This window comes from Salminus brasiliensis, chromosome 20 (assembly GCF_030463535.1).
Source record: "Salminus brasiliensis chromosome 20, fSalBra1.hap2, whole genome shotgun sequence".
NCBI lineage: Eukaryota > Metazoa > Chordata > Actinopteri > Characiformes > Bryconidae > Salminus > Salminus brasiliensis.
In genome coordinates this window covers 18,250,194-18,505,173 of record NC_132897.1, presented here as the reverse complement: position 1 = coordinate 18,505,173, position 254,980 = coordinate 18,250,194, and the positions used below count along the sequence as shown (strand labels likewise).

At 40.4% G+C, this 254,980-nt stretch overlaps 3 protein-coding genes across 7 annotated transcripts; 1 reads left to right on the top strand and 2 right to left on the bottom strand.

Annotated features, from left to right (window-relative positions):
* Positions 1–32,979: 32,979 nt before the first annotated feature.
* npffr2a (neuropeptide FF receptor 2a) lies at positions 32,980–84,309 on the bottom strand. The gene is made up of 4 exons (XM_072664364.1): positions 83,989–84,309; positions 80,553–80,890; positions 61,469–61,568; positions 32,980–40,244 (listed from the first exon to the last, which is right to left on the bottom strand). The coding sequence occupies exons 2-4, from the start codon at positions 80,881–80,883 to the stop codon at positions 39,401–39,403; spliced, it is 1,275 nt and encodes a 424-aa protein (XP_072520465.1). The 5' UTR covers positions 80,884–80,890; positions 83,989–84,309; the 3' UTR covers positions 32,980–39,400.
* A 39,219-nt stretch (positions 84,310–123,528) lies between these two features.
* gc (GC vitamin D binding protein) lies at positions 123,529–193,231 on the top strand. Its single transcript, XM_072664924.1, has 12 exons — positions 123,529–123,601; positions 123,930–123,999; positions 128,436–128,568; positions 142,713–142,924; positions 170,021–170,153; positions 176,792–176,880; positions 179,089–179,215; positions 179,798–180,000; positions 186,366–186,498; positions 188,437–188,531; positions 190,974–191,085; positions 193,190–193,231. The coding sequence occupies exons 1-12, from the start codon at positions 123,529–123,531 to the stop codon at positions 193,229–193,231; spliced, it is 1,422 nt and encodes a 473-aa protein (XP_072521025.1).
* Positions 193,232–197,026: 3,795 nt separating this feature from the next.
* On the bottom strand, positions 197,027–248,361 carry slc4a4a (solute carrier family 4 member 4a). Of its 5 annotated transcripts, none has more exons than XM_072664920.1 (27): positions 248,030–248,361; positions 247,663–247,773; positions 241,373–241,446; positions 236,547–236,720; positions 226,646–226,781; positions 224,459–224,619; positions 222,867–223,046; positions 220,454–220,530; positions 217,052–217,209; positions 216,763–216,850; positions 216,483–216,637; positions 215,571–215,684; positions 214,916–215,090; positions 213,122–213,255; positions 212,398–212,669; positions 209,566–209,636; positions 208,713–208,898; positions 208,413–208,526; positions 206,458–206,619; positions 205,266–205,444; positions 204,669–204,741; positions 204,473–204,541; positions 204,179–204,352; positions 203,741–203,905; positions 202,186–202,279; positions 200,986–201,065; positions 198,825–198,914 (listed from the first exon to the last, which is right to left on the bottom strand). In XM_072664920.1, the coding sequence occupies exons 2-26, from the start codon at positions 247,680–247,682 to the stop codon at positions 201,022–201,024; spliced, it is 3,249 nt and encodes a 1,082-aa protein (XP_072521021.1). In that variant the 5' UTR covers positions 247,683–247,773; positions 248,030–248,361; the 3' UTR covers positions 198,825–198,914; positions 200,986–201,021. The 5 variants fall into 5 exon arrangements, with proteins under 5 accessions (XP_072521024.1, XP_072521021.1, XP_072521023.1 ...); XM_072664922.1 differs by having other exon boundaries at positions 222,894–223,046; XM_072664923.1 differs by lacking the exon at positions 202,186–202,279 and having other exon boundaries at positions 197,027–198,914.
* Between the last annotated feature and the right edge of the window lie 6,619 nt (positions 248,362–254,980).

Here is a 254,980-nt window from a genome sequence, read left to right as displayed (position 1 = left end):
TCCACTCAACCTCTTTCTTACAACCTCTAGTCCATCACAAGGGCAGAGTGTGAGCATGTCGTTACGTGTGAGGAAGCACATGTGAGGTTCTTGCCAAAATCTAGGAGTCTAGCGAGGATAGTTTAGTGTGTTTAAGTGCACCCAGAATGATCATAAAGTGTTTGGCATCCAAGTGTGTGTGGTGTGGTCTCCTCAATAATCGTAAGCAAGAGGGTTAACTTTAATGTGAAAACTGCCTGGGCTGCTTTGGGGAGATGGCTCAGGGTTTGTACTGGTTTTGATGCGTCTAAATTGTGCAGAGCTAAATTTCCTTCTGCATTTTTTTTTTGCTGCTGTAAGGTATTCCTGTATATTAGACCATAAGATGAATTTCAAACAGTATATCAAATTAACCGTTATACTGTGCAGCACTAACTTGGAGACCCAGATCAAAGCAAAGCCAGTGGTTTGTGTGCTGAGATATAATAGCAGAATAAAACGTGGGTTTTTAAGAAGCGCATTTTTTTCTGTGCTGTTCCAAATGGGATTACTTAGGGATAATTCTCTGAAGATGTTGATGAAGTTGTGCTTTTCACACTTAAATTGTATCCTCCATGGACGGTTCAACTCCTTGGGCACTGGCTGCAGGCATGCAGCTAACGTTGGCTGTTGCAGGGTGACTTGGCTGTGAGGCCAAAATACGATACACTCTTCAACTTTCATACCCATCTCGCATTTGACCAGGTGTTAGTCATTTCATATTATATGTATTGAATCGATACTCTGCAATGCTGATGTAATTCGGTCGGTACCCTTACATGAACTGACTTCGTTACCCAACCCGACTTTAACTCTGATGCTTATTTGGTGCTGTTGTTGCTGTTGAGTTGATGTTCTGTTAATCATGCTGCATGTATAAGAAGATTTTTAGCATCACTGCTGTCACAGTCTTGTGCTCGGGCATGGCTAGCAATCACACTCGATGCATACCATGCCAACTGAACAGTGTTCAAGTCCACCTCTTCAAGCGGGCTTATACACATTTCACTGTACCAAGCTCGGGCATATTACGGAGCAGTCACACTACTCAAACAAACCGGGCTTTGGGAGTGAGTACCATGCTCGGGTGTGGTACGGAGTCAAACCAAGAGAAAAAAGTTTTGCTAAATGTCTTAAATGTCTGAATTTAACATTGTAAAAAAGGAAATGCAATATATTAAATTTGTTACAACCTTTGTAAACGACAAATCTGACATCATTATTTTTCCAGTATGTGAAATTCACCAAATAAACACTAATTGTGCTTTACTGGCTTCCTATAGTTGGCCACATCAGATTTAAAACTAACCTGCACCTCCCTACCTAATGACATTCAAGGATTCAAGGAGACTTTATTGTCATTCGCATCACTCAAAGCTTGATGTGTACCTACAGCTCTTCTAGCTTAAACTACATCTCAGCCTGAGCAAATATCCCTTAGGACACATGGAAGACAAACATTCATTATTGAATATCTTTCTATCTAGGTATCAGCAATAACTCTTGTCCCTCCACCCTGGTGCTATGGAAAATCCCTGTCTAAATCTCTGACCAAATGTTTTGTCGATATTCTAAGTGAAAAGAGACTCAGTCTATACACTCTCTCTACAGAGAACAAACAAGAATATGACTTTTCAGCAAATGTAAGAGCATATATTGGCGAAAAAATGAACCATAAAAATGCCATGACCTTTGAACACAGTTCAAATATGTTAAACTAAGCAAACAAACAGTAATTGTGCATTAGGACTGACTCTACTGACTAGATATAAAATGGCTTAGCTTTCTCAGAAGTCTTTTTTTCGTATTCTCCACTCCCATCCCCTGAGTTCTTCAAAGCAGCTGAAGCGTCCTTTTAATCAGGCACACTAGCCTATCTAACGCAACCTCTGATAATTAATGTCCTCATCAGACTCAGTTTAAGCTTGCACAGACTTTCCGATCCACATCTTGGCTCAACAGCCTTTTGCCATTGGATTCAGCCTTTTACTTTCTCTGCTCAATTATCTCATTCTAATGAGTTTAACAATCCACACTCAAGGCAATATTAAACATCAGTAGTTAAAAAACGTCTCCTTGTGGTTCCGTCTATACCTTGAGGGAGCTTAAACACGCATTAATGGTATGTGAAGTGCAACAAGAGCTTGTGAAACCACAAGAAAGAAGAGGTCAATGTGTACTTACAGTGACATTCGATGGTGAACTGGTCTTTACAACGGCCAGGAGAATTCTGTTTTTTGTGCTGTTTGTTCATAAACGGTGAGAGAAAGAGAAAGTGTGACCCACATTCTGACTATAATTCCCCTCCACCATTGCCAAAATCCAACTGAACGTGCTATGGAAAGAGGAAACTGATGAGAGACGTCATACACATGCAAACCCAAGAGCAATGCAAAAGGTGTTAAGGTTAGAAATCAAACCAACTGTAGCTTAGTCTGGCAGTATCGTTCATAGTGGAAAACATTAAACAAGAAAATTTTGGTGAACGCTAAAACATAGGTGTCAGTTCAACAACTATGTCAATTCAACTCATGTCCAAAAATCTCCTTTCAAGACCCTACATTTATTATTTATAAGGACAGTCTAAATCATTGCCCATCAGTAGTGCATTTTGGGCTACATAACGGTGCTTAGTGCTTGAACCTCAATGATTGCCACTTGAGATGCCCTATGAAGGTGGATCCTTAACTCTCGGTCTCATGGCAGTTATGGAAAATAAATGTTTACCATATGTAGCTAGTCAGCTGACTATGGAAAAACAGGCCGCCTACCATATGTAGCTAGTCAGCTGGCTATGGAAAAACAGGCCGCCTACCATATGTAGCTAGTCAGCTGGCTATGGAAAAACAGGCCGCCTACCATATGTAGCTAGTCAGCTGGCTATGGAAAAACAGGCCGCCTACCATATGTAGCTAGTCAGCTGGCTATGGAAAAACAGGCTACCTATCATATGTAGCTAGTTAGCTGACTATGGAAAAACAGGCCGCCTACCATATGTAGCTAGTCAACTGGCTATGGAAAAACAGGCCGCCTACCATATGTAGCTAGTCAGCTGGCTATGGAAAAACAGGCCGCCTACCATATGTAGCTAGTCAGCTGGCTATGGAAAAACAGGCTGCCTATCATATGTAGCTAGTCAGCTGGCTATGGAAAAACAGGCCGTCTATCATATGTAGCTAGTTAGCTGGCTATGGAAAAACAGGCCGCCTATCATATGTAGCTAGTCAGCTGGCTATGGAAAAACAGGCCGCCTACCATATGTAGCTAGTCAGCTGGCTATGGAAAAACAGGCCGCCTACCATATGTAGCTAGTCAGCTGGCTATGGAAAAACAGGCCGCCTTCCATATGTAGCTAGTCAGCTGGCTATGGAAAAACAGGCCGCCTACCATATGTAGCTAGTCAGCTGGCTATGGAAAAACAGGCCGCCTACCATATGTAGCTAGTCAGCTGGCTATGGAAAAACAGGCTGCCTATCATATGTAGCTAGTCAGCTGGCTATGGAAAAACAGGCTGCCTATCATATTTAGGCCAGTTTTTATCTCAGTCCATCCCTGTTGACAATTTGATTGAAGGGTTTGTAAAGTTAACTGCTCAGGACGTTTTTGCACAACAGTTACTGGCCTTGGGAGTGACCCAGACTGCAGTCTCACTGGGAGGGACAACACAAGGGCCGCTGGAGCGAAAACGAGGAAAAGAAAGCAGCACAGTCTGAGGCTGGTACAGTAGAGCAGGAGCGCAAGTAGCTATGGCGTACTCCCACTAAGGGCAGACGTGCCACCACACACAGAGCGCGCTTACCAAGCCAATCAGGCAGTGCCGGGTTTAAATGCCAAACACCGCTAATCAACACGACATGAGTCATTTCGTCCTATTGACGTCCCTCGCCTTTGCCCAGCGGTATAATCGCAAGCTGCTGAACTCTCAGTGATGATCCAACTAAATAATGAATGCTTTTTTTTACCCAAATTAATCTTTTGACCTGGGCTGGAAAACGGCTAAGAAACACTCATTCAGAAAAGCATAAATCATGCACTACATGCATGAATGATCCAAACGTCTTTCTTCTGTTGCATGCCATTAACTGAGTCAAAAACTCCCTGGTGGATTAGTGCAAGTGCATCATAACATCAGTTCATTACCAGATTTTTGTTTTCTTAGACGCAGTTAATTGGCGCTTTGGACTGAGCATCGAGAGCTTGCCACGTAAAACTAAACGTAAACTAATTAGCTCAGTGCTGACTGTAATTTCCAAGAGATTCCACCTTACTAGCCTCAAAGTCAAACTATCACTAGCACTAATTAGTCCTGTTGCATAAAATAATAATAAAGCTCCCTTCTCTTGAGGTGCACTATCTAATGCAATTCTTGGGCTGTAAAAACAAGTGCTCCAAGCTTGCAGCTTCCCCTGGCAGTTCCATTCCATTAGTAAAAAATGTCTAATTATCAAAAATGACCCACTTTTTATGTGCTCTACCTTAAATAGTGCAGCAGTTAGGCCTGTCATGATTACGGATGCACCAGAGTTAAAAGTTTTGGCTGAAACTGAAAACCATTTTGGCCGAAGGCAGAGTACCGAACATTTTTTGTATCATTAATTTTGCTACTTTATAAATTAAACTGCATAAATTAAAGAGTCCTAATGTAGTTTTGTCTTGCTTTTCAAAGAGAAAACTATTACAAAACTACAATTTACAAACAGTGTTTTGATCTCAAGTGATGAATTAAAACTCTGCTGTATTTCTTTGCAGATGTACCAATCTTGACGATTCAGCAGAACAATTAAAAAAAAAAAGGTCATTCCTGGGTCAGGAATTGACACTTTAAAATGCGTTAACACAGCCGGTATGTGTGCTGCATTTACAAAGGGGGGCCTCACTCCATGCCAGCTGTGATTTGATCATGGCATCAATAAAACGTGAAATTGCTCGGTATAAATTACAGTGTGTGCAGAATTATTAGGCAAGTTGTATTTGAGAGGATTCTTTTTATTATTGAACAACAACTATGTTCTCAATCAACCCAAAAGACTCATAAATATCAAAGCTTGATATTTTTGGAAGTTGGAGTGGGTTTTTTTTTCAGATTTGGCTATCTTAGGAGGATATCTGTTTGTGCAGGTATTTATTACTGTGCAGAATTATAAGGCAACTTAATAAAAAATAAATATACCCATCTCAGTTGTTTATTTTCACCAAGTAAACCAATATTACAACAGAAATAAACATTTCTGACATTTAAAAACAAAACCAAAAACAAATCAGTGACCAATATAGCCACCTTTCTTTACGATGACACTCAAAAGCCTTCCATCCATAGATTCTGTCAGTTGCTTGATCTGTTTACAGTAATGAAGGACTACCGAACGGCTGGAAAGCAGGTCTCCATGGTTGTTGACAAGCTGTACATCAATGGAGAGCTATTTACAGAATCCAAGATTACACTGTGGCTCATTTGAAAATTCATTAGGCTACCCCAATATATTTAAAAACACCTCCACCTTAGGAGTTAGTTACTTCCCAACATATCGCTCAACTTAGCCTCTAGAATTACAAGAGCTAGATAATGTCAGACAACTGTCTAATGTTACTGTCTGAATGTTCTGAAGGTCCAAAAACTAAACAAATACAGCCCCTCTCTGTAGACGTTCCTACAGAAGTCCAGAGAGGCCATGCGTTTTCCTTGTAATCTCAAGATGAGTCGATTGGTCAGGAAACAAATGGTATATTCTCAACATCACAAACACTGTTTTCTGGAGATCACGTCTTCAGTATAGTCTTCAGTATCAGTATAGACACCGATACTGGCACCTATACACAGTAACGGTATGGGCAGTATAGAGAGCCGATACTATAAAGTTTACTGACGCCCTACTTTTTTTACTACATGAGGGTACCACAGCAACCACCTAAAATACCATAGCAATCACCCCAGCAACCACCAAGAAATACCTTAGCAACACCATAGCACCCACTTACACATTAGCCACCACTTGGGGTGCCTTAGCAAGCACCTGAAAAACCATAGCAATACCCCAGCAACGACCAGAAATACCACAGCACCTGCATGGCAACAACATAGCAACCGCATGGGACACAATAGCAACCACTTGAAACATCTTAGTTCAATTCTGCTTTTATTTTCTAGCCTCTAATTTACAAGAAACACCTTAGTAACACCATAGCACCCACTTACACATTAGCCTCCACTTGGGATGCATTGGCAACCACATGAAAAACCATAGCAATACCCCAGCAACGACCAGGAATACCATGGCACCTGCATAGCAACAACAAAGCAACTGCCTTAGAAACCATTAGAAACATTTAAGTTCAATTCTGCTTGTCTTTTCTAACCTGTTATTTCCAATCAAATACTATGAGGGAAGTATGAAGATAACTGCTTAAAAAATGAATCGAGGGAATTAGATAGCTGTTTAGATTTGACTGATATCTAATGATGTATTTATTAAACTTTAGAAGAGCAGGGGTTCAGGTGATGCTGGACTACAGCAATACACAGTTTACTTTAAACACACATAAATACTGTACATCAGATTTCAGTGCAATGCTGATTTAAGCAGATTTATTCTCAATATTTATAAATGGTTATCTATAAATATCGGTGCATCCCTAATTCCAACCACTTACCACTATTTCTACACCATCAAGAGACTTCCTAAAACCTCTGTTAATTCATCACATTAAATACATGTTACTTTGTTGTGATTTTTGCAGTTTCTCCCATGGAAACTGTTAGGCCTTGTGAATGGCAACCGAACAATGCAAGAATAATAAGTAGCTTGTGTGTTTAAAAATAACACATCCAGCATTAGAATTAGATCAGCAAACAGTGCTAGTGTTTCCACTGCGTTTAAATGACTAATAGCAGGCCACCATTATCCCTATAAAAAGGTCTCAGCTGCACTCAAAGCTCACAAAGAGAGAAACTCCCTTTGGTCCAAATCATTTTGGCTAGAATGTTAGCATACCCTCCCCCAGTAAAAAACACCCTCCACCCCATCCCAAGGACTGCAGGGCTACAGGCTGGTTGCCCTAACCTTTGCAGGCATGAAAGCTATTTCAGACCCTCTGCTGGACCCCCTGCAGCTTGCGTTCAGAGTAAACAGGACGTCTGCCGCTGATGCACAGCCCTCCACTTCATGCTACAGCATCTCGACAGTCTGGGAAAATCTGCAAGAGTTGGGTTTGTGGCCTTACCGCCGTTCCTGAGCTCCTGCAGGTCAAACTGCCCTAGCTGTCGGTGCCACATCCCACCTGCTGGTGGAGAAGAGATTTCCTGAACAACAAGAAGCAGCAGGTGCAGCTAGAAAAACACGGGTCAGGCACCCAGACCCTCAGTACTGGAGGCCCACAAGGCTGTGTGCTCCACTCTTGCTCTTCAGTCAGGAAAATAAATAAATAAATAAATAAAATAAAAAATGCTATGAAACTCAACCCACGCTCAGCGTATTCTCAGCTGAACGTACTCAGTTATATTTAGTCAGAGAGGTGTCGTTGCATCCTGCTAGGACAAAGATGAATGACCTAAAGCAGCTTCCTCTGAAAGATGTAATCAAGTGAGTCACAGCTGGCACCTCTGAAATTGAAAGTTTGGGTCTCATCCATCATTGCGCACATCCGATCCTGCACTTTGATATCCGTCTAGCAAAGTATTATTCTTTCTCCTTTTTTTTATCTATTGACTTCCATGTTCTGGCAGTTGATAGGAGGTGCAACTTAATGAGTAAGCAGGTGGTACTTTCCCAAACAAACGACTTTTTTTTAAAAACAGGGAGTTTTAACAGCACCCCTGAGTTTTGTTTAATAGAATGGTGGGTCCAATTTATCTTTTTATGGACGCTCTAAGAAAGCGCACCTTGAATTTATATGGTTTTAACGTGGGAAGTGCTTGCAAATGAATGAAAAAAACTGTCACATTAAGACTTTTCTTTCTTACCTAGTAAAACAAAACAATTGTGTTAACGTACCATACTGCACTTGTGTGCGACCTGTCACTATTTAATCATGAAATAATCTTTCAGAGAGCATAAAGTAAATAATAAAAAATATATGTATATTAATTAAATAAATAAATATGTAGAAAAGTATTTGTACACACCTCTTAATCACAGGTGTATAAAATCAAGCCCCTAGTCCTTTCTCCAGGATGCACCATTGCAACAAATCAGTTGGTGAATTTTCTCCCCTTCAAGATATTCCACCATCAACTGTGAGTGTTATTACTGAAAAGTGTAACACTCACAGTGTTAGGGAAGTGTTTAGGAACCACAGCAACACAGCCACAATGTCTCAGACCACTTAAAATTGCTGAGAGCTTAACTACGTAAAGCATGGCTCATAATGAAGACATTAACAGCACTTGGCTGATGCACTTATCCACAGCAGCTTACATTTGATTCCTGTTACACAGGTACATGTAGTGTTGTAGTGATGTAGTGTTTGGAATCTTGCTCTAAGACTCTTATTGGTGTAGCCATTGAATCAATAGTCCTTCATCAGTGGTCATTGGACGCTGCCCATGGGACGCTGCCCATGGGACGCTCCCCATGGGACGCTGCCCATAGGACGCTGTTGGCTGAATATTTCTGGTTGGTTCTCAGTCCAGCAGTGACGTTAAGGTGTTGTGTTTAAAAACTCCAGCAGCACTGCTGTGTCTGATCCACTCATACAGGCCTGTGCTACACATCACCACCATGTCAGTCAGTGCCACTGCAGTGCCAAAAATGACCCACCACCCGAATAATACCTGCTCTGTGGTGGTCCTGTGTGGTCCTGACCACTGAAGAGCAGGGTGAAAGGAGGCTAACGCAATATGCAGAGACACAGATGGACTACAGTCTGTAATAACAGAAACTACAAGGGACACTACATGCCACTACACAAGATACAAGGTTTTTGTGTAACAGCAACAGTATATATTACATTTATATAACACCATTATAAATGTATCTCCTACGGTATTACATTATTTTAATGTAATGTATAAAGGTTAGAAAAACTTGGCATTTTAACTGGGGTGTGCAAATGACCTCACTTTGTTTATATATGTGTTATATACCATTATTAATGTATTTATAACAGTATATAACACATTTATAAACAAACTTACTTTTTTCTTTATGAATTTGTTAAATCAACGGAAACAAATTGGAAAAAAACATGTAAAATGTTTCTAGACACCTAGAAAATACCAAATATGCAGATGAACGCTACTTATGTAGAGTGCATCTTTCATGCCAAATGTCTATTCTAATATATACTACTCATTTACCATTTGTACAACAAGAACAGGTTTCATACAGGGCCTTAGAATAGCGATACAAGTGGTATAGAAATAAAAGTGCATTCAGCTGAACAGTCAGGTGGTGAAAATGATCTGAAGTGAATTGGACTAAGCTGAGGACTCCATTTGCAATCAAAAGGCATAAAGCAGGAGCAATTCGGAACTGACACTGCAGGATATGCTGAAGCGTGAGAGCCTCTCAGAAATGCATGACAATGCCTGTTGTGAAAAGCACTATAAGCATAATAAATTTGAATGGAATTGAGCATGATAATCTCCACATCTGTCTGAAAAACATGCACTTACATATATCTATACTATATACCACACAAACCCAAGGGTCTTTCCTGTAATGGTCCAAACAGCACAAATGTGGTTAAAACGTGAGAAGCACTGCCCTTCTACAGAACATAATACCGCAAAAAGGGTACGTTCAGAGCTCATTTGTGTGTATGTGCACATTTCTCCATCTGTCGTCCAAATCCTATTTGTACATTGGTTTCCAATACCCCTGTGAGTAATCCTGCTTTCAAACTGCTCCCTCTGTGAGACGAGGTTTAGATGAGTGCATGCACTATTAATCTGTCAGATGTTTGGACTCTGGTTTTGATCAGGTGTAATTGAGAATATCCATCAGGCTGGTCTGGTACTGGGTAACAACAGTTTGCATGCTCAAAGAGTATATCCACTGAACTCTCATAAAAACGTGTTATTATTAAGGCGTTTCACATTCAAATAAGATTGCATCTGAACATCTCACCCCCACACCAAATCTCTTACCATCTGAAAATGTAACAAGTGAATAAAAAACACACACAATCCCATAAAATATACATGCACAGTCCCAGGGACAATAAACTCCCAACTCCCTTTTTTTTCTACTTGTTTTTACAATGTTCCTCATTACCCAGCTGCACAAAACAAGTCTAAGACGTGTGTTTACAGGCAGACTATGAATGTACAGGCAGACGTAGTTCTAGTCATCTTCTGTGACTTTGAAGATCATGGCTCCATACAAGTCTCTTAAGATTTAATGTTTCTTTTGACTTGTCTGCAAATTGGCTGCACAAAGCTGAGATGTGACCTTCAGAACTTTATTTTTGACTGCTAGCTTTTCTGTCATTGTCAGAGACTTTAAACAGAAAGGAAGGAATGAAACTCTGTATCTAGAGATATTTGAAGAACTGGGATTGTGGACATGAGATTTTAAGGATCTGCCAGTTTGTGTATCGCACGTTTTCAGCAAGGTCTTCATCTGATTTGAAGTGGAGTACTTGAAGTGAAGTGGCTTGTCATGATAATTACGTCATCGACTTATTGTACAATATATGGACATAAACTGGATAACTTGTGCTAACCTCTTTATTACCCATTGTGTTAAGATTGAGATGTAGATTGAGACTTTAGCCAGTCATTTTAGCAGAGGATTTAGCCACCGATTAACTGCCAAAGTTTGGCCATAACAGTGTGGAATACAGTTTTACTGCTGCTTTACTTCTTCACACCATGTATTCAAGCCATACACGGACATCTGTAGCTTGCATTCGGAAAATGCTTCAGCCTCCAGGGCTGCCATGCGCACCACGCCTGATCTCAACATAAGTGTTGATCTCTCTTAGCTTCCGATGGAAACCATTTTGTCAGTCTGTCCGTGTTTTTGTTTTTAACTCAAACTCAGCCAAAGCTACTGTAAAATGTATAAAGCTAAGGAGCCTTTTGGGGAAATAAATAAAGAATAAAGACAACTAACCAGATACACACTGAAAGCTCATTACTTGGTCCAACAAACCAAGCATCAGTACACAGCAGAACTAGCAAACACAACTAACAACACAAAACACATTTGGTCTATCTTTATCTTTACTATTGGCATAGAATCGACGATAGTGACCAAAATATCTGCTTTTTATTTATTTTTTTAAAAGGTGCTGTGGCATAAAATTACATCTGTTATGTTTCATGTAGTTGCTGGGTAGCTGGTATGGTAGCAAAGCAGGGCAAGGCCAGGGGTTTATGTGGTAGCAATGCTAATGCAGCGATAGTGTTGCTGAGTGAGGCCGGTGGTCATGGTACTATACTAGTACATGGTACTACTGTATCGGAGGTACAACTGTGGTGCACAGAGATGCTTCTTAGAATGCACAACGCTTTGAACCCTTAGGAGGATGTACTATAACAGCAGACGACCACACTGAGTTCCTCTTCTGTCAGCCAAGAGGCTGCAGTGGGCATAGGCTCACCAAAACTGGAGAGTTGGAGAATAAAAAAAACAAAGCTTAGTCTGAGGAATCTGAATTTCACAGACGGTAGGGTCAGAAATTGGCTCAAACAGCCTAAATCCATGGATCCCGCCTGCCTTGTGTCAACAGTCCAGTCCAGGCTGGTGGAAGTGGTCTAATGGTGTGGGGTTTTCTTCGCACATTTTGGACCCAATAATATAAATCAGTCATTGCTTGATAACCACAGCCCATTTGTGTATTATCGCTGACTTTGTGCCTTAATAGCCACATTTTGTATTTTGACTCAAGCATGATAATTAACCATATCACAAAGAAAAGTCATCTCAAACTGGTTTCATATACACCACAAATACATTTATTGTGGAATCTATGCCACAAATATTTAGGCTATTCTGAAAGCAAAGGTAGGCCTTACCCACTACTGGTATAGCACTTCCAATAAAGTAAGCAATGCAGTTTTGTAGATCAACATTCAATCATTGTTCAACATTCGTCAACATTCATTCATTGGTTGAAGGTGACACAGATGGACTTATTAACACAACTTAAGCAAGAGAGATGGTGGGGGGGTGAGAGAGAGAGAGAGAGAGAGAGAGAGAGAGAGACACAGCTCCTTCCAATCTCTACCCCATTCCGTCTCTCTCACCCCTGGGAATTCTCTGTCTGATTGGACTTCAGAGGTTCTGCCCTTTGATCTGACCAAATTGATATTATTTGAAACCTGAGCTGATCTAACCAACCAATCCAAAGTAGCCGTGTGTTAATATCCTCCAACCAACCTCCCAGGGCTATGCTTTTAACTCAGTGTGCACTTGAGGTGGGTGGTGAGTAGCTTCCCAAAGCAGAGCAAGGATCTTAGAGTGCAAAAAAGAAGTAAAAGGGTTTCAGAAATCAACACAGAGTCAAAATTATATGTGAATTAAATTATATATAAATTTAGTGGTGCTGAAAGTTCCTAAATGTCTTTCAATTAGCCATGGCCTCTTAACTTCCTGTTAGTGATCAAGATTGGCTACAGTTGAAAGCTTCTCTATGCCCACATAATAAGGGTTTGTTTGACAGCACTAATTGATTTGACCAACACAATGGTTGAAGGAGCTCAATGCAGAGCTCAGACGTATGGCTGTAGTATGATTGCAGATTTACACAAGTCAGGAATTTCTCTTGGAGCCATTTCTCTTCTAAATAACTGCAGATCCACTAAGCATCAGAAATTGCATTATTGGGGAGTGTAGCCCTTTTGCTAGGGTCTGGAAGACAACTGTCACACTTAGCTGTGAGAAAAATGGTTTGGCTGGTCAGGAACGACCCAAGAACCACAAAGGCACAGGCCTGCCGTGAACAGTCTACAGTCAAGCTAGTTTGAAAGAAGCCTCTATCCTGTACATAGCTCCCTATCCTGAACTATTTTTTTGTGAAGAACCTTTCAAAAAGAACCGCTCTAGCGCACATCTGGCATTAGGCATGGTGCCAATAGGCTCATGTGTATCTGCACCCGGGAGTCCTATTTTATTGGCAATACTTCTCTAGGGGGACTAGACAAGCAGTATTTCTATGTCACCTAAAAAAGTAGCTAGGGCTGTCTGCAAACATTTGGACATATTTTGTTCCCTTGTTACTACGCTTGCCTTACTTTCAGTAATTTTTAGCATTTACATTTAAACAATCCTGAAGTCTAGGGATATCTCAAGCTCCCTCCACCACCCCTCTTCCCACAGCCCTGCTAAGAACCAACTGTTACACCTGGTTTGTAAATAAATGTAATAACTTGGACATTAGTAGATTATCTAAAAAGGGGGTCTCCCATTAAAGTGGAGCCCTCTATTTTTATAAATGTGTTCCAATGTCTTGACCTCCAAGCTTCATGTTCATGTACAACTGAAGATGAACTGCCTCATCTAGCCGTGAGCAAGAGCACATTATTGATTTTCTTACAATCTCTAGAGCCAAGCTGTTGTCGCTTAAAGAATTGAAAGGATGACCTCTGTGTCTTTAATGTTCTCTTTTTAAAAGGCCTTTGAGAAATGGTCAGAGCCACAGCTGCCCTGGCATTGGTTCCTAGTTTACCAACAAAGAGTGCATTTGGCAGTAGCTAGGCTCATTCAACAAGCTCCTTTCAAAGAGTAAGACACCCTGAATCCTGATAGTGACTTCAAAAAAGCACAGGAAAACTGTGCTTCTGAGGCTACAAAGCAGAGCGTGGCGACCAGATAAACCTGATGGAGACTGCATATTGCTGGAGGGCCACAAGTTTTGATTTTCAGTTCTGCCAACAATTCTACGATGTAAGACATTGGCAATGAAACTAAGTCTCCAATATGTCTTAATATCAGGGGGTCTAGTCCTATCGACTAAGGGGCTGATGTGGCTGCAGGTTTTCGTAAAAACACAGCAGGAGCACATGTAAGACTGAGGCCATCTGATTAAACAAGTGCAACCAGGTGTGATTCAGCTTGTTTAGAATGAAAATCTGCAGTAATATCGGTCCTTTGGAGGAAAAGACTGGGACCACCTGGACTTTATAATTCATGCTGAAAAAACATTTAACTAAGCAAAGAAACACTTTGTGTTTCAAAGAGTGCTTTTACAGATAAACCTTTTTAGTTGTACGCCAGCTGTTTGTTTTGTAAACCTTTCGTACATAGAGCCGAACAAGCTCTTCCATTAGGTAGGACTTCAAGAGCAGGCCTTTAGGCCTAACACGTCTGATTAATTACTGTTACGCCTTAAATGGTGCCACAGTATTGGACATATACTAGCACCACAGTGTAGCTGCTGCATCGTTTAAGGTGGAACATAACAATTAAAATAAAAACTGCCCTAATAACTGCATACAAACGGCACTTTACATGCTCAATTATTATTGGCTATTGAGAGGACCCGCACAGACAGTCATTGACTAGTCTACACTACTAGATTATGCTCAGAGTCGGGTTGAAAAAAATCAAATGTTTGATATGGTCGGACTGACAGTCCGTAGTTAAACCATATACATTTGATTTTCAAGTCTACCATGGTCAGTTTTAATGTTGTGGCAAAAAAATTATTTCAGAACCAGACCAGTTGCCTCTATTTTAATGTTTTATTATCAAGAAACAGCAATAAGTTATTATATGCTAAAAATGCATTACTGATGCACAATAATTCATCTACCCCAAGATTTGGTTAACACTTACTCTGTGTAATTATGAGGCATTATGGATTTAATGAATGGAATTCTTAATATTATACAGCTTGATTTGGTAGCATGAGTTTTTTTTTGTAGTACAAAACAGTGACTACCTAATTGTTATACATTAAATATTGATTCCAAACTGAGCATTTATAAGGCTTGAACATGACACTGGAAAGCGCAAACCCATGAATAGCTCATTAAATGTTAGCTTCAGTCATAATAAATAGCCTTAAAATTAGCTGAGCAGGATAGCATTTTTGACCATCAGGGCCTTCCATCTCATTTACGAGACACTGACAGTGTTTGCTTTTTCTCTTAGTAATGGCTGCACTCCCTTGGCGCCATTCATTGCATTTAACCACTGTGGTTCTCTGTGTCAGTACATGTGATGGAAGCTTTGTGATATCAGTCTGGGGATGCATGGTTATCAAGGGGGCAGCTGTATCAGATCCAAAAACGCCCCGCTGTGCTCCTCTGCTCTGTCGATTAAAAGCTACGGGTGCCTGTCACAGCCTGAATTGAGGGAGCCTCAATTCATCGGAAGCGAGCCACTTATCTGCCGAATGTGTCAAATTGCCCCTTTTCTATATGGCTGGAGCTCTGATGGAAGTGCTAGAATTGCTTGAGCAATGAGAGAGGATGAACTTTTTCCTGGAGATATTGTTCAGGCCTAGCCAATAGAACAACATTCATAATCTCATATGGAACTGTATATCGTCATCAATTCAGAAGTCGTCGCGGCCTATCGCCTGCACCAGGCGGGCCTGACTTCGCTATTGGAAATCTATCCACAGAGTTCAACCCCTACGCTGAGTCAACTGATCCACTTTTCCGAGGCATATTGGAGCACTTGAAAATGAGTAACAGCTGAGTTAGATTTCCAGTTAGAACTGGGACTAAACTCGGCCCAAGAGCAGGACTCCACAGGCAGGGTTAGATTTTATATACCACTTGAACTGATACTCATTAAGTACAAGCTATTCATTTTACAGGAGATAACCTGAACAGAATATGAAGTGGAGGGTGAAAGTGAAGAGAAAATAAGAAAATCAAGCTCAAGCTCTATTGCTTCGGATCTGAAAACAATCCACAGACATTTCTGTCTATGTTTCCAGTGTAACGGTACACAAAGGTCATGGGTCGGATGAGAACCTTAAAGGATAATCCAGGTTTCCCATCATGGAAGTTGCCCGTTGTTCCATCTAGTTCTGTATATCAGGGTTCAACTTCCAAACCTTCTAGATTTATACACCAGCCGCTGTCTGAGGAAGTCCAGGAGGAATATTGTGGACTCCACCCACCCAAGCCACTGCCTGATTTCAAAGCTGTCAAGTGGTAGGAGGTACAGAAGCATGAAGGCCAGAATCAGCTGGTTCAGAAACAGCTTCTACCCCCAAGCAATTAGGCTGCTGAACAGCCAGTAGCACCACTGTGTACAGTGTATCAGTCCAGTCTATCACAGTCTAAGCTCTCTCACCAGTTTCATCACACAATAAATCTCACACCTCATTCTCTGCACCCCACACTTACTTACTTACTTACTGGAACTGTGTGCTGGTCACTTTTAAGACCAAAGTTAGGGACTGTGTTAGCACAAAGCATTAGCAAATCTGCCCCTAGTGTGTTTCTCTTCTCTGTCAATTAAAAATCTACGGGTGACTGTCCCCTAAAAAGTTCCTTCATCTATTTCCAATTCTCTGGGAGCAGAGGCATGTCCACAAATGCTGGTCAGGATATTGTGACAGCCCTTTCAAACCTTGGTGATTTTGGTTGCTGTTTAAACGGCTCTCCAAATGGACGGTAACCCAAATCCTACTGGTGCCTGAGGGGTTGATGATGGCTTGTTTACATGCATGATTCAAAGATTCAGAGCTAGCCTGTGGGATACAATCTAGACGGCCCCCCTCCAGGGGTTCTGTAGCAGGTCACTGAGTTCTCTAGATCTGACAGCTCAGATTTTCTGGCACTTCACAGGCTTAGAACCTGTGGATAAAATTCACCCGGAGCGTGACTAGACCCACTTTGAACTTTTGAACCCCTGATGTAACATCATGACAGTACTAATTTTCAAGGGGGGGGGGGGCGGTAGAAGCATAAAAAAAGCATACAATGGCAACCAGAGATTTTTGTTGAGAGAGTTCTGCTCATAAAAATGTCACGAATCATTCTCACAAAGAAAAGGTCCGTGGGCAAACAATGCGGCCGAAATTAATATACTGTCCTTACACACTTTAAATGTCAGGATTTCACCAGTGTGTCAGTGACCTTACTGACTTGGTGGGTGTTGCATTTAATTTTTATAGTTACACTTTAGCCTTGTTGTAAAATAAACTTTTTATAAGAAATTCAAACTGCTGATTGTTATGATATGTACATTATGCCTGTAAGTTACACTGACCCTGAAGCCTGGAATACTGTCAAGCCCAGTGCTTTTCATGACGTGTACAGGCTCTAACAAATTAAACTTTTTGCCTTAATGTGACAGAAATCTGAAGTTGGTGTGGAAGGTGTGTGGACACACAATTCTGATCTTATCAGATCAGATGTGAGCTACTTTCATACGTGGTCTTAGGCCATGTGAACCCCCCCCCCAACTACTGTGCATACACCATATTCACCATGTTTGCTTGCTTTAATAATGACCAGCTGAGAGCTGCTTCGAATAAATTATCTTCATGGTGGCTTTTGCACTACGTAGGTCATAAAGAAGCGGCTTCTGTACCAAAACAATGTATCATAGGTCTCAAAAAGAGCCATTTGGGATTCAGTCTGTGTGCACAGATGCCTACTGAATATATATATAGCCCTGTCTGGGTGTAGAGTCCATAGTTTAATGACCCACAGAAGGCATTAGGGAGTGAGGAGCCATTTGGGATTCAGCCATAGTTTGATTCGCCAATGTTTCCTGATTTGGATGCGAGCCAGCGGGTATATTTCCGAGTAGGTTTGTTCACAATAAAGACAGATACCGATTGCTTACCCACACAAACCTGAACCTTCTAGGCAGAAAGATCGGATCTGAGCATGCATTAGGAATTGAGCATTAAGGCCTGCGATGTGAATGAGCGAAAGGGGTGCTACTGTTGTCTACCATTTAGCTTGATATAACAAAAGTATCTACTTAGGCTGATTTGAGCCTTCATTAGATTAGAGCATCCATTTCATGCACTTCTCTGTCCGTTCATTTTAAGTTTCGAAGACACTGCTTAACCCTTGTGTTGTCTTAAGGGTCAAAAATGACTCATCACTATGTTTGACAGCAGAGAAAAAAAAACTTTTTTTCTGCTTGAAACTGAATTATTTTTTCTAGAAAGTAAAAGATTTTTCATATTTCCATGAAAGCCATTGGGTCATTTTTGACCCTTAGGAAAATTAAGACTAGAGATGGACTGATCAGTGTTTCATGCTGACTGAAGGCAGAGCTGGACACCACATTAAACATTCCAAGCATTACTTGTCATGCAGGGCTTCTGTGGTGTTACCTGCACTGTATTTCAAGTTAGAATATATTTTCCATGGAATCAACCACATTTAAAAGGCTGTGGAACTCCGAGCACCAGTCTGTGAATTCCTGTGCAGGACTGTGGTACTCAGAGAATGATAAATGTGGTGGGCACGTGGATTTCTGACATCTGACATCTGAATCTGTCATGTTTCTTACATTGGGTCCAAATGAAGAACAGACCAATAGAAATGCTCCAAAATCTTGTTTTTCTTTCTCTTGTAAAGTTGCCACTGCGGAGACACAAGGTTTTTGAATGACCGTAATGATCTACATTTCACTACCAGCAAAAACTTTAATGACCTCCACTATTCTGAAAAAAACCTAAAAGATCTTGTCTTGTTTTTAGAATGTATGGCTCCAAGCACATGAAGAAGTCAATACACAGATTGCCCAGGATATGGTGATCATGGAGACAACAGGGAGCTGCCATCCCTGTTGACAAAAGATATTCCGCCTGCTGGGGGTCATGATAGCGGCTGACCTTTTCCTATGACATACATATCAGAAAGCATCTAATCTAAGAGGATTACGAAGGACCTAGAGAACACACACTGGTCCCACACCCTGCTCACACAAGCCTTTCAACTGAGAGGCAAAACTAAGCTACACACGAGGATATAGAATCCACTGTCTGACAGCAGTGTGTCGGAGACCTTTAAATTGAATGCAAATAGATGAACAGATTCTAGGGCTCTTGAATGGACCTTTTCTTCACCCCTGAGGTCTACTTGATATTTTTTTACAGGTTCTCAGGACCAAAAATTGTAATTAATTGTAACATGGCCATTTTCCAACCTCTCTTTAGCACTTATATTAAAATGTGTTCCCAGAGGCTTTAATTCTATTGGATTTGATAAAACCTGGGTGTGATGTGAAGGGTTTAAATAGGAAACACAAAGCAGAAATGTGGGAAAACACTCCTCAAAATACCCAAAATGCTCTCATCTGGCCGTGGTCTTAATATTCTAATAAACGTGTATGACTGACAGCGCTCTAACACTGGCAAAAAAACTACAATGTTGTTTAACAGAAGCACATAAAGCCATAGCAAGCCACATGCGGCTGCAAGCTAGTCAGGATCCGACCAACCCTATGAGGCAAAAATCCAATTAAAGATTACTGATGAAATATGAATCTATAATCTCCAACAAAATTCTTTTCTACAGGCCCAACCGTTGCCACCACACATATCTTACAAAGTTAGTAATACTGCCCAACAAATAATCTGTTAGATTAATCCCCCACACACCAAGCCAGCTTCAAATCTCACACTTTCAGCTGGTCTTTTTTGTTGTTGTTGTTTTTTTTTAGCTCGTCAAATATTCTAAGGAATTTCTAATAAGACAGGGCAGCTGTGGCCTTATAATCCCTTGAGCAAGCCATCTAACCTCCAATGGCTGCCTGAATGGTAAGGTGGCTGCCCACTGCCCTAATCACTAGTTTGAGTGTGTTCACTGCAACAGTTGTGGTCAATGCCATGGTAATTTCCTATGGAATGCTGTGCACTGGCAGTAAATTTAGAAATAATAATAATAATAATAATAATAATAATAATAAAATATGAGACAAACAGTTGTAAAATCCCTAATACGTAATACGGGATGTCAGGAACCAAAGCTTGGGCATTTTATATTTCCACATTTCAATAGTAACTAAATAAATAGTATTGTACTTTGCAGTTCACCTATATTGCTAGCATACATTGTGAAAAGAGGAGAATATCAAAATACCTAAAGTAAAAATATCTACCCAAATTCAAAAAGCCAAATATTAGTCCAGCTCTAAAAATGATTTGACAAAACATTACAATCCTTTAATTTTGTTAAAATATTATTGGTAATATGACCTATGCTTATTACACACCTTTTAAGCTAACTTACTCTACAGTTACATTTATTTTTGTGTTTCCTTTCCATAATAATACTTTAATACTTTAGAGTATACAGTATACAAAAAATATTCAATTATACAAATGCCAGAGTATTTAAATCAACACTATAAAAAATGAGCCTTTTCTGCTCCTGGGCTCCCCCTACAGTCAGGGAGTGTAATCACGCTTTGAGCAGCCTTTAAAATACACATTTTTCTGGATCCATTTGTCCATCTGTCCAGTCTGTATACACCTGGCATTAACATGTGTTTTTGCTAATTGGTTGACATTCAGATTTCACATGTCCGCATGAAAAAGACACGCCCAAGAAGCCCTGTGATCAGATTCTGTTTGGTCAGAGACGGATCTTGTCCACATTTAACACATTTAAGTGTAAACGGACTGCACTTTCTGTGATTAGATTCCGTCAGGCAAGCAGATGTATGTCTAAAAGAAAAAAAAAATTAATAAAAATAATTATTACTGTGGATCTCTGCTTCCCTCTCCCTCACTCTCTCTCTCTCTCGCTGTGTGTGTCTGTGTGTGCTCTCGTTCGTGTGTGTGCTTAATTACCAATAGATGAGAGCAGCATTACAGAGTTTTAAACCATTGGGGGTTTAATAATCTGTTGCATTTTCTGATAGAGCTGTAACAGGAATGTGAGAACCATCTACTGCCCCAAGAGCAGGGCAACTTTGATGAGAAACTTCCTTGTTGCCCAAAAGTGACTCATCCGTCCGGCTCTGAAATTTTCCACTTGTGTGTTCTCACATCACGGCTCTGAGGCTTCCTGGGCCCACCAACTGAGCAGCTCTTTTCCCTCACTCATAAGGATTCTGTTTGAGCCAGTTAAATTACTTTACTGCTGTGGTTTGGAGGGAGTTTTTCCTATTCCAGCTGGGAAACTGTGTGTGTGTGTGTGTGTGTGTGTGCTATATAGATAAACTATTATAAAATTGATTTTGCTGAACATATCCTTTAATTTAAAAAAAAAATCTGAATATAAATGAAAATCAACATGTTGCATTTTTACTTCTAAATCATGTTGATGCTCCACTGACTTGTAATAGGGACCATAGCACTGCTGCTGTGGTTGATGTGGCGCAACAGATTACACCAGTACTTGCCACTGAGCTACCACACCATGTGGGAGACTGGGGCTTGATTCCCGGTCTGGGTGACTATCCTGCGCTACACTTATAAGAGTCCTTGGGCAAGACTCCTAACACTGTATTGGCCCTCCACTGTAATATGAGTAAGCTTATAAGTCGCTCTGGATAAGAGCATCAGCTAAATTCTGTAAAAGTCAATGTACCGCTACTCTACAAGGTAACGTGGTGGAGTCATATTTGTGTCAAAACTGTAATATTACTATACCACCTTGGTCCGCATGCTTCTTTTACTTCAGATGCTGGCCCTGTAGTTTAGTTTGTCTATAAAATGCATGTGAAATACGTTGTGTGAGTGAATGTGAGCTGAGGGGGTTCCTTCCATCTCATACTTACCTGAAAAGCCTCAAAGAACCCAAGCACAGAATCTGTAGCTGAAAAAAGCCCCAGCATGGAGAGAAAGATCTCAAAGGTCGAACAATAAATACAACAATAGGATGTGACAGTTTCCACCTGGTTTTAAGAGGGATTCAGAGGCTCCTCAGCTCCACCACGTTGACTACCATCAGGCCTTATTCCTGTACCAGCTCCTAATTGAAATCTAGAGACCATCATCTTTACCCTTATCCACATAGAGAGCTCAGGAAGAGTGAGACCCCACCCCCACAGTGGCTAGGAGTGTCCAGATGAATGCCCCCAGCAAATTCCTACCTATATTAACCTAAACTTTTCATTATTTGTGAAATTCTGTTGGACTGGTGATTTCCCAGTGCCATCGTAATTTCATCAATGGTCAAGCTAGCTAGCTAAGTTTTCCCAAATGTTATCAACAAATATCACACTTTGTTCAAGAGCAAACAAACTATTTGTGAGTTATGGTCTTGTCTTCAGAATATGATCATGTTGGAGAAGGAAACAGTGTAAGAGGGAGGGAACTCTGAGAACTGAGGCTTGGAGTTCAGGTGGCTTCTGCTTTAGAGCTGGAAGGCCAGAACCCTGCTGACCAGCGAAGTTACGACTGAGAGATATAACATGAGCTATGGTGGTGGGCTGTGGAAACTTGCCATGGACATGGTAGATCGAGCTGGATTTGCAGAACATTAGACTGGCATGAGGATGTGCTTCGAGCATGTTTCTCCTCTCAAAATTCAGTTATTTCACTCCACATCGTGTTACACTCGCCCCATGCGCCTTCCCACTTCTCACTTGGCTTGACTGGAGATATTTTGATTAACCTGCAGTATATCTCCAGTTCCTCTTGACCTAAAAGGTTGGTTTCACTCAATAATACATTCATTCTATTAAACTAATCTGATTCCAGTTGGACTTTCAGTCCTTTAGCAGTTTGCTAATGTTTCACTCTCTTTCAAAAGAGAATTTTTAAGCTTCCCATAACCTCTTGTTCTAGACTTCACCTCAACACAACCCGTATTTAATGCAATAATAGGGGGATTGTGATAAAGCAGCAAAAGATTGAGAGACAACATGCAAGGCTGGAAAGAAGGTGGAAATGAAGTGGAATGATTTTGTAGATAGAGTTGAGTTAGAACAGATAAACTGTAAAAGTGTATTTGGATTCAATGTATTCAGATTCGAATTTTAACGAGTGCATAAATGTAACATTGAACTGAGACCCTCCAAATTTTATTATAGGTCCACATACAAATAATTAAGAATTACCAAGAATTACACACAAACACACACACACACACATATATATCAACTCATATTTGTTTAAAATCCTGTAATGTCTACCTCCTCAGTCCATGTACTCCTTGTCCATGTGACTGTCCCGCATCTCTCAGCTCGTCCAGAAAAACATGTTCATTAGGGGTGGTTCAGAGCACAGATTCCTCTTTCCAACTGAAGGGGGGGATTCCTCTTTCCAACATTATCCAATTCTCGGATAATGCCGCTTTAGGGTGTGTAATAGAAGGACAAGAACAAAAGCAGATCAGTACCAGAACTACAGGGATTTAAATGTACATGCCGCATCTTCTAGAATTCAGTATCTGAATCACATAAATGAGTTTTGTGAAGAATCAAGTATCAGTATTCAATCTCTTACAGCACAAAAAATCTCTACCTCCCATCCACATTCAGAGCTGGCCCAAGGCATACTCGAAATTAGATAGCCGCTTAGGGACCCAGCACCACCAGCGGGCCCCCAAGAGCAGCCAAGATATTGTAATAAAATATATATTTAAAAAAATAACATTGAATAATAAAACTAAATGGTATTACACAGGTAAAAGCCATTTTAAATTCATCTATTTTTAATAGTTGGCACACCAATACTATTTTAATGAGTTTCTGCTGTTGCCTGCTGCCACTGTTGCGCAAATGCAGATATGCGCCGCTTGGGTTGTCGCAATAAAGTGCAATGTCTCTCTCCCTATGGAATGATGAAGCATCTGGTGCTGAGGTGGGGGTATGGAGGGGTGGTACGTAGGGCCCCATAAAGGCTTGGGCCAGCCCTGCATTATTACAAATTATTACAAATCAGAAAGAGAATGAAATGTGAGGTACCTTGTACAAGAAGTACAAATGTGGCCTGTTCAACACTAACATGCATAAACAAGAAAGATTCAGATTGGGCAGTGAACCACCTCAAAATGAGTGATAAACAATCAGCGCTCAGCAGTAAGTGTCCAGCGGTAGAAAAATCCTGAGTCAGGATACGCAATCAAAAAGCACGCATTCAAAAGCTAATACCTTCAAATCAGAGCCTGTGCGAAGTAATCAGGTACTCAACACCAGGAAAGAATTGAATCTCTCCCGCTTCTCACAAGCCTGTTTTTATCAGCAACTTCACCTACCAGAAAAAGCTCCAAACACAAACTTGAAACATTACCAGGCTGCCAAAATTGATTCAGCTTGTCTTGCTCTAAAATTTACTCCTATATTAGGCCACCGTTGCCATTTCACAGTGTGTTTAATCAGGGAAATCCGGTCATTTGGAGGTTGTTTTGAAGAGAATGAGGGGTAAAATAGCAAGTGCAGCATGAGATTAGCATGGGATTAGAGCCAATTGCATGAGTATCATGGGCAATTCACAGAGTTCAGACTGAGTATGATTTAGCTTTGATTTTTGCTAAGAAATGTCTGCTCACTTGGTCACTTGGTCTTCTGACCAAGTCTGGTAATTTACCTTCTAGTCAGCGCGCTCTCCTTCACTCCTTAAGAAGGCCACCACTGCCAATCCAGAGTATGCTGAACGATTTAAGCTCTAATGCTTTTGGTTTGGGTATAAAGGGATCATTTTGGTCTGGCCTTATTGACGTCTACTCTGATTAGCATGTTGGTTTAACACATTCATCAGAAAAAGCTACGCGGACTCCTGTGTTAATACTGAGTAGTATGAAGTAAAATGTATAAAAAGAACAGGTGCTCTTTCCACTGGAAAGCAAGTATTAAAGGTTTGGGTTGAGCCCCATTTAGTATGTACTGTTTAAGTATGCGTCCATAGTGTCTTAGTCAGGTTTCCTGCCTCCACAGCTTGTCAGAACAACTTGGCACGTATTCTACAGGTCTCTGAAAATGAACTGGATGAGTGGAGCACCATTATTTGCAAAAAAGATTACCTCACTTATTGTTGAGGTAACACATTCAACTATGTCAAGATCTGGTGACAGCGAAGGCCATGGCATTTGATTTACATCATTCTCATACTCATCGAACCATTCACTGACCCCTTGTTCCCAGTGGATGGGGGCACTGTCAACTAAGAAGAGACCACTTCCATCAGGATAGAGGTTTGTATTGATTTGGAGTGACCCTTTCCATCTAAGGTGAGAAAAGTGGGCCCAAACCATACCGGCAAAATGCCCTCCCACAGCATAACAGAGCCTCTGGACCCCACTCACTGTAGGGGTCAAGCATTCATTCATTCCGAAAGCCCTCTCGCCACATGCATTTGTGGGGACTATGGTGAAGAATGACCCTTCTGATCTCTGTAGATCAGTGCCTGTGGATTTTACACCCTCAAAAGGTCATTCGGCATTATAATGAGGGGTTGCTGCACTAAAGCCTGACTATAATAGCCCTCTTTATGTAGTTGTGGACAGATTGTTCACACTGACAGTCTGATCATGTCCTGCATTGATGTTCTCAGTCACCTGAGGAGCAGCTGCTGTTCACACTAATGCATGAGAATTATGCTCAATGAATGTGTGCTTTTAACCACAGTTCCAGCCCCAGTCCCAGTAATAAACCCTCCACCACCTACATCTTTTATTGTCATCTTTTATGCAAAACAAGGCGAATTGAGCCTGTTCATGATTCAATATGAATGATTTGCTTGTATCATACAGTATACCTATCTGGAAGCATCTACACTGCAGGGAGCCATGGCCAGTAGAACCTGCGTAGGCCAGGGGTGTCTCACATATAGCCCACATTCTAATCTCAGGTTCAAATAAATACACTTAATGTCCATGCTCTCAACAGCAAGGCCTCTGTCATTTTTAAATTTTTAAAAAGCAGTTCTGCTGCTTATTAAAAGAAATCCATTGACAGAAGGTCCTATCTTACACCCTGCGCGAGACGTGTCGCGATGCTCGTTGCTATCTTACACCCCGCCAACAGTCTATTTTCACGCCTTCTGCCTGCGTTGTTTAAAAACAGCGGTGCTGGCTAATATTTCTCCGCCGCTGAGTGTGGTAGTCTCGAAATGAGGTGTGTTCAGGTTCATATTGGCAGTGAATGCACAACATGAGTGCACAAACCCATGTTCCGCAGCAACAAAATAAAATAACATTATTCTAGAGGCGAGGAGCTCCACCGCTTCAGCAAGCTTTTACAGACCGCCCGAGATGCGCCAGTGAAAGAGCAATCCGCACCTGGCTCTTAAAGGGAATGGCAAGTGAAACACTGATTGGTTTATTGCACGTTACGCACAAAACACACCCTTGATAAATAAAGAGACTTTGTACATGACTTTTGTGCATTTCGAGCCGCACCAGGCCTACTTTTCCTTTTCCTTTTTTCCTACTTTTCCTTTTCCTTTTTTCCTACTTTTACTTTTTTACTTCAATGCAACTTGACGCTCGTCGGAAATATGAACAATGGAAAAAGGACTCTTGCACATACACATTCATTTAGTAGCGTGAAATGTTAGCGAATGTCAGATGTAGAGAAGGAAAATGGGATTTGGGCTGCTTCACCTGCTGTGTGAACGTAGCGATGTCAGTTGCTGTATATCTTGATGTTCTTTAGAGATGTTAGTCAGCTGAACTGAACCCTGTTTCCTATTTGAGATTTGTTTGGTTAGCAAGGACAATACGATCCATCAATCTAAGAAAAGAGCTGTAAACAATTCTGTTTGGACTCAAGAACAAATGCAAGAAAATTCTTTGCAGAACACTGGGGAATGAGATCCATTTTGGCACATATACCGTAGCTCTGACAGAAGCTAAAGGTGGTGCAATACTGAGCCAAAATAAATAATAATAATAAAAACTCACCTGAATGCTCCACTCATCCTCCTGATAAGATAGATAAGATAACTGTCCCTGAATAGTTCGCTGCCCAGCTCATCCCAAAGGCACTGGATGGAGCTCCAGAGAAAACCGCTCTGCAGCTCTCGAGCTGACATTTGGAATTGAGCATGGTAACCTTAGGCTAATATGCAGCTTCTTCAGAAGAGCGCAACTGAACACCTGTGTCTGCGACGGCTTCCACTTGAAGTAGTAGAATTTGATCATTAAAATACCTTCACATTTTTACTAAATCTGCACTCACATGAAAGCTGAGAGGTATGGTTTAGAAGCATGGTTAAGAAGCAGGGGTGTCTGTGTAGTGTTAGCATTAACTCATTTTTAATGTGGGCAGTTTTAAATTCATTCACAGAGCCTTTTATTGTTATGAATAATTAAGATAAACAATGTAAAAAATGCAAAAGGTGGCAGCCCTAACATATTTTATTGAAATGTTGATACTGCTGATGCTATACTTGACCGGTTCCAGCTGTCTTGCTTGTGTAACGAAGTGGCTGCTTGGAGGGCAGCAGCATGCTGATTTTTTTTAAAAGCTGATGAACCATTGAAAGAAGCTGCGCACTGCCCTAGTGAGCTGCTCCATGTGAACCTGCGCTGCGTTTAGCTCCATTGTGTGCTCTGCCTCTCGCTTCTGATTGGGACCTTACCTACCCTCCTGCACATCATTTCTCCCCAATGTGGATCGCCAATTACCCAACCCGTACATATTCTCCCCCATCACATGCAACGCTCTTCACAAGAGGGTGAAGACCCACACATGCCTCTTTTTCTGAACTGCCACCGATGCAACATCACCAGGCCAGCAGATGCCAGGGCCAGCCAGAATTGCGCTGAAGTGATATGTTGAGAAAGTGCCATCTACCCACCCTGAAGAGAGCATGGTCAGTTGTGCTCTCTTGGGGCTAGCATGCATTGAATTTGAATGAACAATCCTCTGGTCCGTAGTAACAGCTCCTTCCACCGCTGCACCACTGTTTTGCACCATTTCGTTAAAACATGTGGTTCACAGTCTAACCTCCTAGTAAAAACACCCTTACTGGTCATTTTTAGCATCTTCTAAAAAAGGCCCATTGCTTTGTTCAAAAGGAAAGGCCACCTCTAGCAGCAGGTGACTGCTCTTTTAGAGCCAACTGACAACAAAGGGTCGCTGCATGCATGCCCAGAGTGTACGTAATGGTATTAATTGCAGATTCGTCTGTTCACTGTATCTTTGTGATAAGCAGGTGTTTATACATTCACAAGGCAATTAATGCAATTAAATGGAAGGAAGTGCTGTATATGTGCTGGCTCAGAGCAGCCACTGCAATTAGCTTGGGAGTATTAGGGGAGATAGGCTCTGTTCATCAGTAGTCAACATCCTATTTGAAGGGATCAGCTGTCCCATTTCCCCAATAACTGCTTGTTGTCTCCCTTCTTCCTGCTCCTTTCCTCTCCTCGATTCCTACACGTGGAGCAGTAGCAAAAAATAACTCACAACTAAGAGACAACTCGTCAAGGCCAACTACAGTGTAACCAAGAAAAACCACAAACATGCCAAATGTAATGTGACCTTAATCTTTCCCTAATTCCTTACTGTTTCTCCATTGATGTCAGTCCAATAAGTTCATAAACAGCAGGCTTTTTTCCAACATTATCCCAACATTGTCCCAATTCACAAGCTGCTCTACTTGACAGATGGGTAACGTGAGTGTTTGTGAGTATTTTGCTCAACAGCGCTAGCAGTGGACAGGTGAAAAACTGTCCAAGTACGTCGTATTTTTGAAGTTACTCAATAGACCTATCAGGACATTTCTATGTGAGAGATCAAGCTGGTCCGAAAAACAATGAGCGAGCCACCAGCTTTGCCATCAGTGGCCTGTTATCTGCCTGTTATTTTCTTGCTTCCATTAAGAACAGGCATTTCAAGGTGTACACAGTTACGGTGTGTTGAGCTTGGAGACGGAGGCGGACGTAAATGCAAGTTTTTAATGAAATGGAAACTAAGCAAAGCAAACAGAACACAAGGATGTACAAACAAGAGGACAAATCATAGACTGAAACCAACAAAGAAAACAAATGAAGATGCCTACACACTGCTAACCGACATGGTCATGCGCACATGCACATGACCAGACAAGGGACGACTGAAACAAAGGGGTTCCTACACAAAGACTAACAAGGGAGTCATGAGGAACACCTGGGACTAACAAGGGGCGCGGCTACAGAGACACTAACGAACAGGAGGGGATAGAACTGACAAGACATGGGCTTGGGAGCACATGGCAACAGAAAACATAGGCAGACATGAGACCAAGAACAAACATTTCTGCTAATTATTGAGCTAATTTCCATTTGTTTGCCAATTTAACATGGAAAAATGTCAAATATACCATAACTCATTTTCACTTTGAAAATCAACAAAACAAGTCACTTGTCCAGGGTTGCCCAAACTTTTGTATGTGATAAGAGAGGATCATGAATATGCGTTCACAGTATCATTGGTGCCATTCTGTATGGCATATTAAATCACTGGGATATAACCCAGTGCATTATTCATACCCTTCATTCCAGTTCCATCACAGCCCTAAAGTTTCTTGATGGAATATGTGAAGTCCCATAGATTCCCCAAGATACGCCGTGTAATACAATTCTCCCTGATTAAGCCAGTAGATCTGCTGATACTATGAGACAATTGGCCAACTTTGAACAGCGTAATTGACTTGCAGTGTTAATTCATGGGAATATTGAATTTGATTCTTGCAAGAGTGAAGAAAGTATCTAATATACAAATGAAGACGCAATGGCAATAACCATTATCCTGACTGATCCCTTCTTCACATGCCAAATACAAGGACACTTCCCATAAAGCGTCGCTGCTCAAGGGTATACAATAGCTGTGTAGGAATGTCATCAACTGGAGTGACCTTTTGGGGCACATCCAAGTTGCATGTCTCCTGGGCTACCGCAAAATCCCAGACTAACAGGACGAATGTTCCCGGCGTTCTAAATTGCCCCCATGCCCCTATCTGTTAGATGTCATGAGAGATCAAATCTCATTCATATCCATTATGAAAATACTCGTCAATGTCATCTTGTTACGCTCCTCTGGTGCAGTCTTTAAGCTAACCAAGGTGACTGTGATGAGGATGAAGCTCAATATTTAATGGTGCTGGATGTCCTACAGATTTACTGGTTTCAAATCTATACTGGACTCCTTTGGCAATCTGGTGACTGGGAAAAGCCTGCACTGCAGAACACTGAACTCTTTGTCATGTTAATGAAGCCAGTTTGAGACAACCTGTGCTTTGTGACATGGCGCTTCATCATGCTGGAAGTAGCCATCAGAACATGGGGTAAATTACGGCCATGAAGGGATGCACCACTACTCAGGTGTGCTGTAGCGTTTAAGTGATGATTGATTGGTATAAAGGGGACCAAAAAATCCCCACACCATTTTACAATCCAATGGATTCCTCAGACCAGGATTAATTTTTGCAGTCTTCCAGTTCTGCTGCAGCCTCAGCTTTTGCCACAGGTTTTTTCCTTAACTTTCTGTATCTCTCTACTTGTAAAATGCTGGTGTACAAAGTGTGATTTGTATATGCGATTTGGAGAAAAAGTGAATTACACTCCCCACCTGTAGGGGGAGCACAGGAGCAAAACAAAAACAGTTCTTGCATAATGCTGCTTTAAGGTCATTTTATTTCACATGTCTTTAAAGCAAGAACAATGAAGAGGGAAGAACAACATGACCAATGACCATTCAAGGGATTAAGGCATAAAGGATTATACACTACATGTCCAAATGTTTGTGGACACCTCTTCTAATAAATGCATTCTGCTCCTTTGAATTGCAGCCTTTGCTGACACACACACACACACACACACACACACACACACACACACAGAGCTTTTCTAGTCCTAGTAGAGAAGTACTACTCTCTGGAGTAGATAAACATGGCATGGGCTAGAGTGGTATTAAGGCCCCCCAGCATTGAGCTGTGAAGCAGTGGCACTGTGTTCTCTGGAATGATGAGCTGGGGATGAGGTGGGGTGATGCTTACCCAAAATCCTGACCTCACTAACCCTCTTCTCTTTGAATGTAATTATAACCTCTTATCGCAGTTGGACAGTTCCTCCAACAAAAGCAGGAAAAACTACTTAAGGCGTCCCAATACTTTTGTCATACTTTCATATCGTGTATATTTTAGGATTCCCAGCAAAGATATGCTGCCCTGTGCACAGCACATGTCTTCTTTCCTTGTTCCTGTCTGATCGGTAGCTCACAGCCTCAGTAACATGCCGGCAGAGCTGCTTAGCTTATGGATCCACACAGCTACCAGATCAGAAAAAATCAAGGCGCAAAGCATGGCCCGAAAAGACGCGGTTTGGCGATTATTGGTGTGGAGAAACTGGAGCCCTGGCCTTCATCACACTGATGACCTTTGTGGTGAACTGGAACATGGACTTTGAGCCAGGCCTTCTCATTCAACGTTACTGTCTAACCTTACAAATGTCCTTTTGATAGAACGGGCAGAAGACTTCCCAGAAGTGGGGAGGTTATTACAGCCACAAGGGGTGGGCACCTTTTATTTTGAGTGCAGTGGAGGGAAAAAATGCAAAGCTTTTATGCTGTCATCGATTTATCCAAAACAATTCAATTAAATGAGGCCATCTGGTTCCTCTTTTACCATGCAGGAGAGTGGACAGAATTGATTAGCCAGCTGAGTTGTTGTAATTCATGCCAACATGCAAATTCTACAGCCAATTACTCTGACAAATTCGTAATGTTCACATCTTCCCAGGAGACCTGTAGAGGTAGCTTCAGAACAAATGTTGGAGACCATTAAGGCTTATTGCTTCACTTCTTTTGTGCCTCAAATGAACAAGGACAAGAACTAAAGCCCTGTCCCACCTTTCAAGCTCCAGTCCCTGTGCTGTTTTAATGGGCACCGCTGCAAAACTGAAGGCTTTGAAACTAGCCGGCTTCCCGTCTAGCTTGGGAGTGGCACAAAAGTGGCAGATAAGCCTATTCATGCTGGCTTTGGGAATGTGGCGAGGGATTTCACAGGTGGTTCACGGTGTGTGTGTGTGAGCGTGTGCTCGGTGGTGGCTTCGGTGTTTGCGGGCTTTATGCTAAGCCTTAATTTCTTTGGGTGAATTCTTTGCGGGCCCCTAAAAGTGCGTTCTGTAATGAATGCGTGCTGACTTGTTATATGCGGTTCCTTGCTAGTCCTGTAATAGTCCTGTGGGGTTGCCAGGTTCAGAGAAAATCTCCAGCCCAAACTTTGCATAAAACCTACCCACCAGAAGCTCAGACAAAAGTAACAGAAGAAACAGAGTGTACATCTAAAGAAAAGGTCATAACGCATGAATACGTTGGAATAAAGGGCTTTATTTTATTACTGTTATCATTATTATTGTCATAATATCCTCCTAGTTCTCTGTTTATAAATATTTAATCATATAAAGGTCATGGAAGTTTGACCTTGTTTTTAGTCGTTTACACCACTTACCTCCACCGTTGCCATGTTTGTAATTGTCAGAAGCTTTTGACTCTGAACTGCTCTCTAGTGGATGTATTACTTATCATCAATAGCGATGTAAAGGATGCATACGAGTATGTGGGCAGTGACGGACACATCGTTTGAACCAGACGTCAGTATAAATGAGCCTAATGTAAACTTACAACTGTATGTACAAGGCACTTCTAATGACTCTTCAAAGTTGTTAAAATGGTCAGTTATTTGGAATTATTTATTATTTGTTTGTTTTGAGAGTTTTTTAAATATATTTTATTAGCATTTTTACAATGAATAAGTCTGGGAAAGTCATTCTAGGGGCCCTAAATAAATATTCTGCTTAGATCCACCAGTAGGCTAGACCTGGCACTGACTGTAAATGAGTTACAAACAAAAACAGCCTACAAATGTGATGAGTATGCTGCCTGTAAGCACTGCATAAATGCCATTCATCTCCAAGTGCTGTTTGAACGTTTTTTTCAGCCATTGTACAGTAAAGACTGCTCAAGTCTGTAAAAGTCGCAAACAAGAAACAACACACCACCAGAATGTGGAAAAAATCTCCTCATAGTCATAAGGACTGTGTCATGGCCGAAGGGCTCGTGAATAAACTGTACTACTTTGCTTTGAGCAAGCCTTTGCCTGAATGAGTAGAGAAGATCCATTAAAGATCCTGAGCACCTGGGAATCTGAACTAAAGGAACGAGTCCATCCGGCCTATGGGTTTAGGCCTCTAATTATGTAGCTTACTTTTTTTAAAATAGGAGGAGAAGAAGAAGAAGAAAAGAAAAAACAGACGGATATTCAAGCCCTTTATCATTTATTACCCTGAACACATGAAATCTGCTTTACATCCACTGATAAAAACTCACAAATGGAGCCAAGTTGTTCAATACCAAAATTGACAAAGTTCTCAGGTAACAAACACACCATTTGACCCGTAAGATTTTCACTGTTCTCAAAACTTACAAGCCCGTGTGATGTTAAATTCAACGCCTACATCACAGGAGGTAAAAGAGTGAATGGAAAAACAGGATTTGTCAGCATCTTCCAAGTAACATCCATGGAAATGTTGCATCCTGGTGCTTCGCACACATTCCTACAGTGGGTTTTCAAACTTACTTTTTTAGAACAGGCAGAATTCTGGTCCCAGTCTTTATCGCTGTGTACCTCCCAGGAAGGTTTCGTTTCACGGAGACTGTGCGGGTTAACAAAGATACATACAAGGATACAGCCTTTTTTTCCGGATGGCATGCCACTGTGGCCTACTGGGGTCACGGCAAATTCAACTGTCCACACCAACAGTAGTAAGACAGCACTGAGAGTTCTACATGCTTCAGGAGGCATGCCCTGAATGTAGCAGGCCTAAAGTATGAATCTTTCAAGCATAGGCAAAATATTTTATGAGTAATAATGCCTCCACTCTGTCAGAGATTTTAAGTGCTGGAGTGGGAGGCAGTACATTATTCTACACTCTTAAAAATGAAGGTGGCAAAAAGGATTCCCTGGACAAGTGCTATGGAACAGCGTTTCTCAAACTGGTCCATAGGGAGCGCTAGATGGTTCATAGTTTTGCTCCACCTCAACTTGCAATATACAGGGATATAGAAACAACCTGGATGGTCAGCGGATCCCTTAGGATTAGTTTGAGAAGCACTGCTATGGAAGAGCCGCTTTTGGCTTCTTAAAGCAGTGGTTCTCAAACTGCTCTTCATGGACCCCAGTATGATCCAGCAAATCCACGGGTACTTGTTTGATCCCAAGCTGGTCCTTAGGGTCTGATAGACGGTCCAGATGTTTGCTCCACCTCAACTCAATTGTGATCCATTAACAATCTGGACCATTCAGGGATCCATAATTACTGGTTTAGGAACCACTTTTGGTTCTGCTATATAGTCCAGATTTTTGCTCCAACTCACTTTGCAATACAGAGGGGGGATCAAGGCATCCCTGAGGACTTGTATAGGAACCACTACTATGTAAGAACCTCTTTACTTTAGTTCTGTTAAGCAGTAGTTCCCAAACTTTTCCTCACTGACCCCATGATGGTCCAGATCTTTGCTTCATCGTAACCTATGGAATGTATATATAGATATAGAAACAATTGGAATTGTTGGGACTGGTTTGAGAAACACTGCTATAGAAGAACCACTTTTGGTGCCAGATGTAAAGAGTGTTGTAGTTTGCGTTATTTTTATTGATAGTAAAATTGCTGTTGCACAGTCAACCGTCAACCCCATGACATGCCATGCTCGCTGTCGCTCTTATCCGCTAATATAGTTTCAGTATGAACTGTTCTTAGTATCTTCGAAAAAGTGTCAGTGCACTTCTACCAACAGGGTATGTGTTGCTCATGGAAAAATATATTCTGCATACTGGACACGTGCTGTGAACCCACTGAAAAAAAAAAAAAAACAAGTACTTTTATCACATGTCTTTATTAGTCCCACACTAAAGCAACGGGTTGAAATACAGTGGTAGAGAAATGGCTTTTATTATGATTTACGTTTGGTCAGGGATTATATATTTATAAGCTGCTCATTCTTAATAATGTTGGTCCCGTCATTTACTGTGAGAATGGGTGGCCTAAACTTTTATAAAGACAACACTTCGGTGGGCCCAACAGTTCAACATCTATTCACAAAGCATTTATAATATTTTTAGACAACTAAAATCAAACAACCAAAAAAATCATAAAATAATTATATATACACAACTTTTTCCACAATACCACAAGTAATACGAGGCCCCGGCGCCTTACACCTTTATAACATTAGCAGATGTTATGTAAGTGCTTCCATGAACGGATGGTTTCACAGGTACTGCATTTTAAAAGACAACTCAAAACTTGGCAAAACAAATTCAGTGACGATCTTTATTTCCAGGTATTACCTGAATGCGGCCTGGATGTTGTTAAGAGAAATAATGAACAACTACAAAGGAGGTCTGCTTGGTTCTTTTACTTCCCCATCCACCACCTAGTGGTTAATTACATGCTAGCTTCACTTCAGAAGGCAGGCCATCAGTCAGCTGGACTGCTTTCTTAATGATGTTTAGAGGCCTCATCAATTTCTCCGGGGTCACGACGAGGGCAGAGTAAAGCTTCCCAGCCGCGCATCTGTTGCCGTAATCACCTGCACGAAGCAATTGGCAGAGCTCTGCCTTAATTCGTACTGGTGAAATTAAGGATCCTATATCCCATAATAGGAGGGATACAAGCCATAACAATTTAACTAACAATATATCATTTGTTTATAGCCGTTGCCACATTAGCCTTCACAGAAGTGCGCAACATGCAAATGAGCCACTACCCAGTCACCTGAATGCTTTATGTGCTGTGAGCGTCCTGGCCAATCATCAGTGTTCTCTAGACATACATAATATACATAATATAAATAGATTTCAGTATATTAAAAAAAAATGGTATTTTATCCATATAACGCAGCTCTTACCATGGAGGATTGTTGATTCCTAGATGGTAGAGCGAGCCTCACACTGAACACTCTCTCTCTCTAGCAGTTAAGACAATCTCATAAGACTACTTGACACCTAGTTAAGTACCTTAACTGTCATTATACTTGTACAGTACAACAAAATTCTTCTATTCATATATCCTAGCTTAGAGAGCTTGGCTCAGCCATGCTGGGGCCCCGCTGGAACAGAAAGTTTTGGGGCCTTGCTCAAGTGGCAGATTCACAGGCCTGGATATTGAACCTACAACCCTGTGATCTAGCCACTACTCCTACAGCCCCTGCATCTATGTTGACCTTTCATGACGACTGACATGATCCCATGACAAACCTTGCATGTAAACATGCATGCAGGCATATTATTCCAACAAGAGCCAATTGTCGTAAGAGCCGAAAAAGGCCAAATTTATGACCATTCACAGCTGTTGAAATTAGGAGGACCATGCCTCACAGAATTCTCACCGATATTATTTAAATCTCCCTGGCTGTAATACAGCACGTTTATAAAGTATGTAAACGACTCACAGCGAGAGCTAACTAGGCTAAAGTACAGCCTCCACACAGCAAGGTTAGTTACAAAGCACATCGACTATATGGTCAAAAGTATTGGGACACCTGCTCATTCATTGTTTCTCCTGCAATCCAGAGTATGAAAAAACAAGTTTATCCAGTAAATGTTTCTACTGTCCAGGGAAGGCTTTCTTGATTTTGGAGTGAGGTCAAGAAGGTTGGATGGTCACTACTCTACACAGTTCCACTGCTCCACAGCTCAATGCTAGGGGAGCCATCTGGCATTAGTCATGGTGCCAATAGGTTCATGGCCACCTATTGTATTTGCAGTGCTTCTCTACAGGGACTAGACAATCTCTACCTTCCATATCCCATGGTGATGTTTTCACACATCTCCTCCATGCTACTTGGTCCTATCTCTCAGTCCTACCCTCTCCATCCAGTAAGATGAATTCTCCCTGGCTACTCATACTACTTTATTATATACTTTAAAGGTTTAGCCTGAATGCAAATGAAGGTTTATGCCGTTTGTCATGAAAGGCTTGTGCCAATGTCCTTCAGTAACGTGTTACGTGTTACCAAACAGACCATGTGGCAATAACTGATCTGGCTCTGTTTCGTTCAGATATAATAGATTTATCACATAAACGTAGCTCAAATTGGTAATTAAAATTAACAGGAAAATTCTTGTCAACAACTTGAGAGGGAGGAACTTGAGGAATGTTGAAGGGTGCCGTGTAGTACAGTGCTAAAGCCCACCGAGGGGAACCCGAGGCTTCAGTGCAATCTGTAAACAAAAAGATGTTACTTGAGGAGTAGGAACTATTTAAATTTCTAATTTAGGAAGCGGCATTCGGACAGCTCCGTGACTTCCCATCTCACACTCGCGGTTGGGAATAGGTTCATTTAAAGTGAGAGTGCGCTTGCAAGTTTAATTACCAAAATACTGCAGGGCATCGTTTAGCTCAAAAACAGAAACAGAGCTGTTAAAAACTGTCCACTGGGGTAATAGGCTCGTGCTGATAACTGCATCGTTTTTTTTTTTCATAAGTGTGTTTTAAAGTCATTTTAATATTTTTTTAAAAATTACTGCTTAAAATGTCGTTGACTTCCAGCTCAGTGCTCTGCACATCGGCAGTGTGCTTATATTAACCAAGTGGGTATAGAGGTATCTGGTTCTCAGAGCATATATATATTATATTCTGGGTCATCTTCTTAAAGCAACATCATCTGTAAAAGTTACTGTATTCAGTTAGATATTTCTCCAGATTCATTACAAGTGGTTTTGATGACAGAATATTGACGGTATGTTTCCTTCTTGGTAGCTGTAATCAAGCCTAGTTTTGAAGCATGTAAATAATTCACAGTCAGAGCTAACCAGGCTAAAGTACAGCGTCCACAGGGCAGGGTTTGTTTTAACAGTGCTACAAGTAAGCCTAGAAATGAAAACAATGAGAGAATTCTCGAGTCTACATCTCTTCTCTTAAATTCTACATTTGTGATATAGAAACATACTACAAATGTAGAATAACTGATATATGCTGTTCTACTTTGCCATCAGAAATTCATTGCCACATTTGACCCACTAATCTTTTCACTAATCAGATTTGTTTTTGCATGCACTTAGACTGAAAAGCTTGTCTGATGCAAACAATATGGAACTGTATTGACTTTGTATGATTTTTTTTAAAGATCATTCAAGCGATTATTTGGACCCGCCTGTCCATCTGCTATAACAAACCCTTCTGATGGAGTGCTGGAAACAAAATTTGCATTTGCATTTTTCATTGTAGCACAGATGTGCAAGTGTAATGTGTTTAAAATTATTATTCTAGCTCAAATCCTTTCCTTACTTACTCAGTACTAGGCTGTGCCCTGCATATACCAGACAGGCTTGGGTGAAAATTAGGGATGCAAGATCAGAATTGGCAGATGTTTTTTTTTTTTTTTTTTGCCCCAAACACATGATGGGCAATCAGGATTCGGCTCATCTGATTGTGGTCTTATGGCATTAATATAGCGTGAGGAAGGTAAGTGCACTTGTGCTGTTTTTGAATGCTGCTGCTACACGTGTCCCAAAATCAGTGTCATAGTGTAATTTTTTCAAATATCCAAATAAATACCCAGTTGCCTTTTACTTTCAATGTAGCAGTTTTATAGCAGTTCTTTATTTGCCATGTACATGTAGTTTAAATGGCAGCTGTGGCTGCTGGAAAGTACTGGAAAAAATGGCTCATAAAAATCAGTCAATTCGACTTTAAAGAAATCGTAATCGGCCATAAGGTTCATGATGGATGCATCCCTACTGAACATTATCCGTGAGAATAACGGATAACAGTGAAGATCCGAGCTGCACTCTCCTTTGCCAGATGGGTCAACTACTGGTTCACAAACAAACCTGCGTTTGACTTCAGGCCTTTATATTTGATCATACACGATGTGAAAACTACAGTAGATTTTAAATGTACAGTAAAAGCTACAGTAGATTTCAAGTGTACAGGATCCCCATGCTAAACATTACACAAACCCTTGTCTGATCTCTTGCCTATTTACACTTCAGCGTTCGGAGCTGAACTGGAATTACATTCATGTTGATGGGAAATGGAACGTTAAAATCATATGCAAAGTGTGGAAGATTCACCAGTTCTGATGTACTAGGGTTCATAAATAACCAAAATGTGAATTCACATCACTTGCAGGCAAGTAGTCACCTGACACATTTGACAGGCTGTGATGCATGTTCACACCATGTAGCTGGCAGCTCGAAGGCCAAGATAGTGTTTAAAAAACTCTCCAATGTTCCTCGAGTTCCAAGCATCCAAGCTGAAAACAGTTCTTCTGTATTCCTGGAGCAAATGCTGAATACTCAACAGCAACTGTTATTGCATTACCGAGGGCTTTCAAAAAAGAATTACTGTTGGACATAGTATGGCTTTGCCATGTTGCTCACTAAAGTTCAACCATGATGCAAATACTTAAACTAGCAAATGACCACAATTCTTGCTAGGTCACTTGCAAGGGTGTGAATTCATTATCTGTAAACACATTAAACTCCCCAACAGGAATACATGTCAAATGGATACAGCACAAAAAAACAGCAAAAAACACCAGATACCATACATTATATAACACTCTGTCGTGAAAATTGACTGCCACCAATTGGTGACTGGAATGTCTGGAATATTCCATCAACCCTGTCTTTAGAGAGATGCACCATCTATACTGCTCTCAGATACCTTTTCCAGGTCCTCCATGACCAAATCCTGCTCGTTCACGTGATTAACCCTCCGGGAGCTGTGGTTTTCCACACTGTTGAGGGAGATGGGCTCAGTAGAGGGTTGCAGGTTAGCTGGCAATACAGCGTTACTCTGCACCCTATGCGAGTACGTCTTCCGCCGATGGCCGCCTGCCGAGCACAGCCTGAACTTAAAAATGGCTTGGAATCCGCGGCGGAAGTTCTCGTTGAAGAATCCGTATATTATAGGGTTGACGCTGCTGTTGAAGAAGGCTAGCCAGTGAGCGAAAGGATAGATGTAGATGTTAATAAGCCTGTACTGGTGCTCCGTGAGCCTGGCGTAGTCCGTCAGCATCATCAGGGTCCACAAAGGCAACCAGGACAAGATGAAGAGCAAGGCCACGATGAGAAGCATTTTGATGACTCTCTGTTTCTTCTTGGATACAGTGTGACGGTTGTCGTGGCCAGGCTTCCCGCCTGTTGGCACGGCAGTTTTGAACAGTGTAATCCCAATCCTGGCGTACATGATCACGATGAGGGAGAGGGGGGCTAGGTATATGTTGGCAAATAAAACAGTGGTGTAGATCTTTCTCATCTCCTGGTTGGGCCAGTTCTCCCTGCACCAGTAGAAAGGGCTCGTCTTGTTGCCGTCCCCGAGGAACACACGGATGGTTTGCTCTTTGGTCACCTGAAGCATGACTCCGGAGGGACACATGATTGATATGGCCAAGACCCAGATGATGACGATGATGAGTGTGGCTGTTGATATCGTCAGTTTTTGCTTGAAGGGATAAACGATGCATCGGAATCTGCAAAAAACAATATGTGTCAAGTCAATTTTTGATGGCAAATGGCAACATATGAACGTCCCTCCTGACTTAAAAGTGGAAAGAAGGAAACGCCCAGAAGTTTGAGGTTAGGTACCTGGCTTATTTTATTTTATCTTATTTTATTTTATTTCATTATTTTTGTCCCCAAAATTAAAAATGGACTCTACACCCAGCCTACTGAAAGACTAAATACAATGGCTACTTTAGGAGAATAAGGAACTAACACCAGGCCACTGTGGTTACCTGCACACAAAAAAAACTTCAAGTGCACTGATCATTAGTGTGGCAACAACTACGCTTTAGTGCACTGTAGCATAATAAAGTTTAGCATACTTGTGTCGGCTACCAGGCTTATCCAACATCGCTACCACAGTGGTAACATGGCCTGTCTGCCAGGCTCATCGCTACTGCAGGGTTAGCACGGGCCAGCTGCTGCGCTCATCCAGCATTACTAGCGCAGGGTTAATGCAGCCCCACTACCGGGCTTGTCCAACATCGGTACTGGAGGGTTAGCATGGCCCGGCTCCCTTAGTGGAAACTAGCCTTACCTTCGCAAGGCAAACACTTTGTATTAACAGCTGTGCTGGCTATGTTCAAGATTTTATGATTGTTTATCCTCTTTTAGGCCAGGACCACGGCTATAACCGGTCTAAGAGGTCCTCGGCATGGAATGATGCGGTGCGACGCGGCCTTCGCAAACATTTGGCCTGGCAATGGAAAAGAGGCCCATGACGTGTCATGCAGAAACCAGGGGTTCGAAAAGAGAGAGTAGCTAAAAGCTAACCCAGCCTACTGGTTACAATGTCTCTGTCTAGCAAAAATCTTATAAGACTAAGAAGCAATTAGGTAGATTTAAGAGACAAGAGATGTTTTCTAAGAAAATAATTTTTATTTGTTACACATCTAAGCTATGATAGGGAGCGTCTCGAGGATGTAAACCAGCCAATGACAACCAAGGTTATAATTTGTCAACCCCACACGTCCACCATAAAAGAAAAATCAGTTTATTTCCTTCTGAGGCAAAATATCAGGGTTGCAAAAACATTTTTCACATCAATGTCACATACTTACTATTCATACCTCAAACAACAACCTTCAACTCTGTCCTATCTCTCGGTTACGGCTCCATTTCTTAAAGGAACATCTAGCCTAACCATCTATCCAATCATACATCATCTCAGAGTTAAGGGTTTAATGACTGTTCCATCATATCAGAAACTGCACATTATCCATAATTGTATAACAAAGCTTTTACGGCTGTAAATGAAACAACTGGAAACAAAAATAACATTTCCAAAAGCCAGATTTCGAAGACACCGCTTGTTGGGAGCTAGGCTTCAACCTGTAAGACATTGTGCTTTATGTTCAGGTGATGGTACGCTTCCTGAATTTATGAGGGCATCTATCAGTGTTCAACTCTGGCTGTCATTCTTTGAAGTATTTATTACAATGAACCCAACTGGTGTGTCTCAGACACGAATATCATTCATGAGCTCATATTCATCCTGCTTTTAAAGTAGGGAGGGAATTGGAATGCTCAATTTCTTCTTTAGGTATGAATCATGTCTCTCTTTCAGAGGTGGTGTCAACTCAGGCTTGTCACAGGTTCTGTCTTCCCATTTCTAGATTTGAAGGCCGCCTTCATGCAAAAAAAGAATTGCACTATTCAAATGAAAGGCATGCGGCTGTCAGTGGCAGACTACAAAACTGGTATAATGTGACTAAAACGGACATATTCTCAGGTTGGCTTCTAATTCTGGTTCCACATACTAATAGGTGATATACAGGGCTGAAGAACGTGTCTTAGCTTTTGAACCTGTATGCGCATTTAAATGGTCTGGTTTTTAAATAAGCAAGGGTGAATATTTTATTTCACTGTTGTTGGTGGAAGCGATTTCTGCAGGTGCTGCCAAAAACACTACAGGATTAAATGTACATGTCTTATGCAAAGGTTTTGGCACCCCTATCCAAATGAAAATGATCAGTATTCTGTTGCGAAAGTGCTTCACCCAATACTTTTGGGATGAGTTGGGGAGTTGTGGGTAAGGAGGGGTCATGCTCATTCCAACATCTTGACCTCACGAACACTCTTGTTGAAGATCCTCATAGCATTGCTCCTGCTTCTAAACATAGTAGAAAGCCTTCTTCCCTGGACAGTAGAGACAGTTACTCAAAAAAGCAGGATAAACTCTTTTAAATAGCCTTGATTTCAGAAGAAACACAGACTGAACAGGTGTCCAAATACTTTTGTCCATATAGTACAGATATGGTAGGCAGTGGACCAAACCGCTTATTATTTTGTGTCTATAATTAGCACACATTCTTTAAGCTTAAAAATGTTATATTGTGTTTACAATGATATATTAAGAAGGGACAACGTTTTCCCCAAGAAAAGGACCCGTCTGTCCCCCTGAGTAATCTCTTCCTGTGGTGCGGAGTGATGTTGGGAACTTTGTAAGACCTCAAATGGGCACATTTAGATGTCTAGACAGTAGACAGTGGGGTCCTTTCATTTTATGGTGCGAAATACTCTGTGGCCAGCACTTTCAATGGTATACTGCATCAACTTCAAAAGATGTTGTGGCAGCTTTCATATACCGAAGAATGGGTGCGCGTGTGTTTACGGCTCAAAGGTTGGTAGCATGTCATGTGAGAGGTATAAAGACTACTGCACTGGAGAATGGCCATGAGGAGAAAAACAAACCACTGCATGAGACCATTCTGTATTTTAGAATCTCATTTAGAATTGAACTGATTATCATGACAATCAAAAAACTTGATGTATTATTTCACTTTTTATATATATAATATATTAATATACAGTGGGGGAAAAAGTATTTAGTCAGTCACCAATTGTGCAAGTTCTCCCACTTAAAAAGATGAGAGAGGCCTGTAATTGACATCATAGGTAGACCTCAACTATGAGAGACAAAATGAGAAAGAAAATTCTGAAAATCACATTGTCTGATTTTTAAAGAATTTATTTGCAAATAATGGTGAAAAATAAGTATTTGGTCACCTACAAACAAGCAAGATTTCTGGCTGTCACAGACCTGTAACTTCAAGAGGCTTCTCTGTCCTACACTCATTACCTGTATTAATGGCAACAGTATAAAAGATACCTGCCCACAACCTCAAACAGTCACACTCCAAACTCCACTATGGTGAAGACCAAAGAGCTGTCGAAGGACACCAGAAACAAAATTGTAGACCTGCACCAAGCTGGGAAGACTGAATCTGCAATAGGCAAGCAGCTTGGTGTGAAGTAATCTAGTGTGGGAGCAATAATCAGAAAATGGGAGACCTACAAGACCACTGCTAATCTCCCTCGATCAGGGGCTCCACGCAAGATCTCAGCCCGTGGGGTCAAAATGATCACAAGAACGGTGAGCAAAGATCCCAGAACCACACGGGGGGACCTAATGAATGACCTGCAGAAAGCTGGGACCAACATTACAAAGGCTACCGTCAGTAACACACTACGCCGCCAGGGACTCAGATCTTGCAGTGCCAGACGTGTTCCCCTGCTTAAGCCAGTACATATCCGGGCGCGTCTGAAGTTTGCTGGAGAGCATTTGGATGTTCCGGAAGAGTATTGTGAGAATGTCTTATGGTCAGATGAAACCAAAGTAGAACTGTTTGGTACAAACACAACTCGTTGTGTTTGGAGAAGAGTGAATGCTGAGTTGCATCCAAAAAACACCATACCAACTGTGAAGCATGGGGGTGGTAACATCATGCTTTGGGACTGTTTCTCTGCAAAGGGACTAGGACGACTGGTCTGTGTACATGAAAGAATGAATGGGGCCATGTATTGTGAGATTTTGAGTGCAAACCTCCTTTCATCAGCAAGGGCATTGAAGATGAAACGTGGCTGGGTATTTCAGCATGACAATGATCCCAAGCAGGAGTGGCTTCGTAAGAAGCATTTCAAGGTCCTGAAGTGGCCTAGCCAGTCTCCAGATCTCAACCCCATAGAAAACCTTTGGAGGGAGTTGAAAGTCTGTGTTGCCCGCCGACAGCCCCAAAACATCACTGCTCTAGAGGAGATCTGCATGGAGGAATGGGCCAACATACCAGCGACGGTGTGTGCCAACCTTGTGAAGACTTACAGAAAACGTTTGACCTCTGTCATTGCCAACAAAGGATATATAACAAAGTACTGAGATGAACTTTTGTTATTGACCGAATACTTATTTTCCACCATTATTTGCAAATAAATTCTTTAAAAATCAGACAATGTGATTTTCTGATTTTTTTTCTCATTTTGTCTCTCACAGTTGAGGTCTACCTATGATGTCAATTACAGGCCTCTCTCATTTTGTTAAGTGGGAGAACTTGCACAATTGGTGACTGACTAAATACTTTTTCCCCCCCACTGTACAGTGAGTCCAAGAAGTATTTGATCCCTTGCTGATTTTCTTCGTTGGCCCACTAATAAAGACATGATCATTCTATACTTTTAATGGTAGATGTATTCTTACATGGAGAGACAGAATATTAAAAAGAAAATCCAGAAAATAAATCTAAGGAATATATATTAATTGATTTGTATTTCATGGAGTGAAATAAGTATTTGATCCCTTAGTATTCATTAGCAGTTCTGGCTTTTACAGACCAGTTAGACACTCCCAATCAACTTGTTACCTGACCTGAAGCCACCTGTTCTCACTAATCACTTGTGTGAAAAACACCTGTCCACAGAATCAGACAGATCACACAGATTTCAAGTCTCCAACATGGGTAAAACCAAAGAGCTGTCACAGGACCTCAGAGTCAGAATTGTTGACCTTCACAAAGCTGGAATGGGCTACAAAAAGATTAGTAAGGTGTTGGATGTGAAAGTAACAACTATTGGTGCAATTATCAGAAAGTTTAAAGAGTATAACATGACAATCAACAGACCTCGGCCCGGTGCTCCAAAGAAGATTTCGCCTCGTGGGGTGGCAATGATGCTGAGAACAGTCAGAAATCGTCCTGCAACCACTCGGCAGGAGTTAGCAAATGACCTGAAGGCAGCTGGGACCACAGTTTGCAAGGAAACAATTGGCAACACTTTGCGCAACAATGGATTCACATCCTGCAGTGCCCGAAAGGTACCCCTGCTGAAGAGAGCACATGTGGAGGCGCGCCTCAAGTATGCCAATGATCATTTGAAAGATGAACCAAGTTATTGGGAGAAGGTTTTGTGGTCAGACGAGACCAAAATTGAACTTTTTGGCCTCAACTCCACCCGCCATGTGTGGAGGAAGAAAAATGCTGCCTATGACCCCAAGAACACTGTGCCCACCGTCAAGCATGGAGGTGGAAGCATAATGTTTTGGGGGTGTTTCTCTGCCAAGGGTACAGGGCTACTTCACCGCATCACTGGGAAGATGGATGGAGCCATGTACCGCACAATCCTGAGGGACAACCTCCTCCCCTCTGCCAGGGATCTGAAAATGGGCCGTGGTTGGGTCTTCCAACATGATAACGACCCTAAACATACAGCAAAGGCAACAAAGGATTGGCTCAAGAAAAATCACATTAAGGTCATGGAGTGGCCCAGCCAGTCGCCAGACCTCAATCCGATCGAAAATCTATGGAGGGAGCTGAAGGTCAGAGTTGCCAAGCGACAGCCCACCAACCTTCATGATTTAGAGAGGATCTGCAAAGAAGAGTGGGCCAAAATTCCCCCTGGTGTGTGTGCTAAACTTGTGGTTAACTACAACAAACGTCTCACCGCTGTGCTTGCAAACAAAGGCTTTGCCACTAAGTATTGAGTGTGTTTGGCAAGAGGGATCAAATACTTATTTTCCTCATTGAAATACAAATTAATTAAAATATATTCTTTAAAATTATATTCTGGATTTTTGTCTTGATATTCTGTCTCTCCATGTTAGAATATATCTACCATTAAAAGTGCAGAAGGATAGTGTCTTTATTAGTGGGCAAACAAAGAAAATCAGCAAGGGATCAAATACTTCTTGGACTCACTGTATATATTTCACCACTGTGTGAACAGTCACAGTTTTTCATATATCAGTTTTTTATATTCAGTTTCTTTATTTCAAAATTTGCTCAGATTTTTACCCATTTTCCCCTCAGTTTCGACTGCCAATTACCGAACCTGAACGTGATCTCCCCCCTCCCCCAACGCGATGCCCCCACCACCAGTGATTGTGGACTAGCACAAGCCCCCTCCGATGCGTGGGCAATCAAGCTGCTAATTTTTTCGAACTGCCACCAAAGCAACGTCGCCGGGAACCAATTAACCTGGAGGGAAGAGCCGCATACCCGGCTATAACGCACCAGCCTGCAGCTGAACCAGCGTTTCTTTGATCATAGTGACAGCGCCCAAGTCCGCTGGACCACCCGGGGCCCACTATATTAATTTTTTATGTACATTAAGATACATTTTGGACTGGTTGTGTGTGGTTAGTGTAATTGCACTTGCTGTAGAAGTGAGGCTCAGCGGTCAGTGTTAGAAGAAAATTAATAAACAATTATATATACACACAGCTCCACAAGTCAGACAATGGCTACAAGAAAATAGCCACTCACCTACACCTGTCCATATCTACTGTCAGAGGAATTAAGAAGTTTAAAACAACTGGAACAGTGGTAAACAAGCCTGGACGAGGACGCAAGTTTATTTTGCCACCACGCACAGTGAGGAGGATAAGAGAAATAAAAAGGTCTCCAAAGCTCACTGTTACAGAATTGCAACAAATGGTAGCTTCTTGGGGTCACATAGTCTCCAAAACAACCATCAGGCACTATCTGCATGCCAACAAGCTGGTTGGGAGGCATGCACGGAAAAAACCTTCTCACTCACAATCATAAACGCAAAGGTTTGGAGTTTGCTAAGCAGTACTGGAACTTCAACTGGGACCGTGTGCTTTGGTCAGATGAAACTAAGAGAGCTTTTTGGCAACAAATGCTCTAAGTGGGTCTGGCGTAACACAAGAGCTGAGTATGCAGAAAAGCACCTCATGCTCACTGTGAAATATGGGGGAGGATCAGTGATGCTGTGGGCCTGTTTCTCTTGGACCAAAGCAAAAAGTTTATTGGCAACAAACCATAAACGAAACAGAAATGCAGCACCAATCACAAGGGATAAGGAAGAACAAAAAACCGTGACAAACAATACTGGGCAAACAAAAGGAACACACCTGGGGCTGGTGAGGCACTAGGGCAGTGCTAGCTGCCGGGGCTGATCCAATACAGTTACTCAGAAACAAACTTCCAAGCCGAGCCTGGGAAAACTATGAACTAGGACATAGAGTAGCGCTAGTCAGACGCATTGAACTTACTAGACTTGAGAGCGTGAGGAGTCAGCCGCCAAACCTAGACGACTGTTCCGGTCCGACGGTGAGGAGAGCTAACTGCTGAAACAAGCTGGAGAGTCACTCACTCCTGGAGCTCCAGGACCCCAGCTTGCTGAACCGAAGAAGCCTGGCGAAAGATCGCCACAGACCTACAGTAGCTCCCTAATGGACCCTGAGGCAAGAGCAGCCTAGCTAGTTAGCTTCCCCTGCTAAGCTAGCGAGAGAGAGAGAGCGCGAGAGAGAGAGAGCGCGAGAGAGACCTCTGTATGAGGATGCACTCTACAGACCAGACCAGTGAATACTGAGTCTCTACCGTTAACTGAATAACCTGGGTGCATGTGGTGCACTAAGGGTAATCCTCGGCAACCAGCAGCTGGCACTAGCCCTACTTAAATACACCAGCCCACAGGTGTAACACATTAACCTAACAAAGAATAGTCACATGACAACCAAAACCAGAAACCAAAATGGCGACGAGGGGTGTCAACCCGAAGGTCCATTTCAACATAAAAGTCCTTCCTTTGAATAAACATGGCATGGTTCATTAACATAGTTAATTTTTGCCTGTGAGCCGTGGCCCGGGACTGCCTTTGGGGCGGGCGCGGCGGCGCGGGCGTGACAGTACCCCCCCCCCAATGCGGCCGGGTGGGTCCTTCGACGGGGACGCCCCAGGCGCTGAACCGAAACCAGTGTCTCCGAACTTCCTGCGGAGGGTCCCATCCGGTCCGACGAGGCTGATGGACCCCTCTCCGGCCGCGAGGGTCTCCCACGGACGGGGGCTTGCGAGTTCCTGGGACGTCCGCGAGGCCTGGGAGCTGGCTTACTTGGGAACCTTTCGTGGAATTCCCAGACCAACGCAGGGTCCAGGACATGATCGGCCGGTTCCCAGGAGCGTTCCTCTGGACCGAACCCCTCCCAGTCGAGCAGGTACTGCAATCGTACTGCAAACCCTCAATCTCCACCGGTTCCAGCGGCGTGTCCGCCTCGTCCAGGGGTCCAGGTACCACGGGCTTGAGCTGAGACACATGGAAAAACAGGTGAACACGTGACTGTGGGGGTAGTCGGACACGATAAGCAACTTCGTTGATTCTTTTTTCTATCACATAAGGACCAGAGCACTTAACTTTCAGTTTGTGTGAAGGGAGACTAGTTCGGAGGTCCTTCGTGGCCAACCAGACCCGGTCACCTGGTTGGTATGTCGGAGTCTCTTCCGGTCTGCTTGGGCCTTGTAGCGTCGCAGGAATGTCTGGATGTGCTGGTGGGCTCAGGTCCAGACCGCTTCGCTGCGACGCATCCAAGCATCCACTGCTGGGACTTGGGTCTCCGTGGCAGTCCAGGGGGCCAGCGGAGGCTGGTAGCCTAGGTAACACTGGTATGGGGTCAGGCCAGTGGTTGCGCACCTCAGTGAGTTCTGGGCCATCTCTGCCCTGGACGGGCAGACTCACCGCATTGGCGCGAGGGGTCCCTTCCTCACGCTCCTTGGTGAATAGGCAGGATTTCAATGGGAGTCGTCGAGGACAGGCCTTCCTTCCGTGCCCCGCAGTAGTAGCAGAGTCCCTCTCGGCTCCGTCTACTGCGTTCTTCCTGTGTGAGGCCCCGGGTACCCACTTCCATGGGCTCGCAGGTCGTTCCTGCCGATGACGTCGGGGCGGTTTGCCCCTCTGAACCAGCGAGTAGCTCTACTCTGGACAGCCGGACCGGTCTGCCTTCCCGGCCTGGCCGCTGAACCCCCAACTTTTGGGAACCTGGGGTTAGTAGGACGACCAAGAAGCTGGTCTAACCTAATAGCGAGCGTGATAAGCTCGTCAAGCTCAAGCGACTCACCCCGGCATGCCATCTCCCGCTGCAGACGCGGATTAAGTCCGTTGCAGAACAGCGCCACCAAGGCCGGCTGGTTCCACCCGCTACCAGTGGCTAGCGTTCGGACCTCGGAGCAGGAGATCTCCTTAGTGAGCCCCTCTCGGAGGTGTTGGAACACCGCTTTGAACTGCTTCAAGTAGTCAGAGAAGGGCTTCTCACTGAGGTCCTCCCAGATGGCTGTGGCCCAGTCCAGAGCTTTTCCAGCGATACGAGAAAGGCGATAAACGCCTGGTCAGTGCCGGTTGGGGAGATTATTTAAAAAAAAAAAAAAAAAAAAAAAAAAAAAAAAAAAAACGCACACTGTAGCAAGAACCCCTCGCAAAGCTCCGGATCGCCATGGTACGGGGAAGTCGTGACAGGGCTGGGAGGACTAGGGGGCTCCAACAAAGTCTGAACCCGATTCGTGAGCCCCTGGATGCCACCCACTAGTTGGGCGACTTGTTGCTGCTGATCAGCCTGTTGCTGCACCAGGCGACCAACCGTCTCTGACACACTCTGTAACGTGTGTCGCTGCTGCCCCAGGAATCGACCCTGGGCACAAACAGCCTGACCCAAGGCCTCCATCCCCGCTGTTCGGAGGCGGTCGGCCGAGGATTCTGTCATGATCCACTCGGTCTGACAATGACGGGAGAACACTCGCAGGGGATGGACCAAAGCGAGGAGTTTATTGGCAACAATAAACCATAAACGAAACAGAAATGCAGCACCAATTACAAGGGATAAGGAAGAACAAAAAGCCGTGACAAACAATACTGGGCAAACAAAAGGAACACACCTGGGGCTGGTGAGGCACTAGGGCAGTGCTAGCTGCCGGGGCTGAGCCAATACCGTTACTCAGAAACAAACTTCCAAGCCGAGCCTGGGAAAACTATGAACTAGGACATAAAGAGTAGCGCTAGTCAGACGCATTGAACTTACTAGACTTAAGAGCGTGAGGAGTCAGCCGCCAAACCTGGAGCTCCAGGACCCCAGCTTGCTGAACCGAAGAAGCCTGGCAAAAGATCACCACAGACCTGCAGTAGCTCCCTAATGGATCCTGAGGCAAGAGCAGCCTAGCTAGTTAGCTTCCCCCACTAAGCTAGCTAGGTAGAGAGAGAGTCCTCTGTACAAGGATGCGCTCTACAGACCAGACCAGTGAATACTAAGTCTCTACCGTGAACTCAATAACCTGGGTGCATGTGGTGGACTAAGGGTAATCCTCGGCAACCAGCAGCTGGCACTAGCCCTACTTAAATACACCAGCCCACAGGTGTAACACATTAACCAAACAAAGAATAGTCACATGACAACCAAAACCAGAAACCAAAATGGCGACGAGGGGTGTCAACCCGAAGGTCCATTTTAACATAAAAGTCCTTCCTTTGAATAAACATGGCATGGTTCATTAACATATAGTTCATTTTTGCCTGTGAGACGCGGCCCGGGACCGCCTTTGGGGCGGGCGCGGCGGCGCAGGCATGACAACTAGTTTGTACAGAAGTCCTGTAGTTACTGAATAATACACCTTAGTGTGTAATAAGTCTTTCTGCGTTAAGGGCTAAAGTTAAAGTGTAAATCTCACATTAAATCTGTGTCTATTCCATTTTATTCCTTTTTTGTTTTTTTTACTATGACATGGTGATGTCTTAATTTGTCGCTGGATATTTTCATATTTTATTAACATGTTTGTGCTCTTCCATTTTTATCATTCCACATTATGAAAGTACACTATATCAAATAAAATCTGTGCTTTGTAGTGTCTCTCTACACTCTAGCCACAAGGATTCTGAAACCTTGAGAATCCACTTAACCCACACACCCCACAAATCTATTTTATAATAAATCCAAGTGTTTAAATTTCAGGCAAATATAATAGCATTGTGTTTATTTGATGAGAGCAGAAGTTCTCCTCCAGTGGTGTGATGTTTTTGGCTTTTAGCAATCCGCTCCCATTTGTTTCTTTCTGAAGACTGCTCTCCTCATTCTGGCATTTTAGAAGTTCTTTTGCTCTGCTGATATTATCAGGGTGCTTTCGAACCAGATGTAGCACAGCTAGCTTCAAGGCCTTGATTGCTAGATCATTACATTTTGGTCTACTGTCACTAAACATCCTGATGATATTGTTATCATACTGGAAATGTAGCTGTTTGTAGTTACCTGTGATAAGTGCAGTGATCTTGTGGCATATCTCACATTTCACATGCTCATGGCTTTCAGTTTCCATTGACTCATAATGTAATCCGAAATTGAAAAACTGCAAAACTTTCCATGAGAAAAGGCCACACTTGCTACAGCCCTACGGCCTACATGTGCCCCTGAACTGAACTTCAGAGAAGTTGGTCAGCTAAAGTGAGATTAGATTTTGGCCACTTGCACAATTCACCAAGCAGTAGATCTCCAATTGTATTGAAGCTGAAAAGCACATTGGTTTAGGGAGTAGCAGAAGGGCGAAATGGATCTCACAGTACTGAAATGGACAGCAAGGCGGCAAGTCAATCCTCCCTGAAGGAGACCTTCCAGGCACCTTCCTGGTGTACCATGTCAAGAACTCACGGACAAGTCCTTTATGAAAGAAATATGTGCCTAAGGAGCTGTGCCGTGGCTCTGTATTTGTGATTTCTCTTCCAGTTCCATGATCTCAGCTAAAAAAGACGGGGGTACTGAACCAGAGGAGCATGCCAGCAACATGGATACTTCCAAATCTGCTCAGCTCTGCTCAGAGGAGAGGGGGGGAAATCCATCCACTGTTTGGAAGACGTTGAGTCCTCTCCAAGAGAACCCTGAAGCAGGCCTAAGAAAAGCGCTGAGGAAATCCAGACCTTGTTTATTCTCTGGTTGAAACCACAAGAAAGAAGCTACTTGCCTAAAACCCTGAGTATCTATCTACTTTGGAGATACAGAAGCAGGCGTGTAAGGATGTAACCATGGATCATATATTGTTATTGTATTGTTTTAGACAAGGCTTTTGATTCTATACTGACAAGCATTGAACAGGTGGTTAGCACAGGTTAGCAGGTTAGTATTAGTGGTAGTATTAATAGATTTATAGTAATACCTCAGAAATTACTGTACATTCAGACAATCAGTTTACATATTCTATTAGCAGTAGAATATCTTGCCGATATGCCTTGGAGGCCTTCCTCATTCTGTTTGTGAGGACGGCCTGCTATAGGCAGATTTATATGTAGCATATTCCTTCACTTCTTAATGACGGATCTAATTGAATGCCAAGCAGGGGTGTAGAGTTGGGTACAGAGATGGTACGAGCGGTACCAATATCAACTACCAATATCAACCAACTTCTTGACTTCCATAGCAATCATTTTGATAAAAAATTCAATGTGTTTGGTCTGCAAACTGGTTAAAAGAGCTTGTTCTCTAATGCCAGGAGTCCTGCTTCCCTAACCCAAACCACTAACAGGATTGGCTTCTTGTATTGATTCAGTAAGGGGCCGTGCATATGATTATTAAATAGACGATTAGGCCATTTTCCAAAACTGTTTGGCAATTAGCCTAATTTGGTGGTATGCTTGGTCAGGATGGGAGCCAAAACAAAAAGGAGCTACTTTACAAGTCAAAGTGTCCAAAGTCCACTAAAACAATCTTGGAGTCAACAACAATGCTAATAATTCAACTCGACAAAGTCGTGTGTAATGTGTTATACTGTCAGGTGACACAAACAACCCGAGCATGTGGTAGCTCAGACAGAGGTGAGGCATAATGACTGAATTCAGTATAGACTAAAAAGCTAAAAGTCTATCACTGAATAGTGTTGTTTTTTCATTTATGGATGTTTACCTTTCTTTCTTTTCACATTTTGTCGTGAAGAACAGGAAGCCAACTGTGATGCTGTTGGTTAACAATCAAACTTGTGTAATTATTGTCTCAGCAAAATGCTGACAGAAATAACACTCCCTTGTGTTGGCAATTATAGCTATAAATAAAGCCTCTAGATGACATATAACTTGACATGACTATCATAAATGCAAAAAGCCTCAATTTCCAGGGGGCCCACTGTGGAAACCACTCCTGACTCCAGGGGATGTTTGTATCCACTTATACTCTTCAATAGCCTTTTCTCTGGAAAGGAGTTGCGTGGAGTGTTCTTTTCTCCTTATGGTGTATTTGTAGTCACTGATTAACAAGTGAAAGACTGGAAAGTCTTTATCCTAAAATCACTTGAGCCACATTCATATTTATGCAATCACTTATTTTACATTATAAATCAAATTTAATTCTGATATTAAAGATTTTTGCTTTTTCTTAAAAAAAAAAAATCAATGATGCCATATTTACACATATATACACTACAAAGACAAAACTGCAGTCAGATACTGCAAAGCTCTGAGTAATCATAACTGGATGAAGTGAAAATGAGTTTCACAAATCAGAAGAGAATACAAATTTCCCCCATTCATAACACCTTCCTTTAATATCAGTTGTGCTTGCAGACGAGAGACTCTTTCAGATAAATGCATGCTGACAGAAATGTAGATAAGAATTCTTCAGAGAGGCAAATGCAACACGCAGGAGAGATATGCTGTCGGCTGTAACTGTATCCAAATTGATATGAAAGCCCTGTAGCAGTTTATGAGCTAACCTGAGGATAAATCAGTAAATTAACCTGGCAAATTCCCGAGGTTAAATGAAGATTACTGCAGCAGTGATGGGTGATATATGCTCTGTACGGCTATAGTGATAATGCTATCCCATAGCGATACTGATCTTTAGCAGGGGTGACCGTCATATTGGTATTAATTTTTACAAAACGTAAGGTAGATCATGGCTTGTGTTTAGGGCGGTATAATCAAACAATTTGAATAAACTATAAGGACAAAAGTATTGGGACACCAGCTCATTTATTGTTACTTCCTAGGTTTTAAAAAGAGCTTGTCCTTTAACTGTTTCTACTTTCCAGGGAAGGTGTTCTACTAGATTCTGGGGAGGATTTGATTGCATTCAGTGACCAGAGTGTTCATGTTGGATGATCACCACCTCAGCTCAACCCCAACTCCTCAACTCTTTCAAAAACTCTGGATGGAGAACCGGTGATTATCCGGTCTGCTGTCATGTGATGAATCCCCCCACCCAGTTAAAATTTCTCTGCATCACACTAAGGGGGCCAAATCCCAAATTCAGAGCTGTTGTTTTATTAGACTTCTACAAGCCTAACATGCTTGAATCATGCTCTCCAACATGGAGAATGAATTAACCATTTATCAGCTAAATGACAAAATACAAACACACAGGTTTTACATTGTTCTCTGATTGTCTACATAGAAGGTAAGTAATGCCCAGATGCATTTTACACGCCATTTACAACTATGATTTGGTCCTAATATGATTCCTTCCTTATGATAGGATAATGAATATTTTGATAATCACCTTTCCAAAAAGGAAATTTCCAAAAGAACATTTTTATACGTACATATAATAAATAATTTGTTTTTGTTGGCAGGGGCAAACAAGGTCTCAAAAAAATGTCAGGGGTCTTTTCAGGGTTTAAAAACACTTCCATTCTAAAAAAGATAAAACTACACCTATATTACGCCTATATTCACTATTCTTATAGTGAGCACTATAGATACATACATGTTTGAATGTGTGTGGACACCCCTACTAATGAATGCATTCTGACTGGCTGGTTTACAGCAAGCCACTGTGATGGCTCGGCTCACACAGAATAAACTAGTTTGGACACAACTTTAGCACAGTCATTATTTTGTTTTTAGTGGTTCTGCCAAGGCAGGTCTTGCTGGACGATGCTTTTGCAAGCACTCTTTGAGCTGTTGTTTTCTTTTCTTCTCTCTCCAGCTCCCTTTCGTTTCTTTTTTGTTAAGCTGTTCTCTTTCATTATTCTCTTTTCATCTTAGTTAGTTCAACTTTTTTTTTCTTTATTTTTTCATTTAGAGCTATTTTCTCTTGCTCCTTTTCAGCTCTTTTCTTTTTACTTTCCTACAAACATACATTTGAAATGTTTTTTCTTTCAAACATATTTTGGTAATTGACACATATGAAATTGGCCAATGAATATATTTTTGTTAAATTACCTTGAACATTTTTCCTTTCTATTTTAGATTTTAGAATTTTCTAATTAAGTTCTTTGAAAAACAAATGCTCATTTTTTTATTAGTGAATTAAAGTATGAGACATGTTGTGTAGTATTTGTTTTACGTGTGTAATATACAAATACTATTTCAAATGTAAAATTAAATAGTATTCGTATATATATTAGGTATACAGGAAATATACTGTATTCTGGAATACATTTTAGTGATGACTGGTTATCACCCAACCTCTTGGACTAAGGCAAGAATGCTGGTTTCTGTCAATTTTGGGGGTATAAATATTTATGAGTCACAACCGTTATGCAACCGTTATGTTTTGGAATCAGCTTATTTTAGGAGGAATTCTCTCTTGAAAGAAGACACAACAGTGTTTGAGGTTCAAGGTTTGTCACTCTCATTATTCAACTATATACCAAGATAAATACAGTTTTCCATCCTAGAACATCTTTAATCCCTGTCTGGGAAAACGGTCGATAGTGTATCGTGTACCAGCACTATATTACTGTGAGTGACATTTATGAGGCGAGACATCATGAGGTGAAAAACATCTATCAGAAAACACTGGAGACCTACACTTCAGAAAGCGGCGAGACTTCTAGAAACTGGCGGACTTATATGATCTGTGCACCTGTGGACAAATGAACAGTGGTCCAGTTACACAATATGGATCAGTATGATGCGTCATTAAAATAGTGCACGGTTCAGAGTACCTGTCAGTCGGCTGCGTCTTTGTAGTCGTCGATGGACAATTCACTAAGTGGTCTTGGTTTCTGTGGCCCAGGGTGGAAACGTGAGTATATTTGCATACAACTGTCTTATTTGAGGGGAAATAATGAAGCCTTGTGAGACGGATAAGCTCCAATTACACTTACTGATAAACTGAGCACTGAATACAAATGAGTGAAAAAAAAAAAGAACACGGCCCACTTGAATTAAGAGCACAGCAGAGGTAGTATAGGACAGTTAACAGCTCTCTTTGGGAGTGTGTGTGTGTGTGTGTGGGGGGGGTTAAACACTTGGTTTTGACAGGAGACTTTGACAGGAAATAATTGCTTTATTCATTATGCAGTTCCTCTTCTTTCAAGACAAGCACGGAAGCAGTGTTAATAAGAGATGAATGTGTGCTATCAGATGTGCTGGGACGGTAACTCACAAAAAAAAAAGTACAACTAAAGCCTTTATTTCTCTCCTCTTTCCCCAACACGGCCTATGCCACAGTGATATAACAGTGACGTTGGCTGGGCTTGGAGGTCCAGCTGTCCACGCTTGAGTCAGAGAAAACCCCTGCGAGCAAAAAAGCTGCCGACAAGAACACAGTTTACACAGGCTAGTGCGGCCCTGCGTTACACACACGCTCGACAAACAATAGCCGCTTGGAAAGTGGCCAATCCTATCATATCCACTGGCCAGAGAGAGCCATTGTCATAATCTGTGATCTCTTTTCTCCAACCGATTCAAACACATGAACAGACTGTGAGCTGAACTCGCTTAGGGGTGCTTAGCTCAGGCAAAAAAGCAGAGTGGCGGCACAACAGGCAATGAAGAAGAAAAAAAGAAAAAAGCTGAGCACCCTGTCTACCCTCTTTAATTATATAACCTAGCCTGATCTGACATTATGTGTAGACTGTGTTCCTGCACTATTATTTACAGTGTAATCTCCCCTTCTCCATGTCCAGTAGGGGATTTGTACTACACTACACTACTATACATTAACACTCATTGGGTGGTTTGAAAGAGCTCACTGAATTCCAGCAGGGTACTGTAATAGGATGCCATGAAATTTGATGAAATTTCTGCCCTCCACCATCAACTGCGAGGGGTATTATTGAAAAGTGCAAGTGTTTAGGAATCACTGAGGAGTACAGGGTATAAAAGTCACCAAAGCTTTGCTGCCTCAATAACTACAGATTTCAAGTTGCTGCAAAGAGATGTCATAATCTGATCTAGTGGTTTGGGACGATCCAGGTATATTTGAAATGATTGGGTATTGTCTATTCAAATCCCAATCCAGTTCCAGCCCTTTGTTTAAACCACAGCGTTTAGAGCGCCATCTGGTGTCCTCAAAGCGCCATTAACAGACATTATTTCCAGCCGGCAGCAGTGCGGACATTCTCAGACGTTAAATGAAAGAGCTTAGAGTCTGCAGTGTGGAGCTATTTTACAGTAGAACATGAAAACAGACCATAATATCTGACCCTTTGTAAAACTCTCACTGAAATGCTCTGTTCTACCAGCGGGAGAACCGCTCGCCTTTCTTTGTTTTTACATCACATCAGTAGTTGACAAACAGCAGGGATGTCATAAAAGCTCCTGTATGTGTAATCTGTAGGTGTCCCACATATACATTTGTTTATATTGTGCATGTAAATGACCACTGTGCTGATTGACTGAAGGTCTGTCAGATTATTACATAATTGCATTACGATTATGTGAGCTGACTACAATTATTTAATCTGATTGGGATCGTGAACGTGGGCCTGGTATGAGTGTTTCTGGGGTTTTGCACAGGTCAGCATCACTGTGCTCTGGTAAAGAGCTAGAGAATGGCTAACACAAACTGTACATCAATAAATTGGGTTGCCATGTGTTTGGGTCTGGACGTGAGCTGTCTGTTTTGGAGCTCTGTTGTCGGTTCCCGGTTGGGACAAATGGAGTGCATTAAGCGTGAGTCTCTCTGACTGTTCTCCATTTGTTTAAGGAGATAAAGTGCAGTTCATGCCACTGTGCACTTCTCTCTCTATTTCACTGACTCACGTTGCTTTGTGCTGGTGTGTATACTTCACCAATTAGCAGTGATCATGTCAGCACAGGTGTATATCACACTAAATAGTGTATATTACACTAAACAGCATGTCAAATTATCATACCACCAATGTTGACATGCTATTTTAAACACACTGTTTATATTGTGTGCACAATTATTAGGCAAGTAACCTCCTTAGGCCACACCCTCCCTCATTAACACAAATACATATCACCTGATACGCTTAAATCCAATAAGCATTCACGTTCATATAGCTTGGAGTTTGCATGACATAAAAAAAAAATATGCATGAAAATATTAATTGTGCACACAGTGTAGTAGGGATGTGTATTGGCAGGAACCTGGCGATACGATATGTATCAGCATACAGGCATTGCAATTCAATATACTGCGATACTGTAAGCAATGTTTTTAATCAAATTATGAGAAAACTATATAAAAAACCTCCACCATCATTTGCATAACAGTGGGACCTTTAGGGAACCTGATAGTTCTTAATTATTGTCTCTGTTAAAAAAAAAAACTAATTAGATAATTGGTTTGGTCTTTGGTCTTCAGAAAAAGTGCACATTAGGTTGTTACTTATTGATTTAAAAACAGAAATCTGAACAGCAGTTAATTAAAAATTAAAAAGGGCTCAGAGTGGTCCAGTGGACTACGGCTAAGACCAAGTCATGCTGCTTGTCATCAGCAGCCAAAACCAGAGAGAGCACAACAGGATTTGGATTAAAACAGGATTGAGATTGGACTGGGATTAAAATAGCCAATACCCGATCCATTAAAATAAGCCAGGATCAGCCCAGTCCCGATCCACAACGTTTCTTACAAGTTAACATCAAATGTTTGCCATGTTTAAATGTATATATAACACTCCATATACTAGTTCCTAAAGAACACAGTCCAGTTACAAAGAAAACCGAATATAGAGGCAGTTAACAGCCTCTTTTTATCTTTTCATTTTCAGTCAGTTCTTGTATGTTTGGTGTGTGTTTGATGAGGGGAGGGTTTCTGTACTCTATGACACACTGCACACACGCGTACATTGCGTTCAGTTTGTGCGTGCATGGCAGGATGATCTTTCGTTCCGCAGTTGCCCCTCATTGGATCGCTCTTCTCATTCCACCTTTTAATTTTGTTTTGTATTTATCAGTGAAAGCAGTCGAACATCAGCTGTAGCGGGGCAGTTTATTCATGTTTTTTTTCCAGTTCAGTTTCCATTGACTTATGGACTGAGAGTGAATCCAGCGCACAGCTTTTGACTACACTGTGTCCCTATTGTAATGTTCACAGTTCACTGACCACTATCCAGGCATGCATTACACTCAACTGTCAGCTGAGCCGCAGTAATCGTTGACGAACGCAGTACAAATCCCACAACAAACCTCTACGTCTTGCGAGGTCTGTGACTGCAGAGCTCTCCTTTCTATTTATACAGCGGCACCAAAAAATTTGAGCAAAAACATGTTGACTTAAGGCTGCGATGTATCCGATATTTGGGACGTATGCTGACAAACACAATGCTTAATACCACGGTGGCCAGACTAAGCAGAAATGGAGGTTGGCCACATTCTGCTTTGGATTTATTGAAGCGATTAAAGGTTTAGCTTTACAATATCCCAAGAAAAGACACTGTATGCATATTGTTAGGCCTGCTGTACTGTTCGGCTTACAACAGTCACTATCAAAGCTGAACTTACAGACTAGGCCTACTTACGGAGGTTTGTTGTTCAAGGTTTATGTAAGAAGAGAATAGAGGCATAAGATGCAGTGTGTGTTGGTAAGAGAGCCGTTACACATTTACTCTCATGAATATTAAAAACATGTAAATTCTGATGTACACAGCTTAGCACTTAGTTTTAACACATCAACGTTCTTAAGGATTTCTAAGCGAATTGGGGGCTGGAGAGATGGTGGAACTGCTGGAAAACACTGGTGTCTAAGAGATTAGAGCTGACTACTTATACTGAATGTCTGTCGTAAATATAGCTAGGCTTGGGAAGTATAACTGTAATTGTTCTGTGTCTATCTAGTTCTCGGCCAAATGAGCTCATTCTAGGGCTGGGTCATAAGGTACAAATACTATGTCACGATATTTAAAGACTTTCTTTGCGATACACAATATTTATTTTGATACATGTAATCACAGACTAAAAACATCAGTAGCAACAGATTCTTATTAAGATACTGCACATCTGCTGCACTTCCTCTATTTAAACCAGTCTAATTACACTGTTAGTAATTAAACCTGCAGCTGATCAGTGTTTTTTAAGCACCAACAGTATCCTCTATTTGCTTAGATTGTTATCAAGATAAAATATCATTATATTGCCCAGCTCTAGCTTATTCCCCCAGTGCTGTGGAAACTCATAAATTGGTCACACTCTAAAGTCACACTCTGAAAACTTAGCTAAGCAGAGTTTGATTAAAATCGAGAGCAAGCAAACCTGTATGAACCAGTCTACTAAATGTGCCTAAAAACATTCCTAAGACCATTAACTCAACTTTGTGCTCTCTGATATGAGGCTATGAGATGTGTTTGATTTGAGCCTCAAGTTATCTGGAACATGATCAAAATTAGCTTTTTTTTAACCCTGTAAGTAAACTGTACTTTGTATTGTATGAACGCTATGTATATGTACAACCCTTTGCATCACTTGTGCAACTTATGCTACTCCCCACCCCCCCAGGTATTACCGTATACTGCATTAATATATTGCTATTAAAAAGAGTGTTACACATATGATGTGTGTCTCTTTCTCTCTAGGTAGCAGCACTGGCTTTTGTTTTCTGGCAGTGTCTGAGTTTATGGGTAAGTTCGACTGAATAGGATGATTTCTTCCATAATGGACATCAAAGCAATTTTGTTATAGTGTCTGCTAAATGCCGTTAAACCCTACTCATAATTTCAATTAGAATTTATAATATTAGCAAACATGGCAAGGCCATAGAAACATACAGCATGAAAAATGTATGAAAGTATGGGTTACAACTTAAGGTATGGAAAGTGAAAGTCAAAAAGTATCTACATTAAAACATATTCAGGTACATAAAGGTAAAAACAAATGTTTTTTAAATAAAATAAAAAATTATTAAAGCACACAAAGCATCTACAAAGCACTTACGATGGGCTTATCCAGCGGTTACCCAAAAAACATGTACAACTAGCTGCTGTAAGCCCACTTCATGCTGCTTTGAGCTGGATAACAGGAAAGAAGAAATTACCTGTCAACGGCAATAGCAACCAGGGTAAAAACGGAGGCCGAGACTGATATTCCCTGTACCATTCCACTCATTTTACACACCATACTTCCAAACGGCCAGCCTGTAAAAGGAAAGAGAAATCACACATTTAAAATATATATGGAGAAACTGAACACAGAGATTTACTTAAAAAAAGAAAAAAAAGAAAAAGAGAGTCTGGTTAGTACGCTATATGGACAAAAGTATTGGGACACCTACACATTACATCTACAGGAAACCTTTATGACATCCCATTCTAAATCCATAGTCATTAATATGAAGTTAGTCAACCTTTGCATCTCTAACTGCTCTAACAGCAGGTTTGGAGCTCTGCAGTCATTGACTCAGCAGAGCGTCGGAGACTTTTCTGCCCTGTGCACGTCCCTGCTGTGTAACTTTGCGTGGTCTGACACTTTGTGGTGTTGTGGAGTTGCAGTAGTTCCTAAAGGCTTCCACTTTTCAGTAATACCACTCACAGCTGATGGTGGAATTTCTAGGAGAAAAGAAATTTCCCCAACAGAAACAGAAGGTGTGTCCCAATACTTCTGTCCATGTAGTATGTACACAATGTTGAAGTTTCAGAACACACCCATCGCTCCCCCCTACATACAGTCCTTGTATGGAAACTAAGCACTTTTTTTTTTAAATCTTTGCTGCGTCTTCCTCACCCTAACATTTTGCATCTGACATTTTCAAAGGAACATCTAAACAAGCTTGATGCATATTGAAAACAAGTCCTGTGAACGGATGAAGTTCCAATACAACTTTGTGGCCACAATAAGCAAAGAAAGTGGGCACAGAATGATTATGAGAACACCACCTGTCCAACTGTTAACAGAGGATGCTAAGCTGAGGATGGACTGATTATGCTTTGGGCTTGCGTTGCAGCCAGTGGCTGGTACTCGTTTGTAGAGGGAAGAATGGATTAAATTAAATACCAGTGATTAGTGGAAGTACAGAACATCAGTGTCTGTAAAAAAGTTACATTTGAAAAGAGGATGGCTACAGCAGGACAGAAGACATGACCTCAAAATCTACAAAGAACTACCTCAAGTAGCGCCATGGCTTTCACGGTAACCTGGCCTAAATCATTGAAAATCTGTGGACTGAGCAGTGCATGCAAGATGGCTTAAGAATTTCACAAAATTAGAAGCCTTATCCCTAATTACTACAGCTAATCACAAGAGAGGCAACACACATATAGCACAGGAATAAAAACAGGTGGTTTAGTGAGGTTGACAAATAGTCAGGTGAGGTGAATTACTGTACTGGTTTATGGTATATAAAGCAAAAGTAGAAATCATAAACTCTGCCCTCCTGCTCTTTCTAATCCCTAGTTAGGGGGTTAACTAGAGCTGAGCGATGTGATGAAAATACTGTATCATGATATTTAAAGACATTAAAGGTATTTGCCCCTTTTATCTGGCTTATAGCCTCCTTACTTTATTCATTATCTAACTGTATTCTGTAACTCAGGTTAGTGTGTACCATTAATAAACCCATGTGTGTGACCCTAAACCAACATGAAGCTTAACCTACTGGGTGGCATTGTATATTATTCTAACCTGTAGTCATGCTGCCATAATGCTATGTTAACTCCTTACTGAGTAATTTTAATTACATATGGATTATTTCATTAAATATGTATTAAATACATTTATTGTATTAAATATGGAATCAGTCTTTATTAAATTAATAATTATATTCATGCATTTAACCTTTGCTGGTCCCAGTAACAGTCACTAGGATGGATGTCAGAGTAGGGGCGTACAGAAATAACCCCTACAAAACAAACATCATAAGTGGACCTCAAAAAAATGTAATAGAAAAGTAACAAAATTAAATGAAATTTCAATTAGTTTGTACATTGCTTAGTGTTGCAGTGTTTTAAAGTCTGTTGTTGTTAGTCTGACAAGATAATAAATTCATTAATTTTCAAATTTCTAATTCAATAGAATTCATTTAGTGCTTTCCTTAGCCCAAAATTTATGCTTGTGCAATTTTAGTTATTTCTATATATTAGTTAATTCTTTGCTAACTTAGAATAAATCTTAAATGAAGCTCTTTGTAATCCCGACTTTCCTAATAATCTCTTTAATGCTTGTCTGGATTTTCACATTTTTTCGAGGGGCAAGCAAGAAACAAACAAAAAAAAGCTTCTGAATTTTTAACTGAACAATATACTTTCCCCAGCAATATCCTTCAGCTAGTCAATTCAATAGAGGCTACGGTGCCTGTTATCTACTTGGCTTAGGATCTATTTGCATATTATCTAAACGGTAGAAGTTGATGATAAGAGGAAGACTAATGCTATCTCTTATAAACCTTACAGGCAGTACGGTGCTCATTTTTCACTGGAGCCAGGCTGGCAGTAAGGTCGGAATACCGCCGATGAGAGAGTTAATTCAGATTAGGTACAGGTTAATGGCAATGAATATCAAGGAAGTCACTGCCTTGGTGCCTTTGGCCTTAATTCCCCAACAAAAAATTAGCTGAAGAGCAATTGAATTGTAAGTGGATCAGTGTGCTGGGAAGCAGTTGTGCAGAGATTTGCCTTGGTTGTGTGCCATGTGGTTCAGTTTCACATCTGCTCCCACCAGTGGGATCTGGCATGTGTTGTTTACGACGGAGGAGACGGATTTGCTTAAGGGTAAAGGCGTCTTAAGGACATAACATTACTCATCACAACTAATATGAAATTTGCATCTCAAATTACAGGATTCATTCTGTTGTTGTTGAGTTTTTATCAGTGAGGTTAAGAGCTGGGTATTATTTACACATAATGAAGATCTATAATGAAGAGTTTCATTCCGTTTCTTTATGTTTATCTAATGTTTAACAGCAGATTAATGAGTGTTTAATCTATTAGATTTGGTATTTAAAAATCCTTAGACCTAAGACCGGTTAAAAATGAATGGGACAAACAGCTAAACTGAGTAAATTCAGTACACAGCCTGTCATTTTACCAGCGACAACAGAACAGCAAAATAATTAACACTGCTATCTTGTTACACCACCTTGTGCCATGCTGAATTTAATGACACGGCTTGTTGATTGATTTGAATGTATTATTCATATGCAGAAAACTGCAGATGTGTTCTGATGGTTTTGTTATCCTGGCTCTTCAGATCAGCATTTTAAATAAAATAAGAGTCTGGATCAGACTCAGAAATTAGGAACCGACTCGGAGTCAATATCTTAGAAAATGGCCAACGGGATATGCTGCTACGATATGTAGTTTCTAAATGGTTTATTTGAAAGCAGTGAAAGCAACTGTTTCATTAAGTCTTGAGACTAAAGTAGGTTAATGACCAGCAATAATTCCTCACCAGGGATGGCCAAGCCTTCCTTTTAGTCACAGATTATACTTATGAATATGGAAACATATTACCTGTAAAAATGTAATACTATAAATTAGGGATGCATCGATAGGAGTAAAAAGAATACAATGCAGCTGTTCCTATAGTAGCCCAGTCAAATAATTTTAATATATGTTTTTTTATAAATATTATCTTTATAGTAATCAAATCTAAACATCTAACTGATGCAAATATACATATATATGGGAACAAGCCAGTGAGTTGCATGAGTGATTTGAGTCCTGACACTCAAGTAACCAAGTCATTATAGGAAAGAATCAAGTCATGTCCCAGGTCCTAACTGTGGATTCCTAAACAAGTCAGTATGCATACGTCAGCACATTTATGGCATTTAAAGACTGGACACCAAAATTGATGGTACTGGTAATATTTTTGTAATAGCATTTTATTATGGTATTATTATATGTATTTTTGTTTATTCATTACTCTCTCTATTGCCAAATCTATGATACATGGATGGAAGACCATGTACCATACATACCAGTAATGCAAAAAACAAACAAACAAATATATATATGTATATATATATATATATATATATATATATATATATATATATATATATAATTTTTTTATTTATTTTATTAGTTCAACATAAAAATGAACAATCTGGATGATTCTGGGAGCATGTTTAGGGCCTTCTGTGTGCCCCCCTCAATTTTTAACCTTGCTCTTGCTTAACCTGTGGATGTTAAAATCCTTCAAATACAGCTCAGCTCAGTTTTAGCCAAACTACCTGGTCGGTCACTGCTGTAAGACTGGAGAGCAGAGTGAGGACTTATTGATGCTCAGTTAAATTTAGCTTTTTTTTTTAGCCCAACTTGAATTGTCACGCTTAACTCACTTGTCCTCTGAAATAACATGAGGGAATCATAACCAATATAATGGATAAAGCTGGTGTTAGAAGTCCAGATCAAATATGCGTTTAATGCAGTTCTGGCATGTCGCTCCACATTTCTTCCACTTTGTCTGAGCTTCATGAGTCATGGCTGCTCCACACTGAGCGCAAGGCAGGCCATCACAGGGTGCCATACAGACACAGTCAATTACACGCTCACACCTATGGAGCAATACACGGACATGGGAATTTTAAGTTGATGGGCGATATCCGATATTTGTTAATGTACAGGTTTTCTGAGGAGTTACAAATGCAGTAAAAAAGAAAAAACAATAATAAAATAAAATAAAATTATATATATATATATATATATATATATATATATATATATATATATATATATATATTTTTTTTTTTTTTTTTTTTTTTTATATATAAAATGAAGCACTTTTGGTAGGTACTGACCACTGCACAACGGGAACACCTCACAAGGCCTGCCTGATGTTTTGGAGATGTTCTGAACCCAGTTGTCTAGCCATCGCAGTTTGGTTCTTGTCAAAGTGTCTCAGATTCTTACGCTTGCTCATTTTTCCTGCTTTCAACACCTCACCTTCAAGAACTGACTGTTCACTTCCTGCCGAATGTCAAGTTACTTGTCAGGTGTCACTGGAAATAGATAATCAGTGTTGTTTACTTCACCTACCAGTGCTGTCAGTGTCATGGCTGATCAGTGTACAGTATTGCCGTTATCATCCTCATTACATAGTGTTCTTGTTTTTAATTTTAATAATGTCATGCTTATTTTCAGTCTTTATGCTGAGTGAGCTACTCTAGAGCTAGACTTATATCTATCACATATGCAAGAAACTCTACAAAATCTGTGTGTCTGTCACATGTACATGTAAGGCATGATGATACTGATAAGCCTTCCATTGCTAATGGCCAAATCGGTCACATGTGAAAAGGCTAAATACGGATAAGCAACAGTAATGGAGTAAGACTCCTGTTCGTTCAGCATAAGGACTGAAAATTAAATGGTTGGATGGCAAAATTAATATTGTACAAGAACACAAAGATGATATTACAACAATGACAAATGACAATGCTACTATTTTTCTACTATAATTACCCAGTATAAGTGGCGATATCCATCTCCATCTATTGATAGCGTTCCAAAACTCATTCCTAATATAGGGCTGCAGCTGGGTCCAGGATTGCTCTTAGTGATTATTTTCTTACTTGCAACACAGATACTTTGTCTGAGGGGTGAACTCCAGCTGTAATTAGTTGTGGTAGAATTCTCTGTCATTTCCAAGCTGCCCTAACTTTGGGTGTCAGCTGCATTAAGAATCCAGTCAATACATACTGGTCACAGGGTCACTGTTGTTTTATTTTTCTCTTCCTTTTCATTACTACTGTTCCAGATATCACATCACTGCAATGCAGCATTTTATATAGTCCCAAAACACATATTGAACCAAGTTCTTTTTCTATGATTTTTCTTAAAGATTAATGCCTAACTTATAGTGCTTAGAAAAAGCACATTCGTCCTCCAACGTTAAGTCTGCATTTTTTGGGCCTCAAAAGGCAAAGCTGAAAATTAAGCCCATCAATCAGACCTGACCCAGTGCAGATATATTGTTGCTTAATAGGGGTGTGAAACTTTTAGCTGACAGTGCATCAGTTTGATTTATGATTTTTTGATAAGCTGAAAGTAGTGTTTGTAAATGAATGATAATTTGATAAAATACAATAAACAGTGATTTCTTTTGCAAAATATTATAACGCATTATCTGTAGTAGTGTAGGTTCAGATCAAGGATCAGATCACAGATCGTACCAATTTTCTTTACCTTTTATCGTTGACCAGATTCTCTCTTACGCAAGTCTTAGTCTAATCAGACAATCCAAAGTACCCACACATTGCAACTAGGGCTGGGCAATTTGATGATATATTTATCATATTGTGATAAAGTGCGTTATTGTGATGGACAATATGCTTTTCTAAGCATATCAAGGATACTGTTAGTGCCTAATGATCAATGATCAGCTGCAGGTTTCATTACAAACAGTGTAATTAGACTGGTTTAATTAGAGTTTCTGAATAGTATTTTTAAAGAATCTGTTGCTACTGATTTATTTAGACTTTGATTACATGTATCATGAGAAATATGTGATATAGTATGTTACCATATCACCTAGCCCTAATGTGGAGTATGCTTTCCTGAGTCCATCATCACTAAAAAACAAACACAGCAGCTGATAACACATGTAACATCCTGCTGCTCCTCTACTGGACTCACATGATGCTCGTTTTCACGGTAAGGTGTGCACTAAGTGGTACTTTTCACATGTGCCTCATTTTGTACCGGATTACTTGTAGCATGCATGCAAACTTCACCAGATTGTCAAGTAGCGTCAGAGATGTTAACAATGAGGAGACTGGACACCGGAGTCCCTGCAGCCCTCAACATGGCGACTATTTATGGATAAAGCCCTTAAAAAAATATATATGCCATGTCAGCTTGCTGGTTATGCTGTGAGTGGAGGAGCCAGAACATGGCAGGAAATCCGTTTTTTTTTTTGCATTATTTAATGTTGCTTAACAACACAACTTAACATTCCTCCCACTTATATAGCCACATATAAACCCTCAGTCTCACTCCATCATCGCGTCAAACAACTTTGTTTCAGCTACAGAAGCAGCACCAAACTCCAGCCCAAAAGCCCTCAGAGTTCGCCTCCCTGTTTCAGTCATTAAAGGCGTGGGATACACACTGGCAAATACTGGAAATAACTGCCCGGCGACATTGCAAAGATGGCTGCAGAATGCACAGACTTGCCTATTAGGACTATATACATATTAACATCTCAATCTTAATGGCTAATCGCCGCCTGAATTTTACCCTGAACTCTGAACATGATGCAAAAACATCAAGGGTATGATGTTTGCATCTGGGATAAGCACAGACACTTTATCCGGAATGAATCAGGAATTATTAGACCTCCTTTATTGAAAGTAACCCTGCTTGAATAAGATTTAAGTGTTATATTTCTCCTATTTCTACATTTTATAAAAATGTATCTTATAACTATCGGACATCTTCATCAGCCCACAATTTCCCATAGCAATGAATCTCTGACGCTGAATCAGAATCAGAATCAGAATCAGAATCTCTTTATTTCACCAAGTATGTTACACATACAAGGAATTTGTTTTGGTGAGAGCAACACGTATGACAAGTAACAAAAACACAGAACACAGATTATTTACAGTATTAAACTAAAGGAAAATTACACTAAACAATAAATAGGGTAGGGGATAAATTAAAAAAGTAAAAAGTACTAAAGGTAACAAAGAGCTGAAGAAGCTGAGAGATGTGAAACAGATTTGGTTGAAAAATATATATAGAAAGTTACAAATGACCTGAATATTTACAGAAAGAGAACATCTGTACAGGTGTGCAAATAGTCATAGTGCAAATAGCTTTTCAGTCCGGTTTGGTACAGTTCAGTTGAGGTTAACAGTGGGAGGTGTCCACTGTGGTTGAGGAGCGCTACAGCTCTGGGGAAGAAGCTGCATAAGTCATTTTACGTGTCTCTCCACTATAAAAGAAGTGACAGAACCCTATCACCCAAAAGCACCTACTTCTCTGCATTCTCTGATTCTTTGCCAAGTTGCTGGCAAATGAATGATATTACTAAGGCTACAACAATACATTCAGTACAGGTCAGAAATCATCATTTTGAACAAAGCTGGAATGAAGAAAATGTGATGTCTGGTTGCTGCATAATCTACTAATCTAAATTCTTACTGACTTTTGACTCACAGGACAAAGCATTTTACAGATCTTTACAGATGAACTCATTACTAGCATTTTCTCTAGGGTAGGGTTGTGTCACAGTGTGTGACTTCTATTAATGATAAAGACAAAGGGGTACTTATACAGGGAATGACAAGAGAGGCTAGGACAGACAAGACACAAACAGAGGCAGGCATGACAGGATGCTTGGTCCGTTTATTGAGTTTCAGTTAGTTAGACCTGAATCATTGAACATTCGTCACACTGACAGTTAACATTTAGTGACTGATTTGAATTTATGCAAGGTGTTCACTTCGTTTTTCGGTTTGGAAATTACGGAGGATGAGATGCTGCTCCGTGGCCCCGGAAATACTAGATACCACGCTAACATTTGAAGGCAGTACGACAGTATGAAAAAAAAGTGGATACACACACAACTCTAGTTTGTAGTTTTTATTACCTGTGGGTTATTCCTCCACAGCTAGCCTTTTTTGCTTATACACTGTAGAGCATGTTGTATAGGGCAATACTACCAAACATGGGACTGCAAGATACCACCAGGGAATAGCAGTGTAAGGACTAAGGGAATATGAACATGCTCAGCCATATGGAGTCCTCCTAAAAAAAAAAAAAAAAAAAAAAACAATGTTATGATGGCGTCTTTGATGATATCGCTCATAATACAGAGTGGGAGTGATTGTGTGACAGTGGGGGGTGCCTCACAACAGCTTGGCTTCAGTGAACAGAATTTGTGAAAATCTGTTTTCACAAATTCATTATGATTGCATTTCCTCCGAAAATGCAAAGGCAGACATTTACTGATGAATGACGTCAAGAGGAGGACAATGTCAAGAGGTCAAGAGGAGGACAAGGGGCAATTACTCTTTTTTTGTGGGGCTTTTCTTGCTGAGTTGTGTCAAACCAGGACATTCTTTGATGCAGACCAATTAACAGTTCCTGGACCAGACAAGAACTGGCAGCAAAACCTCGAACAATTAACTGAACAGCATAAACCTGCTAGACGTATTCCAAATTCTGAAAAGACTGTATTTCTCACTTCTCCCCATCCAGTCTCCTCTTATTATTGTTCTCTGAGAAAATGTCATAAACCAAGGTGACTAACCCTGACTGCCGTCAGCCGTGTTCATCCTGGTGTCGGTGCACACTCTTTTGTTGTACACTCACATTCATGCGATGACAGTCAAAAAGGATTGCTCAGATGTATACATGGCGTCTGCAAACGGCTTTTGATGTGTCTGAAAGGATTGATGCTTTCTGTTGACTTAAAGGAGGAAAGAATGAAAATTCAACAAGATAATGGAGGATGGCAAAGGGCTTGTCATAAAAGAGTGGTTTTAGGAGGTTTGAATACCTTTAAAAGCTTCTGAAAATCAATGTGGAAATGTGTGGAGAAGATGCTCTGTGTACCAAGGATATTGCAAGTACATCTATTTTTTGGAGGTTTTGAATTCCGTTAACCCCTAAATAAGCTTATGACCTACCAGCGAGCCCAGTGTTATTACAGACTTTGATCACCAAGAACATCCCCACCATTTTCTTACTTAGTGTGTAACAAACCTTTCTGCAGTACGGGGTAGGTTTCAGTAATTACTGAGAGTTTTAGTTTTGTTTTTATTTAGTTTTCAGTTTTAGTTTTTCATGCTATAATGAAAGCTGTGACATTGAGTTATTAAAAAGCTCATTTTATATAATCTACAAAACCCTGCCCTGCTTCTAAGCTCTATTACTTTACAACAGAGTTCTCTTATGCACTGGCAAGAACTTCATGCATGGATGAACTTATAAGATAAGATAGTCCTTTATTAGTCCCGCAGTGGGGAAATTCACAGTGTAACAGCAGAAAGGGATAGCAGGACACTCAGTTACAAAAATTTAGATAAATAAATAATTTACACTATATACACACAATATAGATAAGAATTAAAAAAGCAATAAACAATATTATTTACAGTAAAAGACTCTTAATTGTGTGTGTTAAGTGTGTGTGTATGTGGTTAAGTGTGTGTGTATGTGGTCCGCTGGGAGCAGTGCTGGTTGTGTAGTCTGACGGCAGCAGGAAGGAAGGACCTGCGATACCGCTCCTTCACACACTTGGGGTGAAGCAGCCTGTCGCTAAAGGAGCTGCCCAGTGCTGCCAGAGTCTCATGCATGGGGTGGGAGCTGTTCTCCAGCATGGATGCCAGCTTGGTTGTCATCCTCCTGTCTTCCACCACCTGCACTGGGTCTAAGAAGCACCCCAGGACAGAGCCGGCCCTCTTTATGAGTTTGTCCAGTCTCTTCTTATCTGCCGTCGAGATGCTACTGCCCCAGCAGACCACTCCATAAAAGATGGCAGATGCCACCACTGTGTCGAAGAACGTCCTCAGGAGCGCTCCCTGCACTCCAAAGGACCTCAATCTCCTCAGCAGGTAGAGTCTGCTCTGGCCTTTCTTGTAGAGAGCTGCAGTGTTGACTGACCAGTCCAGTTTGTTGTTCAGATGAACACCCAGGTATTTATAAGAGTCCACACTCTCGATGTTCATACCCCGGATGTTCACTGATGGAGGGGGGTGTCTGCACCTGCGGAAATCCACCACCAGTTCTTTGGTTTTTCCAGCGTTTATCTGCAGATGGTTCTGCAGACACCAGTCCACAAAGTCCTGAATAAGTTCTCTGTACTCGCTGTCCTCCTCATTGGATATGAGGCCGACGATCGCTGAGTCATCAGAGAACTTCTGGAGGTGACAGGTCAGTGAGCTGTACATGAAGTCAGCAGTGTACAGGGTGAAGAGGAACGGTGCCAAGACCGTTCCTTGAGGGGCTCCTGTGCTGCTGACCACCAAGTCAGAGACACAGTCCCGTGCCCTCACATACTGGGGTCGGTTGGTGAGGTAGTCGAGTATCCAGTTTGATAGGTGACTGTCCACTCCACAATGTCCCAACTTGTCCTTTAGAAGCCCTGGCTGTATGGTGTTAAAAGCACTGGAGAAATCGAAGAAGGTGATCCTCACAGTGCTGCCGGGCTTCTCCAGGTGAGAAAGAGCTCTGTGTAGAAGATAGATGACAGCATCATCCACCCCGACACCAGGCTGGTAGGCGAACTGAAGAGGGTCCATGGATGGGCTCACCAGAGGGCGGATGTGGTTGAGGACCAGCCTCTCCAGTGACTTCATCAGATGGGAAGTCAGTGCCACCGGCCTGTAGCTGTTTAGGTCCTTTGGGTGCTGTGTTTTGGGCACAGGTACCACACAAGATGTTTTCCACAGCTGTGGTACTCTTCCCAGTTTCAGGCTCAGGTTGAACATATGCTCAACTACCCTGCACAGCTGATCAGCGCAGGACTTGAGGAGCCTGGCACTGATTCCATCAGGACCTGTAGCTTTCTTAGGCTTGATCTTCCTCAGCTCATTTCTCACCTGGGTTGTTGTGAAGGACAGGTTGGAGCAGGGGGGCTGGGTGCTGGAATGTGTGAATGATTATGCATTTATGTATTGGCATTGGCATGTGTGAATGATTATGCATTTATGTATTGGCATGCTCTTGGCCTGTCACGATAATTACGCTATCAGCATACAATATATGGACATGATCTCATATAATAATAATCATCATTTTTGCAGATCTTGATGTTGCCTTTTAACGTAACTAAGCTGGTATGTCAACTTTGTGTTTTTATTTTATTTCTATTTTATTTATTGAGGATAATTAAACACTGAATATAGTCTGCATATCCATAAATAATTGATGTTAACTGCTCTTTAAATTGCTCTTTAAGGTGTAATTGTGTGAATTATTATGTTATTATCATTTTATCAGTGGCATAAAATGGTCATAAAATGAGAGTAATACTGTTTTTTGCCATTTCTGGGACAATATGCTGGCTACAAAAATGGTTATACTGACAGGCCTTATTTGCATATAATATCAGACTGTATGTGTTTTACCAGTAAGGGGCAAAAATATCATTAATAAAACTGCAATACTCTGTGCCTGTCTTTTGGTTGTGGCATTGCCAGGGTTTAACTACGAAGCTCCCCCAGTTTAACTACCGTGTAATTCTATGACACATTGCTGGTTATGTCACTGACTGTTGTTATTAAGGGGTTATTGTTTTATCTAGTGATCAATGGTTGTGCTTCAGTTTGTTGCAGGGGTGGTCAAGTCTGGTTCTGGTAAGATCCACCCGATCCAGTCAGTCAAGGTCTTGTGCATAACAGATGGTTAACTAGAAAGGATTGCTTGTTGAAAGATAGGCCCACCATATGAAAAAAAAAGAAAACGCAGAAGCCTTGGGAAACACACATGCTGCTTTTTTTTCTATATCATAAAATGAATAGTTCATATAGAATTGCTGGAGAGGTTTGCCACTGGCAGTAAAGGTAAAAGTCTGTATTATTTTCCTCAGCTGTTTGAATGCAGGTTTAGAGAAAATCCATATACCCAGCCAACATGCTCATGTGGGGCTCACATGGGTGGAGCAGGGACTAGGTGGGTTCCAAGATGGCATGGGCTCTGCGTGAGTTTGTACAAATGGACCCTATGGTTACAGCCCACCTTAATCTCACGAGTCCCATCTAGGCCCCATTTGCAGTGTACAACCCAGATGGGGCCCATGCTTAGCCCCTCCTGGTCCCATCATCGAATCACATATGGTGAGCAACCATATGTGGCAAGGTTGAACCCAAGGACAAAATGCTTTGGTTCCCAGTTGGGCTACCCTTATGGCTGGGTAGATAGGTGGTCATAATATTCTGATATGACTGTGTATACTTTTTCACTGCTAATTAGTTTTAATAATGGTAATAAAGAAGCAAATGGTGTGTGGGAAGCAGTTTCAATAAAAAAAAATCTATAACAGCATGATAAAAATGGTGTGATCAAGGCTATGGCAAGTCTGAGACGAGCTATTTAATCTCTGTAATTCCCTGTGTTTGCATTCATATTTGGCATATCGGTGATTGCATGAGCAAAACTTTTTGTCTTTCTGTGTCAAATGTAATAGCAGAAGCCATTTAATGAGGATTAAAGCACCTGGCAGGCTCCTCTCAACTTCAGCTAAATTATTCTCAGAAGTAGCTGTAGGAGGTGGCTGTTGTTGCCAAGCTGAGAAAAAAATTATTGATTTTTCAAAAATGAAACATTGCTATCAGTTAATTAACCGTTTTATCAGGTGATTGATCTTTGCAATACGGTTACTTGCAGGAGTGGTCAAGTCTGGTTCTGGTGATCTGTCGTCATTGAGAGATTCACCTGATGCAGTCAGTCCTGGCCTTCAGTGCATCTGCACTGAACATTATGCTGGATTCAGTTGCTCATTGGACAGCTGTGCATTACAGATGGTTAACTAGAAGGGTGATTGTTGAAACATATGCCCACCACATAGAAAAAGAAGGCATAGGAAGAAGCTGGGAGAATACATCTCCTACCTTTTCTTTGCTATATATATAAAAAAGAAGGCACACAGACCATAAAGAAGCGCAACAGGTCTATCTTATCACGCCCCCAACCCCCCAACCCCCCCAGCAAGTTCAGCGTTTTTCACTGATGAAAAAGAGGAAGAGGGTGTGTTATATGTCACCTCTGGTAAACTCTCGGGTTTCATACTTGTAAATACACCTTTGACAGCTGATCGAGTACAGTATACAAGTCAGAAAATTGTTTTTTTCCAGCACTACCCAAACACTGGCCATCTCCCCGTATACAACTCCCTATTACACTAACACTAGTACGGTCTTTCCGCTCACTTACTGCATTGATGTAATCTATAATACTATGTCCCTCATTGTTTATTCTTATTGGTTAAGTACACCAGCTATGTGCAGCTCAGTCCATATGTATTTGGGCAGGAACACATCTTTGATATACACTATATGTTCAAATGTTTGTGGACACCCTTTTCTGATGAATGCATTTCATCCATTGCTGATACAGATGACACAGATGTGCAAATACACACACACACACAGAGCTTGTCTAGTGCCTGTAGAGAAATACTGGCAATAGAATAGGACTTTCTGGAGCAGATAAACAAGAACCTATTGGCACCTATTGCCTGAAGGAACATGTGGGCTGGAGAGGCATAACACCCCCCCCCACACACACACACACACACCAGCATTGAACTGTGTTTCCTTGGGCTGTCAGTGTGAGCTGGGGAGTTGGGGATAAGGCAGGGTGCCTCACCTCATTAAAGCTCTTGTCGTTGAATGCAATCAAATCCTAACAGCAATGCTTCAAAACTACTAGAAAGCCTTCTTCCCTGGACACAGTGGAGACAGTTACTTCAACAAAAGCAGGATGCCCTCTTTTTAATACTCTTTTGAAAGACAAATAAAAAGAAAAAAAAAGAATGAGCCAGTGTCCCAATACTTTTGTCCATATAGTGTACTTTGCTTGTGTACACATTTGGATTTGAAATAATGCATTAAGGATCTGATTGAGGTACAGATCTTAGTTTTAATTGGTTTTGTTGAGCTTGTGAAAATACAATTTGTTGTCACACTGTCACAATACTTATAGCCCTGGCTGTTCAAGCTTTTCTTATGTTCTTCTATGGCTTCTACAAGGAAATTATTTAAATACCAATGCAGCATATTTCATATCACGAGCCAATGTAGGTGCGATTTCGGGTTTTGTAATTCTCAGCTGCTGAGCTGCATTTCAAATCTGACTAAGTGGTCAGTCCAGCTTCATTACAGTGCAGTGATAGAAGTGATAGTAATTGCATACAGTGGACAGGAAAACTATGCTGGATTTGATGGTCTCTGAACTATGCATAACCTTGTGATGGACTGGTGGCCTGACCAGGAGGTATTCCCGCCTTGATGATTATTCTATGTAGGGTATGGATCTCCCGCAACCCTAAAAGTGGATGGATGGACAGATAAACGGTGTATAACACCGACCTGAGCTCAGTAGGTTTAATCAATCAATATGTGTCTAGAGATGTCATAACATGATTTGCTCAGCATAAATAACTTCTTTCAAATATTTCACTGCAGTAGTCAGTCTGTCCAGCTGATACTCCAAGCTATTGCCTGACCAACATATCAGTGAAATGTGAACTTTAAGCACTGTGCCACTTAAAGCAGCAGTCCTTACGATTTTGTCATTTCAACCGAAAGCAGTAGTCTTTAGAGTGGGGAGGGCCAGTGGCTGCGCGACCATCCCTGCAAAAGCCTAATATATTCATTTGAAAAACAGAGTGGTCTGGTAGGCTTTCGTGGGCGTTTTCCTTGCCACGTCAGGCTTTTATGTGCTTTTAAGTGTTTAAGTAAACAAGTGTTCCACTAAGAGAGAAATGTACACTAAACAATAAATAGAATAAAGATTAATACAGCTAAAAAAGTACTAGAAGCAAGATGTAAAAATCTGTACTTGTACAGGTATGAATACTACATACCCATATGTAGCCTGAGTAGACAAACTCTGCTCATTCACCCACTGTCAAAAATAAAAAAAATACTCTTCCGCATGCACAGTGCAATTACACATTCTCACCAGAGAGGTCTCTAAATATCTATTGCTTTAACTGTATCACAGCAATACAAAGTGAATTCATTATATTCCACTATTTCATTTCAACTCCAAAACACTGTACTGTAACAAAGCATATAAAAATATATCCTTATCATTAGAATAACATATTACTTTTTCATTTTCTTTATTTTATACTTTAACACAACAAATGTAAAGTAAAAATAGAGACTGATTTATACTTCTGCATGGATGCATATCTAATAGAAGCGGGGATCTCTAGGCATCCAACGATTCAATTATGATAGGAACATCTTTTTTTCTATACAGGATTCCTATCTTCTCACTGTGTGACTCTACTTGGTACTTCTACAGCTCAGTGTTTGTAATGATCCATACTGACTTTACTTTCAATATATTTTATTAATTCAACAAATGGTTCTGCAGTGGGGCTGCGCTGGAACAACGTAGTAATACATCCTACCCTCTAGTAGCCTCGACACACTGGGCAACACCGAGAGGCCTCTAGCGTGAGGGCTTAGCATTTCACATGTAGAAATCTACCCAGTTCAGCAGCAGCCATAACTAAATCTCTCTCAGTGATCTGCTGTTCTTCTGCTACCTTCTTTAACAGCTCCGCCACATCTGCACCCGTGTGGCTCTTAATGGTGTTGCTACTTTTCTGTGATAAAATGCACATTTACAGCCGACACGCTCGGAGGCAAACACCAGGTCTCACCGGCTAACAGATGCCTGTGCCGGCCAACATCTAGGTTGATATGTATTTAATCATATTGTGATAATACAATATGCTACTGTAGGCATACTAAGGGTATATCAGTGCTTAAAGAACACTGATCAGCTGCATGTTTCATTACAAACAGTGTAATTAGTCTGCTTTAATTCGAGGAAGTGCAGCAGATTTTGAACAGGATCAGTGTACTCAGTATGGAGGAGTATCTGAATAGCAGTTTTTAACAATCTGCCGATACCGATGCAATCACGTGTACTGCCATAATCATTATGTATCGTCAAAATGTTTTAGAATATTGTGATATAAGAGTTCTACAATATCGCCCACCCCTGCCAACATCACTTAACAGTAATGAGGGGAGAGAGTGCCGTTCACCCACCCGGAAAGAACACAGCCAATTGGACTCTCTGTGGTTCACAGTGACAGTGCATCCGACCGCTGAGCCCATACTATTTCTTTTTAATGCCAACCCAGTAAACCTTGAGAAATGTATAAATGTAGAAACTGAATATCAGCTTTGGTGGCTGGAAGATCTCCCAAATCAATGCATCCTACAGAAATCTTAATTATATAATCGGCCAATGTTGTTTCTATCCTCCTGAAATCCATATCTGCCACAGAATTGTTGGACCCTATTCTAAACCTATTTAACATCACTGGGCTAAGAGCTGAGGTTTGCAACATTTCGCACAAAAACACAATGAATTAGTTCCCTACACAAATACTAATATACTGAAGACTGTCAACAGCTCACTGCAGTTCTATTCACATATACACTAGGCTTATGCGTACGATTTCAGCGGCGCTAGTTGACTGAACACAATGATTAAATACAATCTGATAGAAGGCATGATCATTAGCATGAATACTAAACAGTAGATTTTAGCTGCTGGATAAACAGCACAGATGGAATGTTGGTCATCATCAGGATCATTTCCCTGCTGAGCAGCATATTTTGGGCACTTCAGTACTGTTTTCATTGTACGACACCAGCAAGAAAGAGTTCTCAACCACCACAGCACCCGGACCGTCCTCATCTTCATGAATAACTATGACCATGCTGGCAGGCTAGCAGGAGCAGAACTGAGCTTTCGGTACCTTATGTAATATATGCACAAGGATTAATTTTTTAAAAATGACAACATTTATTAGTTTCTGGATTAAACTGTAAAAAGGCTACTTCAGGAAAGCTGCAACAGTTATAGAAAGAACAATGACATCCATATAAAAAAAGAGATCGGTGTTGGGGTCTGAGACCTTTGCCGTTGGCAGTTGGTCATTTCTTTATACTACAACATACACTGATCATGCCATAACACAACCACCAATGAAAGGTGAAACGAAATATATATATATATATGCAATCCATAGAGACCCTACCTCACTGCGATCGGTGTATTACTATACAATAACATAACTTTGCACACTTTGGATCTGCAATTTGTTTAATACTATAGTATTCCATTTCACATTCAGGAAAATAAATCTTTAGGGTTGAATGTATGAATTTGTGATACACACCAACTTACTGTTTAAAATTCACATTTCAGAGCAGTGAAAAAAAAAACACAGTTTAGAAACAAAAAGTACTTCTGCAGTAATTTCACATTCAGCTTCACGCTAAATTCTAATTAAATTCCATCTAAAATTCCTATGTGTGGCCTTTAAACATGTACATATTTCTTTATTTATTACCTATGTTTTTGCTCTTTGATATTTTATCGTTTGTTTTTTTACTTTTATGGTTTACTTACATTCAAATTACATTTTAAATATATATATTTAATAATATAAAATATAAATATATCAGATTTTAGCGCCTTTAAAACCACCCCCAAATGTGGTTTGGATCTTATTTGCAAAAAAACATTTTTTTTGGGCTGCCCAGACTATTAAAAATCAATCTGGATACAATCTAGATATGAATCGGATTTAGGCTGGCAGTCTAAACACAGCCATAGTGTATTTACAATTGCTTAATAAATTGTTAACTGTGAAGAATCTGCAAATCTAGCATTGTCACAATAAAACACTGATACTGAAACTTTGAAAATCGCCCAATACTTTGTGTTTATGATTTCTGCTCCAAAAAAAGAAACAATTGAGAGTTTTTGTTATAAACATAAACATTTCTGTATTAATATCTCATATCTATATTTATAAGTTCTGGAAATCATAGCGACCTGTAACCTCTAAAGTGAAGGACCAGTCATTTTTTCTTATCCAATACCTATATGAAAATCTTGATTCTTTAACCTTGGTAATGATGATGATGACCTGCTGCTTGTTCTTTGAAAACTACTAAACATCTAAAATGAGCCCTTTTTTAACGGAAGCACTTCACTTAAGATGAGCATCTAGAAGAAGGCTATCATGCTGAAACTACTCAAGCACTCTTCTACTCCACAGGAAGAATCACACAGCTAACACCACCACATCACACACTATGAGTGTGTGCTGTTTCGGAGTAGATTTGTTACAGGATCAGATAAGACTCCCCCCCCCCCTTCCAGTATGTAATCCATCCGATTTGGCCTGATACCCACCAATACCAATATGCCATCTCTAGTTCTATATATACTGTGAGTGTTCTGCTATTATTACAAGTCACATCTTTTTCATCCCTATTTATATAACCCATTTTGCTAAGAACACACTGAACTGAGTAAGTAAATGATCTAATGCATTTTAATCCTAAGGCTAATATTAGCCCTGATGCATTTCCGAGAGCCAGCTTAGGAGCAGTCTCGGATTCAAAGCATTCCACACGTTAAGAAACTTCACCCTCTAGTACAGAAGCACAGCATCGCACTGACCTGTAATAATGTTGTCAAGAAGAGTTGTGGGCATGCAAAAAATCCCCACGAGGAGGTCACTGACAGCGAGGTTGAGGATAAAGAGGTTGGTGACGGTTCGCATGTTCTTGCTCCGTAAGACGATGAAGCACACCACGCCGTTGCCCACCATACAGACCAGGAAGATGAGGAGGTAAGACACTATGAAGATAGCAGCAACTGAAGGCTGATGCAGGTAAAATCCAACATAGGTGATGTTGCTCCGAGGTATGACGAATTCCTTGGACACGTTGGGCAATGTCCAGTTATCATCTTCTGCAAAGGTGAAGTTCATCTCCTGTGCTCCGTTCATGTTTGATCTGGAACAAAAAGGGGTTACGTTGGTGAGCTGGCTCCATTATGAGTGCTCTCGCTCTCTCTCTCCCTCATAAATTCACTCAACTTAAGATGCTTTCACTTAGCTCTGCTTAATTGCACCACATAAGCTTGATGGTAGTGTAAATGTGTGCTAATAAGCTTGCTCTCTACAAACCGGTCTCATCTTTCCTGAAGTGAAAATGAATCAGGTGACTATGCCTGGGTTACAATCACATCCTTAAATTCCATACACTGCCTAATCACACTCTCCTTGCTTTCTATAACAAAGAGAAAAAATGAGCTCTTTTCGAATGACTGGATATTTACATTCTCCGGTTTAAATGAAGGACACACTACATGTCCAAAGGCTTATATAATGTTTCTTGAAATGTGAAATCAAGGGAATCAACAGAGAGTTTGCACTCCCTCCTTTGCTGCAGTAACAACAGGTTCTGGAACACTGCTGTGAGGCTCTGATTGCGTTCAGCCACAAGAGCATTGGTGAGGTCAGGTGCTGATGTTGGATGATTAGTTCTGGTACTTCAGCACATCCCAACGGTACTGGATGGAGCACCATCACTCCACGGTCCACTACTGGGGGTCTTTGTACATCTCTAGCTGAAGCGTGACATTAGGAATGGCGACCCTAGAACTATGTGAGCCCTAGTCTCTGGTCAATGTTTTTCTATGGAGATTACACAACCTGTACATGTGCAACTGCAACTCGGGTCAGTATGAGGTGCACCTTAAAAGTAGCTGGAACTCTCTACTTTCGGACATATAGTGTAAATCGGCATAGCTTATTAAGCTTAATAAGTACAATGGAGATGGAGAAATAGTTGTACAAATTCTACAGTGCAAAGTTCTGGAGATGTGGCATTCATAGATTGAGCAGAGGGGGTACAGTGCAGTGAAGGTCTTGTTCAACGTGTGGAAAATGGGTGACCAAGAAATGGGCGATTGTGAAGGCCATAGTGTGAAGAAGTAGCTGAATTTGTATGTATGGAAGCGTACGATCATACGGGTCTACCAGCAGTGGTGGAAGTCCCAGTCTAGAGGGCACTGAGTAAACGCCAGAGAAGGCAATTCTTTAACATCTATGTTGCCTACATCCAGAAACGTCTAATCGCAGCTGTTACTCGTGCTCATTGAGGTATTGCATGCTCTTAGGTCACACTATTCGGTCATGCTGTTCAGTTTTACATTGTAGTTTGGAGAATGTAATAGAAATTAGTAACTTTCATCCATTCAGTAATAAAATGCTCTAAAGTTGGCAAATATGGTTGGAAAAAAAACTGAAATCGAAATTGCACAAACTAAAAAATTATGACGGGTGCCTCACTATCCAATAATGAACTGATCAATTCTCTTCGAAAAGCTTTAAAAACGAGCTGTTTTCAATTTAATGAGCTTTTAAAAGCAGGATATTGAGCTACTCAAACGTTCTGCTGCCTCTAAGAACACAGCTAACATCACAGCACACAATTTCAGGCTACATTTGTTACAGGATTGGAGTGCATTCATTCTTTTTCCTCCTCCGAAATCCGATCCAGCGTTCTCGACTAATAACAACCCAGTAACACTACCAACAATACCAATATGCCATCTCCAGCAAGTTCCATCCGCCACTACACTGAAACGTGCCACATGAGCTCCTCTCCAGACTCCAGAGAGGGAGTTCTTACCAGCCCAATTTAAATGTCACCCTACACCCTCCATCTTACCGAACTATCCCTGAATTCTGCAGAAAAACACAGTGAACGGAGTGACCGACTGAGAGTGAGACTCATTCATTATTTTCAGAGCCAATCAGTCCCTGAAGCAGCGTCTCAAGCTGTAGTGTATGAGCAGATAAGCCAGTGCAGATGGAGACATTCACGCTGAAGAAGGTTCATTCGGTCCTCCAGTAAGAAATGCAGCTAATTGGACACTGTTAGTACCGCGTTTCCTTAATCCGAGGACATCATTAGTCCTGGTTAATCGGATTAAAGTAAATTTAAGCCTAAATTAAATGTTGTGACATCAATGTAGCTGCAGTTTTTAGTGTTTTGATGTCTTTTTTTTATCCAGTCCAACATATCAAACATCAGACCAGATCATTATGAGGCACTGCATTCACTGTCATGACAATATATGTATATGTATGCAATGTTCCCTTATGTACAAACACTGTAAATATAACCTCAGAGGTACAGCGAGGTCCACAATAAACAATGCAGTCTTGTATTTTTCATCTCTAAACTTTTTTAAAAACAGAAAAATAGAATTAAAAGCATGGAGTCAGAGAGAGTGAGGGAATGGGGCAGTGCATATTACAACTAAATGGGAATACGAGGAAATATGACGACTATATTCTGCAAAAAAAGGAACTGAAGATTTCTCTTGGTGTTCATAGTAGCAGCCCAGTGACCAGTAAGAATTTAAAATATTGTCATTTTATAATTTCACCCAATTCATGTATTATTCCAAAAATAAATATGAAACACTGTTTACAAATCTATGTAAACAGACAATGATGAAAACAGCACAGATTAGATTTGAAAGAGCTTAGTTGATATATTTAATATTTATTTATTTATTTATTGTTCTTCCTATTATAACATAACTACCACTGTTATGCAATTTATTTGTTATTAAACTGTTTATTATAGCATGGAAAATCATCAGCTGGCACTGAAATATTAAAATCTCACTTCCAAATTGATAAAAACGGACATGAATGGAAATGGCACAGATTAGATTTGTCAGAACTTCAGATTTAATAGTTATTAATTTGTTTATAGTTTTTTTTGTTGTTGTTGTTGTTCCTATTATAAAATAAAATTAAATAAAATAGCCACCACTGTTGTTGTGGTAGATATAACATCACTGATATATATTATAATATTAATTGTAATAAACAAATACTCAGTCCAGAATACCACTGGAAATTCACAGAGGCAGCAAAAGCCCCAGTGGGGAATGAACCGTTACGTTGGCGCCCAGCTGGACTTGGACTTGGACTCTGAAGGTGTCCAATCAATCAACCAATCAAGCAGGTGTTTATTCAACAGTGGTCACTGGTCAAGTCCACTCCACTCAGACGCATATCCAGCCTTACCTCTTACTCGGACCGCAATGCGCTGAAGCACTTCAGTTCCCTCATAAACCAAAAGCAGCAGCACCTCGTGAGAAAGCGAGCTTTTAGGGAGTCAAATGTAAGACAAGTCCGAAACAAACACACTACAAAGCCACTGGCGCTGTGGCCTCAGGGCTACGTGTTCGTAAAAATGAACTTCGGAGGAGGGGTTCGCCATAATATCCCGCTTCTAAAAGTTTCTCAGAGTGATGGCTGTCCGCTCCGCGTCCTCTCGCTTCGGCTGGCGCGGTCATGCCACTCTCTGTGTGAGCAGAGGCGAAACTGAGCGACCGGCGAGAGGAGGATGCACTTTTCACCGGCAGCACCAGCACACGACACTGTATCGCCCACCCGTACTCAGGCTAGCCCCGCCCTCCTGCGCCGGGATTGGCTAGTTGTCCGAACTAGGGCTTAACCCTGCGCGATCCTGAATGGGAACTCACTAGCCAATCGCCGGAGCGGGGAGGCGGGGCTTTCCGGAAAACGGGTGTGGACAAATTAACGCGCGAGGTTTACATCCGTTAGCGGCGAGTGTCACCTGTTAGTAACCTTCGCCCCTCAACTAGAGGAGAGGGATATAGGAAAACTGTAAATATATAAATAAATAAATAAAACACGCCAAAACAAGTCTGTTTAGTCAGGGGTGTTTCATTTTGGAGAAATAAACAAAGATTAATCGACAAACTGCAAAAATAAAAATAATATAAATGTATGTTTATAATATAAGTAATAAAATGAAATAACACCTGAGGCTGAGAGGAAGTGCCCAGCTGAAGCAACAGGGCTAAGCCGCTACACGTGTTAGCCTCACGGTAACAATCCGTAGGTACCAAGACTTCAAGTGCATGAGAGGGCTGGACTGGTTTGGACTGGAGTGGTTTGTGTCAATAGGGGGCACTATTTACCAATATATAGTGAGACAGAGGCCTCTGCTTAGAAGTTTTAGTCAAGATCGTAGTTCCTAATCAAGTTATAATTATTTATTATAGTATATAATTATTAATACCCAGTTATAACATGAACATTCCTGAAGTCAATAATGTTATTAATTATAGATCAATATTTCTTTCAGCACTTTACATTAATAAATAGATTTTTGACTGCGGTTTAGCTCATTAATCCCGATGAAAAAAGTAAAGTTTGCTAAAAAAAAAAGGGGTGTATATTATGGGCTGTTTTATAAACCAAAACAAGTTTGGGACTGTGGGTTTGATTCTCGCTCTGGCCTCTGTCTCTGAGAGGAGTTTGGTGGGTGCTACAGTTTCCTCCCACCTTCCAAAACACAGGTCGCTATGGTAGTTATGCTAAATTGGCCCCAAGATATAAGTGTGTCTGTGGTGTCTTCTGTTGGATTGTCAGGGGGTCTTGCCTGCCCTGCAACCAATGATTCCAGGGAGGCTCGGGACCCACCACGACCCAGACCAGGTAGGAGCAGATAAAAAGATGGATGGGCGTTGTGTGTGTAAACGACAAATGTACATAAAACTAACCTCAATCATTAACATGCATTAGAATTGAGTCTCTCTCTTGTAACCGTCTCAAACCACATCCATATATATGTGATTGTCATAAAAAAATCATGACAATAAACAATACATTTTAATACTCAGAGATAAATACAGATTCATCTCTGCTCATACAGGTAAAAACTGTGGCGTACGCAGCCTTCACAGTGGCCAAAATGGGATGAGTAGACAAGTATGGGCCTGGACTTTACTGGATATCCTATCAGTGGCATTGGGTAAGTGCTGGAACAATGAAAGGATGGAAGGCCTTGCTTTATTCTGTTGTATATTGCTAGACATCTTTATAAGGTTCATTATGTAACTTCTTTCTGTATGTATGGAATTGTAAGTGTTTTCTCTTTGTGGAAATGTTACAAAATATAGCAATTGTTCTCAAATGTATGTATTAAGACATTTTAACTCTAATTTTCATTACTGCAATGTATCCACAAATTGCTTGTAATTACGGATATTATTTTTCTTTTTTGTTATTACTTTTACTAAATTTTCTATTATTATTATTATTATTATTATTGTTTAACTTTTGAATCTGTTTACCTGTCTGCTTTATTGTAAATTGTTGTGGCTGTCAGTGTGATATAATACTATTTTGTAAAATACAGTATGTGTTTTGATTATCTAAGTGTAATTAAGTTCACATCCACTACAGTGATCACAATTTATTTTACATATAATAATAAATAATATTAATAATAATAATCATAATAATGATAATGGTAATGGTAATAGTACATTAAATATGTTTTTGTCTCCAATATGTTAAGAAAACAAATAATTATGTCTAAAATATACAGAGAATTATACAGTTGCAATCAACCCCCTTTTTAAATAAATTATGTTTATTAGCAAAATTGTCATAGATGGTGGAGCTTGGAGACAGAGGTGGGCATAAACGCAGGTAATATTTTTTTGAAATAACAAAACAAAACAAAAGAAACACAAACTGAAGAATAAATCGAACAAAATAACCAATCACACCGGAATCCAACAAGTCAAGCATCACACACATGTACCCGACCAGACAAGGAACCCTGAATCAAAGAGACTACTTTAACTTTAAAAAGGAACAACTGAGACTAACAAGAGGGCAGGGCTACGAAGGAGGCACAGGTGGGAACACTAATGACAAGGCAGGGCTAAGGCGGAGTCAAGGGACAAACACAGAGCAAACCTGTACAAACCTTTAGCTGCCAACTACAACTACATTCGTCCTCCTCCACACATACCGCTGATCCATAGGCCCGACAAGTTCCAGTTTTGTTTCAGTGCTCCACAGAAGTTTTAGGATTCTGTTTTCTATAGCGATTAAACAAAACAGGAACTTTTCAGGCCTATGGATCAGCGGTTATGTCTGGAGGAGGAAGAATGAAGCATACTCTGAAAAGAACACCCTGCCTACACCCGGCGATGGCTTGGTGATGCTCTGACGCTGCTTTGCTTCCTCTGACACAGGAAACCTGCAGTGTGTGTGAAGGGCAAGATGGGTTCGAGCAAATCTCAGAAAATCCTAGCAGAAAATCATGCCCTCTGTGAGAAAGCTAAAGCTTGAGCATCACTGGACCAGGCCAGCAGGACAGTTATCCCAAGCATACCTCAAAGTCCACCAAGGCTTGGTTTCAGAAGATTCTGTTCTGAGTGGTCGTCACAGTTCTTTAACTCCATGGTATTTGAAGAATAGTAGCAAAATGGAGACCACTGCCCATGAGGAATGGGCTAAGATTCCTCAGGAACGCTATGCATCATGTTTGGTCATAACAGCAGAAGGGAGTTCTACTAAGTACTAAAGATGCTTGTCATGAAGGGGTTGAGTAATTCTGAGACTGCAGTCGTCATTAAGAAAGCACTGGTTCTATTAGTTGTGTTGAGATATTTAAATTGCTCTTGTATGATTGTTGTTTTCACTTTTTCATTTAGAAAATCACTACAATGTGTAATTTGAACCAAGGTTCCCAAGCCGTATCACTGTTTAGCTTGCCAGTAATTTCTATAATAATTATAAATTATTTATATTTTATTATATAATTTTTTTATTTTTCTCATCTATCTGAATCTGATGATAACTCAACCAAGCCTAAAACTGCTGCAAAATTGCAGCATATAAACTAAATCCTTTTTAAAATGCTTTTTTATGTATATCTTACTGTGCTGCTGTAATCTGAATTTGGCATGTTCCTATAATTAAATTAAAATTAAAAAAAAGCAATGAAATCATTCAGGCACGGCTCCAGAGGCCTGGGCATGTGGGTTCAAGCCTTGCCCCAATCACTGTCCATGAGGAGTTCTGTGTGTTCTCCCTGTGTCTTCATAGGTTTCCATCCAGGTACTCCAGCTTCCTCACCAAAAACACACACAGTAGGTGAACTGACCCTGATAGACTGCTTCCACACTCCTCAAAATAAAGGTACTACTAAGGGTTCTTCAGCGTGAGTGATTCCATTGAAGAACCCTGTTTAGTTCCATAGAGAAACCATTTTTGTAAAAGGGACGAGTACAAAGAACTTCTAAATGGGTTTGTACATACTTTGTTACTGGGATCCAGTTGGGCTTCCCAAATGGGCCTCATTGTTACATCCCACTATCATCTTACATGGTTCTCATCTAGTGCATGTGCAGTCATGTGCAGTGTACAACCCAGATGGGGCCCATGTTTAACCCCTCCTGGTCTCATTTCTCGCCCTGGTGGGCATCCATGCTTGGGTTGCCTATACAGGCCCCATACTGACATATTAGCTGGGATCTTCATTTTTAGGAAAGAAGGTGTAAGTGATTGGGTGAGTGGGTGCATGGTAGACTGGTGCCCTGTCCAGGGGGTATGGTTGGGTAATTAACATCCACAGTTAGAGGAAGAAACAAGCATCTAACTGATGATCAGTTCGACAATCAACAATAGCTACTTTTCTTTCACTCTTCATCTCCTCGACGTTTCAGGCAAAGTATCTCTTTAAGAAGAAAAAAACAAGACGATTAAGGTGGACGAGAACAGCTAAGATTTGAGATGGACCACCAGATTGATCTCTCTATCAAAATAGGCTGGAGTTTAAGCGGCGGGGATGAACAATTTACGGGTGTATTACTCACAGTAAATACCCTCACGTATAGAGACCGTCATGGGTGAAGCTGGAGAGCCCAGTGTAGCTTAAACACTTGAAAGAGTCTGACAGCCTAATCTATCAATCAGATTTCACAGTGAGCTGTAGGTCCTATTAAAGTTTCCCAGCTTTATAGAGGCCAAAACTTCATAGCTGCCTTACAAACAACAATGGCTGGGATAAATGTAAGCATGGCCTCCCAGCGGGAAACATCTGAAGTAATGAATGCTATTCATTTAGATGTATTCATATCTCAGATCTGATTACTATAATTGAATTAAGGCAAAGGTTCACTTCATATTATAACGTCTTTAACATCTTGTTCTGCAGGACATGTCCTTCAGGATTTCCTATTAAACCATAATGTAATACAGTTTTCATTAGCCTTGATTATCTGATTAATGAGCAGTTGTTTTCATAAAGAGAAATAGCTGTACCGCTGATGGCAAAGCGGCATGGCTCACGTTGTGACAAAAAGCCTTTGCAGTTTAGTTTTAGTTTTTTTTTTTGTTTTTTTTTTGCTAGTTACTGCCAGGGTGTCAAAAAACATATGGACAAAGTATTGGGACACCTGCTCATTCATTGTTTCTTCCGAAATCAAGGGTATTTAAAAGAGTTTATCCTGCTTTTGCTGGAGTAACTTTCTCTACTGTCCAGGGAAGAAGGCTTTCCACAGAAATCTGCTGATTTGATTGCATTCAGCGACAAGCACATTAGTTAGGTCAGGATGTTAGGTCAGGATGATCACCAAATTCCTCAGCTCCTCCCAAAAGTATTGAATGGAGCACCATCTATCATTCCAGAGAAGACAGTTCCACTGCTCCACAGCTCAACGCTCAATGTATTATTATTGTATATATTCATGTTATTATAATTGTTTTTTTCCCCAAAAGTGATATATTATAAAGTGCATGGGTGGATTCTTACCTTGAGAAATGTTAGGGGTGAGTCTAATGAAATCTGACTTTGGGGCATGTCCGGTTCTGGCATGTTGAAAAGGTGGCAACCCTAGCAGAACAGGGGCATGCAGATGTTAAACAGCTGTTTGTATATTGTCTGGAAAACACACTACCAACATATTATTCACTCTATTTAAACTGTAATTCAGTTAATGCCCTCTTTTTTTAAAATGCCCTGTTATGCCAGCCATGAAACCAGTGCTGCCGGTGCTTTTAGAACACAGTTAAACTGTGCATTCAAAAACAAGAAAAGACCTCATCATGCTATCATGCATATATATATATATGTGTCATTTTACATCACCAGTCTGCAGAAACCAAAAGCCATCATGTCGGAGCGTTTACCACTTTGCATATAAAATTAAGTGAATTTAAAAATAATAACAGGGAGTCATAAAACAGGGATGTGAGTTAAACTGCTGATATGAAAATCACACTATTAAACAGATATTTGTAGGTTGTAGGCTAAAAAACGACAGCGTATCAGTACAGAATTTCATATTACATGACTTCAGTAGTACATGGAAGAACCAGTTCATAGTGGCTCAGCGGTTAGAGGGCTAAGAGTTATTAGAGCATTTAACAATTAATTATTGATTACAAGCTTGTGGATTCGATACCAGGTTTCACTAAGCTGCCACTGTTTGGGCTTTGAGCAAGGCGCCTCACCCTCTCTGCTCCAGAGGCACCGTGGCATGGCTGACCCAGTGCTCTGACACTGGCTTTGTAAACAGGGATATGCAAAGCAAAGGATTCAGTTGTACTATACAACAGCATATAGACAACCAAGACACCTTAGTTTTACCTATTATTTTTTTATGAGGCTGGATTATCTATGAAAACAGATTGGAATGATATTGGCTGATACTCCACATTAAGGCACTCATTATAATGTAACAATCAGGACAGTCCCCATAAAATGCAGTAGCAAAGGGTACCATTAGTGTATTTTCTACCCTTGGCTACTGCATAACATGATAGAATCCAAATGATTACCCTGCTGAAGAAATTCTACTCCAAACCTGCTGCAAATCCTATTTTTTTGGGCTCATACAGTTGAGTTGGATATGAACCCACCACACTTGGTGCCATTTTCATATATCTTCATTGTTATGCTGGTGGCCACAGGCCACAGTATTATGGGGCTGAGATCTTTGCCACATCTATTTCTTCGCAGTAAGCTAGTTATAGTTTTTTTTTTATTATTTATACCTAGATCTAATATATATATATATATATATATATATATATATATATATATATATATAAAAATCTCATATAAAGAAAATGCATCTAGAAAACACATCACAGGGACTCTGCTGACACTACTAAACAAAAGCTAACTGACCGGAAATGCTGCACCACACAAACATGTATATCATCATCGTCATGTAAAAACAAAATCTCCATTTCTGCCATTTTCACTTTTTGACATTTTTTACATTGATCTCCATTGTAAATGAAGATTTTTTTCCCCTTCTCCATTAAAGTTGCTATTTTGGAGATAAGTTTTGGCATGCCAGCGATGGGATTCTAGCTCATACAGAGGTAAATGTACTGCAAATCTTATCATAAGAAGATCAGTGTCAACACTGATTAACTAGCTTATTAGATTTCAAAGAAAGAAAGGCCAGCTCCACAGGATTTGGCATTTATCACCTCTAGGATTAGAATTCCATAATTAATGTCCTGGATTTGGAATGAAATTCCATCATGTAGGGCTAATTGCCATTTAACTGAACACTGTCAGTCATGATGCAGTTTAGGCTGTGAAATTGCCTTCTCAGGCCCGCTGCAAACTCATGAATAACGCTCAAAGGAGCGCTCTGGGTCATTTTGGGGGCTCCACTCAGCCCAGTGATTTTTGTAACTCGCCAAAGGCAATGAATCAGACATCACACATGCTTTTTGCAGCAATGTGCTGACTAGAGTGTGAATAGAGTAGACTGGGTGAGCTTTCCCACACATCATCACAATTTCAGCTCTGGAGCTCAGCTTTGGAGCAGTTCGGATCTGGGTTACATGCGTGGATAGTCATATGGGACAAGAGAAGGAGACCAAATGGATAGAGAAGTCTAAAAAGCTGTGTGTTATATTATCACTGATGCAGGAGAAGGTAAAAACCTTCTTAGGTTCAGTGGAAGTCAAAGTCAAAAAAATGTGGACCATTGTCAAGTCATTAAGATGCTTTTGTACAATGTAAAAAAAAAAATAGATACATAATGATATATTAAATTTTCTAATATTTTCTAATTAATTAAGCAATTTAAATGGCCAACACATTACCAGTAATTTACTATTTAGTCTGTTAAGTAGTCTGCTTGTTAGTTACAGTAAAACTAGTTGATGTTGGGCCTCCTTCACCAATATCTTCCTCAGAATATTTCTTAAGAAATTATTTCCTTGAGATGTTTTTTTTAATTTGCTCTTAAGAACAAAGTACTAACAAAATGTCTACATCAGATTCATGATGTGCTTTAAAAACACAGAGTTGTCCTTGTAAACTGAACAAATCCCAAAAAAGAGAACACTGGTGAACGCCAGAATCTTCACAAAAACTGTATGAGTGGGTTTTAAGTAGAAATCTCTTCTCAAGAACAGTTAGTAATTAAGGCCCATTGTTCTCACTTGATGCTATACTGAAACTGTGCCTTTAGAAAGGCAGGATTATGGAGAACTTATTAAGAAACTGAAATGCTGTAAATATAATCAATTCTTGCTTATTGTTGAAATAATAATACACATTTTTGCTGAAATATGGGAAGCAGACATTTGTTGTAGTTTTTCTACAATATCCAGTCTTCCGTTTAGGTGTTTAGACTACTTCATGGCTTGTTCTTGCTTTTTTTTTTAATTATTATTATACCCATGAATCCATCCACCCATCTGTATATCTTATTACTGCTCATCCTCATTTATCGTCACCTCTCCTACCTTTTTCTAGCATAGTTTTTGCCTTTATCTAGGGGTCGGTATAGTGTATTGGGTAACAACACCCTCTTACCCATGGCAGAATAGGATTCAACTTCCCACCCGGACTAGTACAATATGCGACACCTAACCAATATGCGAGTCCTAATACTACATTCTCCTACCTGTGTAACAGGATTTAAATGTAAGTTGTTCTGGATTAATAAAACCTTTTAAGTAACATATGTATTACGTAGCGTCAGCAGTACTAACAGAAAACACCAGTCAAGTCCTATGCAGTGATCTTGGATCCTGATCTTGAACTTGTTCTAGCACCACAGCATAATCATGTGTGATATATTATGTATTCATTTCCACAAGTACTCATTTGATTCAGAGCAACCCATCATTTCGGAATCAAAATGATTAATAACAAATACAAAGGGCCCCAATATGCCCTTCCAAACCTATTATTATTACTGGGCTGCAAATATCCAAAAAATCATTATTTAGCTTCATACCCCAGACACTGATCAGTGCCACCTTGAGGTTACATCCTGTTTTTCATCTTTTCCGTTTCAAGTCTTTGGTTACCTCTAGTCTCCCCCTCCCTGCTTCAACCTTTATCAGCAATCTCATTGTTATTAATTCCCCTTAATTTAGGGAGCACTTTGGGTTCAAACATTTTCTCTATGTAGGCCCTAAATACAAAAATCATCTTTTTCCTCTAGCTAAGTTAGATTTTGATTTGATGATCTATCTGTAAAATTCACAGTTCGGTCATATATATATATCCCGTTCTTTTCAAGTCCGCCACTTTCTGTGAAGTCAAGATCCTAATTTTCCTAATCTACCTCAAAATTCAGCATTCCACAATACATTCGAAACCACTCCTAAATCTAAAGGGTTCATCTCGAGGATAAAAGATATTACAGCGTCTCTTAAAAATACGACCTTTGCTACAATAAGGCAAATATTTCATACAGTGATCAATGCTGTAACATTCCAGCCAATCTGACTCATGTCTAGTTGGTCAGTGGTGGCTCAGCGGTTAGAGCTCCGGGCTGTCGATAACAGGGTTGTGGGTTCGATTCCCGGGCTCGGCAAGCTGCCACTGTTGGGCCCTTGAGCAAGGCCCTTTACCCTCTCTGCTCCCCGGGCGCTGGAGTTGGCTGCCCACCGCTCTGGGTGTGTGTGTGTGTACTCACTGCCCCTAACACATGTGTGTGTGTGAGTGTGTGTTCACTACCAGATGGGTTAAATGCGGAGGACACATTTCGCTGTACAGTGTACAGTGACAAATACGTGCACCTTTTACCTTTATCTACTGGTTTTTAAAATTTTTCTCTATTGGCTACCATTTTTGGCATATCAGATAGTAAAATAAAAAAAATGGCACTAAAATATCGCCTTTACAATCCTTTTTGTTTGCACTCCTTGTTTTTTTTTTACACTGGAAATCAAAACACCCTCCTAAAGTATCTTTGTGGACAATAGAATACTGTCTTATAAAATTCGTCCACATTTTTCTCTGTTTAGGAGCCAGTTCTGACACATATAAATGAACTTAAATCTATACTTGATACAAAATAGTGAATAAGTAGCTGTGCCTGTGGTATTTATATTTTATTAATAAAATTACATATATATATATATATATATATATATATATATATATATATATATATCAAGATAAACAGTACATAGTACTGTCTGGGGGAGGGGATAGGTGGGTGGGCTAATATTGTAAAACCAGGGTAAATATAACTATAAAAATGTAACTAAATGTCAAAATGGAACTGTCACATTGGGATTTTATGTTGTAACATACAAAATAATCCAAATGAAAAATTATTACTTCAAAAAGCCAAAAAAGGCCCCAATATCCATTAGTGCTGCAGTATTCAATTAGCTCTTAGTAGCTGATGAAACATTTGTTTTTCAACATCTGCATAACCTTCATGACACACTGGTCAACGCTGGGATTATTTCAAGCTACTATTTTACTCTCTGCACCTCCTTGAGATCACATAATAATGTGGCACAATGAGTGGTTTCATTTAGGTTAATTAGGTTTAATTTATACAGCGCTTTTCTCACAATCAAGATTGCTTCACAAAGGCTTCAAAAGCATTTTAAAAAAGCAATATGAATGAAATGTATTTTGACCACCCTCCTGGGGGTCTGTGCTGCCTACCCTCCAGACCAACATGACCACCATAAAGCTGCCCGCATGTCCCATTAACCCTCCAACCGAACCAGAAAACCTCATGCTCAACTCATTTCCCTGATAAGAGAGATTCCAGAATAGAAATCTAACTAAAACCATTTCTGCTAACATAACTAATTATACAGAGTTCTTTACATATTAATATTAATAGGGCAATTAAAATCTCATCTTCATTCCCAGTGAGAAGACCTATTTTCCTTTTTTCTTTTCTGTATACCCGTTATTCCTTCATTGCTAGCATTTTTTGCGTTATTAGTTATTGACTAAGTTATTCGTTATTATTAGTTATTGAGAATGATGGGTTCAGTCTTGGGTCCTCTTAAGGTTTCTTTCTCTTGCTCTTAGGGAGTTTTTACTTGCCACTGTTTCCCCAGTTTGCTTACTTGGGGTTCAGACCAGGATATCTTTAAAGCTTTGTAACAAAGCTGGCACTATATACACTTGTGGTTACAAGTTTACATACACTCAATATTTCTTTGAATAGTTCTTTTTAGCAGACAAGTCAGTCAAATGTTCCTTGGCAACGTTGCATCTTGACCAGATGTTTTTGGTAGCAAGTTTTTGCCCAAATTCTGGTTGGTAAAGTTCAATTAAATATGGTGGTTTCCTGGCAAAGACCTAACTTTTAGGCACAGTCCACACATTTTTAGCAAATATTACCCAACCCAAAAGCATAGTGCAACCACCACCATGCTTAAAAGTATGATCATTGTTCTTGGGGTTGAATAACTCGCATTAACCCTTCCAAACATGCCATCTGAATATTTAAACTCCTCCAGACATAGTTAGAAAGGAGGGGTGGCTTACGGGGCTCAAACCCAGGATGTTTTCTTAAAACCCCTTCACTTTTTTGAGATAATAAAGTTACAAAAATGAACTGTCATTTCCCTTTACTATCTCTGACTGGTCTGTCAAAATCAGTTCTGGGGAAAACCAAAGAGTGTTATCAGAGAAGTTATAAAAAAGGACACCAACCACTGATTGAAATATGCTCTGGTGAAGCTCAACATGGTGTCTGTTGGACAGATATTTTGATTTGAGCAATATTTCAAACTGACGCAACAATGTAACATTTCTACATTTTATAAAAAAATATAGAACCACAAAAAAAACACATGAAAATGATCAGATTTCAGCAGCATCACACAACTCCCCAACTGGTGCATCCCTAATTTCAGTATTACCAATTCAAGAGGCAGGTGGACAGCTTCTAGCATCTACTAACTGTGCATTCATTACCAATGCACCAAACCCCCTACGACTCCACAGGTGTTTGCTCCGGTTCTGTTGGAATGACAAAATCCAAGCAGGAAATGCCATTCTTGGCTGACTTCTGCCTTCTTGTCCTATGAGATCTGCTGTGGTAAATGACTCCAGGTTGTATAATTTAGGCTTTGTCAGGGAGGTAGTCCAACAGAAGCTTGACTTTTCTACATTGCCAGACCTACTCAACATATCAGCATAATGAATGATAGTTATGCATGCATCTCTCATAGTTGCCCATAGGGCTACCCATACATGGACATGTTGGCTGGGATTGAAATTGTTGGTGAATGAAGTCCTCAGGGGATGTTATTTTGGTCTAAAGATCACTGTTAAAAACCAGGAAAATTAACTAAGAGTCAGTCAGTATTTGGTTGGACCTCATCTGGACTTGACCACACACCAACGTATATTTCCTAAAATATTCTTAATGAATTGCTACCAACACGATCTTGAATTGTCTTGTTGGCAGATCATCATTTTTGGTGGTTCTCCGCCACAAAATTAGCTGATCTACTGATTGCAACTTCAGTCTTTTCTCCACTTTTCTTTTGATTCCACACAATCTCAGTCAGAGCACTAATGGTTCTTGGAAATTCGTTTTTGTGCTGTTTGAGTTTTCATCCGTAGTTCATTCGCAGTTCACATGCAAGCCATTTTTATCACAGACCTTTGTAGTTTCCCTTCCTCTTAGAGCTTCATTACATTTCACCTGTGCTCTCCTCAGATCATCCAAAGGCCCAAATAGACCCTCTGAATCATTGTACCATTTTTCTGTGTTCTGTTGTGACACCTGCACTAACACTCATCACACCCTTTTACAGCACTGTTTACAGCCATTCAGTTCATTGCCTTCAAAGTTAATGAGTTAAATGAGTTCTTCACCTTTAATTCTGTCCTGTATCAAGGAGGAATAATTAATTCCTCTGTGTTCAGGGCAAAGAAAAGAGAAAGCCCTTCCATCTTCACATCTCTAAGCCTATTCTGCTGTTTTTCATGCCTTTTTCTTCTCATTTTTTCTACCCTCTTTGCCAAGCCACTAAGAAAGTCAAGTTTATGTTGTAAATCCGTCTATAGCATATGCTATAGGCTATTTGTGTATGGCATGGCCTGTGTATATATATATATGATATGATTCACATTTGACCAAAAAAACAACAAAGAAAGCCTGCCTAAGAAAAACAAGCTTTTCATAATCATTTCTTAGTTCGGGGCTAACATATTAGCTTGTGGATATTGCCTCAGAGTATATTGTACTTTTATAAAACTGAAAATAAAAACATTTTACATGAAATATACAAAATTCAGACTACAGTTGTTACATTGTCACATTGAGTAAAATCCATTAAGCTTTGCAGTCTATGTCTGTTAAGGCAGTCCATGTTTTTCAGCTTAGAACATGCCTGCCTTTTCATAGCTCACTTATACTAACCATACACGTTAAAAAAGACTGATGACTAAAGCCTGACACTCTCTCACAACTAAAGACAATGGGCCCGATTTTAGCGATCTCAGGTGAAGAGTCAACCGCATTGATTCATAGTCAATCCTAAAACCTAGGTTTAGATTTAGAGTTAGGTGTAGTGTTACATTCGACAGACAACCATTTTTCATCTCAGTTCAGCATCTAATACATATTCGGTTGAATGCCAGGTGACCATTCAAGTAAAGCGATACCAAAAGGTACTGACTCATGCATTATTAAAAAACCTTAATGGCACCAACTAATATTAAGTCAAACCTTGCAACACCATGCATTTATGCAGCCAACCATTTATTGGTTTAGTAAAGGCTTGTTTTTTTGTGGGGGTTGGCATCTAACCTTGAGTTCACTGCTGGTTTGATGGACACATTCTAAATGGTGCTTCCCTGATGAAGAACAACACCATTTTTGACAAAGAAGCACCAGAAAAGTGAGGGGACTCCTACTTTCATTCTAGTGCACATCTTATCTGATAAGACCCACGAAGGCAATCAGATCACAGCTTAAGGTTGCAATGTTTCCAAAATGCCATTTTGAAACTCAGTAATGGCCTTCTTAAACTACAGGCATCACGATCGCAAACAGCTTATCTCATTATGAACATTTCTTTAACCTCTTTAATGATAACTACAACCAGAGTGCTTTCAGTAATAACCAGGCTGATAGTGGTAACATTCCCTACAGACAACACTCATGAAGAACCATCAAATCAGAAAAAAGGTCAGTGACAGTGAAAAAAGGTCAGTGACTTCATAAGACTCCTTTGTGAAGAAGTCCAATATGACAAACATTGACTTTCACATCTTACTGGGATGCAGACTATGAGAAGATAATAAAGAGCTTGTACAATTACAAATATATATAAAGAATTTATAAGAATATAATATATATAAAATACAATTATAATTATAATAACACTGTAATGGTACATTTGAATAAATAGGATGAATCAGGCACTGCTGAATCAGAACTGGTTGTACTTCACAGGTATGGATATTCCGAATGATAGTTAAGGTTTTATCACCTCACTTGTTATTTCTAAAATCAGCTGAACCGTATATTATGCTGCACTCACTCAGTTATTGGTCATTTTGAACACACAATATGAACACTTGCTAGATTCATCCGGCCCATATACCCCCGCCAATGACACTGTCCGAATCAAGATGCTGGAACACAGCCGCAGCTGGATGGGCTAGTTTGGGCTCAAAATAGAAATGCTATACAAACATTTCATTCGGTAGACTGCATGTGGGCCACATGCGGCTCAAGGTTCAAATGCTTACAGAACAGGAGACAATGTAGAAACAAAAACATAAAAGTGGCTGCTATAAGTGGGCCATTTTTGTCCCTTGCTACTGCCTACACATCGCCTGATGTGAAAGTGCCTTAACTGCCCAGTATTTAATCCACAATCATCTCCAATCTGTGTCAATTTAGCAGAGTGCACAGGCTCAGCAGAATGGATCAAAGTCCCAAGAGTCTGCCCAGGTGATGCTCCTATTGAAGCTAGTCTCAAAAGTGGATAATATCTGTTCCTTCAACCATAAAAACCTATGAAAACCACTAAATAACAACAAGCTCTCCAACACATTGCACAGTGCTGCGCGATCCCCCCCTAAAAGTATATATATATGATAATATTTGTTATACATTAACACATATTTGTCACCAAATGAAAACACTGGTGAATCTTCCCAAGAGTGTATAGTCAGAATGTCCCCAAGGGTGCAGTAGCAAATTACTACAGCACTTGGAAGTCACTACAAGGAGGTAGTTCAACCAAAAGACTCTAAAGTGTTTTAAATGCAGGTCGAAGCTGGTGATTGATTATTAGCAAAATGTACACACTTTCACCTGTTTGCAATACACCAGTCAGGCAAGAGCAATTTAAATAGCTCAACACAGCTAATAAAACCAGTGCTTTTCTCCAAAATCAAAGCAAAATGCCACTTTTAATGACGACTGCAGTCTCAGAATTAGCCAGGTACCAGTTTTTGGCAGCATTCCTGAGAAATCTTAGCCCATTCCCCATTTGCAGTGGCCTCCAATATTCTTGGGTTCACATTTTCTGTGGGGTTCAAATCAGGTGACTCTGATGACCACTCCAGAATCTTCCAGGACTTCTTTTGAAACCAAGCCTTGGTAGACTTTAAGGTATGCTTGGGATCACTGTCCTGTTGGAAGGTCCAATGACACCCAAGCTTCAGCTACCTTACAGAAGGCAAGACGTTTTCTCTTAGGATTTCTTGATTTCTCCTGATTTCCTTACTTGAATTTATCTTTCTCTCCACAAACTACAGATTTCCAGTGCTAGAGGAAGCGAAGGAGTCCAGAAGCATCATGGAGCCACTGCCATGCTTCACTATAGGCAAGGTAGTCTTTTCAGCGTGTGCTTCACTCTTCCTTCTCCAGACATACTGCTGTTTCATAGACCTAAAAAGTTCCTGTTTTGTTTTATTGTTCCACAAACGTTGACACAGAAAGCTGAGATTGTCTTTGGGGAGGCCCAGGGAAGCTGCTATAGCCTCCTACTGAGTATAACAATACATACATGTCAAAGCAAAAGGGATCCCCTGCAGTTTTTTGATGCTCAAAGCGTCCTCAGAATTATTTTATGGTGCTTTCCAAGATTTTTATTTGTGCTTCAGAATATATTTTTAAGGCATGAAAACATAATTACTGGGTATGGCACAAAATGTCAGCTTCTGGTTGGTAAAATGATGAATACACATGCAATTTAATTGAAATCACCAAATAATAGTTTCACATTTCTGTCATACTGCCAACAAATAACAAGATAAGTGATATTTCACTGGCAGTGCATTTCATTAGAAACTTCCACTAACCTGCTAGTGTGTTTGTGGAGAACAGCTGTAGCCACCCTTTCGAGCCCATGCTGCCCATGTACAGTTTCTCCCTATCTCAATTCCTGGAGTTTACAGACTACATGACTTTACATGCTAAATATAGATAATATAGAAATATAATAATACATTAAATAGACCATGAGAAAACAACGTAACAGACAGTTTAAATATTCATAACAAAGCCTCCAATATCTCTAATACAAATTTCCCAGTGTGAAAAGCGATTGGTCACTTCCTTACACCCCTCTTATTGACAGTAACGGCAACAAAACACTTTCTGTAGTTATTCTCACAATGCTGCTGAGTAATTCGACCATCAGACATGAAGTGTGTGTGTTTCAGGTCCTGCCAGGGCCTACCACTTCAATAAGGTTTAAGTCAGGGCTTTAAGACCATGCGATCAAAAGCACACATGCAAGTCTACCTCACAACAATGCAAAATGAAGACATTTCGAAAAGGCCTCGTCAAAGACAAAGTCCTGACCTACACCAAATTGAAATGTGGCAGGATCTGAAATGGGCAGTTCAGGTCACTGAGCTGGAGCATTTCTGCAAGGAGGAGTGGGCAAAACATCATCCACAGCACTGTGAGACATTATTCATAGAAAAAAATAAGGAGAGGTGTAACCAGCTATTAAACAGAAAGGGGAAATAAAAAACATTAATGCATTTGTTTCCTCTGGGTTCCTTTTATGCATTATTAAGTTTTGGTTAAGGAAACAAACTTTTTACAGTACTTTACAACTAAAGTAAAAACTGGACTAAAAGTCTTTAGAAAAAAATGCCACTATAACTGCATACAGTATAAACTATAAGACAATATAATGCTCTGACAATACTGCTTAGTTTTATTACATAAGATCATTAATTTACACATTAAATGTGATGAGTCTGAGTAATAGAATAGGAAAACTCAAGTATAATAAATATTTTGTTGGACCAGTTTTGAAAGTGATATTTGGATTGATATCAGTCATTATTTAGAGATTTTGAGACAGTGCTGACACACTGCTGCCAGAAACAGAGAAGATGAAAATGTACATATACTAGTATTTGACCTCCTCTGTCTTCTATCTGACATTTCAACTCTATTTATCCAATAGTTCATTCAATATCAAAGAATCAAAGAATTTAATGGACATATCATCGCTGTCCAATAAAAACATCCATCTCCAAAACTGCACCTTTACAGGAGGAGGAAAAGACCTTCCTAACTTTCAATGGAAGTCAATGTAAAAACATTTTATTCCAAGTCATTTTAAAGCATTTCTATTGGTCTATTTATCCAGACGTATTTACACAGTGTACAGAGCAGCTAGGCTTCAAAGGATGGAGAAAACTAAAAACTATAATAAATACTCAAAAATACTCAAGATACATATTTGTCATTGGACAGTTGCATTTCTGTTGCAATTCTTCATGCCATGGATTCCACAACATGCTGATTCTGGTCCATGTTGAGATACGGCTTCACCCAATTCTTCATGATTTTCAGTGAATCTCAGCAAATGGTGTTCTATAGGATTCAGATCTGGTCACTGAACTCATCGTCATACTTATGAAACCAGTTTGAGATGACTTTTGCTTTGTGAAGTGGTGCATTATCATGCTGGAAGTAGCTGTTACACAACCATTGCACCACCTCCACCAGCCTGGAATGTTAACACAAGGCCGATGGGGTCCATGGACTGCTGTTTGAGCCAAATTTTGACTCTAGCAACTGTGTGTCTCAGCAGAAATTGAGATTTAGCATAGCATGTTTTGCAGAGTTACTGTTACATACGCTTGAAACAATCTGACCATTTTCCATTGCCCTCTCTCATCAACAAGGTGTCTCCACCTAAAGAACCACCACTCACTTTCTAGGCTCTATAGACTGTTGAAAATCCTTGGAGGTTAGCAGTTTTAAAAATCAGCCCATGTAAACCCAACAATCATGCCATGTTCATGTTCAAAATCACTAAGGTCACATTTTTCCTCATTCTGATGGTTGATAAACATTGTTGAACATGTTTCACATTACCCGAAGCTACTAGCTCATATCTGCCTGTTTTTTATCCACTGCACTGCTTTCACACAATTGGTTGATTAGATAATAGCACAAATGAGTAGGTGTACATGTTCTCGTGCTCGGTAAATGGTACATTCAGTCTTTTAGGCATCGCAGTACACGTAAAAGCACACCGCCATGAATGCGCTTAATGAATAAGGCTTTTACAACTTGTGAATTACCACACAAGTTAGTACAAGGTCACATTTGAGAGCCAGCCATGTTCTCCTGAATGGCTGCGCTTTTAATCAGGAAAGAGCCTGACGGGTTGATGGAGCAGTGGGAGGCCTTAGCTTCTCAGTGTGTATGCCAGACTTTGAGTGACTCATCAAGTTTGTGATTGTCCGGCATGCAAGGCTTCAACACCTTGGGCTTTTTGGTGTCCAGCTGGCATTTGAGAGACCTTGGAGAACTTGCAGCTGCCTGTTGAAACCACATGGGGAAGGTTGGAGAGCAGATGATGGAAAGGATGTTTTTGTAGGAACTTCTGAAAGAGTGGAAGTTTGAAGACGACCACGAGGGCAGTGTTTGGTAGTCTCCAGAGATACTAATCAGGGAGAGAGAGAGAGAGAGAAATGTCCTGTGGCTTGAGATATACAGACTTGCCTGAATCGTACTGGCAGACGTGGACAGGAAACTGATCTTGCTGATAGCATAGAGACCCTTTTTTTCCTCACTTGAACTAAGTGCGCATAGATTATTCTGCCCTAGAATATGTTCATGACTTGTTCAGGCCAGTTCTTGCGTGGTTGACTCATTAAACTGCTGATGTGTAAAGATTAGAGTGTCCTGCCAAAAGAACCATAATTGATCTTTGTCTGAAATCTGTTAACTTTGTGCTCTAGTGAACATCTTTTCAACTCTATAAGCTCATCTTTAGGCAATTAGATTTCTGAACATGAGGTTTCCCCTCACCATCCGCCTCAACTGGAGCATAAACACATTGCAGTGTCCATTAAATTGTCTTCTAATTAGCAAATTCTTTGTTGAATCTATGATTTTTTTTTATTAATATGCTTTATACAAACAAACATACAAACTGAACATGTTTGTTGACGTAAACAACCTAATGCTATGTTGTTTCAGGTGAGAAAAGCAGAAGCCATTATAAAATATTCACTGAAATAAAATAGAACTTAAAACCTGATGACTCAAGGACAAGCTCCAATGTGGAAAAAAAAAAAAGATCTACCTTATGAACCCGGCTTCTTTTTGTGCTGACAGACCTGTGTGCTCATTTACTCCCAAGCAAACAGCCATCATTAACCAGAGGCCCAGACCTCTGCCTCCAATTAGAATGCTACAGATCTTTACTTACAGAGGGTTCAAATGAGCTTTGCATGCATAGTGGAGTAATTAGTTCCTCCATAGGAACCTGGACACGATTCTTATTCATAGCTGTCTGTGGGAAACAGCGCTCCGACCAAGGGTTATTGAATTCAGCTCTCTTCACATTGCATGTTTCATTACAGCAATTACACCAATGGCTTTGTACAAGACATGACAGAGAACTAGAAAAGAAAATTGATCTCAGCTAGAAAGATATATAGAGTCATTTATGGAGACAATCCAAAACAAAAAGTGACAAACTGGATTTGATTAATGGCTGTACGTGTTCACAGATACTGTATATACTAATAATAGTATTGACTTATCGTCAATAACTCTTACTGCTACTGTAAAACTGCTTAAACTATTTACGGAGTTGACACTGTCCACAATTCTGTGCCTTTACTCCATGTACTGATCTCAAACTAGATACCATTACATGTCTAAAAACAGAATGTCATGGATTTTCATATTATTATTAAAACATGAATGAGATTCAGTCAATATCACAATAACAGATCCGATAAATAACTGGTATAATGGTAATGTATCAAGTCAAGTGTCAAGTGGGTTTTTATTGTCATTTCAACTACATACAGAGTACACAGTTCCACAGCTCAGTGCTAGGAAGCTTTATACCTCTCTACCACATTGGCACATTACCTCATTGGCAGTACTTCTCTACAGGGACTAGACAAGCTGTGTGTGTGTGTGTGTGTGTGTGTGTGCATCTGCCCATCTGTGTCAGCAATGCGTACAACTTTGAGTAGCTGATTGCATTCATTAGAAGGGGTGTCCACAGACATTTGGCCATATAGTGTATTGTATGTTTAGTTCAGCTAATAGGCTAATGCTGACACTGTCCACAATTCTGTGCCTTTACTCCATGTACTGATCTCAAACTAAATACCATTACATGTCTAAAAAACAGAATGTCATGGATTTTCATTTTATTATTAAAACATGAATGAGATTCAGTCAATATCACAATAACAGATCCGATAAATAACTGGTATAATGGTAATGTATCAAGTCAAGTGTCAAGTGGGTTTTTATTGTCATTTCAACTACATACAGAGTACACAGTGAAACGAAACAACGTTCCTCCAGGACCATGGTGCAACATAGACACAGTGCATAAATAAATATTGAATCCAGTGAGGTAGTAAAGATATTAGTGCAAATGCTTCCCATATTGTCTGGGTTAAATGGTGAATGAGAGAAAGAGAGTGTGTGTGTGTGTGTGTGTATGGAACAGAAAAATAAACATCATTTCAGTCTCTGAAGTCTGATGGCTTGGGGGAAGATGCTATTGCAGAGTCTGGTCGTGTTGGACCGGATGCTGCGGTACCTTCTTCCTGATGGCAGGAGGGAGAACAGTCTGTGTGAACCTACCTACATTGGTACCATTTGACTTTTTAGTCCCAAGCCTGGTTCTCTAAGCTTTAGGCCATTCAGTTTTAACTTCATCATGCCACAGGACTGAAAATGCCTGGTGCAGAATGTTTTGATGTTCATATGTTGGTGCTAAAGTCGCTGCAAAGTAGAACAGTGCTAAATCTTTCTAATGTGCAAACTGCAATACCTGTTACTTGTTATCCAGTGCCAAGTGTCTCCTAAAAGTTTGCAGACACCTGGTCAGTTGTGTGCTGATTATCTTTAAAAACATTTGATCCAAATGCTAGGGTGACCATATTTTATTTTATTTATTTATTTTTTTTAAGAGGACACTGGGATCCACCGCAGTAAGGACATCGTGGCTGGGGGATTTCAAGTAGGCCTAAGCTGTAGGAGCATGGCTGTGTGTGTGAGAGGGTGGTAATACCTCTCAAACCATGCAGCTATAGTATGTTAATGTACATTAATAAATACACATTTACTCATTTAGCAAGACAGATGACTAGCCTTAATAGCCTATCATCTTCTTTCAGTTCAATCTATGACTTATCTATGGCTTATTTAACCCCCCCAGCCACCCACGATGTCCTGACTGCTGTGGATCCCAGTGTGTCCTCAGTGTCCTCTTTTGTTGAAACCAAAAATATGGTCAACCTAATGTTTGGATCAAATGTTTTTAAGGTGATGATCAGCACACATCTGATCAGGTGTGTGCAAACTTTTGACTGGTACTGAACTCTGAAGTCATTAATAAAAGTTTGCCTATGTTATGACATTTAAAGATGTCCTTTAACTCCCATGAAAAATAAGCACGTTGTGAATTTACATGGTGAGTATGAGAAGTATTTACGAGTAGGGAATGGAAGTCTGGAGTGTTTAGGCATGACACACAATACCCTGCACATCTTATATCATATTTTTATTCCAGGGTTCCTTTCATTTCATAATGGCCCTCATCATTATCATCATCAAAGCCTTTCTGCAAAACTGAACATGTCTTTAAGCATCTCCTATTCAACATAACATAGCAATTATATATGCTCCCCAATGATTCCTTTAAGGGATCAAGGACGTTGTGACTTGAAATGAGACATTCATTGCCAGTGGTCTGACAGCAGTGCGGAAGGAAGATCTTCGCATGATATATGACCTTGAATTGTCAATGATGTCAGAGGTACCATGAGTGGCGTAAATAATTGCACACTTCCTTTAGAGTTTTGACAGACGTGACAGATAGAGAGTAAGAATGTGCCGGCATGTCAACGACCAAGAGGGAGCTGTCTTGCCCAAACTGATTAGAAATACATAAGCAAAGAGACATGACCTTTAAGGTCTGACAGCATATGCTAAAAGCATAGATACATTAAACCGATCAGAGACTGTTCACAAATAAAACATTTAAGACCCAGTCAACCAAATTGGCATTCGAGAGCAACATCTTTTCAAATCATACAATCATCTTTCTTCCTGTGTTAGCTGTAGGAGCCCTCCATGAATGCACTATTTGGCAGCTTTTTGAGATGACATCTGTCAAGGGGTGGGATTTATGAGGCAGCAAGTGAACAGTCAGGAAAAATGGACAAACATAGGGATCTGAGGACAAGGTCACTTGGACAAGGGTCAAATTATAATGGCTAGACGGCTGGGTCTCCCAAAATGCAGACAGGTTGTGACAGGACAAAGGGGCGGAGCCGCCATGTGTACCGGTCACCTGGTGCTGGGAGCTTTCATCTGATCACATTTATGTGCAACTGATTAGAAAGGAGCTCCCAGCCCCTTTTTAAATGCACCAGCTCAGACCCGTAAAAGAAAAGAGAGCTGGCGAAGCACTGATGGAGCACTGAGAGAGCTGGAGAGGTGAGAGAACTGGAGGGGCTCAGCAAAGGGCTATGTGGACTCTGTAAAACAGTAGGCCGTGTCGTTTTTGTTGCTGGAGAAGACTACAAGAAGATAAAGTGATTTTAGGTAGCTGTTGGTAAAGTAATAAACGAATGACAGCAATGGGTGTAGATGAGATTGAGGTCTCGAAGACCAAGAAAACTTCTAGAGAATTTCTCTCCAGGATTGCTTCAGGACCACCCTGTTTGACTGCAAAAGACCTTCAGAAAGATCTAGCAGACTCTGGAGTGGTGGTGCACTATTCTACTGTGCAGTGAAACCTATACAAATATGGTCTTCATTGAAGAATCATCAGAAGGAAACTGTTCCAGCATCCCCACCACATAAATTCAGCATCAGAACATCTGAACCAGCCAGACCAATTTAGGAAACTGTTCTTTGGCCTGATTAATGTAAAATGAGCATGAGCAGTTATGTATTGATAAACAGGGTGCAGAATGTTCATGAGAAGAACTGAAAAAAGGAGGTGGGTTGATCATGCGTTGGGCTTCTGGGGAACATTAGACTGGTTGATTCCATTAAACACCAGCAAGTTCGGGAAGCAAAAAAAGAAATCACACATCCGTGAAAAAGCTGAAGATGAAAGATGATGGCTTCTACAACAAGATAATGATTGTAAATGCACCTCAAAATCTACAATGAAATACTTCAAGAGAGGTGAGAGGTGCAAGTTCTAATCTAAACATCTATCTCTGGATAGACCTCAAACGAGAAGTGCATGCAAGACAGCCCAAGAATCCCACACAATTAGAAGCCTTTTGAAAGGAAGAATGAGCGAAAATCCCCCACAAAATAATCAAAAGACTTTGGTTGGTAACAAAAAGCACTTACAAGCTGTGATACAAGCTGTAAAGGAGTACTTACCATGCAGGGTGCCCAAACCTCTGCTTTGTTTTACCACTGCACTAATGCTATAATTAAATTGAACAGAAATTAACCATTGCACTAGTTTCCCTATTGGTATACAGGTACAAAAGTCAAATATGAAATGACATCAGTTAAACCTCAGTTAGGCCATAACTATATCCAGAGGAATGGTCTTGGTGATCCTTCAATCTTGATGTTCTCTTGCTGAATTTGAAGAGGCAAATTGGATCTACATGCTCCACACAATGATTTATTAAAGCCTAAAAGACAATTTGTTGGATAATGCAATTAATTGACAATTTAGCCAGCAATTAATTATTAAAATTATTAAAAGAATTATTTATGGGACTATGCTTAGGGCTGGTCAATCCTTTGAAAATGGATTAAATCGAAAGTATAAGGCATTTAAAACAAATCAAATCAACATAATCTCGTCCAATGCTGAATATTTCAATTTATTAAAAATTCAACTAGTAAAATTGGTACTTTGAGCAATGCAGTAGAACAACTACTTATGGCTCCATAAAGAACTGTGTTTGTAATAGAGCTGTGTAGACTTTTACATTTTATTTGAGATTACTGAACACAGTGCATGATACAGTGCATGATTTATGCATCCAGTTTGCACAATGCTAATCGGTGAAGTATAAGCTTTGATGACTTGCACAGGTTTAAGTTCAACAGGACAATTCCAAAAATATGGCTGATAAATTAAATAAGCAAGTTCTTGTGAATTGGCCTCAACAAATGCTGTATATTGTGAGTTTACCAAGCTGTAGCCTTCAAAAGGGCCTCCATTTAGAAACAACTTGAATCCAAGGCCAACATACACAAGCATGTGCATGCATAATGGCAAAGACTGGTTTACATAATTGGTTTCATTCACACCAGAGTAACAATAAATCAAGTGATCAGAACATTGAAGGAAGGACCTTTAAACGATATAGCTGAACAAGTAAATAGTCAAGTCAAGTCAAGTCAAGTCAAGTGGGTTTATTGTCATTTCAACTACATACAGAGTACACAGTGAAACGAAACAACGTTCCTCCAGGACCATGGTGCAACATAGACAGTGCATACAAAACACAAGTGCAACACAAACAAACAAGTGCGGACAGACAACACAGTACAGACAGAGGATAATAAATAATGACTGTAGTGTGCAAGTTGTGCAATGTGCGATAAATAGAGTCCAGTGAGATAGTAAAGTTATTAGTGCAAATGCTTGTGCAAAAAAAATGCTTCCCATGTTATCTGGTGTAAATGGTTGGAAAGAGAGAGAGAGGGAGAGTGTACATGTACCAGAAAGATATCAGTTCAGAAGTTGAGTTGTGTTGAGGAGTCTGATGGCTTGGGGGAAGAAGCTGTTGCAGAGTCTGGTCGTGTTGGACCGGATGCTGCGGTACCTTCTTCCTGATGGCAGGAGGGAGAACAGTCTGTGTGAAGGGTGGGTGGAGTCATCCACAATGCTGGTTGCTTTGCGGATGCAGCGGGCAGTGTAAATGTCCATGACGGAGGGGAGAGAGACTCCGATGATCTTCTCAGCTGTCCTCACAATGCGTTGGAGGGACTTGCAGTCAGAGACTGTGCAGGTCCCAAACCAGGCAGTGATGCAGCTGCTTAGGATGCTCTCTATGGTTCCCCTATAGAAGAGGGTGAGGATGGGTGGAGGGAGACGGGCCTTTCTCAGCTTCCGGAGGAAGTAGAGACGCTGTTGGGCTTTCTTGGCTGTAGAGCTGGTGTTCAGGGACCAGGTGAGGTTCTCCGCTAGGTGGACACCAAGGAACTTGGTGCTCTTAACGATCTCCACAGAGGAGCCGTTGATGTTAAGCGGAGAGTGGTCCGGTCTTGATTTCCTGAAGTCAACAACCATTTCCTTGGTCTTCTCTACATTCCAGTGAAGGTTGTTGACTGTACACCAGTCTGTCAGCTGCTGCACCTCCTCTCTGTATGCTGACTCGTCGCCTTTGCTGATGAGACCCAGCACAGTTGTATCATCGGCGAACTTTATGATGCTGTTAGAACTGTGTTTCGCAACACAGTCATGAGTCAGCAGGGTGAACAGCAGAGGACTCAGTACACTGCCCTGAGGTGCCCCAGTGTTCATGGTGATGGTGCTGGAGCTGCTGTCCCCGAACCGGACTAACTGGGGCCTTCCTGTCAGGAAGTCCAGGATCCAGTTGCAGAGGGGGGTGTTGAGGCCCAGCAGGCTTAACTTCCTGGTGAGGTTCTGTGGGATGATGGTGTTGAATGCTGAACTGAAGTCTATGAACAGCATTCTGACGTAGGTGTCCTTCTTCTCCAGGTGGGTAAGGGAGAGATGAAGGGTGGTGGTGATGACATCGTCCATGAAGCGGTTGGGACGATATGCAAATTGCAGGGGGTCCAATGAAGAGGGCAGTTGGTTCTTGATGTTCCTCATGACTAACCTCTCGAAGCACTTCATGATGATGGGCGTGAGAGCTACGGGACGGTAGTCATTGAGGCAGGACACCGTGGACTTCTTCGGCACGGGGACGATGGTGGTGGTCTTGAGGCACGTTGGGACAGTGGAGCTGCGCAGGGAGACGTTGAAGATGTCCGTGAGAACATCTATCAACTGGTCTGCACACTCTCTGAGCACTCTGCCGGGGATGTTGTCTGGTCCTGCAGCTTTCCGTGGGTTGACTCTGCGCAGAGTTTTCCTCACGTCCACTGCAGTCAGGCACAACACCTGCTCGTCCGGCTTTCTCACCAACGTGTTGTTCTGTGCCTCAAACCGTGCATAAAAGTCGTTCAGGGCATCGGGGAGGAAGGCATCACTGTCACAGGACGGTGGCATTGTCCTGTAGTTTGTGATTTCCTGGATGCCCTGCCACATGCGCCGTGTGTCACCGGTGTCCTTAAAGTGGTTGTGGATTCTCTGGGCGTGTGCGCGCTTTGCCTCTCGGATGGCTCGTGACAATTTGGCTCTTGCTTTCCTTAGGGCCGCCTTGTCACCCACTCTGAAGGCCGAGTCGCGGGTCCTCAGTAGCGCACGCACCTCAGGAGTCATCCACGGCTTCTGATTTGGGCGTGTGGTGATGGTCTTGGAGACAGTGACATCATCAATACACTTGTAGTGCATCCGGTTTCATTCATATTTATAATACTGCATTAGGTTTTCTGTCACAGAAAAACCTAAAAGTCAGTTAACACAAGATAGCACGATCTCATGGCTTAAAGCGCTGTTTTAAATACACTGGAGTCTTTTCAAATCAAAGCCGGAAGGCTGGTAAACAGGGAATTACAAAAATCAATGTGAGAGCTAATTAAGGCATTAACTAGAGACCCAGCATCATTGATATTCAGAAAGGGTGAAGGCAAGCAATGTCGTAGAGGTGAGAGAAAGCTGATTTAGCGAGAGATGAGATATGGGAGAGTGTGGAGTCATTAAAGTGAGTGTGGAATACAGCTAACAACCTCAGTGGGTTTAACAGTCACACAATCAATGACAATAGAAACTCTGGACAGTTCTGAGATCTGTGATTTGGGACCTATTAGCAGTGTTTTATATGTATTTAATTGAAGAACATTCTCAGTCACCCAGATCCTGAGACCAGAGACACATACTGTCAACACCACTGTGAATGACAGCTGAGGTGTTATCGGAAAGGGTTGTGGAGTCCACACATGCATGCAGTATAACTGAATGCTGAATGCTGAATGCTGTCTGCATTACAATGAAAGCTACAACCATGGTTATAGATATTTCTGTCCAATGATTGACATGTAAATTCTAAAAAAAAGAAAGTTTTCCTAAGGTGACAAGCTCTGTTCTGTTAAAAGGATATGACCCGAGATCTAAAACAGGGGTCCTGGAGGGATTTTTTTTTTCTGCTCAAGCACACCTGATTCAACTCAACTGTTAATTTTCAGGTTTAGTAGGTCTGCTAGAGCAGGGAAATCAGGAAACTGTGCTGGACTCCGACCCCTGATGCCCAACCTTGGTCTAAAATAATGTCTGTAATTCCAATGAAGGAATAATGGAATAGGAGTATACTGTGATTCATGGATTTATGGTATTATATAAATAAGAAAAAACATATTTTTATATTGACATGTGTCAATATTGACATAGTGTCAGCTGAAAGCTACATATAGCACATTCTGCATAGTCAGGAGGGTGATTAGAAAATTGAGCCTGAGGCATGTGACTTAATTGATTAAAAACTCAGTTAAATCAAAAGCTTTATAAATTCTCAGACCCTTTAAACATTTTGTTAACACTCAAACTTAGAAAGCAACTTAGAAAGCAACTGTCTAAAGATCTAGGGACCAAGGTAATTGATACCCACAAGGCAGGGCAAAACTGTAAAAAGCTGTAAAATAAGAGTTTTCAGATAGACGTTTCTGCAGTAAGGAATGCTATTATGAAACAGCAGTTTAGGGAAACAGTAGAGGTCAAGATAAAATCTGGAAAACCAAGAAAACTCTTGTAGTGAGAATCTGCCAAGAAGTATTAGCAGAGTTAAAAAGTTCCACTGTGCTGTGCTTGTTCCAACCTAATGTTAATAGAAGAAGGAAGCCTACCTTCAGCTGCATTTGACGTATACTACAGAACTTCTAGGCAAGCAAGATGAGTTTTAGAAACAAGCTGTGGACTAATAAAGCTGAAACAGAATTAAAAATCAGTAAAAGTATGTTTGGAAGGGAAAAGGAATGCTATTTCATGAAAAGAATATCTTGCCAACTGTGAAGCATAGATAGGTTTGCGTTGCTGCCAGTGGCATTGGCAATACAATATGGGTGGAAGGCAGTATGTATTTTGTGAAATACCAGCAAGTTCTGGCAGCAAATTTCAAACCATCCATGAAAGGGCTGATGGCAAGAGGAAAATAGCTTCTGCAACAGGTTTATAATCCAAAACATACATCGAAACTACTATTGACTAGCTACCTGAACAGACACATACTGAAGCATTTGGAATGGCCCCCATAGTACTTGACCTTAAACTAGCTGTACATGCAAGACAATGTTGCACATCAATGGTTAAATTCTTAATTTCTATATTTAAATAGTATTTTTAATTCCAGATCAACTTTTGTCAGTGAGCTTTGAAGGAACCTGCAGTGCACATATTTCATGGTTTCTGTATGATCAAGGTCTTGAAGCCTACCAAACACTAACAGGCACTGGAGCATGTGCTGACCTTGACGCCAGGTCTGCTTATCTTTAAAATCAGGCCCTAACAGCTGCTACAGTGCCATATGATGAGCCAAAGAGCTCACCTACAGTAATTACAGGGGGAATATCTGAGCTCATTAGCCCATGGACATGATGGCTCTATCTTTGGATGCCATTGCAGTAGCCTTTTTCCAGCCTCCGCAGTTGCACACGTCGAGTGCACTTTGCACCATTAGCTGACAGCTGGTCAAGTGCACTCCAAGTGTGCCAGTATAGCCCTTAAAAAAAACAAGAATGTGAAGAAGCTTGGATTGATCTAACCCTGAGGTTTCAAAATTCAGTCATGGATGCCCACGGCACCGAGCGGTTTGTTTTCCTGATGCTAGCACACCCAATTCCAGAAGTCATTATGGCTTAATAATTGGATGATGAGTGAAATTAGGTGTGTTGAAGCGAGGAAAAACACTATTCTATGCTCTTCCAAGTCTGGAGCTTTACTCCACTACTCTCACCACTGAATCAGCAAGTCAGATGATGTGATTTGCAATTTAAGACACTACATTTGGCATAGCTGATTGCCTCACGCCACATCCCTAATTAAGCATGACACTTTCGCATGGCACTCTATTAGAGGCAAAGATTAAAGAGATTAGTTTTGATTTAGATTTTATGCCGTTTAGATCAGCCATCAAAATGAAAATCCTCAGGGTGCTTAACATGATCCAGTGAAGAAATGCTTAAGTTGACATTTTTCTCTATATTGAGAAACTGGGCCCTGGGGTGAGATCTCTTTATCAGACACCACATGACAGTAGTGGTAAAAAGTGAAAGTGCTGTAGCAGCAGTCTGTATCTTCTTCAAATCCCTTTCACTTTCTCTCATTTTGTTTGAAACAGTTCATATTCAGTTCAGCTGGCTTGAATATTTTAAATGCTTTGTTTATTGATATTCTGGTCTCTGTTTAGTTAGCAGAAGTTGGCAACAGGCAGCCTAAATTGCAAATAACATGTGCTTCTGCAAAAGTCTTAAAGGTGCCCTAGACTGGAAACTAAGTTTACTTTGGCATGGTTGAATAATAAGAGTTGACATACCATGGAAGTGACATACCATGGAACCTCCAACACTGTTCTCATTCCAAAAAAATGGATGTAGAGTTCATCTTTTTATTTATTTATTTATTTTAATGAGCCCGCTAAGTTTTATTCTGAGGCAGAATAACAGGGTTGTAAATAGTCCTCATCCTCCCAGTGTCGGGAACATTACATGTTACAGGTGGAGGGTGGGTTGGGTAATTGTGGAGTAAAATTGGGAAAATATTTAAAAATCTAAACAATACTAATATTGCATTCTATCATAACAAAACCATGTATCTCCATTACTCATTTATTATTTAATTTATTTTTCTACATCATTTATTCACAATAGCTGTCTTTAATGTTGTGTGAAAAAAACACAATGAAGGGACTTACAGAAGTTGTCCAAAATTGGTTTGGTCTGCATGAATTCATGTAACAGAAAACAGCATGATTATTATTTGGCAGCAGCACAACAGAGAAGTCTGCAATCTGAAATGCACACGCTGGGAGTTAAGCAGTACTGTGCTCCAAGACACTGGCCACTGCAGTATTCTATGCCAAATAGGCATTAAATGTTTTAAGAACTGAACAGAAATGAACACGCAAATAATTATATTAATAAACCCATCAACTTGGAATGTTCAAATGTTGTGAAAATGAAACTGTACAGTGCCTCCAGTGGCAGCTCACTTAGTTCCTCGCAGGGTATGCCCTGCAGATTCACAATGGTTATATTCTATTGTTTTATATTAAAAATCCATGACATTTTAATCTGGTTTTATTCATGTTAATTTATGTATGCATGTCTGTGTTGTACCCACAACACGATTATGTTCAGATTTTGAGAGTGCTTCACACTAGATGCTAGGTTGCACTATTAGATGTTTGTGTGAATAAAGAAATTAAAGCAAACTGCTTCAATTAAATCAGATATATGTATACCGTTTTACACATGGCTTTCTGTTTCCCAAGGGAAAACAAAAGAAAAACTGCACAATTAAAACATTAAGCCATTGGTGGCATATGGAAACACTATAGAGTGAAGCGCAGTGACAAAAAGAAAAATCTTCTAATTAAGTTTCTGGTTTAGTTGAATGCATAATAAATTCACACCAGACATCCACTTCACCTTAGAGTGCAACACACTGCACCACTTTCTAGCTACCGAGCGTCTGCTAAATGTCGTAAATGTGTCAGGCACCTATACTTTCACTATACTCAACTTATTATTATTATACTTATATATTATATACTTAATATTATTATTATACTGTTTTCCCATTTGTAAATTGTATTAGTTATTTAATCTCAGGTTATTTGGATGGTATTATCAAGACATGCAGAAAATTGCGAAAAAAAAATCTAAGAGTGAGTGATCTAAGCATTTGTTGATTTCTGTTCCTGTCAAATAGTGAAATCTTGTAACAAGTTAAATTTCTATTCATAGATGCTCAAAGTTTTTCTCCAAAATGCTAGGTTTTCTTTAGGCAGTGGTTTGCCTTACAATGCCTCTCCACTACAAATGGCTTTTTTTAAATGTAGCCTTGGTCTAATGAGCTGATCAGTTTCAGTGACACACCTGAGAGCAAACCTTTTATGTCATGTCTAGACTTTGTGTTTTATATGGCTGTGGAAAAGCCACTGAGCTATAAAGTGACTCACAAAGTCTAACTTGACAATCCTGCCCTTGTACATTTGTGAGAATGGTCTGCATTAGTAAAGTGAAGTTTTTACATTTTTAGCATGCCTGATTTTTCTACTGTCTCGGCTAAAGTTGTTCCATAAAAACAGCCTTGACCTCCGAGTTTCTAACATTTGAGCAGGCTTCTGGTCCTGGCATTGAACCCAGTCTGTTTGCAATGTGTCCTCTCTCCAATAAACTCAGCAGACAGTGGCGTGGGTGGGGGTTCAGAGTTGATCCTTGGTGAGTCTGCAAAAGTCTTAGAAATGGCATCACCATGAAGTCCTGTTAAATAAAATTTTCCATAAGCCTGAGCTATAAAGCTGACCAATTCCAGTATAGGCCACAGACCCAACAGAAGGTTGATTTGATTGATTGGCTCAATAGAAGCAGCAGGAGGAACTGGTGTGTGTTGGGAAACTGATTCAGTATTTTTGGTGCACACAAATAATCATGAGAAATCTTCAGTGAGGCTTTTGTGTTCATTGCTAGAACAAAAAACAATGTGTGGAGATTAACCGGAAGACACTGCAGATTGAGCTTACACCATGGTGAGACCTTCAGCCTTCATTAGCCATCTCTGCAGAGGAATGAACCCCCATGACCAGACAGCACGGAGATATTTAAAGGTGATTTGAGGGAAATTGGAACTATCAGAGAAGATGATCGGTCCATTTTGTGGAAGAAAGTGTAAATGTTTATCAGCCAGGGGTCATAAAAAGGTGACATCTCAGGGCTAACATGATCCCCATTTATTGTCAGTTTTGCTAACTGATGCCTGATCTCAGCACCTCAAACTAAAGAAGAGGAGAAGTATTTTGTAGATATGTTGTTGAATTCCATTTAGGGATTCATTAAAAGCTGAGGTATAATAGGGTGACTTACTACTCGACCTTCCCCCACAGAATATTCTAGCTCACAGTGAACCTCATCATTGTTCAGGAGAGAGAGAAGGGGTTGGTTCTCAACGTGGTTCTCAACTTGGTTCTCAACGTCTCTCAAAAGTGTGTTTTCCTTTCAGAGTAAACAGTTTTTAAATATTCTTCATCTTGCGTCTCAGAGAAAGCCATCCAAAACCATTATTCTCAAGATGCCATAATGATTTTCATTTCTTGATTAATCATAATTCTGTTGTGAAGCAAATGCCTTGTTAAAAGTTCATTACATTCATTAAAACCTCATTACACTCAGGTGTTAATCAAATATGGAAAAATAGACTAGAGCAGTGGAAAAACACGTGAATCAACAGTAGTTCATTAATCCACACCAGTAGATTCGTCTGTCTCTTCAGACTATGATTAATGGCACTGCTTTGCTACTGGGCTCGGTGGAGACAGAAAACCTCTCATTACACGTATTGGCAGGGTTTTTGGAATAACCGGTCATTGTTCCAGGCAATAATTCAAAATAACATGACTGACTTACTGACGTGCCCTGATGTTGACGCTGGAGCTCCCAAAAAACAAGTCATCTCATTCTCATTTAATCTCTGCTTCCATACAGGAAAATTAATATTTAGACTAAAAAAGGTTTCTAAAGATTCCTAAAGTCGCAGCTTCCTCCAGGAGTATCCTACTTTATTGATTACCGAGCATTGGCCGAGCAGTCAGAAGCTGTAGGGAAGTTTAAAGTAGTCTACACATCTCCAGCTCGACGTGAGGTGCTGTGCTGCCTGGAGCAGATGGCTACGTTTTCTATGGTGATTATGTTATATCAATATTCTTATAGTGGAGGGCTCTTCAGTCTATAAGAGCTTTGATCTCGCAGTGAATTCTGTGGCCATTATGTGTGATTAACGCATATTTGATCTTGCTCAGCATCTGAAAGAAAATGTACTCTGTCTTTCTCATCCTTCCTCTTCAAGAGTGCAGTGGGATAATGCAAGTGGACTCCATTCTAATGCACAGAAGGCAATTTATGCTTATAGTGCTTTTACTCCGTATCCGCACAGCAGCAGATGTCTGTGTTTTTCTATGATTTCATTTTAGCAACGTAAACATTATTTTACTCAAGATAACAATCACAATCTTTAATCATAATTCCTCCAATCAAAAGTAACCACTTTTTTTCATCATCATTGAGCAAGTCAGGACTGCCTTGCCTTTATCAATCAGAATGGGGCTCAAAGGTTCACTCACGCACAAGGAAAAGCTTTCTTAAGCATTTTGCCCCCCCTCGGGTTAAGAGGGTTCCGGACTCTCTGCATCCAAGGTTGCTCTTTCATTCTGTAATGAAGGGGTGAGAAGGCAGGATGCAAGTCCCAGAAAAAAAAACATGACATATCCAGCGAGGACATTTGACAGTCAACAATGCAAGACAAAGACAAACATGGGGTAAAACTACTCAACTGACAACCTGAGACATATGAGAAGGATAACAAAAGCACATGTGAAAACATTAAAAACATTAAAGACTGGGCAGGAACAAAGACAAAAACATAAACAAACAGGCACATGGACAGTAAATGGGGCATGAAAACAAAAGGGACAGGGGGCAAGGCTGGGCTAATCATGAGCTGATTAGCTGCTGGATGCAGTGGTGGTTCTAGTCCATTTCAACTGGGGGGGCCAGTCTAGGGCCAGTGGTTATGTTAGAGGGGCAGATTGCTTTCTAGCATATGGTGCTTTGCAGGTATTAAGAAAGAAATGTATGCATTTAATATATTATTCAACATTTTTAATATATTATTCAACATTGTGTATTCACAGAAGTTCAGGAGAGTTACGCCTAATTTAGGGGGACTGGTGGAGGGTCCAAGCATGTTGTGAGAGGGGCAATGCCCCCCCTCGCTCCATCCCTAGAACCGCCACTGGCTGGATGTTCTAGCTTAGCGTCAGTTCAGTAGCTTGCTTGAACAGTAGGTTAGCAGGGGGGCTATTTGAGGGGCTATTTTCCTCAGTAGTGTTGATGTTGATCTTTGTTTTGTCAGTGTGAAAAGTTATGAGGTTTACAGTCACACAGGTACCATGGCCAGAACCGTCACATGTTAAGGCATACTGGCTTCACAACTCAGGAATGCAGTTTGCTTACAGACCTCGAAATATCAGCCTCAATCAATCTGTTATCTTGTGAAAATATCCTCTTCTTGCCTCATCAAGTCAAGTGGTTGTACTGGCACTCCTCAATACAAGTTGTATGCATTGGAACGAGATGTTCCTCAGGTGCAAGACAAGCCATCAGCACATTACACAGGACTAAACAGAACCGCGCACAACACAGCATTCGACATGAAGGACAATAAACACAAAGAACAATCAATACCATGACACTAACTAAGCAGGACAACTAGGACAACAAGTCAATAAACGGATGTTTCAAGCATATGGGTTGCACAGACTTTAGAGCAGAACTGTTGGGTGAAAGTGTCCAACAGCAACATTATGTAACATTGTAACATTAAAATTACAGCGTCAAAGTCATTGTCAAGCTCTTCTGACCTATAATAGAAAGAACACCATTCTATATAGTTGCTACTCTGGGCTTAACATGCTGCTGACTGCACCATGTGACTGTGGTGAAGCATGTCGGACAGGGTGAGCACCCCTAGCCCATATGCTTCTTTCACCTTCAGTGATGCTTCTGTATTTCTCAGCTTGTCCAGAAAAGCATGTAAACATGTTCTTCTTAAGGGGTGTCTCAAAGCGTGAATGACACTTCCTGATTGTAGTGGGAGTGCAGGAGCAGGAAATAAATTATGTGAGGTCAGCCTTTGCTGGATGCTTGGGGAGGGAAGTGTAGGAGGCCCTACACAAGGTCTGCCCTAGTACCTTTTTTCCAGACGGCAGAGGCATCCAGCATTGTGGACGACCCCTTCCACCCCTCCTGCAGTATTTGTGACATTAACAACTTGGGAAAACAAACAAAATTAACTTGGTAGCGCAGGAAAACAGAGCAAATTACATACACAAATTCCTGACCTTTAAGGACTTCCATACAGAAGTCCTTACTTGTGACCATTTAGGACACAGAACTGACTGATTCTGCGATGCAAGTTCAACTACTTTCTCTTAATTGTATTATATAAAAAAAAAATGTCGGCATGTTAAACACAACATTTCTTCATTGAGAAAGGAATGATGGGCCAGCGCATGTACATCAGCTGGAGGAAGAAAAAATAAGGTCCCTCTTCTTGAACTTGCTGTCACATTGCTTCCCCGCCTCTTGGTGAAATGGTTTGTCTGGAAATCAAGGCCATATCAAAAAAAAAAACTGCCCCAGCCGACGATAACTCATAGCCCGGCTCTGAATTGGAGGGAATGTGCATGCTGACAGTGTTTGTGCATATTTTTTAAGCCATCCAGTGCTCTCTTTCGGCATGTATGCTTCTTCAGCTGGAGATTACGCTGTCCACTCTGCTTCTTCTCACTACAGTCGTAGCGTTCCAACAATGACCAACAATTATTTGCAGCCCTGTGTTCACAGGCTCAGGGAAAGGTCACTGGACCCAAACAGTCGGGTCCTATTTTTAACAGCGCTTCCAGGAAGAGCCAGAACGAGTACTAAAGGGCATCCTTCTCCTCCGAAACGTGTTTACTCTCTTTAGACCGTAGCTGCAGTCGTGCACGACAGCCTTCCTCTATGCTTCATGTAATTTCCTCAGTTAGCTAATTTCCCCCTTGATTAAATGCCACGTGCGCCAGAAATTCTGCCGCTCTACACAGGAGCAGCAGGGTGGCTGAAAATAGCGCTGACAACTGTCGATCTCGATCTGTTGGCAAAGGACATGCCATTGGTTCAGAATTACCCTGCGAGATTAAAAGCGAGAGAATGCTCACTGTACTCCAAGTTTGTCTGATTAGCTTAATACTTCGTATGAGAATTTGAGACAGTCCGGAGGATTGTTGGGAAGATGGGAATCGGAAGATGTTTCCCATTACTGCACATGGTTTGCTGTTGCTATGTGTTCTTATATTTAAAAAGCATAACAGTAAGAGCAGCCTCCAAGTCGTTGTCAAAATTGTAACCTCCAGGAGTTGATAAATAAATAATAGTATAAAACCAGCATGCTAAGAAGATCCCATCCTGAGACATATGGCAAAGATAAGAAGAGGGCGGGGAGCTACAAAAGAGGCAAATGTGGGAACAATAAAGAATGGGCGGGATTCTGAAGGGGACAAAGACAAAAACATAAACAAACAGGCATGTGGACAGAATATAGGGCACTAAAACCAAAGGGACAGAGACAAAAATAGGGACAAGACTGGGCTAAACATGACATTGTGTCAAATAAAGATTTTGATAATAGTCTCAATAATAGAATAACAGGATGACATGTCCATACATATGTCCAGTACAGGTATTTCAGTAGTATTAATCATTACTTGCTATCTCTCTCTCTAATATATATATTTATATATTATTATTATTATTATTACTATTATTATTATTATTATTATTGATATACTACATTACATTGCACTATACCACCAGCCCCACCACATGGGCAACACCAGCAACAACGCTGATATCAACAACACCAAACCAACTACTGTGAACCAACCAACACTAATAAATAATTCATAATTAATAAATTAAAGTAATACATCTTTTTTTATTTTTACTTTTACTTTTATGTCTCCATTGTCTCTGGTAAAACAACTGTTTAGGGAATGAGCTGTGAGGATTTGATTGCATTCAGCGACAAAAGTGTTGAGTGACCGCTCCACCTCATGTCCAACTCCCCAACTCATCCCAAAAGTATTAGCTGGAGCACCAACCATCATTCCAGAGAACACAGCAGTTCCACTGCTCCACAGCCCAATCCTGGGGGGCTTTATACCCCTCCTTCCCACACCTGGCATTAGGCAGCATGGTGCCAATAGGTTCATGCTGATCTGCTCCAGAAAGTCCTATACCAATGCTTCTCTATAGGGTCTAGACAAGTTGTGTGTAATGGCAGCAATGGGGGCAACTTAAAGTAGCTGAATGCATTCAATATGCAAATGCTGTTGTGTGAAATAGACCAACCACAGCCATTTCAGAGTGTCTGAGGACTATCAAGGTGGATATAGCATGCCAAGTGGTGCTATCCAAGGTGCATGGCAAGGGCTGACATCATATTTGATGTTGGCATATGGCCAAATGCTGAAGATTACTGTAAAACAGGATGGTGTTCGGTTTAGTTTTTGGTTTAGTCCCTTTTCTGGCAGTTTTCTACTAGAGTTATAGGTTGTAGGTTGTCTGTACAAACAAGTGTGTTGATTTTTGTTGACTGTCAGCAAATCACTGATATCACTTTTACTGCAAGCCTGCCATTGACTCTTTTTGTCTGCTCTACATTCCATACAGTACATATCACTCATTTGCTTGTAGATCATCAAACCTGTCAAAAATGCAACATTTGACACTGAAACCAAAAACGTAGTGGTTTACAGTAAAAATGAACTGAATTAAAAACAAAAAATAACAAAAGGCATCATAATATCTGTTGTTTGCTGGTAAAGGGGAAAAAAGTAATGCTGTTTCTGTAATGCCATCAACTGTCAGTGTTTTGGCAGTCATGCTGAGATTGACTATATGTTAGGCTTAAACAGAGAACATGTGCTGGTGGTTTGAAAGAATGATGGGATATTGATCCTGGTTTGCTGTGTGTTGATAGAGTTAGTTTATGTAGAGATTACATCACACTATTTGGCCAGTTGTGTGAGGTAGGTATGTTGCTGTGTGAGGAATTCTGGAACAGTATATATAAAGTAGCAGTAAAAAGCTGCGTTATATGTTTAATGAAGTTAATTACTACTTTATATCAGAAGGAAAAGTGCTTAAACTACAAGACAGGCATGTTCACCATTAGTGTTGGACACAGATGGAAATTGGCCTCTGCTTTTAACCCATCTGTGCAGTAAACACACACACACACACAAGTGAGCAAACACACACAGCAGCAGTGAACTCATGTGGCCGGAGTGGTGGCGGTGGGCATTGCTCAAGGGCCCAATGGTGGCAGCTGGCAGAGCCTGGGTCTCGAACCCATAACCCTGTCATCACTGCCTACCTACTGGCTTCTTTTAATGCATGGGACAATTCATTTACTGAGGAATAATGACTCATATTAAAGTCATAACTTTGCCAATGCAGTTAACTGAGGGGTAATTTATAGATATGTGCTTGATCCACAATTAGAGAATTCTCAAAAGCTGTAGCAAACGTGTTAAATATGAAATATTCAAATAGTAAAATTAATAAAGAAATAAACAGTGTTCCACTATTATGTATATGTCAGTGTGATTTCATGATTACATGTAAGTGGTACCTTCAACCCCATGGGCTGTCTGGAACCGGTATCCGCTTTTCACCCAAAACTAAACCACTAAACCGCTTTGCTCAAATTGTCTTCAAACTTGCTCACGTTCATGTCTTACTAAGCCTGGTTATTCTGTAACTACACAGAAGATTTCCTGGGTATTTAAAAGGGGTTAACGCAAGTTCGACTCTAGACATTTGATTTGCATGGCAGGGTTATTTAGATGTAGATGCTTTGGGGGTGGGGAGGGCAGAGGAGGACTCGTCTACAAATCACGTCGTGATTTTCTGTGTTACTGACTGCAGTCCAGAACAGTCCAGAACACCAGCAGCTCCGCTTTTGCAGATCTAAGCCTGTCCCAGAGTTCTGTTTATTATTTGCTCAAGCGTCTGCTTTAGTTCGGGTTAATTTTTGACAGTTCAGATGAACCTTCCTTATCAAACAGAGCAGTAGCGCTTATCTGCTTGAATTATTCAAGAAAACTTTAATACACTGCCTGAGAGCATGTTAAAGATGAGGGCGGCAGCTCTTGTGTTCATATTCGCCATCGTCATTCCAAGCGTGACCGCCGACAAAGGTATGGAAATATACTTCCTAGATTTGGTGAAGGTTTAATGTACAGCAATAAGAACAGCTCAACTTCCATCACTTTTAACACGTGGATCTTTTTCTTTACATCTTTGGTATGTAATTCTATTTTATTATTCGAAACATGAAGATGCATGTCACTGAGGCGAGGCCTATAGAACTGCTTGATATTTCAAGTTTCAAAGCTCTTCTCTTTTATTGCAGCTGACAAAGGAAATGACAAAGGAAGTGAACTGTTTAATGGTTTTTCCCTTTAGAACAGTTAAAAGAGCAAACCTGCACAGCAAAGACAAACAGCCTCTGTCTTATCTTCACAGGCAAGAATTATTCTAAAGAGAAAGTGTGTGAAGAACTTCGCACCGTTGGCGCCAAGAGCTTCAAAGTAATGTACGTAAGCACATTCTTTTTTAAAACCCCAGGCATTATCATCTAATGGGCTTTATCCTTAGCGGTAATTTTTAGAAATGACTTCAGTATTTTATTCATTTTTTTTTAAAAACCTTTGGAACAACACTACTGACCCAAAAAGGTCACTTCACTTTAGAATTGCCAAAAAGGCCTTTAAGTAGTAGTTAAGTTATTAAGTTAATTCAGTTATTCATTTTTAAGAGATACTTCTGATGAAATTAGATATAAGAGAATCCGCTTGCATAAGGAAGTGGACCAGCAAGAAAAACAAGTTAAAGCACAATAAATTTAAAATCACAAATCACAAAATCATAATAAATTAAAAAAACCTTAACTCACATAGCGAACTTGCAAACTTTCATACAATGTACAATAACTGTATGCAACTAGAGTTAACGAATATTGGGACACCTTTCCCAAAATATTAAGACGCCTGCTTGTTAACTGTTTTTTAGAAATTACTTCAATATTTTATTATTATTTTTTAAAACTTTACACAACACTACTGACTCAAAAAGGTCATTTCACTTTAGAATTGCCAAAAAGGCCTTTAAGTAGTAGTTACGTTATTAAGTTAATTAAGTTATTAATTCAATTTAAGTGATACTTCTGATGAAATTATATATAAGATAATATATATATATCCTATATTACATAAGGAAGTGGACCGCCAAGGAAAACAAGTGAAAGCAGGAGCTAAGGAGAAATGTTTCACGGCCTAAACGTCTGAGAAAACATTCCAAACTAAGTTGTTTAGTGAAAAATGCTTCGCTGAAGACCAACTAACTAACTAGTGGTGGTAAGAAGAACCAGAGGTATCTGCAATGCAAATACAGAACCTGCAAATATACTACCAGTGAACCTAAACCTTCTTGCTGATGCAGTTTCCACAATTTCTGAGGTCTCAGGGTCATTAAACGGATTTAGACGGATGGTTCCTATCAACACCACTGTTGAACAGTTTCTCTAGAACAGGCAAATAACACAGAACCATGTAACACTCTGAATGACTGTTTACATGTCACTGACATTCATATAAAAATCAATTTTGGTATACTTTTGCTTTATTGTTTAATGTTTTTGACTGTAAGTTCAATAAATGACATTCCGATCTCTGATTTTATAAAAAGTAACATCTACAGGAATGCGTTTATTGTGCATTAGCCTGCTTAGGATTAGGAAGTTATTTATTTATTTATTTATTTATTTATTTATTTATTTATTTGAAGGGTTAAAGGGTTTGATTTCTCTCCTTTTCAACTCAAAGTCAAGATATTATATTTTTAGAATTTTATCCCTCTGCTTTACCGAAGGTGGTGAGATTTATGGAAGATACAATACATTTATCTAACAGTGCTTTAAAAGGTCCTAAAATGCCAATCCAATCTTCTTTGAATAAAACTATCTTTATGATTAAGCATTCTTGACGGCTGATTCTGAACTGTACAACACCAGGCTTCAAAACTTTCTCTAAAAGGGCAATTTAATATCCTGAAGGAGAGTCAGATAAGACCCAATGTCCAAACAACAGAGAGAAAACCCTAGCGATATTGATCTCTGGCTTCTATCTGATGGAAGCAAACTGATAATTTCCTTCTTACTGCACAGAGAGGCTCTCCAGGCAGCAGCCTAATATGATCTGGCATAGAGGGACAGAAAAGTTTCTGCTGTGCCAAGAGTGTTATCGGCCCAGATTTTAAACAGTGGCTTGACTATGAACAGCAAACCTCAGTGACTATAATAGTCTTTAGGTTCCATGCTTTCGAATTTCCAGATGTTCTTCCTTAAAATAAGCTTTTTTTTTCAAACGCGGAGGACAGAGCATAATGCAAACAGTGAAGTTAGTAACTGTACCACTACGACTGAAAATGAAATGCTGATTGCATATTCATTGGAAAAGGTTTTTATACTACATCTGCTATAGCAGGTGGTCCCCAGCCTCCCAACAGGCGGCCCACACAACTGAACACAAAAGCTTATGCTGCCCACTTATGCTTGAGTGTATAATCATACAAGATAATAAACACCAAAAATAGATGTAGGAAACTTTTGTGTTGTTATTCAGATGGAAGAATTCCATATGCTCAAAAAGAGAAGCTATTCTATTTAAAGTATAATCATAACTAGCTAAATTTGTCAGTTTTGTTGCTCAGTCAACAAAAATGGTTTTATTTGTGCAAATAATGATCATAACAATATAAAAATAAAATTGTCAGATTAAATGTTTATGTATCTACACGTATGTACCTACAAATCTGATTTTATGTTTAGATTAACTGTAAAATGCTGGCAGCGGTGGTTGCCAGAATTTTACTGCTATATATACGGCTGCAATGTGTAAGACTTAACGGTTTGTTTTTATGCTTTTTAGAACGGTTTTGTTTACAATACAATTGCTGTGAAAATAGGCATACACTAAAAGATGTGGTTGTCAGAATTTTACTGTAAAAAAATATGACCCAACCTGTCCTATGAATACAGTAAAACAATATTAGTTCTGCTGATTTTACAGATACTTTGGAGTTGGATTCTATATTTTACCATGGATTTTTTTGTGTGTGATTTAAAAAACAAACAAACAAACAAAAAGAACAATGGCCACCAACCAGAAGACATTGTTTACTCTAGCACACACAGTTTCCTCAGTGCTCCTCAAAAAGAAGTTGTGTGATATGAAGGATAAAAGAAAAAGATGCAAGTGAACATCTAACGTTATATTGTGATCCATAATAAAAGCAGAAAAAAGAGAAACTAAACATGAAAACAAAAAGAAAATCAGACAAATATACAGAAATAAAAGATATAAAAAGACATTTCAGCTGTGGTGAGTACAAAACATGCCAGCTGCAAGAAGTTTATATACTCAACACAGAACAAGAAACACCTAAGAGCAATGACTAAAGGGTGTGGTTGCAAACTACACAAGGAATGGGGATGACAAGGGCAGGAAGCCAAGAAGCACATGAACAAGGACATTACGATAAGATAAACCCAGGAGAAAGTAGATAAAGGCTAGAACAAGGATGGACGAGATCATTAAAAAGGGTTCTTTGGAGCAAACTCATAGAATTGGATGTGTGAGCTGAAAGAGCATCCATATAATGTGAAGGTTCAATCCTAAAAAGCCTTTCTCAGAATCAATCTCAAAATATATACTTTCCTAATAACCTCAAAATGCTACCTGAGCTAGGAGGGTGAAGGCTAACGGCTGCTTTCTGCAAGATATGTGAAGGATCATTGCATATTTGTCGCAACGTCACTGGAGAGCTCAACATGTTTAGAGGAGTTATGGTTACAGTTACATCAGCTAGCAGACCTTACTATGGCAGTTAGATCAGCTAACAGACGGCTATGTTGGCTAGCAATGTGCTGAGTGATGGAGGGATGAAGGATGCCGGGCCATGCTATTCAATTTGAGAGCGAAGCCAATTAATCTCTCTGGGACTCCCAGCAACAGATTGTGGCTCCATCTAGTAATGCCTAGCCTCTCATGGCTTATTGCGTTAATACTTTCCCAGATAACATGACCATGTGGGGCCTGTGTGTGCCCAATTTCAAACTAGAAGGCCCCACATGTGGATGCCCACCAGGGTTCCAACAGGGTCAGTGATGGAAACCAGGAGGGATTGAATAAGGGCCCCATCTGAGTGGTACACTGCACATGGGACCTAGATGGGACCCAGGTAAGATTAAGGTGAGCTGAAACGATGGTCCCAGGAGCCTAGAGCCCATACCCACCTGGAACCCACCTAGCCCACCTTCTCTCCTGCCAATCAACTGCCATTGCAATGTTAAACATAATCCTCAATCCATACGGACCAAAATGTGCTACAATAAGAAATAATTAATGAATTAAAAAAAAAATGCTTCAAACTTATATAACTAATAAAAATTTTTATAATATTTTAAAATAAATGTAAAATCTATATTTTTTAAATATTTTACATTAACTTACATTACGGTTTTGACTGCTCCTGTAAACGTAGTCGCTAAAGCAACATTATGTAGCAATTGTACCTAAAAGAAATACTAATTTTAAACTAGAAGGGAAAAAAGAAAAATGCAAAATGCAGGTGCATTAACACATAATGCTGCTTTATTAAGTTGCCTGTGTGGCCAAACACATTTAAGACATTCTAGAAAAGATCACTGAATCCACATGTACTTCTTCAGGAAATTACTGTCAAGCTATTATAGATGGCAAGTGAAGGCAAAAGAGCGATAGTGCTCCATATCCCACAAAAAAGGCCAGTAATCCTGGTTTGTCAATATGAAAACAGATGGAATAGATGCTTCCATGAGATGCAGAGAGGGCATATCATGCAGCATACATTTACTACCAACTATATGTTTACATGGAAAACCATATGAAAAAAAAAAAAATGATAATAATAAGTCTGTTTGCCACCTTTTAGACTCACAGCCTTGTACAGCCAGAAGTTTCCCAATGGAACGTTTGAGGAGGTGAGCTGCGTGGCTGATGAAATGACCAAACTGGCAGAAGACTGCTGCCAAGACGACGCAAGTCCAGACTGTTATGACAAAGGGGTAAGCTGCCAATCCAACACGCTTTAGATTTAACGCCTTAAGAAGGCGTCGGAAGTTATATGGCATCCCGCAGGACTCTGATCTTTTTGCGTTGTGTTCATTAGGCTGTTGTTCAAGCAAAATTCCCCTCGGCTTCCAATTATTGTGCCAACAGAGCATGTTTTACTACTCGCTGTATGTTTATCACTGTGGTTGTACTGTACATCAATGGATTCGCTAGGCACACTGGACGTTCTAGTGTTAAGGTGGATAGCACCTTTCTCAAATGCAAGTTCAGATTTTTAAAACATTTCTAAATTGTTCAACAAATATCACCCAAAACACTCTCTCTACCAGTCAAGATGATCTCAACACTAACATGCGTTAGGAAAACGTACTGTAGGAAAAGTAGTGCTGTCAAACTTAATCGAGTTAACACACGGGATTAATCTGCAAACTTTAACACATTAACCTTTTTTTTAATGCAAATGAATCATTTTACCAAGTTTGGCCCCAACTTCCCAGCTTGTAGGTTCCTCTTTTTACCGAGCCTAGCGACGTATTACCAGTTTTATTGAGCGATGTAAACACAGCGACGCTACTGTTGAGGTCAGAGGGTAGATTACACTTTATTTATGCTGAAATATGGATTAAATCCCTATGGGTTTATGGATTAAACCCCCTCCCTCATCCATCCATCACTCTCTCTCACTCTCTATCTCACACATACACACAGCTGCTCCTCTCTTAGCTCCTAGCTTAATCCGGCCCAATGACTGATCATCCATTTATCTCCTAAAAAGTTGTTGAAGCATTTTCTATTTTTCAATTTCTATTAAAGCTTCTGTGTCAGAGCTTCGTCGTGTCAGAGGCTAAAGTTCTCAAGATACTATTATGTTAAATTATTAAGTAAACCACACATTTATTAGTTCTTAAGAATGTACAAGCCAGCATTTTAACATGAGATTATTTATAATTCATCACAGAACATTATTGTGATTTAGGCAGTTAAACAGATTGACGCCACTAATGACTAAACACAAGTCTTAAGCCTGATTTTGATGTAGACACAGTTCCAAAGTGTAGGAGCACTGGCACCAAATGTTCTAGCACCCACACCAGGCAGCTATTTGCAAGGTGTGGCAACCCCTGTGCCAGTGGAAGTAACAGAGGGGGTCAGCGCGAGTTCCTGCACATTGGATTTTTTTTTTCTACTTCATATCAGCATGAAATGAAGCAGCCCAACGATGCTCATTCATCTTCTTGCAGAGAGCAGCAGGGTCTGTTAGTCACTGCAGTGCACACAGAGAATTGATTAAATATCAAATACGTTCAGCAGTTTGCTCCTTTTTAAGTTCATGGAACTGATAACTTCTCATTTTGATGATTATTTGTTGGTTCCTGTTATTTAGCCCTTATTTTAACAAACTATAACGTGTTAAACCCTTAACACAGAAAGGCGTATTACACTCTAATGTGTTTTATTCAGTAACTACAGGGACTTCTGTTCAAACTGGTGGGGTGATGCTCTGCTAACAGAAGTTTGTAATAACGCCTTCGGGCCCTAGGCTGTTTAAGGGGTTAAAAGTGAGGTTTTTACCATGCCAGTGTTGTCTGTTCCAGTTTACCATTGGCCTGTTTATGATACTCAAGCTGGGATGAATCTCCTTAAACACATAGACATGAAAATGTGACGGTTAGGTCATATAGCCAATCACATCAAATATAAAGAAGAGGCTTGCTCTAGCTTTTCAAAGAAGGAACAACAGCTAATTCTTCTTACGCAGGTAGAAAGACGGAAAAGAGAAAATCACGCAGAACTGTAAAGAGCAGCACGGCCACAGAGGTCTGTTCAGAGAGTGGCAGTGCTTACTGGAGACCAGCTGTGGTTAGAGAAGTGGGCCTAAGACCAGAAGGTCACTGGGTCGATCTCCAGGATCGGCAGGAAGCAGGGGTGGAGAGGGTGAAGGAACAGCGCTTTGTCCTCCATCAACATTCACAGCTGTGCTGAGAAGGGTGCCTAACCAGCAATTTCTTAGGTCACTGTCCACTGCTTCAGGTGTGTGTGCTCTCTGCCCTGAGTCACTGATAGGTTAAATGCAGAAATGTTTTTGTACTGCGAGTGTTTTTTTTGTTGTTGTTTTTTTTAGCAGTGGAGGATTACAGTGTGCATGCATCCATTACAAAAACGATGGTTTTAAATTTTTGGACGTGGCGGGGTGCAGTGCATGTGGTAAGCGACAGGCTTTACGCTACATTATGAATGAAAGCTATTTTCAACTGTAAAATCTCTACTACTTAGCGTAACGTTAGCTAGTTTAATATACGCTTCTTTCTTCTTTCTATTTCTCCCGCCCTCTTGTCGGCTAAGATAGGTCACCAGGTCCACTTCCTGTATCTCAAAATCTGTATTTCAAGCTAAAAGGCCTCTGCAGAGTTTTGTAATTGCAATTTCATGACATTTCATAAAAGTCTGAAACAGCAAATTCAGAAATATACATAGTAGAAACTGTAGCACTACTGCTGTGCAATTGCTATAAAAGATAACTGTAATCTGAAATGATCATCATTTATTTAACTACCATTTCTTTTGCTGAAGAGTCCTACATAATACCCTCCATACTGTTTGGAAAGAAGGCCATTTATATTCATTTATTTAGCCTCTGTGCACATTTTCAGATTTTAATAAATAATCTTTTTTACATTTCAGTTTTACCTTTAAAAAATCACAGCGCTTTAAATACATTTTACTGGTAGAAGTCTTCTTGTCACTCCTTGCACACAACTATTGACCATACACTACTAAACATAGACGTGCTACAGCTGTTCCATAAAGAACCCTGTTTGTAATAGAGATGTATCAGTCTTAAGAACATTTAAAGGTTTGTTGACTTTTGACATGATGTAGAAGTTTTTTCAGACTCTCGCATCTCCATAACATTTTTGAAGAGCGTATGTGCAACATCATCTAGCGCCATTGCTCCTGTACTTTGGAAACATTATAAGGGGCACTGTATTTGCCATGCGATTGACATAACACACATCACCTAGCGAAAAAAGGATGGAAGACTGTCACTGATTGACCGAGAGCTGATTATATGAGTCCTGACTAAATCTGGAGGAGGTTAAGTGTGCAGAATAAGGTGCTATGGCAGTGTACATTGGCTTGGTATAACGTGATCCTCCATCAGGTGAGCTCTAACTGTGTTTCATGTAAGCTGAAGAAACCCTGCTTTGTGAGAGAGGCCGCAGGTCAGCCTGTATCCCAAATAAGTGGGAATAGCTTATTAACTAGACTTATTATTAACAAGTACGTGTAGGTACAACCAGTGGAACTGCATATAATGAATCCATTTAGGTCGTTCTGGTCATTTTAAAGTCACATTCATCCGTAAATTTAGTGCACTTTCATACCAGTGCTCATGTAGGTGTAATATAAGCATTTTCAGCCAAACAGAGATGTTCATTTGGCTTAAATCCATACAGCTCTAATGACCACTGCTATCAGCACAGCACAAAACACCTGATAGTCTATGGCTTTATTGATTAAGCAATAATCAGATGGTCCAGGAGTCCATTTCCTGAGACAATTTAATAATAACAGCATTTCACCATAACCAAAACAACCCTGCACAAAGCTTCATTAGGTGCGTCAAACGTTTCATCAAACAGCCACAGCTTAAATGGAGCCATGTTAATGCAAAAGTGGTGCTGCCTATAAACAAGTGGTAATACTTTGCTTTGCTTGGATGGTCCATTGTAGATGCCTCATAGATGCTCACGTAACATTCAACTAACATTCAACCATGTGTCTCTACAACTGAAGTCTTAGCTGAATATAAATGACTGTCTGTTGAATGTAACCCTAACCTTGACCCTAACCGTAATCTTAACAGTACCCTTTTAGTGGTGAGGTTTTAGGTTAGATTTAAGGTTTAGGAATTACGGTTAACGCAAGAGTAAGGTTAGAGTTAGGGTAAGGTGTAGGGTTACATTTAATAGAGTCATTTGTATTCAACTGAGAGTTCAGTTGCATTTTATACACATGCATTTGCATTTAACACATATAGCTATATGCAATATATAGCCTTAACCTCATTTAACCTCAGGTAGAAGTGTAGACGCTAGTTTAAAAAGTCAATTTAAGCTTTTACTCCAGTAAAAGTGTAAAAGTACTGGTTTCAAAACTACTTAAAGTAGAAAAGTAAAAGTAATGGAAGGAAAACAAAGGCCAAAAGCTTAGGCCGCGTCACAGGAGCCTATAGTACACTTCCCTATCCCCTTAAAAAATATTTTTCTAAAAGCCATGATGACTATATTGTTATATTAAAATGTTGGGCTGCACTAGGCTGCCTGTCTCAGCTGCATATCTGCACATTGAAAATGAATGCATTTTAGTAATATCAAATATATTAAAGAAGCATCTCTGTGCACTACTGAGCATTAACGTGTTACATGGAGCACAAAATATGACTAGCTCACAAATGTGTTAGTAGTTTTTTTTAACATTTCTTTTGGAATATATGTATGTGTATATATATACACACACACACACACACCTACACACACAAGAAGCACTTCCCCTAATGTATAGTATAGCCGGCCCTCAGTGAATAGTCAGAGAAGATGCTGGAGAAGTATGTTACACAAAAGTGTAAAACAGTAACAGTCAACAGAAGGACTTCTTGACTTGAAAGGGCAACTTGTCAGAATGTTTTGGCAGGCGCTAGACCAAGCTTCCAATGCGCTCTTGACTGGGCCATTAATTTCCTCCTACGGATAGCATTTTAGCAGGAAAACAGCACTTACTGTTTATTCATAGACAAAAAAAACTCCACCACGGTCATCATCCAACTTCCGGCTTTGTTTCCATCTGCCATAATCTCTAGCAACGTCAACTGTCTGTCCTCAAGTCTTAAGGACCCTAACTGAGCACACAGTACTCAAGAATGGGTTCTGTCCATTCCCTGCCCCCCTGGTTCTTAATGGTGCATGCCTCATTTTGAACAAGCTGAACTTCCAACTTCCAGCTTAACAAGTATTAATTAGCTGCTAAGATAAGAACGAATACTTATTAAGTGGTGTCACCTAAAACTCCATAAGAAATAATTTCCTCTCTCTAACATTCAGCCTGCGGCATAAGAAAAAGAAATTCAATGTTCTGTATAATTCTGCCAGTGTTGGGCTTTCAAGTAAGAAAGGCCTCTGAAAATGGTCAGAAAAAAAAATCTGCTGCCAGCATGAGCTTCTCAATCAATAGCCCAATTGCAGCAGATTGCTTCATCCACATGGGCTCACAGCGTTCTTGAAAGATAAATGCACAGGCAAAACATGACACCTACTGCCGTGCCCTGAAACCCCCTGACTGTGAACTATCTTTAGTCTTTATTTACTCACCTTATTCAGGTAAGTTTAGAGTAATTACTGTTGTTCTGCTTCACAGTTAAATAATTTACAAAAGTGCTTCACTGTTTACTCAAGAATAACCTCAGCTAGTTTGAATAGACTAAAATTCAAGCTTAGACACTACCAAACACAAGTCAATAAGGACTGGGTCTTCAGTCTGCGTTTGAAGACAGCGAGCATCTCTGCTGTTCAGACACCCAGGGGAAGTTAGTTCCACCACATTGGTGCAGGACAGAAAAAAGCCTGGACGCTTGTTTAACATGGATTTTGAGGGATGGCGGGTCGAGCCGAGCTGTACTTGAAGCTCAAAGGACTCTTGGTGCGAATCGGCTTTTGACCATTGCCATCAAGTACGGAGGGGCTGGGCCATTCTTGGCTTTGTAGGCCAGCGTCAGGCTTTTGAATCTGAGGCAGCTACAGGAAGCCAGTGAAGAGAACGCAGCAGTGGAGAGACATGGCTGAACTTAGGAATACTAAAGACGACCCGTGCCGCTGCATTCTGGATGAGATGCAGGGGCCTGATGGTGCGCAGAGGGAGCCCAGCCAGGAGAGAGTTGCAGTACTCAAGTCTGGAAGTGACGAGAGACTGAACGAGCACCTGGATGGCCTCTCTAGAAAGGAATGATTCTAATTTACTATGTTTGTCACCACAACAATAAACTGGATTGAGAAGATAAGAAGAAGATGAAAATGACGATGATGATGATGATGATTTTTCTCCCTCAGTGGGTGGCTGTAATATAGCACCATTTTAAAGCTTATAGCTCACAGTCAAAGCTAGCCAGGCTAACATACAGCCTCCACACCAGGGTGTTCGTTTTAACACAGTTCTAAAATTTAACCTCTTAAAGTAAACAATGAAAGAAGCCCATAATCCTCCATATCAGACGCCTTTTCTTCTCAGATATAAACATATCTAGTCCATATTTATAAGTAGTTAAACACTCTTAAGTAGAACATGCTTTGGGCCATCTTTTCATATTTCCTTAGGAATGTCATTTGTGAATTTTGGCAGCAGCTGGATTATTTCTGTCCACAGTTGCATTCATTTTCCCCCAAGATCTTGTATTGACGGTGGGAGATTTAGATCACTGCGCAAAACTCTTCTCCAGCACATCCCAAAGATTCTCAATGGGGTTCAGGTCTGGACTCTGTGGTGGCCAATCCATGTGTGAAAATGATATCTCATGCTCCCTGAACCACTCTTTCACAATGTGGCACTGTCCTCTTGGAATATGTCCGTGCCAGCAGGGAAGAAAAAATCCATTGATGGAATAACTTGGCCGCTCAGCATATTCAGGTGGTCAGCTGACCTCATTCTTTAGGAGACATATTGTTGCTGAACCCAGACCTGACCAAATGCAGCAACGTCAGATCAAAGCACAGCCCTCACAGGCTAGAAAGGTAGGTACAAGGCATGATGGGTGCATCACTGTAGCCGCCTCTCCTCTTATCCTGATGCACCCATCACTCTGGACCAGGGTAAATCTGGACTCATCAGATCACATGACCTTCTTTCATTGCTCCAGAGTCCAACCGTTATGCTCCCTAGCAAATTGAAGCAGCGTTTGCCGGTTAGCCTCACGGACAGGTGGTTTTCTTAAGGCTGCACAGCTGTTTAGTCCCTATCACATTGTTCCTGTCACATTGTGCGTGTGGACATGCTCTTACTTTCATTATTTAACATGTCCCTGAGTTCTACTGCTGTTATTCTACAATTTAATTTGACCAAAGTGATCGCCGATCATGTTCCTTCCTCAAAGATGACATTTCCCAACTGCCCTTCCACTTTTGAAAAATAATGCGTTGGACAGTTCTTAGCCCGATTTGAGTAGCTTCAGCAATCTCCTTAGACGTTTGCTCAGCTTGATACATGCCAATAATTTGATCCTTCTGTAACAGATGAACATCTTTTGACCTGGTTGTTTAATGAGAAGCCACTCACTACATCAGTTAGGGTTAAATAACTTTTTTGCCAGCTGAAACATAATCACCCATGCAGTAATTAGCCAATGGGAGGCTCTTACCTATTTGCTTAGTTAAATCCAGATAGTGACCCTTTTTTGTCCAGGCAGTGCATTTATAATTGCTCATTGATGCAAATGGTCATTTTTTAATTGTTCAGCAATAAAAACTACATAAGGTATAACTTTATATAAAATATCTCCTTGTCTGCCTACAAACAGTGGTAAAATATAATATAATATAATAGTTTTAAAATCTAAAACTATTAGTGATACATTCTTACTATAAAAGTACTTATTAATTACTTATTAATTAATGAATTGATTATAAAATTATTAAGACTTTAAAGAGCTTAATATTCCACATATCCATAAACTCTCATAAACTAATAAATGCTCCTGCTGATTGTTTTAACAGTCAAGCCCATTAACTCCACCATTCCCAGCTTCACCTGTTTCCTTGGGGAAACAAGTTACAGACCACCCAACATGGGAATGTTCCAACACACTCGCTCAAGGTGATGAAGATGTGACACTGATAAACATGCCGTACCATAGGTGGTTATTTCCATACGTAGCTGTTCGGTGTCACTCTCTGCTGTACTCAAGTTCCCTCACCTTTGATTGCTTTCTTTAGGACTTGTGCATTTCATTACCATCTGGCAGATCTGTACCACAATACAAAAGCTCTGATGGAAGTCATTATGCCAAGCACATCTGCTCTTTGAATCCCCTGCCTTGATTACATTTGATCTGCATACACATAATTTTAGAGTTGGCAAAACTGCTGTGAATAGATCGTCATTCGGAGGGTGGAAAAAACAAAAAAACAGCTCGACGTTGCAGTCTTGCGCCGTCTAGACGAGCGATGCTGTAATGTTGATGCAACATTATGCAAATGGAGCAGAACATCTAACACTGATATTAAAGCCTCGCTCTGATTTTCAAACAGATTGTGTTTGCATCAGCTTTGCTGCAAATAAACATTTCTTCTGGAAGACAGTCCCTCCTAGAGCTGTCATTAGCTAAAATGCTTATTTGTTGATGTGATGTAAAGGAAGCAGTCGGAGTTGCTCTGTCTGGTTATTATTTCTTGCAATTAGTTTGGACGCACTGCCATGCAAAAGTTTGGGCCTTCCTGATCAAAATGACAGCTACTGCTAGTAAAAGAAGGCATATGGTCTGTACACTCTCGTTAACAATCAGGTGAGGAGTCATCCGTGCACCGTGCAGCTTGATTTAGGGTGTGTCAGTGTGTCTTTGCTATCGTAACAACAAGAAAAGCACATATTGCACGGCTCGAAACACACAAAAGTCATGTACTAAGTCTCTTAATTAATTATGGGTGTGTTTTAGGCGTAATTTGCAGTAAACCTAACGTGCAGTAAGGTGCCATTCCCTTTAAGAGCCAGGTACGGTCTGACTTCAGCAGATTGCTATTTCAATGGCGCAGCTATCTGGACGTGTCCAACTGTTGGCTGGTTATGCAATGATCAATGCGAATAGCAATGCTAAGAATCTTTCCGTTCCTCTTTGGGGATTCTTCTTTGCGAAAAGCTTCTAGATCTGTGAGATTCTTGGGCTGTCTTGCTGCACAGCTCTTTTGAGGTCTATCAGCAGATTTTCGATGATGTTTAGGTTGAATGACTGTGCAGGTTTGTGCAGTTGTGTCTTTCAAGCAACCATTTCTTGCAATTTTGGTCTGAGACTTTGTGGTAAAACGTGCTTCGTGCTCCTTTCCCAGAAATTGGACAGAACAAAAATAATACACTAACATTGCTCAAAATTTTGAGAAGAATCTACTCACTGAACCATTCACTTTTCCTAAAATGTTTGCGTTTTTTTTAACTCCACATTTTATGCATTGTAAGTTTGAAGACACCTGGTCATCCAATATTTCTTTCCAAATCAAATAAAAAAGGGAGTTTTTCCCTTTCTGTCTCAGTAAGTGTCTCCACTTTTCTAGAAAGGCTTTACTCTAAACATTGCAACAAGCCACATCAGCATGTGTGAGGTCAAGCACAAATGTTGGATGATTTAGTTCTGGATCACATGCTGCTTCAGATTATCCCAACGGTATTGTACTCCAGAGGAAACAATTCCCTTGCTTCGCTTCCCCTGGGCATGTGCAGCCTGTCCAAAGCGTGTGTGCGTTTAAACACCTGTGTCACATGTGTAAACACCATTTAACCCCACCCCCACCCCCGAGCCAAGTCAATACCGATCCGATCTTTGTACTGGGGTATTAAGGAGATGTGGGTGGAGTAATGGGATATTGAGGAGATGTGGGTGGAGTAATGGAATATTGAGGAGATGTGGGTGGAATTAAGAGGGATTCAGGAGATGGGGTGGAGTAATAGGTCATTGAGGAGATGTGGGTGGAGTAATGGGATTTTGAGGAGATGTGGGTGGAGTAATGGAATATTGAGGAGATGTAGGTGGAATTAAGAGGCATTCAGGATATGGGGTGGAGTAATAGGTCATTGAGGAGATGTGGGTTGAGCAATTGGATATTGAGAAGATGAGGTGGAGTAATGGGATTTAGAGGAGATGTGGGTGGAGTAATGGGATTTAGAGGACATGTGGGTGGAGTAATGGAATTTAGAGGAGATGTGGGTGGAGTAATGGGATATTGAGAAGATGTGAGTTGAACTAAGAGGCAATGAGAAAATGGGGTGGAGTAATGGAATATTGAGGAGATGTAGGTGGAATTAAGAGGCATTAAGGAGATGGGTGGAATAAAGGTATATTGAGAAGATGGGGTAGAGTAATGGGATTTAGAGGAGATGTGGATGGAGTAATGGGATATTGAGGAGATGTGGGTGGAGTAATGGGATTTAGAGGAGATGTGGGTGGAGTAATGGGATATTGAGAAGATGTGGGTAGAACTAAGAGGCATTGAGAAAATGGGGTGGAGTGATGGGATATTGAGGAGATGTGGGTGGAGTAATGGAATATTGAGGAGATGTAGGTGGAATTAAGGGGCATTGAGGAGATGGGTGGAGTAATGGTATATTGAGAAAGATGAGGTGGAGTAATGGGATTTAGAGGAGATGTGGGTGGAGTAATGGGATATTGAGGAGATGTGGGTGGAACTAAGAGGCAATGAGAAAATGGGGTGGAGTAATGGAATATTGAGGAGATGTAGGTGGAATTAAGGGGCATTAAGGAGATGGGTGGAATAATGGTATATTGAGAAGATGGGGTAGAGTAATGGGATTTAGAGGAGATGTGGATGGAGTAATGGGATTTAGAGGAGATGTGGGTGGAGTAATGGGATTTAGAGGAGATGTGGGTGGAGTAATGGGATATTGAGAAGATGTGGGTAGAACTAAGAGGCATTGAGAAAATAGGGTGGAGTAATGGGATATTGAGGAGATGTGGGTGGAGTAATGGAATATTGAGGAGATGTAGGTGGAATTAAGGGGCATTGAGGAGATGGGTGGAGTAATGGAATATTGAGGAGATGTAGGTGGAATTACCGATTAAGGGGCATTGAGGAGATGGGTGGAGTAATGGTATATTGAGATGATGGGGAGGAGTAATGGGATTTTCTTTTTGGGGGGGGGGGGGCAACAGGTGTTCTCAGGCAGTAATACAGGTGCTGATACCATCACTAAAATAATCATTTTATTGTTCTACATATTTCAGCTCTGAATTAGTACTGGAAAGAAAATATAACAATTCATCTCTACACTGCTTGTCAGCACACCAAACGCAGTGCAGCACAGCCGGCAAAGTAAAGCGGCTGTGTGAGTTTTGAGTTTCCGCGGAAGGAAGTCGTTTTGCGGGAGTGTATTTTTGTACATGATTCAGAAATGTAGGAGCTGTTGGCTGTTCATGCTGGCAACACTGCATCCTGTTTACTGGAATGTCATGGCAAGTAAGAATGCGTACAATACGGCTCAGGGGCTGAATGTGTGAATGACGCAAAGCTTAGACATTATCAGTACAAGTGGCCCAGTAATGTCCCAGGTTTTAGTGTGAAGAAGAGCTCGAGAAGAATAAAGGCTCAAAAGGGGGACCCATCTATTCCTGAGGAACCAGCTACCTGGCAAGAGCGGCTAGGCTGACCCAACCTGGAACTGCCACCTGGCAGAGGGTCGTCTAGCTGGAACGAGAGTCGTGGGTATCTCTACACGGAACACAAGCGAACCTCGCTGAATACTCAAACCTCCGGATTGCCTGCTCGTGAACAACAAGCCAAAGCTGGCCTAATCACTATATGGTCACAGACGGGAACCTCTCGGGCTACCTCAAGGTTACTTAACCCTAGATCCATATATTAATTTTTCCATTTACATCCAATTCTCGGCTCCGAACTGAGCATCGGAGCCCCTTAAGTAGCCCCAGCCTGAACCCAATACACATAAACGTTAATGAACATGAACTGAGTCTTAGAACCATACATGAACGGAAACACAAAACAAATTGTGTTTTAAAAGATTTTAAAAGATTTTAATAGAATAGACGCACAGCATATTTTAATATATATATATTTATTTATTTATTTATTTATTATTTTTTTTTTTTTACTTTGCATGTTTAATTTTATCTATTAGTTTATCTAAATTAATAAGAACTACATTTACATTTAAGGCATTTAGCAGACTTACAAGTGCTAAGTGCTTTACTGTTTACTTAGAGAATACCCTTAGCTAGTTTGTAGGCTAGGATCCTAAATATAGCTCTAAACTTAGATACTACTAAATACAAAAGTCAGTATGGAGACCACAGTTAGGGGACACCCAGTGGAAGTTTGTTTCACCACTTCGGTGCAGGACAGAAAAAAGTCTGGATGCTTGTCTTCCATGGATCTTAAGGGATGGTGGGTCAAGTCGAGACGTACTTGAAGCTAGAAGGAGTCTCTCCTTAAGTTGCACAGTATGTATGAGTGCAGACCTGCCACCAAAACTGAGTAGATTCAAATCCAATCAGTCACAAAAAGAACAGAAATGTTTTTATTTATTTATTATCTGTTGCATATATTCTTTGGGAATTTACAGTGTGACAAAAAATACTCTCAAAATTACCTACAACAGAACCTAACCGTTTGTAGCTCAACCTAGCATTAGCAATGCTCCCGACACTAGGAGGGCAAGGACTTAATATGGCCTAGCCGCAATATCTGTGGGGAAATGTGATGCAGGTTGCCATATAGAACCTGTACGCCTCCATGCCCATGCTTTTTCTCCCACTGCAATTTTAATGGGGCAAGGATTTGGGGAGGGTATCCCATCTGCTTTGTCCCTAGGAGGATAAGGACTGAACACGGCTGACTGTGCTCTCTCTGACTCCGGCCACTGATGGCAAAGTGGCATGGCTCTGGATTCAAACTCTTGGCCGGGCCGTAGTGGTAGCCACTCAGAGCTGCCCTCTAGTGTTTTTTCCTGAATAAAGTCAACTCTTGATCCCTATTTGAACCCTATTTTCATACCATGCAAGTTTCTTTAGTCAATATTGTGCAGTCATGAGAAGCTCGTAAATTCGATCAATGGTCTCCAGATTAAATGCAAAACAACCGAAATGATGTAGCTTGCCTAGAAAGGCCAGCTACTGCTCCTGTGCCTGTGTTGGCGGTTGTCCCGCAGAGACAGCTTACATTCTCATCATTAAAAAATAATTACCTCCAGACTGTCCTCGCTTCACCTCAGCTGAAGGTGTTCACGCTTATGATTACTTCAATCTGCTGTGAGTTCCAATTCAAGCTATGAGAGTGCAAGTCAGTGCATGAGGCTCATATTGGGCAAAATATGTGCCATTACAGTAATGACATTTAAAAGAAATAAGTTCTGCCAACCAGAAAAAAACGCTGCCTTAAGGAGTCTGCTGGAGATCGTTAGAGGGGATACCTTCTAAAGTCCTTCTGCATGAGTACCAATAGTGCTTCAAATGTTTCCTCTCATTCTCTGATATTTCAGTGGGAAGCCAATAGCTGAGTTTTATCTTTTTATAAGGTCTTGAGGCCTGTGTGCCTCTAGTTGTTTGGATCACAGCGGTTTGGGTACTGCTATATCAAATTATAATATGTACACTGCAGTGCTGTGGTTTAGCAGACTCACTATTTATTTTTAATCTCGAAGACTCCTCATTTTAACTTTGCTAGATTACATTATGGTCCAATTTATTATGAGCTCATAAACAAAATGAGGACACCTCTGGCTTTATATAATGGATCTCTGGGGGTCCCCTGGATGATTCTTTAGAGATCCCCTTTTTAAAGTTTTAAGAGTTTAAAGTTAACTGCACATGCTTCCATGCCCAACATGTATCTCATCTTGAGTCCAGGTTAGAGTTGGCCCAGCAGGGTACTAGGGCCTCCTTTCAATAATACAGTTTTCCCCAATAATTGTATTCTTTCTCTAATACTCTAATACTGTTATCACTTACATTCATATATATTTCATTTGATTCTGTCATTTGTTGTCAGAGTGTGTATATATATATATATATATATATATATGCACATATAATACTGTATTACTGTAATATGCCTAAACATCCAAATGAGTCTCATCATAGTTTTATTTAGTTGTCCAAGTATTTTGGGAACCACAGAAAGTAGTACTTTTATTTGGTATCCAAGTTTAGCATATTTTGTGGGGTCCCACAAGGTTCTATTTTAGGGCCCATGGAGCTGATGTTAATTGCTTCACCATGATCATAAATAATACATGACATACTTAAAAACCTGGTACCTGTGCAGAATTGCCATACTAGACCTATTTTCTGGATAAATCTGCAACACACTTTATTATAAAATGTACCACTGAAAATGACCATCTTGTTTTTTAGGCTACAGAGATCTCGGACAAGTCCTGTGGGAAAAACTCTCCGTTCCCAAAGCACCCAAACATTGAGCAGTGCTGCACTGTCCAAGGCCATGAGAGAAAACTGTGCCTGGCCAGTCTGCGCTACTCCACAGATGAGCTGCCCTCGATGATGGAGACCACGCCCGAGGAGATCTGCACTCAGTACACAAAGGACCCCAGTGGCTACACCATGAGGTAGGACACGATTAAGACTGGTCAAAACGTTTGGAGAAGTAATTTCAGTAGCAGGCAGTGGCTGGGGTTTGAGCTGATTACTCATAGTGTGATGCTTATGCTGGTGTTGGAGCTACACAACGGATGCACCTATGTATGCTTGAGCCGCGTAGCGACACATGATACTCATGAAAGAGACACTCAGAGCATTTGGCTGATTTTCTTATCCAGAACGACTTACATTTGAATCATGGTATCATGTAGGCAAATGTAGTGTTAGGCGTCTTGCCCAAGGACTCTTATTGGTGTAGCATGGTATTATTGTCTGGCTGGGAAAACCGAACCCATAGGTATATATGACAGGTAGGGAATGTTGTTATCCACTACACTACAGCAGGCACCAGATGGAGAAATATACAAAGCAGCATTGCGCCACCAGTTTTGTGCTGTTTTGTGCTGAACCTCAGTATTGTGCATACAGCATGCCAACATTATCACACATTTGCCTCAAAAACTACTGTAATAAGGCTTTGAGGCTGCATCCCAATTGCATAATAAAAGGTAAAAAAAGGTAAAGGTGCACGTATTTGTCACTTTACTATGTACAGCGAAATGTGTCCTCCGCATATAACCCATCTGTGGTAGTAACACACACACACAGTGGGCAGCCAACTCCAGGGTAAAGGGCCTTTCTCAAGGGCCCAACAGCGGCAGCTTGCCGAGCCCGGGAATGTTGCTATGCCAACGTAAAGTCCTCCTGTTGCCGCTGCACTTGCATTGTTGTCCACTATTTTTTCCCATTTTTCCAGATGTGAGTAGCACCGCCCTTTCTGTTTTGCCTGTCAATCAAAACCATACTCAAAAACCAACCGCTTCTAAGAATGCATTGTGGATTTTTGAGGACCCAACTTTGACACTTTTCTCTACACTACATACTATGAAACTAGTCATTATCACTAATTAGCATGTAATTGGGACACACCTCATGATTCTATATAGCCAGTGCTAAGATGCTTTACAAGAGTAAGCTGAGCTCCTAATGTCAGGTTGGGGTGGGGCCTAAAGGGGCTTGGCAGTGTCATGAGATCCAATAGTAAACGCAAAAGAACATGGCCTGGCCAGAAGGTAGTCTGGGAGGAGGCTGACAAAGCAACTCAATAGGCTCAGGAGGAAAAGCCATCATGACAACTGAGTGTGCTCCCAACACACACCTGATTTAACTAATAAGCTCATTAACAAGCCCATTCAGAATTTCTGTTAAGGTAGGCAATCCACTAAAATTTGCAAGGCAGGGTGCCTCCAGGAACACTACACTAGGCTATATGCTGCATGCCTACAATGCTCAACTTCACCTTCCTCCATTCTGCCAGTCAGTGCTAGTTAAGGTGGAAAGGTCCAGGTTACTGAATAATGCGTGAGTTCTCAAGGACAGTGGCACTGGATAGCAGCATTTCAAATGTGTTAGCCAGGTAATCCTGGTGGTTTTCAAAGCTTTGGTGGAACTCTGGACTCTGATAATGAGACAGATTGTGCAGATGATGTACGCAATGGGGCAAGGATTTGGGGAGGGGATCCCATCTGCTTTGTGGTCTGTCCACTTTCCAAACAAGCAATCTGCACCCACCACACAGTATGAGCAGGGAATGAGCTCATTTAGTCTCATCATATGGGCTCATCACTTTATTCATGTCAGAAAGTACTGTATATAGGTTCATGGCTTAAATGCAGCAGTCTGGCGGAGGCTTCTTGTTGGGTTGTTAAAGGAGAATCACATCAGTTTCATTCAGCGTCATTTAGAGTGTTTCAGAGTGAAAAATGTGTCATTTTACAGAAACTTACTTAGAATTGTTCACAGTACTGATGATGGGAACAAGATGTCCCAAGTGCTTAATGCATCTATAAGCCATCTCAAAGAGAGCTGTGTAAGAGCACTAACTTTTCAGCAGGATAAACTTTGAGAATCTCAGAAATTCGACATACATTTCTTTCTGCTGTCCTCTCCAATGTGGTGTAAGTATCCAGAGACACTGAACACTGCAGAATACATCTTATCATTATATTATTATTATTATTATTAAATTATTACATTTAATTATTGCTTATACTTATAATTACTTAAGAGACGCCTGCTTATGATGAAACTGCAGATTTATGAAATACTGAGACAGACAGCATGCATGTTTAAAATAAGCTCTTACAGCTTCTGTTATTTCAATTTAAACATTAAAATCGGTTCTTCATCAGCCTACTTCTTTTTTTTTCTTTAAACACATAAAACTAACTAATTGCCAAAAGAAAATATGATTTGAATTATTTTAGATGAAAAAGGAAATGGTAGGCCTGACAGAAATTTGCAGCATAGCCCGCTTTGACATAAACATTTCTGGTCTTCTACAGGCTTATTATGTGACTGTATTTGTAATTAAATATAAATAAATCATAGATATGACAAATAGAATATGAAAAAGAGATTGAAGAGATCATCAGACTCAAAAAACAGCTAATACGTCTGCCCTGGCCCAAATAAATCACAAGGCAGATGCATGGTCATACTTTCCCATGCTCAGACAGGCCCAACAGATATATACATAACCCCCTTTTTGGATTTAGTCCTGTAAGTAAACTTTTATAACCATTATAATTGGAAAATGGCCGGCTACAGCAGCCTTCCCGTTTTAAGTGGTTTGCTGTGTTGGATGTTGTTGAATGATGAGCAAACTCTTGCAGACAGAGCTCACATTTAAGTTTGTTAGGATTCTCCTAAATACTTTAGACCTTTTCTGAAACATTGTTATTGCTAGCCTTCCCACCCCCTCCGCCTCAGCTTCTCAGCTTCTGCCTGCCTCAACAGTAAACCATCAGTGCTTAAATATTAAAATGTATGAATAATTCCTGTTATTTGTAATTCTTCATTAAAGAACTTTGCTAATGTAATCCTTGTGAATTTTTGTAAGAAACTTGAAGAATCTCAGCCGACTGATAATTCAGCACTAATATAGCACATGTTCTACCCATACATGTGGACCCTTTGTCACAGAAGTTCCACTGCTAGGAAGCGTACTCCTATTTTGAGCTAATTATTGCTATTTCTATTGTTACATAATGTCCTCTGTGTTCATAGATTTAGCGGCAGTAATCATTTGCTTATATTCGGTGCCTGCATGAGGACTACTACAGGTCTCTTACAGCTGTTACATAAAATGGTTATGAAAATGATGTCTAATGCCTCATGCACAAGGATATACTTGCAGAGCAGCTTTATTAAAGGCATTCAAGCATCTTAGTTATCACAGGCAAGTGTCTTGCCAGGCAGGCTGGCACATCCTGGGCAAATCCACACTCACAAAAACCAAGAAAACACCAGAAATAATCTGGTAGCAGGAAGTGGCTCAGAAATGCAAAATGTTCAAGTGAACACGAAATCGATAATAAGGCATGTTTCAAAGTGTGAGCTGGAAAACCTGGTGGGAGGTACATTATTTTATCAGCATTTTATTGGATGAAGAAAAGTCAAAAACAACTTGGAGTAAGAGGCAGATGCTAGTCTGCACTCAGCCATGGATGAGTACCCACCTTCTGCTACATCACATTGGCACCAGCACTGGATGAGGAGGAGCTATACTGATGAAAGATGTGGAAGAGAAGGAGAAAAGGACTTTCGTTCCAGGAGTTAATCCATTAGCAGGGGTCGAAGACAGCAAGGCCTGCAGTGATTCCGGCTATTTTGATTAAATGTCCTGGGCGAAATGGAAAGATCGGGAACTCTAACAAAATATACTGATTGTAGTGTATTCCCTGTTCCAGCACGATTTAGAGAATGTCATTTCAGGATGATGTTTATGAGCAAGAGAAGGGGCGAAACACGAATACCCAGTCACAAGGACACAATGTGGTACTATTCTTTAAAAAGTTTATATGTGCTCATCACTGCACAGTACAGTATCTACCTTCAAAAAGAGACCACACATGTGTGGTTCTCATGGGAGGTGTGCAAGGAGGAAACCCTTTCTCAAAAACCTAGACCAAGACCAGGACCTGTGGAACAATGTGGTTTGGACAAATGAATCCAAAGTTGAATTATTTGGACACAGTAACAAAGGACATGCTTGGCATTACACAGTATTCGAGCGCAAGAACCCATATTAACTGTGAAGCATGGAGGTGGAAACGTCATGGTTTGGGGCTGTTTTCTGTAGCAGAGCCTGGAGAATTCATAGAATCCACATAGAATCCACAACAGCGGGAAACTACAGCGGAAACGTCACACAGCTGAAAGAATTCTGCATAGAGGAGTGGGAAAATGCTTTCCTGGGTAATGTCAGAGACTGGTAGATCATTATAGGAAAGGTCTGACGTTTAATAAGTTATGTAACATAATAAATTGGGGGGGGTGGTTCCTCACTAGAGAATTGCATTTTTATTAATAAGGATTTAAAAAAACATTTCCTCAGTTTTATTGGATTAGTTAATTGGACTTTAATGGGGTGACCTAACTTTTTCACTGTTTTAACAAGCTGGTGTCCAATATGATGAGCAGTATGACCTTGGTGGTTGACCTGCATGCTGGTCCACCGGTATGACCATTTTGACAACCAGCTGCATTAAGTTTGTCATGATCATCTGGGCCATTAAACTCTAATAAAAAAAAAATGCTATTCTGGTCAAGAGCTAAGCTGGTTAACTAGCTGTTAAACCACCACTAACAATTAAGACCATCATAGACCATATGAAACCAGCTCCCAGCAAAAGTTCAGCCATGTGTGTGTGTGAGCCGAGAAATCACCAAACTGTGCTGCCCATTGGCCCATTACGTCTGAAACCACCTAAGCAAATTAAATTTACATTTACATTAAATTTTCCACCACAGTCTCTCGTCAGCATATAAACCAGGTGCTTGAATGTATGCCGTTTTCTTGCATAATGAATTCACCCATAACAAAATCCGCATCTTCTGTGTGTAGCGGCAGTGTTAAGTGTTTTCACAGTCGCTTCAGTGCTTTGAAGAGACTCTTATCTGGGCATGTTTTTGTCTTTTCCTCAACTCACGAGAACACAGCTGTCAGTGTGAACTCATACTCAGAACTACTGATTGCTTTTCCAGGTGTTTCTTAACGTATTCATCGCATTCATAACTGTTACAATAAGCACTTGCAGGTTCACATGTGAAATCTGGGATAATAAAAAGTGCAAGAGGGAAATACAGTATATTTAGTATCCCTTAAATTATGTTTGCCCAGTCTAATTATACACCAACAGATGCAAATGTATTATTTATCATTTCTTTTTCAAGGCTTTAAAGTATGAAGCATTTTACCCTACATACACTATATGGACAAAAGTATTGGGACACCTGCTCTTTCATAGTTTCTTCCAAAATCAAGGGTATTAACATGAGTTTATCCTGCCATAGTTGGATTAACTGTCTCTACTTTCCATGGAAGGTTATCTACTAGCTCTTGAAGGATTGCCATGAGGATTAAGATAAGAACTTACCATCCCACAACTCATCCCAAAAGTATTGCATGCATCATCCATCCAGAGAACACAGTTCCACTGCCCCACAGCTCAATGCTGGGGGCTTTATACCCATCTAGCCCAAGTCTGGCATTAGGCATGGAGCCAATACTTTCATGGTTATCTGCTCCAAAGGGGTCTATTCCATTGGAAACACTTCTCAACAGGACTAGACAAGCCGTGTTTGTGCATTTGCACATCTGTGTCAGCAATGGGTGCAAGTAGTAGAATGCATTCATTAGTAGGGGTGTCCATAAACATTTGGACATATAGTGTATATATAGTTGTGCATAAAGTACAATGCTTAAACTGCCCATAAACTTTCTTAGAAAGTCGCAATCACTTTACAAGGTCAATATGACTTATACACAGATGAGCCAAAACATTAGGACACGGCTGAAGATGATTATATCATAACAATGACAACATCCACTGTATTGTTTTCCCTGTAAGTACAGGGAGTGTAATGGGTGGCTGGCTAGGAAACCCTGGGTCTCAGCATTCATGGGGATGTCAATTTAACATGTGCCACCTACCTAAATATCACTGGACACCAAGTATATCCCTTCATGTCAGTGGTATTTCCTCGTTAAGCTGGATTAAGTGCCCTAACACACTGCACACATTAATTAATTAATTAGGAGCAGTTGGAAGAATCTCAATCTGATCAAGCATTTCTTGGATGTGTTGAAACACTGTAATGTCAAGTCCAATCCATGGCAGCTCCACCTCGCAACTGACAGGACTTAAAGGATCTTGGTGCTAGATAGACAAGGACGCAATGCCTCAGCAGGTCAGAGCTGTTGTTAGGCAGGTGGTCATAATGTCTTGGCTCATTGCTGTACATCTGTAACATAAGGTAACATTTTGGAACGACAGTCAAGACATGAAAACAGTGAAACAGCATATGGAATTGCTCAACAAATCAAAACGACTGACTGAGGACGAATGAAAGTAAAACCTGCAGAAATGAGTGGAGAAACATCTGGCATTGACATGCATTTTGTATCCAGATAGTATCTGGATCTACTTTGATCAAATTCTGTTTACACTTACACTTACGATTAAAACGCACCTCCAGTGTGACCAGATGAGGTCAGATTTTTCTTTCCTGCGTAAAAAAACACACCAACATGTACACCATTTCCGTTTACTTCCTTTAAACAATGGTTTCTCATCAAAATTTAAACAATGGTTTCTCATCAAAATTGTCCTGCTCCGGGGGGCTGTGACCAGTTTAGAGGAACGGTGGTTCTACAACACGGTGGAACAACAGGCGGTTCTCCCATTTCATCGATGGACTATTTAAACCCCAAGGGAACAAACTCTGTAATATTGCACTTAACTAGTAGTTAGCAAGCACACACACACACATAGCGAAAAAAAGCGAGGGAGACAAGAGAGCGAGAACGAAGCCAAGATCCACAGTAATTATTACTCGTATTAATGCTTTTTCTGCAGACGTATTTCCGCTTGCCAGACGGAATCCGATCTCAGAAAGCGCATTCGGTACTAATTGTGGACGAGATCTCTGTGTCTCTGAACACTGATCGCAGTCTGATCATAAGGCTTATACAATGTTTGAAATCTGACATGATCCGCTGTCAATGCCAGGTGTAAACAGGCTCATAGAGAGCAGATGCTTCCGTTCAGGTGTTCTGCATGATACACATAATTCACACCCTGCCAAGTTCTGTAGCATGTTTACAAATGCTGGACAGATTTTGGATCAAGATGGCAAGATCAAAGGGTTTGAGTGACTTGAGAGGGTTCATTAGCTTCACACATTATTGACAATCTCTCAAGCAGCTTCATGAGGAGCCTCCTGGGGGAGGGCTAGTTCAACAGGCATGAAGACACACATGTTAATCATCCTCTAGGACTCAGAGCCGAGCTGCTCTTGACTGGATATTGCTGGGTGGCGGGTCACTCTCAACTTAGCATTGCCACTAACATGTAACAAAACCATACCCGATATTTATACTTACAGTACACAGTAGGCTTTTGCTGTATAACAGTAATAAAGAATATCGCTTTTTTTTTTTAAACTAGCAGTCTCTCAAAAAAGGGGCCGTATTTCAAAATGATGACATGTCTGATGTGTCAGATTTCTGTTCTATGTCTATCTAGTTCATGGTCAAATATGCTCTTTATTATATTATGCTCTATATTATATTTTATAGTTGCAAGCTTAGCAACAGTACGTTTGACTACAAGGCATAGCAAGCAAACCTGGATGAACCAGTCCACTAAATATGCCTGAAAACAGGCGACATTTCCTCGAATCTGCGCTCTCAAATATGAGGCCTGATCCTCTAAGTGTGTGGGATTTGAGCCTCAGTTATCTGGAACGCAGCCTGTGCTGAGGTGTTTAGCGTTCTAGCTAACTTATCTAAGCCTAGACAGCCAGCTACAAGGCCGAACACGGCAGACCCTGTCTCTCATTTCATCAGATTGACGGTTTAACATTTACTGAATGTCTTCGGTCTTTTTTTAGGTTTTTTAAATAAGGCAGGGTGAGATTGTATGGATGCCGTGAAACATAAGACCACCCACAGTAATACTGTATAGCGCAGTATTATTTTGAGGAGGCCTAATGGTATGAAAAAAGTGGAAACTGCCCAACCCTAAAACACACTACGCAGCAACTGCCAAGTCTTTGTCATTGGTGTGCTGAGAATATCAACAGCTGTCATGAGGTCAGAAATAAAACAGCGGCTTATACATTGTGGATAAACAGATGGTCTACAGACAGTAACTGTACATCTGTACAGCGGATCTGTAGGTCTAAAAGGTTGCCTGTAAAGCCTCTTTCACGCAAGCACTCCCACAGGAGTTTACCTGTAATTAAACAAGAAGTGTGACCACAAGCCAGAATGGAAATCCCAGTAAAGTTGATGTTGCAATTTGGCTACACAATAGCCAGTACAGTAAACAGGAGCTGATATATTATTTAGAAATACAAATATGTCTAGATTAAAGCCAGAAACATGGACTGCTTCTTTGATCATTTAGTTTAAACCAACATTATGTAGCAAATGTACCAAAAATGAAAGGATTGCCAATCATTTTGTTGATACACAGATCTGAAATTGGGGAGAATGGCGTCTTGGTCATTGGCCTCTGGGTCAGAACGCTGCTACTGCACTATGGAACTTCAGTGAAGCTGCACAAGACCTCCTGCCAGAACTGCGTGACGCTGCAATAACCAGAGTCATTTTTGTGTAAAGTCATGTTTGGATACCACTTCCGAAGCTGGTTCTGTATTTCTCAGGTATCCATGTCATGTAACTCCTCTGCTGCGTTCTCTAGACTGGCCTCCTGTAGCTGCTGCTCGCATCAGAGTCAAAACCCTGACGCTGGCCTACACAGCCAAGAATGGACCAGCCCCTCCGTACTTGAGGGCAAAGATCAAAAGCCGATCAGTAGCAAGAGCCCTTTGAGCTGCAGGTACGACTCGGCTTGACCCGCCATCCTTTAAGATTTACGGAAGACAAGCATCCAGGCTTTTCTCTGTCCTGTACTGAAGTGGTGGAACGAACGCAGACTGAAGACCCACCTCTTCTGAGAGAAGTGTGGAGTAGAGTATTATGGTCTCCATACTGACTTTTGTGTTTAGTAGCATCTAAGCTTAGAGGTATCCTTTAGATCCTAGTCTGTACAAACTAGCTAAGGGTATTTTAGATTATATGGTGAAGCACTTTTTAAGTCACGCTGAATAAGAGCATCTGTTAAATGCCTTAAATGATCTACTTTGGCCAGATTTTGTTTACACTTACACAATTAAAATGCAAAAGCCCCCGGTCTAAGCATATCTGATTAGATTTTACTTTAACTGCGGAAAAAACATGCCAACTTTTTTAAATTGTCCTGCTACAGGGGACTGTGTAGTAACGGTGGGACATGCACGCAGTAGCAGGGACATGCACACACACAGCGAGAAAGAGCAAGGGAGAAACAGCAAGACAGGGAGAGCAAAGCGAAGACCCACAGTAATTATTACTCGTATTAACGTTTTTTTCTTCAGATGTATTTCCGCTTGCCAGACGGAATCCGATCACAGAAAGCGCATTCGGTTTGCACTTGTACTAAATGTGGACGCGATCTGTCTCTGACCACCTACGAATGTGGTTTTAGTGATCCGATCGCTGCTGATCACAATGTGTGATCACAGTGCGTCTTGGGGGTGTTTACACTTGGCCTTCCACGCAAACAAGTGAAATCCGAACGTGATCAGATCACCAAAAACGCTGTCAATGACAGGTGTAAACAGGCTCATAGAGAGCAGATGCTTCCGTTCAGGTGTTCTGCATGATACACATAATTAACACCCTGCCAAGTTCTGTAGCATGTTTACAAATGCTGGACAGATTTTGGATCAAGATGGCAAGATCAAAAGGTTTGAGTGACTTGAGAGGGTTCATTAGCTTCACACATTATTGACAATCTCTCAAGCAGCTTCATGAGGAGCCTCCTGGGGGGAGGGCTAGTTCAACAGGCATGAAGACACACATGTTTATCATCCTCTAGGACTTCATCAGAGCCGAGCTGCTCTTGACTGGATTTTGCTGTGTGGCGGGTGGCGGGTCACAGTCACAGTCTGATCAAAATGCAAAAAAAGAAAGTTAACACCCCAAGAGTTAAGTGTGCATTAAGCTTAACTGTGTATAATTCCATTAATATTAAACCTACTGAAACAAGGCGTCTGATATGCCTGCGCTAACTGGGAGTAATCGGATGTAATGTCATGTTTTTAAAGGATTATCTTATCTTATCTTTTTTCACATCACAGGGATCACTGCCCTGCAGTTTTTTAATCTATGACAAACAATGAAACTGGTTGGGTATAACGATTCAGGACATTCAGGCGAAGGTAGTTAAAAGTTGCAAGAATAGCAGGGGTGACATTTTTGTTGCCTTTAGGGTTGGTGTTTTTCAGAACTCAAAAAGGTCAAATGTGATTTAGCTGCACTTTGGGGAAATACGCCCATGTTTAATGCATACATGCATTTATTTCCCACTATATAGAAGGAACACTCTCCCTTTCCCTTTAAATGTCAAATTAAAATAAAGCAAGCTTAAAGTTTTCTTAGCCGCTTTCCTCCTGACAGGTATGCTAACAGACTCGCCAGACTTGGTTTATAGCCCGAGGTTGTTTAAAGTTCAGGTTAATTTTGGTGCTCTCCAATCACCAACACTAGACACTGTTGTGCTTGCTTCAACTTATTCAAATCCCATAAGATAAACTACTAATCTTACTAATACGTGAAGGAAATCTAAAGTTAGGCCTGATCTAATGTAAGAACCGACTGAATTCACTGAAGTCATTTGGATGCAACATCAGCACCGTCATTATTTTTCTCTTTCTGCTTTTGTCTCACAATCCTAATGAAAACTCCCCTTGTTCACCTTGTCTGACACTTTTATGATTGTCTTCTCACAGCTTCCCGCTCTGGCTGCCTTAGGTGCAAAACAAGACTCACCAATTCCGAGAATGTATAAAGGAACTGGAACTTTGTTGAATTGCTCTGAATATGAATTAGCTATGGAATAACTAGCTGGTACTTTAACTAATAACTAATCTGTACTTTACTCAGGTGTTACTGAACCTAGACGGACTTGCACGGAGTTGCACATTTCAAAGACCAAGAGAAGCTTCTTCTTCATTATTTTTCTATTAATACATTCACATCAGTGCAAGATCTTAGACAGGCTGCAGGTCCTACAGTCTTTTTTTCTCAAATGTACAGACTATAGACTTATAGATCACTGCTTCAGTCGAAGTGTCCATTGCTCTTTTATCTCATTCTTCTTGTCTGTGCTAAATAACATTTCTTATAGAAATCTGGTCACTTCATCTGAAGTCCATTTAAGGTGGAGCAAATAATGATAGAATAAGAAGCCAATTTTCACCTTAGTCGCAAAGGCACGCTTCATAAAGCAGGCCTAGATTAAAAAACAGCAGCAGGTTCTAGCCCCCTGCAGCTTCGGCATGTTATGAATTTGGAGCCGCACTGGCACTGCTGAGTAAAGAGAAAATGTACTTAAAATAATAATAAATAAATGTACATTTATTTAGTAGTGCTGATGAAAATCTCTCCCTGAAGGCCCTTTGCATTGATGGATGGGGGTATGATACAGGGGGGCTGACTAATCGTGTAGCAACAGATGGGCAATGTTCAGTAATTAAAAACCTACAAAGTGCACCAATATGGTAGGAACACCCGACACAAAGTCCACCAAGTGTAAGTACAATGTGTACCTGATAAACTGGCAGAACGTATTTCCTGTTTGTATCGATTTTCTTCAACCTCCACAGACCACATTCAGCAGACTGTTCTAAAGCACAGATACTTTATGGCACACAGATGCTGGGACAGAAGGTGGGCTAATCCGGGTCTTTCTGCACACACAGCACACCATACTTTACATACACCTCTTTCACTCACATTGTCCAAATTCAAGAAAGCATATGGTTCAGTTGCAGAGACTGTGAGATGAACAGTGTGTGCTTATGCATCTCCTTAAAGCCTTCTGCAGTCTGATCACATTTACAGATCAACAAGAGTTCTGGAAAGTTCCTACAAAACTGCTTCAGTTTACAGACAGATGACCCTGACGTTCTCCCAAAATGCATTCATAGGTCCATTAATAATGACAAGCTGTCCTGGACCAGAGGCAACAATGCCTCCCAAACCATAATACTGCCACCCCCATGCTTAACAGTTGGAATGAGGCTGTTATGTTGGAATGCAGCGTTTGGTTTTGGTGAAGAACCGATACGTTCACAGTCTTTTTTCCAGTAGATTTCTAACTGATCTACGTGGTCTTGAGCAAACTTCACATAGACAGCGGTGTTCTTTGCCTCCTTCCACTATTGTTTGCCTGATGACTTTACTCAATGCAAGGCAGGCCTTTGGTCCTTAGATGCTCTTTGGGAGTTCCCATTATATTATATATATATATTCTCTGTGCTCTTGGAGTGAGCTTTGTAGGACGACCACTTCTTCGAAAAGTAAACCCATATAGAAAAAATATATGGACATGATTTTTTATACATTTTAAATACATACACATATATATACATATACATTATATATTACTAAACACTCTAAGAGATATGTAAGATGTAGCATATCTTAAAGTTAAGTACATCTTAAAGTTAAGTATTAGCAAATATGCTTTTAACATGGCATCTTTTTCTATATATTGAATAAAAACATTCAAAATATTCAATTCTTTCACATATGCTGAATATGTTTTAAAAAGAGGCTTAAAGCAGTCCTTAAGTCCTTAATATAATTACAACTGAAAACAGTAGTAGTATCTGAGTGGAGAGAGGCAAAGATATTGTAATAAATTATATCGTTTTTCTGCTCGACCATCCCTGCATAAGTCCAATATATTCATTCAAAAAACAGACACAGTGGTCTGGTAGGCTTTGTGGGAGCTTTCCTGGCAATGTCAGGCTTTTACGTACTTACGGCACATGCACAGCCTCTAAAAGAGGATCCAGCACCATTTGCATGGTCAACCGCAGCGCTGCTAATGTCACTGATGCAAACAGAACAGCTACTGCGAGAGCTACTGCAAACATGGAGATATCAGAACTGCAAACACTGTCTTCATCTGCTTACCCACTCACTGTCAAACCAAAGAAACTGACCAAATGTAAACTTTTAGACATGTTTAGATTATCCGCTCTGAAAGGAGGCCGCACCACAATGCAAATGTGAACTACAGCTTTAATGTATTTGACAATATGTTTAATAAAAATATAAAAATGCCAATTTCCTTTATGGTAAAATATATTTTAGAATACAATTAAAATTTAATAGAGACATGGGAGGGCCTGCTAAACTCACACTGGACTATCATCCTTTTGACTGAAACACCGGACTTCAGTTGCCGTTTTAAATGAATGGTGGTTGACTAAGAGGGATTCTCAATACCACATGCTCCATATTCGGACTGGTGTACTTGATAGTTCTGACTTGACAAGTTCGACTCTCAAGCATAAACTCCCGAGGACGGGAGGAGGCTGTACGGTAATTTTGCAATTGGAAAAGCAGCATGGTGCGTAATGCATTCTGGGATTTTGGAACAGGGATGTCTGGAACAAGAACACATCCGAGCAGTTAGACTGTACTTGGCTAGATGTGAACTGTTGAATGTAACAGTAGTTGGGCTGCGGTTCTCAAGAACACAGGAACACAGAGAAGAACACAGACTGAGAATTGGTCAAACTTTGTCCTACAAGGCTTTGCTAATATTGGATGATTTTGCTCAATAAATAAATGTAAAAACTCTACATGTCTAGTTTTAGGGATTGATGAATGATCCAATCACATTTCCGGTCAAATGAATGCACAAATGCACTCTATGATCTTAATCTTGGTATGACAGGTAGCTGCAGGCCTTAACGTTCTCGCCATGTCAAGTCGCTCCCCTTATATTTCTAAAATGCAGGCTGAAATATCACCACCAGTGACAGCAATTGTGAATGTCATGACAGACCTATAGATCTTCTCAACAATTCACTCCATTTGCATGACATAATGGTTAGTGTAGTGTGCTACCAGCTAAGAATTCTCTAATAATTTTCCCCACCTTTCTCCCTAAAACGACACCATTATTTGGCCAACTCATACACATGGTATTTAATTTCCACACATTAAATTCTGTGGACCCTCATAACCACTAAATGAGCCACAGCTCCAAATGGTAATCACCAGACACCTGAACCTCGACCTAACCTACAACAGCTAAACCAATTCTAACTCTAAACACAACTGTAGTAGAATGTGAAATTCTTACCGTTTCTGCAGGAGTTCCCACCATTAAATCCTTTTTTTAGAATCCACTGTTTTTTAAATTCGTATATGAGGACATGACAGACTGTGTCAGCCACTGGCTGTTGTGTGTATTTGGAAGTACAGCGCCACCAGTGGAAAGGAGCTGCTTGTGAAGCGTAATGCATGTACAGATGTTATGAATGTCATGGGGTGCGCTGTTTTTTATTCACAAGATTAGTTTAGTTGACAAAAATAGTTCCATACTTATAAATTGGATATCAGTAGAGTTTTTTAACCTTGTAGTCTAGTTCTTCATTTCTAAATCAGAAATCTTTTATGGAACATATATAGAGGGTATTCATTGATGTCACGCTCCCACTGAAACACGCCCCCTTTGCCGGACTGAGTGGTAAAGCATTCTGCAGCACGGCTGCGGTGTTTATTAGAGAAAATGTCCAAACCGGGAATAAAACAAGCGATTATCTGCTCAAGTAAGAGGCAGTTGGACTCTGCAGTGATCAATCCACATTACTAATGAACCAATGGTTCACGGACATCGATGTGTAGCCAGGAACTAACTGTGTAGCTAACTGAGGCTGAAATCACACCCGTTTAGAAGATTTAAAGTGAATGGTCTGAGTGTGTTTGACTGTTTTCAGACACATTTAGTAGACTAGTCCAGGTTTGCTAGCTTTCTCTCTAACATGAACTCAGTGAGCTCCCACACGTTTCGGTGCCTGAATTCCAGACGTTTCTGCAAATTGCAGCAATCCATTAGTTTCTCTTCTCTTCTGTAAAAGCACAGCTTTGGATTCCTGCTGAGTCTGTTTGTATAGTCAGTCGCACAACAGAGCTCATCTCTCATTTCTGTGTTAGCAGCATTCACACTAACGCTGCAGCGTCAGCCTTTTTGCCACTTATTGGGCGTGGCCGCAGCGACTCCCGCCATCTGTGACGCATACCCTCTATAATAGGCCTTTCTGATAATACGGCCACTGAGCTTGTACCTATGCTTACTGGCAACATAATGTAGGCGTGTTTACATTTATGGCATTTAGCAGACGCTCTTATCCAGAGCGACTTACAGGTTTACTCGTATTACACAGGTGGGCTGATGTAGTGTTAAGAGTCTTACCCAAGGACTCTTATTGGTGTAGTACAGCATAGTCACCCAGGCCGGGAATCGAACCCCAGTCTCCCACACGGTGTGGTAGCTCAGTGCCAGGTAGTGGTGTTATCTGTTGCACCACACCAACCACAAAACACTCAATCCAGTATCCAGTCTTGGATTTAGTTTCCACAGGAAATCACATGACATATCAACAACTACAATCTTTACAAACACAGATAGCCTAATTCAGATTTACCTATCACTTTAGGATTCAGACAACTTCTTGGCTTTTATAGTTTTGAACGCAGAGACCAATTACCTACAATTTTACACGTTTACATGTTGCTTTTTTTCCTCAACAAGGGATAAATTCAGCTGGGCTTTATGCTAAAAACAGCTGATAATGTGTTTAAAGCTGGTAAACAAACCACTCACAAATAATAACACCTTATTCTTCTGAAAAGCCACTGTAAGCCAAATGTTAACACTTGGGGGCCTGTAGCACCTACACTTGAGTTTGAAAGCAATGGTTAGACAGCAAGAAGCATCTGCTGTTATAACCAGACAAACAGAGTTCTTACAGGGAGAGTGACTTCTCGCTGCATTCACAAACAGTTGAACAGTACAGGCAGATCTTTGTGTGTGTGTGTGAGTGTTGTGTTGATGGGTCACCGTTTGACATGTCTTCCTCTCCTGATACCTCCCACCATCCTGTGTTTGTGTGGGAAAAAGAACTTTGCCTCTGGACAGGATTATGCAACTTAGGGTTCTCAGAACGCAACAAGATTTCTACTCCTCTTCAAGCTTTTTCAACAGAAAGAACATTGAGGGTGACACCAAAGGAAACATTTAAAACTAGAGGCTGCTCGTATGTTGGGACCAGAGAACCAGGAGTCAGTTACTGTCTTTCCGCCACTGGAGTGCAGAGTGCATTACTTTCACTTTAGTCACTGCATCAGCTGATGCAGAGCAGCTGAGAGCTGTTGAACATAGTGAGGAGGACTGCAACGCTGTTTATCGTTGGCTTTTCAATGCTTGTGTTTATGCTTGAGTTGTAGAATGAGACATTAAACCCAGAGTGGGAAAGGGGTCATACAACACCGCTTTACTGTCATGTTGTCATCAATAAGTTGAAATTTAAATTGTATTCTAATTATAGATTAAAATGAACGCATTTAAGAAGAGTGTTACGGTTATTTTTTGATGTATAAATAGTAACTATGTAATTTTGGTGGGCAAAAAATGCTCATGCACAGCATTACACTTTCCTTTCATGATGGGTTTGTGAGAACTGTAAGCTGTGCACTTACTAGCTGGTTTATGTCTCCAACAGTTCACAGGAGCCACGTATAATGGCATAGTTTAACACTTTAACAAAAACACTGTTATCATTACAGAGTCTTACCATATAGTGCTGCTGTCCTCTTATTGTGTCCTCTCAGTGCGATGTGACGTTAGCAAGCTAAAAGTTAAAAGGTTAGTGTTAGCTTTTAACCTAGGATGGATCCTCATGTGCCTACCCAGCTTTTGCCTCGTTGCATGCCGAGTTTAAGCCCCCCTTCTGCGGACACCGCCACAGGAAAGGCTGCGATCACAAGCTTTGGTTTGCATAGAGTCTGGAGGTGATGTACTGTTCTCCAATATCAACAACACCATTTTTTGTCAATGTTGCTGTTGGGTTTAATCGCCAGCTTTGACTAGGGCTTTCGCTAGGGGGCTGGGTGTATTTACATTTTGCAGGCGTAAATATAATGAGCCAAGACTGTTGTGGCCTGTTGGCCTGTTTGTAGTTCATGGTATGTCAGTTTTAGTTACCAAGAAACCAAAGAGCCTCTGGTAACATTTCTTACAGTAAAGTTGCAAAAACAACAGCATATAGGTCAATAAAACAGATATTATACAGAAAGAAAGCGAATTATCTTTGTCAAGTATAGTTTAGGTTAAACCATAAAGCGTAAACAAAGTAATTCCAATTTTTTTTTTAAAATCCTGTTTGTAAAGCAGTAGTGAAACCAACTGCTTGACCTGAGCTCTGACCTACAAATCAAGTGTAGCCCACAGAGAGCCTTACATAAGCAAGCACACATAATGTGTGTGTGTGTGTGTGCTGGAACAGGCAAAAGCCTTAGGCACCTGAGAATATATATATATTTGCATTTTATTTTATATATGCAAAAAGCTACTTCATGGGAAGCCAACATTTATTTGCTCAAAGAAACTATTAAATATAATAAAAATAATAAAAAAATCTACAACAAGTACCGATTTTATGCATGTCACTGATTGGGTAACCGTTTTCAAACTCACTGGATACTTGTAGTAAGTAGGCACTTGTAGTAATCATTCATCACTAGGTTTAGCTAATCAGGTGCTGCTGGTGGATCTAACCATTTCAAAGTCTAGGCTGCAGCTGAGGTAGTACAGACCTTGCTAGTACTGGTATGCAAAAGCTCCATAGGACTCAAGCTGCATTGATACGTTCTGGCTAACTAATATAAGCAGTGCGGCACCGTTAAATCCCATCTTTAAAAATGCCAGTTTCAAATTGACAAACCATTACATTTCCTTTAAAAACTCTCCCACAGCAGGGTATCATCACTGTTGGCTGTTTCCAGCATTTTATAAAAGGATTTGAGCCATGTGTGAAGGATTGTGGTCACTGAAAGTTTTAAAAGATACACCAGTCACGTCCTTCAATTTCTCAGGAATGAAGAATCCCACTAAACAGAACTGCAGAGAAATATAGCCTTCCTCAGCTGTGTGACAAACACAGTGTGATGGCTGGAGGCCACACACTTTAAACTAGCTCAAGAGATAACTGATACTTTTTATGAAACATTTATATATATATATATATATATATATATATATATATATATATAATTTTAGTTTTTTTCTTTTTTTGTTTTTCTTTAATGGTGAACTGTTGAGTATCTAAGACATTTGAACAGTGGCCTACTGTAGGGGGTGTTTAAAGCACTGGTGGGTTGCTGTAGTTGGAAATTTATGCCCAGCTAGCATTAAGGTGGCAAGACAAGACAACCATATTCACCATTTGTGTTGGTCACTGATGGAATTTGGTCTCCTTTGACCCAGACATGCAGTAAACACACACATACACACTATGCAGTGACAGTAAGCACACATGCCTGGAGCGGTGGGCAGCCATTTCTGCGGCACCTGGGGAGCAGAGAAAGGGCCCAACAGTGGCAGCTTGACAAGCCTGGGTATCAAACCCACAATCATTAATAGCCAGGTGCTCTAAACACTGAGTAACCACTGCCTGGGATCCGCGAAATGGACGATCCGCCATGGGCAAAGCTCTGAATTTTTGTTTAATATTTCATTTGCATTAAAAAAAAGACAGACCTATAAGAACCCTCCAAATTCAACAAATAAGGCTGACATAAGCTCTAAAACATAAAGACCAGTTATGGCAGTGACTTGCCACCCTGGTCAGCATGCTTCGGTGATGCTTTTAGCTTAGCTAGTGTTACAAAATCAACACTGTTTTTGAATCGAATTGCAACAAGTATCGAATCGAGATAAATTCAGTACACTTTACTGGGTAGTCCTATTGGATAGACAGCTGTTACTCACAATGCTAAACAGTGACCACAAAAGTTGGTAAAATAAATTGTCAATTTATAGTCTACATAAAAATGACCAGAGGGTTGTTTGTGACCAGCAGCTGGATTTTGTCCTTTGCCATTTATGGTGAAAGTGAACATTTTGGCCTCTAGTTTCTTTGAAAACTCTTTGTTGTTTGCTTTGTTTTCCAAGCCCACAGCATGTTTTCTTATTCAAGGCCATGAAGGCTGTAAAGGCCTCAGTAAAATGTTCCTCTTGGAGGAACAATCTAGCTCTAGTTGTGAACAAGCCCACTCACTCAGCATGCACAGACTCGGTCACACCAAATTAAATATGCAGATGTTTTTGCTAAATTTCCTGCCAAATCCATGGCATCCTATGTGCTCATGCCCAAGGCTTCCAGTGCCATTATGCAACAATGGATTCTGCATCACTGCCTCCCCCTGGCTATCTGTCAGCATTCACAAGCTGAACATTTCTGAAAAGACAACCTACCCCTTGAACAACTAAAAGCATGATGAGTAATTCTAAAACAAATCTGCAATCATGGTACAAATCTTTGATGTTTCTGCTTATTCTCCTGCTGGCTGAAGTTAGATTTAATGCAGAGAAAGGAAGCACTTTTTTACACATCCACTATAGATGCTTCCAAACCTGGCCAGAGTTGAGATGACAGCCACACCCGAGCCGTAACTGTAGCTGAAGCCAGCTCAACAACTGTGAATAGCTTGTTGATTAGCACATTCAGTGCCAGGGGAAATGCTCATTGCAGTTCCCTGAATCTGTCTACCCTAACAACCTGTTTGTTGGCTAACAGCTAGTTGGCAAACAACAACGGCTACATTTCATGTCTACCTTGTCATCAAATCGAATAGTAAACCTCCAATGGCTAATTCTCAACTGGCACTTTTGTGGCTCAGTGGTTCTCATTTTTGAAGCATAGACTAAGGAGCCAGCCACTGGGCAGGTCAGCAGGTCATTTAACCAGATAAATAAATCAATGTTAGCATCTTTGTGTTTTATTCTGCTCTTATATTATGGTTGCTGCTGGAAAATGAAAAACCAACAACACAAAGAAAAACGTATTAATTTATATTATATAACGTATATAATTTTCTGGACTTAAGACATGAAGACTGGAAAGGCTAAAAGGCTAGAAGGTCCTAAACATTAATACAAATCATTTTTGACAGTAGCAATAGAAGTTTTTAAGAATAGAAGGAGTTTATCACCTTAAAAAACATAGTCTTTCTGTCAACGTAATCTTTGTACAGCACAGACACACAGTGCAGTGAGCTCAGTACAGCTCACTTTCTCAATTTTCTCCTCAGTTAGGTAATTCCCATTTCCTGCTTCCTAGTTAGGGCCTTCCCAAACACACGTGAAGGCCCATCCAGTCCCTCTGGGACTGAACCAATGATCACCCAATGCACCACTAGAACCCTCTACAGTGAATATGAAAACTCAACACTAATAAAACTCAACACAACAGTTTTATAGATTCATTAAAACATAGTAATGTTGAATTTTACATATGTAACATCTATATAACATCTATCCCGTTATATTATTGTGGTATATTTATGATAATTATTTTCTCTCTGTTTCCTCTTCTACTTTGTGGCTAAAAATACATTGGCTATGTTTGACACATCATCTTCTCACTAGTCATATTTATTTGGCTGCAGATATTTGTATATATTTAGTTTGGAAAGCTGACTGTATTCCAGCAGCATAGGATGTATTAATAGACTGTGTTTGTACTTGACTGTGTTTGTACTACTTTGGAATTATATCCTATAGAATAATACACACTCAATCAACATTTAGGCCAGTATTCTCTCCACTGATTCCATGCACTGTGTGGAAGACATATCTACTGTGTCTTACCTTATAAAAGCTTACAAAAGATGTCACTCGAAAAAGCCAACCACCTGAGACAGAACTCAAACTGAATGAGATATTAGTCTCCAGAGGCATTTCATTCAGTTTTAACCATTCACTGGGAGGTACAGTTATAATGGTGAAAATACAGCTATACAGCTATTGTTTTATCGACCTCAAAAGAATTCAAAGAAGTGGGTTAAGCGATAAGGCCAAAAAACACAAGTCACTTGTGTAAAATGTAACATTATGAGAGTATTTTTTACTGGGGTTTATGCTTACTGTCACCTACTCACCACATATAAAAGTGGTGTATTACATTAGTAAAGTACAAAAGACAAACTTCTATAGATTGTAATTTAAGCTAAATTCACATGAAACTCATTTCTTAATTTTAAATTTAAAAAAAGAAAAGAACCATGAAATCTGACCTGATTAATCTCACTGTGGTCACATGATTTTGTACTGAATGTGTTTTTGATCTAACATCACTTATGAGAGTAATTTGAGTCAGGTTTAGGCAACAAAATCAGATTTTAGTCTTGTTAATGTGAACATGACCTTTGTAATAAGTAATGCTATTGGATAAACCAATTCTTTGATTCACTCCACTTTGTCTGTTTGATACCATCAGACATTTATGAATGAATTGCATTTGTAAATTACTTGGTTGGTTAAATTTGCCATTCATTTGTTTAGGATCATATTTTGCTTAAAATTGTAGACCGTTTTTTTCACCTCCAATAATTCTGCAATTAAGTTTCGTTCGCATTTGACCAGCTAACTTTTGGTCAGGGATCTCTAGATCTGGCGAATTGTGCATAGGCAAATGAAAAGATTTGTGAAATCCCATTTGTGACTTCATGAATGTGTGAAATTGTATTTTAATGTCCTATTATTTTCCAGCCCACCTCCTCCCTTTTCTTTACTTTAATGGACAAATTCTAAATGTTCAAATGGTGCAATCAATGCTTTGAACTTCTTATACTGTGTCTCCAAGTTCTTTGACCACAAGTGTCAAAAGCTCTCCTTTTGGGTGATTTGAAATGGAACGAACCTCTGGAAGGTCATATTAAACGTAGGAGTATGACAGTCACGGCTTTTGTAGGAGGCCAGTTAAAGGGGCATGCTGATTCCCTCAAGCATTTAGCTTTGTGGATGTGCAATGACATTTGCATACATTGCCACACCTGCTGTGCTGCTGCCACAAAGACTAGCGCTAATCTTGCATATACAAATTGGAGGGAAAAAAAGCTTCTGACCAAATAAATGGGAGGGGAAAAAAAAGAGAAAAGGTATTCTGAGCTCCTCACATCAGTCAATGTCTGGGAGCACTGCATTTAATTACTGGACCACTGACCTTTTCATCATGGCTGAGGTTTCTCTGTCAAAAAGTCAACAAAGAGGAGGAGAATACCGTCGAAAATAAGGAGAGCTGGACAATTTTCTACATAAGCTTTACAGAAGACCATGATTACGACTGTGTTCCTGGAATCATGCACATTTTAAACACTGAACAACATTATATAAGTATCAAAACCATGCATAAAATAGACCCAGAGGGAACAACAAATACAACAGTGTGAGAGAATGTCAGGTCATCAGGTCAGGGCACATCAAGAGAGCGTCAGGTCATCTGTCAATGAGCTGAAGTTAAGGCGCAGTTGGGTTGTGCAACATGGCAGTGACCGTGACATGACAGGACTGTGGCTGTTAAGACTATTGACTACTGCCACCCCCCACCCCTTACCCATACGCAGGACTTTACTGAACATAATCACTTTTTATTATAATAATTACTACCTTATGCTCAGTTGTACAACATTACAACACATCCACTTTGCACTTGTTGCACTTTACACTTGACAACTCATCCCTGCATTGTATTTTTCTTTTTGTATTTTGTGTAAATTTAGTGTGAATATTGCTATTATTCTTAAACATTTGTTATTATCTCTCTATTTTTTATACTTTAAAAATTTTAAGCTTTGGACTCTTTAATGCATTTTTTTTATTGGTTTAAAATTTTAAAATTTAGAGATGGAAAAATACTTTTACAGCACTGTGTGTGTAAAGATAGCTCCAAAATACAACAACTGTTTGACTGCAACTGGACATTTCACTGCACTACCGGTAAGGCACGAATACCACCATGAGTGCCACCATTCATGTGACAAACTTTATGAATTCATGTAACTGTCTATAGCGCTATATTCTTCCGGTCTTCCTGCATGAAACCATAATGAACTCCCCTGCAAAAAGGTAAAAGAATGAGAGTCAGTCAGATCAGAGAGTGAGAAACCCTTTTCCCCACAACCCAACAGAAATCTTTGCAAGCCAACAAGCTCAGTGTTGTCTGAAGGTCAGAAGATGATTCTCAAAAAGGACTAAAGCTTTTCAAAACATGGACCCCGAGTTGCATGTAAAAAGGTCTCTAGGCTCGCTGGCGCAGCAGGCAGCTAAATATTCTCAAATATTTGAAGAATATTCTCAAAGTTTTGAAGAAGTCATAATAGACAGCTGTCCTTTTGTTCATTATTGTAAGGGGTAGCTCTAGGGCAAGGCCTCCTCCTGCCACCAGGGGGAGGCCCCGAGTCACCCCAGCTAGTGATTGAGCCCAATTCCACCTGGGCAGTAGGCTATATACAATTACAATTATGATCAGCAGTGGCATGTTTTGAGTCGAGATGGAAGGTGCTCAAGTTCAGATGATGAAATGGATAAAGAGACACACACTTCTTTCATGCGAAAGAACATGTGATGGGTGTAGACATGGTCCACATTCTCCACGTATTACACCACCAAGACAAACCTAGAAGTGTAGAGTAGATAGCGATTAGACTGGGAAAGGCATGAGAACGTTCTATTAGGGAGAAATATATTTGGGCCATCATTCACCATACAATATGGTAGTTCTAGTCTGTTTGCAAGGCTGGCAACGATACAGCCACTGAACTACAGAAGCCAAACATTTTTTAAAAACATGTCATTGGTACATTTTGATGGTGCTAGATTAACAAGAGCTGGTAGTTTTTTGATGACTGCTAATTCTTGATACATGAAGTCGTTCAAGTTGGACACATAATCAGTGATTAACCCGGGGTCAAAGACTGTTTTAGGTCTTAATTCAGTATACACCCTTCAGCCAGGGTTGATCAGTCCCTGGCTTGTGTCCAAAGGGCAGTACACCATGGATCACTCCGCAGTCACCTTGAAACTTTTTCTACATCACTGATGTTCGTTGGTGGCTCTTCTGTGTGGCAACGCTTTGAGGAGGGACTAGTCTGCCACTTTAATAGGCTTGAAGCAGTATTGACTGTTATTGATGTTTCTAAAAGCAGCTACAGGTCCACATTTGTTCACAGCCCTATTACAGCTAGGCTCTGTTTGTCTCTGGCCCTTGATTTTGAGTCTGTTAAATCTTTACATTTGCCTTGCGTTCTACTGTTCTACTCCACCATCACATCCTACTGTTTTACACTCTACTCCACCATCACATCATATTGTTTTACACTCTACTCCACCATCACATCCTATTGTTTTACACTCTACTCCACCATCACATTCTATTTTTTTACACTCTACTCCACCATCATATTCTATTGTTTTACACTCTACTCCACCATCATATCCTATTGTTTTACACTCTACTCCACCATCACATCCTATTGTTTTACACTCTACTCCACCACCACATTCTATTGTTTTATACTCCACTACACCATCATATTCTATCTTTTTACACTCTACTACACCATCACATCCTACTGTTTTACACTCTACTCCACCATCACATCCTATTGTTTTACATTCTATTGTTTTACACTCTACTACACCATCACATCCTATTGGTTTACATCCTATTGTTTTACACTCTACTCCACCATCGCATTCTATTGTTTTACACTCTACTACACCATCACATCCTATTGGTTACATTCTGTTGTTTTACACTCTACTCCACCATCACATTCTATTGTTTTACACTCTACTCCACCATCATATTCTATTGTTTTACACTTTACTACATTTTCACACCCAGATCTTGCTTTTATTTTCTCATATATTGTTCATATATTCCTCATTTTGCTTTGTTCTAAAAATACAATTTGGCCTTTACATAACAGACTAACCCATGTTTCAAGAGCCTTAAGCTTATCTAGGTAAATAAAGGTTAAGTTAAAAGAAAGGGATGATATTTCCTTGCAAAAGGCCAAGAAAGAGCATTTTCTCTATTTAATTATGATTTGATGTGGGAAAATATTTCCACTCATGCTTCTACGCCAAAAGAAGACACATTCAAATGATGAAGGCCTTTTGCCTTGGCCCCAGCAGTAATAGCTATTTAAAGTGCAGGTAAGGGTGATAATTGCATGTGGGCATTGTTTTTCCAGTGAGTCTCAGTGATACGCAGGAGAGCCATTCTGAGTCCTAGAAAATAACAAGATGCTGCACCTTTTGAAGAGTGTTTAATTGCTTTATAGTGCACAGTGCAATCAATGCCACAATACATAGTCATACAAGGTGTGTAGGCTAGTCATGGAACAGAGTTTTGCTGGCTAGCAGCAGATGTTGACGCAGAACAGAGGTTATCGATTCATCAATTAGCCTAACTAATAAAGCACACTGCTAGGTTACCGATTAGCAAGATGCTTGGGTGCAGTGGGTCAAGTTTGAAACCAGAGCTCTGCAAAGCTACACCTGGAAATCCACCATCCAACACACTTAGTTAATTCCTCCCCAAAATCATTTTTGTCATTTTGAATAAATATAATAAATAAAAAAATAAATATTAAACTACAAAAAAGGACAGAAGTTCCAAAGTTGCAGTATGTTTACTTATTACCTACCTTATTTGAGTTTTCAGCTAATTACAGGGATCAATTTGAGTTTTAGTTGCTCATTATTAAACCTAATTATTTATACTGGTCATTATAACTGGCCATAAATCTTCTGATGGATCTGAGGAAATAAATGATATTTAGCTTGCACAGCATTGAATAAACAGGACTAACTAAATTCAGAGAGGATCCCAAGACTACGTTTGAAAAAAAAACTTAAGGGCAGGAATAATACAGCTTGCTGATCCAAAGAACATAACCTCTGATTATTAGAGCTAGGGCTTCAGTTTGGGCCACTAATGTCAAATTGTAGTAAAAACATAAAAACAATGATAATATAGCTCTACAGTAATTTAGAGCTATATTAAAATCAAACTTTTTTCAAGTTGCTATGGGGCTCCATGTATACATTAGCGCTATGCCTTTTAATATATATATTTTTTTTGCTGTAGATTAAATACTGATATTTCAAACTTTTAATATATATCAGATAATAAATCTGGTAAAAAAGAACTGCCAGATTCACATAATGTCAAGGTGAAAATGGCAAAAATGCAGTTACAAGGGTTTTGTGTGACAGTGCTGATATCTTTATCAGGGCCTGTTTACACCTGGCATTAACATGCATTTTGTATCCGGATAGTATCTGAATCTACATTGACCTGATTCTGTTTACACTGGTGGCTACAATGTGTCCCCAGTGTGACCAGATGAGATCTGATTTTACTTGTAAGGAACAAGAGATGGTTCTCACATTTCTGTAACTACTCAATCAGAAAATCCGAGATCCTTGTCCTTATTACCTTTTTTTTGGCTGACGTATTCCTGCTCACCTGATGAAATCTGATCACAGAAAACGCATTTTGTTTTTACTCGTGTTAAATGTTGACGCGATCCACCCCTGAATCCGATCACAATGAATTATGGGTGCATTTGCACCTGGCTTTTCATGTGGTCAAGTCCAATTCGATTGTGATCATAAAAAAACGCCTGCTAATGCAAGATGTAAACAGGCTCCAAATGTGATTGGTTGATTTTACTGTGACTTTCTAATTGTGTTATTGGTTACAGATCCTAAAGGTCAGATCTATGGAAAAGGTTCACAGGGGAGAAAAAACCTGATTGGACAAACCAAAACAATGATATGAGTGTTACTACAATGCTACGAGTTTAAAATACGAGCATTACTATACTGAATAAAAATAAAGGACAGACAGATATATATTTTTATATTATATTATAGAATTTTTTGAGGTTCACAAAAATAATATAAGGTTTTCAGGTTCAGAAAAATCAGTTGACCATAAGCCTGAAGGCCCAGAGGCCTCCCTTCTGGTAACAGACATGTCTTCTTATGTGATTCATCTCCTATGCTCCACAGGCATGTGTACGAGTCTGCCCGGAGACACCGGAGTATACCAGCTGGATTTATCCTCAATGCAACCCAAAATCATGTGAGGATGGCTGAGAATTGCTGCAGTCCAACCCCCTCAAAGCCCTGCTTCTTTAAAGAGGTATGGCAAATAAGGAGCATTCTGCTCTTGCTTTTCTTGGTCGCCATTTGCTTGATTGCCTTGGGTGAAATGCTCACAAAGAAGTAATGGCTGACATGGCTGACATATTAAGCAGTAAAAAGAGTCGTAAGTGGTTCCTGTATGACAGCCAAACTCTCCCATGCTATAGGGGGGCGTAATTCCTAGCACTCTTCTCTGTGTTAAACTAAAATGCACACTTGTTATTGCATTGACATTGCATTTAAGAAAATAACATATGTGGTAAATGAGGTTCATAGTATCCATTATTCAGCCTTTTAGAGAAGAGACTTTAGCAGCACACACGCATACACACACACATACACCACAAGAAAAAAAAATACAGCATAAAGTATGGCAATGTAGACTTTTACATGACATTATTGATAAAAATCTTGCCAAAACGAACAAAGACTGTTAGAACCATCTGTAAAAAGGGTCCCGTACACCACATCTCTCCTACTGAGAAACCTTTTCTGGTGTACTCCACTAAATAATACTGTGATTTAAAGGGGCACTATACTACATGATTCAGATCGCAAGTTAGTGTGGTCCAAATCAGATTTTGGTTGTTTAAATATTTTTTAAAATCTAGTCTGTATCTGACATTAGTGAGAACAGATCACACTCCTGAACGATCTACCCAGCATGCTTATCCACCACAGATGCCCGCTGTTTTTGCTTAAGATTAATAGACCCTGTTTATGATCAGCTGGGTGAACAAATGGTCATTTAAAGACCACAATGAAAAAAATAACAGAAAAGCGTTCATTTGTTGCTGTGAACAGCTATGCTAGTGAAAGATGACCTGATTTCCAAAAGCCATTATCCTGCTGTAGAAGCCTCCTCACAGAGACAGTGTGATGTTTGCTTCAAAAATTGGCTGTTTTTCATTCATTTATTCTTCCCCCCCTTCCAGTGAAATGTTTCTTGTGCCACTGGTTGCAACACAAGCTTAAGCATGGTAGATCCACCCCAGTGCTTAACAGTTGGAAAGGTGCTTCTTGTCTTCATCAGTCCAGACTCTTCTCTAATGTGCCTTTTGCCCATAACAAAGTCCTACAGTATTTTGTATCTGATGGTAACTTCAGTGCTTAGGGATCCAGGCTAGGTTTGCTTCTGATGATTTTTTCATGAAGGACATATTTGTACAGGTGTCCAACAGTGCACCACCACTCCTGTTCTAAATCCCCTTGAATTTCTAGTGCAGGTCTTCCAGACCTCTACTTGACCTCCACTGCTCCTGTTAACTCCCATTTCTTACTTACATTGCCAACTGAGGAAAATGCTGCCAACCCAATTAGAAAACGCTTTGCTATCTTCTTAAGGCCTCCTCCTGCTTAGTGGGCATCAATTATTTTCATTTTCAGAGAGCTAGGCAGCTGCTTACAAGAGCCTCTGGCAGCTGATTGCTGGGACAAGGCTCGAGGAGTCAGAGAATTTATAAGGCATTCACATTTGCATTACCTGGCCTTTCCTAATGATGATTGTGGACAAGGCATAGCCCTAAAAAACTAATTAAAGCCTGAGACCTTGGTAAAAGTTATCGGAAAGCTTACATTTCTTGGGGTGCCCATACATACTATACATTGGACAAAAACATCTTTCTTTGTTTTTAAACCAGACCTGAAGAGTGTAGAGTGAAGAGTATAGGCTAATGCCAATGCACACATGCTATAGAAACCCAAACTACTGCACATTCACCCATTATAAACCAGTTATTTCACATCAGTAGACCATCCACAACAGATATCAGTCTGGAGTGTGTACCACTACACACACACACACAGGAAGTGATTAGACTGCAATGTAAAGGAGCTGGGAGCTGATTGGTCAGGGAGGAGAGTCAGACTGGATTATAAGATATTAAACACACTATAAAACAGTCATTTTAAGAAAAGTCTTTACTAAACTAAATGAATCAGTCCAGAATGCAAAGAGATCGGCTGATACTCAGCATTAAGAGAGCAGGACATCCTTAACATAAATTGAGTTGGCCAGTGTCACTGTAGGTGCACTGAAGAAGCTGCTTTGACTCTTTTGCTTCTCTCTTTTTGAAAATATCCTTGAAGTAAACCTGATGTTGAATAGTTGTTGGTTGTTAAGTCTCATTAGACAGCACCATGCTTATTAATTTACAATGCCCATGGTCTTGTTCATTTTTCCACATGCAAAATAAGCACTGTCACCAGCAGATTGATGATGTTGCCGTAAGGGCCTGTTCCCACATGTTCACAATTATGATCAAGATTGAGTTGGGCTGATGTCAAGTCACATTTATTGAAAACATATGATTTAAAACTACAGAAACACACATCATTCATTTTTTTATGATTATTTGCCAACTTCATTTCTGAACGTTAAGGAACTATTGTGATGAAAAATAAATAAAATGACAGCTTTGAACTTCTGGGGCAGAATGAGTGCAACATACATGGATAACAGAAAGAAAACAAGAATTTGGTGCACAATGTTTTTGGAAGGGGTTCCAAAATCAACACAGGGTCAAATGTATGCAAACTGGGTGAGAAATAGACATACAACACACCTAACATTTTGGTAAATGTCCCTTAGAAAGAATCATGGTTGGATATTTGACCACTTTATCCTTTCAGAATCAGAATTTGCTGGTTTTCTGGCACAGACCTGACTTTTAAGCACAAATGTTTTTGATGGGTCGAGGTCAGGACATTGGGAAGGTCATTTCCAAAAGCTTAATGTTAGCCTGCTTTATTCCGTCCTCAGCCACACTTAATGAGTGTATAACAGTAGTTAGTAGGGAAAAAAAACAAGAATTTACCTTTACCTTTAATATTTCTTTCAAATTACACTGTCATAATACATACATAGCACCACTCCAGCATTGTCTGGAAGACCCGAACTATCACCCTCAGTTGAGAGGAAATACCCAATAACCACAATAAAGCCTGGGGTTGTATAGTTGTTTTCTTGTGCCCAGGAAGGAGAGAGGCAGGATACGAGATGCAAGGAGAAGTTCTTTATTTGGTTGTGATCGTTCAGTCAGCCATCTTAGTCAGTTTCTTATTCAGTCTACACCCAACAGTGTCCAAGTCTCAACTGTCTAGCTGATGGTTTCAGTGGTACCCATTGGTACCAGTTCCACTGGCAGCAAAACAGCACCAGAGCTTGATGCCATCATGACCATGCTAAACAGTTTGTACAATGTTCTTAGAGTTAAATGCTTCACTTTTACTCCTCCAAACATTCCTCTGGTCATTGTGGCAAAACACCGTAATCTTTGTTTCATCTGATCATGAAATGTTCCAGAAGGCTTTTCTTTGTGCATGTGGTTCACCTGCAAACGTAAGCTGAGCTTGAAGGTGTCGATTTTGGAGCAGGGGGCTTCCTTATTGGACAGCAGCTTTTTTAGTCCAAGGCAGTGCTTGACTGTAGATAGTGACACCGGTGTTCCAGCAGCTTCTGCTTCATGGCAGCCCTGTGCTTTATTGTGGTTATTGGATATTTCCTCTCAACTGAGGGTGATAGGTCAGGTCTTCCAGACAATGCTGAAGTGGGGCTATGTATGTATTTTGACAGCGTAATTTGAAAGAAATATTAAAGAAAGGCAAATTCTTGTTTTTTCCCTACTAAATATGTTATACACTCATTCTATATTAGCTGTATTATTATAATAATTACTGTTATTTCTGTTGTCAGTTGTTATTATAATCATTAATATTGCAGTAAACGTCAATATTTAGAGATGGGTTGCTCTGAGTGGATATATATAGTGGATATATATATACACATATACATATAGACATAAAAGGGATCACATGTGGGTTCACATACATAAAGAGTGGCTCACTCAATGTAACACAGCCACTTTTTAATGTAGTTCCTGTCAATGGCACAAATGACACATGTTGTTTTGTCATAGAAGAGGAAGCACACATATTGTAACAGAGCTAACAAGTGTTTCTCAAGTGCAGCGCTGGTCATTTTGGCATAAATAACTCAGATGCATTTGCAGAGTTGAATGCTGTCGTATTCACACATACTGCATTTGCAACTGTAGTTGAGCGGGGGTGGGATGTGTAGCTTCCCACAACACGATGCGGATTAATAAGCCATACGCTGTGCTGGCTGTGGATATGAGAATAGTCTTTTCCCGTTGTAAAGAAATCTTTCCCCAAAATGCCAACAGGCTGTACAAAATTAGATGAGTAATTAACCTGTTGGCAAAAATGGGATCATTACTTGCTCCGGGTCTGACGTTTAATCTCGGGAGACTCTGCTTCCACGTTCAGTTTTTATAATGAGCTTATGTTAATGATGTGTGCATTTCTTATGTTAATATTGTTTTCTCTCATCTTGGAATTAGTACCAAGCAGCGCCAGGAGGGGAAATGATAAAGACTCCCTTGCTTTTCACAAGCATTTAAAGAACAAGAATGTGACTCCTTATAATTTAGCAGCTATTAGATATACTTATATATCTAATAACTGCTAAACTTATTTTATATTTTATATATAGCTAATCATCCCACCTCAGTACCTGACCTCTGTAATACTTTAGTGGCTGAATACAATCCAAACCTCACAGTAATATTCTTCTGCATCTAGGGTAAAGCTTTCCTGGAAGACTTGAGAGTGTTACTGCAGCAAAAGAGGACCTTTGATTTTGATTACAAGGATCTAGATAGTTATACAATATATTAGACACTGGTTGTAGTTAGTATCCATTGTCACTACTAACTACCCAGTAATGCTACAGGATTATCTATACAGTATATCATATTCATCATATTTGCAGTATTTGGTATATTAGCATTTTTACATGCATATTTTGTACTAGGCTATTTTGCACTTTCTAGCAGACCCTAATCTGCATTTATTTGCCTTAAACCTGCAGTCTGTCCAATAACAATGCCCATTTGCAGTTTTACCAGTATCATTTAAGGCCTGAATAAGGGGCACTGTTAGAGTAATGGTGCCCCATCTCCACAAACTCTACACATATTACACTCTCCCTATCATCCAACACTAACATACCCACTAATGTTAACCTGCTCATTGTTTTTTTTTCTTCACAAAATATTTAAAGTGAACAGCTGGGAGTCTCAACACTTTACTTGTTTTTAAGATCACTAAGGTCACAATGCAAGTTAAATAGCATGGTAAAATGAGTGAGTGACTGACTGGCGATTTGGCCACAAAGCAAACAAAAATCTGCGCTGCTGAGAGGAGCTGTAATCTTAGGTAAGCCGAGGTTGGGTTTCCTTGCTTGAAACATTTTTGTAAAGGGAAGTGAAGCAAAGACATACTGTGGGTATAATGTGGGTGTCAAAGTCCATAGCAATCATATGTTGACTCAACATCGTTACCGATGTGAGCATGAAGACCTCCAGCCTTGCCCAGCATCACCGGAATGGCGTCAGCCTCACTACCACAACGACCACCAACCTCGCCACATTTCATATCGTTCACATTATTAAAATGCCATCGACTATGCAGCCAACAGTGGTCCAGCAGAACTAGGCTTGCCTGTTTTTACATGTTTAACACATAGATGCCACTGCTCACCAAATTTAAGATATATTGATTATGAATAATAACAGTTATTGGATCTTCACAGCTGGACATTTAGAAACTGACTAGTCTGGTGCACAAATTTATTATAATACAGCTGAACTAAATTTTGGATTTGAGGTTTTAACATTGATGCTTAAAATAACATTCATATGACTTTCATATGTTCAATGAAAAACTTGTATCTCCATTGTAAATAACCCTGGATGAATAGACCAATAAAAATGCTCTAAATTATTTGGACTAAGCTCTTACTGTACATTGACCTCCATTTAAAGTTAAGAACATTTCTGACCTATTCTGTAAACTGTAAATCATTTTGAAGATCCATGTTTTCACTGCACAGCAATAGTGTACACTTTTCACTTACAACAATCCTTGTCCAGCACCCCTGGACATTGCTGACCATGTTATGGCAAGATCAACTACAGATTATGGTAATTTGCTGATTGCTTCATATTGTTAGGAAAGATAATACAGAGAAGTTTAAAAGTTTAAAACATGGTGAAGTTAAATAGGTTTCCTATCTGAAACCTGGCCCAATCAGTCCAGATTCAGCTATATGAGATGCAAAAAAGAACGAAAAAAGGCACAATGTAAACAATATGTAATCTGCCCACAATGGAGATAAAACAAGCAACTGTGAGACTGAATCAAAACATATGAAAAGAATCGGAAAGACTGGTTCCACACTGTTGTCCACACAGCAAAGCTTGTTGATACTCTTCTCCATCTGCTGCCTCCCATTCCAAAATGCCTTAATCATCCACTGATCAGATGTTTGTAGTCTAGTTACACCAGATAGAAAGATTAACCCTGCCTTTTGCAACAGATTACTTGATACTATTTAAAGAAACAATGGTAAACATGATTGTGATATGTTAATAACCGTGTGTTATGAAACTGATGATGACAACGATGGTTGTATAAATAAGGAGAACACCATAAAGGAGTAGACTGAAAATGTCAGTACAGCTAGTGTGGCTGTTGCTAGTGAAGATGCTGGCAGGTGGTAATGAAACAGACAATGTTGGAACGTGGCTTAATAAAAGCTTTTTCTGTTCACAGAGGTTTCAGCAGAGGAGCTCGACCATTTTCCTGAGATTTCTTTCCAATGTTTGTAACAACCAAGTGAATCTCAAATCCCACCAAACAGGGTAAATAGCTTGCTTTAAAAGCCCTGTCACTTTCAGTTTTCTGGAAAAATCACAGCACAATCAATGACCCTCAACTGGCTAAAGGTCTAATTCTTTTAGACGCTCCATCTAGAACTAAAGAGGGATAAGGTGCAGTCAGTAAGTTGCTATATTGGAGAAAATGTGCAATTGCGTTATTGTGTATTACGTTATTAAGGAATTCAAAGTGGTTTTAAAGGGGAATTTCATCAATTTTAAAATGTGGCTATGCACTACAGACTGAAGTCTGGAGAGTTTAATATCCCTAAAAGCTACATCACACATTTATTTCATTAATTGAATATGCTGCCTGATGCCTGAGACACTGTTAAGCAAGGCACTGCAAGGCAAGTTTTTGCCCATTTTTGTACAGCACCCTTTATTCACAGTGGCAATTCAAATGGTTTTACATAAAAACAGTAAAATACAAAGACATAAGGAAAAAAAGCATTAAAAAATCATTTAAACAGCTAATAGTTACTACTTTTACCCACGGAAAAGCAGTCGTATCTGAACAAAAGACCTGTCTCTAAGCTGTCAATCAATCCTTGAGATACCCATACCAATAAAATTTTAACCTCCAGAATCTGAAAAGTTTAGGGTAACATGTCCTTTAGTCATTTCCATCACCCTTAGTGAGGCTAAGCAACAAACCTCTAAGCTGCTAAACAATCCTTAGAATATCCATACTAGCAAACTTACATGGTGGACTATTCACGCTAGCAAATATACATATAAATGCTAAGTAAAATAAATAAAGAAAAATAAAGAAAAAGATTCTTACAAAAGGCTTTGCCACTGGTTGGAAAGTTTTCAATGTGCAGCTATTGTGGTGAAGGAGCTTCTTAAAGATATCAAGAAAAACATTGTTAAACACTTGAATGCAAAAGGCTACAGATTACCATCCAAGACCTCAAATGTCCCTGTTGGTTCAAGGAGAACAGCGGAAGGTACAACTTATCACTGTGCAAGATTTCACTCAGATAACGCGCTGACAGACTAATGATAAGAAAGGTAAGAGAGAAGCCAACAGTCACTTGAAAAGAGTTGCACAACAGCCTGAAAACAGCAAACCCAGTTGCAGAGAGAACAATAAGCAGTCATCTCCAGTTCTACTCCCTGCACTAAAGAAGTGGAGAGATGCTCATCTGCAAATTGCACGAGCAATTAGACAAATCTGAAGTCTATTGGACCGATGCTAAATGGTAAACACACTCACAGTGAAATAAAGAGAACGATCAGGAGATCTTCATCATCTGTTTCTCTGCATACTTTGTTAGCCTTCTTTCACCCTGATCTTTAATGGTCAGAGCAGGTATTATTTGGGTGGTGGGTCATTCTCAGCACTGCAGTGACACTGACGTGGTGGTGGTGTGTTAGTGTGTGTTGCTCTGCTGGTATGAGTGGATCAGACACAGCAGTGCTGCTAGAGTTTTTAAACACTGTGTCTAAACTATAAGACACTATTACCTAGTTGGTAAATGTCAGAGTCAGAGACATCAGTGGTCACAGGATGCTGTTGGATGAGGAGTTCTGGTGGGTGGACTGTTCTCAGTCCAGCAGTGCTGCTGTGTCTGATCCACTAATACCAGCACCGCAACACACACTAACACACCACCACCATGTCAGTCAGTGTCACTGCAGTGCTGAGAATGACCCACCATCCAAATACGACCTGCTCTGAGGTGGTGCTGTGGGGTCCTGACCATTGAAGAACAGGGTGAATGGAGGCTAACTAACAAAGTATGCAGGGAAACAGATAGACTACAGTCTGTAATGCTAGAACTACAAAGTGCTCCTATAAATGGAAGAGCTGATATAATGGGCCGAGATCATTCCAGACCAGGGGTGGAAATAATATGCTGATATGACTGTGTAGACTAGTATTCAAAAAAAGTATTTTAAAGACAAATCAGTGGAATCCCTCTTTTAAACCCTTATCTTGCAGTGCTCACTTAATGTAATCTAATTTCAGCACATTAACCAGTCCAGCCAAAGTCAGCTTCTGTGCATATATCCCCTGAGCTAATCAAATAAAAGAAGCCTCACTTTTACACTTTTACACTTCATCCCATAATTATGCATCATACGCTGATTTTTCTGTTGCAGTTGAATTAGGCTGTGTGTCTTGTTTATATCCATATGATTAAATAAGTGTCTCATACAATTTCTCTTGTCTCATAATTGCAGACTGACTGCATATTTTGGAAGTCTCCTGAGAATGCCATTTGAGGAGGCACAGGTCCTTTCTAAGCATTTCCGGTCTGGGCTTGCAAAATGCTGTTTACAACCCCAGCCTGAATGTGTCATTGAAGAGGTAAGGAGCAATGGCTTAGAATTGCACAATTTCTGTCCCAGACCCATTATTCCTATTCCTATCCCTATTCTGCCTTTCAAGCAGCTGTGGTTTTTTGGACAACTCTGCCACACCGCCCCCCCCCCCCCCCCCCGGGACATGCTTGGACCTCACATTTCTTTTCCTCAGCCAATGGCACAGTCATTTTATTTCCATAATGTTGCTTAACTGTTCATTCCCAGGAGGCTTTGACTGTTGGAAGACCAGTGATACTATTTTTTCATTTAAGTTCACCATTGTGTACGATAAGATTTAAAAGTCGTACACTCTCGTCCTCGACAGTGGCCGATATGTCAATCATGCATGTCAACTTTAATTTCCAGCCTCCAGTGCAATTTCAGCCATGTGAATCTGTTTGAAGCAAAGGGAATATGAATAGAGGGGTAATTTTCTCAAACAGAGAAGTGCTCCATAATCAGATCAGCAGTAAAGGGGCTGAGGCAAGTTCCTACCGCAGATCAGTGACTGCAGGGTTCATTAAATTATTTATTCATGACAGTAGGTCCAGACTGATTTCCTGCATGCTGTTCTGATCCTTGGCAGTTCACCAGCTTCCAAAAGGCCCTCTGCAAGGAATCGATACTTGGCACCATGTCTGAGGAATTCCAGAAGTGCTGCAGCAAGGCTCCACTAGACACTCTCACTTGTGTGGATAATTTGAAAAGAGAACCACAGAAATCTTTGGATGCAACCGAAGTCACCACAGCGCAGCTCTGCGAGAAGAACCAACCAAACAACACTGACAGGTGCTCAACTTAACACGTTTCAAGGAAAAGAACAACCACAGTTTCATATTTACTGTGAACGAAACTTTCTCAGAAATGCTAGCTGCTCTCTACATTGCTGGAAAACTTGGATAGTCAAGTCAAGTCAAGTCAAGTCAAGTCAAGTCAAGGATAGTGATTGAACCAATAGAAATGGTCCAACCTTAATCTCTTTACACTGACCTACATTAAAAGTTCACCAGCGGGTTCACCTCAGCAGTGTGTTCACATTCCATTCTCTTCTGTTCTGGATAGAAAAGAAGTCAAAACTGTCCACCATGTTGTCAAATTTGCAACTAGAGTCTGCATAGAAACCAGAGACAGAGACAGACTTATTACTACTGTTTTGGCAGACCCGCCCCCTTCTCACAGACCAAGCATGTCTTAGACCGCCTTTATTGTGCTTACAGTGCAGAATTGAGGCGGAATTTTCCTGGATACTCAGTTTGTCCAGTAAGTGGAGCGTAACTTCCACTACAACCCATCTAATGTAATGAACAGATAGGGTGTGATGCAGGTCCTGCAGATGGTCTCTCTTACAGATATACAGATATAGCAGAATAAGGTTTAACAAGGTTTAAAAACTCATCTCGGGGGGGGGTGGGGTTCCTTACCAATGTTAGCACAGGGGTAACTAACTGCTGAAAAACATACACTACACTCACATACACTCACTAAAACATACAGGGATGGGCAAAGCTCATCATACTGCAATCAGCCAGCAGAGGCTGATTCACTAATGAGAGATGCACTGTCAATGCTTTTCTACAGTCATCGATTTCAGCTATCAGGTGGTCACACCTGGTGGATTAAAGGGTGATGCAAGGTATGCAACCATGCAGAGTTAAAACCTCCCACCACAGCTACAGAATATATTATTTAATATATAATAACATAATGTGGTCACATGATCATGCTCTAAACAGTGTGTCTAAACAGTCAAAGAGGCACTGGAGTGAAGAAAAGACACTGGCTCTTATTTCAGCTTGGAGCGAAAAAGCAGCCATACACGCAAGGTGACATCAGCTTGAAAAATCACAGAGATGTGTATCAGGCAGAGCTAAAATTATCCAATCACCGCTGAATCCAGACATAGTCTGACTTTGACTCGTTTGGACTTGTTTATCGGTTCGTTTAGAGGCGTTTGAGGTTCACACAAAAGAAACCATGACTCAGTGGTCTGAGATCACTTGAAATGCTGAAACACTTAAGTGTGAACACCCTAAAATCAATAGAAAATCCACTGATATTCACTCACTGGTTGCATGGCTCCCTATGTAACATTTAGTCCATTATTCAGGTGTAACATCCATAGATCCAAGACTTACTGTACATAGGGACACTATATAGGGGACACAGAGCCATTTGAGATGCAGCCCATGACTGTGGCCCTCTCATACATACAGTTCTGCAAAATCCACAAGTTGTATGATCAAAAACAAGAAGCTAAAATTGTAGAGGAGCTACATGGAACTATAGACTGTTTATGTGGCCAGGTCCATAAGTATTTGGACAGTGACAATGTTTGTGGTGTAGCCTTTCAGCTTTAACAAAAATATTGCATTAACCATTTAGAAACTTCATTCATTTTTCCATGTTCACAGGCTCAAAAGTATTTGGACAAAGGAACACTATACTAATAGACACTATACTAATAGAATAATTATTTTTAATACTTGAATGCAAATCCTTTGCAGTCAAAAACTGCAAGGTCTAGAACCCAATGAACATTACTGAGTTTTCTCCCTTGAGATGCTTTGCCTGGCCTTTAATGCAGCACCTTCACTTGCTGCTTGTTTGTGAGTCTTGTATTCAGTAAGTGAGAAACTTGCTCAGTTAAGGTTGGGGTCGGATGACTGACTCTGCTGATAAGAACATTCCATTTCTTTCCTGAAAAGGCCTCTCTGGTTGCTGTTGCTTTATGTTTTGGGTTATTATTCATCATATGAGGAGCCATTCTATCAGTTTTAGAGTATGTGACTAACTCTGAGCTGAAAGTATAGCTGTACACACTTCAGAATTCCTCCGGCTACCTCTATCAGTAGTCACATCATTAACAAACACCAGCAACACAGAGTTCCACTGATAGCCATACATGTCCATGCCATAACAGTGCCTCCACCATATTTGACAGATGATCTAATAGGCTTTAGATCATGAGCACTTCTTTTTCTTCTCCATGTTCAAGATAATCTTAGATCCGAATCTGGTCTTTATAGTTTCTACTAGTGTTCCTAGTGATTTGGATCCTGAAGTAAACCCTCTGTATATACATTTATGAAGGCGTCTCTTGATTGTAGACTTTAACAAATGATATGCCTACCTCTTCCAGACTGCTCTTGACTTGAATAAATGGTTTTCATCTAAAATACCTGCCATCATTTTAATACATTTATTCAGGGTTTTTTTCCCCATCACCACCTTTTCGGACTGCATATTAAAAATTCCTTTAGACACCTATCAAATGCAAATTCAAAGCTTGGATTCAACTCCAGACTTTTTAGCACACAAATTGCAGTTAATTGGTTAATTGTCCAATTACTTTTGAGCCTGTGAAAATAAAGGGACTGTGTAAAAATGGCTGTAATTCCTAAAGTTAATGCACTATTTCTGTTAAATGCCTTGGATTAAAGCTTCACTTGAATAATATCTTGATTGCATCATTACAAATCCACTGAAGTGGTCTACAGAGACTAAATTACAAATATGTAATACTGTACATGTATTTGACTGTATCAGCAACACTTTTCATTCACGCATTACAATTGATTTACACAGTGTTACCTTACTAATCCCCTTCTACCGAAAATTTCTGTCCATATATATATATATATATATATATATATATATATATATATATATATATATATACACATACACATGCTGAATATTCAAATAAACCAGATTAGCCTAAAGCTCCCATCTGCTTGGCCTGGTGAATCCAGCCTTAAAAGCAGCTTCCTTCACCACCCTCGGTTTCATTTCACACGTATGGCCAAATGAAACGCTCAGTTTTTCTTGATGCTGTGTGCACATTTTTGTAATACAGACTTACAGAATTTCTATTTTTACTTTTACACCATCTATTCTTTCATCAGTGCATAGCGAAGCCCCGGGTTCCTCAGAAGTCCCTGTCTGTTTTGAAACACCAGCCTGATCTCTACTACAATGGTCAACAACCAGAAAAAGAAATTGGTTTCTGGTCTAGGTCCAGCACATAAGCCTGGCACACAATATTTAGTGCAAATACACACAGTGGGCTATGATGTGCTGTGTGCGGCTGATAAAGCCACTTGCGTGCCTGGGTGGACAAGAAAGGAGGAGATCATGCTGAGAGTCTGACGGGCTCATGGAGAGGCCATGATTAATTTATCCCAGGCTGTAATTAGATGGGGCTCTCTACATGGCTTACCTTCTATAGTGGGAAGAGAGAAGCAGCTTGAGCCCCTGATTTCGTCCAGGCGTTCTTTTATTCCTATGTAGCAGACCAGGCCTGAGATTATATAAGTGTTCTATAAGGACCTCCAGGCACATTGATGTACTGTGTGGAGATCACAATCATAAGTGGGTTCCTGTGTGGTCTTAAAAACTAGAGGATACGTCGTGGTAAGAGTGCACTGACTTTCCATTAACTTCATGTGCTGGTAAATAGAATGGGAATTAACAACAGTGACTGTTTTTCTCTCTCTATCTTCTTACATTCTCCTTTTTTTGGGGGATGACTAATGCAGATTTGCTGGGCAACTGTACCACCTAGTGGCCAGCGGTCAAGTTGTAACCAATTATAATCCTTAAAGTAAAATGAACCCGGTTAAATCACTCGTGTCACGCTGCCTTCCTCCCCTGTCAGCATGAGCCGTGGCTAAATCACTAAGTGAGCCTGCAGGTTTTATTACCTCATGGGTGAGCTGTTGATACAAACCTGTTCGAGACTGTTAACACTAATCATGTTTATCTCTTCCAGCATCCAGTTAAAGGCCACGCACACTGCAAATGGGAGCAGTGGATTCATGTCTACAAGAGAGGACGGCTAACAGTGTAGAGATAATCAGTCTGATAACGAAAATAGCACGTGATTTATTCAGCCTGTGTTCAGGGGCTTGTGAGGATGTACATGCTAGAACATTTTAATAGGCAATAAATATCCTTGCAAAGACGTTTTGCACTGGAGCAACAACAAGTCAATTAGGGGTGATATCCACAGTCTTCGCACTCTATATAATATCAATAGTATCCCATTAGCCATGCTGCATCTTGACCGCCAGGGCCTCTTATTTTACACTGACCTGTGACCATGCTTTTTAGATGCACAACCTTAATTATTATTATTATTTAGAAATTATTTTAATTATTTTAACAAGATCAAAAATACATTAGTAATCTGCACATCTCTGCACATTACCGTTTAGAAATAATTTAGCAAAAGGCAGGGTAAGATGTAACAGTTGCTAAGAGTTCTAGGAAATCGATGCGAAACATAATGAATTCATTATCGTTTTATGTCGTGTGAACGGGACAAGTTTAGGTATTTTTAGACTGTGGTGAATGAGCTGTGTTGGGAAGCAGTTTGACCAATAGTTGAGGTAGATGCAGGTACAAGTAGACCAAAAGTGGTAGTAAGAAGGTGGGACCTAATCAGTTTGGCCAATAGTTGAGGTAGACGCTGCTCCAGGTAGACAAATAGTGGTGAAGAGAAGGCGGGACCTAATCAGTTTGGCCAATGGTTGATATAGATGCAGATAGACCAATAGTGATGGTGAGAAGGTGGGACTTACGCAGTTTGGCCAATGGTTGATGTAGATGCAGGTCCAGGTAGACCAATAGTGGGGGCGAGAAGGCGGGACCTAATCAGATTGGCTAATGATTGAGGTGGACACACGTCCAGATAGACCAACAGTGGTGGTGAGAAGGTTGGACTTACGCAGTTTGGCCAATGGATGATATAGATGCAGGTACATGAAGACCCATAAATGGTTGTGTTTAAATGTAAAAGCAAAAGCTGACATTTTACATTTTAGATGTATTTATAAAGCTCGGCCGAGCATGTTTTATAAATCCCCAAAATATTGCTAACAGTTCAGCATTCTGAGCTTAAAATCAAGACTTCAATCTATACAAAACCACTGGGTGCATCCCAGTTGCGTACTGACGAGTGCTAACCAGTCTTTGAGGATGCAGTATACATAAAAGTTTACACAAATATCCATAATGCATTCTTAGAATTGTTTTTGAGTGCGGTTATGATGAAAATTATTGTCCCACAATGCGATAGGAAACAGAAGGGAGGTCGTCTGAAAGAGTAAAAAAAAATGGAGAAGGTGGAAGGTATGTGGAACGTATGTTGGCATAACAACACTAGGTCACTTTCTGTTACTACAAAATGGATGGGTGTGTTAATTGTTAGTATGTACCAACCTGCCAATCCTGCAATATTTAGATTAGTGTATAGTATATACTGCACCTTATAGTGTTACTGTAGTACACAATTGTGACGCACTCACAGCTTTAATATGGCAGCTTCCACGGTTTTCAACTATGTGACGTTCTTTGGTCCATTTTCATTGGTCACAGTATGTCTCACACTGTCTAAAACAAGTGTCTGAGGATTTAAGCTGACTGCTAGCACAATGCTAAATTGTTACAAGTATGTTTTCGCTACATTAGCCTTGAATCCCTAGTGTACATCATGCCAGATTAAAGAAGCACACTCTAGACAGGGGTACACATGTATTTGTTTACAAGATGAGAGACAGAGAACTGGCTTTGAAAGCATTGCGACTAACAGTAAGTGTCCACTGCGCGCAAATTCGCATTCGAAATTTCACCTCGAGGCGGTGTGAACATGACCCACGACACAGCAAGAAACGACGCACTGGCTTCATCTGAAGAAAAAACTACATGCAGCAGCCGTGCAGCTGTGCTGACCAATCAAGCAAAAGCAACAGTCCGTTGTCCGTGCACAACCAATCCATTAGCAATCCATTAGCACTCTCTTCTCAGAGTGGTTAACCTCCATATTTATAGCAGAGTACAGTTACAAAAACTGCTCATTTGAGCGGGAATGTGTGTCCGTGCCGTGTGCAGTGGACACGTACCGTCACAACATAGTAACACAGCGTTACACAATCACAGTGGCGATAACAGAGATGCCATTCACCCTATTACAGCCAGGGTATCATCATAATAATATTGAGGCTGTAAGTTTAAAAAATTAGATTAAGGTTTTTTACATTTAGTGTTTAGGTCTAGCCAATATTTAGCTACAGTAACACACATGTCAATATTAATGCCCTACAAAGATAGGATAACAAACTTTGGTCTGTGTGTGTGTATGTGTGTGTGCGCAGATATTTGTTTCAGATTGGAGTGAAGCATGCATCAGTCTCGCTCCCAGTGCTGACGACCATACAAGAGCAGATAAGGAGCACAGTAGCTGCCTGCTGCTCAGCCTCTGACTCCACAACGTGTCTGAAGGAAAAGGTAGAACTCCATCATCCAGCATGTCAGCACGGTGATGAATGACCTTATTTACACGGTCCGCCTTAAACAGATTCCACCTCAGATGTCATTATGGCTCCTGTGCAGTTCTCAGTGGTTAGAACCGTCTGGTGATGGATTGTGTTGGACGTTCATTTGTCCTCGGGTGTAACACTTGCTTAAAAACTTAAAACACAAGCTTGGCGATGGAAAGGCGACTCATATGATAATGAGAGAAGGCAGCCTCACTTCCACACACCACATGTCCAACCATTTCAATAACGATTAATTTTCATTATTTGTCACATTATTTGTGGTGGTTCAGGCTGTTTGGTAGTATCCTCCACAGTCTAGTTCTGTCAGATTTGTAGCAGCAAGACAGAGCTGCTGTACATCCCGGGAACTGCTGGACTTCCCAATGATCTTGTCATCTCCTTTGAGAATTCACTGGTCACTCCATCTACAGAAGCACAAAGCCTGGGTGCAGTCATGGATGATCAGCTATTGTTCTGATGTTGCAAATCTGACTCGGTCATGCAGATTTCTCCTGCACAACATCCGGAGAATTCAACCCTTCCTCTCTAGAGAGGCCACCCAGGTGCTCGTTCAGTCTCTCGTCACTTCAAGACTTGACCACTGCAACTCTCTTCTGGCTGGTCTCCCTCTGCGCACCATCAGGCCCCTGCAACTCATCCAGAATGCAGCGGCACGGGTCGTCTTCAACGTTCCTAAATTCAGCCATTTCACTCCACTGCTGCGTTCTCTTCACTGGCTTCCTATAGCTGCCTCAGACTCAAAACCCTGACATTGGCCTACAAAGTCAAGAACGGACCAGCCCCTCCGTACTTGATGGCAATGGTCAAAAGCTGATCAGTACCAAGAGCCCTTTGAGCTACAAGTATGGCTCGACTTGACCCGCCATCTTTTAAAATCCAAGGCAATACAAGCATCCAGACTTTTTTTTCAGTTGGCTGTCTTCAAACGCAGACTGAAGATCCACCTCATCCGAGAGTATTTGGGTGAAGTGTAGAGTACAGTATCATGGTCTCCACACAGACTTTTGTATTTAGCGGAGAATAATTAGGCTATTGGGAGTTTGGCGGGCTTCACAGATTAAGAAGAGGTGGTACAGTACAGTGAATGTCTCTTTGGATGTGTGGAAAATGGGTCCCAATGCAGATGTTAATAAATGGTAAAAAGGAGTGATTGAATTTGGGCGTATCAAAGACCACAGTGGGAAGGAATCGCAATTACATATTAATTTTCTCTAAAATCCCCCTAGTTACCTTCACTCTTATGTCAGATGTTGGCTGGAGCCACAGCTTTACAGCACTTGGAGCCATTAGTACACACATCTCATTAATGTCTTTTTAACATCACTTCATACTGTTCCATTCTTTAGCATATGAACCCATTAATGGCCAAATAATATGTGTTTCAAATTTCCTATGTTCTCTGAATGCTCTCTGAATACAAATCTAACAATCTTGAATTGTTCCAATTAATCATTTAATAGTACATCTCAAAAATGAGAATATTGTGAAAAAGGTTTTGAGATGTACTAGCATTGTGGTAGCAGTTTTGACCACATGGCACTACTGACTTGAAAACCACTGCTAAAGAAAAGCACCAAATTCACATTTGACTGTTTACAAGTCTAAAAATGACACGTAATTCAAAGTCTTATGGGCACTGTTGAAACCCCCCGTTTGTTAGAATCAGTAAACTGAGTCAAAGTCACCCCTTACTACTCTACCTTCAGTCACTGCATTTGTGAAAACCGCCAGGGCCAATTTCCTCCTCTAATCACTTCGTCGACGCTCAGTACCACTGACTTTTCCTCAGAAGAAGCCCATATAATTTTCCTTTTGACATTTCTAATGCAGGCCTGTCAGATTTGCCCGAGAATGACTTTATTCTGTTGACTATTTCATCCTACAGGAGAGTAGGTTGGAGAAGACAGCAGCGCTGCTCTCCAAGACAGACACCTACTGCTCGCAGTACTTCAAGCTTGAGTTGCCTTCCTTCAAAACAATGTGAGACCTTTTATGAATATTCATCACGAAACCTTCAATTACCTTTTAATTTACTTTGAATGTCAAGCCTCAAACAAATGAACATGGATGTCTTTTTAGTGGTGTGCTCATGGAGCAGCCTGCCTCCCCTTACACTTGTCCTCTCATACACCTGTAGATGTAACAAACAGACAAGTAAAAAGAAGCATATTTGTGCTGTGGTGAAAATAAGGCTTCATACACTCCAACACCTGGAATACCTGTAAAAAGATTTTACACCAGTTTTGTGAAAGCTGCAGAAGTGCCAGAATTTGTCACAGTTTGGTGATTTTCCCTCTTCTAACATACCTATTAAAGCAGTATTAGTCAAGATTTAGGAAACATGACCTCTAGAGGGTGAATACAACAGCACTGGAACATTTTTCCACCTTTTGTTCCACTCTCCTTTCCTGACCATGAACACAAAGCTTGTCTCTTTTTTTTTAAAGAGGCTTAATCTAATCTATTCACACTATTCACATACTCTGAAAAGTCTTCTTGTTATCATAGCAGGCTCCAAACTCTCGTATCTGAGAGGCGTGACAGTGTTAGCACTGTGTAATTTGTGGTGCTGCCCAATACAACCTTTAGCTTTTTAATAGTGAAATAAACCTTTAAAAACCTATAACACTGTAACTAACAATTCAGAGCTTAAATATATGCTGCTGAGAGAATAGTCCAGTGAATTCACTTCCAGATGAGTTTATTACTCACTACCTGTGTTAGCTGGTTAGCATTTAGGTTTCCTTTTCTCAGCTCTGTAAGTAATAAAGCTTCAGCTACTCTGAATGTTATCTAAAGTCTGTCACTCAAACAGTTCAGTGTGGAGTAATGGGGCATTGAGGAGATGAAGATGGAGTATTGGGATTTTGAGGAGATGGGGTAGAGTCATGGGGCATTGTGAAGATGGGGATGAAGTAATGGGACACTGAGGAGATGGGAGGCATTGAGGAGATGAGGATGGATTAATCGGATGTTGAGAAAATGGGGTGGAGTCATGGGATTTTGAGGTGATGGGGTGGAGTAATGGTATGATGAGGAGATGGGGATGTAGTAATGGGGCTCTGAGCAGATGGGGTGGAGTAATGGGATGTTGAAGAGATATGGTGGAATAATGGGATGTTGAGGAGATGGGAATGGAGTAATGGGGTGTTGAGGAGATGAAGATGGATTAATGGGATGTTGAGGAGATGGGGTGGAGTAATGGGATGTTGAGGAGATGGGGTGGAGTAATGGGATGTTGATGGGAAGGGGTGAAGTAATAGGATGTTAAGGAGATGGGGTGGAGTAATGGGGCACTGGGGAGATGGGGATGGAGTAATGGGGCACTGAGAAGATGGGGATGGAGTAATGGGGCACTGAGGAGATGGGGATGGAGTAATGGGGCACTGAGAAATGGGATAAAGTATTGGGGTGCTGAGGAGATGAAGATGGATTAATGGGGTGCTGAGGAGATGGGATGGATTATTGGGAGGTTGAGGAGTTGGGGTGGAATAATGAGACAGTAAACTGATGGGGTGGATGTATGGGGCTTTGAAGCGATAGGGTGGATGTATGGGGCTTTGAGGAGATGGGGTGGGTTTATGGGGCTTTGAGGGGATGGGGTGGATTTATGGGGCTTTGAGGAGATGAGGTGGATTTATGGGGCTTTGAGGCGATAGGGTGGATGTGTGGGGCTTTGAGGAGATGGGGTGGTTGTATGGGGCTTTGAGGAGATGGGGGGATTTATGGGGCTTTGAGGAGATGGGGTGGATGTATGGGGCTTTGAGGCGATAGGGTGGATGTATGGGGCTTTGAAGCGATAGGGTAGCTGTATGGGGCTTTGAGGAGATGGGGTGGATGTATGGGGCTTTGAGGCGATAGGGTGGATGTATGGGGCTTTGAGGCGATAGGGTAGATGTATGGGGCTTTGAGGAGATGGGGTGGATTTATGGGGCGTTAAGGAGTTAGGTGGAACATTGCGGTGCGGTTTGCACAAAGCAAATGCAATAAATATCTATTAGCTACGGTAGCCTTGTGGCTCCAGCATAAACCTAAAGAAGCAAGCTTTGTGACTAAGTGTTTGTGAGGCCAGTTTGTTAGCTGCTGTAACAGAATCGGCCGACAGTGTTCTCCTCCAGTTCAAAAAGAAGTGGCTGGCTGACTTTGTGTGTTTCAAAGAAAGCACTTGCTAGCCTTTACCACCCCAGAGCTGGTGGCACTGTATGGTAGCTAGAGTTCTAATTTTAGAAAAAAATCTGGACTGGTAAAAAGCTCTAAAAAGAAGCAAACGCTGGACTCTAAACATGTCTTGGCTGATCATCTACATTTGGAATGAAAAAGAAAATGCAAATGACATTTTTCGCTTAACATTTCAGCAGGAAAGCTGGAACTGTCTCTGCATGAAGGGCTCATGTGCTCCAGCAGCTTTTCTATGTTTTCCAGGGTCCAGCGGGAGGTCCAGGGGGAGGGGGCCGAGAGTCGAGGCCAGGCGTGGGTGGAGCTGGCCACCGCCTGCTGTTCCCAGCACTCTCCCGCACAGCTGTGCCAAAAGCTGGTGAGCAGGTCGCCTCTTGCTTTGGAGCAGCCTCAATGTGACAATGACATCATTTGGGCTGAGTGGCGGGAGAGAAAGGAACTGACTGTATTCACAGGATGGATAGTCAATGATTGAGGAAGGGTTAATGAGTGGCTGGTAAAAGGATCAGTAACAATTATGGAAAGGTTAAGCAGTGACTGGGGAAGAGTCAGACAATGATTTGGACCTTTACTGTTCAGCCATTACTTGTAATTTAGTGAGAAATTAGTGAACAGGGTGTAACAGTTGTAATTGTTTACACATGCACACATACACTCATCATGGATGTGAATGGCATGGCAGTACTGTGCTTTCATTGATTTCTCTGAACTGTTGTTTTTTCTGGGGCAGAATGTTACAACATACATATTTTAAAGGAAAAGTGCACAAAGTTAGATTTTTGGGGCTTTTGTGAACTCTCAAGTCTATACACATGGTCAAAATGTACATATAGCACATCTAATATTTGCTTAAGTGTCCTTTAGCAAGTTGCACCAGGACCAAGACCAGACCAGAATTCTGGTGCAGAACCATTTCTTGCAGAACTGGTAGAGTTCAATAAAATGTGTTGGTTTTTTTGACCTATATTTGAGGTCGGAACTTAGTGAAGGCCTTTTTTGTTTGGGATCACTGTTCTGTTGAGTCCAAGTTTTAATTATCTAGCAGATGGTTCAAGATTATTGTGAAGAATGCTGAGGTAGTCATCCTCCTTCATTATTCCATCCACTGTGTACCAGTACCAGTTCCACTGGCAACAAAACAGCCACAGAGCATGATGCTGCCACCACCACGCTTAACAGCTGATACAGTGTTCCTGAGGTCGAATGCTTCAGCGTTAGTCCACCAAATATTTCTGTCCCATCTTTTTGTCCCACTTGATTGACTGTAGACAGCGACACTGGTATTTCAGCAGCTTCCAGTTCATGGCAGGCCTGTGCCTTGCTGTCTTGGGTTGTATCTGACCATCCCAATCTATTGTCTTACAGCTAAGGCTGACAGATCTTTGGGTCTTTGGCAAAGTGGCTACACCTTCCAAAAACTTGCACTTATGTACAGTTGTTTCAACTGATGGTCTTGGAAATGTCTCCAAGGGACATTCTTGACATGTGTAAATCTGCAATCATACTTGTCAGATCTGCACTGACCTCTTTGGGTTTTCTGATTGCACTGTGTGATTGGTCAGTCCAATGAGTGCAGTGCTGTTAAACAAACATATTTCTATGTGGGCACAGAGAAGCTACCGGCTGTAGTCAACCATGAGCACTAACAGGAAGCTAAGAGGACTTGGCCATTGCAAGTTAAATGACATTTAGAAACTTTTAGCTTTACTGAATGTATCATGTTGGGGTATATAATGTATATTTTGACCTTGTGTGTATAATGTTGATGCTGTGTTGATTTCAAACAATCAAAAAAGTAAAATTTGCACACCAAATTCTTGTTTATTTCTATGAAAGATATACACTTAGTATTGCCCAAAGTCAAATATTGCCATGACATTCATGTCCATGATGAGTGTTTATACATTTTAAACTGATAAATATATAAAAAATGCAGACTCATGTTCCTATTGAGTAACTTTATAGCCCACTTCTATTGTCAGTATGAGTGTAACATTTAACAGAGTGTTGTGGAGTAAATTTTTTTAATCCAAAAGATTCTTTTGGAGGACTGATTCAGTGCAGTGATGGCCCTGGGAAATAAGCTATTCCTCAACCTGGAGATGCGGAATAGATAGATTTAAAGCCCCTGGTGTCAATTAATAAGGAGTGGCTTAATATGCAGCTTATTATTTGTATGTTCAAGTTCTCATCTTCAGTCTATTATCATCCAGCATCCAACTGTACTTAAAAAGTAATGTGTTTAACAGAATTTTGATCTAACGCTCTAGCTGCTAAGCCAGTGTGTTAGTCACAAGCTTAAATGGCTCTTCTCAAAGCACATCTGCAATCAGCTCACCCTTGGACTGATAAATTCAAGCGCAATTAAGTAAATGTCAACATGGCTCCCAAATCAGCACAGCAGCTAACAGAGGGCTGTATCTCCATGTCCATTAATTTGCATTTTCGCTTGCCTTTCACAGACAGAGACGGTCATTAAGCTCGAGGATGACGCTACAGCTTGAACGCTCATCAGAGCCATTGGAGATCCTGAGCGCAATCTTAAGAGTATAATGAACACAAAGCATCTAATTATTCTCCCTTAAATAGAAAACACGCATCTAGTGAACTCAATTGTTCCTTCAGTCTCGAAATAAACTGGAGTTGCTGCGTGTGCTCTGTTTCCCAGTGTTTTCTTGTTGTCTTGAGAAGCCAGTGATGCACAGTGTTAAATATTGATCTAAAAATAAAGACCTTTAATGAACAACAAAATTAAAAACAAAAATTCAAAAACAGCTGCACTTATGTTGCCAAGGAGATCGTTTACCTTGGCATTACTGAGATTCTTTATTTTTAATTACATTTTTATTTTTTATTATTTTATATTATTTTTTATTTAAAAATTTTAAAACATTATTAGTACCATGAGTTCCGCTATGCTATGACATTTTGTTTGTATTGTAGCAATTCTAATAATCACAGCAGCTTTACACAAATGTGGATGTGATATACACCCATCAGTCATAAGATTAAATCCACCTGCCTAATGTTGTGTCATGCATAATTCACAATTTGGCCCTTAAATATGTCCTCTAAGACATCAGCAGCAGATCCTTTATAGCAGTTGTGAGGTAAGGCATCACTGGGTCGCATCAGTGTTGCCTAAGACGCATGACCCTGTCGCCGGTTGTCGACTGGTTGTCATTCATCAGAAAGTTTTTATGGTAGGTACTGACCGCTACATACTAGGAACTTCCCACAAGGCCTGCCTGATGTTTTGGAGATGTTTTGACCCAGTCGTCTAGCCATCACAATTTAACCCTTGTCAAAGAGTCTCTGATCCTCACGCTCACCCATTTTCCCTGCTTCCAACGCATCATCACTTCCTGCCCAACATGTATATCCACCCATTGACAGATGCCACTCTAACCAGATGATCATTGTTTTTCAAGTTCGTGGTTTTAATATCATGGCTGATCTTTGTAGATGTACAAGTCTGTCCCATCAGGTTCTATAGAGTTAAAATTGTTGTAATATTATTATTAGTAGTAGTAGTATTATTAAAGGAAAAATATTTTGATAGCCAAAAGGACAGAAATTGTAATGCACAGACGTGAATTATACTGGTAATCCTCAACACAATACTAGAATAGAAAGCCTTAATAAATGGCTACAGACTTTCAGGATGCTACGGAAATCCAGTGGTTTTAAATTTTTTACGTTTATTATTTGTTGTTTTTTTTTGTCAAATCATCTTTAAAAAATGATACGCCCAAAAAGGTATTAGAGCATATACTATTTTTAATCTGCCAGTGAGACATAACTGTCCTTAGTTAGGATGTCCTTTTTTTAGGAAAAAGAAGAAAACTGGATTTGCCCTTTTCTAAAAAAAAAAAAAAAAAAAAAAAAAAAAAAGATGAAGCTGGTTTAATATTGCCTGAAGAAATAAATATTTTTGGATTTGTAGAAATGTAGAAAAACTAAAAGAAATGTAAAAATAAATTATTGAATGCTATTATTTATTTTACCAAACATAATGTTATATCATAATGTTAAATAATCTTTAAAAAATGATAACTACAAAATACCAACTTTGTATGGTTGCTTGAGTGTGACACTTTTGCTGGAATTATTTAATGGAAATATCTGATGTGCCACAAGCTAAGTTGGCAAGCAGTTTCATGAGTTGGCTCAAATGCTTCTTATACAAGCTGTGTGTGCAAATTAATGCAGAGGATGCGCCTTAAAGTAGCAAAAGTCACAGATAAGAAAGGGTATCTTGATGCTTTTGGACATTTAGTTTAGATTACGAGATTGTGATGAATGAGTATATTAGTTTAAGTCATTTTTGAGTAGCTGAGAACATCATTTACAGTTTTAGAAGTTTTTTTTTTCTTCTTCTGATTGATTTGGTTAAGTGTAACAATGTGCTCTTGACCTTCCACCTGCCATTGCCCTCTTTTAAAGAGTCAGACCCTTTCAGAGAGAGCCTTTGACTGGAATGTTTCAGGTGCTTCAACGGTTATTCATCTTTAAAGCACCTCAGGCTTACATTAAAAGGACTAAATGTATGAAGGTTTGCAGATGGAGGTACGTGCCAAGTTGCAGAACACAAGCAGAACTGAGCTGGAAATGAATGGGTGATTTGGAGGTGACGTCCGGAACGTTTTATGCTGAGATAATTGCAGCGCTTCGTACATTCTGAGTGGTAATGAGTAATTATCTTCACATGTTTAGATCTGCTTTCATTCTCGAAATATTACAGCAAATATTACAGCTAAGGGGGAACTTTTTGTCCAACCATGATCTGCAGCCTCAGTTCACTTCTGCCGTACAACAAGTGTTAGAACTGACTGGGAAGACAGGTAGGTGCTGAATATTTAGAATTTGAACATCAACATTTCAGCAGATAAGTTCCTATCATTCATACCATCCAGGGACACACAACTAAAAGCCAAATCTAAAAAAAATAAATAGGTTTCAAGAAAACGTAATGTGAACCAGTATGGTTGACTATATATGAATTCTAAATAGCCAAACACCCAAATTCTCCATTAGTGTTGGATACACTCTGTCTTTAACCCATATGTGCAGTGAACACACACATACACACACACTAGTGATCAAACACACACAGTGACAGTGAGCACACGCACTACCAAGAGCAGTTGGCAGCTATTGCTGTGGTGCATAGGAAGCAGAAAGGGTGAAGGGTCCAACAGGGGCAGCTTGCTGAGCCTGGGTATCGAACCCACAACCCTGTTATCAATAGCCTGTTGCAATAGCCTCTGAGCAACCACTGCCCCTAAACATGAAATTGTGGCGGGAATATCCATCAGTCCCATTTCCAGTTAGTTGTACTGGAACTCCACCTAGTGACAGGATCTCATTTTTCATTCTCAGCTTCAAATTCCAATGTAAGTCCTAAGAAACTGGGTCCACACAAGTGCTGCTGATTCTAAATGAACACTTCTATCTTTGAACACTAGATGGCACAGTTGTATCACCTATGAGTAATAACTGTCTCCCTGTGGTTGGTAAGATGTTTTGTTTACTTCTTTACATAACGTCAGCTGCAGAAATCAGAGTAACTTCACACTCTGAATGAATCTCACACTTATAAACTTATGAAGTGTTAATCATTCAGCTTTTAAAAAGTATGACTCCTCACAGTGCCGACTTGCATCCTACTGCCATTAGTGTTTAAAGAAGCCTGTATCCGTAGCTCTGCATGTTCTTAAACAGTATGTAGACAGTTCAAGACCATCAAATTCCACCAATAAACTACTATATTTATTGGTCCAACCAGTGCCATTGACTGCAATATTCATATGCAAACTTTATATGAGGGACACTTCATTGGGTTCTCATTGGGTCCGGAGCCTACCCGGCATCATTGGAAGCAATGCTGGAATACCTCCCTGGACAAGGCACCAGTCCATCCCAGCGTTCCATGCACACCCACTTAAGATAGCAAATATCCGCTATTATTATTACTGTTATCACAACAGTGATAAGTAACTTACAAACAATTAAAAAATAAAGGGAAAGTGCTAGAAGATGTAGTGCAATACATATAATAATAGCAATACATTATATTATTTAAAAAATATATAAATTACTTTCTTTTTTAATAACTTTTTCTAAAGAAACCTGTAGCATTACAGTACACTACAGCAATTATATTGCCTTAATACCACATTATTGTCACAACAATAGACACTAATTCTAATAATTCACCATTAATAACAATAAATAAATAAAGGGCAAGTTATTTTTAAGAAGAAAAAAAATCAGACACAATTTAATAAATTCTGTTTATTTTTTTAATATTCATTTCTTTTGAAAAATATAAATTCTAAAATAATCACATTGGCTGTGTGTTCTAAAAAGTCACAAAATTGTGGTTTTAAAATGTTATCAGTTTTAAAACACCTTACTATTATTATGAGCTTCATTTGTTTAAACTACAATTTTCCCCAACATGCCTCTGCAACATTCTTCAGTATTCCTCATCGGTTTGCTCTATGCAACGTCCAAAAATATAAGTTAAAAATTCATTCATATACACTGTTAAAACAAGTTGATTCTGGAAAACAAAAATCGATTTTGTATAGTGTCATTTGTACAGAGCTAGTGATTTTTTCTTTTTTATTTATTTATTTCTTTTTTTTTTTGGAAAAAGAACCTACATGGGATGTAGATTTAGAAGGGAAAGGCTGTAGGGTTGCACATACAGGCCATGAACAAGACATGCAAGCCTTATTGTGGATATTTTAACACTGACACCTCTCTCTCTCTAGGAGCGGCAGTGCTCATATCATATTCGTTGGTGTTTCAGGACATGCTCATAGAAACACAACTGTGCTAAAGTCATTAAAGCTTGTGAGCAACTTGCGTAGCAATATGACATTCAATCAATAACTAGATTGCTTGAATAATGCACACAGTAGAAGGAAACAGCAGTGATCTACTTCAACTCCTTTCAGGTAGGCCTATTATTGCAGTTCTTGGTTAAGTCACTTAGGTAGGTCATTTGTGCAGGAAAAACAGGTCTAGGAGGAAAAAGCCAGAAAGTATTAAGGACAGTGATGTGCAACCACATGTGGTTGCAGAAATCTACAGCACGTACATGTCTTATAAGTAAATTAACGCAACCATAGTGCAAAAAAAAAGATATTTTTTTAAATCATAGAGTTGTATATTTAGTTATTAATACAGCCTCACGCAATAATCTGGACATGTTTGATTTTCAGTTGGAGAAGGAAGAGAAATAACATAATACTGTATATAACATGTAAGACTGTAAAGCTAATTAGGACCAATTCCATTAAATATCACTAGGTTAAGAACAACTATGTATAACAATATATTACTGTATTATATATTATCGCAAATATTGTTTTGCATTTTAATAACATTTATCTCTTCAGTGGTTTGTTCAGGAGGTACACTAAATTGACAGACAAGATATTAACATTAAAATTCCATGCAAATAAAAAAAGATCACCTTTTCTTTACCTTCACCTTTTTTTTCATTTTTTACATAATGCCTGTCATCTAAAATAAGAGGTAGAGCTACAAAACAAAAATATATATATCAAAATATTATTTTCCTGCTACAGGAAAATGCAATTACAGTAATTCCTTTTGAAAAATGAACGAAAAGAAACACCAAGTGAGGAACAACACAGATATGCAGGGATAGGGGGGTTGGGTCTCCTCCCTAAAAGTTGTGAAAAACAGCTACAGCATTTTCTCTGGAAGGACAAATTGCATAGTAGTAAGGAATGATGACGGGTCAGCCAGCGATCTTAAGAAGCAAGTGATGGACAAGCGATAAGTGCCATTTTGTGTACGAATCGAAGAAAAGAATTAAAATGGCATCCATGAACACTTCAGATGAGAGTCTGACATTCTGCTATTTGGACGTATTGCAGAAAGTCTTTTCAAGTTCTTCAAAAATACTTATTGACCAGATGGCTTTCCAGAGGAAGAGACAACTCCATCAGGTTTCACAGAAAAACTATGTAAAATGATCGGTAATCCTATGCGCTGCTGATTTGCAGAATGGATGGACTGAGGAGGGGCTATAATGTCGTCTCGGACCCTCGACTCTTCCAGAATAAGCCGCCGTCATCGTCGTCGTCGTCATCTGGGTCCATGTCTATTCTAATCTGAGGCACATTTAATGGCAGTCTCTCTGGACTGAAAAAAAAAATACAGATAGAATAAGAAACAGAAATGAAAACTTGTGAAGCTATAAATAAGGTGACAAACAAAGTTAAGAAGATTAAAACACAAGAAAATGCTGTGGAATTTTGTAGTGTTGCTGTGTTGGGTTTTATAACTCAATGTTTGATTGCCATTTGCAATTTAAATTTGCATACAGTGCACAGATTTCCACATGTTGCACATTAGTTTTAGAAGAACCCAAATGAAAACTGGTTGTTTTAGTGGCAAATAATAATCATTTACACATTTAACTTTTTTAGCCTTGGCTTTAAACAGTTGATATGGATGCATATAAATTTTTCTACACTTCAGACGTTTTGTGAAAACTAAAGAAGAAAAAATGTGAATATGCACAAATTATATTTTAAAAATATTTTAATGGATTGGCCATAATCGTTTCTTTAATCCTAATCTGGTTCTGAGTCTTTGTTTTAACCACGGTGTTCAGAGCAACAACTAGTGACCTCACAGCACCATTAACAGACATTATGCATAGCCGGCAGCAGTGCAGACGTTCTCAAGAAAAAAAGGTAAGGTAAAAGAGTTGAGTCTGCAGTGTGGAACTTTTTACAGTGGAACCTTTTTTTTATAGATCTGAACCTTTATAAAACTATCACTATAACGCTCTGTTTTACCAGCAGGAGAACCGCACTTTTGATTGTTCTTAAAGCAGCACTGAAGAGTTCATTTAGAACCGAGTGGAGGCTAAGGGATCCTAAGAAGTAAGTGATGGACAAGCGATGAGTGCTATTTAAAATGAATTAAACTTGAATTAAAATTGGCATCCATGAACACTTCAGATGAGAGTCTGGACAATCAGCGTTTTGGACGTATTGAAAGAAAGTCTTTTCAAGTTCTTGTAAAATACTTATTGACCAGATGGCTTTTCAGAGGAAGAGACAACTCCATCAGGTTTCACTGAAAAATGGCATAAATGATTCTCAGTGATACTTAGCATTAAGAGACTCGGATCAGACCGCAAAGGACATCCCTAGACAAAATGTAACCCGTTTTAATGCTCTTTTCATGTTTTGGTTCATTACAACTCTTTGATATTGTAATCATGTGAATGCAACAATCAAGATGGCTAATCTTGCCGAAAAGCAGAAAATGTTTGCATCAGTTGTGTTAACTTACTAGGCTTACAAGCTACACATCCATTTTTGAATACATTGTACTAACTGTTCTTATAAGTCTGGTGGACTGAGAGTTTGACAAAAAAACCAGGGTAGCTCGGTAGTCACTGACCACTGACAATTCCCTAGCCCAGGGGTCACTAATATTGCCTGCAAATGGGCTAGTGTGGCTGCAACCAAGGCCTTTCAGATGTGCTACTGATGGACTAATAAAAACGTGTAGCTGAACCAGACCTTGGCAAGGTCTGCATCGACCAATAGTCTACAGACTCAAAATGAACATCAGCAAGGTATTGCTACAAGGCAGGTATTTATCATTTCTAATGGATTGTAGAAATGACTAAGACACAGATTTGAACCTTGAGCCTTGAAAAAGTATTTCTAAGCCCTGTAATCAATTTAAAGCTTGTATTTATCATCACCACCCTGAGATTATTGGATCACTGGCACTGCAGCTCACCCTCTACAATCTGCATCCATATTTAGTGCATACTCAGTGCACTGTTGGAGAGAGGGCACAGATATCTGACCATGCTGATAACATGCTAGGAAAACAGGAAAAACAGTAAACTACTCACTCAGCAATGTTTGTCCGGACTGCAGATATGTATGTGTGTGTGTGTGTGTGTGTGTGTGTGTTTGTGTGTGAGTGACCCTCACTGCAACTAATCTGGGCTCTTCCAAGACACTGCTTAGCCCATACCAAATCTTCTGCTCCTCATCCACCACAACATCCCTCCCCCTCTACCTGATCAGGTTATCCGGAAGCCTTCTCGACGTGACTCACTACTGCTAAAGCCATGTGATGAGCAAGCACACAAACACCTTCCTACTCCCACACATTTCCATTTACCACATTCAAATTTATCTTCCCTCTCTTAAGCGGCCACAAACACCTTTTGACTCACCTTGACATCGGGCTGTCCTGGTAGTAGTGCATGCTCTCAACATGACGTATATCGTTCAAGAAATGAAGGGTTCTTTTCTCCTGCGGATAAAATGGAATAGGGCTTAGATGCATTTTGTGGACCGCAATCAGCATATGCTTGCCCTCATGACTCACACGAACCACACACATGCATCAAATACATTTTATCACAATACCATTCATTTATTACTAGCCTAAAACCACCTATAATCTGGTTGTAGATTAATATCTACTGTTAGTCCTGGGCAGGAAATTCTAATGTCCCATGCAGTTTCGCTGAGTGAAAAAAATCTTGGTAGGAAGCTGGGAAGCTGAAAAAACTAAACACACAACAGATTTCAGATGTGTTCAGAATGATGAATCAATCTGCCTGGTTCCAAAATTACAGAGAAAGCTCCAAAAAGGTTCTTTAGTTCCTGACATTCAGCAATCCAGCAATCAATCCTTCTCAAATGAGCTGAACAGGTGTGTTCAGACAGGAAATCATCAAACTGTGTTGAATGCCAGCCTGAACAACAGTATCCTGAACAAATTATCAATAACTTAACTAACAAGACTGGATATGCACAACAAAGAACATTTATTATCAAGCAACTTATATAACTGATTTGGCTTTCTTACACTCTTACTACTTTAAGAAAGTGTCAGTGGTTTGGTCATATAAGAAAAAAAAGGGGTCAAAAAACTTTCCAATATTTAATTTCATATGAACTCTGATCTGTCTAGTTGCATATTTAAATGCAAGCAAAATTCAGGTTCCACATCTGACCGAGGTCATGCTCAACAGTACCACCAAGAGATCTTTCTGTTTTTTCACAGTCCAGCAGCGTAGTGGCTAACTAAGAGACGTAAAACTAATCAATATTGTTTTGTATCACAAGCCAAATCCCATATAAGCACATGTCCAGAGGTGAGAGTCTTAATGAGGAAGCATGCAAATGAAATGGAAAACAATCATGGAGTGAATGGAGGGTTAGAGACTGGAAGAAAAAATAAAATTATTAGGACATTTCAGCTCGTGCTGAGAACAACTCCACTCTCTGATCAGAGAGATGTTAGTAAAAGCATGCAGGGCAACAGAACAGAAAGGCATGCTGGAAGGTTAAAGAGGCAGTAGGCTGGCTTCTGGCACCCCGCAGAGAGCCTGAAAGTTGAGTGGACTGGCTCTACTTTTACTCACTGTCAGAGGCCTTATCCCCTAAAAAGGGCTCCTGCTCCATCATGTCCAGGGGGATTTTAATGCTGGGGACATTTTCGTTGGACTGGTAGTCAGACTGCAGAAAGGGAAAAGGGTCCTCTGAATACTTAAGGCAGGGGAGATGTGGTGCAGGCCTGATGCTGCTTTGCACTTACACAGTAGGCTACTGTGGATCCATACAATACACCATAAATCTTACACATAGCATTTAGCATTAATATGTGGTGCTGAACAACAAGAAGACAATATCTGTAAGATTATGCAACCTACACACACTAAGCACATTATACAGAACACTATACTAATACTTGGTTGGGCCTCCCCCTTGGCTTTTAAAGCAGCTTCGGTTCTTCATGGCATGGATTAAACAAGACGTTGGAAACATCTTGAGGTTCTGATCTTCAACCGTCCAGGTTTGGTAAGCCTGTGTCCACTGCAGCCTCAGCTTTCTGTTCTTGGCTGAAAGAAGTGGAAACCGACGTGGTCTTCTGCCTGATGTAGCTCATCCACCTCAAGGTTCAATGTGTTGTGCATTCTGAGATTTTCTGCTCACCACAACTCTAAGAGCTACTGTAGCCTTTCTGTCAACCAGTCTGGCTCTCTCATCAATAAGGTGTTTCCATCTGTGAAACTACCACTGAATGTTTTTTTCTTATTCCACCATTATCCACCATTACACCATTATATATACTCTAGAGACTCTGTTGTGCTGAAAACCTCAGGAGATCAGCAGTTCTTGAAATACTTAAGCAAGCCCATCTGGCACCAACAATAATGCAAAGCTCAAAATCATTGAGATCTTTTACCCCCATTCTGATGGTTGATGCAAACTTTCCTTAAAGTTGCTGGCCAATTCTGCATGATTTTATTCATTGCGATGCTGCCACATGATTGGCTGATTAGAAAATTGCATGAATAAGCAGGTAGTTCTGATAAAGTGCACTGTGAGTGTATTTCTAGTCTTATACATATATTCATTAATTATAAATTAAATATGCACTGATATAATTTTAGTTCCTATAGGCATCACAATCACAAATGACTGCCATACAAAATAAATAACTGAATACCATTAAATAATTCTAATAACATTATAGTAATCATATATAAAAGAAATTGTAATAACACCATGTATATTGCATATACACTACAAAATGACTCAGCCTGGCCACCATGATAAAGAAACCTATCCCTAGAGAAAGTCATTGGTGATGCAGTAATGGGTTTTTAATAGGAAGCTTAATGGAAAGTGACAGTTGTGCTGGCTAATGCAGCATCCCCTAGTGCCTGGTGCCTCTCTCTGGAGCTCTGACAAGAGCCACTGAATCAGGAGAGACAATGAAATCCACTGGCATGACCTAGAGAGCGCTTCACACCACACTGTATCCTGTAATGTTAATACCAATTTTATATCCAGCTAAATTCAGAACACTGAGAACAACCGAACATTTAACAGCACACGCCAAAAGCAATTAGTCATACAGAGTGAACATCATAACATTGACGTGAGGTTTCTACAGTCGAATTTAATACTCACGTCTTCCACATCACTGTCTAAACTTCCTCTTTTCTTTTTCTTCTTTTTCTTCTCATCTTCCTTCTTCTTCTTGTCCTTCTCTGGGATCACATCGTCCAGGAAGCTGAGGTCATGCTGAGAAAAGACATAGTCCATGGCTTTCCTCACAGCGACCAAAGCCAGGATCTGGAAAGAGACATACATCATTATGTTAAGTCCATTCGAAGAAGAAGAAGCACAAGAACCTTTACAACAGCCCAGAAGGCAGCTACATCGGTTCCAATGCCAAATTATTTTAAGACAATTACGCAAACAAAACAAATAAAGCTTGGTCCAGATCATGCTACACCAAACCATTTTAATCTAGGACTGAGCTTAATCTGTGCCCAGAAAATCAATATTAAAGATTACTGCTACCCTGGACTACACACAAAAAAAAGCTGAACACAGTGAACTCACCATGACTGGGAAGATGATGGCAGCCACAGTGGACTTTAGGATCCAGAGCAGGGCCAGGCACAGCATCTGGATGAAGGTGAAGAGGTGAACCTTGCGCAGCGGCACGTGCCGCAGATATATCAGGTCTGGCTGGTGCTTGGCGGGCATGAGGAGCAGCTGCAAGCGATCCATGAACTGACAGAGTAACATACAGGCGCATTACAGCATGCACTTAGCCAGCAGTTAGGAAAACCAGTGGTAAGAGTGACTGTAAAACGTGTCTGTAGCTTAGGGCAAGATGCGTGACTGACTCACCTGGACTCCATTGAGTGAGGCAACCCCCATGTAGAGGAAGACTCCATAGAGGACAGGCATGGGAATGAACTGCAGAGGAAAATGCTGTAGCATGTCAGACACTGCACAGAAAAATAATATCTTGCATCCATAATTAAAAGGGGTTCGTTTTCTGATAGCATTTCATGTACTTCAAAGTAAAAACCGCATGCTTTACCTTAAGAATGGGAGACATAAAGACAGACAGCCCAGTAAGAAGGAACACACAGACACCAGTCACTCTTTGCTCTCTGAAAAAAATAGCAAGCTCAAGTTAATTACAGTATATCTTACTAATGTGATCAGTTAACCAGGAAAACGTGAGAAGTAAATATGTCACGATTTGATGGAAATGAAGTCTTCCTGGTAATCTGTACATAGGTTAGCTAGTATTTTCCACAAGTCCGCGGCTGCTAACACTGTTTATATTTGTGCAGCTTACAGCTGCATCAATACAGCCTCCCTGATGTCTAACTAAATAAGCAGCCTTTTTAACACATGTGCCCCACTGTGTTGAACTCCGCAGTGCAGCGGTAAATAAGATCACCACTTTATCTGCTCCACACGTAGAGGCTAGAGGCTGCTATTAGACTGATGGAAAACATTCATAGCTTTGTGTGCTCAAAGAGTGCACATTGTATGGTGCACTGTATATGTGATACAGTGCAGATAATTTAATCCATATTTACCAATGATATAAGTATGTATTTTCCACTCTGACAATTCTGCCACGCCACAACAACTCGTGCTTTCAGCTGTCATGGATGAAACCTACCTGACTCCCAAAAATTTAGGCTGCTCCCCAGGAGCCGAGGTCTCCGTCTCCATCTTCAAGCTGTCAATGTGGGCTATTGATATGACGGTAGCAGCTACATACCAGGGAAGGCCCATGAAGGAGCACACAGCAATGAGTACAGCCACCCAAAACAGATCCAGATGGTAACCTGCACCTTTCTACAAGATACAAACAGAGAAACAGGAGGATTACACACACAGGCAAACTATGAGATTCTCAATGTCCTGGTCTCTGGTGCTGAAAGACAAGACCAGAACAGTGTAACAATGCGCTGGTGACTGTGGCACCAAAATCAAAGGCTTGCGGCTTTGCTTGTGTTAACTTAGCAAATAGACAGAGATTTACTGGTCTAGGCTCTGCTATTCATTAGAACAAAACGGGAGTGATTTTAAACAACCATGAAAAAAAGTCTAATGAAAGAAAGGAGGCAGTCCAGATGCAAGGTATTTAGTGGTGTAACCCAATTCACATCCACAGAACTCATACACAATAGCAATAAAACAGCTCTTTCTTAGCAGTGAGGCTTTGAGGTATTGCATGGAGGAGGACACAGTGTTACACGGCAAGTATCATGTTACATTCCCCAAAGGGAAATGAATGGATTGTTTTCGGCCCCTTCACAATCACTTCGTTGTTGAGCTCCTCAGAATCTGTTCATACTGGGAGCAACAAAGAGGTCAGTTGATGGGGACTGCTGAATAAGCAGTGTCTGAATGGAGGAAAATAGTTCATAACAAATCTGCATATGATCTCTGGTATCATGTCATATGCTTGGGAGTATTCACAACAAATGAATTCAAAGACTGCCAGTGGGGCTCTCACAGTGGAAGGTTTGCATCAGAGCCTTTGATCTACATCAAAAAGCCACCAATTTATATTTTAGACCAGGTTTTTCCACACCTGACATCATATATGACTCAACTGACCAGCAAAAATAAGCTATTTTTTTAGGTCCCTCACTCACTTCCTAGAAACAAAGGAGGAGGAGTGAATAAACAAATCACACTCCATTCACAAGAGATCTATTAATACGGCAGTCTTGGCACAGAGCGCATGCCTGGCTGTGCTTGTTCACAGCGCTGCAGGTTTTTCCTGAGCTCCTGGGAAGCTTAAAGTGAGCGCACTAAATCATCCGGCCCAGAAGCTCGCCACCCAGTCACGCTTTCTCTACCTTAAGCTTGTGCTCCTTGCGGTTGACGATGACGGCGGTGATCTGCTGGTCCATGAAAAGCAGGATGGTCACAAGCAGAGCGGGAAGAGCCGATGCCAGGTAAACCCACCAGGGGTTCCCCCCAAATGGTGGCACAAACCAGCCACGCAGAGGGCTCGTTGGCTGCAGAATGGGTAAGAGGAGAGAGGTTTAGAGGATCAGAGAGAACAATATTAAGACTGCTAAAATGATGGTATTTATTAGTGAATATCTCTTTAAAATTTGGAAATGCATTCCGAAATGCAAACCTCTGATCACTAGCAACCTGCAACCTCATTTTACCTGCACTTCTTTCCAGAGAAGTGGCAAGCAATATATGGGTGATTCTTCCATTTAGGGGTACGTTTGTGTACCCAGGTCCTTAATTAATGTTAGAGATACTTAGTTACAAACTAAATATCTTAGGTATAAAATATATTACGCACTGTACCACTAAACAAAGGTTGTGTACCAAAATCATTATGAGTTTTATTTTTTAATGTGTTAAACATCAATACTTTGCTACTTTGTTCTTAATTCCAGACCAGAGACATCTCTGCTTCATTAAAATAATAAAACGTGATCAATTCATCACAATCACAATGTGTGTTTTTCAACATAATGTATTATTTACATTTATATCTGTCCAACTTTGGCACATTTTTGAATCATTATTACCGTGGACAACATTACAGTCATTACTGCAACAGCCTGTGATTTCTCCAGTGAAACAGTCTAGCGAGCTGATTGGTAAGTCATAAACTAACCTAAGAGTCTTTGTACCACGGCCAAATAATGTGGGTAACTGACCTGATTTTAGCTGACAGCACTCACCATTTATATATTAGATTTCAGCTACTTCCATCTGAGTGAAGGTTGAGCGATACAAAGACACTGATGAATAGGTCGAACATGGCATAGTGAGTTGAGAACTTTTACATTTGTCAACTGTTAGTTGTTTGGTAGTTTCGCAGTAGTTGTTAGATGTTTTGTAAACATTTCTGTATAAACTTTGACTCGCTTGACTAGGTGCATTTTGCAGAATTATTATTATTATTATTAAGTTAAGCCATTACTTCCTTCTGCTGGTGAAGAGTCTCACATGGCAGGTGTGGCGTTCCACAGTGTGTACTAGGAGTGCTGGCCACCATTCTTTTGCATTAATCTTTAAAGAGCCTTATAGGTTCGGCTGCTCATAACTGAGGCTAATTTCCACCCAAGTCAAATTAAATAAAGCAACCTAACCTGACCTATGTCTGAACTATGGAAACAAAGACTGACAAGGAAACACACATTATTTTGTCTGGAGAAGTCAGGAGAAGTAAGTAATTTAATCAAGTTTTTCCCCCAAATCATGGAGTAGATGTATTCAGTGTCATTAGTGTTTAGATATTTTGACATCATTTATACATAGTTAAAGTGTGTCTTGTATTAGCTATAAAGTAGTGTTAGGAAATCCATGATAAGCTGTCATTACCGCAACACATCAATATTAACACAAAACAGGGTATAATGGTAATGACACATGGTAATGGTAATAACATTTTTGTTTGACCATAAAATATCTTTTTAACTGTTTAGAATTTCAAAGTTAAAGGCTAAATTATCACTCAGGACAAAAAAGTTGTAAACCCTTTGGAATGAGTTGGATTTTTACTCTATACCTGCAAACAAATCTAAAATATTTCAATTCTATATAAGCTCAGGCTTCATCATCATTAAGTCTTTCTTGCATGTATACATTGGCTTGACATACTTTAAACAAAATTATTGCAAATTCAATTGAAAAGAGCCACAAGTGCAGACTCACCCATATAACAAACAAATATAAAGTTTGAAATTCTTTTGGTTGCTGTCTGAAATCTGGCAGTTAGCAAATCACTCCATTATTTAATATTCCCTGTTATTTTGAGGATAAAAAAGGATTTGATGCTCACCTTAAATTCAGTTGGCACAATGAGCTTAGGTGTATTGACTCCCACCAAAGCATCGACACAGCAGAAAATTAGAATCGCCAAGATAATGGCAAAATCACTGATGAGCTTCCTCACCTAAAGATATAAAAAACTCAAAGTATAAACAACCAGACAACAACGGGATATTATTATAGAATCAGAGCAAACAGTCAGGACGCTGCCCTCCATTGCTTTTGTGAATGGATTAAAGTTACAGGTCAGCAAAGAGGATTTCTGCTGCCCTGCTTGAAGGCTGAGAGAGAGAGCTGTAGGGCTGCTTACCGTGGTAGGAAAGAATGGGCTGGTCTTGAACTTCTTCAGACCCATTGAGCAGGTGTAGGTGCCAAAAAACAGAATGAAGGACATGAGGGTGATGTCGGGCACAAAGTCGCAGGCCTTGCCCACCAACTCACCACCGTACTTCAGACATTCCTTTTTCGACAGTGAGGACCAGGTAGCATTTAAGGGCTATTGGATAGAAAAGAGACACTTTAGTTAAGCTGGGAAAATAGTTATCAGTCATTTAAGTGGTATGGGGCTAGTTGAACATGGTTTTAAACTTTAAATGAGGAACCCCCAATTACTGTTATAGCCATTTTCTTTTTCATAGGACATGAAACTCCATAAAAGATGCAGTGAGTTATTCTGATATCAGAGGAAACAATACCTTAGAAATAAATAATAGAGCTGAAGAATGAAATCAGTCTCTGCCCTTGTTCCATACTGCACAATGGGGTCGGGCGAGACCTGAGATTTCTTTCAGAGAAGTCACCAAGATGATGGCAGGCATTGTGTTAGAGCATTACATTTCAGCAAGCTCAAACTGAGGGCACGAGCTGAATGAGCCTATTGTGACTACGCCCATTTTCCATCATCCAAAGGATAACGTAGCAGTGTTTAAGGGTTTTTTGGTAGGATAGCTATGGCTAGAAGTGTAATAATGGGCCAAATTGCAGTTTAGCCTGGGGGGCAATAGTGACAAAGCAGTGCAAGATTACAAGATGTCTCAGTTTGTGCCTTGAAGTTAAAAATGGTTTTAGAGAGCAGTGTATTCCTAAGAAGACACATATTTTGACAGTGTAATTTCAACCATAAAGGTGATTTAGTCTGACAGATATAGAAAAGCAGAACCTACTAGATCGGTGTAGTTGTAGAACCAGGCAGATGTTCCATCCACTGGATCACTGTACATGTCTGACCCATTTACTGTAAGACAAAAGAACGAGACACAGTGACCTAAATGTGCCCCCCCCCCAAGTCATCTGAAAAGCGACATCTCCTTTTTGATCTAATAACTTAGGATATTTCAAATGTTCTATGAGACATCTTATACTGACAGCAGTCAGATGGTAGTTTTCCATCTTAAGTTGACCTTACAGAACAGGAGCTACAGTACAAATACAATCAGTATATTATAGTTTGCCAACAGAAGTCCTATTGTGCACTAGAAATATATTTAATTCACATCATTCACACAATGCATAGTGCAATTATTCATGTATTCATATAATGAATCACTGTAGGCAGGATTAGTGTACTTTGCTTTGTTTTGTACATTTTAAGAGTTAAAAAAAAAGAGAAGAAGCACCATGCAAACGTTTAAGCATCAAGAGATTTGAGCTCTCAGATAACATTTACAAAGGTCTCAGACCAGCTTGTTAGCGCTATTACTTAAAGTCATGGTTACAACAGGCAAAGTGACCTAAATTTTAAAGCTTTATAAAAAACGCTTGACTCTTTAAATTGACCCAACAATTAGCAGCTCTTGTAAGCAGCTACCAAACACTGAAAAAAAAACAAAACCCTAAAATAACTGCTTTGAAAATAACCCACAAAGCAGGAGAATAAGAAGACTGCATCTACTGCCAGGTAGCAGTTTCCACAGTTGGTAATGTAATTAAGAAAGGTAGAAGTTAAGTTGAGGTCTGTAAGGAGACTGGATAACACCCCTGTTTGACTAGAAAAGATCTTCAGGAACTTTCATCAGACCCTGGAGTGACTGGTGCACTGTGCTCCAACACCTGCACAAATATGACCTTCATGGAAGAGCTTTCAGAAGAAAATGTTTCCTGCGTCCTGACCACACAGTTCAAGCAATTCTGCTTGAAAAAGTCTGATGGTAAATTTCCCAGTAGGGAATTTAATGGATTTAATCTTTTCTAGAAAGTTTTCAAACACGTTTGGTGCTGATCCCACATTGCTACTGTCTGTTTACTAAATCTATGTTTCAATAAACACATTTTTATAGTCTGATCTGCAGTGTGATGCAGTACTATGTACTACTCTGTACTATTTGATCCACACCACCAATTCTAATGCCATTCTTCAAGACCAGCAATCTGAATTGAATAAAATCATAGTTAATATTGAACAAAAAAGGGATAAGGACACCCCTGGTGTTATGCAACATTTGATAAGGTCCCCCCGTCCCCCCTAGGTGCATTCTGCAGAATTATCCTCAAGTTAAGCCATCACTTCCTTCTGCTGGTGAAGAGTCTCACATGGCAGGTGTGGCGTCCCACAGCGTGTACTATGAGTGCTCGCCACCATTCTTTTGCATTAATCTTTAAAGAGCCTTATAGGTTCTGCTGCTCATAACTGAGGCTAATTTCCACCCAGCTGTTGTTTCTGCTGGTCCGTCTGGGGCGGACAGAGAGAAACCAGGGGGAGGGTAAAGAGTGCCGCTTCAGAGGAAGGCAATGGGTGGCGGATAAAGAGAGTGCCCGCCCACTGGCCCGCTCACAAGGGAGGTAACCCCGCCACCTCCGTTTCACCATGAGCGTTGTCCTTTATCCTTGCTGAGAGTATGCTCACACAAACATGTCCCTTCACACACACATGAACATCCTAACTAACACAACAAATACAGAGTGTCAGCTGCTGCATGAGGGATGGAAAGCTGTTGACAGCAATAATAGCAGACACATAAGGGATGCTGTTCTGTTTGAGAAAATGGATTACAATGAAAGATTATTATGTTTTTACTGCAGTAATTGTATGTCTTTTGTGTGGAAAGTTTAGAGCATACTAATCGATACCAAAGGAGTGCATTGGGGAAACTATGCTATACCAGAAACATATTGCTGGAGGTCACAGTAGGTCATAATTATGATCACTAAAACTTCTTAGAAAGCAGTCATTTTCCACATCAGGGTTTTGACAAGAGCTGGAGGTGGTACAAAACATAATTCTCTATGCAGGACAAACTCGGATGATGATGATGATGATGATGATGATTATTATTATTATTATTATTGCCTTGTTTACAGAGTGGCCATTCAGCAGGCAAACCTAGTAATGCTACTAAAATCATTTCAGTCTATCAGTATTTTTCTAGTTTTTCTTTACTTTACTCTAATTTTACTTTACCATGTGGTTTCTCTGCATGCTTCTAACTGTTGTGCATTAGTGTAGCAACCATCAGACAGCTTAGCAAGTCAAGGATGCCTCAAGTCCTCTTCAGAAATGTCAACACATCTACTGACTACAATGTTAAATCATATTAGGTAAGATTATATGGTCTTTGAGTTTAGGTATCTAGGGCATACACTAACATGCCACTTGCTTGTCTTAGCAACCCAGGGAATAAAAAAGGTCAGTTTGTGCTACATCAAGTTTGCTTCAGTGAATAAGCACTGTAATATGCATCAGTTCACTGAAAAATGGACCAGACATTTTCTTGTTCTTTCTGCCTGGTCAGCACTGCCTATTACTTCTTACATCTGCTGTAGAATGCGGCATGCCTGACCACTCTAAAATGGGACCCATACTAACACTCAGCCCTTTCTGTTTGGATTGATTGTATTGCTGATTGAATTGGATTGATTGACTGATTGTATTGCTTTTTATGGGACATAAAAAAAGAAAGAATTCAAGTTTAGGGATGTTCAATCAGCACTGAGGGGATCAGGATAAATAGTGCTTGAAAGCTTAGACAAAAGGAACATATGTAAGTACCATTTCCTACCTATAGTGGGCGCCATGCACATGCAGTCGTACTGCGTAACATAGTCAACCTTGTAGTCTGAGTTTATGGGGTAGTAGTGGGCCAGCTTTATCATTTTCTTGAAGGCGTCATAGATGAAGATGAAGCTGATCAGTGAAGAGAAACCTTCTTCTGTGAAGCGGGTGAAGTACTGCACCAGGAAGCTGGCATCAGTGGCCACCAGGACCAGGCAGAAGAAAGCCGACCACAGGCCGATCCACAATCGGAACTCCAGGTAGTCAAACTGGTTGTCCCTGCAGGAACAGGAAATGTTTACTGTGAATTAGGTAATGATTTCCGTTGGCTCTCTGGACATGTTATTCTACAGTGTTCAAATAATGACAACTGACAACAGGCAAAAGCCCCTTATATTCCCAATCGTATTAGAATATATGGCAGTACATTGATCTTAGTGCACCTTTGGCAGGTACTGACCTCTGCATTCCAGAAAAAAACCCACAAGACCTGCCTGAGGTGACTCAGTAACCTAACCATCACAATGTGGCTCTTGTCAAAGTTTTTCTGCTTTAACACATCACCTTCAAGAACTGACTGTTCACTTGCTGCCACTGTGGATGAATATAATCAGTGTTTTTCACTTCACTGTCAATATTTTCTCTATAGAATGTTTATTCTGCACCAGTCAGCCCTGTGTTTAAATATGAATACTACTACATGTGTGAGAAGAAGATATGAGATGAGATACCTGCTGAAGTTGAAAAGGAGTCTTTCAAAGACGAGCACAGGTCCTGTACTGCTGAGGATGGTGAGAGGCTGTCCGGCCAGGAGGCAAAAGACGGCCCCTGAGACAGCTGTGCCCAGAAAGCTCTCCAACACCCCCTTCGGAGAGACAAGCATTCAGCCAGGTGAGTGTGAGGTATAACACAGTTGTGGTCAGAAGTGTACATACACCATAATGGACATGAAAGTCAGGGCTATTTCTTTCTTTTTCTGGGGCAGAATGACAAGATAACATACAGCTTCAATAAAAAAAACAAGAATATGTGCACAAATTGTTGTTGACATTGTGAAATCAACAGAGCCAAAATATTCACATGATTGAGGAAAGGGCTTTGGTAAGACCAATTGTGGAACACCCAATTGTGTTCATTATTTTATCCACTTTTGTGCAATGTACCAGTTCCAAAACAGCCCCAGAACATGCTGCTGCTAAAGTGTTCCTGTGTTCACTTTTACTTGTCCAAAAGGCTTTGTCTCAAAAAGTGCCCCAGAGGACTTTCTCCCTTGGCCATGTCCATTGATTCTGGAGCAGTTGCTTCTTTCTTGGATGGCAGCATCTGAGTCCATGGCAATGAAAATTGCTTGACAGTGACACTGGGGTTCCAGCAGCTTCAAGTTCATGGCAGGCTTGTGTCGTAATGGTTCCTGGATTGTTCCTCACCTTCCAAACTGATTTCCTCTCAGCACAGGGTGACGGTTGGGGTCTTCTTCCAGAGTTTGGCAAAGTGGGTACACTTCCTATACTTATGTAAAGTGACAGGCATAACATTAACACCACTTGCCGAATACTAGGTAGGTTCCCTTTGTGCTGCCACAACAGATCTGAATATTCATTGCATGGACTCCACAAGACCTCGCAGGATGTCCTATGGCATCTGGTACAACAGGTTAACAGCAGATCCTTTAAGTCCTGTAAGTTGTGAGGTGGGGCCTCCACCTTAAGACTCAATAAGCCTAAGGTGCTCATGACTCTGTCATCCATTCACTGGTTGTCCCTTCTTGGAGCACAGACCACTGCATACCACCTTGTCACCTGTCAGTGGTGCTAATGTTATGATATCGAAATTTGCAGTAGTTTAGAAATGGCTCCAAGAGACATTAAAATCTTAAATCTACAATCATTCTTCTATGATCTGGACTGAGACACTATTCTGTTGTACTGTAGGTTTGCCATTCCAACAATTAAAAATATATGTTGTCACTTCGCTCCAGAAAAAAAGAAGCCCTAAATTCATGCCCATGATGAGTGCAAATGTAAACATTCGACCACAACTCTACACAGAGCCTTGCAAGAGAGGTGAATGTGGTTGTGCCTGTACACTAGGTCTTCCTGGACTAGTATGGAACAATTGTGCAGGTGTATGAGTGGCCATGAGTGGGTGCCAGAGTTTGCAAAAGTAAAACTAGTAATGATGTCTTACTTTTATCATGAGGTCGTGGTATGTATTAGGCCTATGCTATTTGTAATATTATACAGTGCATATATGCATACATTATATCATAAACAACACTCCAATTCTTTGTTGGATCATGAAGCCCCTTCATCTTATCTCAAAGTTATGGTTATGGTGCTCCATCACTCCAGAGAGTGAGAGTGTGTGGTATGTAATGCAGGCTGGAAATGATTTCACTGTTGTATGTATGTCTTGTGAATGTCCTTCAGTAGTTTCAGAGGTTTCAACAAATTAATCCCTACAGCTAGTGTTAACATGACTTATGACAGAATTAAGAAGTACAGAACATTTATGATTAGATCCACCTGCATGTTTTCGGTAGCATCCCCAAGCAGTCCTCCAAATGTGATGGCGTTAGTGACTGTTCCTAAATAGATGAACAGAATGGCAGACAAAGACTGGATGTGTAGTGCATCATAGAAATCACTGGCAAAGAATGGGGCTTTCCTTTTAATGTCAAGTATAAGGCCTCCACAGAATCTGAAAAAAAGAGATATGAATTGATGAGCTTGACAAACTATGGTACAACTCTTATTTTTAGCATAGTATGTGTCATTGAGAAAGATGTAGTGTTACTTTATCAATTCAGAGTGCTCTTCAAGCTAGCGTCATGTATTACAGCACCGTCACAAGATAACAGTGTTTTTTTACTACACAAGGGACACACCGATAGTACTGTTTAATATGATAAAGCACTAAGTGTTAGTTCACTGGTTTTAAAATAAATAGTCTTAGATAATAAACACTGTCAGAGATTATATACCCAAAAATTCTTACTAATACCTAACATTAACATCTAAATCAGTGATTTTAAACTGATAGAGATATTTTCCTCAGCCATGGGTCACCTAAAACATTGGTTCTACATCTCAAAGCTCCTAAACCACTACTTTCAGAACCACTGACCTGAGGGGAGAACATATTACAAAAGGAAAAATCTAGGGGCACTTAGGGACTCACCGCCCCGTCTTTTTCAGCTCGTCGCCAATTGCGTGCCCCCCGCCTCCGTGTCCTCCGTCGTGAGGCGTGTCCCCGTTCATCTGTGCGTTGTCCCCTCCGGCATACATGTTCTTCCTGAAGAATAGACACACACAGTGCAGACAGAAGGACACTGAATAGGACAGTCAATAAAAAACATAAAAGTGTCCTCACAGTGTCCTCACAAGAGCTCAATTTTTAAAATACATTTTTTACCAAGCTGTTTCGAAAGTCTTGACACAAAAAAGCAAAACAAAACAAAAAAACAATCACCAGGGATCATGAAGTAATTTAACACCTAATCTATATGGAAATACTTTTGTTTTTAGTACACAGACCACAGAGAACATTATTTTAACCTAGGTCAGTAAAATAGTATAAACATTACTATTTATGTAATATCATTTAAAAGGCTGTTTAAAATGAACGGATGTCTTTTCTGACAGCAGTGTGATTACATTTTACACTATTAGCGATAGTATGGCAGTGTTGTGTTTTGGCACTGTGCCCAAGGTGCAAGCACAGGTTGACCAACAGACTGAGACAGCGACCTGCTATCACTTAACTTGAAGCCAAAGAGACATGACAAGGCTTATCTCATTAATCGTTACCCTGCTTCTTCTCTTGTCTGGCTCTGTCTGCCACTACATGGAACTCACTTACTGGTTTTAAAGAATCTATGAAATAGCTTCTCAGCTTCTAGCTTCAACACATGTAGATGAAGTGAGAGGCCCACATGTTTCCCATAGGTTTCAAAGCCCTCTAGAAGCCCTTTGCCACCTATAATAGATGCTTTTGAAAATCCATTGGTAACGATTAACCTAACGTAACCTTGAGGACAGCTTAATTGCAGGGATTGTGTAAATGAAAGAGCTAAAACCTTTAACAGTTAACCTTTTGTCAGAAGATGGTAGAGACTTTGGAGGTTCTATCCTGATGGCGGGGTCCCATTCGCCAGGAGGGAGCACAATGACCTCATCCAAGAACTCATCGATACCAGCAAGGAGGTCTTGTCTGTCCTTGGCCTTGTATGCAATGTCATGGAAGACCTTCATAAGGAAATGATTAGATTAGACTTCATATCAAAGCAGAACGTTTGAGATACCACTAAATTTATGTGCATCTATTGTAGATATACGAACATACTATGACATGTAAACCCAGCTTTTCTTACCTCATCAGACATAAGGGTGGCAATTGCTCTACCGATTTCATGATATGACTTGGCTTTTCCTTTTGGCCCAAGAAGAATGAACAGGAACCTGTATGGGCAAATTTAGGCAAGCGTAATAATACAGTTCAAAGAACATCAACAACATACTTGATCTAGTTAATCAATTATGACAGTTATCATTATTATGAGCATTTCATTAATACAGATATGTTACATAATGGAATGTTATAAACCTTAAATGAAGATAATTGTTTTGCAATGTGAGATTTAGGACTGGTACTGGTCGCACCTGGTTGGAACTGGCACTTCTGTTAGCGCTCCTAGCATAACAGCCTGCTGCAGCCTCACAAAGGCCACAAAAGGAGCGTCCAGAAAGTCCACTTCGCCAACCAGTACATTGGAGGCCTCTGCATCTCTGGGGAGCTTCTTCATAAACTTGTTCTTCAGCTAAACACATGCAGGCACACACAGGCAACTTAATGAAACCCAGTGAAAACACAGCAAAGGACGAACAAAGAGATGATAATGAAGCATTCGCTGCCTTTTCAGAAACACAGGCCACTCAGTGATTTAAATGCCAAAGTAAGGCATTAATGGGATTCAGGGAACACCTACATCTGCCCATGTGATGGAAATTATGGAGATGGATGGTCATACATGAGGCTGCTAAGTCAGCAAGTGCCTTCTATTAGTGCTGCATACCTTTCCTCTTTTTCCACAGGAACCAATGGTAACCTGGACAGATGTACTAAATTAAATCTCTCTTAAGGAGTAATGCTGCCACTACCACAGAGATGCTGAAGTCCTCTCTTCAAAGTTAATTTCATTAGTGGACACAACCTTTGAGTTAGTGCCAAGTCTAAAGTTTACAGACCAAAAATAATTAGCATTCCCTCTCCTCCTCCTGCTGGGCCATAAACTACTATTGGACAACTTATGTTGAATCAAAGCTTCCATGGTCATCATCACTTTTAAATCTTATATGAGCCATCATTTGAGATATCATTATATTAGATATAATTTCTCAGGTTTTGGCAGCTAAAAGAGTATATGTAAGTAAGAACCTTAGTCTGTGTATTTGCAGAAAATATACAACAGTAAGCTAATAAAACTCCCTGATTGCAACATCACCCAATTAGCAGTCAAGACATTCATAAAGCAAGCACAGGTGTACTTTAAAAAAAAAAAAAAAAAAAAAAAAAACTGCCATAAATGTCAAATTACACTGTTATGGGCACTACTGGGTTACTTATTGACTGGAGAAAACTTCAGTGGAAAAACTTCACCCAAAAGCACCCAAGGACATTCTGTCTGAGGACACCAGGGGCAGACTGATTTTCCTTCAGCGGGCGTGGCATTAAAGGACTTTGATTGGCATAGTTTGTAGGCCACATATTGACATACTATGCAACCTTACTAAAAGACGTTTGTGTCTTTTATTAGTTTGTTTTGAGAACTGTGTGGCTAAAGACTACAGTGATAAACAGGATGTGTTTTATAATGTTACAATAAACACTTTACTGTAGACTTAACAAGAGACATTAAATCACAGCAACACTGTCAGGTAATCCAGAAGTACTAGTAGAACTTTTTGTGTTCAAATAAGATAATTACCCTTTTCCTGACGTTACAACTGTGACATGAGACGCTTCTGGCAGCTGAGCTTCTATGCTGTTTGTGGTCATGGCTGAAGTGCAGTTTAGAATGGCATAAAGCCACCAGATTAACCAGATCAGCATCTGGTTAAAAGTTCCTGTTAGGCTGGGTGATTGCCATTAAGGCTACTCTAATAGGTACAAATACATGCTTTAACATACTGCTTTCTTTTAGTAACAAGATTAGGATTATTGTAAGAATAAGGATTATGTCATTGTCATTATTTGCAGGCTAAAATGTCACTGATTATTTTTATAATGTAACTATTTGGTCAAATGATCAGATCTTTGGACTGTATTTGACATATTTCTATTTTAAAGGAATAGTTTGGAGAGGAAAACACAGTGTCGCCACTTTTCTTGTCCCTCTCTGGAGCAGATAAGCATCAACCTATTGTCACCATGCCTAATGCCAGATGTGGGCTAGAGGGGTAAAACGCCCCCCAGCATTGAGCGGTGGAGAAGTGGAACTGTGTTCTCTGGAATGATGGATGGCGCTCCATCCAATACTTTTGGGATTTGGGAGTTTGGGAGTTCATCAAACAACCTCACTAACACTCCTGTCACTGGATGCAATCAAATCCATCACAGCGATGCTCCAAAATCTAGCAAAAAGCCTTTCCTGGACAGTAGAGACAGTTACTCCAACAAAAGCAGGATAAACTCCTAATACCCTTCATACCCTAAAAAAATGAATTAGCAGGTGTCCCAATACTGTATTTGTGTATGAGCTCTGCTTTGCGCCTGCTGGTCTGTGGAAGACAAAGACACACCATAGACTTGAAAATGCTGATCAGTAGCAGACAAAGACACCCCATAGACTTCAAAATGAATAGAAATGGGTCCACCATCACTTCTTGTGTCTGCAACACCTACTGGCACAGTCTGGAAGAGCTAAAGAACAATGGAAAATAAATTATCAGGAGTGATCTGGGTCACTCAGGAAATGTTTCAAGTGCAGAAAAACAAACCTCAATAGTTACATCCATCATTTGCGCAACATTTGATCATTTTATTAATCACTGAATAATCTACACTGTTACCAGATCCTATGAATCCCCAAGGATTTGGGAATGTGAGGATGGTATCAGGCTTTAGCTGAGGGGAATTCGCAAGCGTGACAGACCATCAGGCCTCTTAACCATGCTTTTCCACCACATGACACGCAGCCGTGCCTTTCACCAATCTGTGTTTACAATCCCAATCTGTCCTGCGTCTCTGGAGCACATAAACCCCTCCACCCAACCCAAACGCCTCATCCTGGGCTACTGAAAAAACAGGACATCTCTTGCTCCTCTGAGGTTTTTTAGCAGCGCTGAGTCCCAACAGAGTCAAAAGCTCACGGCACTTCCAGAGAAACGCTTAAACACATGGAACTGTCAGAGAGTTATCATTAATAAAACCATAGACCTGGCTAAGCGCTAAGGTCACGCAGGCCTTTTAGGTGACAGAAAAACATTTAGACGTATTTTCAAGTTTCACTGGTTTGTTAGTGCTTGCTGCACCTAATCAGAAACTCCATCTCTGCTCCATATTCCCCTGGCAAGCGGCTGAGCATTTCCTGTTGAGATTGTAGGCCGGTAGTGCTTCTCTGTTTGGAATATGTCCTCGCGTACAGCTTTGCGGCTCCTTTTGTTTATGTCTGTGGTGCACTTAACATCAAATTTTCCTGGTGGGTGATTAGGCTGAGGAACAACGGGCAGGGAATGGCAAAGTCATTTTATCTATTTCTCATGAATGATAATGATCCATGTGAAGATAGCATGGGTACAGCGAACAACAGACTTGTTCAACAGCTAAACAGAACCAGGATCCAGAAGAGAAGTTGTACTTTGGCCTGCTAATTACTGACCAAGACCATGCACTGCAGGAGATCCCAACCTGGTTTCTTCACAAGTGATTTGCAATAGTATTTTACCATATCATCTCTGACCTACCTTGCTCATCTGAAATATCACACACTTCAGTAAGTTTACAAATGTAAAATCATTGCCAAAGCTTAGGTAGAAGAGGGAACGTTAGACAAACGTACATACCTGATCTTTCTCTGGTTTGTCAGAGATGTCATTCATGCTGCTTGACGTCAGGTTCCGATGAGCAGTGGTGGGGCTACCTGAAGAAAATGAGCAGTCCCAGTATGGTTAACCTAGCAACAAAGTCCTCTATAACAAAGCAATGAAAGAGAGTTTAGAATGAAAAAGACACAGTAGCTCATTCCACTCATGCATGTTTTAGAAGTCCGGGCGCTAAAGAGAAGGCACACCTTGTCTGTTGCTGTTAACAAATTGAATGAAATGAAATTTAAAAACTTCAACATTAAATCATAGTGTGCATTTAACTCTGCAGAAGTCAACATGGATAATTATACTGGACAAGACAGAAATGGTACAAGTTGACTTTTTGGTCACAAGTGGACTCTATTGAAAATGAACCATTACAGCTACTTGAACCCAAGAATTTGGGTGCCATGCCGCAGAGAGTTCAGCAGAGGAATAAAAGACAGAACAAAGCAGAGTATTCGTGACGCCACTGTGGTAACATTTAATACACAAATAAAACTGCAATAATGGTGTGGGTGTCAGTTTGATGCAGACAAAAGTAAACCTTGGGGAAAGTCGTTTTATAAGCTTTAAAACATACAAGGAGGACAAATAGGTAAAGTCTTCAATTTCCCCAGGCCCGTACTACTGACATGATCAGAATCTTTGTTAGATAAGGAGATAACTAACGGCATAAAAATACCATGGGACCAAATCTTCCTAGGGCGCAGATCACCACATTGGTATGATCTCTGGTTATATAACAGGGCCTTGGTATTCATTCGCAAGTGAACACGAATGGGACATAAATGTTGGAATTGACTACCGAGACACAAATGTTATAGACAGGGGTCAGGGTTCCTAAACTGTAGTAGAGGAATCATCAAATGTGAAGTATAGTGTTAATAGTAATCTGCGATGAATGAGTCGTGCGCACACAAACAGGTGACATGGATTCTAGTTGGGGCTACAGTCGTTTGACTTACTAAGCCATCCCATGCTCGGACTTCCAGGGACTTGTAGCTCCTCCTCAGAGGCGCGAGCTGTTAGGCAAGGCACTGAGTTTTCGAGCGGACTACGAGCTTTTAGTGGCAAAAGCAGCAGAGGAGGGGAAAAAAGAGTAAGGAGAAAGCAAAGCATTTAAGGAAAGTCAAGAAAGGCAGCCCGAAAGGCCAAAGCAGAGGTGTTAAAAAGTTAGATTTTGTGAAGGAACATTGTAAGACTTAAGATGAGATGTCTAAGGAAGTAGCTTGTTTAACAGGCTAATCAGAGGCTATCACTTGTACTGAAAGATAAATAAATGACTATTAGGCTTATGGCTGATTTCAGTAGTATATAGTGTCTGGGCCAACATTAAAGGTTTTAAAAGGTACTTTCAATAGGACCGTCCTTTTGAAACTGGACTGATCTCCTGTTTTAAGAGATCAAAAGGTCCATCCTGCAATATGTAAAGTATTTAAGCAATATAAGTTAATAACTATAATATATTACCCCATAAAGGTTTGCTTCACACGGCACTAAAGAAAACATTTATCAAGGGTGTGTACAGTTGTTGTGATGTCGGCGCTACATGCCGATTTGGTATCTGTACAGATAATGTAGCTAATCAGTAAATTTTGATCTAAGCCATGACCTTGGAGGCGATATTAGTGCCGCTAGTTAATAACTAATAAATTATTTTAGATTATTTTAGATTTTTAGATTATCCTGTACATAACAATTTACTTCCTCAATAACATCGTGAAACATCATATTGTATGCAACATTTAAACACATAAATCCACATACACAGATATTTCATTTAGACAAATTAAACAAAACCAGTACATAACACAAAGTAAATTGTTCTAATTATTGTGATTAGTCAACTTTAAATAAATGCTTAGTTAAAGAATTGATGTAGATGTAATTCTTTACTAAGCCTAAGGTTAGTAGGTAGATTACTAGGTGGAACTTAGATTCACTATTATATTTCTATAACGCATTATGAATTGTATCAAGCACACATGATTAGGCCCTAAGTGACACTGATGCAAAACAGCAACAGGGTGATCACTAAATCAAAACCATAAATGAAACAAATACCAATAGAACCTTTGCTGTAGAAGTTTCATTTACTGTGAGAGTTGATAGGATAATTAAAGGTGCGTACTGTGTGCTGATTATGCTTGGTTATAATGTTTCCAAGCTGTTGTTAGAATTGGAAGTATAATTAAAGTGACCTACAGTTCTGTAGAACATAGATAAGAGTTTTGAGTTTTATAAAGTAATGGTAAACTAACTTTTATTACAATCTTAGGATTCTAATATGCATATAAACAAAAAAGGTCTCTTTTAGAAGATGGGAGTATCTAATAAGGGGAAAATATAAAAGAATATAAAAACTGCACCAAACTGGCACCTGTATTACCATTATCCGTGTTGGAAAACAGCCTACTTGCACTTGAGACCGTTTTGCCAATGTCAGCCAGAGATCGCAGATTGGATTTTTTGGTCTGATGGCGATGCTTCCTTAGCAAGGTGTACATGACCTTATCCTTCAGGTCAGCCTTCAACAGACCATTCTCTATCTGACTGTCTGTAATCATCTCTGAAAAACAAAAGGAGAAAAAGACAGGGATTAGGTTCATTCTTTTCTATTCATATTTACATTATAAAACGCTACATTACTTCATCTCACAGGTCAACTGTCATTACTTTTAGCAATGTTCAATGAAATTATCTGAATCATTGACTCAAAACAATCATACCTGCAGAATTAAGCTAGAAATCAAACATTTTGATGAGACTAAAACAAAAAGTTGTAACAACACATATTCTATTTTAAGCCATTAAAGATAGAGATATAATAAATTTCTGGCTTGTTCATGTCTGGCTGTTCTTGCGAGGTTCTATTTTTATAAAGAAGGTCAGGGTCCTAGGCACGAGGCTGGGGCCCTCAGGCTTTGTTTTTTGAATGGCCTAGTCTAGTGGCTTAATGGCTAAACCCTGAATTCAGTTCTAGTTCAAAAGAAAGAGCTCTATAGGTTAAACTACTGCAAATAAGGGAATCTCCAGTGCACAGAGAGAATGCTATTGATAACAAACAGGCAAGTCTTAAATAAAAAGAACACTCTCGCTTGATTCCATAAATGGTATATTCTGCATGCTTAGCTTCTGGCCCAAGCCAGAGTTACGTTGCCTTGCACAAAAGGTTTTCAAACCTCATTTTGAGTTGCTTTGGATCATTTCCAAAATAATGCATCAATTAGCCTCATCCTCACAGGACAGGTTTGCAACATGTTAGCACCCCAGAAAGAACTTTACATTTTAGAACAGGACTACACAAACACAGCTACTCCACTGCATTAGTGGTGGTTTAACAGTGATTTTTTAAGCAACAAACCTGACCTTCCACTTCCTGTGGCTCAAGTCAATATAAAGGAAATAAATGTAGAGGGGGAAAAAAGAAAGCTCTTTGCCTGCCCTGAATGGATGCACCCACCCGGAAAGCTGGGTTTGCAGTTGCAGTGGGGGCTGAGTGTATTAAATAGATCTATAAATACGTCCTGACATGGCAGTGGTTGCAAACCAACTAAATAGACAGCCTGTTAACCGTGACTGAATGTGCATCATATCACCAGCACAGCCTCAAGATGTATCTTAGTCTCCCACACACACACACACCCATGTAGAAAAGCTGTCTTGCTTGTGTGGATGGAGAATGCTGTGGTTCTTGAGTCATGAATTCAAATAGTGGTTTAAAGTGATGTAATATAAATCGACAAATGAGGTCTGCATTATAAAACTGGACTTTTACTTCAACCAATATTGAAGCAATCTGGCAAGTATCTCCCTATGCCCAAAAGATCCACCCATAAAGGGATAATGGAACAGCAATCATATCAGCTTTAAATAACTGAAACTGGGGTTTCAGTGCCGGTCCATGGTGCCCATGGTTCATATAACTCATAGTGTGAACGCTCATATCTAGAGTGGCTGGTGTAAAAATCCTTTACTTACCTACCACCTGGGGCAGAGTGGTAGCCTCCAGGTCAAGCATGATGGTGCCTTTCTCTATACATGTCCTGAGTTCAAAAAGACTATGCAAGGAGAGTGTGGCCACGTGTGGTTTGCTCCATCGCTCCCCACCCTTTTCCACCTTTTCTTCAAACTTGATCCACCTGGGAAGATGCAGGAACACAGGTCAAATACGCTACTATGTAACCATCATCAAAAAGGCACCCATCTATTGAGCTATAGAAAGTAAGGCTGAGCCATATGGTATCTTACACAACAATAAGACATCTTCACACTACACAATGTTTATCCCGACATTTTGTCATGCAGACAAAATTCAGCAGTAGTAGCGGATTTCAAAAACTGCTATCCAAATACTCAGTCCAGTAAGTATAAAAACAACATTTATCACAAATAAATTTTTGTCATATTGCCCAGCTCTAACAGAAAGGTTATGAAATTGACCAATATATGGAAACAGTGTCAGAAATAAGTACACTTTCATTAAGGTATGGATTGTGAAAACACACAAAGTATATTTTTGGTGTACAAATAAACCCTAAAAATGTCTCTAGTATGTAACAGAGGTTCTCATATTATCCTACATTATGTGTAGACAGAAGTTTAGATTCTGAATTTAATACAGTGAGGTCCTGATTGTATTCTACAGTCTGATTTTATACTATACAGATTAATGTTCAATGATTCCATGTAATTAAAGGTTCTTCATAACTACCTGCTGAGCCACCCACTAACACATATAATTATAATAATAAAGAGATAAGCTACTAGAATTTATAATTTATTCAACAATGGGTTCATGCATTACATAAGTCTTTGCCGCTCCCTGCCAACTTTACTCTTCTAGGAATCACCCAGTTGTCTTGCTGACATTCTTCTTCAATGAAAATGCCACATATACAGCAGTATTGTTTAAAATTTTAATATATCAGTTTTTAATAAACACAGAACCATCATTCACCTATATCATTCATGAGTTTTTTTATGTAATGAAAGGTGCAACAGCACTTTATATTGCTAGCTGTTTAAACAGGTTTACTAAATTGCAGGTGTCTTAATGCCATTTTCACGCTAAACACCTGGTGAAGACTGCCAAGTCAGTATAGAAAACAATACTTAAACAAAACGACTGCCTTTGAGTAAGCAGCAAGCCAATAAGCTCCACCAGTCACAACTTTTTTTTTCTTCAGCACTGTATTAGCCAATCAACTTGCTGAAGCGCTGTTTTTCACAAGCAATTACAACAGCAGAACATTTCAATAGTGAAAACAAAAGAGAGCTGTTAAATCTCGTAATACCATCATTCAAAGTGAACAGGCAGTAATCTCTATCCTCAAAAAACTGTCAAGCGTTAATGTGCTAGTAGCTGCTGAGTAAGGACTCCAAAGAGCTTTGGAACTTAACATGCTACTGCCCCACTCAGTGAAAGATCAAACCCCCTCAGATGAATGGAGTATAAGAGGCGGAGGCCCATTTCTTAGAGGGCGTCACAACACCATAATTGATGTGTGTTGAGACTCGTCTTTTGTCTGAGACCAAACCAGTGCCTGTTTAAACAAGGAGTCAATCGTGGAGAGCAGACGTTTGTACCTTAATGCTCTTACAATCACAGATTGTCAATACACATGTACTTTATGCAAAAAAAAAGGTATAATTTGACAAAAAAAAATCCAGCAGAAGGTAACTGGTAACTGCTGTGTCATTTTAAAGATGTTGAATAATGTCCACAAATGACTAAAACCCTCTTTTAGAAATTCCTTTAATGTTCTTGTCAGCATGAGTGGTATAGCTTAGCATATTGGCACAAAGCAGTCACTGGCACTGTGCCACAGACTCCGGATGTTTTATTCATGAATTCGTCAAAGCTTTAAAAGTGCTGCTCTGCACAGTACATCCATCAAGTCATGCTTTTTCATGAGTAATTAATCTCTTCTTAATAATTCTTGAGCTAACACAATTTTTAAATAAATGAGAAATGCAAAAATGCATACAAATATTCAAATTAAATGTAAAAATAAAACAAAGATTAGCATTTGAAAACATTCACATATAATAACACAAATATAACACAAATAATGTAAAGTAAAAAAGACCCACAAGGGAAATGTTCAGCCTTTTTTTAACACAGTTTTAAAAAGTCAGGCCTTAATCAAAAATGCTAGATCTTACCTGGCTGTCTCCTTCCATTCCATCTCCTGGCCATCCACGGACAGAAGTTCATCCAACTCTGTGAAGAGCTGTGGAGGTGCTGGTCCATCATCTTCTTCACCCAGGATGAAGCGAATACGCTCAGCTGCCGGAGAAACTGCAAAAGGGAAAATACTGCGGGTCAGGGGTTGAGGCACACGACTGTGGACCTGCGTCTTGCCTTCCTCCCCTAAGCCATTGGGCCTGATCTCCGGTTTGATCACAGAAGCCGGTTCAGGTGGAGGGGGGATCTTCACTTCAGACAGTTCCTGCTCTGTATTAGGGTCTTGTTTGGATTCACACTCTGTTTTCTCTTCTTCTTCAACATTGCTCTTCTCCACATTGTTGTTGTCCGACATGCTCCCTATGTCGTTCTCTGACACATCCATCCGAAAACTATCCCAAAAAAGAAAGTTTTACTCCTTAGAGGCCTGGGTCTGAGTTGAGGATGGGTGAGAAAGGGATGGAGGTCAATTTCACAAGCCCCCCTGCAGCCAAGCAGCACTTAGACCTTCATTAGAGCAGTCCGAGTTGCCCACTGTCCTCTGTCCCCAAGTATAATGCAATGACACCCAGGTAGCTAAAAAAAGGGGTCCCCCTGTCCCCTGACAGCAACAGCCCGCCCCTCCGTTGCTCCGCCAGTAGCCCCCTTACCATTGGCCCTCAAGCTCTGGCACTCTGCCCTTAGTCCCTCATTAACAATTAGGAAATGTTTCACAAACTGTTCATTCTTCACAAGAGGGCTTTGCTTTCCTTGTCGCTTGTCTTCTAATTTGAATATTTGTCAGTCATCAGAGCTTGCAAATACATATATAGATTGCTGCAAGATATCAGTATCGACAGGCTGAGCATTTTGCCAAGTGAGAGAGCTACTCATTTCAACCTAAGTTTTAATGTGCTAAAACCTGTTTATGCACCCAGAGAAGATTCAAATATATTCAGGGAAAGAAATGTATTACTGATACTACATAATGACTGTTAGCATGCTTTACAGGCAACCGAAGAAACGTTTTAGGATCAGGACAGAGGTAAGCAACTCCGTCTTTGCAGACGTCAAACCAGTTCACAATTCTGTTTTCTTTTCCAACTTCCACTGAACTCAAGCCAGGTAATCAAAGTTTGGTACCTGACCTCTGATTACCTGGCCTGCATGTGTTTGGGGTTGAATAAAATATCCACAGGCTGTTTTTCAAATTCTGTCTAGTACGGGAGTACTTAAAGAGCATGATTTATGCACTTCACACAAAAACCCATCAGTCATAGAAGTGGCAGAAAAATCAAGAAATCAAGAATGCAGCGCATTAACTGTAACGTCATTAGATTTTTTGAAACTGAGATTTTTCTGGAAGCAAACAACATTAGAGACTGATTGGGGATCTTCAAACACAGAAAATACCTCTGTCCAAGTTTACTATATAAAGCTTTCTGTAAAACCAAACAACGCACTGTGTTATATTTGCCAGTCTTTAAAGAAGCCGACATCTGGGCATTCAGCACCTGTCTAGCTTCAGCACATTTCGTGACAGTAGTTGCAAAATAGCTCAACCAAATGTTGTTAGACCTTTCCTTCTCTCTACCAACCAAGTTGAACTTGAGGAAGAGGCTTCAGAAGTGGATTTAATACTTATTTCAAGTAAAGAACTTTGCTTTGTCTTTAATAAGGCATAACCCAATTGCAACTGATCAGATGAGATAACTCCTCTCCTTGCAATCCTTCAGCGCACACTGGCATGAAGACAACTGGTAGGCCATTTTTCTATGCTGTTAAATCAGGGGTAATGTGATGCTTTTAGCCACATCATTAAAGAGTCTGCGGAACCTAAAGCAACTAGAGGAGTTCAACCGATGAAAACTTTGAGATGATGTTACAAAGCTAGGATCACAACAGCTGAGAGTCGGATGTAGAGCCTTTCACAGCAGAACTGCTTAGTTGTCCCTACTTGCTTCGCTCGCAATGACCCTGAGTTGCATACAGACCACACCGCTGCTGATGTGCTAAGCCTTGGAACAGTGCTATGCCTCACACAGTTGCTAAGTGAGGCTTCGATTGGAGAGACGGGCCGAGAGAAGGAGCAAAAGGGAGTTCAACATGGACGAGTGAGCAGGGAGAGCAAGCACGAAAAGAAGAGATGGAAATGAAAATCACATCGTTCAAATGGGTTTCTGTGGGCTCAGTCGCCAAGAGCCACAGGCCTACACAAAGGGGACTTTGTCCCTAAAACAGGGGGCTCATGGGAAAAGCAAGGGCTTGGGGGGGAGGGGGGGTGTGCAGTGCCCGAAAAGGGGCTTAGTGGGACTGCCACTCCAAGCTGGAGAGTCTCTTTCTCGTTAACACTGCTACACAACATTGGCAACAGTGCCGCTCACTAACATGCACAAGAAGAAACGTAGACTGTGAAACACTGCACACCTGATCACTGCTGGAAGGGTAAGAAGGGGTAAATAGCTTTGTGCTTCCCACAGCTTTGCCCACCTGAAATGTATGCATCTTCTTCTAAAATAGATAGCAAGCAAAATGCCAATAAAAGAAGAGCATCTCAAAGTCTAAGGTAATAGCAAAGGGACTTATTATGAGCTGTCCATACGACCCCTTGGTGGTAATGTAGGAAAATCACCATCACTATGTGGAAAGATTTTAGACAGGAATGGTGGAAACTGGGTTGGGTTTACTTTTGATAAGAACATGACTGGTCTCTGAAAGAGATGTGGAGTAATGGAGGATAGTACCAATCCTCAACTTAATTGTCATGAAATCGGTGGTCTGGGGTTTGCTTCAAGGGGACTCTTGCGTGGTCTGCTGCAAGTGTGGAAGCTATCTGACATGGCATCACATGTGGGGTTGCGTGATGTGACTGATTCAACTTATCGCTATGGCTAGGGCGTCTTCTTGTTTGCAGGAAAATAAAGAATAAAGATAAAAAGTTGAGCCCTACCACTTATATATGTTAAGAATATGCACAGAAAAGTGGCGACTGAAATTGCGCAATCGATCCATGGTTCCCAAGGAATTCTTCTGTGTAAAAGCAAACCAGTGATAATGAGCCCCTCGTCCAGACAGGCCCAGAATCGGCCCAGCGTGCGGACTCATGTGTTTGGGACAAGCGTGAAAGCGCCCTAAAAAAACAGCCCACATTCTTGGAGGAAAAGAAGGCAATCGCTAAGAAGCAGATTAGATGATCTGACTTTTGAACAAGCTGCAGTGGTCAAGACTTATGTTAGTACGAATAGTTTATGAGACTTCATAGTCTATGAGACTATGAGACTTCTCACATACAGTCTCTCAGGAGGCAAGAACTAGCCTTCGACCTTCAGATGGCTAGTTGTTGGTGCACACGTGTGATAGGGAGGAGACATATAAAGCATCTTGATGGGAATAACTGTTGTGGTCAAAGGAAAGGCATAAGAATCAACAACCTTCCAGTGCTAAGTCAACATCCCTGCCGTGGGATACCAGGCATATTCAGGCTTCTCCCTGGCATGCTATGATAGGAACAATCCTTATGATTGTCAGCATTCGTGCCAGCATTTTTCAAAACCATCTTCATGTTGTAAACCAGATGAAAGATCTATTTACACGGGTTATGGTTTAAACTTTGTACATCTGCCTGTTGGAAGCAAACAAAAAAAGGACACTGGCTTTGTATCTCCTCCTGGCAACCAACACTGGCTGGGAGCACCCGATTAGCCACATATCAAGACACAAAGAAGACTTGAAATTCACTTCCGATAGTGGTCCACATTCACTGATGGCATTGTGAGGAGTGGAGGATTAAGAGTAAACAGATAAGATCACTGGCCAGTTTTGGCTTAAAATGATCATTCAAGGCACATGTTCTTAGCAGGGAGTACTGTAAAAATAGAATAACTGAAGCCAATTAAAACTCAGTTTTAGTTTCACTAAATTATTCTTCATCCACATAACATCTGCAACATGGTCATCAACAAAAGATCTTCTCAATGCAAATGCTACATTTTAGCAACTAAGAGTGGGATTTGCAAGTTTGTTTAGCTAATTTCCGATGACACGTGCACCAACTACTATGCAGGATCAGCAAAGTTCTGTAGAATCACAAGGTAAATCTGCTTAGTACATTCATTTGTTTCTGAGTAGAAAGACCACTGCAATCACTGACCAGATACAATTTCAGATTCAGTCTTAGGCATTTTGTGGTGAAATAAAAAAAATAAAGCAAAACAATATGGACATTCTGATGCTTTTGAGGATCTACCAAGTTGAGGAACAGTGATTGAAGCAGCCAACTGAAATGCATTTGAGGTGTCACATGCCTGTGATCAGTGGCTTTTGTCCTTTGTTTGCAGTACAATGACGCTTCATTCAGATTGTTCTTTCAGCACATGCCCACCCCAGCCACCACTTACACGCTTCCTAACAATGACAAATACTCAGACTCAGTCTGCACAAACTAAACTGTGAAATGTTTTACTCATGGGTTGATACTGTGCTTGACCTCTTGTTCTGCAGAATATGTTTAGCCTAGAAGTAGAATTATGCCACTTTCCAAAAAGAAAAGGGCTGCTTCATCTTCACCTGGGGTTTAAACAAAGAAAATAGCATTAGCAGTGGTGCTTTATTTACAAGTATTGTTAGAAAAGTTTTAAAGCTTTATAAAACATGGCTCCTCAAGCCTCATCCCAACAATCATCAGCCAGGGACTCATCTAAACAGCTGCCTAGTGCTCTAAAAATGAAATAACTGAAGCCCACAAAGCTGCAGAAGGCTATAAAAAGATAAAGCAAAGTAAAGGGCTTTCAGGTAGTCATTTTCCAAATTCAGAATGTAATTTTGAAATGGCAGGTAACAAGAACTATAGGGGTCAAGTTGAGGTCTGGAAGACCAGAAGAACTGCTCATAGGTTGGCTAGAAAGGCTAATCAGAACTCCTGTTTGACTGCAAAAGATCAGACTCTGGAGTGATGGTGCACTATTCTACTATGCAGCAACACCAACACAAACATGACCTTAATGGAAGATTCATCAAAAAAAAGTATATAAAAAGCTATACTTAGGGCAAAGACAGAAGATGGAAATAAAGAAAGTCGTCTTTTACTCACTTAGCTATTCATAGTAACAGATATTTGAACCAGGGGGTTTACAGACTTGTTTTGCATGCTGGTGTATATCCAACTACACTATATCAACAATGCTCCAGAATGCAACATTTTGAACAAGATTTAGCCCAAGTCAAGCTAATGGCTAAACTACAAATAATTCATAAATTTAACCAAAAACCCATTTAACTGCATTTTCACACTGAACTACTATGTTATACTGGTTATTTTAATGTACTTAGAAATTAGAAATACCAAAAGCAAGTGCACACACGAAAAAGGGTATACTCAGACTGCATACTGATCAGATACATGCCATACATTTGCCAACTCCAAATTAATTTCAACCCTGGAAAACCGTCAAACAGAAAGCCTGCAACTAATTGTGCCATAGCTATTATCTGACATTTGGACAGGGATTCCATAATGGTAGCCCTAAGAAACCAACAAAAGGTTAAAATGGCATGGGATCTAAACCAGAGCTCATTTTTGTTGGTTGTATTGGCCAAAGTGTTAAATCTCTTTAAGAATGCCCAAATGTACTATAATCATGTCTGTGGTCTGGTTGCTTCCTTCATGTGGGTGGACATGTGCTGGCTATAAGCACCTTTAATCCCAACCACACCAGTGTCCACTCAGGGGAAACAGCATGGTTTTACACAGGACAATACACAGGATTTAATATGTGGATACCCTTTTGGCAGACACCTGCAATAAATATTTAGTGTAATGCTACTACAGAAATAGCGCAGACAGTCAATTCCTGGTGATTCAATAAAACAAAGCTGTATAATGCTATAATAGATAACCCCGGTTGCCTCCTTTTATGTGGAGAGCAAATAATGAGGCATATTTAATAATGTTAATCCTATCAGCGTACATACAAATATTAAGCCAACTTAAATCCCAGTAAAAAGTACAATACTGAATATCTCTCATTTACATAAAAATGCTAATTGTACAACCTATAGTAATTCATGTCCGCAATGTAGTTAACCTTTGGTCCAGGGGGATCACTGGGATGTGTAAATGTAGGGAATGTTGAAAAAGAGAGGAACTATCTAGACAGTTTTTCCAAGAACACTTGTGTTTATAGCTATCTATATCACTCATAGAGGCCAGCCTTAGGATGAAGAAGGTGGTTAGATTAACTAATTATAACCTGCAGTGGGGGGAGCGACTAACTGCCTTAGAGAGGATTACCGTGGGCTGTTTCTCTTGCCTTATGGCTAAAGAGATGGTCTATGAGACATCCTGCTCAGTGCAGGGGCTGACTGGCTCCCACTGGCACACTTATTGGACGGGAGACTTTTTTTTAAAAAACACTCTGCCTATGACATACAGCAATCCCATTCAATAGCATCTATGCTTATTTTACCATATAAATATGGAAAACCAGAGTGACTGGAAAGAAAAGACTCCTCAGGTGTACACGATGAAAGTCTATGGAACACAGTCAACTATTGTGTTGGGTATTGTTTTTCATTTTTTCTTATGATTTTCAACACAGATCTGCATTTAGATGCATAAAAGGGCTTCATGGATAAGCATAGCTTGCAAAGGCACACCCCTTAAAAATCTCAAATACTCCTTGTAGAGATGTCTCATCCAGTTTTTTGCCCCATGATCAAATCCAAATCCAACTTAGTACTGAATATCGATGAACACCAAACAGATGTTTGTGTTTCTATAGATAATACAGCTATACAACTTAGGTAAGAAATTGCAGTAGTATGTGGTTCGGGACTGATTTACTTTGTTTGGTTGTTTACTTTTTTAAATGACCATTTTACAGTGTGTTAATATCTTATAATTGAGTCTGACTGACCTTCCTGATCATTCTTGCTCTTTCAGACACTTGAAGTTGAGCATTCTACTGCAAACTACATTATTTCCTTTACATCTGCACTCCTGGATTCCTCTTTAAGTTTGAGCGTAGATTTACCCATTAGCAATAACAGTCCCACTTGTAGGTGGGATTTGCCATTGCTCGTCCCCGATTGGTACGGTCCCACTGGTGGGATTTGCCACGGTTGGTCCCTGATTGGTACAGTTCCACCGGTGGGGGTGTACCAATCAGGGACCAGCTATGGTAAATCCCACCCAAGTGGGACTGTACTTGCTAAAGGGTAAATCTACGCTCAAACCTAAAGAGAAATCCAGGATATAATGTAGCCCACATTATTATAGACACTGTTCCTTACACTGCACAGTCATTCCTACTGATTCCACATCCTTCAAATGTTGGTCATCCCCCAACAATCTGTCACAGAAAACAAACAATACATGCATAGAGTAACCTGTTCCCTTATCTTATCTGTACCCAGTAGGATTTAGATGTGAACAATGCGTAGATGTCAGAATATCGCCTTGAACATTTTATCATCAAATTCAGTCGTCTGGCATAAAAGCAACACAGACAGAACAGATCAAGCTACAGAACCATAAAACTGAGGAAGCTCCTTTGGTATTGCCTGAGAAAGCCCTAACTGAAACCACTGTAAGCGAAAATGTAAATATGGTCCCAGACCAGCACCAGAGGCTTCTTCCAACATCATGAACAGCCTCCCACAAAACCTGTCCAAGTTCCAGGATGTAAATGAATCTTCCAAAGTGCCCAGAGAGGTTTTCTTTATGCCTGTATAGAAGCAACCATCCAGGGGGGTGAGGGCTGCCAGAAACATCAGAAACTCTCCTGAACAACAGCAAATGTGTGGGTTGGACTGTTTGGGCCCAAAATATCCATGACTTACTGAACTTGATTTTGAGGCAAAAGCAAACTAACCATTCTGGCACTAGGATTAATGAAGGGCAGCATGGCTGCCTTTAGTTTACTTTTTTTTCTTTTCACTATTTATTATTTTCATACGTTATGAAGTTTGTCAGTGATCAAATCCTACAGGGATCTCTATGGCTATAAAGCAGAAAAAGGAAATCTGCAGTCAAATAAAAATTTACTAACACAGTACTACAGAACACCTTCTAAAACCATGTAGCGACAAAGCATTTCCTCCAAATCTCTTCAATGTCATCAGCACTGTTAAATTAATTCTGATAGAATTACTGGCCTGCTCTCAATCCCCACACTCCTCTACATCCTGATATTTGTGTTCCCCTCAATCTGATCTGGGTGTTTTTCTGTTTTTCAGTTCTGAACACACTGTTCAGTGCTGGTTGAAAACCAAAGGAAGGTGCTTGGAACTGCTGCTGGTAGCTCCTGAGTGTTTCTATGACAGTTCCATTTCTAACCATAGCCGTAATTGAAGAGTGAAAAGAGTGTGTTGCCGTACATGGTTTTTGAGGAATGGGTAAAAATAGAAAGAAAATAGATAAACGTCTGGAGGAAAAGCTCCTCAAATGCAGTCCAGACTCAAAACTGCTTTGTTACTTCCTTTGGATAATGTCTATAAATGGCTCCCAGAGGGCGCTCTGCTAGAACAAAGTAAAATCAAAGAATCGGAACTGGATCAGGCTTAAAATAGGCGACATCCAATCCATTAAAATTTGTCTGGATCAGCCCCGGTCTTAAAACACTGGATCAGATCGGGACATCTCTACACAGATAAACAGATCTCTACATGTGTAAAAAAGAGAAAGACCACTTGAACTCTCCAATCCAAGATGAGTCGCTACAATGATTTTGGGAAGCAAAATCAACTGAAACCTGCCCCTAATACTATTTCCATTTTAAGGAGATTTACTACTTCATTTGTGGTAGCTTATAATAGAGGATGACTGATAACGGCAAACAAGCATCCGGATCAAAGATAACAATCAGGAAGCAATCCATCTAAAGACAAAGGGTCAATGTCCCCCTCTGTACACAAGCTTTAGACCATAGAGGGCTGGTGGCAAACAGCCAGCACATTGTTACCCTTAAGCTTGCTGTAATAATCTACCTCACAATATCAATTTCCCACAGAAAATCATTCACGTGTAAAAAATAGACATGCTGGGTCTTTCTGTGGGCTGACAACTCTGGACTTCTGTCTTCAGGCAAGGTCTTGCGTCCATCAGTGTGACTTCCATATAAGGTGTATCCAATGATTATTAGTGTGACATCAGTTCATAAGTCCTGTTTTAATTAAACAGGGTCACTGTTAGGGGGAATAGTTAGCACAACAGAAGGAAAAAGGTAAGCTATGACCATCCTGCAGAGTGTAACTGCACTTCCAGCCTGAGGGAAGTTTCCATTAACAGCTGTGCACAGTGAGGGGACAGTGAAAGGGTGACTGCAATATCCTACAGTGTTATCACAAAGCTGCATCCAGTCTTGTTCTTTTGTAGGCGACTGGGCTGGTTACAGGACTTTCAAATACATGACCGACACTTTCTTTGTCTCCTCTCCCTCCTTCGTGCTCACTCTCCTCCTCTCTCATTCGCTATCCAACTATACCCCTCTACCCCTACAGCCATCATTAGGGACCATTTAAAGCCTCAGTGTCCAAATCGGCAGAAACGCCTCCTAAGTGATCCTCCTAAGGTCAAATCTCCCTCACCATTAGATATCTCAGCCATGCACTCATACACACATCCTTTTCTCCAAGACTCACATCAGGCAATAATGGCCTATTTCGAGTGGCTATTAGTTACACAGAGGGGCCTTCACTCCTGTCTGTCCAAACACACTCATACACTGGCTGGGCAGCTCCAGATATCGGTTCTGACTAAGTCGAGTCAGCAGTGGCTCCGGCCTACGGCTGTATGTGTGTCGGCATGTGCATGTGAGTGCGTGTGCGTTTTTTTAAATGACTGGTTCTTTGAAGGAGAACCGGGCACTAATGTGAGCTGACGGCTCTTTGGCAGGCACTTACTGAGTGGTTTGAGGATGCTGTTGCTGGCCTCCTCAGTGTTTTCAGCATCCGACCTGTCCGAGGCATTCTCTGTCACTTTCTCCTTCCTGTCCTTGTGGCTGGTACGCCGGCGGTGGCGCCTCCGACGCCGGTAGCTCTTGGGCACGTGTACTCCAATGTAGATGGTGTGGTGGCCTGGGAACGAGAAGACAAGGATGCTCAGATGGATCTAGCTATTGGGGATTGCACAGAACTGCAAGGGAAATGTGCTGCAGATCAGCTTAACTAAATGGAATGGAAGCCTAGGATCTTCTGACCTGTCCCTTTTCAGTAAACCTTATCAGCATTGTTTAAGAAGACTGGGGATTCAGAATTTCAGCTATTAAGACCAGACAGGCCAAATGTTCAGGGTATCTTTCAAAAGTGGACCTACGTTAAATGAAAACATCAGCAGCAGGTCACATTCACCAAAACTAATTCTGAGAAAGGAAATGTTCTACAGGACACTGAGGTCAAGAGCTGGGTGTCAATTGTTTCCTCAGGGTCTACTGGGAGGGACATTTGGTGTTCTTACCAAAGTAAGGATGTAAATAAATGCCAACCACTTCCTCTGATGCAGGAAATGGCCTCAGCAATCGGGAGGACAGCCCAAGAAAAATTGTCTGGTCCTCAAAAAGAGGGTTTGCACTCTACTGATGGACCAAATATTTTGTCTAAAGATAATCAGCAGGTAGACCCTGAACTTTCAAAAGTTTAGGTTCTTCTCATAGAGTCACGTAAGTTCACCTGTTTTGCAGCCTTTCAAAATACACCAACAAAACACAGGCTCAGTACCCTGTTTTGGCATTTGGATCCAAACAAGACAATGCTAGGACTTTTTGACCTCAGAGCAAATTAATCTCATAAAAGCTAGAACAGACAGACTTAGCTAGACAGAGATGATGAGATTATTAGACAAAATACACTCCCTTTTTATAGGCTTGAACTGGTAGACAACTGACTATTTAGCCTATTCACAAAACCAACAAACATCAATAAAGATTAACAAGAAATATTAATCACACATAAGCAAACACTGGGAACAGCAAGCTACTGTTATACTTAATATACCTTGACATCCTGGCAAACATATCTGTGTTCAGTAAGCTCTCGTTGCTTCCCTTGGGAGTCCCTGGGTGTTACTCCAGGACTGAGTAGTGCACATCTATGATAACAGCATTATGCCTCTTTCCTGTCAGCTTATATGCTTGTCCAGCACACATGGCACACATGACTCTGTGGGAAACCCACCGAAGCTCAGACAAATTAGACAATAGTTTAATAATATTGCACAGAAACAGTCCACTCTCTAAAGAGCCGCCAGGACGGCATGTACCCCTATGTTTCAAAAGCCTTTTGTGGCACAAGTTGCAAAGGTTCTAACAGGACTATGCTCTAATGCTCTCCCAGTGCCAAAACGCAATCAACTTTCTCAAAGCTATGGATCTTGTCTTGTTCTCAGTCTCATCTCAAAAAACAGACACTTAAAAAAGCATCAATGCTTATGATCTTAGAGAACCTAATAGCCTCAAACCCGGATACAGAGCAATAATTTTTGCAAAGAATATATGTGAGTGTGAAGAACCATTAAGAAGTTACCATAGAGATCCAACAACAATTAAAGTTTTTTCTTGGTCTTTTCCAAATGCGCATTCTAGCCAAGAATGATTTAGGAATCTTTTTAGGAATATTTTCAATAATTGCCTAGGCCGATCAAACTTGATGAGTGCCTAGTCCTTTCAAACTGCGCAGGCTAATTTGATTAGGATGCTGATAGAACCCTGCGATGGACTGGTGCCCTGTCCAGATGGTATTTCGGCCTTGTGCTCAATGATTCCGGGAAGGCTCTGCTCTTACCGTGACTCTGACAGGGAATAAGCTAAAAATATGGATGAATGTATTGACAAAAAATGTGTTATGTTAATTAACAGCAGCTCAGAATTACAGAGAATGTGAGTAAAATATTTCGATATATTTTCTGCATTGTCTGAATCTTTATTTGATACATTTTGTTATGTTGGAAGAAAACTAAATTATTTCAGTATTTTTTTAAGGTTTTATTACAGCATTAATAAACAGTCTGTGTAGTCAAGTATAGCAACGTACATTCAGACCTGAGAAAATAACAGGCATGGGAATAATAACCAATCTACGATGATAGAATAGGAAATGAAAAGGCAGAAGAGAGAGTGAAAGAAAGAAATAATAAAGAAAGAAGAAAGGATAAAAGAGAAAGGTAATAAACAACAATGATGGAGAGAGAGAGCGAGAGAGAGAATGTAAAGTAAGGAAAAGGGAGTGGATGTAAAAAAAAAAAAAAAGTAACAGAAGGAAAAGGAGAGGTGAGGAGGGTGGAACTGCATATTGCCTGTCCAGCTTTGTACCGGGCTTCCTGTCCTTTTTGGAGAAACCCATTTCTAAAAGGCCATAGAAAGCAGTCTGAATTAGAGTGGCACACTGTTTGTCAGTGGATAAAGTTCCCTGCGTCTGGCTGAGCCCTGTGGGCTGCCGGAGCTCAGTATCTCCAGTTACCCCAGTAACAGAGCGGCTGGAACAGTGGGTTCCAGAGAAGAGTCGGGCAACACAGCCGCACGCACTCCCAGCATGCTAATACAGCCATGAATCTTAGGACAGAAAAAAAACAGCCACACGCTTGCTCACCATTTATAAACCCACTCCAAGATAATTTACTCTGAAAACTGGGTTACATTAGTTTCTAAACCCAAATATCTTTGCAAATTGGAAATTCTTTACAAATAATGAGACACAGAAAGTCCCAAATACTACTATTTGCAAAAGCTCAAGTGTCTCATCATCTATTTAAAGGGACCCTAAAATGGAAAACTGTATATTCCCTGGCATAGTTGAATAATGAGACACTGCTGTGCTCTCCTTCAAAAGAAAATCTGGCATAACCAAAACAGGACTGGAAAACGAACCAATTCCAAAACTGTTACGTAACAGTCTTGACTCTAGTCTAAACTGGCAATATGATGGTGTTGTTGAGACTGGAGAGCAGCTCATATGCATTAGACATGTTGGTTATGGGAATACAGGTTGCCTTGTGAAGCTCACTTGGCATGTGATGAAGCAAAAGCCAGGAGAAGCAAACAGGGATCCACGCTAGGCTAAAAGCCAAATCTAGTCGATTCTAGCTTTCAGTATCTCTTCGCTCCCTCGAAAAATAACAAACTGAACTACCTCGGCTGAATCAACCCAGAGCTAAACTCACATCAGATGGTAGAGTACCAGCTCATGTTTTTTTACTGGTAAGACTCATGAAAGCCAAACCTGGGGAAGTGAGTAGGGGGCAAGGTTAAAAGCTAACCGGTTATGTTGAAAGGACACAACGAGAGGACAGCTGCACTATGCGGGAATAACTGGGGATAACTACAGTATTTTTGTGACAGTGTTAAAACAATGCTATAACATGGATTCTCCAGGCTTTACAGTGCTGTAAACCAGCCAATAAAAGTAGAGCTTATCAATGCTTTTTCCCACAAGCCCTCAGTACAAGAAAGATCAGCATATTTAATTGTGAGGCAAAATAACATGGTTGCAAATAGGCTTGTTAAACAATATGTTGGTCATTTATCACCCCGAGTCTCACACTACATATTTACACATTGAACAGCAACTTATACTCAATAAATGAATTCTCTGACAGCTCCTCTCGTACAGCGTCCTTATCATAGCTTTAGTGTATGCTGCGCTGTTGTGAAACGTAACACGGCTCTGTGCTAAACTGAACTTTGACATGAGACATGTTTGGCACTGACAATAAAGTGACTTAAGAGGTAAGTGGAATAGGAAGTGTCCATGATAGGGGATTTAGTCTTACAACCTGGGAACATTCAGCTTCACTTTGGCAAGAGGAAGTGGACGGATTGTGAAGGAGTTCAGTCAGAGGTGAAAGGAAATTTGTCTTTAAAAAGTATAGTGATTAGAGGAGACTAGTATGTCACCAACAGTTTTTAATCATATTTTGACTCTAATGACCTTAAAGGTGCTGCAACCTGCTTTTCCTCTCCATAGAGGAAAATGTCAAGACCACCCAGTGTGTACTGACACATTGTCCTAATCTGGACTGACACAAGTCCTAATCTGGAGGCATTTTAAGGGCTGAAAGGAACCTTATTGATGGAAACTAATTTAGAAGGATGAAGGATATGCATTATCTCTGTCACACAAAAAACCTTCTCCAAACATATCTCCAAAATGGCAGCTTAACAAAAAATCCTTCATAGCTTTTAAGTAGAAGTCAATGTAAAAATATTTGATTCATTTTGGAGCATATCTGGTGGTCAAATGATGTCAATTAGGTCAATTATTTGCTAATCAACTTTGGCAAACGTAAAATGTCACATCTAACATCATGCTGTAGCTACTTAAACATCACATTACTAAGGTTTAAATTTGACTACTGTTTAATTCCCATCTATCAATTATAGGCCTAGGTGAAAAAAAAGAAACACACCTACACACACTTGACAAATATCCAGGTTTGTTGGCCAAGTAGACCAGGAGGCGATTAGCGAAGTAAACACAATGTCATGTGACCCTTGAGCACTACATCTTCATCACACCACCCGAACTTAAAAAACAGGGGCCAATCAAATAGAGTGTGAATCTATTTGAAACGGTGAATGCTAATGTTCAGCTTAATATTGATCTGGAATATCTGACATATGAAGGAGATGGCAGGTGATACTAGCTGGGGTGTACACGTGTGCGAACTGGCTAGCAGTACTAATGATGGCTAACTGCTAGACAACAGAATTGTAAAGAAAGTCACTCAACAATCTTACCTTCGACCTCCTCCTCATCACAGACGTGCTTGAGAAAGGACGCCCCTCGGTCCAGCACCGCCTCATCCTCCATCCTGTAATAGTAGAAGAGGAAGAAAGACTGCTCACATTTTTCTTCTAGAGACAGCGTTGAGCCGTAGCGCCTTGGCTGGTTCACCTGTAGTATGTTACTGCTAGGGGTAGCCATGGTCCCAGGTTAGCAGGGAGCGCTAACAAGGGAGGCAACTCAGGTTCTGGATCCAGCCCTAGGGTAGTGGTGGTCAGCTAGCAGGACAAATGGGACACGTTCCCAACCCCTGACAAAGCTACTGCCCTTGAGGGAGACACAGGGAGCTGGCAGGTAGATGCTGGGAGGGTAATCCAGCCTGCTTGTGGGGTAGGGGGAGGGCAGGCTGAGCGTCTCTGCTAGACGTTAATTGACTTTGATGGGCCAGGAGGTGACGACTGGGCAACCACGCACAGATTCCAGATCAGCCGCAGAGGGTAACGGCGTCCAGCTGAACGGCGCAACAGGTACCGCGTGGTTGGAATATGCGCTAAGCGCGCAGATCACACCCACACGTTGTATATATGAAACTTCCTCTGGCTGGCCTCGATAAGTACACATGCACACACATACTCACATACCAAACTAACAGGCAGGTGGGGCATCACGTGGCTACCGTGCAATCATCTGCCCTTTGAGGATTAGGTGAGCTTCTCTTGGGGGTATAATGCAGGCGCTCATAACAAGACTTAAATAAACTCATTTCCTGTTTCAGGGTTTCTTATAATGAGACAAGCATGCCAGACATGTCATTTTCTCCTAGTAGTTATTCTTTCCATTAACGTGAAGGAGGTTAAACAAATAACAAATACTTACCTGTGGTTCTGCATGTAGAATTGTGTAAAGAAAATTAGGACATCCCAAGAAAAGCTTTGTCTTTTAAAACATATTTAAATATGTGGACATTTGGTCTTCATCTGAACAGTACTGAGAGATGGAGGTAACATAACTAAACAATGAAAACTATGAGGAAAATGTTAGAACTCCCTTATGTTCAACCCCATGTTTGGAGGAGCCTGTTTTGTTTAATAATGCCTTTTATTTATCTTGGAAGTTGGATGTCAGAGCTGGAAATGATGGGAATGGTGGGAATTAAGGTAAACATTACGATAATTGTACCCTATTTTAAAACCTTTGCATAAATCAGTTAAGCTAAAGACTTTGAAGTTTACCACAACTGGTTTTATGGTAAATCTAACCAAAATATGTCCCACTTCTTATGTCCCCAGGTTAACACTGTTAGCGATACAACGCATTACACAGTATTCTGCTCATCCAAACACCATTGAAACTGTGTGTACGGCCAATTTAATGAGTATATCATAAATAGACAGAAGTGCTAATAAACTAGTGCTAATAAACTGTATAATACCACTGCTTATTACTGTTGATGTGCGGTGCGGTTATCTTGGAATTTCAAAATTTGGGGTTGGTGAGGCTCTCCTGACTTTCCGAGTAGAAAATACGACTTGTGGGGACGTTCAAGCCGAAATATCCTACCTGCTCCTGATTATTAAAGTGAGTGGTATCACCATGGAGAGATCCAAAGAGCTCTCAGAGGCTTTCGAATAAAGGTTGTTGATGCAGATGAGATTTAAAAAGATCTCAGAACATTTGGAAATCAGCAGTTACACTGTCCACAAATTTATTTACAAGTGCTTTAATTAATGTAAAACAATGGCCAACACTGTCAGATCAGGCCGTCCTAGCAAGCTCAGGCCAAGAGCAACAATTCTAAAATGTCATCACGGGACCTACAGGGAGATCTTGCCACTTTGGATGACAAATTACATGCAGAATTCATAAAGAGACAGAATACATTTGATTTTCTTAGGAGGTGTACAATCCCAGGGAAACCCTTGCTGTGAAAATTTAGAATTATTTAAAGTTAGGAGGCCAAAGGGCACTTCGACAAAGACCAGGACTTCTGGGTGTCCTGATTTTTTCACATGACTGTTTTAATACATCAAAATATGGACGAACCGCATATAAGGGGTATAAAATGCCCTATTTTTCCCCCCATGTGAAAAATTTTAACTGAAAGCTTTTCATTCCTCTGTAATGTGATTCCTGTTCATCATCTTCAAATAGTGCACTCTACTAATCTGGGCAGGAAGTACAATAGCGATGTGAAATTCAATAAACCTTGATCAGATGTCTTCTGGCTGGCTTAAGCCTTCAAGCCATGTAAAGAACAGAAAACAATAGCTTTTCCTAAGTTGCTTCAGCTCAACAAATACCTTTAGCTTCAGCCAAAGGGCTCTTCTGAGGACATTCACTAATGTCTATGTAAGGTTAACAGTGCAACCTGCATATAAATGCACTGGCATTAACCGCAGGTTGGGTGCAAAGTAACTGAGTGATGGGTGGGGGTGAAGCCATCCCGCCTCAGTAGACAAAGCCCAAAGGTTGCCGTGTCCTTGCAAGGTGTGATACATAGTGTATGAGTTTGTTTTCCACCTCTCTCTCTCTCTCTCTCTCTCTCTCTCTCTCTCTCTCTCTTTCCCTCAGATCTAACTTTCACAGGTGCAAGATACGCAAAGTCCAAAGACCAAATAGCACGGTCAAGGAAAGTACTTAGAAGACAAAGTCTCCTCGCAAGAGAGGGGGGGGACTTGCAATTTGCGACATACTGTCATGATATGATGTATGAGCAGGTGTGTTTATTGTGGGTCCAAGTTGTAGAAACAGATCATAAGGTGTCCTATTTGCCTTCTTTTAATATTTATATGGCAGTAACTGCTGTGGCTGTGAAAAGTTAATATTTAATACTATGAATAAAAAAATCTATGTTTTATTTTTCTTTAATAGAAAAAAGCTATGCTCTTCCCTGCAGCCTTATAAATCACAGGTTTCCAAAAGCAGAAATACAAACTAAAGCCATCCACAGCAACAGGAAGGACGGAGCTGGTTTGTCTGATGGCAGTGCTTGGGCCCCTGAGACCTGCCGTGTCATAACGTTATCTCAACCAGATGCAATTACGCAAACTGAAAGAATGCCAACTCCTACCCCAAATCACAGCAGAACAAATACCAAGCTGCTGTGCTCAGGCAGCCAAAACGATCATATCCTGCTTTTTGCCATAACCGCATTTAAATCAGAAGGTGTCCAGGGTTAGTTTTTTGTTCTTTCAGCTGTACAATACAGTGTGTCCAGAAGATGTTAAAAAACTGACAGTTTTTGCTAAACATGTGGCTAAATACCACAGTCCACAGTCACTGCAAATACGTGTACAGCTTTCTGTATTACCTGTTTTATACTGAGAGTGACTAAGTGTCACAAAAATACTGTAGCTCCAAAATGCCAACTTTACAGCTTTAGAGCTAAGAGTGTATTATGACCTGCTTTCATTATACACTCTTTAAAACTCTAAAGAGCTTAAATGGTTTTTCTTACCCTGGAGAACTGGTCATTGATGTACAAGAAAAACCTCTTGTTGATGGTTTTTCATATAGAACCTTTAAAAGCAATGATGTTATACGATTCAGGACTATGGAGCCGATTTTGGCCTACGCTCTTAAAAATGAAGGTGACGGGGTTCAAAATGGCACAATGGTAATATGGCCCACTAGGCCCGGGGGTGACAAATTTGAATCCCAAATCATGCCAGTTTGGTATCAGTGGCCAAGAGTCCGAGAAAGCACAACTGGGTGGGTAGATGGCCCTCTCTCCTCTCATTACTCGTGAAGCAATGTTGGCCAACACAGGTGTCTGTTAGCTGGTGTGGTGGAGGTGGAGACTTCTTGTCGACTGCGGCTGGCTTTGAATGTGTTGGAGGACATGTGTTAAGTCCTTACACTCCTAGTGTCGGGAGCATTGCTAGTGCAAGGGGAGCTACAAATGGGTGGGTTAATTGGCGGTACCAAATTGGGAGAAAAAGGAGAAAAAAAGAAAATCGACAAACATATTTATTTAAAAGTTTAAATGAAGGCGCTACAAATGGCTCTTTGAGCAATTCCAGGGAAGAACCCTTTTTGGTCCCAGTAGAGTATCATGTTTATAAAAAAGAGAGAACCTTTTATTTGATGTAAAAGTTCCTCACCACTTTAAAGGTTTTTCTATTATACCTAAAGTGGTTCTTCTACCGTATCGCTCAAAGAACCCTTTCTAGCACCTTTATTACTAAGAGGGAGAGTGTAGGATGTATGATCTCTGAGAGGACAGTCTCCCTTCTCTCTTCTTTTAAACACCTCTTTTCCCTGCTTGTCCTCCTGACAGTCTTTCCCTCTTACTCTCTGTGAGTGTTAAAGGATAAAGGTAAAAGGATAAAGGTGCACGTATTCGTCACTGTACAGTGTGGACTGTACAGCGAAATGTGTCCTCCGCATTTAACCCATCTGGTAGTGAATACACACTCACACACACACACGTGTTAGGGGCAGTGAGTACACACACACACCCAGAGCGGTGGGCAGCCAACTCCAGCGCCCGGGGAGCAGAGAGGGTAGTGCACATGTGAGAAGCGCAAGAGTGGGACAGGGAGACTGAGAGAGAGAGAGAGAGAGAGAGAGAGAGAGAGAGAGAGAAATGGTCGCTCTCTGGCACGTGACTCCTTAAACTGCAACGCCTAAATGTGAGCACTCTGCACGCTCACTCCGTCCTGAGTCAGCAACACCGTAATGTCAGTTCTGGACAGCTATTAATATCAGAACGTCTATTTACATCTGAACAGCTGCGTAAAATTACTATTTTTAACAGCATCTTTGGAAACAGCCTGTGAGGGCCGTCGAGGTCCAGCTAACACTTCATCAATGTCTGCGTTTTGTTAAAGGCCAGTTAAAAAGAGGTGAAAGACCTGCAGGTAGTTGCGTTTAAACCAAGTATCTCTGGACTTTTTTTTTTTGGAGTGAGTGAAGAGGTTGGGGAGCCCCTTGTCTAGTGTTCTGCCTCCAAAACTCCATTGCCACCTATGGAACGAACACAGACACAACAGGCATTGGGGAGCACACGGGGCAGAGACGTTTCCTAATGCCCACTGCTTTTCCTGTCACATCTTGATTGCCTAAAAATCTTGGACTAACTGGGTTAAAATGAGTTGACAATTTTTAAAAAGGAATAAATTCCGCGCTACTGTACGGCTGCTAGCTATTGCAAAGGAAAAAGGAAAAGAGGACACTATTATGAGTGACTTTTTTAAAAGCTAATTTGTGTAAATTATTCAGGAGGCCGTGCTATATTAATGGGGGTACTAACTGAAATCATATGTGCATTAGCGGGATAAGAGTTTGAACTAGGAGAGGGCAATACGTCAATATTTTATTGTATTGTGATTGCTTTTTGAGTATATCGTAGATATCGCCTGTGCTTAAAAAACACTGATTAACAGCACTGATTAATTTCATTACAAAGAGTATAATCTGTCCTATTTAACTAAATGGAGTGAAGCACATTTTGAGTAAAAAAAATCATGGTTCTCAGTAAGGCTGGGCGATATGGTAAAAATACTATATCACAATATTTAAAGACGTTTTTTTTATCACGATAATGTAATCACAGACTCCTCTCCCGTACTGAATACAGTGATGTTTATTCAACATCTGCAGCCCTTTATCTAATTAAACCAGTCTAATTACACTGTTAGTAATGAAACATGCAACTGATTGATGTTCAATAAACAGCAACAATATCTTTAATATGCCTAGAAAAGCATATGACGATGAGAAAAATGGATCACGATATGATAAAATATCATCATATTGTCCAGCTCTAGTACTCAGTATGGGAGAGCATTTGAGTAGCAGTTTTTTTTGTTGTTATTATTTTATGCTGTCGGTGCATTTTGTCTACATGAAAAAATATTGTGATAAATATTGTGTAGCATAACAAATATATTCAAATATTGATTTTTGATTTTTTTTATTTCTTTATTTCTTTATTTTAAGCATACTGCCCAGCTCTGGTCTGAACACAGTCTTTAAAAGTGAAATGCCTTTAAAAGTCATCAAAGAAAACTAGGAATAAATGATTACAGCTAATCATTCCAGGTTCAGAAATGGTCTGTTCACACTAGACTGCTATTTAACCCGCTTCAAAGTGCAGAATATTCCCAAAAAAGCAAAGACAGAAAGTGAAGTTCAGTGGAGAAAGGCGTCAAAGCTGTGAACCTCTGGGTAAAGGACAAAGGGCTGGTCTGGCGGATCTTCCCAAAGAGGTGTGTACTGTACCCTAACGCAGTGTGTCCGAGCAGGAGTGCAGTAAAAAGGTGAAAACACTTTCTCCAAAGTCAAAAGCTTCTCCACTTACTTGTTCTTGGCTCCGCTCATTTTTCAGCCTGTGGTCTCCCAGCAAATCTGAAGGAGCTGCTTGAAGACCCGAAGAACCGAGTCCGAACCCCTCACCGAGCACGACCTCCGCCTGGGTTTCAGCACACATTTAAAAACTCAGTTACAATCTCTCCATAAACTCAGAAACTCACATTATTGTTAAAAATAAAGAAAGAAAGAAATTCAACAGAAGGTCTCCGAGTGGACTCCGGCTCGGCTCGGCTCGGCTCGGCTCGGCTCGGCTCAATTCTGACAGAAACTTCAGACTTCTCCAAACAGAGAAAAGAGAAAACGCGGACCCAGAACAAAACAAACAAACAGAAAGAAGGTAAAATAGGTAAAAATACCTTGTTTAACTTTCCCCGCAGTGGTACTTTACTTCGACATGTGAAAACGCGCTGATGCTGTGCTGTAGAAGACCAACACAGCTCGGAGCCTCAACGTGTCCGCTTCATATTTTAACAGCCCTCCGTCCGCCAACGTCAGAAGTGGGAGGTCGACAGAAAGTTGGAGGTAGCCAGTTTACCTGAGGGGTAACGAACCCAGCCCTGAACTGCGAGCGACTCACTGAGCGAGAAGTGAGCTAAAGGGAGCACAGCGGGAACTCTGGCATTTGTTGCTTCAAATGTGTCTCCGGTGAGCACTGCTCGCGTCTAAGTGAACGGCCATCCCTGACAAACCCTGAGGTGTGTTGTATTCCGTCGTCGCTACGATTATTTTTGAAGATGACTCGTAAATGATTCATTTTTATGAACCGACTCTTCACTCGGTTCATATGAATCGATTCCCTGGTTTGACTGAATCGAACCGTTTTTTTACGTCTTCATAATATCTGCGATATAGGATGAATAAAAGTAATGGTACTTTACACAACTTGAAATTTGTAAAATATAACAATAAGAGTGTTTAAAAAAAAAACGCTCTAAGGAGCGGTTGAACCGAACTGCTCGATTCACTGAAATTCTTTTCAGACGTTAAAAAACAGCGACCCCTAGTGACGGAGTAACAGGTATAACACTGCTGTTATGCTCAGCAGTGCTCTACGTCCATACAGGTATGATATTGCTTTTATTTTCAGCAGTGATTTTCATTTTTATATTTTGATAAAAAATGTTTTAAATATATATACATGTAAAATGTAAAAATCATACATTTTTTGTGACAGAAGATCACACCTAAAAATCCTAATTTAAGTGCTGATATAAGGGCATCTACCACACCAGGGGCACTATGAGGGCACTCAGCATCATCAGAGACAGTACATACCCCAGACACAGCCTTTTCACACACCTCTACCATCTAGCAGATGCTACAGAAGTGTGGAGTCCAGGACAACTAGATCTACAAACAGTTTCTATCCACAAGCCATCAGACTTGTGAACAACCTCATCAACACACTGTCCCCTTCCAGTCACTCTGACTGGTTGAGCTACTGGCCAACATACACATAATTACTGAACTATACTCAACCATACACACAAGCTTACATTTATTACAGTTATTACTGCGGTCACACTACTGTTTGCCATAATGCACAGTGGATGTGTCCTGGATGTACTAAGAAGTTACACTGCAGTTCTACTCAGTCATATCAGAATGTTATGACCACCTACTGAATAGTGGGAGTAACCACCCTCGGTTCGGATGCCGCTTGCCGTAGTCGTCGTTACCCTCAGGAATCAATGGCCCTTGGGGCACCCACCGTTATCCCGCTATGAGGCGCTCATCCATTCCTGGTACACCTTCACTACACTGGCTCTAGAACATCCCACAAAGCTAGCTACCACCCTTCGCCCCAGCACCCTATTATCATGCCCTGTTGCATATCAGTCAAATCATGTCCTTTGCTCACAATGATCGTTTTGCACTCCGCCGCAACTGACTGGTGTGCTCGCTTATTTATACATGCAGCAAATCCTGTTATGAGACATCCCGGGCCAAGTGCTGGCCATAATAATCTGATATGACTGTGACAGTGGGCGAAGGGTGGTAACATCTTGAAAACTAACTCGCTAACTTTGTGGGATGTTCTAGAGCTATGTCCTATTATGTACACCTTCCATCACCTAGTACAGTCCATGCCACAACGTCTCGCTAGTGTCATCCTAGCCAAGAGAGGTTATTCCGACTATTAGGTAGGTGGTCATAATATTCTGATATGACTGTGTATATGTAAACCCTTTATCACCTTACAACCCAGAATACCACAGTCCACCCAGTCTATCAGAGCTGCTGCTGTGTGTAATAGGCCAAACGGCCTTAAGGGTTGTTCACGAATCAGTTAAACATATAAGTAGACAGTGGACATAGATTCATTCACATTCGTTGCCCTTGTTTGTGTGTGCCTTGATCTAAGCAGGTTCCCTTGCTGTAATCTAGTACATGGCAAGGTCTAATTCGCAGAGGGAGAGCGAGCTGGGCTCTCTGAAGGTCAGCCGTTCGTTAGGCCCACTCTCTTCCCGTGGGAACACGCACCATATGCGCCTATGCAAGGATGGATCGTCAGCTGTTCACAAAAACATGCCCACAGAAACCGAACGGTTTTACAGACGATGATGTTGGTTTCCGCGTGTGTGTGATTTGATATTTGGTGTGTGATTTAAGAGATAACACACCATTGATTGGTTACTGGTTTTATTGGGATTTTCCCGTGCAGTTGGTGTGAAAAAAAAGAATCAAAATAACTGAAGCAAAACATTTTGTCTGGACATGTTATCAAGCCAGCACTGTGTGCGTAATCTGCTTCTTGTTGGAGGGAGGCAAGGAGCGGGAGAGAGAGAGAAGGAGGGAGAGAGAGCAAGAGAAAGTGAACAAGCATCAAAAACAAATCATTAGTAGAACGCATTTATAATTAGGCTCGTAAGCTCACCTTACTGAGAGCCACTAGGATTCTGGGATTTGGTGGGAACTCTCAGAGCTCCCCCATGTTATCAGACTCATCAATTAGTCAAATTTTGCGATTATTATTATTATTATTGGATGAAATCAATTACTAAGTAGCTAGTGAATCAAATCTAGGAGGCAACATGGCAGATGTTAAAGCAGCAAACAGCAGCTCATGCACTCATTAGTTACATATTCCTTCATGAGTAACAACACATTTCTTTTTTACTATAGCTTCAACTTAAACCTACTCAACGGTTCCCTCTGAACGGGCTAGTTAAAGTGTGTGTATGTGGAGAGGACCAATGGAAAAGTCTGGTAAACATTAATCTCATACATCTTTTAGTCACGGTGGCTTAAGCAAGGCAGAGGTTTCAGCTATTGCTGGAACTAAGCAGGTCACAGGGGTCTGCTAGGCTTGCACTTTGCCTGAATAATTACAATAATATACACCCTGTTCGCCACGGCCACTCAAACCTGGATGTGGAGAGTAACAGCCACAGAGCAGGCCTCGTTGAGCTGCACTATCTGTCCAAATGTTTGTGGACACCCCTTCTAATTAATGCAACTAATGAAACTATTGGCACAATGCCTAATGCAAGGCGTGGGCTAGAGGGGTATCAAGACCCCCAGAATTGAGCTGTGGAGCTGTGGACCCTAGTGTTCTCTGGAATGATGGTTGGTGCTCCATCCAATATGTTTGGGAATAGTTTGGGATGAGTTTGGGAGTTAGGGATGAGTTTGGGAGTTAGGGATGAGGTGAGGTGGTGATCGTTCAACATCTTGACCTCACCAACACTCCCGTCGCTGAATGCAATCAAATCCTCACAGTATTGTTCCAAAAGCTAGTAGAAAGCTTTCCCAGGACAGTGGAGACAGTTAAATGTGCAGGTGTCCCAATACTTTTGTCTTTATAGTGTATGTAGACACTGATTAGCAAATAAGGCCAATTGTAATGAGGAACTGTCCACCAAAGTTTTATCAATTTTTCAACTCTTTAAACCATGTGCCAACACATTTAGCACTCATGGATTCTTCTAAGAAACTGTCTATAGCTCAGAAAGTGAAAGAAATCAATGCCCAAGAGGCAGTGGATATGTTTTCATCATTTGTTTTTTACAGTGCAGAATTTTAAGAGAGTTCAGGGGAACTGTGCAGGTTAGGATGACATTAGCATCCCAAAACAAGACAAGAAACCCAAAGAGAACTGCTAGTATTCTGGTAAGAAAGGGAAATCAAAACCCCAACATGAATGACCCAGCATGACTGAGTGGTGTTGCACCAGTCCACTGGGCAGCACTGCTTGCACACACATAATCTCCATGTAAAGAGTCATTGGAAAGGAAACCTTACTGAAGAGTCCTGAAAATCTACCATCCTGCAGACTTTGGCTCCAAATCGAATCAACCCATTACAGCTCATTATTGCCAGCAAAAGTGCTTGATTAGCTAAAATATGCTAGCATTAGCATGGCACCAGCAAAGCTTTCCTTCACTACCATTAGCATTTTTATAAAAGCTGTTTCTTAAAAAAACACAGCTGTGCAAGAAACCTACAACATTTAAAAGACCAACAATTATGTGTATTACACCATTTCCAACTAACATGCCTCAAGGCTGTTGAAATTTTCCGATATGGTTTCTCTGTGAAACAGTAAGCCCCCATCCTCCTCCTCCAAACAACCAGTGTGCTTATGCAGGAAAAATGGACAACATGCATTATGCATCCATGCCAGGTGTTGAGCAGGATATTATAATTGCAGGTGCATTACTGCATGACCAAAACAGAGTTAGTGACAGCAACAGCTACTGTCGATATAAGGCCCTCTATCCTGCTAAGAGGGCTTCTGCCTGGAAGAGGACTCCACAACAATCTGGAGGGATGCTACAGCTTTTATTGTGGCTTTTCTGACCGTTAGGAGATGAGACTTGCTCTGCAGAGTGTCTAGCATTGGCCCTTTTGATCCGCCTCAGTGCCATGTTTCATGTGGGAATCAGTGCTTGTTTGAAGTAGAGAGTCTCCTGGTCTAGCCAGACTTAATGGAAACACGCTACCTCTATTTCTCTTTCTTTTGGGAGAGTCTTTGAGGTGTAGTTCTTATGTCAGCCCAACCGCCATCCAATTCTGCTTTCAAGGAGGACTTAGAAGAACAGGGACCTTTGGAATTAGAAAGCAGGCGTACAAATCAGTACTATTAACCCGAGTGCACAAGACCAAGAAGCTTGACCTGCAACAAATGATCTGCAACAGCTTTTGTATTGCTTTGCTTTTAGCTTATTCATCAACTTTCCCTGAAATATCAGTGTTCTTCTAACTAACATATCAGTCACTTTAATGACAAAAAACAACACATTCTGTCAATTGGATACATATTTATTTGTATTTATTCTAATGTAATGCAGTATTTAATGGCTGTCTTTCACATAGCCATTACCACATTGGATGCAGACAGTTCATTTCTAGCCACAAACTGGGATAGATCTCACAGATGTTACATCTTTAAGAATAAAAATTCAATATGTGTCAACGGGGAACAATATACAACCCCCCCAGACCTCAACATGATAGTTACAGTACTAAGAGGACAAGATAAAGAGTCAACAATTTGATGAACTGCTAAAGAACTGCTCAGTTCTTGAACCATCTAACATAAAGCACTAGAAATCAGGAGCTTTTGCTGTAATAGCCTTGAGCCTCCTCCCACATGGAAGGACGGCTGGCAAATTACTAGCTGGGGCCTCAGCTGGGTCCTTTAAGATAGCTAGGCCTTTTTCTTAATGCATTTTGTTTGCCTTAATGGCAGAAATGCTATGCTGTTCCTCAGGTCTCCCCATCTACTTCCCATTTTGTGGGGTTATGTTTTCTCTCATAACTTATGTCTTTTAAAACTTTTTATTTGTAATTTTATATTTTATTTATACCCCTCTAGCCCACACCTGGCATAAGACATGGTGCCAATAGGTTCATGTGTATCTGCTCTGGAGAGCCCTCTGCTATTGGCAATACTTCTCTACAGGGACAAGCTGTGTGTGTGCACATTCGCACATCTGTGTCAGCGATAGGTACAACTTAAAGTAGCGGAATGCATTCATTAGAAGGGGTGTCCACAGACATTTGGACATGTAGTGTGCTATAAAACTACAATCTAAAGGGTTCTTTAGTAAATGCAGTTGCTCGGTACAGAAACATGACAGCTCCATGACAATATGAGTAAATGGTGCCTGGTTTGCCTGGTTAAATGGTTCTTCAAATGCAAGGAAAAGCTCTTGTAGACGAAAAATCAGTATTTGATTCTACAGCGCACAGTTCCAATGTCTATGAAATTTTATTGTAGTCCTATATTAAACATATGCTTTTTAATCTGACTAATTGTCTCTGGGCCCAAGGTTCCCAAAAAAAAAGCTGGCTGCATAATTGTGTGTCTCGGTGCATTTGTTGGGAAGCCCTAGTAAGAATTCTCTGTTACAGTGAACAGCTAAGCGAGTAAGAGTAGAGTCCTGATCTCCAATAGGCTTTTCCATAAAATTTGAAGCAAAATGATCCTATTTGTTTCCACCATACAGTTTCAAAATTACAAAAAAAGAGAAAAGAGCCCAGAGCAAAAGTTTGGGCACCCTGCATGATCAGAACTTAGTAACACCCCCTTTGGCAAATATCACAGCTTGCTAATACATTTTGTAGCAGCTGAGAGTTTCTCAGTTCTTGCTGGTGGGGGTTCTTGCATGAGGGTCATTTTTATGCAGGTGCCTCTGCACAGTAGAACAGTGCACCACCACTCCAGAGTCTGCTAACGGCAGGAGGTTTGGTTAACATTTCTAGAAAAAAAAGAGATTTTAGTCTTCTAGGCTTCAACTAGACTTTCACTTTCAGCTAAGAGGATCCTATGGCTGCTGATTGTTGGGAAGTTGAAGGTTTGAGATGTCCAAGCTTTGAAATGTGCACTACTTGACCTTGCCTAATGATGACCAGGAATAAGCCATAGCCCTGACAAGTTAATTAAGGTCCGAGACCTTGGTGAGAGTTATCCGAGAGCTCAAATATCTTGGGGTGTCCAAAAGTCTGCATGCTCCTCCTTTCCTTTTTCTTTTTATAACTCTGATTTTGTACAAAACAAAAATAATACCCCTGCCTAAGAACTTGCCTAAAATGTTTAATCTTTTGCTGATGAATTCATTTTTGAAAATAATAAAAAAAATTGCTTGACACTAAGTCAAGCAAATGTTTTTATATAAAATTATAGATTTATGATACTTATAAATACACTAGTAAAGACTCATTCGACAACATTTTAGCAGTAACTGCACCATTTCTTATTGTTAATTAACTATCCTCTGGTTATAAGATTGCCATTAGGAGGACTGAAATGCAGAACCATGTCAGACTGAGTGCAGCAGAGCGACCAGAGTCAATATTCC

Coding starts and splice junctions, on each gene's coding strand:
- slc4a4a (XM_072664923.1), bottom strand. CDS start 247,682: ATGAGCGGAGCCAAGAACAA. Junction 217,210..220,453: donor ACAAACCAGAGAAAGATCAG/GTATGTACGTTT, acceptor GCATGTGTTTAG/CTGAAGAACAAGTTTATGAA. Junction 208,899..209,565: donor TCTACAACTACACCGATCTA/GTAGGTTCTGCT, acceptor TCTATCCAATAG/CCCTTAAATGCTACCTGGTC.
- gc (XM_072664924.1), top strand. CDS start 123,529: ATGTTAAAGATGAGGGCGGCAGCTCTTGTGTTCATATTCGCCATCGTC. Junction 128,569..142,712: donor CAGACTGTTATGACAAAGGG/GTAAGCTGCCAA, acceptor CTTGTTTTTTAG/GCTACAGAGATCTCGGACAA. Junction 180,001..186,365: donor CAACCAAACAACACTGACAG/GTGCTCAACTTA, acceptor GTGTGTGCGCAG/ATATTTGTTTCAGATTGGAG.
- npffr2a (XM_072664364.1), bottom strand. CDS start 80,883: ATGAACGGAGCACAGGAGATGAACTTCACCTTTGCAGAAGATGATAAC. Junction 61,569..80,552: donor TCTTGACAACATTATTACAG/GTCAGTGCGATG, acceptor TTCCTTTTACAG/GCTGGCCGTTTGGAAGTATG. Junction 40,245..61,468: donor GTTGCTATTGCCGTTGACAG/GTAATTTCTTCT, acceptor TGTTTTTTGCAG/ATTCCGATGCATCGTTTATC.